Below are 288,358 nucleotides of genomic sequence, written 5' to 3' on the forward strand. Positions count from 1 at the left end.
GATTCCTAGTAGTTCACATTCATCCAACTTATTTGTCCAGTTTTAACAGAGCCAGCAGCATAGTTATCCTGAGAAAGTCACAGTACAGCAGATTTTCATGGTTTCACATCTATAGTAGCAAGTTGACATTTGATAGGCACAAGATGAACAATACAGTCCCAGGTTCATTTAAGCGTGAACAAAATCCATCATGCTAAGAATGTATGAAGTGAAATGGTTTTATTTTCAATCATGCAAATGCAAGGTTTTCGCAAAGATTTAGCTTCAACACAATATATAAAAGCAAGTGTTTGCATATCCTGTAGAATTTTAGCAGCAAGCACTCTTAGTCATTATCAGCTCTCCCTGTTTTAGGAGGAGAAACATGTAGGAAGAGGGAATTAAACGGCAATGATTTCAACTGGTCCAGTTTAGATGCGTTTGCCCTGGTTGCTGTCACAGGTGCTCTGTGCTATGAGAGTTCTGTGTGATGGGATGACGTTGGGCCCTAGAGTCAACATCTGAAGTCAAGACAACCCACACTAGACATTTCTCCATATCATGAGATATAGAAATTCTGAGAAGTTTTAGAAGTCATGGTCATCTCTGTTGAAGAGTTTGACATATGCAAGTTCAGGTGCTGAGACACAAATGCAGAACACTGGTACTGCATGAAAACTGGTATCAAGACCAATCCTGTCAAAGGTTCCCAATCAATTCAATTATCTCCTTATCTTTGGTATTATTTCTCCCCCTCAGCATGACATGAAAGTACTAAAAAATGAGCTTTAGAGACAGGTAGAAAGAAATACAAATATCTATAAATGTCACCTGGAAATCACAAAGTGAAATATTTTATTTCACCTAAAAGCCTTTTCTTCTGGCCAAAAAAAAAAAAAACCCTAAAGTGGGTTCGGTGTCTAGTTTATAAGATTATATTTATGTAATCAAGAGGCTTATAAAAGGAAAAGTAAAGGTATTTATAAATAGACATATTCTTCTGGCACACCAAAATCCCAATTTTACATGACAATATATATATATATATATATATTAAAACATATTTAAAGTAATCACTTATCTTTCTTTAGAAAGCTTATAACCCCTAGGCAAGAATACCTTTGTTTAAAGTTTCTTCCTATCTTCCTTCCTTTTTATTTTTAAAATTTTACATACAGAGCTTATGTTAAAATTTGTCCTTAATAATGGAGCCAAGTGAAGATTGTCTTATCAAAGTACTGTGAGTTATCATGGTGCCTCCAGAGCTGTGATATTTAATAATTAAATCACAGCCTCTAAATCATACTACATCATTCTTATGATTGGTGGGGAGAATTATACATTTGTTTTGGAAAAACAAGTTTCTGAAATCCAAGATTAAAACAGTAACATATTGGTTTTTAAATTTGCTTTTTTACTTTTTATTTTTTTGTCCTCACCTAAGATTTTTTTCATTGCTTTTAGAAATAGAGGAAGGGGCAGGGGTGGGGGTTGGGGGTGGGGGTTGGGGGTCGGGGCGGAGAGAGATCAACTGTTGTTTCTGGGCACCCTGACAGGGATAGACCCACAGTTTCTGTTATGGGAAAATTCTCCAACCACCTGAGCCACACCAGCCAGGGCAACACGGTTTTTGCAAAGAGCTGGTTTTGTAACATTATTAGGTGTCTTTTGGCATACAATGAAGGTTTGTGAGGGTCTTTGGTTGTAGATTTAACTCTATTGCAACTTCCTAGTTTTGCTGGGGTGGATCTATATACAACAAGGCCTCTAAAGGATGTTTCAGAGTGGAAAGATACTCTGCCCTCAACTTAATGACTAAAATAGAAATTTGTTCTTTAATGAGAAGTGAGAGACTTTAACTGTGAGGGAAGCGTTTATGCAAACCAACATTTGAGGAAAATGCAAAATCCCAGTGGAGAGCCTGGTCCCTGGCCTCGAGCAGTGCAGGGGAGGCGGAGGGCAGCGCCTGTGGGGCCGGGAAGGTGGATGGAGTCGCAGCAGAGGCTCACCTGTATTCTCCAAAAGTGCCATCTTCAGGCTGGATTTCAGGGTCAGCATGGGCATCTTCCTTTCTTTAACTAAAATTTCAAATGACATCTTTTAAAAAAAAAAATTGTTTATTGGTGTTCAACTCACAGTATCCACTTTCATCTATTAATTCAATTCCTTATTCAAAGTTTTAAAGAGTGCACTCTGAAATATGCAGAAAATACTTTTACACAGACTCTGTGGGCTGTATAACATTAACCCTGTAGGCAGTGTTAAACATCATGGTGGGTATCAAGACCCAGTTCATGCATTATTTCCTCTGGAAGACTTCAGGTACCTTCCCCCTCACTGTCTGTTGGTTGTAGGTGCACCTATGGCTTAAGTGCAGCCTAAGGAAGCAGAATCACTAATATCTTCAAAGAACAGATTCATTTACTCCCCCCAAATGCCTTCTGATCCTTGACAATGTTTAGGTTCCCATTAGATAAAAAAAGACAAAAAATTGTTTCAATAGAGTCTAAATTTATGGCTCTGGGAAGATACACTTATTGCAATCTCCATGATGTACCTTCATGGTTTCTTATTACTTCAATGGATCATTATGCAGCATTATAAGGCAATTTTAATGTTTATTTCTTACCTGGATATTTACCACCCTTGTTTCTTCTGATGAAGCAAACAATCAACAAAATTAAGATAAGGAGAGCAACAGCACACATTAGACCAATGAACCAGCCTTGAGTTGCAATGTCCACCTGCCGGCTTGCCATTGCTGGAAAACAAGTGAAGGGTGTCAGGGGGAATGGGCTAACAGAGATGGGAACTGCTGTCTCTTGTATAAAAAGTGCCATAGTAATATACTTTTATATATTTTATGTGTGGCCACAAATTGGAATCTGTCCGTTATCAACCAGGTATTATATAAATACTTAACTTTGACAAATGTTAATTAAAACAATGTATGGAGAAATCTGAATGCTAATACCATCAGATGCCAACAAACCCTGCCGAACAACATGTTCACAGTTACTTTAACTATGCATTCTCAGTGGGAACATAGTCCCAAACCAATGAACAAATTTACTGTTTATGAGATAAATTGTTCATTAAGTACAATAGTAAGAATATAAGACTGAAGTTTAAATAGAACAGAACGTATACATCTAATGGAGTATTTTTCCTTCAAAGAAACCACTTTAGAGGCTAACACATCATTGCAATGATGCTGCCATTTTTCAAAATGTTGTGGAAATCTATTAAAAAAGAAAACTTTCCACATAAGAAATCTATCTATAAAAGACAACTAGCCTTATTATTTTATATCTCATTTTTCACCCCAAATATTAGATTTGTTATTCATCTTCCTTGTTATTCATCTTATTTGTAAAAGTTGGTTCTGAATGACTTCTACAAATTTCTGAAAAATCCAAATTACCCTCAAAAGATCAATATTGCTTATTCTCCATTGAAAAGACTTTGAAACATGTCTTGATCAGTGGCATCATTATTAGAGTAAGTGACTAGTTTAGAGAGAAAATACTCATTCACATGTATACATATTCTTTAAGTTTTCATCTATTCTGTTTGAGTCAATACATGTAAAATCTCCTTTTCAACCAGCAGCAGTTTGCAAATCTCCCAAGAACAACATAGAATAATCAGCATTTCTAGTGCTTTCAAAAGTGCTAGTCAAATGGGACAAAGTGCAGCATCAATGGCTATTCAGACATGCCCATGAGGATTTGTTCAAATAAATTGGTATAAAGCTTTTTTTAAAGGTCTTTATTTTTCTCTTTTCACTGTAATCGTGATAATTAACATAAAGGGTTTCCTATTGATTCATACCATGGCTCTCTCATGCTTTTAATTTGATTGAAATTCTTCTGAATACCCTTAATGTTGTCGGGTTAGGTGTACGAGATCTCTGGATACAGGTATAAGCATAGCTACATGTGTCTCAGGTTCTGATATATGTGCAAAAATGGCACTTCATTGCTTTTTTTTTCTCCATACGAAATACGAGAAAAAATGAAATGCTTAAACTCAAGTGTGAATAGGAATGTAAAAATGTGTAGATGTGTGTTAAAGAAATAAAATGAGAAATGAAAATGCATTATCTGGAATACAAATCAAATGCCAGTGCCCTTCCCTAATAGCCCCTTTTGCCTCACTGGTTAGAGGGGTTTTGAGTTGTATTGTAACTTGATACAACTGAAGCACTACTATGGACAATGCTCCCCTTCCACACAGGTACCATAATCATGATGATGATGATGATGATGATGAAGATCAAGACAGTTATAATGAGAGCTTATATTTTGAAATCTTACTATCTGCAAATCAGTGTGCTGGGAGAAAAAACCTCATTTAATCTTCACAACAATCCTTTGAGGTAAGCATGAGGAATAAATCCATGCTCGGAGAGGGTAAAGAATTCACCCAATGGTTGGAATTTGACTCATGTCTCCCAACTCCAGGGTACACGGGTACATGGTAGTAGCCATTACACCCTGCTGTCATAACGTATTCCTGAAAACATGTCCAGACATCAAATCTGCAGGAGTCTTTACATGTAAGAATAAAACATTGTAGGGACTTTCTATTTCGAGACAGGTAAAAGTATTTTAAAAGTCCATCATGACAGACTCTTCGGCAATATATTTCTGTCACTTCCTACATGGTTTTTCTGTGTTTCTTCAAAACTGAACCAAAACCCAACTGGTGTAATTCTGTTGAGCATTTGGTTAAAGTTAGAGAGTTTTTGGTATGCTTAATGCTTTTTACAGCCTTGTCACAAATGGTATCTACATTAAAAATTTTCCCTCTAATTAAATGTACTGATAAGGGGAAAATGCAATAAGATACTCAAAAACTAGCACAAACATTGTCTTATAAAGATGGTGACTGTCTACGCTGAACTGCCCACTGGCAGCTTGCTACTATGCAACTATGTAACAAGTGGAAATATTTCTTAGACAGTTCATAAAGAAACATCCAAATTGAACTTGAATTTGCCTCTATACCTAAAGAAAAAGTGCCAAATATTTCACTACTGCATTATTTGAGTTTAGGCAGACACAATGTTAACAGTACATTGTGTGTACATACTCATACACACATACATGCACAAGTACACTAGAAGTTGAAAAAACAAAAATTATGCAAGTTAAAATAACTGCTGTTGATTCCCTATCCATATAAGAAGGGATCTAAAGCCCACAATGACTATAAAAGGCTTCACGTCTTCCCAGGACACTCTTAAATCTTCTTAACTACAGATGATTCTACAAACTCAGGTTGTGACCACCATTATGCCTCACATACACACACATTCATGCAGAATGAAGCCTGTGCATTGTTTCTTATTGAATCTGTTTTTTAAAATTTATTTTTTAAAAGAGTTTATCTATTTTAGAGAGAGGGGAGGGAGGGGAAGGGAGGGAGAGAAAGAGAAATATCAATGTGTGGTTGCCTCTGGCCTGCAACTCAGACAGGTGCCCTGAGTGAGAATCAACACAGCAACCTTTTGGTTTGCAGTTCAGTGCTCAGTCCACTGAGCCACACCAGCCAGGGCTTGAATCCAGTTTTTAATGGGTGGGTTATTAGTAGGATTGGGCAGAATAGAGAAAGAGGATTTTTAATTTACCTAAAAAGTTTATAATCATGTATTACTTGAGTAATGCATAGTCATAAATTAAACAAATAGACAAATATTAAGAATATGAAAAAAGAAAATAAGCCAGAGGAATGAAATTTGCTTTGTTTCTAAGAAGTTGGTTTTAACCACAGCCTTCTGCTATGGCATTGCTTCTTTTCTTGCACATAATGTGTGCTCCGGGTAGTAGGCCTCTGAGGGAAAATCTCAGAGTACTTAGAAAATAAAATAAACATGGAAGAGACAGTAATATGAATGGCTATAGAGAATCCATTATAAATAAAAATATGTCCTATTCCATTAAAGTAGTTAGAAATGTATAGAAAGGGAAAAATTACCTTGGATAAAGTTTGGAGGCAGCTGACAGGCCTCAGTGAATACAAATCCGCTTTGAATCTTTTGTGATATGAGAGAAGAGACAGCAAAGCTGAGAGAGGTGGGGAACAGGAAGGGGGGGGCTCCTAACAGGGGTGCGAGTAAGAGGCACAGCGTTAGGACACTCCCCCACAACTGTGTTTGATGCAGTGCTCAGCTTGTGCCATAGGAAAAATTAAGAAATAAATCTTAAGAATGCAGATTATGAAAGGCAGAGACGGTGTCATGTTAAGAAGATTGATGAAACAAGCATTGATGAAAGTTGATTCTTCATTGCTGAAATTAGAAGAACTCAGAGAAGGTGCTCATTAACGCAGAGTTACAAAATCAGCCCCACCAGTATGTTTCCGTGCCCAGCACTGACATGCAGTCTCAGAACCTGGCATGGAGGAGAGGAGAGGCAAGGGCAGTGGAAGACGTGCTTTCACACTGAGGTTCACCCAGTAGCCCTACAGGACAGAGCAATGAAAGCGGGAGAACAAGGGAGTTAGATTAACAGCACGTATTTGCTCCTAGGGGTAATAGTCACACTAAGGTCACTAGGCTTTAATTAACATTTGTTTCTTTTAATAGTTACATTTATAATTAAAAGGCAACAATAACTGGTTGCAGCCTCATCCTATTTCTCCATTGCTGGCACACAAGAATGGCCCACCCATCAGAGTGGCTCACCTTGAACTATCAGCTGCAGCTGTATTTGTAGATATTGCAACACTGAAGAAAAACTTTGTTCTGAAGGCTTTGCCTTCTGTCCTATAAAAGGACAAAAACTGCCATCCCTTGATTTTAAGGGTGGAATCTAATTCAATCTAGATGTGCAAGATGGCTGTGCACTGGACTGTGAGTTTGTAAGATCTGGAAAGGCTAAGTGGTTATTTCTGAGACCACCTGTTCCTCTCGAATGTGGCCTCTGTGACCCTGTACGGGGGTTGCGGTGAGAGCCTCTCCTGAGGTGTTAGAAGGCTGAGCCTCTAAGCCCAGCTCTCCCACATTCTAGCTGGGTGATAGGCAGACCGTTGATGTGATGTATATGTGGGTAATAACACTGCCTGCTTCATAGGATTGTTGTAAGGACTGAATGAGAAAAGCCATGAAAGCCATTCTCCTGCTATAGACCAGAGCTGATGAAATGCTAGTGTTGTCATTTTTACTAGTGTTCTAGCTATGCATGGACAGAATATCTACTTGAGCTTTTAGCATTTTGAAATTAAAAGTTATTGATAATAACAAACACCTAGTAATACTGTCAACTGATATTCTTCTTTTAAGTTTAATGAGGTATTTTCCTAGAATTGTACACAAATAGATATGAAAATACAAGAGAACAGAAGAAAATTTGCTTTAACATTATTTTAGCTCACAAATACTTAAAGATATAGTTTAGTAAACTAGTATTATCTTTGGTTTCTTCTTCTTTAGAAGTCACTCTTGATTGTATATTAAGTTACAAGCAACGACTTTAAAATCATAATGCTTGGGTAATGAAAGATAAAATGTTTTTTGCCTATAGGTTCTGTAGAAGTGCAACATTTCCTCAAGAACACATGAAATGACTGCACATAATGTGGATGCATGAATCACAAAGCAAACGTGTACCCCACAGCCCTCTTTAAATTCAGCTAAACAGAAATTGCTTCCCATCTTGTGAGTAAATATGAATATTCCTGACTCTTATATGAACATTTTTCTTTATTTTAGAGATTTTATTGCTTATGTGTTTTGATAATGTTCAAATAACTAAAACAATATACGGGCAATCAAACATGCTGTGATAATAATGAAATACATGACTTGAACAATTTCTTGTTCTACACAAATGTAACAATATTTACATCAGTTATATAACCAACCTACAGGGTTCTGCTGGGTTATAGTCCATTTTGAGGTGAAAAATTGTGACTTTATCAATGAGTTATTTCAGTTACAAAAACGTTTCAAAAATTCCATTCTAACTTTGAGGGAAAGTTAATACACGTACATGACGTGAACAACTAAATTACCTAACTAATGGAAGTTAATTTGATGGTTGCATATGGCAGGGGATTGGGAGAGGGGTGAAAAAGGTAAAGTACAAATTGGTTGTTACAGAATAGTCAAGGAGATGTAAAGTACAGTTTAATGCTGTCCTTTATTGTAAAACTGTGTATGGAGTCACATGGGTGCAAGATTTATTTAACAGGATAATAATTTAGTAAGTTATGTAATGTCTAATCTCTGGGATGTATACCTGAAACTAATATAATAATGTATGTCAACTATAATAAGAAATAAAAATGACTTAAAAATGAATAAAGGGATCATATTTAGCTGTTTTTGTAATTTTGGGGTAATAATGGGATTAGAAAATGATTTGCTCCATTCTATAATTCATTTGATATAAAGAGCAAAAGACAATCAAAAACCCACCTCCCAGCCCAGCCGGACCCACAGAAAGCCATTCCTCGCCCTGTCCATAACAGCATCACTAGTCCCCATCTCCAGCTGCAGTGCTCGATGGCTTGACCTGTGAGCATGAGCCAGAACTGGCGTGGCGTGCACCTCACCTGGGCCTGTCTCAAACATATCCTCTGAACTCACAAAACCAGAGTCCCCCTCAGCACCAACTCGAACTTTGTATGCTGTTCCCGGCATTAGACCCTTTAACCCAAAGAAGCTCCGAGAACCATTTATAATTTCTTTCCTGCATTCTTCTTTGCCTATGGAAATTTTGCAAAAAACAAGAAATTATAATATTTTAAGGGACTGGAAGTCATTTAATGCTTCAAGAAAGGAAAAAATCTTTATAAGCTAAAGACAAAATCCAGGATACTTAGGTATGTCATTTTAGGTCAAGTCAAATAAAATAATTAATATACAGAACTATATAAAAATATCCTGAAAGAAAAACTGACTGGATATGCAGATTGCTTCATTGCATATATTACCATGTATTAAGTTTTCTTTTTAATACAAAGGAAGCTTTTTCATATGCACTTTTATTTATAAAAATATTGAGTTTTTGTATTAATGTGTATGAAGAGAAGTGTTATACATTAGTTTAAATGAACTATGGTAAGAACTGTTCTTAAGATTCATAAATTTTAGTAGACTTAAATGCCTTGAAATTTTTCCAAGTTACAGATTCAATCTTTCCCCCACATTGGTTTTCCTAAAGGAATGTTATATCTAAAGATATTTATTTGCCTGGACAAGGCCTACACAGAAGTTGGACTATGGTCGACATTTTCTTACGATTGTTCCTTGGCCACCCAGCTTATGTGCAGAGCACACTGCATTCGGGGGGGCACTGGTTCTCCGTGAACTGCTGAGAAAGGGAGCTGCCCCACATCCTGGTGGAGGTGGCCAGGGTGCAAGTAGGGAGCCTGGTTCTGGAACACATGTAACATCAAAATAAAAGTGGTAATTTTCTGCAGTTTCTGATAAACTTCTCTTGGGTTGCAATGGCAAAATGACTAAGTCAGTTTGATGTGTTACTTCAAGGTCCAATTTTAATAAACCTTTTTTCTTTCCTATGGTACTTACAAACGCAATTATTCATTGTTACTCCTATTTACATGTTGTGGTTAAGTGCCATGATATGAAAATAACATATGCAATGGAACTTACTATGTTTCTTCTTTTTAGCAACAGGAACAAAAAAAGATTGTTTGGTACATATAACATATACAGGTTCAGAGTTCACTATAATTTTTTTTAGATAAATTTGATTCATTTAATTAGATTAAGTTATTTTTCAAGATGATCCATAGTAAATCCTTAAAAATGTTTTAAATCTCTTTAAATGTATCCCCCAAATTAAAAACCAGGCAATGAAGTTGTTTCTTACTGTCAACTACACCATATTCAACATAAAAGTTGACATGCTCTTGTCCCTCATACTCCCAACTGATATTGGCATAGGTCTCAGCAGCTGTGACAGTAAGTTTGTTGATCCTGGGATTTACTGCTTGAAATAAATATATAATAGAAAAAGAAAAGAAACAATCAAATTGTAACACCACACACAAATATAAAATAAGTACTCTGAAATTGTGCAAATAAAATTGAGTTACAATTTACTGCTAAAATTTAGGGTTCACTCATACATCAGTATCATTCTGGACAGTTTTCATTTATTAAACTACACCATTAGGAAACAAATCAATAACCAGAAATAATGATGCACAATATTACAGTTTATGACTTCTGTTATATGGGTCCTGCATAATGTGAACTGTGGTCCATCAGACACAGTCCCAGGAAATGTCACAGTCTTCACTCACTGACATAGCGAGGTCTGGGACTGCTGAGCAATCCGGGGGGCAGAGGCCACAGAATGCAAAGTAAAACCCGACACTAGGTGGCCACCTTTCAATTCTACTTATCATCTCACTGTGGGTCTTCAAATAATCTGTGTTGGGGTGGGAAAGGATCTCCTTAGAATGTTGGCTTTGAACTTGTTTTGAGTCAGAAACTTCTTTAAGAATCTGCCTCTGGGGAGTTCAGGGAGTCCAGGTGAAAACACCTGCTTCGGAGAACGTTGGATGGCAAGGGTACGTTGGAAGGAAAGCTCCCAAAAGAACTGTCAAATATGCTTCTGTCAGAAGTTAAGAAAGAAGAAATAAAAGAACTATTTTACTTGACACATCCCAGGGAGCAGGATAATTTTACCTAAGTGCTCATTATATAGCATGTTCTGAAAAAAATCATGGTGCAACCTAAGTAGCTTCATAAAACACCAAATTATGGAGATTATATGACAAAATATACTTGCTACTGAATAAAAATGACACCTATAGTTATTAAAAGATGTTATTTGTCCATTGGAGGCTGACAATTATATCAGCCTACTGCAACTGCCTAAACTAAAATAACATATTTACAGATACATTAACTTGGGTAGTTAACACTGGTAGATCAATTTATTGTCCCAGAGGAAACATCCTAGGATAGTAAAGCAATCAGAAGATTTATCAGACTCTAAAATTCAATTTCAAATGACGTAATATAACTTAGAAGTGAAAGACCTCTACTAAATCTAAAATGTGGTAAAATAGCATTTTTTTAGATAAAAAAGACAAGTATATGAAGAAATTATACAAGGCACTTGATCTCTGAGATGCAGCATCGCTTGTACATTGTGTGCCCCTCCATATTAAGGGCAGGAAACAGAGAAAAATTTACTGAATCATGCAGAGCTCATCTGTGGACCTGACTGATTTTACACTTCAAGGAATAGATAATGATAGGAATATGATCAATAAACAGAGACAGTATATACAAACATGCGTGTAAAAACATTAGTGGCAAAGAACTCAGGCAAAACATTTATTTTCTTTAAAAGAGTTTAGAATTATGGAACTTGAGCAATGTAGTCTGGAGTGACCACGGAAGATGGTCAGGGCAGGACCATAGTGAAATACTGTCAGCAGGAGAGTATGTAGCTTAAACAGACCCAGAGAAGATACTGTAATTGTCTGAGGTGATGCTGTTTGGCCCCTTCTACCAGAGAATTCCAACTCTCCTAGCTTTGACTCCCCACTCATTCACTTGCTTGCTAAACACATACTGAGCACCTGTGATGTGTGGACAGTTTCCAGAGATGAGCTAGAGTCATCTCTCAGCTGGGCTTTCTCAGGAGTCCACCTCCAGTCTCTCTTCTTACTGTGTCTTTCTTTGTAGATTCTGCCAGTGCAGTTACCAACACTTTCACCTCAGAACTACATATCTGATTCTATCATTTCTGTTTAAAACATGGAGATGACTTACTGCTACTGAGAGGTAAATCTAAATTCCTTAGCAAGGTATGCATGGCTGTTAAGGGTCATTCTGGCCTCACCTACCTCTTCAGGCACATCTCAGGTTCTCTTTTCCATGTACTTCTACATTTCTGCCAAACTGGACTTTTGGATATAACCCAAATTTTCTGTGGATTTTCAAACCCCATGCCTTTCTTACCCTACCAAGAATCTACGCATCTCAACCCCGACTCATCTGCCAAAATTCTTGTCTCAAGGCCTAGTCCATTATTGCTTTCTTTCTGAAGTTTTTCCTGATCCTGCTTAGCAAAATAAATGATTCACTACTCTGTGCTTACATAAGATTTTGTTCACATGAGTAGTTTAGCATCTATTTTTACTTTCTTGTACATTGGTCTTAATTGACGGGTGTTAAACATCAAAGGTGGGTGTGTTTCACCATCTAGATCTCACGTGGGATCTTATAAAAGGCTGTTGCACTTTATGTGGCATTTAAACATTGGCTGTTGAACTTGACTGAAACTTCTATGTAGTTTTTTTTGTTGTTCAGGCCAAATAAAGTTGTGAACTTTAAACTTCATTTTAATTTACTGGTCCTTTAGCTTTTCCTGTTTCTTGACCTAACTGGTAAAGATGGGACCAACTCTGACATATTATATAGTGAGGGTCTGACCGCAGAGAGGATTTGTCACCAGTTCCTCAGTGTACTCCTCTTAATTAATAGTCAGCTGCTAATTCGGTCAAGGAACAGGTTCAGATTCTGACTTGCTACTTGGTTTCTCCCTATTCCTGTGCCCTAACTTTACAACAGTGTTCTGAAGTCTGGTCTCAAGGGTGAGAAAGTACAAGCTCTGGATGAAGCACTGTCCACCCATCAGCCATACTGAGACCTTAACTCAAATTTGCCGTTAGCATGTTTCAGGTCACTTTTATAGATGCCTTCATGGTGTATTTCCTAGAGTTCCAGACACGAAACTATTTCAAGGGACACAGAAGTTGAACAAATGCAGCCAAGCAGCTATGATTCTTACGGAAATACTGAAAACAAATAAGGACGTGGGTCAAAATGAGTGACTCAGAAAATAGGGGTATTTCCACGATCAAACTGAGGGAATGTTTGTTACGGAAAAGAGAAAGCAGGCATAACACCGCAAATGGAATTATCCTGGCTTGCTCTTTGTGGTTTAAATAATTCTTTTGTAAGTATATATTTGTAAGTATATCTATCTTTTGTAAGCTTGGGTTTCATTAATATCTCTTAAAATCTGTAGGAAAATTAAAAAAATAAAGTTAGATGCATCTCTTTCCTCTCCCTCAACCAGAAGTTAATTCCTGCCTTCTTTGTTCTCTTTCATATTGTTTTAAATTAATATATAAAAGAAATATAAAATATTAAAGTTTGGAAGGACTGTGGTGCACTTTTATTCTTCTCCTCTGTCAGGGAGTGGCTAAGCTCCATCTGGAGAAGAAAAATAAAGAAGATAAAACTTATTCTTAGATGGAAAAAAATCTATTTTTAAGGGAGGAAAGCCCAGGATAAAGAATTCTTTCTAAGCAGCTTAAAGTCTTACCAGTAAAATGTCATTGCTTTATGCAAGCAATGTTTATTTACTGGAGTACTATTAGAAGAAACAATATAGAAAATAAGGATAGACTTAGCTTTCTTCAGAAATTTAAATGCTATTTCTCTGATCTGAGATCCATCAGATTTCAACACTGGGGGCTTCAAGAACCTTCTGACACTCCATTTTTACTTGTTTCATAAGTAATTCGTAATTCAATTTAGTAACACAAAATGGTAAAACCTAAATTATTTTAATAAAAATTTATTGTAGTTAGTTTTAATATATTAATCTAGGCAGATGACTTCCCCCCAGTGGATGGCATGTCCACTATCATGACAAGTCAGTAAAAAACTCTGCCTGGCCTTGCAGGCACCCCTGCTGCAGCAGGACCTCTCTGTCCGTGGGCAGGCGGAGCAGCGGCAGGGGCCCCTCACTCTAGGAGGAGGCCACCTTCTCCGGAAGCTCCAGTGAAAGGCTGGCGGGGGGGTGGCACAGAAGTAAATTATAGTAAAACGACCAAGGGTTTTAACTGACACCTAATTATCTCAGGAAAGAAGAACACATATAAAGGAGGGGTTTACATCTTTCTACAATATTGTGGAAACTCTGAATTTTTACAACTTTGTTCATGTCTAAGAAACACATGTACAACATATTAAGATTACTGAAAATGGCTGCAGTTCTTATTCAATGACTCCAAAATCTAATCTACATTTAATAATTTACCAAGACTCTGAATACAAGCAGCTTTCTAAAAAAAAAAGATATATATCAGGCCTAAGCTCACAAGACTTGAATAATTTAGGACAAGGCACTTATTTCTCATAGTCTTCTCTATTTGCCTCATCTAGTCTGTCAAAGCCCAAGGAAACTACATGGAAACAGCATCCAAAGCTGTAAACGGGAGGATCTCTGGGACGCCTCACGTGGAAGATACATTACAACTTCATCAAGCACCATTCTCCCAACAAATCATTCTCACTCAGTGAGCTCTGAGAAATAAGGGAAACAAAAGTAATCCACTGTGACAGTTGGCTGCTACTCAGGAGAAGGGGACCTGAGCAGTCTGGTGACAACGGGATGGAGTAACACAACTGAGGAGAGCATGCGGGCAGACTGGAAGACTTGCTCTTCGCGGTCCTGGGGGGACGCGTTTAGTCTCAGGCCAGTGAAAGGGTGTCCAAGGTTTCAAACGGACAGTGTAGTGTGTTGCCAGCAGAGTGTACACTGTGTCTGTGAGGAGTAAGGCTGAATCAGATTAGAATGGAAAGCTCAGTTTACCCGATTTCCTCACAGGCTATTTTAACCACGGGACTAATACTGCTGAAGCTGCAATATGTGGCATGGCCATATAGAAGACACGTGACAAATCCACAGTTTGGTCCTGTCTGATCCAGCCACAGTCAGATCATAAAAAGCTAACATTTGGGTTTGTAGCAGGGATAAGGTTTGAGAAATTCTTAGCAGAATTTAATGTGGCTATTTGTAAAGAAGACTAGATATTAATTTTAAAGCCAAGATCTTCCAAGATCTTCTCTTTTTTTAGTGTTTCAATGCTTATTTTATTTTTTCTCTTTTAACCCATGCTGCACTTCCCCATGTTTAATGAACATTGCAAATTCCACACGTGTAATAAAGTCATGCAGATGAATTATGTTACCTTTGCCTGCACCTACATCAGGTGGAAGAATACCAGCTTTAACGAAGGGAGACAGAAACAGGACACTATGTAGTTAAATGCAGCACATCCATGAGCATGTAAAGCTGTATAAAAACACTTTAAAATGCTAGAGCATGCAAGAAGAATGAAGTGCACCATGTCAGGTACAGGGGACAAAGATATGTCGGTGTCCCCCAAATTACCCAGTAATCAAATCTATACTTTACTTAAGGTACACTGTTCATACTTGCCTATTATGTAAGAAGGCCTAGGATATCTCAAGACAATTTTTGGGCAGAGATGTCAATTTATTATGCTATGAAAAACAGTCAAATAAATAATCCTTAAGCAGTTCTACAATTTAAAGACATGCAAAGAGAGAAAAGTTTTTTACAGTATTTTTCATCATTTTTATTGACGTTTTCAAAATTTTTCAGAATAATTTTTAAAAGTATGACTGAAAGTGTTGACTCCTTTTTTAGATACTTTAATGGCGTTATTTTGCTTTCTATGTGTAGATGGCCTACTAAGGTAGAAAGTGTCATGCTCAAACACAAAATAAATGTACTGTTCAATAACTGTTTCAATTTCATTGCAAAAACCTAAATCAGTATGTGGACTGGCAAATTATTTTCTTGTGAATGAAGACCAGAAGTAGAATTACATATATTTATTTGTAGAAGGAAACACAATGCCTTGAATTTTGAGTTCGAGTGTGGCATAATATTGTAATTTCCCACTCCTACCTCAATATTTTAACAGAAGTTTAAAAATTTTATATGGACTTGGAAAACAAATACCAAGTCATCACTCTAATATGAATTAAATAATTGATTTTATACATATCTGAACGCAAAATTACAAATAAGTGTTTGTATTAAGTGGTAAGATGAATACTCCACGGTCAGAAGGAAAGAGAAAGCATAAATTTAAGTTAAAATTTTTGTTTCAAAACACTTATAGTTTTATAGATTTTATACATACCCATCTTACCTTCATCCACACTTGTTACTCCTTCCTCTGTTATCTGACTTCCTGATCCTGCTGATGTTTGTGCATTGAAATAGAACTTATACCGAGTGCTAAAATTTAAATTTTTTAAAGTCCAGCGAGTCTTGTTGGCAGGAATTTTCAAATCTACCAGTGGGCCTAATTCATGGGTGCTGTTAACTGTCAAGGAAAATAAGAAACAAGAACATTTCCCATTAATTGCTATAGGAATACTATTATAAATAAATGTGTTCACTAAAAACGTCAGGCTTGGATTACACTGACTTTTGTAACCACACTCACTTTTTGCCCGACATAACTGACAGGCTTTTACAGTTCCTATAATACGGCATAACAAGAGGAAATACATTCTCCACTGGTTTCTAAGCTGGGCGAATCCTACAGTTGACTTTCAGTAGCATTTCTCATCTCAGAGATTTTGCAGGTGGCGTCGTACATTGTTAAATAACCCCAAACCTCCTCTTCAGAGGACTTGTGCCATAGGAACCCCTCTTCTTACTATTTCCTAGTTATGGATAATGTCTACCTAACCTAACAATAGCTGTTACCTAAGCCCCATGCTCAAAGGTCTTTATTATTCTACAGAATACTGAATTTTCAGTAACATATGTGTAATTTTTCTTTAAAAAGTATGATTTGAAGTTCCTTCTGGAATAACAACTGAACGTATACAGGGTCCAGTAGAAGTAATGTCTGCTTGTCTGTGGTTTGTAGGGTAATGATCTGGGTGTAATAATTTATAGTTTGTATTCTCATAAAAACTATGAGAATAACTATTTCGCCTAAAATGTCACATGGTATGCTTAAGTGTGATATGTTACAGAATTACAGGCTTATAATTTTGTAATAAAGATTTTGTAATAAAAGGCATTATTTGCACTGGACCCTGTATGTATATATTCTACAGTTATAAAATAATAACCAGTTGGTATTTTAATATAACAGTTAAGTTTCTTTTTCTTTTTGAATGATATTTTCTCTTCTTCTCCCAATAACTTACTTGGCTGATATTTTAAGATGTACTCAGTCAAGATGCCATTTGGGTGGCTCGGTGGATCCCATTCCAAAGTGAGAGAGTCTAGTGTTGGATTAATGATCTTCAAAGAGGACGGGGCACTGGGAACTTACAATGAGAACACAGTCAACACAAAGGTTTTCCAGTGTTTCAAAATGTATTAAAATGACATACGTCACCATGTTCACACAAATTCATCAAGATTTTGGGGTTTTGTAACACATTCTTGTTCCTGATTTAGCTGAAAATACATTACCAGAAATCTGTGACAGGTACCCATTTATCCATTCTCTTTCTTTTAAGAGAATGGATTTCCATTTAGATTTATTAAAACCATTATCTCAAATATACAGACTTTGCCTTCATATGGACCCAAATCAATATTTTTAAAAGAGACAATAAGCCCTGGCTGGTGTAGGCAGGGGATGGGGCCGGGCTGCGAACCAGACAGTTTGTTGGCGCCCCAAGCGCCCGCGACCGATGTTGGCCGGCGGGTTCCTCCGCAGAGCCAAGGGGCTTTCTTCCCAAAAAAAAAAAAAAGAGACAATAAAGTTAATAAAATTAAAAAGAGACTACTTGTTTCCTGAATGAAGTCCTAATAAAAGCAAACTAGTGACTGACTCTGTTCTAACCAGACTTTTGAGGAGAAGCAGCTGTGTTCTGCGCTATTGAGGCTTGTCTGCCCCAACAAACCAGGTGTTTCCAAGCAGTCAGAACATCCTGCCCGCTGGGCTCTGGGCATGAGCCAGCCTGCCCAGGTATAGAGTAGTTCACACCTGGAGAGTCGACAGACGCCCAGAGTCTCATGGTGAGGACGGACAAAAGCCCCAGTGCGGCAAACCCTGACCCCGGGGCAGGCCTGCAGGTGACAGGTGCTCTGTGGCAGAGGCTGGCAAATTACCAGAGGAGACATGCCTGGGCCCCTTTTAGTCACTCCTTCAAGAGGATGATGGATGGTGGCAGTTCTCCCTTGTGATCATTACCTCCTCTCCCCAGCCTGCCACCGCTGTCCCTCCTGCCACTCTAGCCAGGGAGTCATCCTGAGTCACTCCCTCTGCTTCATTCCCACCACTTCCTGGGCCACTAAATACTGTGTCATCCACCTCGTTCATCTCGACAATACGCACCCCCTCCTCTGCTCTCTGCTGCCACCCACTTCAGGGCCTCTGTGGCCTTTGCCTGGGCCCAGAACACACCTGGCACATATTTCTAAGTGTCCCCAAACCGGTAAGTGGTTCTAAACTTTAGAAAATCAAAGACCCCTTTTAGAATCTGATGACAACCATAAACACTCCCTAGGAAAATATACAGCTTTTTCTACAATTTTGAGGTTCATAGAGCTCTTTAAATGCATTCATTGATCTGTGCATCTATAGTCCCCAGGTTAAGAGCCTCTGGCTTAATATCCATGGTGTTTAAGAACATCCAGGATATGGCTCCTTGCTAGCTGACTTTTCCCTCTTTTCTCACTATTCTTGGCTACCCTACTCGCAGCTCCCTGAAGGACCCATGCTGTGTCACACCTTTGTGTTTTTGAGCACACAACTTCCTCTCTTCTTTATCCTTTCATCCCCTGGTCATCTCTTCTGTGACACCTCCCCCTGAACCATCTAAAGGACCAGTGTGGTGTCTCACTAGAGAAAGCCTTGAGTGGAAGGAGCCCTTAACCTCCAAGGAGCAATGAGACCGAGGACCAGCAGTCATCAAGACATGGGACCTGGGACACAGGATGACTTGCAGAGGCTGTTGGGAAGCTGACATCATGAGTTCTGCAACAAGGAGCCAGGATGGATTTGTCTGTAAACTGCTTCTCTCTAAAAGAACTCTTATTGAGTCCATAGGCATTATCTGGCTCATTTTCAATACTGGCTGGAGGTAAAACCAAGATACGGAAGGCCTATTTTCAGCGCCTTGTCAAATTCCTCTCTCTTACTTATGGCCCTTCTCTCCCTCATCCCGAGGCTCCCATATGCTTGTCCAAACTCCTCCTGCCCCCCCTTCCCCACACATGACATATATGTGGGTCCACCCCCTCTTCCCCTTGTGGTGGCCCGTACTAGCAATGACTTTTTCCTTCTCTTCCCAATCTGTTTTGACAAGACTCCCAACCACCTAACTTAGCTCATGTTTACCATAAACTATGAAAGTGCACTGAGACAGAAGTAAATCATTATTTACAGAATTATTTTCTTTTCCAGATATTTTTCTTAGAATTTCACATTTAGTTCCCATACTTTTCAAATGAGGAAGCTGAGGCTTATAAAAGTTATATAATTTGCTTTCCAGTCAGGAAGTTAATGACCCAAATAAACATCTGATTAGCAAGGTTTCTGAGAGTGTGACTAAGTATGGAGAAAAAAGTTTAAGTCAAGAGAGATGGCATTTTGGGGCATCATTTTGTGATCTGCACCCTCAGTCCACATACAAGCTGACACTTTGCCAGCTTTGTGCATCCTGTATTCATCTCTGGGAAATCACATTTGGCTTCTACAATAAATACACTTTATCAGGGCCATTCTGTCATTCAGAGCCTCTTAGCATGGGCCATATGTTGCTAGGATCTCAGAGACATGTCCACCTCGTACCTCCTTCTGGGGTCCCAAAGACTCTGTCCGGGCTAGCTGGGCCCTCCCCTTTCCCGTTGACCACACGGACATTCAGCGTGTAGTTGCTGAAGGGCTCCAGCCCGGGCAACATGCCGTGGGTCTTGCTGCCCTGGAAAGTGAGGATCTTTTTCTCAATGTGGCGTCTGCTTCTTTTTGATGAACTCTGTGCCTTCCAGTAGTAAATCTGAAGCAGCAAGAACAACAGCCAGGGATGTATAAGGAAGCAAATAAGATTAAAGGTCTTTAATGGAGTCTTTTCCAGAAAATGCCTGTTGTACATTTTAGAGGATTACTGGTAAAACTGAGAAATATTGACTTCAAGGCAAGAGGGTAAGAAGTCCCCAGAGAATGAGGAAAATTAAATTAAGAATATGGGATAAAGCTGGACTCTATACTATTTTGTTGGAGGAATGTAAGTGAAATAAATGAACTGCACCCATGCAATTCTCTCTAAAAGACAATAAAAGGATTTATCTTTCACCAACTAGCTTATTTCACTTAGTATAATAATCTCTAGTTCCAACCATGCTGTCACAAATGGTAGGAATTTCTTCTATCTTTCTGCTGTAAATGCATCACAGATTTTTAATCCACTCATTCACTGATGGGCACTTAGGCTTTTTCCAGCACTTGGCTATTGTAAATTGCACTGCTATGAAATAGGGGTGCATAGGTTCTTCTGAATTGGTGTTTTGGGACTCAGGGTATATTCCCAGGAGTGGAATCACTGGGTCATGAAGCAGTTCCATTTTTATTTCGTTGAGGAGATTCCATACTGTTTTCCCCAGTGGCTGCACCAGTCTGCAATTCCATCAATAGTGCACTAGGGTTCCCCTTTTCCCACATCCTTGCCAGCACTTGTTGTTTTTTGATTTATTAATGATAGCCATTCTGACAGTTGTGAGATGATATCTCATTGTAGTTTTAATTTGCACCTCTCTGATGGCTAGACATTTTTCATATGTTGATGGGCCATCTGTATGTCCTCCTTGGAGAAGTGTCTATTCAGAGCCTTTGCACATTTTTTAATTGGATTGTCTTCCTGGTGTTGAGTTGTATGAGTTCTTTATATATTTTGGAGATTAAACCCTTGCCTGCTATATCAATGGCAATATATGTTCTCCCATATAGTTGGTTTCCTTTTGATTTTGACAATAGTTGCTTGAGCCATGCAGAAGCCTTTTAATTTGATGTAGTCCCATTTGCTTATTTTTTCATTTATTTCCCTTGCCCTAGAATATATATTGGCAAAAACAATGCTACATGGGATATCTGAAATTTTCCTGCCTATGTTTTCCTCTAGGACTCTTATGGTGTCACAACTTTTTATGTATTTATCCACTTTGAGTTTATTCCAGTGTATGGTGTAAGTTGGTGGTCTAGTTTCCCTTTTTTTGCATGTACTAAGTCCAGGTCTCCCAACACTATTTATTGACAAGACTATTTTTACTCTATCGTATGCTTCTGCCCCCTTCCTCAAACATAAATTGACCAAAAAGACATGGATTTATTTCTGCGCTCTCTATTCTGTTCCATTGATATATAAGTTAGTTGGTGAAAGACAAATACCATAGAATCTCATTAATAAGAGGAATGTAATGAACGGCATAAAATAATGAGCAAAATAGAATTAGAGACATGGAAACATGGAACAAACTGACAGATGATAGAGGGAAGGGAGAGGGGAAAATGGTAGAAAGAGGGGGGAAGGACTAGTCAAAGAGCATGACCCATGAACTTGGACAGTTATGGGGACTGACTAGGTGGGTGGGCTGGGTGAAGGAGGACAGAGGGGGAAAACTGGGATAACTGTAATAGAATAAAAAAGAATAAAAAATTGAAGAAAAATAAATGGAAAAAAGAGAAGATAATAGGAGAATTTAAATGTCTTATATAAAATATTCTAAAAGTAAAATTACTGTCCAATATTTTATATACATTTCCAGAGTTACTAGAACTTCATGTACAGTATATAATTTAGTTCAATCCTAAAAACCACAGTGAATATTTTATTATTATTATTATTCCTATAGTACAGATGAGCCTCCCAGTTACCAAGTGACTTATCTAAAGCCACAGGGCAATCAAGAGGGACAGTGAACCCTTCATGCTAAGTCTAGGGCTTTCACATTTATTTATTTATTTATCTATTTTTTGTAGTTGATTAACAAAGTTTTTGTTAAGTCTGGTTAAAAATCCAGAATTGTTGTTTATTATGTCCTCTTAAACTCTTCTTAGGAGTTTAAAGACATTTTTAGGAGACACTGACTACAGAATCTAGCAATGTTAAACAAAAAAACATAATTGAACATGATGCAGTGCAAAAAGTGACCTCTAGGGGTCAGAGTTGACAAATCAAAGTAGTGACTTTTTTTTTTTGTGGATGTAAAAACAGTTCTTTGACCATCAATCAATCAAAAGAAAATCTCTAGAAACAGTTTGTGTTTCCCAAGAACAAAGATAATTGATGTTCTTAAGAATGACCCATTTGGTACTATATGAAAATATACTCTGAATTATTTTTAATAATGTAGAAAATTTTTCTGCATTATTTTCAGGATAATTTCTGTTTTCAATGCATGTGCTCAGTATTGTTTTAAACCTGGGTGCATCTGATCATATTTTAGTATTTTAAACATTAGTTTTCCCCATATTGTGCATAGGTTAATTGCTCGGTTGGCAAAATCTGTGGGAAAAATGGAGAAAACATTTTCTTTTCTCACTTTGGATGCAGGGAGATTTTGATTCAGCTTTAGCAGGGGTTGTTTACATGTGGCCTGCCCAGGGCAATACACCAGAGGAACTGAATGCCTCCTCCAACCAAGAGAAGTGCATCTGGCATTCACTGATGGGCTGTTCCTAAGGAAAGAACAGGAAAGGTCCCCCTACACTTACTCGATAGCCTTGTAGGTGTCCTCGGATGCTTTTCAGAGGAACTGAGTCCCAGTGCACCTCAGCTAAGGTGCTGTTCACCACCGTCACTTGCACGTTCCCAGGAGCCACCATTGGGACTAGGGACAGGGAAGGAGGATAGAAGTAGCGATGTTATTCTGAGTTTCATACAAAAAAATACCACTTTCTAGTAATTCAGCTTCACTGAAGCATGCCCCAGCCCTATTCTACAAATTATCAAGGATTGAGAGTAGATTTTTGGTATCTATCCATTTGACTTTATAAGAATAACATATCTTTTTAAAAATAATAACTTTTAACATTTTGAATCTATTTTCTACATAGCAGACTATCTAAATTCAGAAATGTTGAATAAAATAATTGCTTCCTGTCTTCCTCCCAGTCAAAGCACCTCTGGAAAAAGACTTGGCTTATACTTCAGTAAGTCCGCTTTGCTGGGAAAAAGTATAAATGAAACAGTATCAGACACTTACGGTCTTCTCCAGAATGTCCCATGACTACAGCTGGTTCTGGAGCAAACCCTACATCATTCAGGGCCTGAACTTTTATCAGGTATGGAACAAAGGTTGGCGTGCCTGAGACAATATATTTGGATACATTTGCCACAACCACAGACGTCCATTCATCATCGCCATCTTTCTGGCGCCAGCTTACTTTGTACTGAAGGCCTGGCCCATTAGATTCAAAACCATTCAAAGGCTACAAGAAAAGCCAGATAATTAGGGCTTATAAAAACAGATCGAATACACATAACCTTTTACAGGAATAGCAAAACCAATTCTCAGACTTAAAGTGAGCACTGAAACACTAAAATGTAAGCCATTAACATATGACCTTTTATTTTTTTTCATTTTTGATGAGATTCAAAGCTTCTTTTGGGGTAAATATTTCAAAAGTTGTTAATTTCTATCTTGAAGTAGTAAATACCAACAACATAAGCCTCTCGAACTCGGGCTCCAAAGTTCAGTAATATAGGCTCCTTCATACTCCTGTTTGTGTAATGTACCTCACTGATGTTTCGCTTGGAGAATAAAACTTATGAACTGCTTCTTTCTTTATTAAAAAAAGCTAGTTTTTTGTCACCCTATCCTTTTTCTACATGTAGGTGTGTATATAAGTATGTACAAATATATGTTTGCATATTAGTATGCACAATAAAGTCTATCTAAAACAAGTTTTTCAAATTATATGGTATATGACTTTTCCACGTCTAGAAAATACAGATAAGCCAAAAAAAAGAAAAAGAAAGGAAGGAAGGAAGGAAGGAAGGAAGGAAGGAAGGAAGGAAGGAAGGAAGGAAGGAAGGAAGGAAGGAAGGGAGAAGAAAAACAGAAGTTGACTACGGTGAATAAGTTGGTACATATTGGTACATATTTTCTAGATGGTTCTCTATAATGATGATAATACTAGCTAACATTTATTGAGCATATGTATGTGCTAAGCTTTGTTATAGATATTAACTCTTTAAATCTTATGAGGCTGTTTCTATTATTATGCTAATTATACAAAATACATAATGGAGATGTTAAACAACTGGCTTAAAGCCACACAGTAAGTGGCAAAGCTGTGGGATATGCACTCATTCTTATTTGCTCCAAGGATTGAGATTTTAACTACTGCTCAACACAGTCTTTTATATAAAGATATATAATATATATTTTCCCCAAATGGGTAAAATGGGACTTTAATACAGATATTATTTTAAAACAAGTATTTTTTCACTCTACCAATATACTGGGCAAAGTTGAGGGCTTTATACGTAGCTCACCTTCCATGTAATCACCAAATTATCGGGCTCTGATCCTAGTCCTTCCACAGTTGTGGGATTTTTATCCGGTTCTAGAAGTTAAGCAGTTGTATACATGTAAGCTTTGTCTTTTTCAAACAGTGGAAAACTTTTCTATTTTATTTCACATCACAAAAGTCCATTTTTACCTGCAGCTTTAGTCAAATAGTGTTCAGACCGCTCACTGGGCAAGCTCCTCCCGAGGCTGTTCTCTGCCATCACTCGGAAGGAGTAGATCACATAAGGTGACAGCTTCAGCTGGGCTGTGGTCTGTGTCCCAGGAACCTCAGTTTGGTGGTGCCATAGCCCCGCCTCATGCATTGCATCTTCATACTCAATGATAAATTCTGGCCGTAACACACACACACAACGAATATAAGGCAGTGGATTCAGTCACTCGAGGGCAGGTTGCTAGAATCACTAATAGGGCAATCTGACATGATTAGCCAGACATGAATTATTTTGCTTTCAAGAAATATTTCATTAGAATATTTTGATTTCAGAGTTCTATCATTATCCTCAACACTTAAGCATACCTAATAATATTTCTCTGGCATGCTGAGTTTAGTTACTTTAACTTTTAGAAGGGATCCACATATATCCCTAGGAATGTTTAAGTATATGAAAAGATAGTTAATGTTTTCATAATAGAAGTGAAATTAAATACAGTGAGATGCCATTTTCTACTAAACTGGCAACAATCAAAAGTTGAACACACTTTGTTGACTGTGACTCAGATAAACAAGCATTCTCATACTTCGTGGGAAGTGTAAATTGGTACAACTTCTACAGAGGACAATTTAGAGCATTAATCATATTTTAACTCAGATACCTTTTGAATGAAAAATTATATTTATGGTAATTTATTTCAAATAAATGCACTCACACATGTACTCAAAGATACATGAAGAAGATTCACATTGCAGCATTGTCTGCACTTGAAACAAGCTAATCAATTAAATACAATATTGTGCATCCTCACAATGGAACACTCTGCCACTGTCAAAAGTGAATGGGGCTGCTCCGCATGTACTGAAATGGAGTGATTTCTAAAATCCATCATTAAGTCAAACCAAGTAGGGTATAGATCAGTACGCGCCAGATACCACACCCGTGTAAAGGTGAAAAGGTTTACTATGACACATATATATCCATATATGCTTGAATGCATATGTATTACCTCTCAAAAGATACATATATATGCTGGTGTTGCTGGAGGAACTGGGAATTGGGTGGGAGAAAGACTCATTTTCTAATGCATATCCTTTTGCATCTACCAAGATATTGTGGTATGTACATGTTTTGCTCTTATAAAAATAGGCATTTGGTTATTCATTAATTGCCTACTAAGTGCCATGTACAATAAGATAAATTATAGATACAAAGATGAACTAGGAACATCATGTGTTACAGTGCTCTTAAGCTCAGTACTTATGGTTTCTCCTTTCGATCTACATTAATTTGGAGGTGATCTTTAGTCTCATCAACTAATGACTTTCACATTTATATCTGCAGCCCTCCCTTTTCCCTGAACTGGATACTTGGATAATTAATTGCCTATTCAGCAATTTCACTAGTTTGTCTATTACAGCAACTTAAATTGGATATGACCAAGACTCATCTCCATCTTGCTTCCCTACTTCATCGTGACAACTTTGGTCAAAACCTTGAAGTCCTTAGCTCCTTTCCTTTTTTTGTACTCCCAATAGTCTCATTGGCTCTACTTCAAAATATATGCAAATATGACTATTTTCAGCAAGTCCATTGCTCTATGCCTATTCCAAGCCTCCTTAATCTCTTGCCTCAGTTATTATACATCCTACTAACTCACAGGTTTCCAAACTTTCTCAGTGCATGGTGCATTGAGTGTTTAGAAATTTGTTTCATGACTCTCTTGGAGAAAAAGAAGTGACTAACATTTCCAGGTAAGTAGTTAGGTCTATTTAACTTAATTAATATTCATGTCTTAAAAACTAAAACCTATGGGTACCTCATAACATCTGAAACCTTGTAAACAGATTGGACACCACCTTCCTTGTTTTCTGTTCTGTGCTGATTTTCATACAGTCCTTGCTTTTTATCACAGCAAAGGCTTCGCAGAGATATGACATCACTATAATATGATATAGCAATATCATGTCAAAACTTCAAACTGCTTCAAGCTAATATTTCCTGTGATAGACATCTCTGTTTTTCAAATATCCAAATTTAAAATTCAAAAACTTAAAAAAATATCCTGAAGCACCCCTGTAAATTTGCTGAGGTTCCTCAGGGTACTCAATGCAGTTTGAGAACAGAGACCACTGTTGTTTTCAGTAGAATAACAACATGATCCATGAACACTACTCTACTTAAATTCCTCCAATGACTTCCCAAACATTTATAATGGCGTATCAGACACTGCAAGTTCACATTCCACGCCCACTCTCCAACTCTGCCTTTTTGACATTCTCTCCTACTTCACCTCCTCTTGTTCAGTTCACTCAGCCACACTGGCCTCCTAGCAGACATGCCCCTGCTCTAGGGCCTTTGCTCTTTTTCTTGCTGTGTTGGGAAACTTTCCCACCCCACCCCCAGAAACTGCATACTGTGTTCACTTTTCCCCTTCTCATGTCTTTATTGACATACTCAAATGTTATCTTCCATGGGTATTTTCCCCCCCAAAGCCTCTTGCACTTCTAATTCTGTCTTAACATCTTCTCCTTAAAGGACTCAAACACATATGTGGCCTTAATGTGGCCTTTCCTGAACACGCTATACATAACTATACCTTGGGCCCCCATGTTCCTTAACTTCCTTCTCACTCTTTGTTGTTTTCTGCATGGCCTAAATACACACCACACACTTACAATGTATATACACACACACACACACACACATCAACCTTATGTATAGATTTATATGTGTTTGAGTCCTTCAAGAAGCAGATGTTAGGACAGAATTAGAAGTGCAAGAGGATCTGGGGGGAAATGCCTATGGGAGATAAAAGGGTGAGAAAGCAGGAGTAGGCAGGGAAGATCTTCAGACTCAGATAAAGGTCTGATGTCTGTGAAAGGCGAGGGGGGAAGGAAGGAGCAGTGTGTAGGAAAAGCCTCAGACTGCAGTCTCGTCTCAACCACCAGGAGCCCAGAGTCAAGTCCTGTGCTGGGTGCATCTGCGCTCTAGGACGCTTGCTGTGCTCAGTCACTGGAGTGGCTTAGGAAGATAGTGGTGTCATGTGAACACTGCAGCGGGTCTTTGGGGGGGTGCAGCAGATGGAGCCTGCTACTAACAGTCCTTACAGCAGGTTTCTTCTTGAAGAGAGTTCTGAGATGTGCATGTGTACACATATACATGTACATCAACATATGATGACATTATTTCTAACATAATATGTAATTAATTTTATCTCATTTGTGCCTTTGAGTAAAATATAAGCTCCATATAAGCAGAGGTTATTTTATTGTTTTGTTTTAGAACAATGCTTGGTACATAATGGACACTCAGTAAATACCTGTTGAATGAAGGTGTGAATGAAGGAATGAGTAGAGATGCCTGGGAATCTAATCCTATCATTGCAACAAAGTCTCCGAGCATCCTAAGATAGGATGCTAAACTAGCCCTAAGTCAGGCGAATGTATTGAGTTAACTGGAAGACTCAGTATGAATGAATGAGTGTTCTGATCATGGACACTGCAAAATCAATTGAGAAAAGAACACAACTGAATTACGCCAAATAGAGAGGTGACTTCGTTTAATTTTATTGACGATATTCTACTTTACCAGCATGTGCAATAAATCAACACACACAGGACTTCAGAGCAATCTGAGGTAGTCAGCAGAAAGGAACTTAGTTTTTCTGCAGTACACACCTGAAGGTAGTACTACAGGCTTGTGTCTTGCTTGTGGCTGCACTGAAGTATCTTTACAGTTTTAAAATGTCTAAGCTTATCCATAGCCTAACTTTATTAAGCTTTTCCAGTATCCTTATGGCATGGTCCCTCACCTGATTTTGTTCCCTAGGCTTATGTCATCAAGGTGAGGAGTTGACATTGCTGACTGTGCTGTCACTTTGTAGTAAAGGCTGATTAGAAGAAAGAGACCTGGGACTGGAAGTTAACAACCCTGCTGTCAACACACAGCTCTGTTACCAAGTGTAGGTTTGAAGAGTCACTTTACTCTCCAAGTGTCAATTTCCTAACATGTAGACTAGGCATTATAGCACCTGGCCCTCTCATCCTTTTCTCACGTGTTAATGGGCAAAATGAATGCATCTTCCTCCTGTGGTAGAAATTTAAGGTGATGCTTATGGATCTTAAACACAAAATGATAGTGTATTTACATAATTGACATCTTCAGCAATTAATTAGTGTCCTGTACCAAAAGCTGTAACAGAAATAACTCTAGCTTTGAAGGGAGCCATGACTAAATGTTTCTGTTCTAGTAGTAATGAAGCAGAGAGTGCCAGCAAATATCTCTGTGTGGAATTTCAACTGCATGTGATAAAGTGCTTCAACAATGGTCATTATTTTTATATTATAAAGTGAATGACACCACATACTTGTAATAGGGCTATTGTTGTCATCGCCTGGGGTCCATGACAGCTGAACACTTTTGTCAAGTTGATCTGTCAATTCTAAATCAAAGGGAGGATTTGGGACATCTGTAGACCAAAACACAGACATCATAATTAACCGTCCATCCTTATGAGGCTCTTGTTTACTAGTGATATTATTCACAGAAGGGACATATTAAAGACACAGCACACTGAATGGTCAACAAGCATGCAACTGAAATGAAACAGAAACAACTGAGGTTGCTGGGAACACACAAGCACACTCCAGACACCCATCAATGAGTTCTGCTTGTTTCTTTTTCAAATGAAACTAAATTACTTGTAACCAAAACCAGTGAAGTAGGCATGGATGGTTCACCAGCACTCTCAGTATGTGTCTTCTAATAAACATGAATGAGTGAACACAGAAAAAAATGTATAGAAATTTGATTTCTAATAAATGAAAAACAGAATAGTAGACGCTGAAAATCATACACAGGCAAGTACATGTACATTTTAAAGAAGACTAAAGAAGACTCAAATGTTCTTCCCAAAACATGCTAAGCTAAATTATAGATTTAGGGGCTCCTGAAGAACATATTTTTAATGGAATTCTAAAACTGATGCTATATAGGTAGCCCTCAGCATGCACACCTTATACAAATACACAGTACAAAGTCAGGCAGGCACATGGGGAGGTGTGTTTACTCTCCGAGGACACAAGGGTACAGATGCTTTTCAGGGTGAAGCTGGCCCAGAAGCTAATGGTGCTTCTAATGGTGCTTCTGAGATCCAGACAGCTAGTGTTCCTCCCTGGGACTCTTCCTGACTTTGCCCTGGGGTTGACTGTGGCTCTTGGGGGGGTCAGAAGCCATATACAAATATGGGCATTTTTGTCCTGTCAGTAAAGTAGCAGTAAATGTCTACAAAGGACAGGTCTATAGCACAACTAATAATACTGTATAAAATCCAGCTGCGTTTATGCCAGAAAATTAATTTATGTATTTATATGCTGAATAAAGATGAGGGTTCTTTAATCTAAAAGATTTCTGGAAATATTTCTGATTTATTTTCCAGACTCAGAACATTCACAGAACTTAAGTACCCCCTTTTGTTTTTTCTTGAATGATTTATCTTTTGCTAATGCACAATGAGTTGGTTTTCTCTGATACAAAGGTCCAATGTCGCTCTAAACGTCCATTGCTTCCCTATGTAAATTTCTTAAAACTGGAATCCTAAAATAACTACTAATAGACTGAGGTAAAAATCTGATTTGTGGGATACTTGAAACAGCTTTTTCATTCTGTAAAATGTAGATAATAGCTTTTGAGAAAACACTATGCTTCTTTACAAGGAAATTATACCAAACAGGGACTTGTATCCAATGAAATGACTCTATAATAACACATGGAATCTTTAGAAAAGACTGGCAATCTATTCAGCAGAAAGTTCCACAGTTATAAAGAAGAAAGAGGCATAGCAGTAAAGGAGAAATCCAACAGAACATTTGACAGAGCCCCTTTCCCTAAAGAACACAATGATATGATGGAACAAAGTAATTTTTCTGCAAATGTGAGAACTGTGTGACAGAAAATAGAGAAAGAAGACTCATTAGTTTACCGTAAATGGGAGCTGGAGTTGGAGTAGGAGCTAGAAAGGACATTAATATAAAGGATTTTAATCACAATTAGTAATGGAAAGATAAAAGATAGCACAAGAAGACAAAGACTGAACATGATTAAAATTATAAAACTAAATAAGCTTTATGCTTAGCTGTGAGATATGGAATTGATAAACATGCAGTAACAATTTAGGGGGGAAAAGCTTCCCTTTGAAATAAAAGTAGATTATTTTCCCCAATTTCTTAATACAAATATGACTAATATACCTAATCACTACTTTATTCCAGTACTGCTACAGAGTATATTTACACTGAAATTATTACCTCATGAGTATCTTGCCAAGAAAGAAACATATGAGTACATAACTCACCTATAAAGTTGTAAAACTCTAATGAGCAATTACTATTGACAATTTTTCCTTTCCACCTAACACGGGGCAGCCAGGTGTGCTGAGTGTGTCCCAGTTCTTACCAACAACGATAAGCACAGCGCTGGCAGAAACGTTGTCCAGAGTTGTGTTGGCCACACACGTGTAGGTCCCACTATCATCGTCACTTACATCAGTTACCACCAAATGGTCCTTGTCAATAGTGAACCTGTGAATAAAACACATTCAGAACAATGGAAATGGACATCTAACCACAATTAATGATTGCTTTACTGGCGTGAAGCTGTGGATTTGATAAAAGAGGAAGTTGATGAAGATTTGCAGCACATTAGAGCTAAAAATCTTATACAACACATACCACTTTGATAATGATTCAAACTGGAAAACAATTAGAATGAATTATCACCTTGGGTTATCAGGGCTGTCTGTTGTCTGGTCTGGCGGTGTTCAACCATGCCCCTGGAGTTTTAGGAGTTTTCTTAGAGACCAGGGACATCCAGAGGCGGGGAAGGGGGTGGGTGGGAGGCAGCTCCAGTTACCTTACCAGAGGGCTTTCCTATGGCTTCTGCCACTAAGACACTTTTGAACACCCCTCATCCAGCTCAATTTCTAATGGAGTATATATTTTAAAGTAATTCAGTATTTACTGTAGAAATTTTGTGTCATTTCTGCCACATGTATAAATTCTTATAAGAAAAAGTAAATGCAAAGGACAAAATCAGCTTCATCACTACACACAGGAAGATTTAGATCAGCAGTCACCATGAAGAGTTTTCTCGAGATCATTGCAGTCGTGAGAAATTACTGAGTAGGTGAAAAATCCATGAGAATCCTTATATCAATTCATGCAAGGTTTTAACAAAGCTGTATAAATTATTAACTGTCTTCACAGAGAATTTCAAAGTTAAAACTTTAGCCAACTTAACCTGAAGGCCATTACTTCATATTTTCTTCTCATCTTTGTCACTCAGATCCCAGAAGCAAAAGTGACCAGCGGAAGCATAGAACTAGATGGAAAGTCTGGGCATATAGAGAAGACCACATTTTTCTTTTAGGGGCTATTAACAGCAACAGGGCACCATTTCTGCCCCCTGCAAGCAAACCACAAAAACTATTTCCATCCGCACCTGGCATTCCTTCCAATAGGGGGTGATGCTTGTAGTCACACTCAGACAGCTGCAATCCACACCTTCAACTCCGTAGTTGCTAGGTCACATTGAGGGCCATAACATGCTCACACAAGCTAAGGGGCGGCAACAGGCTCAGGCTCTTTTAAATGCTGTTTAAACTTTTTCCTCTTTTTTGTTGGCTTTAAGTAAAATCAAAAGAAAACTCCCTATTGAAATAGAAACTAGTGTCCTTTAAAATACAAGGATTTGGGCACACTCCAGTGATTACAGAGGTCTTACTTTCTGCCTGTTTGTAGAATGGTAATGAAAACATCTGCTGAAATTTCACAGCACAAGGCAGAAAACAACAGATGTTGTCCAAAGCCTGAAAGGTTTTTCTCATCCTGAACTACAAAAAAAAACAACACACAGTGATAGACAAATATTCTCAGGCCCTTGTTTTAATAACTCGACGCCTTTTTAGGTACAAACATTATACAACAGGGAGGAAATGCATATCTATTTTGGAGAGGGCAGACTTCAGAAACATTTAAAACATTATGGTTAAGTCATTATACAATAATCCTTTAATTCAATAGCAGCTTAAAGAGAGAAGCAAGAGAAAGGAAAGAAATCGTTTTCAAATACCTTCCATCAGTGGGCAGCTCACCCTTGTCCTTCAGCCAGAGAACAGTAGGGATTAAGGTGTGATCATGTTTCACTTTGCACTCGAAGGACACTGTGCTCCCTCTTTGCACAACTGAGAATTCGGGCTGTTTAATGATCCTGGTTGGATCTGAAATGTAAAGTTATTGTTATCTATTGCCAAAGCTGGAGAATTTGCTCAAAGTCACAAAATTCTTGAAAAAAATTTGTCACTTCTTACCTTTGATTTCTAAGTGGGCTTCATTCTTTGCCATTCCTAACTTATTCCTTGCAACACACGTATAAGTTCCTGCACTGTCCTTTTGGGCCACAGGAATTTCCAAAGTCCCATTGTCATGTAAAACATAAGTATCTTCACGAAGAGCACTACCTTTAGCTCCTTTAAACCTTCATTATGGAAATAACCACAAAGAGAAATAAAACACATTATAACTCGAAATCAACGTAGAATGTCGTATTTGCAGTCAACATACCATGATCTGCATTATAGTATGAAGTTCAAAGGTATTTGGAACCTGCACAGCATATTGTATGCATATTGGTCCATGTAAGGATAGAATGTAAAACTAGAGAATCCAATGATCGATGATGCATACAGAATTAGACTGACAGTACAAAATACTACTTAAATTGTAATTTTCCTTATGAGAGACTCACAATTTTATAGACACATTATTACATACTCTCTAAATAAGTGATAAGATGGGCAAAAATGAAGACTGCTCTTTCTGACATTTTCCCCTACTGCGATGTATTTGTAACTCCATCTGCAGGATACAGTTCTAAAGAGATTTTGATTTCAAGGTTACAAAGGTTATACTTTTGAAAGTATGACCAGGAAAATATTCAAGGAAGAAAAAAAATAAAGCATATATGTAAATCATGTGTACCTTCAGCTTCCTGGCTAGTGTGAGACAGAAGTGAGGACGGATGAAAAGGCCAAGTCACCCAGGACTAAGTATTACCCTGCCACCTTCACTAGGAAATCACCTGCACAAGCACCCACGCTTCTCTGAGGGTGAAGTGAGATGTGGTGAGATTATCCTTTAACCCTGCACCTGGCTTTCATCTGCCATTGTAGGCAGAGCCTAGCACAGTGTCTGACACCTGATAGAGGACCAATAAATGAACGTTCCGGTTTTCTTTCACTCATTCTCTCTGAGCTGTTGCCTAAGATAGCCTTGTTTCTTCCAGCTCATGCTAAAGTCAGCAGGTTAGGAGGATGAACAGAACTTGTATCAGGAGCGTCGTATGAAAGAGACGGGCTGTGCAGGAAGTGAAAGAACACAGGAGAACTTGGCTGGATCCAGGTCAGGAAACTCAGCGGGGAGAGGTACTAAAGACAAACACTGGCAGTAAAAACAATTCTGATTTTGAGCTTATAGAATCTCTCCTCCCATCCCAAATGATATTTAACAATCAGGAAATGTCCCTAACCAATCCCTCCAGCCACCATTCACAAAGTCCCAGGTAATGTCTGTGGCATTGTAAAATACAGCAACCTCAATTTAAAAAAAAAACATTTACAGATATCTCTGTGGTTGACAAAGTGTGCTGCTAAATAGATCATACGTGTGAAAATATTTAGCACAGAGCAAGTAGTTAACGAATATTTGTGAATAAATTTAATAATTAATAGAATGATGGGTCTGCCCTCTCTTTCCCCTATCTGTTCTAACCCAACACACTGAAAAACATGAAGGCTTTGGCAAATGTAAATATTAAAAAGAAGTAGGGCCAATACTTACCATTCAATGGTAGGCATAGGAGACCCAAAGAAGGCACAGTCTAGTAAAGCAGGCCTGTTTGCAATCACCTGGTAGAGTGTGTTTGCCGATGTGAGGATTCGTGGTGGCTCAGCTGAAAACATTATAAAAAGGTAAAGTAAATATAAAATAAAATAACATTTAGACCCACCGTGGATTTTATTGCATTTTGTTTTAAGGCCAATAGAGTTTATGGTAAAGTACAACATATATGCCTCTGCCCTTATCTTTTCTGTCAGGTACGACACTACCAGTCACTCATGGAGGAAAAATGAAAGTTTTCTCCCTTTGCATCAGGCCTCACGTATTACTCAAACAGAGAATTTTAATAATTGATTTATTTACCTGTATCTCCTACTGTACCACGAGTCCCTTGAGGGCAGAGAATGAGACTTTTATTGTTTTTCCCCCCGAAACTAGCACAGTGTCTGGCACAAATACCATGGCTAAGTACGTTTTGTTGGTGACTGGCCCATCATTGCCCCACAGTTACCACGGGGGCGGGGTGGGAATGGAGCTGGCACAACAAGCAGAGTGCTGATGATTAAAAAGCAGACCCAGCCCTGGCCAGGTGGCGCAACCTGTTGGAGCGCTGTCCCATACATCCCCGGTTGTGGTGCTTGTGGCAGGCAACCAGTCTCACATCGGTGTCTCTCCTTCTCTCCCTCTCCACCCGCCTTCCTTCCTCCCTCCCTTCCTCTCTCTTTGGAACCAGTGAACATATCCTTGAAGGGTTTAAAAAAAAGGACTAGAAATGAAAAGTGCTTTTCAAACATCCACCAATATCTTAACTGCTCAGCTCGTTTGATTTGCTGACCTTCATTCAAACAAGAAGGAAAAATACCAAGTATTGGTCGGCTTCCTAACTTTAACTTTGAAAGGGAGCCTACTACACTTAAATTGAAATATAATTTCCTGGCACCATGAAAACAGTTGTCACATACAGGTTTTTTTTTCTGTCTTAAAATATATCACATAAAGTTTTAACAAATTTGGTATTTTGGTAGTTTTGTCCATTATGAGAAATACAATGTTCACATAAACCAAGCATTTCAAGATATGTTTGAATATGATACAGTTTTCTAAATGAAGTATTATGAATTAATAAATAAATGCACATCTGTAACTTGGATGAAGGCCAAATATGATCAATGATTTATCTTTAAAAAATCAGAATCATGAAATTGTTGTTCAAGTTGTCAGTTTTTAAGGCTGGAATAGCAATAATATTCCATTACTAACGACAGATCGATGCTGTTTTCCCACTGAGGGGTTTGACACCTGGTCTAACCATCTGTGAACAGAGAAGAATGACTATTTGATCATTTGTACAAGGAGAATATCCCATGATAGATACTGTGTTATGAAAGAACATTAAGAGCAGACTGCAAGACCCCTTAGACGGAGCAAGGTTTGTATTTTATTCATTTTTCTATGTCCCTTACTGCTCCAAGTGCTAAGCATTTCCGTATCGCATAGTAGATGCTCAGCGCATTTTTGCTGAATGAATGGGAAACAACAGAAGGCATTCACCTGATGTGCAACGTCTTTAATAAAGGAAGAGCTTACCCAGCACATTCACAAATGCGTTTGCCAGTAAATATCCATATTCGTTAGAAGCGTTGCACTGATACACTGCACTGGATCTTTCTTGAACGTTTGAAAAAATAATGGTATCACCATCTATTTTTCTGCTGGGGTCATCAGGGGCAACTGTTTAGGTGTAAAAATAAAAAGTATATATTTATTCTTCTTCGCTTAGAAGACGTAAAGCTTGAGGTCTATGTTATAGTAAGCAAAACAGAAATACAGACTAAGAAGGTATATCCAGTAAGAAGGACAAGACCATGAACCCAAGCAGAAGCCTAATTTTTCTTTCTCAGAATTTAGTTACCACTTAATATGGGTGTATGCTCAATATTCATTTAGTTTTAAGTAGATTGACTCTGTAAAACTGAATATTATTTTAAGAAATGCAGGAGCAGAAAAGCACAAGTTAGATGAAAACAATACAAATTTAGGAAAACATTGCCTTGTTTACAAAGAAACTGTGGTCATTTATGAGGAGGCAGGTTAATAATATACTAAGAGGAGATGGCAAAGTGAGTCAAAAACTATAGAAACCCTCTAGCTAATCTAAATCTGAATTTTTAAAAACATTTTACTGAAATAACTAGATAAACAAGTAAATAAATATAGAACTAATAATTAAATGTGAAGATATTTATTTTCCTGCTTTGGAAATCCCTGAGGCTGACATAGAAATAGATTGTATAAACTTTCTCTTGAAGGTAGTATTTTCAGCTAAATCTCTCAAGTAATTTAAAAAATGTTAACTCCAGGATTGATCTTTACTGAAGCAGAAAGAAACTGGTTGGGAAACACAATATGTGAGAATGATGTCTAAGTCATGCCCAACATTTGGGAGGTGCTGTGCTACTGGAGATAAATTCCTTTTTATAAACGCTAAACCTTAGGCTGGGACCTTGCCTTGCTTTGAAGGTACATTAAAAGGGATGATGGGTATCTGCCTCAGCATGCTGATCAAAATAAAAACCAAACAACAGCAGCTTTTCTCTTAAACTGCTTTTGTAAGTTTAAGATGAACTTTACTTTCATTCTACATACCATTTTCCTCTTCGATGACAGGCAAAGTATGTGCATCTAAGACATAATTATCACTGCATTTAAACTCCTTTGTTACTTCAAAGTCTCAAATATTTGGTTCATCTGTGACTTATTAACTCACTAATAAGAATAAGCCAACATATAGTTATTAATCCTTGTTTTACTACCCATATTCAAAGTATTGTGCTCATTCTTTCTTCATTAGTTTTCTACTGCTGCCATAACAAGTTACTACAAACCTAGTGGCTTAAAACCACACAAATTCACTACCATACAGATTCGTACGTAGTTGTTCAACACTCTGATCACAATCAACAGCTAATTTATGAATCCTCTTAGATGCTCCAAGTGGTCTGGTTGTGCCAAAATACTTGAGTCAGCATCTTAACTCATATCTCCTGTTTATGACTCTGGTATTTTCAAAATTCCCTTCAGAAACATGTCTGTTTAACCAGAGGACAAATATAAGTTCTAATTCCTTGCATAGGTATATATTTCACCAATAAAGTACAGCAAAGGACAGAAATGTCACACTGATCTTGGAAGTGAACTACAGCTGTAGCTAGGTAGCCAGGTACCTTGGTTCAGATCTCAAGTCTAGCATCCTCAGGGTCTTTCTGACTCACACGCTCTCAGTGATGTCCATCAACTGCCTTAATAAAGCATGCTGGGACAGAGCAGCATTTCTGAGACTCATTCTCTGTCAATTATTAGCATTTTTAGACCCAGCACTTGGGCACTCACTGTTGGAACTCCTCAGGGGACTCTCAGTATACCCACATGTCCATTTACTTGGACTGCACCTCTGTGTTTGTGCCAGACAGCGGAGGGCTGGGATTGGGTGATGGGCACTTTGGGCAGTGATGAGGCCTGGCTGAGTCTTTCTCGATGGGTGGCAGACTGAGTGGGAAGAGCTCCTCTGATTCCTTAAGTATATCAACCTCTCAGGAGTTATAGCACCCTGTGTTGTTTAATGGTGTAGAGTTCCAGTTTTGGAAGATGGAAAAGTTCAATGAGGTGAACATGTTAACACTACTGAACTGTACACTTAAAATGGTTAAGATGGTAAATTTTATGTTATATGTTTCTTAACCACAATCATTATTTTAAAAAGTTACATCCCCATGAACATGGAAGACCAGCTCAGTTAAACGAAGCTGGAGGACAAGCTTCCTCTGGTAAGGACTCTCATCAATCACATCACAACATGCATAAACTACTTTGAAAAGTTTTATGCAGCTCACAGTTGCACTTTTTAATATTATTCTCTACTTAAAAGGCATCCAACTGTATGTTCCCTATTTCCAGTAAATGGAGCAGGCTTTGCATAATTTTTGTCAAGGTATGTGGGAATAAAATAAACCTTTAAGTAAGAGTAGTGAATAAGCATGTCTCTCTCTATGGGGTTTGGGCTACATTTTCCTTAAGCACTCACTAATGAAATGCAAACAAACCCAAGAACTGTCCCCATGACATACAGAGGCTCAGTTGGTATTTGGACAAAGAATAAAACTGCTAGTATAGAGACACTTGAAGCCTTTTGGGCTCTGTGCTTGCTACTGGGTGGGAGTAACTCTCTAGCATCCAAATCTAAGTTATCCACAGGAATAATAATTGATTCTGAAAATAATTAATTTCATTTTCTATGAATGAATATGGGAGAAAGAAATTTAAGAGCATCAGGTCACTGCATGTAACTTAAAGCCCTGAGGGTAAGGTTCAGAACTGGGGTGACAGCCTCCCACAGTACTTTCTCTTATCCTTACTGTCCTGACATGGCTAGCCAAACTCTGAGTGCTTCCAACATTCAGAGAATGAGCCTAATAATAATTAGTGCCATCTTCCATGTATAGAGTACTACCGACTTTAAAATATTTTATATCTATTGCATAATTTTATTTTAAAAAGAACTTTGTGAACTAGATTAACTAGACAGAACATGCCTGTTGGAGATGAGACACTAGAGACTGGAACACTTCACAGTCTGTTTAACACGAGATCGGTGCTCAGCTTTTCTGAGTTAGTCTGCTTCATAAACATCTCCAGAAATCTGAACATTTGGGAATAATGTAGAAGAAGTCTCTAGATGAAGAGATACTTTTTCCTCTTCAATTACTTATTCCATCCACTAGAGGGGGATGCAAACTGGACCCCTGGCTTTTGAGAAATGGAGGAGGATGCCTTGGTTGAATCTTGGGAATATCCTGGTTCATTCCTCCATTCCCCTGGCTGCTTATCATGTGTTTCTGGTTTTCAGTCTCTCACTGCAATGCCAGCCATATACATAATTGTGTCAGGGGAAGGTCTTCTGTGTTCTCATTCTCTTCATTCCTTTTAACGTGATAATGGTGTGATCTTATATACGTTCCCTTATATATGCTCCCACAACTCACATGGAACACGATTCCAGATCTACAAGCATCAGGCTCTCCTGCTGCCTCCTACAACAGGGATGAGACCTATGGTGCAAATGGCCGTGGCCTTGGACATTTTCTTTCTGGTCCTGGGTTCTACTTCCACACTATCCCAGAAACTGCCAGTCATATGGTAAAATCAAAGTTCTCTTTCAGCACTAGCTCTCTGCAACTGTGTTCTTTTTCTTGACTTCTATAGGTTGTTTAAAAATATTTTTGGTAGATTAGGACAAATTACATATTGCATAGATTATTTTTTGCTTCAAGAAAAGTTTAAAGTAACTTGGTGAGTTCTGCGGGGACAGAGCTTTGGAAGACATTGAGATTAGAGCTCAGTTGTTGAGTTTATTCTCTCAGTTTTGTAAAACAGGTTCCAGGCCTGAAATACACAGTCACAAATCACTAACACCATTTTGCTAAAAAATCCCTCTCTCTCCCTGATCCTGCTTCTCCTTTTATAGTATTTATGTGCACTTGCAGCTAGGGCCTGCAGAGGTTGGAGGACTGTCACTGTCCTTAGGTGACTGCCTGCAAGTCAGGTGTTGGGGGGCTGTGTCTCTGGGAGTATGGTCCCCTGACAGTGTCTCTGCTGTGTGGCACCTGGTGGGGATGCTACACAGCTCCCTCCGCAATGATGCTGCAGGGGCACAGCTGCTCCCTGCCCCTCATTCTCAGCAGCTGCTCTACCCAAGGTGTCAGCAGCCTCTTTGGTGAAAGGTGTTGTTAGCAAGTCAGCGTGTGCTTCCAAATAACCTCTGCAGACCAGTCTAGCCCCTGCTGGAGTTTAGGAATATTTGCCATGACAATTCTGTGCCACTCTGTACTGCTGCAGACTTTGCTCTGCCTACTCCTGCTTCTCCACCACCGTTCCTCCAGGACCCATCATTGCTGGATGCAGCAAACTTTAGATGAGAAACACGCCCCATTCCCCTGTTTCCAGACCTCAAAGGCAATTCTGTTTAGGGTCCTCTAAATTCATAGGGGTACCATCGAGCAAGGTAAAGAGGCACAAAGCTCCTTGAACTTACATGAAATTCTTGACATTTTTCTTCCTCATTTACTCCTTATGTTGGATCAGGGTAGGTTAACAGAAGGTGAGGGCATGTCAGGCTGGCTTTGAACTTAGCTGTTTATGACTTAGCATCTAGCTAAAAGGCCACTCAGCAGAAGCTGTAGGTAGACCAGCTGCTCAGGGCGGGGAAAGGAACAGAGGTGTCCCTGCAGTATCATCGTGCAGAGAGCTATGAGGGTTCCCAACAAGTATCTCAGCAATTTACCTCTTAGTTATGAGATTCAGAAAAAGCAATCCATACACATTTAGCTTGGCCCCCCAATGTGGAGAAAGAAACCATTCAAGCATGCTTCCCATCACTGTGATGTAAACAAAGAGCACCTTCTGCTGGCACCATGCAGCAGCCTGGGGAGCCAGGGAGGGCCCTTGTCTGCTGCCACACTGCGCAGTGTTTCTCCCCTTGCCGGTCCACCAGAGTGACTGTTCTGAGGCACACCAGAGGTTGAGGGACCTCTGACACTGTTAGAATTCTGATCCTATCTTTGCTCAATCTCCTGCTTTCTTGCTTTAAGTGGGGACTTAAATACTTTTGAAATGGAAGAAACAAACTAATATGGAACCTGACGAGAGGTTTTTGTTCTTTATCTGCTCTGGACCTAATCAGATGATTTAGGGTTAGAGTAGAAGGACCTTCCTTGTCTCCTGAGACCACTGTCCTGTGCCAAGACCCCTCCACCCCCACTTGCCCAAAGCAGGCCTTTCACAGTTGATCCTCCCCAAAAACATTTCATTTAAAGAGGAGTGTCTATACAGTTCTTAATATAACACCTATGCTGGAACTGAGGAAGGATCAGCTTCATTATTTATTCTCCCCTTGTTCTTGTGTCACTGACCCACTTCTGTCTCAATTTTCCTTGCTTATGATTGCATTCTGGCTGCCAAGTTTGAAGATTTATCTTTTCAACATTCCCTGGCTCCCTGGTTTGCCTGCTGTGTGGCTAGAAGGATGACCCTGCCACCAAGTTCTGTGGAAGCCAGACCTCAGGTGCCCATTTAACCTCCCATGAATGGGTACAGGCCTCTGAGCTGTAAAACACAGTGTCCAAGTGCTGAGCATGCCCCGTCCTTTATTGCCATGCATTCCTAAGAAAAGCAGAAAATGTACCATAAAACTTGTTTTGGTTCGGGGCTTTCTCTTACTTTTTTTCTCAGTTTTCATTCATATGTCTCTGAGAGTGGTAACAGCTTCCCAATACACAACCACTCTGTGGTTCTTGATTCCGATCATGGTTAAAATCGCTAGTAGAAACACCCAAAACACCACTTGCTGGGGTTAAGATCTGCTTTAGAACCTGTTTTCTCCCAAGGGTATATTTCTTTTTACAGGCTCTCTGTTTCAGAGTATCGCCATGGACTGCTTAATGACGGGGAGCGTCCTGAGAAACGAGTCACTAGGCTTTTTCGTCACTGTGTGAAACCAACGACCAAACAGCCGGCGTGTACAGTCGGAGTGCACTTACACAAACCTAGGTGGTGTAGCCTACTACGCACTCAGGCTGAATGGTATACCAATGTTGTACGTGCCTTCTGTCATTGACTGAAAAGGCATGATGTGGCTTATGACTATATTGGGTAACTTCTGTGTGACCAAAACAAACTCCTAAAAATATTCATGGAATGGGGTGCTCTTACTAGTCCAGACTTGCAAATGTAAGGCCTTGGTAGTGAGAAAAAGAGACTTGTGCCATTTCAAATCTGCCAGCAGTTTTTAGATTCCTCTTAGGGTAAAGACTGTTTCAGGCAAGCCAGTTTAATGGACCTTTGGTTTTGGAAATATAGAACCAATTTTTGATTTTGTCTTGAGGCAATGAGGGTCCAAGCTGCCCAACATCATAAGCCTAAAAGGTTGTCTTTATTGTGAGTAAAGGGTATCTTTGCAGATTATTATGCTATTGACTGAAAGGGTGACCCTAAGGCTGGGTTTTAAAAGGAAACTGATCTCTTCCTCTGTGTGTAAGGGAAGGTCTGCACTCCAAGAAGGGGAAAAGCTCTAACATTCTTCTTGGGCAGCAGTTGGTGGTGGGTGAGGCTGAGAGAGAGGAGACTCACTGGGCTCTCTGTGCATGGCCGTGTCTTGGGAACCCAGTGGCAGAGAGGTATAATATTTGTTTTCTGTTTTCTTTTCTTGTGCTATAAACCCCTTCTACTATCCTCAAGCCTTTAACCACTTTTGTGTAAAACTGGTCTTTGCTGTGATTTAGGAAATTAATGGAAGGGCCCGGGGCCACACTTGAGGGACTACTCTGGGCAGCAGAATGGCAGTCTGGAGAAGCTGGCTGAGAAAACGGCCCAGAGGGGTCCAGGGAAGGTGGCAGGAGAGAAGTGACTCAGCAGCCAGGAGTCAGGGAAGCCGGTCCAAGACTGAGTGTCCTGCACATGACTGGGGTGTGTTCTTCTCTGGGTATTCAATGGGACAGTGACCTCTGCAGCCTTGAGAACTTGGGAACATCTGGGTTATATTTAGGAACAAAAACTCCTTAAATGAAGACAGCTGTGTTTCTTATTTTTATACCACTGGCTCTAACCCTAACCCACCTCCTCTGATTCTTAGATGTTTTCATAAACCACTTCACATTTTGAACAAGAAGATGATCTGAACTGCTCAGTGATTTTTATTTCTGACCCTGCCATTACTCATATGATGCATGTGAAAAAAACAAAGGAAATGTCCCTGAGCCCCAGTCAACACATACCATTATAGTACAAACTATTCAGTCATAATGCACACCTAAAGGTAGTACGATAAAAATCTAAAGGTAATCTGCTGACTATTTAACTTATACATGGTTTCTTTCCTTAAGCCAAATTATTTCTGCCATGATTTTTTTGTTGTTGAGATGTAGCTATGCTCTGAAAATACACCACAGTTAAGGAGCCAGTTAAGGAAACTTACTTTCTATTGGGACTCCGTTTGCTAACCAACTAATACTGGGTTTGGGGTTGCCGTTGGCTCTGCAGATTAGGGTGCCATCCTCTCCTGGGGACAGCACAAGATTTTGAGGTGCCGTGATCCAGTACGGAGCCGCTTCATTGAGAAAAGAAAAAAATACAAAAAATTGAATCAAATAAGTATTCTAGCAAATTTTGTGCATTAAACTATTTTTTTCATATTAAAAAAAATTTAATTATTGTTCAAGTGTAGTTTTCTGTCTTTTACTCCCATCCCAGCCCACCCCTCAAGTGCAGTGCATTAAACTATTTTAATAGAACAGGGGGACGGCCACCAGAGGGGAGAGGGGAGGGAATTGCAGGGGAAGAGGGGGAGGATTTACAGGAACAAGTATGAAGGACACAGAGACAAGAACTAAGGGGGGTGGAAATGGGAGGGAGGTGGGGAGCACGGGGCAAGGTGGGCTGGGATGGGAGAAATAGACAGAAAACTGTACTTGAAAAACAATTTAAAAAAACAAGAAAAAACTATTTTGCAAAACATTTGTTAGTTTTAGTTTTTAGAGCAAATAGATTTATAAGTGGTGCTTCAAACATACTTCAGATTTTCAAATGAATATGTAAAAAGATTCACTATGCATTCTTTCTAGAGCTTTTGATATAATTATCATCATCTGCTTTACATTAATTAATCATACATTAAACAGGTGAAAGATTTATCTAAAGGTAAGCAATTTACAGGCATAGATAGAGGTAAAAATGTGAATTTAAATTCTGAGCCCCACAGAATATATGTAATTATAAAATTAGAAAGCAATTTCTAAGTTTGAAAAGTTGCAAAGTTAATATATGTTCCCACAAGCCCTTCGTCCAGCCTTCTCTAATGTTAACATTTATATAACCATAATAGAGTTATCCAAACAAAAAATTAGCATTGGTACAACACCACTAACTAAACTACACACTTTATTAGAATGTCCTCAGTTTTTGCACTGCCTCATTTCTGTCCCAAATCCCTGTCCTGGGTACCACATTGCATTTACTTGCCATGTCTCCTCACTTAGCTTCCTCCAATTTGAAAGTTTCTTGGTCTTTTTTGTCTTTCATGACTTTTAACTTTTAAAGAGCACCGATTAGTTATCTTGTAGAATATCTTTCAACTTGGACTTGTCTTCTCATGATTAGACTGAGGTTTTGGGTGATGGATCCTTCTGATTACATCATATCAGGGAGTGCATGGTATCAACATGACTTATAACTGGTTGTGTTAATCTCAACACTTAGTTAAGGTGATGTTTGCCAGGTTTCTCCACTGTTATGTGATTATTTTCCTGCTTTCCAAACTTTATTCGCCAGTGAGTCACTAAATTCAGCCCACATTCAAGGACAGGGAAATTAATCTATCTCCATAGAAGGGAAATAGTAAAGAATAAGCAGACATGTGAAAACCGCCTCCGTAATTAAATTTTTTTAGCCACAGGGGCAGGGGTGGAAATTGAAGCTATGCAAATATCCTGTTTCCCTTGAAGGTTCCATCCACTAATTTTAGCATTCATCACTGGCTCTTGCCTGCAGCAGTGATAACTGTGGGATTCTAATGGTGATTTTCCATTTCCTTCCCTCTTTCTATATTTTTTAGTTGGAATTCTTTTGTAAGGAAGATTTGGGGGAGATAATTATTAATCTGATTTAGATACACTACAACATAAATAGCAATGAAAAGAGATTCAAGGTATAAATTTGATATAAATTTACATTTTATTATTGATGAATATAATGAAAGGCATGCTAATTGAAGATGAAGGGCCTCTCATGAATACAAGACCAGTGCATTTTAAACAGTGCATGATATATACCTTTAACTGTAACAGAGATGGTACGATGAATAGCTCCTAATGCATTTTTTGCTATACATCGGTAATTTCCGGAGTCTGCTTCAGAAACCTGAAGGATCTGTAGCGTTTTCTGAAAATTCTTATAACATGTCCGGTTGAAGGGTAGTGTTCCTTCTTCTTTCATCCAGTAAATAAGTGGCGTAGGCCTGAGAAGATAAATAAATAAATGATGATGATACTAAGAAAGAAGTTGACCTACCTACTTTTGAGGATGAATTTTCATGCAAGTTTGTCACAAATTCTTTATATACCCATAAAACTAAAGAGACGTGTACAGGTACTTTCCCATCACACTTTTATAAATAATGCTCAAAACCTTATATTTAAATCTATAAGCTACTATTTTCACATAAGCAGAACTGTATTACTTTATGTCACCCCATGAACTTTGAATTCAGTGATGCAGTGAGAATGCCCGCACTAGTTACTTTACTGAAGGGGCCTAAATGTTTTCTTCAAAGGTCTGATCAATGAGGCACACTTGGAAAATTTTGCATGGAGGTACTATGTCAGTCAAAAGGATTACTATGAATGGCCCTGGCTGGTGTGGCTCAGTGGAGGGAGTGCTGGCCTGTGAACCAAGGGGACAGTGGTTCGATTCCCAGTCAGGGCACATGCCAGGGTTGTCAGCCAGGTCCCCACTAGGGGGCATGAGAGAGGCAACCACACATTGACGTTTCTCTCCCTCTCTTTCTCCCTCCCTTCCCCTCTGTATAAAAATAAATACATAATTAATTAAAAATCTAAAAAAAAAGAATTACCACGAAATGAATGACATTGAGTTAGAATTTTTTATCAGCTAGAGTTAAAGATGCACAGAGAAAGAGATGAAACACATAATTGTGTCCAGGAACTTTTCCACATGTTTCCATATCAGATGGAAGAACCTTATTTAATAGCAGGCTATTTAGTAGTGTAAATGAAGTAATTAGAAAAATAGTGCTCTTTTTAAATTTCATTATTAGTTATATTTTAAAATATTAAACCAATTGATAAGAATAAACTCATGTATTATCCACACCATTTCTTATGGTGTTTTTCATTAAATTATGAAATATATATAGAAAGGAAAAGCCAGAACATAGGCTTGAAGTTAAAGTATCTACTTCGAAGTGCCAGCCCTGTTCCTAAATTGCTCTCTGACCTTGGACCCCTGACCTTCTTGGGGCTTCAGTTTCCTTAGCTGTTTTATTGGGGGTAAGATCAAATGGCTTTAGAATGTTTTCATGAGGGTAAAATAAAAGTCCATTCGACACAAACATTTACTAAGCACTGAACTAGAGACCAAGCACTGAGTTGTGTGTTGGGAAGATAAAGATGAAAAAAGAGTGATCCAGGTCCTCAAGAAGATCACAATATTTGTCATTAGAAATACAAGTGGGATTAATTGATTTTTAGATTTGATTTTGGTTTATTTGGTTGAATAAAAACAATTGAACATGCATAGCTCATGAAATGGCTTCTAAAATAAGACATGCTATGACTATAACAAGGGGTAGAAGATGTGAAATCATTTTGAAAAGTTAAAGATACTATACACATGTGGAATTTGACGGCATATTATGATGTTTCCTTATAGTCAGATTGATCTGCATCTCACACAGTCTGGAGGTGAGTGGGTGGCGCAGGTGGAAGCATGAGATCACGGCTTCACTAAGTCACAAACTGTTCCAGAGGCCTGCTGCTCTGCTGAGCAGGTGTTAGGAATTAGAAATATTTTGACTCCATGAGTCTTATGCTTATTGATTTGTAAGTGATAGAGCTCCAATCTTAGTTTTATAATATTCCAAGCTTTTAAAGAAATTTTGGAAGTTTGATGCAATTTCCAAATATTGACCATATTTTAGTTTTTAGGGTTCTTTTTTTTTTAGTATGTCATTTATGGAAAGGGGGATTACTAAATTGTGAGAATCAGTACAAAGGGTCGAAGGTTGGTAGATTAAATCACTTTTTAACACAACAATGATGAAAATTGCAAGGGTTTTTTCTTCTGTTTTTTAATTCTAGGGCAAGATATACACTTTAATTAAGGTTTGGCTGGTTTTCAGTTACTTGAGAGTGTGATTTCCTGACATGGCCAGAAGAGGCCTCCACGTGTCTCCTGCTGTTCCTGAAGGCTGATTCTAGGAATGAATGTGAGACTGCTGAGTTAGCAGGTCAAGGACAGCACAGATCATATGTGATCACAACATGTTTCTGAGAGTTTATTCAATGATTTTAGCACATATGCTTATATCAATTATCACTAGCTCTGCACCAGGCATAAGAGGGGACTAGGTAGAATCTTGCTTCTAATGTGTACCTAATGTAACAGTGGTTCTCGTATCTGAGTGAGGCCTTCCCACAACTCCTGTCAAAGGTACATGGGTTCTAGGGGTGGCATCAATTTTGAGGTGTGCACAGACAAGACATCTGCAAAGACTCTGGGCTTGTGACTTGCAATGGAAGGAACAGTGTGCCAGTTCCAAGGCTAGGCCCTAAGAGGTCATCTGTACCTCTATTGTTAGGAGAATTAGCCTGGGCTGGACTGCTCAGAGGGATGCAAGAAACTCAAAGCCAAGAGCTCAGTGGCCAGACCCTCAGAACTGTGAACCCGTAGCTGAACCGCCAAGCAGACACAAGAGCAGGCTCGACCTGTATCAGCTGGATCTAACCCATTCTAGCACAACTTCTCTGAAGACCTACAGAAAAAATATCAATGATAAATAGCTATTGTTTTTAAGGCACTAAGTTTTGAGGTGGTTAGTTACACACAGTAGCAAAATAATATACTCTAATTATAACCATAGCAATCAAAAGATGATTACTGCTACTTATTTCAGGAAAAATATATTAAAATATTTTAATCATATGAGATTCATATGGCCTATATTGGAAATAATTATCAGATTTTTTTTGATGCTTGATTGAATTAGTATAAAACAATGACTCTTCCTATGATATTAATATTTCTCTACCCATCTATTATGTTTTTACAAGAAATTAAAGCATTTAAGACAGAAAGCATTAACTCACAGTCCTTCTGCAATGCACTCTAGTGAAAGAACATTTCCTCTTAATTCCTCTTTGTTACTTGTGTTGCCTTCTGGAGTTAAAAATGTTGGTGGCCTCTCTCTATTTGATTTAGCTGAAAATGAGAAAATCAACATGCATGAAAAGTTATGAATATATATTTTTAGAAACACAGTTCACTGCCTAAAAAATCTAATCCCTTTTCAAAACTATTTGACATTGTAAAATTTGTTAAACTACACAGCACACTCTCTGCCTTACAAATAGCTGTTGCTCTCTCAGCCAGGAATAGAGACATTTGAGTTGCATAAGCACTAATAATAGTAAGAACTATTCTCTTTTCGTATGTTTTCTTAATTTGGGTTATATTCTTATAATTTTTTGTGAGAAAGTAAAATTTTAAAATGTAGATATAGAAAATCATATTCTCAAAACATACATCACTTAAAATTAAGTGCTCAGGTCACAGTGAAAATTGACTATTTACAGTCTGGAAGATGTTATATATTTTTGAAGAGTATGGCTATGGAGAGGCTATTTTGGTTTATACCAGGGGCTACATTACACTCAATTCCATAGATTAGTCATGTAGATAAATCTGTGGTAGATGTTTAACATATCAAACTCCCCAAACTGCAAGGTTTATGGAAAACAAAACAAAACTAGAAAGTTTCTGATAGAGGTCTGGCAAATTTTGCCACAAATGAAGTGTAAGAGTGGGGTTAAAGAAATTGAAATTGGTTTCCTCAATGAAAATGTAGAGAGAGCTCCAGTCAGAGCTCTCAGGGAGACTTAGGCCACCTTCTTTCTCATGGAGGCATTGCCTAAATGTGCCTTTATATTCTGATGAACTCTCAGAAAAACTTAAAGTAGAAATCACCATATTCAGATTCTACAGCCCTTTACAGTTTTCAGAATGTTAATGTATTAACTATTTGATGCTCACAAAAACTGAATAAAATGCAATATATGAATTATTCTCATTTCTCAGAAGAAAATATAGAATATAAAAAAGGTATTACCTGAGAGAGATTAGAGTCTTGCTAAGATTTTAGAGAAAGTAGAGGAAATCTTACCCTCTGAAATCACTTTGGGAATGGCTTTGAGGCCTGTATCTTTCAGGAGTATATTAAAATAAAATAAGACAGGAGTTGTGGAGTGCATACTCTGGTCATTGATAGAACCTTAATGTTTTTTACTTCACATCTCAAAGGTAAAAAATTAATACAGCAGAAATTCTGCCTTATAGATAATTAAGAAGACACCATATCCAGAAACCATAATTTTCATTGATCAACTCTGTATCTGAGACCCCCCACACTCCCCTTAAGAAAATCAAATTCTTTTCTTTTTGAAAGAATGAAATCAAATGTTTTATTTTTAGAGATATTACTTCCACTGAAGATAGAGACTGAGATTTAAACAAAACTAAGAGAAATACTACTGATAATTTTATGATATTGATAATGTCGTGTGAAAACAGATGGGAAATATGATGACTTACTATCAAAATCCACTTAATGTTAGTTGCTAAAAGTTACTAAGATTTTGAATAGTTAGTATTCAAGCAGGTTAATGCACCCTCTCAATTCTTATTTAGTTCATGAGGAAAATTTATGAATAAGACAACAGATGAAAAATATAATTCTGAACATACATGAAAAAAATGTCCAAATCACATGAAACAGTTCTTTATATGAAAACAGCATAATAATTTTCATTATTATACATACAACATGGAAAATGTTTTAGTGGCATGTTTGCAAGCTTACAGCTAAATTTCATAAAAAACATACATTTATTCTAGTGGTATTACACATGTAACTAGGAATTTCATAAAGAAAGAGGGTTAAATAGCCATGGAGGTGAAGTTAGTGAACTAAATTCTACAATGAAGGAGAGAATATCAGTTACAATCACCATAACTCACCACCATAAACCTCAGTGTCACTCAAATTAGCAGCTATAGTGTCATTCAATTCATCCACTGAAATAAACAGAACATTATGAAGATGTAAAAAATAGGGGAGAAGGTATTGTACAAAAAAGTCCTGGGCAACAAAAGCAAACATATACAGCTATGCTTACCAAGTACCATCCTCACCAACTGAAGAGTGCTTTACACTGTACATGACCAACTTGTTAACATACTCAGTTATCCCCAACCAGTATTATGTAAACATACAACTGAAGCTGCAGGACTGCCCATTAAAGGCATCATGGGGCATAAAGCACACATAAATGTGCAGAACTCCAAGTAGATTCAGAAAGGTATCAGGGAAACAGATATGTAAACAACAGCAGAGCATGTAAAACGTAGTATTTAGGGTACGCGTGCATGCCCTTTACAGCACACATGCCAACACTTCAGTCGCTCTGCACAGGTAGTTTCCTAATCAATGGATCTCTTGTTTTCTTCAGTTAGTAGTATCTAATAGTTATTATTTTGCACATAATTATACACATCATTGAAAGACAGATTCAGGAAGCTAAACTCTTACCTGAAACCACCTTTACAGAAATAGGTTGCTTCTGCTGTATGGTTTGAGTATGGTTAAATCTGGCATAACAGATATAGTCTTCACGGGTATCCTCTGGGAGAACATTGGAAAAATAAAGGTCTCCATTCAGACCCTGGGAAACCCTCTCGCTTTGTGGAAGTCTTTGAAAGGCTGGAGAAAGGCAGAAAGATAATATAGGTCATTCTATCATTAAGTGACCACTTCCCAAATTAGCAAAATAAGTGTATCTACTAATAGTTCTATGAATTTCACTTGAATATTTTTTCTATATAAAGGTCTTTGAATAAAAGCATATAACTATAAGCAATAACAACAAAATAACACACTAAAACTCCAATTGTACCTGTTGACTCTAATTTCTCTGGAGTAGAGCAAAGGTGAGATTAGAGTTGCACAGTGAAGTGTTCTATGAAGCAAGTGTAAACCAAAAAAAAAGTTTGGCAAAAAGAGTTTGCATGGCTTTTCCTAATATTTAAGTAGTTCCTACTTAAATTATTAAACACATATACACACATGCTTTGGAAAATGCATTAGGATGCTTGTAAAGATGTTAACTTGGGTTGCGTCTTCATAAATGGTTAGATATCAAATACTGTGGGAACACCTAATTGTGAGCCAGGCCCCGTGCAAGGTGCTGGCCACACTAGGATCCCTACCCTGTCTGAGCTTGTCTAACTGAAGAATCAGGCAGCAAAAGGGCAGTTAACAATAGGGTGCAATGACGGCACAATTTAATGCTGCACACTACCCAGCCTCCTTCACCTCCTCTACTTTTTCTTGTCTCAGTTACTTATCACCTTTTAACAGGTAAAATATTTTATTCGTCATATATATGGCTTATGGCCTGTCTCCCCATGCTGGAATTTAAGTTCCAGGAGGACCGACTATCAGCTGCTATGTCTACTGTTGCAGCACTAAAACGCAACTCTTTCTTCGCTTTGTCCTGCGGACACCACTCTCTCTCCTCTCACATCAGCGGTGCTCCTTCTCATCTGTTTTGCTGGTTTATCGTTCCCTGGGGGGCTCCTGGTCTCAGTCCCCCAGGCTTGCTCTTCACCACCTGCTCTCCCCCCTCTGTTCTCTCACCTACCACCTGCCTCCACACACAAACACTGCTGGCTAGAGCACAGAATCTTTCTTCTGACTCCTGTAGCTTTGACTCCTGCTGGGCATCTCTCCATGGATGTGTCATAGGCCTTTCACCTCCAAAACCCTGATTCCTCGTCTCCCAGCAGAACCATGTACCACCTTAACATGCTAACCTCTTTGTAGAGGAGGTTTTGGAGGGTGGAGAGGCAGAGCAACAAAACAATTCCTTCAAGGACAGGGACAGTGGACACATGTTAAATGGTGTAATGGATGAGTTCATGTCTCTGTGCCTTAGTTTCCTCACCTAAAAAGTGGAAAGAATAACCAGATATACTTCAAAGGGTTGCTGTAAAAAAATTGATGAGATAACCCATAAAGTCCTTAGTGAAGGGACTTAGTAAATATCCAACAAATATTAGCTACTGTTGGGGAATAAAAAAAGAACAAAACAACAAAAAAAGCAAAACAGCTTGATTTCCTCTCCTCTATAGGCTTCTGCTATTTCCTTTCCACCAAAATATTTAGAGGTCTGCCTTATTCTCTCAGTCTGTTAAGTCTCTGCTCAAAATTCTGCTATTTTCCACCATAGCACTTACTGCTAACTGACACATGTTTTCTACATGCATTTATTGTCTGCTTCCTTCTCTACCCCTATCTGTCTCCACAGCATAGAATATAAGCTTGAGGAGAGCAGAAAATTTTTTTGGTTTTTATTTAGAGCACTGCCTAGTACATAGCAGGTGCATGGCAAAATCAAGTGAATGAATGAAATGACATGTTATTTATTGAAATGAACATATATTTTCCAGAGCATCTCTAAAACAGTTTATGAATCACAAGAAGTAATGATTTATTGTTATAAGAATAACAATAAATAGAGCAAATAATTATAAGAATCTTTAAGAAATAAAGTTTGTATTTTTAAAACTTACAATTATCCATCCAGAATATTATAGGTGGTGGTAATCCAATTGGGGGTCTGCAGGGAAGAACCAAAGACTGGCCGCTTTGAAGTGTTATTGGTTCAAGTTTTTCTTTGGTCCACAATGGTGACCCTATGAAATAAAATAATAGCTTCTAAGTCATTTCTGCATTGAAAAAGGAAAAGAGCACTAGAAAGAAAGACAAACTAAACTTTTGGGAAAACAGTAACTCGTTTATGTACATTATGTTATTAAGATAACAAGAAAATAATTTTTAAATAGAGTGTTAAAAGTTTAAAAAATGACAATTTCCATTCACTGCCATTAGTAGTATAAATTCTAAGTCAGTGATTCCAAGCCAAAGAACATACATATGCATATATATGTGTGTTCTTATTAGATTTTATTAACTTATTTTTAGAGAGAGGGGAAGGGAGGGAGAGAGGGAAAGAAACAGATGTGCGAGAGATACATCCATCTGTTGCCTCTTGTATGCTCCAACTGGGGACCTGGCCCACAACCAGACATGTGCCCTGACTGGGAATTGAACCAGCAATGTTTTGGTTTACAGGTTGGTGCTCAATCCACTAAGCCACACCAGCCAGGGACTAAGAACTTGTATTACAAAAATTAAGAAGATATGTAATGATTTTGTTATAAGCATGTTCATCACAAAAGAATGAAAAATATTTAAATGTCCAAAGATTTGTAAAACAAATAATATAACTGTACAACAGCATCTTTGAATATCATACAGTATTATAAATTACATAATAACTATATTTATTTATAAGATTGATATGAGAATATATATATCATAGGTAAGTCAGAAAATGTTATAAAATAGTACTTCAGAATGAACTTGTTTCAAACACATACAAACATAGCTAGAAAAAATGGAAAGAACAGTAAAACTATTCTCTTGAGTGGGAGAATATGAGTAATTTTTAAATTTATTTTTATTTATAATTGATTTTTATATAATGAACATATTACACATATAATAAAAATGTTTTTTAAAATGACCAGAACTGCTAATGGTCACTTTTCTTTAAACACAGGCTCTTGGGCTGTAGATAGGATTTGGGGACAGATCACCACAGTATCAACGTGGTGAGGCCACTCTATCTCCACCTAAATTTTGAAACAGAAATGTTAAAAAAATTACACTTAGACTTCAATTAGCCAATTCATACTAAATTTATTTCCATCTGGCTGTAGGGAGCTTCCTCATACATAAAATACATAAAAAATTAATAATTAGAACAATTTGGGAAGGAAACACTTTTCTTAGCTGTTGTGTTTAATTCTGGACTTTACAAGCAAAAGACATACTAGATTGGCAAAGTATTAGGCTGAGGAGTTTAGGGTAAAGTGGAAAGGAATGGTAATTTTCATGCAAACAAAGTCAGAGCACTGGAATCAATGCCATTTCTTTCTTTTATTGGTATCTAGATGACATAATGGATGCTGAGTCTCAGAGCCGTACTTTCAGAGGGTCCACCTGTTGGAGGACAAGTCCCACTTACTAGACGGACGGACAACAATGTTATTCGAAATTGCAGCTCCACGTTCGTTCCTAGCTGTGCACTGATAGACTCCTTCATAGGTCTCTGCTTTCCCTTCACTCATGATGTTTATTATGAGGGTTCCTGAGCCAGGATTCATAGTAACCAGAGGGTCTTTATCTATGTCAAAGTGAGTCCCATTTCGGGTCCAGGAGAAGCTGCCCAATACATAAAGGATTAAGCTTGTTAATGATCTAGAAAACCAGGATTATTTACTATTTAACAAATTCCTAGCAGTTTATGGGTTTCCAGAAACACTTACTAGATTTTAACATTCAGTAAAAAGCAATAGGCTCCATACCTAAAATGTTTCACTGAATCACGACTTGGAAAAGAGTGCTGGCCACACATTTTAAGGCACATGTCTTTATTAGAACTAGCTGAAATCTGACTCAATAAAAAAAAATAACGCACATGAACTGCCTGTCATTTTTCAAAGAAATACGGAAAGTAGGTCTCCTAGACACACTATCTGATAGCTTCATTAGCATTTTTATTGTAAACTCCATTGTTCATAGCTTTGACAACCTCACTACAAAAATTTGCTCTGGGCTGAAATGTGACAAGAAAGGACTTTACAAGTAATCAGACAAGTTTCAAGTTACCAAAATGCAAAGTGTAGGTTGCGGGGAGGGGAAGAACTATGAGTTCAGTGGTGTTTTAAATGTTGGTTATTAAAAGTGGTAATTCTATATATAATATATTTTAAGAGTTTTTAATTCTAGAGATGATTTTGTAAATTACTTAGGAAATATTTCAAATTATCAACTGAAATTCTACTTTCTCAGTTTTATTTATATAGAAGATTCCTTTATATAAAAGTCACAGTGCTCAAGTAATTTAATATTTTATAACTAGTCACAAATAAACAATGAACATACTCATACAGAGGCATGAATCTCTCAACTTCACTCTTTTCTAGGCCCACTTGGATTTCCCTCCCCCTGCTTTCCTGTAGCAGTAGTGGTCAAAACTGCTAGGGCGGGAGGTGGTGGTGGGTGCTCCTGGCATATACTGGGATGCTGCTAAATAACCTGCAATGCACGGGACAGCCTACCCCACAGTAAAAAATTATCTGGCCCATGATATCAATAGTGCTGAGATGAAGAAACTCTGCCTTACAGAGAGTTACAGGAGGTATTGAGTAAATGTGAAACTAAAGGGGAACTCTATCAAATGACATCACGTTAGGGCTTGAGTGCTAGAGAGTTTCTAGTGACATCGCAGAATATATTGTTTTTTTTTTTATTTTTATTTAGTTATTTTTTCAAGTACATTTTTTGTCTATTCCTCCCATCCCAGCCCCCCCCACCCTGTCTCCCCCTCCCTCCCTTTATCCCCTCCAGTCCTCATCCCTGTGTCTTTCATACTTGTTCCTCAAAATCCCTCCCCATTTTTCCCCTTAAATTCCCTTCTCTCTCCTCTCTGGTCGCTGCCCCCTTGTTCTCTATTTCAATATCTTTGTTTTTATTCTGTTTGCTTGTTTGTTTTATTGTTTAGCTTCCTGTCAAAGGTGAGATCATATGGTATTTGTCCTTCAACGCCTGGCCTATTTCACTCAGCATAATGCTTTCCAGTTCCATCCATGTTGTTGCAAAGGGTAGTAGCTCCTTCTTTCTCTCTGCTGCATAGAATTCCATTGTGTATATGTACCACAATTTTTTGATCCATTCATTTACAGACAGGCACCTAGGTTGCTTCCAACTCTTGGCTATTGTAAATTGTGCTGCTATGAACATTGTGGTGCATAGGTTATTTGAAATTGATGTTTTAGGATTCTTGGGGTATAATCCTAGCAGTGGAATTGCTGGGTCAAAAGGCAGGTCAATTTTTATTTTTCTGAGAAAATTCCATACTGTTTTCCATAATGGTTGTACCAGTCTGCAATCCCACCAACAGTGAACTAAGGTCCCCTTTTCCCCACAACCTCTCCAACATTTGTTGTTTGTTGCTTTGTTTATGATAGCCATCCTGACTGGTGTAAAGTGGTATCTCACTGTGGTTTTAATTTGCATCTCTCTGTTAGCTAACGATATTGAGCATATCTTCATGTGTTTCTGCCAACAAAATATCAACAAAGACATTGTGGCATTAAACAACACCCTTGATGAAATGGACCTAACTGATATATACAGAGCTCTTCACCCCAAAGAAGCTAAATACACATTCTTTTCAAATGCACATGGAACATTCTCAAATATAGACCACATGATAGGACACAAAACAAGCCTCAACAAATTCAAGAATATTGAAATCATACCAAGCATTTTCTCTGACCACAGAATGTATTGTTTTGAAGCAAACCATGATGAAAGTTTTTGATATACTTCTGTATTTAGTACCCATTAATTTTTTCTCAGGTGCTAGTCTGTGATAGTTTGATAAGGCCAGTAATAGACAAACTCAAAATATTTTGAAACTTTCACTTCTTTATTACCTAAACATTTAAATTACATTTTAATAATAGTAATCCAACTCTCCCAAACTCCTATATATTACTAATTAGCTGTGAGACCTTGGATAAGTTATCTAGGTATCAGTTTCCCATCTATAAAATATATTGGTTGGACCAAATCATTTCTATATCTCTCCCAACTCTAAAATGTCATGCAGTGCTCACAGAACTCGGCCAAGTGTGGAAACCCACTTAAGACTATTTTACAGACCTTTCTAGAGATAGGAGAGATCTTAGAAGTCATCAAATTCAATTTCTTTATTTTACAAGTGGAGAAACTGAGGCCCAGAAAAAAGGGATTTGCCTGTGTCATAAGTCAATTAGAGTCAGTAGAAAGTTCTTTCCACCATCTCCCCACAATTTTTGAGCATTTCACAGAAGGCATGAATGCAGAAATGCAATCATCTGGGTTTCCAAGGGCAAACTGACTAAGCAGAGAGACAAAACAGTGAACCTACAAATGACACTTGAGTGATGCACAGGACATTAATCGATGTTAATGTCCATACTCACTTTTGTTACTATAACAAAGCAGAAAGCACACCCACCTTGGAGGAGGCTTCCCTTTGGCCTCACACTGGATCACAATGTTCTCTCGAGGGTCAATAATGTAATCTTTTGGAGACTGTTGAGTAATGGTTGGAGGTTGTACCACTTAATTGTGGAAAGAAGAATAATACAAAGAAATAAATCATTTAATATCATAATAGCAATCACTTTTTCTTGATCAAAATCACCACAGACTAAGTGTGCTCCAAATGTTTTTAGAAATTTCTATGGTGGCAGCACATACTCAGTCGACTTTTAACCAGCAGTCTCCTCAAACTTCGAGGTCAAGCACAACTTCCTTTTCATAACTTTATATGTACTACTCACAAAGTCTTTTTTTCCCACCTAAAGTCTGGGAAAGTAATCACCAATACAAGTTTAAAGTTAAGACAGTTTCTTTTCTGATGTAACAATGAGAAATTCCTTCCTCCGATTCCTTTTGTCCAAACAGGCCTTTCAGGGAAATTTCGGTTGTGAAGAAAATTTGCATTTCTTAGGAAAGAGTAACTGACTTGTAGTTCATTAGCGAGCTAATGTAACTTAACACACAGCCTGGGCAAAAGTAGATTTGCAGTTGCGAATATGCAAAACACCAAGTTTATTCTCATATTGTTACTTTTGAATTATTGTATTATTTTCCACATGAACAACTGTAAATCTACTTTGCCCCACCCTGTATGTTAAGAACAAACACATTTGAGAAGTTAATGCTAAAAAGATGGTTAAATTAGAGACTTGACATGTCTTATTAGAGTCAGGGTGTATATAGGTAGCTTAGTAGGAATCAAGATAAAAGTCTTGTTTAGGAGATAAATAAATTTGGGAAGTTCTCTGTTATAAGAGATTATATTTCCATGTCACTCTTCAAAGTTATATATGATCATTTATTATATAAACCATCATGACCAGGAACAATTTAATTTGAAGAAAGCTGGTATCTGGGCATCCAGCACTCAAGTCACTCTAAAATTACCATATTCTTCCTGTGAAATCAGAATTACAGAGTGTTAGGTAGGGGCTCAAAACATAATCCATTTCAACTTATTTTTTGCTTAGGGTGGCAACTAGGCTTGACTAGGAAGGCACAACAGAGTCGAGAACCAAACTCTCCTGGTTGGAACTACTGACTTGCCCAAGGCCAGGGAGCGCTAGTGCTTCCCAACCAGGGGCAATTTGCCTCCTTCCCTCCAGGAACATTTGGCCATATCTGGAGACAATTTTGGTTGTCACCTCTGGGGCTGGCATGGTACTGGCATCTATTGCAGAAGCCAGGGATGCTGCTAAACATCTTACAATGGATAGCCCCTCCCTGGGACACAAGTTACCTTGACCATTGAAGTCTTCCATGTTCTAGATCTCCCCTTCCCTCCCTGCCCATGCACTGTGCTTCCTTTGTGAAATCTCTTCCACCTGCCAACCAGGTGCTTCCCTAAGCTTAACAACTGTCCTCTGCTTTTGTCTGTCTTTCCTGTGGTTCATTGTCGCCAGGGCTAAATTTTTTACTTCCATGTCCAAGTCTCGTAGCTCTGCACACATGGTTCTCTTGTCTTGCTTTGTCTCCAGTACTGCCCACCAGACATCTTTTACTAAGTATCCAAATGACACCTAAAATACAGATCAAAAGCTGAACCCATTATCGTCACTACTTATTGTGCAACCTATTACATGCGAGACGCTAAACAGTACCAATTTCCCCTCCCTTTAGCAAGATCCACCTCCTCCTCCTAATACACCAGCTGCTCTTTCAGCCTCCACAACAACACGGAGCCCTCATTCTTCCAGCTCTGTTTGCTCCCAATGTTGCTTAGTAGTTTGTTCTCGTGATGAAGAACTAGTCTGTTTCTTTTTCACCAGTTTTCAGATGTCAAGCAAGTTTTTTTAACTTCTAAGTCCTAGTTTCCTGAGAGAGAAAATGGGGTTTAAGAGTAGTATCTAGTACCTGAAGTCACTGAAAGATGAAATAAGTTGTGTAAACTGCTTAGTACATGCCATTATTACAATGGTTTAGTGATGTTAGCTGCATTTACATTACTATCAAAATTATTATTATTGGGACCGGCTTCACCTTTGAGTGATCCTTTAGGCTCTAGGAGTATAGCGTTTGGGATGATGGAAAGAAACCTGGAATTTCACACCCAGAGAATAGTGGACATAGGTGGTAGGTGAGGGAATTCTTAGAAATGACTCAGCCCAATAATTTTTTGTGCTTTTCTGCAAGCAACAGAAGTGCAAGTCTGGTGGTTTCAGACCCACAACTTCTATTTATGTGTCAGCAGAGCTAGCTTAGATGCCACTCCTAACTGCCAGGAGTTTACCATCTAGACCACGAGTGGCAAAGAGAAGACCCACAGGTGGCAAACATATGGCCCTCCAGCCTGTTTTACCTGGCCCTGCAACTCGTTTCTACCCAGGGGCAGCGCCGAGCTCTCGCTTAACTGTTAAGGAGTAGTTACATTTATACGGTCCTAAAATGACACTCGGCCCTTTGAAGGCAACTGTGAGGCTGATGTGGCCCCCCATGAACATGAGTTTGACACCCTGATTTAGCCAGTGCTTAAATCACCTGGCAACTAAAAAAATGCTGTCAAGTAATAAAGGAAAAAGGCGATTTTATATAATTTCCTGGTTAATCCAACATCAAAATATTTTTCAAATGCCTGAAAACTGTGTTTTATGTATATGATAGATGCTGCTCAACTGTCAGAAGCAGCAGAAGTTTTTGCTTAGAGGAGGCCACTCAGAAACACTGTGAGGGAGAGCTGTTTATTGCCTTTTGCACCTTTCAAAACAATATTCAAGTTCTCCAGGCCATTATACTGATGACACCTGGACATACTTGTCTACATAGTTCACAGGCTGAAGAAGGATAAGAGGGCATACAGATGCTGACTTGGATGAAGCATCTGCATGCATTCGCTTTTCTAAAGATACCAAAAGACATGTCTGTATTCCAGCAAACATTTAATAGCATTTGAACCACGTAGCCATTCTCTTTAAATTTTGTGAATTTTCTCATTGAGTTACATCAGAAGTGAACAAAGCACAGAAGTTAGTAGAGCATAATATAGGTAAACGAAAAATAGTAATACCTGAGTCTTCAGAATTCATGCAGGGACTACATTAACTTGCTTCTTGGTATTTTAATATTTAGTCACAGTAAATACGCATGCTTCAAAATACTTTAGTCACAAAACACAAAATTGTACAATTTAATTCACACTGTTCATTCAAAAACAAAGACACGGCCAAATTTTCACACTGCCTAGTAATTACAGAAGGACACTTACAGTCTTCAAGAAGTTTTGCTTTTTCCCATCAATATCAGCAGGTGAGTGGGCAAACAGGATTAAAGAAAACCAAATGTTAGTAATAAGAACGTTAGAACCCTGAAGATAATAGGGGCATCTTGTCTATTTGATATGACCTAAAAAACTAGTACGGCAAAACTTGCAGTGGTGAAGTTACTGGAGCAACTCCCACGCATGGCCTTCTTCATTCCTGAAGCAGTTTTCCCACATAACATATGGACGAACCAAAAGGAATGCTGTGGGCAAAAAATGGTTCTTCCAGGAGTAAGAATGGCTAATTCCATTCTCTCCATGTCGTACTGGACAAGTAATTACGTTCAATTTGAAAAACTGCTGAAATCTACAATTAATTTGAGTGGTCACATACTTTGTAGTGTCTGATCCTATTATCCCAGACAACACGATACACACAGTGATGATCCTTAACAATGGGACATGGCTGCAATGACAGTACTCCATCCAAGACAAACCCAACACTGATTTTAGGTTTTTATATTTCTATGGTTCATCCCCAAATCACACTGTTAGTATATTTCTGCTTTCAGAATTCCTTCATCACCCAGGGGTAACAAGTAGCCACATCAAGGAGCAGCTCATGTAGAAGGGATGTAAGAATTAGGGGCAGAGAAGAAATTACATTAGTATGCAATTCAAATGATTCTGCAGGGCTGCCTGTCACTAGTACTAGCAAAGGTTAATGCAGGAGCGCCTGCCTTGTCTGCGACTTTCTTTTCATCATGGTTCTGCCTCTTCTCCATCAGCAGGGATAATTGAGTTAGCCCTAGGTGACCATTTCCCTCAGCTTGTTAGATTGAGCAGTCAGATAAAGGGGGACTATATTTAACACAAAAGACAACAAAAGCATTTCTCTCCAGTGCTTTTCTTTCTTTCCTATATATCTCTTAGGGCAAGTGCTTACTTAAGCATTCCAACTCCTATTTGCATAAGTAATCATTTTTTTGAAAGTTGAAGTTAAAGTCATTGAAATAATATTTTGAATATAAGTAAAATATTGCATTTTATTGTACTTTAGACTTGTAAAGGCAGAGGAAAGGAATTCAACAAAGTGTGAAGCAAACCGCTTCTTAATGTCTTCCCACTGGCAGTTGCAACCTCTTTGGCAAAAATGGCATCCCAACAATTAAACAGACCCAGCAAAGTGTTACCTTCCTTGCACCTTGGAAAGCTTGCCAAACAGATGTCTATTTCAGGAAGCTAATGGATTTAAGGAGGTCAGGCAGATTAGGGATAAAGAATAAATCAATTCTGAAGAAGAGTAATTGTCCAGATTTGAAATTCTGCTTTCCATTGCAAGAAAAGTGACCAGTTGAAACCTAGCATTACCTTTATTTTTCATAAACAGGGCACCCAGACCAGGGAGAGTCCAGCATACACTTTACTAATTAGGAAAAGGGTAGGCTAATATAGTAGCTGTTACTTGCTCTATTTTAAGTAATATTTTTGTAGATGACTTGCTTTATTTTCAAAATTCACATCTTGATCTTTGATTACATATTTCAAACACAAAGGACCCTTCACTAGGCTTTAGATAAGATACATTTCCTAGCTCTAAAGTCATATTTAAGATTCAAAAATCAAGGAGAATTTTTCCTTGTTTGAATCAAGAGTAATGTATTATGGGCAGTTTGGGGATGTAGAAGCGGTGTGGTGTTGGCTGAGATACCATCTCCTGGTCTTTTCCAGAGCACTCTCAGCACATGAGAGCGTGAAGAAGTGGGGAGGTCTCTATAATCATTTTTAAGTAATTCATATAGCTCTCTAGCAGTTCTGCTTCTATAAAGAGTCTCCTGTTGGGAGGATCAGCACAGCCCACAATTCACTCCTTCTTAGCCCCCCCAACCCCCCATGGTACACAAAAGGCACCTGAGGGAGGAGAAAGATAATGATAGGGAGGGTACAATGTGTATGACTGTTTCAACAGTGGTTTCTGTGGTGTGATTCTTCATAAACATCAGGTGCTGAAGGTAAAAGCCAAATTAATTTTGATTAGCTTTCAGTATCACACAGACACCTTCTCCATTCACACAGTTCAGAGTGATGGTAAATGCTGGGGAGGTTTTGACTCCCAGGTCTAACAGCTTTAAAACGTTAATACTTACGATCAAGAGGTACTTCCAGTGCACTAATCATCTGGCACAGGAAGAAAATCAGGGGCACTCTGCCTGCAGATAAGCGCTTCTTTTTCGGCATTATTTTAAGCTGCATTAGCTTAACTCCTGCTGAGACCCACAAACTGAATTTCCTTTTCTTCTTTCACAAAAGATTTGTGTGCAATGTCTAAGTAATTTTCATGCAGGAAACTGGAAAAGGATAGAATAAGAGTTATAGTGTATTAAAAAGAAGGAAATGAGTGGAAATCTGCAGCACTGAAAATCAGTCCTGGATTATATATGAACTCTAAAAGTAAACTGCTTTTTAAATATTTAACTCTCAGGATCAGAACAATCATTTATTCATAAACAAACTGAAATCAGGTCAGAAATGCTTGTAGTGATGCTGAGCAAACTATGCCTACATTGCCATCTTTATGGTCTTTTTCATTTTAAGTATCTGCATTTGTATCACAGGCTGCCATGCTCTTCCTCCTAGGTCATACAAATGTGGTTTACAAGTCAGTCAGAAAGTATGACTTCTGAAGGCATATTGGCTTCTTTGTTCTAGAGATTACCCCAGAGAAACTCCAGGGCATTGTTGCAAATCGGCTTCAAACCACATGCACTGATTTGCCTGCTTAACCACTGACAATTCAGGCCCTCCCCATTTCTTCTATAGACAGTGACAACAGACATGCCCAGGCTCTGAGTTTCAGTCCTTCTTCACTGAAGTCACCCACCTGAACAATTCTGATTAATTCTTCCTAAAGGGTCTTATTTGGTTAAACATTGGGAGTAGCCATATGGGATCTACCAAATAGAATTCAATACACCCTTGGACAGGAAATAAAAAACCCCTAATAATTGGGCTTCATTTTATCCTATTGACTTTTATCTCCTCCTGTTTTCACATGACTATTTTTTTGTTTGATGGTTTGTTTCTGTTTTTCTTTCTTGGGTCAATGCCTTAAAATTTTCCACCTTCTTGCCTTTGTATATTCTTTTAAAATTATTTATTTATTTATTTGTAGAGCGGGAGGGAGACAGAAAAAGAGGGAGAGAAACATCAATGTGCTGTTGCCTCTAGCACGCTCCCCACTAGGGACCTAGCCCAAAATCCAGGCACATGCCCTGACTGGGAATTGAACCAGCAACCCCTTGCTTTGCAGGCTGGCACTCAGTTCCTCAATTCACTGAGCCATACTATCCAGGTTCCCTTTGTTTATTCTATTCCTTCTCCCTTGAATGCTCATTCCACCATATTTCCTTGTCAAAGTTCAATTTATTTATTTATAGATCAGTTAAAATTGAAACATTAGCTGATCACCAAAACTAGAAGTCATTTCACCCCCTAAGAATTCCTGAAATTCCTTGTTTTAGACATCACATATATTATATGACAAATAGAGAGACAAATAAACCTTTTTTGTATGCAAGCGCCCTCCACTACTCCTTTAGGCAAAGACTGTGTCTATTCCATCTTTCTGCCCCTTTCCCATCACGTAATGGAGCACGCCGTGCACAGTAAAGTGTCCGCTGTCCACGGGGGAGCATGAGCACAGACACAGAGCACAGCCCCCTGCCCGGCAGTGGACTCCCACCTGAAATGACAGCTTTAATCACGACTACTCACTAATGAAGAGAGGCAGCAGTGACCAATGGTTCTCTCGAGAAGGTAGGAGGGATGTCATTGTTATAAACAAGGGTAGCTCCAGCTTAATTACTGAATTATTTATGTGATTTTTACTATTTGTGTAAGTGTGCATTTTTATAATGTCCACCCTTCCTACTAAACTGAAAGCCTCTTAAAGATAGGGACTGCATTTCTCCTGTCCCCAGAGCCCATCACAGGACACATGGTAGGAAGTAAATTATTTAGTATTTGACAAAAAAAATGGAAGGAGGAAAGGGGAAGGAAATGGAGACTTAACATCTTTGAAGATGAGGTTTTATTCTTATAGGCAGGCTAACCACCATTTATCCAATTCTACATTTATATCTATTTGGTCTGAAAACCAAACTCTTGTCAATAGAATCAAATTAGTTATATTATGTCTGCGTGTGGAATAGAGTTTAAATGTATACAAAGAAAATGAAACAGGAGTTCCGGCCAAGATGGAGGCATAGGTAGAAACCCTTCACTTCCTCAAACAACCAAAAGGAGGATAACAACCAACCTAAAACAATAAACAACCAAAAGTGCCAGAAAATCATGCTGCACAGAACTTTGACAACCAAGGAATTAAAGAAAAAATCAACCAGAACAACCAAACTGGTAAGACAGCAGACCATGGGGGCCGACTCAGAAAAACTGTGTCAAGGGGGGCGGAAACCACATGGGTGGGGCTGGCTGAAGGTGAAACTGAGACTCAGAGTGGACTGTGGGCTAGGGCAGTTGCCACGGTGAGAGAAACTCCCAGTCTCACACTAGCTGGAAGGTGCACTAGAGAGGAGCAGGCGAGCTATACTGTCCCCTCTCTGGCCCCTCCCCCACAGGCAGCACCTTGCACAGCAAAGAGGGTTGCCCTGCCCAGGTGAGTACCTAAGGCCCTGCCCCCTTACAACTTATCAGGTGTGCTGAGACAAAGAAATATGGCCCAAATGAAAGAACAGAGCAAAACTTCAGAAAGAGAACTAAGCGATGAAGAGATAACCAATCTATCTGATAGAGAATGTAAAACCCTGGTAATCAAAATGCTCACAGAACTCATTGAGCTTGGTAAAAAAATGAAAAAACAAATGAAGGATACCCAAAATGAAATAAAGGAAATTATTCAGGGAACCAACAGCGACAAGAAGGAAATCAGGACTCAAAGCAACAATTCATAATAAAAGGAAAAAATAAACATCCAACCAGAATAGAATGAAGAAACAAGAATTCAAAAAAGTGAAGAGAGTCTTACAAACCTCTGGGACAACCTGAAATGTTCCAATGTCCGAATTATAGGGGTGCCAGAAAGAGAAGACAAAAGCAAGAAACTGAAAACTTATTTGAACAAATAATGAAGAAAAACTTCCCCAATCTGCAAAGGAAATAGACTTCCAGGAAGTCCAGGAAGCCCAGAGTCCCAAAGAAGTTGGACCCAAAGAGGAACACACCAAGGTATATCATCATTAAGTTACCCAAGACTACAGATAAAGAGAGAATTCTAGAAGAAGCAAGAGGAAAGGAGATAGTTACTTACAAGGGAGTACCCTGAGGCTATCAGCTAATTTCTCAAAAGAAACCTTACAGGCAAAAAGGGGCTAGAAAGAAGTATTGCAAGTCATGAGAGGCAAGAACCTACATCCAAGATTATTTCATTTAGAATCAAAGGGCAGATAAAGTGCTTCCCAGATAAGATCAAGTTAAAGGAGTTCATCATCAACAAGCCCTTATTATATGAAATGTTAAAGAGACTTATTTAAGAAAAAGAAGATAAAAAATATGAACAGTAAAATGACAACAAACTCACAACTATCAACAAATGCACCTAAAAGACAGAAACTAATCAAACAACTGGAACAGGAACAGAATCAGAGAAATGGACATCACATGGAGGAATTTCAGAGGGGAGAGGGGGGAGAAGGAGGAGAGGAACACGGGGAAAAATGTACAGGGAAGAAGAAGCATAATTAGTGGGCATAAAATAGACAGGGAAAGATAAAAATGGTATAGGAAACAGAAGACCCAAAGAAACTTCTATGTACAACCCACAGACATGAACTAAGGCAGGGAGAATGCTGGAGGGTTGGGGAGGCAGGGTGGAGAGGAGATAAAGGGGAAAAAATTGGGAAAACTGTAATAGCATAATCAATAAAATATACTTTAAAAAGGAGAACGAAACAATACTGATAACATGTTTTGCTAGCAATGGAATTCTGATTTTAATCTAATTACAACTGTAGTTGGACACTTCTTGCTAAACAAGCACAAAAATATTACTGTGCTAAATATAGACATTATATATACATAAGTATTTTGTGATAAAACATGCATACTATTTAGTTTCATTTAAGATCTAGGAAATTTGGCTTTCCATAATATAATATATAAACAATCAGGCCCATTAAGAATTGAGGGGCAAATATAGAAGCTCACACAAACACTTCTAACCAAAATACAAACCAGACTGTCTTTGTGTGCAAGGCATAATTCCATCAATTAGCTGAATTTACTTAGTTCTGTCCTGATTTTCTGTTAAAATGCTAATTCTAAATTTACACATAAGCTTCAGGGAAAATGAAAGTAACTGGCATAAAAGTTGACTTTACGTACTACACATTCTGAGAGAAGATGACAGAATCAAATGCTGAGGAAACAAATGGCACACCTGCCTGATTTATGGGTAAGGCTAACTGAGTTTACTAGACTTAAGTGCCTTGCTCTCTGAATAAGTGCTAGAGAACTAACAAACTCTCTCAAAGGTGTACTAATAAATTGCAATGCTCATAAGATCTTAAGCAACTACATATAATTTCTCTTATACTTCTTCACTTATTATTATTTATTTTTCCTGGATGCCTTAATGATTCATCCTTTAAAACAGAGAAAACCATTAGGTAACTTCATATAAAAGAAAGTATCATTCAACCTCCTTTACCTTTTCAGAATATATATAGAATAAAATGCTGCACATTAAATAACAGTGTTATATAAAGAAAAATATTAAGAAAGACTGAGAAAGCACTTACTTAAAGAGACATGAGTAAATCCTCACAATGAGGGTAGGGCGTGAACTACAATAACTGAAGATGTGGTCTTTGTTCCAAGAAGTTAACTGCACCAGCAGCCACAAAATTGTTTTCAGTGTAGGTTCTGCATAAGGAGGACAAAGCAATGGCCAAACCTACCCTCTGACTCCTCCCCATGGAAAGTCACCCACTCCCTCTACAGATGCTGTCATAGGTGGAAAACCCAATGCCCAAGGACAGCATTAAGTTCCCAGCACTCAGTCAAAGTGGAAATCAAATATAGCTACAAAAGATTAAGCTTATGCTTTGTAAGAGTAATGTGCTCTGCATGCCTCACAAAGATACACCACTGCTTTTGTATTCTCAATATTGATGTCAACGCCCTGCCCTGCTAGGAGCCCATCTGCCTTGTAGTTTACCTTGAAAATGATGGCCACCTCCCCTTATAAGAGAATCTCGAAGTTAAGCTAAATTGTGTTTGTAATTACATTAAAATGAATGAAACCCCAACTTGAAACAGCAAGTCATGTTTAGTCAAGGCTAAAGAGCATGTTAGTACAATATAGCTTGTAATTTGGAAAAAAAATATTTGCCACAGACATTTTAAAGCATGCTTGAATGAGATAAACAGTAAGTTCACCTTTGGAATATAAATCACCATGACATCTGAAATCACATATATTGTTAAAATGACTCAGGATAAGATAAACAATAAAGCCTTTTAATATTTTATTTAACTCCATTCAAAGCAACTTTTCACATATTACCTGCAGAACCTCTAAAAGAGAAGAGAAAATATTGTCCTCCAGTAAACTTTTCATCATTAGAGAAGAAATGCAATTCAAGGTTCCCTTACTGCTTTCTGCCTAAAATTCATATTAAATCATAGAGTAAATGTTCCCCTGCATTATTTATTGCATATTTTTAAAAGACCTAAAGCTTTAACATTAAGCCCAAGAAACCTGGCTTTTCTGTTGTTTACTTAAGGAGTCATCATTGAAAATAAAATAAAACCTTTTTCTCCCAAGTGAAAGATGAAATTAGTTATATTAAAGAAGAAAACACCAGCTTTTTATTGGAACTGGAAGGCCATGCATTACTTACCATTTAATTGTAGTCAGTACCTTCAGTATCATCTCAGCATGGCTGGTTCAAGGCTGATGGCACAATGTAACACGATCGACTCTCTGAGCCAATCCACTTATGACTGGATGCTCTTTGGCACTAATTATTGTTCTGGTGACTCATCAGTGGCTGGCCTCCCTGACTGGATAGCTAGCTGGGTATGACATTATTTTGATTATGAAAGGTATTTTTCAGCAGTGAACCTGAGGATGGTTACTTTTTATATTTAATCAAATATTTACCATAAGGAGTAAGCACATTAATGCCCATTTGTAGCCCATGCTTTTGCTTTTCAACCACAAATTTTGAGTCTGAAATTATGGAAGTGAGGCAGGATAGTGAGAAGCCAGGAAAATTCCTTGGCAACTGGACTAGGTAAACTGAGACAGACAGCTGAACACAACAGCCGAGCAATTTCCAGCCAGATACAGATGGTTACCAGGGTGGAAAGCTTCCAGTGCCTGTCAAGGGGCAAAACTGGGAAAACAAGGACCTCACCCCCAGGGTAACCTCTTTCCCCCTGGCCTTTCTTCCCTGGAGATAACATCTAGGACTCAGTTGTGTTGCAGCTCCAGACCCAGAAAAGTGGCAAAACCAGACAGGCAATGCCAGGACCGACTGCAGTGACAAAAGACCCCCTGCCCTGTGACTGACCAATCAGTGGGGACCATGACCCTGAAAGGGCACACCTGGAGAACTGATGACTACTCTGCTGAAACCCTCCCCTGAGACCTCCCCTAAGATTCCAGAGAGAGAGAGAGAAAAAAAGAGAGAGAAAGTGCTCAAGACAAAGGACCTAGCTTGTGCTCTCCCTGTGGGGAGCAGCCCACGCCATTCTCTTCTTCTTCCCACACTTCTTTCTCCAGAGGCATGCATTTCCTAAACTCTAAGGCAATGTGGCATCTGGCAGCTTGTCCCAGACTAATCCCCTGAACCTGTCCCAAGGCGCCCTCTTCTCTGGGCTGCCTTAGCTCACTGGACTGCCCAGTGAGCTAAGGCAGACTCACCTGGGCTCTCCTGTTGCTTCTTCTATGCTAAGCCCTTCCTTGTCTTGCTGTCCCCAGCTTTCATAAATGTAGTCAATAGTCATCCGGATTTGTGTGGTGAAAGCTTTTTTACATAAAGTCAAGAACCCACACATTACAGCTGGCCCTGGGCAGACCCTCCACAGGGCCAGGCCCCGTCTGGTAACAGAACGAAGGTTAGAGAGAGTGGACAATGACTGCATAATTAACACATCAACAAAGTACAACACCATTACCATGAATGTACCTCAGAAAAAAGTAGTTTTGAGATTATGTGACTACAGAAATTGTAATGATATCTTTCCCTCTCTGGATCCCTTCCTCTCATAACCTCTTACTTTGCATTTAATCAATTGGCAAACAGAATTAACACATTTAGGCACTCATGTTAAAAAACACAAATGGTTTCTAAATATCAACAATCTTTACAATGGGGGCCTCTCTGTGGTGGGGTCTGTGAGAATGGTGCCAGCTGAAGTACACCATGTGCTGGTCCTGGCCTTGTAAAGGAACTGCCAGTCATGACAACGTAGGCAAGACACACTTAAAAAAAAGTTAATTTTAAAAGTAGGCAACATATGTACATGTTACAACATTCACAAGGTACAAAAGGCCATATAATTCAAAGTAAGCAAGGCACAAACCCAGTTTCTCCCTTGGGAGGGTTACTGTACCAAGTTTCCTGAATCCTTCTAGAGATATTTTATACATAAAGAAGTATAAAAATATATAAAACAATGTTTTAAGGACCACTTGGATTTTGAAAAAAATTTTAAAGCCTTTTTGACATTGATGTTAGACAATCAAAAATACCAATGTCTTTGGATGAAATCTATTTGCAATTATTTGGATACTGGCTTTTTTGTACTTCCTTTATTAAGCATGGAAATTACAAGAAAGGAAATAGTAGATAGTGATATAATTGAGAGATCTAAGATAAAGGATAAAGCATGCTTAATGAAAGTCCATATGCTTAAGACTAATAGTGACTCTGACCAAGGATGGCACCTGTCCTACACACGTCCAACCAGTTACATGATGACAGGTGTCAGCATTGGCTTCAGGAGTGGGAGAGCTGATTGGAAAAGAAAGGAAGGATGGAATAACAGAGAAAAGGAATAGTGCTTCTCAAAGGAGGCCTTCCCACTCCTATCTGCAAATCCCACCCCAATTAACTAAACAGAATGGAGAGAAGACTATTCTACTGTGAAGGTTTGCCATGCTCATAGTCTGACTTTCTGCACTGACCCCACCATCCTGACCAAGGTTAGAAGAATTAGGGCATGGGAGGTGTCTGACCAAAGGCAGCAGCCACATAGAGCCTGTGGGATGACTTGCGTGTTTCAGAGGGCTGAAGAATGACTGATGAAATGGTAAGAAATTCCTTTTTCATGGGGAGAGTGACTATGAGGCAGAAAGAGAAGATGAGTCAATGGTCTGGAGCAGGAAGAAAGGTCAAAGATACTCAGAGGCAGGACAGCACACAATAAACCATGTGAAAACAGAGGATATGATGTATCAAGAGCAGAATGAAGTCAGTGAGCAGCAACAAAACCAGCAGAAATAGAGGCCAAGAGTCGTTGAGGGACTGTGGCACCAACGGAATGCCTGACAGGTGATAATGAGTATCTGCTCCTGTTGCACTATGATTACCAGGCCTCTGAAACTCTTAGTATCCCAGACAATGTTCTAATTCTCTATGAATTTTGCCAGAATACTGACTGTGGTTGAAATGTCTTCCTGTCTCTGTGCTATCTGTGAATTCTAAACAAGCCTTCATTAACACAGTACAATGGATAGACTGGCACATTGGAATCTCACAGGAAGCACTCCTCCCAGCAACCACACCCTCGTGTAGTCCCCTCTCACAGCAACTCTGGGCTTGACCATGAGACATGCTTTGGTCAGTGGGATTTTAGCAAGAACTATGCAAGATGAGGCATGCTGAACATTTGCACACTGGGGCCTTATTCTCTTGTAATGTTCCTTTGGGGAAGTTTGAGCTAGGCTAAAGAATGGTAAGAGGTCCGTATAAAGAGACCCTGAAACATGAATGGCCATCATGGACTTTCTGGTCCCAACTGAGCTTCCAGCTGAAGGCAGTTACGTGACTTGTTAATCCACAGAATATGTATCTGATTCTGCTCTGTTCTCAGATTCTGCTAGCCATTTGAGGGTTAACAACCCCTCAGAATTATGATAAATAATAATTTTTATTGTTTCAAGCCAAAGATTTTGGAGGTGATTTGTTGCAAAGTACAGATATCTGAAACAATTAATTAAGATAAATGAAGGTTGCTGTTTCATGCAATCAGAAAGACCCTAATGTGAACACTTAAGAGAATCCTTACTGATTCAGATACACAGATCTCCTTACAAGAGCATGATTGGAACCACAGGAATTCTAATAGAATAGTATGGTGATAATAGGTTTTTCCTTCTAAAGTGATATATCATTTTTTTTCTAAATATACTTCCTTCTATATATGTTGGTACAACCAAAATGCACAGACAAGTTACATTTCTCACACAAAACTTATACACAAAATAAATAAATAGAAGACAGTACCACTGATGTCTAACAAGTTTGTTTATACTAATTGTAGATTATGCCTAACTGAGAGTCTTAGGCATTATAGCAATTTATTTCTAATGCAGAAAAGCAAAAATTAAGCTAGATACAGATCTATTCCTTTATCACAAGGCCCGCTTTGCACTTGGTTTCCTTCCAATTATAAAATTTTTTAAAAGTTCTAACCTTTAAAAATGAAAGTAGGGAATTTTTCTAAAGGTGAAGTCTGAGAAATAGAAATTTAATTCTGACCATATGTCTTAATAGTAACATATTCAAAAACATTTGCTGAATTGTTGAGAAAGCTTTGATTCTATCTTCCTACAAATTGAGATTTCTACAAATATCACTGAAAAGATGGAGGTATCAGAAAGTTTACTAAAACCTTCAGCAAAAAGGTCGTATGAAATATTAATATTTTAAAGGGACTATACCTCATTCATATGTGGCAAAATGGTAGCCATGTATTGAATAGTAGGCTAGTCATTAAAAAGATTTTTGTCACATTTCAAATATAAGAATCCAGAATTCGGCCCCAGCCAAGTTGCTCGGTTGGTTAGAATGTCATCCAGATATGTCGAGTTTGTGGGTTTGATCCCTGGTCAGGGCACATACAAGAATTGATCAATAAAAGCCCAAACAAGTCAATCTCTCTCTCGAATCAATAAATAATATGTATATTTAAAAAGCGAGGATATAAACTATAATGAGCCATTCAGGGTGGAGAGGCAGCACATGGGCCAAAATCTCAGTGTGTGCTCCTCTCCTAATGGGACTTCAGGGAGGGGTGAGGGAGAAGAGAGAGCATGCAAGCAAACGAGCTTATACTGTAGTGAGAAATTAACCCAGAGATCTCAGTGCGTGGCACAAAACAGTTCCTACCTCACTCATGCTAATGTGCAGAGTGGGTGGCAGGGGCTCTGCTCCAGGCTGATGGAGGCTCCACCACTTTGTGATGCTGGCATTTCAACAGGTGGCTTCCAGAGCCCCCATGTGCCCCTGGCTCTTTACTGCCTCCACTTAGAGATGGTGCACACATCTTTTGCTCACAACCCATTGACCAGCAGTGGTCATGAAGACAGCCACAAGGCGCCTGTGGAATATTTAGTGAGCACTTCTACCTCTATTACAAAGTATGCGCTTAATTCACAGTACATCTGAAGGTGCCTTTTTTTGGAAAGAGTTTCAGAAGTGGCATTCTACAAGAAGGCTCTCTTATGTTTCATCTCAGTGATCAGTTAAGGAGCAGAATGATGGTTATGAGCAAGGGCTGTGTGGGTGTTGTTGGCTGCAGTCACCCTTTCTGCCCACCTCCCAGCTGCATTTCTGTATCACTCTTTCCTGTAAGCTGGGCTTTTCCCAAACATGAACCTAGGTGTGGGGGTGAGGAGGCAGAAGACCCAGATTTATCAAATCTAAGGGACATCACTCCTTCCATGTCACAGATTACTACAATCTTCACAGTAACATTTCCAAATATATTTTGCTAAGGTATCCAGGCTCTGTATAATAGCAACAGGACCATGAAAATGAGAAATGGAGACTGACATGACATGAAGAATTGTGGTTTCCCCTTGTCATCGGTGCTGGGGAAAATACATTATCATAAATTAAATAGCTGAAAATGCTTCATTCGAGCCAGAGGCTATTTTACATAGAGAACAACTCTGAATCACTTGCTCTTATACATTTTGTGCTGCAAAAGATTTACCAGCAAAACAGGGGAGTCATGCATAAAATACTATTTAGCTCCAGGCATGTTTGATTTTAAACAGGCCAGGTGAAAATCCACAAAAAAATCAGTAAGTGATCATTTGCTTCCAAAATAACTTACCAGATTTACTCTAAACAACATCTTCTTCCCAAGCATTTAGAACATAATTTAGTTTCCAGGAAGTAAAATACTAGTTTCTCATGAGCCATATTCTCTATAAAAGCCATGTACACAAAAGTGTGAATGTTAAAAACAACATTCTCTGCAATGTGAGATTTAACCAACCTAACATTCCGAGTTTTAGGATATTCTGCTGTGTGTGCTAATGGACACCAGCTTCTCAGGAACCACTTTTTCTATAAGAAGATCATATTCTATTTCCATTACTAAAATGGACTCTATAGAAAGAATATATTCTATTGCCTTGGTGTGAAAGAAATGGCAAATCAAAGAGCAGGTCAAAAATACCATCTGGAAGAAAGTATTCTTGGTCCAAATGTCCATCTCTTTAAAAGAATGAGCACAAAAAAGGCCCTCAGAAGTTTTTGTGTGTTTTTTTTAATTATCAAAGTTCATTGATAAGAACATTAAACCCAGAATTACTGCCTCTTTGTGTTTCTTCAGTTGGGTTTTCATGGAAACAATTTTGAGGTAAACCGAGCATTTATTTCATAAAGACAGATATTTGTGCCTTTCTGGGAAGAGAGTTGGGAAGTAAGAAGGAAAAGTGATGTAAGAGGATAAAAAGAGAGCAAAGAAAGCAATGTCATAGATGCAAGACGATTTCAAGTTACATCATTATTATTATTATCACTTTTCTGGAGGGGATTCAGAAATTATAATTCAGAAAGAAACTGGGCAGAAAAATAGCTATGGAAAAAATTTAAGCATATGAAAGGAATCACAAAAATTCAAGGAAAAGGTTTATGGAGGAGGAGGGCCTCTGTAAGGGCTCATGCTGAGAACACCCACGCGCTCTCTTCCAGTCCTTTGAGCATAAGAGCTGCATCTGCTGAAATGTAAGTGGAGTCAAATAAAGCAGCCACCAGTAAGTAGTGCAGCCATCAACAAGGTGGCTGAAGGAAGAGCACAGAAGGAAACACGGAGACCAGAAATTGGAAAACAGTGAGTTAGGCATCAGGTTCTGTGAGGCTGCTGGTTGTTGCATCTGATGAAGGTAGGCAAGGCAGGAATGAAAAAAAATGAGTATTAGTCACACGTTGCTGTTTCAACAAAGAGCAGCATGATGTGGGCAGGTAAGGCAAGTCCGTGCCCAGTGCCCTCTCAGAGAGGAGTGGGCTTGGGGCTCTCGGCCAAGGCTGAGCACTGGTTTCTTGGTCTGGACACCACTTGCTGGATCTTTGTGTCTAGTGGAGCCAACTGGGCAAGACAAGAGAAAACCTCTTGTGGAGAAGGCAATTCAAAAGCGTGGCAGAACAACCAATAGAGTCTAGAAGTGAAAGGCCTGGGTAAAGAACAGTCCAGGTGAGAGATAGCTGAAAGGTTCCTAAGGGAGACCACCAGGTATGAGGCTTGAGAGCAAGGAATGTGGAGACAAAACCTACAGACATTCCTAGAACTGAAAAGCATGACTACATATGGCTTTCATAGGGGTTTGAGTGTGAGTGTGGGAACTGCTCAGGCACAGGCAGGAAGAAACAGTTAAAGTTCTGCTCGCTCCCTGCAGGGTCAGCAAGTTCAGGATTAAGTCGGTAAACATTGGGGGCCCTCTTGCCACACTTCACTAGGCTAAGGGCAGCATCTTAAATATGTCCAGTCTGAGGAAGGCAAAGTTTAGGTTTTTGTTTTCTTCAAGGATTTAAAATACGAGTGTTCTGGGCCATTGCTAGAGTATAAAACATTAACTGTTGATCTCCAACTCCTCCCACAAGCTCCGTAGAGAAGTTTGTGTTTATTTTTGAAAGGCCAAGTCCCCTTCTAGAAAGATCTGTCAATACACATAGCAGCTCAGTGGTAATTTCTAATTTCTCATCAAAGTTGATTATGGAACATGATGTTTACATGCTCATTTTTCTCATATATTTAACTAGTTCACTGTAGATTGATTGATTGTAATAAATGTCCCACTCTGGTGCAGGATGTTGATGGTGGGAGAGGCTGTCCAATGGCGGTGGGCAGGGGGCATATGGGAGTTCCCTGTACCTTCTGCTCAATTTTTCTGTAAAGCTAAAACTGCTCTGAAAATAAAGTTTACTATTAAGCAAACAAAGAACCTGGTTCTTTTTTTAAAAGATTTTATTTATTTATCTTTAGAGGGGAAGGGAAGGAGAGAGGGAGAGAAATATCAATGTATGGTTGCCTCTCATATGTCCCCTGCTAGGAACTGGCCTGCAACCCAGGCATGTGCCCTGACTGGGAATTGAACCCTGATTGTTTGGTTCATAGGCCCGCGCTCAATCCACTGAGCTACACCAGCCAGGGCAAGAACCTGGTTCTTATGTACATACTTCACAAATTGTGCTAAGCTCTCAGGTAGACAAGCAAGAAGCAGAAAGCAACACTCATGTTTGGAAGATATACTTTAGGTTTCAATTCAGAGCAAGGGTTTAAATGAAGAAAAATATCTGGATTTTTTATGAGTCTATTTCACTCAAGACAGGGAAGCAAGTGATAAAATCTTTACAATGGATGCTGAAAACTGTAACTGGAGGGCAAGGCTACAAAATCGAGAATGGAGCTCACACTAGCGGCACAGAGGCAGTGACGCCTGAGAGGGCTGCCAGGCCCGGACATTTCTAAAATGACAGAGCTTAAGGGAGAGTGCACTCAGTTTTACTCAGAAGCTTTAAAACTGTAGCATTAGAGCTGTGTCTAAGTGCAATTAGATAGACTTCTTTGTAAGACTGGTTTCAAACATTTTACTTAAAATATTCATCTCATACCTATTAAGTTTCAGATATTCTAGGGGGATTTCAAAAGTGAATTCGACATAACTCATGCCCTTGAAGTGCTCAAATCTGGGCTTTGGAGAGGGAAGTAAACTGTATAGGAACTAAATATAAAAACAATGAGGTAAGTGCTCCAGCAGCTGCAGGACCTGAGCTGATGGGAGGAGGAAGAAGGAGGATGCCACCAGTTCTGCTCAAGAGGAGATACTCTATCCTGAGGAAAGACATTAGGAAGTGAGATCTGAACTCTGCCTTGGAGAGTAATAAGAATCCTCCAGGCACAGAAGATGGAAGCTCTGAGTAAAGTCACAGGGCACCGAGGGTACTGCATGTTTCCGACAAGTGCCTAGATGGTGCTGAAGGACACGTGGCGGGAAGGGAGCAATGGGGCAAAAGTGGTGAGTTGGTTCCAGATTGTAAGTGAACTTAAATGCCATGTTATTGAGTTTGGACTTTATCATAAAATTAGATGAGTTTCAAAGTACTAAGCTGGGTAGGGTGAGTTAACTTTTTGAAAAGGACTATGGAAAGTACCATCTTCTATGCAAAGAGTAAAATGTGCAGGGAAATCTAGAGGATTCCATTAAATTAATCTGAGAATCAATTATGTACAGTTCAATGGCTGCCTGAGGCTGAGTGCAGCCAAAGAGATGAATGGCAAACAATCAGGAGAGTACTTTTTTGAGTATAGTGCTAAGCAGAATGAATGATAAAAGGTTTCCGGGGCCAAGTTATATCCATGTAAAGTGACAGCAGTACACCAGGCCTCTTGACCCCTGTCATTACCACAAAGACCAAACCAAATATACATTCAGTGGGAGAAACAGACTGCATTAAGTAAAGTCCCAATTTAACATATTTACTTAATGTTTCAAATACTGCATATAAATAAATTCTTGGACTGTGATTAAGAAACTTAAGCCCTGGCTGGGTGGTTCAGTCATCCTATACAGCAATAGGCTGCAGGTTCAATTCCCAGGTAGGGCACATACCAAGGTTGCAGGTTTGATCCCCTGTCTGGGGGCATACGGGAGGCAACAAATTGATGCTTCTCTCTCATATTGATATGTCTCTCTCCCCTCCTCTCTCTCTCTTTTAAATCCTCTCACCTGAGGATTTAAAAAAAAAGAAACTTAAAAAATAAAATTCTCAAGTCATCAGTTTAAGTTCACTTTGTTTACTCTCTCTCGGTGACAATTTATTTCTGGCATTTTTTGCTTAAATATTTTGTTATTTTTCTCATTAATATTCTTACTTTCAAAAGTCACATAAAGAAAAATTAATAACAGAAATTTTGTTTTCAAATTACCATTATGAACTAAAAAGCAAAATTTTTTTAAAGTCCAAAAAACCCATAAAGCCAACACACAGAGAGTTCCAAGGTATTGTTGTGACATTCAGATAATTCTTGATCATTTTTAAAGGGATAAAAGTCAATAGTTTTAATGTAAAAAATAACTTTGTGATTTTAGATTAGGTAGATTCTTAGATATGATACTAAAAGTATGATTCATAAAAACAATGAAAGATAAATTGAACATTATCAAAACTAAAAATATATTTTTAAAAGGTACCAATAAAAATGCAAAGTCATGCCACAGACTCAGAGAAATATATTTACAAATCATATAGCTAGTAAATAACTTGTATCAACAACATATAAAGAAATGTTTGCAACTCAAAAATAAGGCAACAAAAAATGGGCAAAAGAGTTGGAAAGACATATTCCCACAGAAGATACACAAATGGCTAATAAGTCTATGAAAAGATGCTCAATATAATTTATCATTAGGGAAATACATATTTAAACCATGAGATACCACTAGACATCATTTGAATAGCTATATTTAAAGGACTGATTATATCAAGTGTTGGAAAGGATATGGAGAGACTGGAATTCTTATACATTGCTTTGTAAAAAAGCATAGCCACTTTGGTAAACAGTTCAGCAATTTCTTAGAAGAAAAAAGATACACTTACTCTACAACCCACTATTCTACTCCTACATATTTACCTTAGAGTAATGAAAACAAAAGTAGTTTATACAAATGTACACATCATCATTTTTAATACTAATATAAAATTAGAAACAATCCAAATGTCCATCAGTTGGTGAAAAGAAAAATGAGGTATATTCATATAATGGAAAACTGTTCAATAATACCAAAGAATGAACTACTGCTATGTGCAACAACTTGGGTATATCCTAAAAATTATGTGTGAAGGAAGTCAGACACAAAAGCCAATCCAGTTGACCCTTGAACAATGAGTTAAGAGTCAATAAACTTTGTGCAGTTGAAAATCCTTGTATAAATTTTGACTCCCCCAAAACTTAACTACAGTCATTCTTCAGTATCTGCAAGGGGGTTCCAGGACCCCCACAGCACAAACATCTGTGTATGCTCCACTCCCTTATGTAAAATGACACAGAATAATGCATACATTTGGTTCTCCAAATCCATGAATTTCCCAACTGTGAATTCAGAATAGTTTTCAATCTGCAAATGGTTGAATCCATGGGTGTGAATACACAGGGCCAACTATATCTATTGAAACAAAACCCACATGTAAGTGGCCATTCAGTTCAAACTCATGTTGTTCAAGTGTCAACTGTATATAATTCCATTTATATGAACTTTCTTAAAAAGGTAAAACTCTAGAATAAGAAAACAGATCAGTGGCTGCCTGCATCTGGAGTTGGGAGATAAAATTGACTAGAAATGGGAAGTAATTCTGGGGGGCAATAGCATTGTTCTAAAACTAGATTGGGGTGAAGTCTGCACAAGCGTCTAAATTTACTGAAATGCATCAGACTGGTGCAGGCAGACCTGGCCTGGCCAGGCCGGGGAGTGAGGGAGGGGCTGCAGGAGGCAGCAGGTTGAAGCAGCACTGCTGTGTGGCACGTGATGACGGATTTCCCCACACCTTGGGCACAGACACAGCAAGAGGAGACCCTGCATGGAGTATGCAGGAGGCTAGAGGGATGGAAAACAGGAAAGCTCTCCTACCCGCTTCTGCTCCCTGATTAAAGGGGGGACCAGAGGGTATGGTCACATGTACCCTCAAGGTCAACGTGGCAGCAGGGGTGGTGCTGCACTAGAATAAGACCTGTTAGTCTAGCTTGGGAAAAGGACAGGATTGGCTGAACCCTCTGGAGTGCAGGCAAGTTCAGGTCGGGAGATTTAGACGAAGGGAAGGCAGAGACTTGTTTCACTTATTCTCTTCCTCCGGGACCTTCATCACGGACATGTGGGCTAGAGTGCTTGTGGACTGGTGGGTCCTGGAAGCCTCATGGCCAGGCGGTGGGCTCTGGACCCTCTGGCTGCCATGACGGATCCCCTGCATGGCCAGCTATAGTGTTTAGTAGTGGCCCAGGACCCTGGTGTGGGAAGTGGTGGCTACAGCAACGCCAGCCCCACATGCAGACTCCAGGGAACCTGAAGCCAGAGAGCTGTCTGCCTAGCAGCTTCATGCTCCAAAGGACAGATAAGGATGAGCAGTATATCTGGGCATGGTTTTGGGTTTCAGGCTTTTTGGCAACAGATGGGTTTTTTTGTTTGTTTGTTTTCTGTTTCATGGAAGAGATTGGCCTGAGTTGAGGAGTCTCCTATTCTCCCAAGTTGTGCAACATCCTAATAGACACCTCTTTCCTTCCCCACCATCTTTTGTCTTCAGAATATTCCTGTGTTGGACAGCAAGTAACAAAACCACACTTTTCTTTGGTAACAAAGCTACACTTATTATTATTATTTTTATTGTTATTCTAGTCCAGTTGTCCCAAATTTTTCCATTGTTCTCCCTGCCCCACCAACCCTTCACTCCCACAGTGGATCCCCAACCTGTTGTGCATGTCCATGGGTCATTTATACTTGTCCTTAAAACTACACTTAAAATGAGTAAATTCTGTGGTATGTAAACTATATCTCAATAAGGCTATAAGAAAGAAAAATAACTTGAACACCCTGTATTTCCCAAATCAGGACACACTTGATACATTTATGGCCTTATTTGCCCTGGTATATGCTCATACATATAATACTCTAGTCCCAGTATAAGTTAGATGTATATATATTTCTTAAAAAGAAAACTAAGTAACACTGAGAGGAATGACAAATAATATATTATTTTATGAGTCTAACTGAATTATTGAAGGAGTCATTTTAAGAGAAGAAATGTAGAGATAGGTGCTATTTTAACTAAAACAGATAATGCCAATGAAAATAAGCTACATTTGTCATTTTCATGAAAAATATTTCTATCACCATCTGAAAATCAGTTTCCTTAATAAGATATTAGGACAATTATAGTATTTTTCAAAATGATTTTTATGATATATTAAGACTCACTTCTATGTAATTTCGATTTAAAAATAAAAATATATTTAACCTCCCACTCACTTCCATCTCAACTAAGGCACATGAGATCTTAAAACATAAGTCAGGCAGAGAGGACCTGTGGCACCAAGAGCTGCAGATGTGGGCATATGCCCCGTCTATACATCCCAGATGCCTCCTCCCTGGCTCCCTATTTCTTAGCATGCTGAGGGATACAAACACTAACATTTAAGAAATCAATGCTATTTATTTCTACTTCACTAAGCAAAAGTAAGTCACCAAAATAGAGATTAAAAAATAAAACTTCTGAAACTTCAGAATCAATTTCTGAGGAATCCATTTGCTCACATGGAGGAGGAGCCTGGGTCTCTGCCTGTTGGAAACAGAGGAGGTTGTCTGTATGCTGGACAGGAACTTGGCCAAAGGCTTTCTCCACCAATTACCACCCTCAGTTCCAGGGCTGAAAACAGTCACCTAGTCCTCTGGCTGAAAGCTGCTAAAATGGCAATAATCCTCTCTGACCATAACGTCTTCACCTTCAATTCTCTTAATCATTCCACTCTCTTCTTTGACCTCCCTTATCTTTACTTCCTTCTCTTTTTAGCCTGGGTCCCATGGGTGATCCTTCGTTTTTTCTGGCCAATCCTCTCAACTCCTTCATCTCCTTGTTTTTACATCATGCCTTTCTAGGAAAAATACCAACGCAGACTAATCTTGCCTAAAATTACATAAAGCCCAAACTACCCCTGTGGCACGCATAGTGGGGTAAAGTAATAAAGTGGAAAGAAGAGAGGCTGTGGAGTCAGACACCCCTTTAAATCCTGACTCTGCCACTTAGGAGCTGTGTTGCACTGGTTATGTTAAGTCAACTCTGTGTGCCTTAGTCTCCTCGCTAATAAAATGGGGCTAATTAACCCAGCTCCAGCGCTGTAGAGGAGATGAGATGAATATCTCGTGCACTCAGCAACATGCCAGGCACTTAGTGTACCCTCAGTAAATGGTGACGTAGTAAATGTGACAAGGCCTGTCACACACAACCTCCGTGTTCCTTTCTAGATTCCTTTTTTGTCTATCACAAGACTAATAAGCAGACACACTGATCTCCATGCCTTTCATTGCTGTTCCCTCTGGCTGGAACAATTTTCCTACTCTCTACTTGACCCTCACCCTCCTCATGACCTAGATAATGCCACCTAATTCCTGAAGACTAAGAGCTAATTCCTGAAGAGCTAAGATGTCATCTTTTAGAACTCTGCTGTCCTAAACAGTAGCCATTAAGCATATGCAGCTACTTGGATTTAAATTCCCTAAAATGAACTACAATTGAAAATTCAGTTTCTCAGACACACTAACCACATTTCAAGTGCCCGACAGCCACAGTGGTTGGCTAGTGACTGCTGTGATGGGCATTGCAGAAAAGAACTCATTTTCATCATCATAGGAAGTTCTGTTGCATAGAACAGTTCTAGAGGAAAACATCTTTGCTAACCTTTCACCAAAGAACCAATGTGTACTTTTCTCCTTTACCCACCTATTGCCCCTCTAGTTGCTGTCAGTTTGTTCCTTGTTCCAATGCCTCAGGTTCTATTTTGCCCATTTGTTTGTTTTGTTCATTAGGTTCCTCTTATAGGTGAGATCATATGGTATTTTTCTTTCACCTCCTGGCTTATTTCATTTAGCACAATACTCTCCAGTTCCATTTATGCTGTTGAGAAAGGTAGGAGTTACTTCTTTCTTTCTGCTGCATAGTATTCCTTTGTGTAAGTATCACACTTGTTTATCCACTCATTTATTGATGGGCACATAGGCTATTTCAAGCAGTTGGATATTGTAAATAACACTGCTATGAATATTGGGGTGCATACGTTCTTTGGAACTGATGCTTTGAAATTCTTAGGGTATAATCCTAGCAGTGGGATTGCTGGGTTGAAAGGCAGCTCCATTTTTAGTATTTTGAGGAAATTCCATACTGTTTTCCACAGTGGCTGCACCAGTCTGCATTTCCACCAACAGTGCACTGGAGTTCCCTTTCTCCCACATCCTCGTCAGCACTTATGGTTTGTTGACTTATTAATAATGGCCATTCTGACCAGTGTGAGGTGGTATCTCATTGTGGTTTTAATTTGCATCTTTCTGATGGCTAGTGATGTTGAGCATCATTTTATATACCTATGGGCCCTCTGTATGTCCTCCTTGAAGAAGTGTCTGTTCATGTCCTTTGCCCATTTTTATTGGATTGTTTGTCTTACTGGTGTTGAGTTGGATAAATTCTCTATATATTTTGGAGATCAAACCCTTGTCTGAGGTATCATTGGCAAATATGTTTTCTCACAGGGTTGGTTCCCTTTTCATTTTGATGATGTTTTGTTTAACCATGAAGAAGCTTTTTAATTTGATGTAGTCCCATCTGTTTATTCTTTCATTTAATTTCCTCGCCTCAGAGGGTATATCAAGGAAAATATCATTGCATGATATAACTGAAATTTTACCGCCTATGTTTTCCTCTAGGACTTTTATGGTGTCACAGCTTATGTTTAAGTCTTTTATACATTTTGAGTTTATTCTGGTGCATGGTAAGTTGGTGATCTAGTTTTATTTTATTTTGCATGTACCAATCTGGTTCTCCCAAAACCATTTGTTGAGGAAGCTGTATTTTCCTTCATTTTATTCTCCTGCCCCTTTTTCAAGTAGTAATTGACCACAGAGACATGGGTTTATTTCTGGGCTCTTTATTCTATTCCCTTGATCTATGTGTCTGTTCTTATGCCAGTAGCAGACTGTTTTGATCACAGGAGCCTTGTAATATAGTTTAATATCAGGTATTGTGATCCCTCTTACTTTGTTCTTCTTTTACAAGATTGCTGAGGCTATTTGGGGTTGTTTTTGGTTCCATATACATTTTTGAAATATTTGTTCTAAATCTGTAAAATATGTCTTTGGTATTTTAATAGGAATTTCTTTTAATAGATTGCTTTGAGTAGTATGGACATTTTAATATGTTAATTCTTCCAATCCATGAACACAGTATATGCTTCCATTTATTTGTGTCTTCCTTAATTTCTTACTTCAGTGTTCTATAGTTTTCTGAATATACAGGTCTTTTACCTCCTTGGTTAGGTTTATTCCTAAGTACTTAATTTTGTTGTTGCTATAGTAAATGAAATTTTTTTCTGATTTATGTTTCTGTTATTTTATTGTTGGTGTTACAAAGTCATGGCAAAAAATGCCTTCGATTTTGAATACTGACTTTGTATCCTGCTGTTTTACCAAATTCACTCACTAGGTCTAGGTCTAGTAGTTTTTTGGTGGAGCCTATAGGGTTTTCTATGTACACTATCATGTGATCTGCAAACAATGACCATTTTGCTTCCTCTTTTCCAATTTAGATGCCTTTTATTTTTTTTCTTATCTGATCACTGCGGCTAGAACTTCCAATACTATGTAGAATTGGTGAAAGCGGACACCATTGTCTTATTCCTGATCTTAGAGGGAAAGATCTTAGTTTTTCCCACTGAGTGTAATGTTGGCTGTAGGTTTATCATATATGGTCTTTATTATGTTGAGGTATGCTCCCTCTGTTCCCATTTTGCCAAGCATTTTTATCATAAATGGGTGCTGTATCTTATTAAATGCCTTGTTTAGCATCTATTGACATGACCATGTGATTTTTGTCTTTCATTTTGTTTATGTGGTATATTAAGATTATTGGTTTGTAAATATTGTACCATCCTTACATCCCTGGGGTGAATCCAATCAATCATGGTGCATGATCTTTTTAATGTATTGCTGGATCTGGTTTGCCAATATTTTGTTGAGGATTTTAGCATCTATATTTATCCATGATATGGGTCTGCAGTTTTCTTTCTTTTTGTGTCTTTACTTGGTTTTGGAATTAGGATGATACTGGCCTCATAAAAATAGTTTGGGAGTTTTCCCTCTTCTTGAATATTTCAGGATAGTTTGAGAAGAACTGGAGTTAACTCTTCCTAAATGTTTGGTAAAATTCATCTGTGAAGGTGTCCAGCCCAGGGCTTTTGTGTGCTGGGAGTTTTTTGATTACTGCTTCAATCTCACTAGCTGTTATCATTCTATTCAGGCTTTCTGCGTCTTCCCGATTCAGTTTTGGAAGATTATATATTTCTAGAAATTTTGCCATGTCACCCAGGTTGTCAAATTTCTTGACATATAGTGGTAATGTCTTACAATCCTTTGTGTTTCTCTGGTATTGGTTGTAGTTTCTCTTTTTTTAAATTTATTTTGGTCTTCTCTTTTTTGTTCTTGATGAATCTAGTTAAAGGCTTGTCAATTTTGTTTATATTTTGAAAGAACCAGTTCCTGGATTTATTGATCCTTGGAATTGTCCTTTTGAATTGTGTCTATGTTACTTAATTCTGCTCTGATCTTGATTATTTCCTTCCCTATACTCGCTCTGGGCTTTGTTTATTGTTTTTCCTATAGTTCTTGCTTGTCATTGTAGAGCTGGATTGTTTATCTTAAATTTGTGTATCTTGTTTTATGTAGGCCTGTATTGCTATGAACTTCCCTCTCAGGACTGCCTCCACTGTGTCCCATAGGTTTTGGGCTGTTGCTTGTTCATTTTCATTTGTTTACAGAAACTTTTCAATTTCTTCCTTGATCTCACTACTAACCCATTCACTTTTAATAGGATGTTATTCAGTCTCCATGAATTTGAACGTTTTTGAGTTTTTTCCTTGAGGCTGGTTTCTAGTTTCAAGCCATTGTGATTTGAGAAGATGCTTGATATGATTTTAATTTTCCAAAGTTTGTTGAGGCCTGTTTTGTGTCCTACCATGCAGTCTTTCTCTGAAAATGTTCTATGTGCATTTGAAAAGAATGTACATTTTTTATTTTTTAGGGTAAAAGGCTTTGCATATATCAGTTAAGTGCATTTGATCTAGAGTGCTGTTCAACGCTACAATATCCTTCTTGATTCTTTGCTTGGAAGATCTATCCATTGTTGACAATGGGTGTTAAAATACCCTACTATGAGGGCATTGCTATCAATATCTTTCTTGAAGGTTTTCAAGAATTTCTTTTTATATTTGGGTGCTCCTATGTTGGGTGGCTATGTTTACAAGGCTAATGTCATCTTTTATTATTCCTTTAAGTATTATATAGTGTCCTTTGTTGTCTCTTTTTATGACCTTTATTTTGACATCTATTTTGTCTGATATAAACATTAATACCCTAGCTATTTTTCATGCCTATATGCGTGGAATATTTTTTCCATCCCTTCACTTTCAGTCTGTATAGATTTTTTTGTTCTGATGTAGGTCTCTTGTAGACAACTTATATGTGGGACATGTTTTCTTATTTATTCAGCTACCCCATGTCTTTTGACTGGAGCATTGAATCCATTTATATTTAAGGTTATTATTGATAGGTACTTATTCTTGCCATTTTTTTCTCTTTGTACCTCTGTACTTGTCTTCCTCTCTCTCTTTTGTCATCTTCTTAAAACAGTCCCTTTAGCATCTGTTGCAATGCTGGTTTGGTGGAGATGTATTGCTTTAGCCTTCTTTTGTTTGGGAAACTCCTTATTTTGCCTTCTATTTTAAATGAGAGCCTTGTGGGGTATAGTAGTCTTGGTTGCAGGCCTTTGCTTTTCATTACTTGATATTGCAGTAGAATCCAGTCTTTTCCACTGTCTTCTCTTTCCAGATCAACCCCTGGTGATGTCAGATGGTGTCCCAATCTGGCCCTGGACAACCTGTTTAAGACTGCCAGCAATCCACAGCCTATCTCCTTCAGTGGTTAATGTAGTCATTCTGTAATCAGCAGTCAGGCTTATGCTCCACAGGGAGGGGCAGAGTAATTCCTGCAGGCTTCCCCTCAGGCTGATGCCACTTGTAGGGGACTGCTCTGCCTGAGCAAAATGGCTCCTGCAGCTGGTGAATGACAGGACAGGGATCCTGGTGGCTGCTCCCTTAGTTCTCTCCAAAAGCCACCATCCCCTCACTCTCCTCAACTGCCTCTAGTTCACTCTGTACTCTCTTTGCTGGAGCCCAGGGTGAGTGGCCATAAACAAAATTTTGTGCATTGGCTCTTTAAGAGTCTCTCTGTGTTTCCAGCCTTGTCTCCCTGGTAGACAGAAATCCTGCTGCTTTGCACAGCTGTATGTTATCTGGGTTTCATTCCAGCTCTGGTGCTTAGGCTGGGGAGACCAGCTTGGGGTGTAGACCCCACATTTCTCAGGGGGAACCACCTGGCCACTCAGATTTCCCTCCAGCACTTCAGCTGCCGCCTGTGGGAGCCCAGCCAGTCCTCTTGCTTGTTCACCACATTCCAAACCAGTCACATTGTAGTGTAGTGGTTTCTTCTGTCAGTCCATAGTTATAAATAAGGCTTCTCTCCAGTTATTGTTCAGTTGGTTATTCTAGATGATTCCTCTATAATTTAGTTGTAATTCCAGATTGGTCCTGGGAGGCAGTTAGTGTAGCTTCCACTTACTTTTCTGCCATCTTGGATCCTCCCAATGCATACTTTTATAAGAGAACTTATTGTTTCATGCTTTGATTTTTTATTGTTTTACTACATGAACTATAAGTTTTCTGAAGTACCGCTTCAATTGGTAAGAAATTGCTAAGTAAGTTACTGAGAAATTAATTAAATGGCTTCTTAAAAAAAATGTTTTAATTGCCTGGAGGCCCCAGCATCATGACAAAGAGGCTTCTGATATCCTTGCTTTCAGCAATTGGACCTGAATGGTTTTCTGCCTTGTTTTACCTCCATTTCTCAATCCATTCCAAATTGTTAAATTCAGTTCCTGACCTCCTTGACTGCTGACTCTTACCTCTTTTCTGATGTGTGTCTTCCCAAATCAGCTGCTATATCTTGTTTTTAATGCTCTGTTTCTGGTATCCCTCTTCTGCCTCTCATGATGTATTTTTATGGGATTATATTCATTTCTGGTCACTCTGGGTCCCTAACCTGTTTGGGCAAGCCAAGCTCTACACTATGTGGCCAGGATTTCTTGACCTCCTAGAAAGGAAATTAAACAATATGGAGTCTGGGAAAATATCCGATGTCAGACAAGTCACTGAATATAAAATATCTCTGTACTTACACTGTCTTGGGATAGTGTCCAGCACATAATATGTAGTTGAAGGACTGATTGTGCTATGATTTTATCATGTAATATAATCTCAGAGAGGATTGAAGTACAAAGGAAATGAGCTGAGGAGGAAGAAGAGGTAATACGGAGAAGTATATTAAGCTGCTGAGCATGACTGTTCAATTCATAGACCACAGCCCCAAGATGCTGTAAATGGCAGTTAAGTACCAGCCCTAGGATAAAGTGGGAAAAGGAGGAAAAATTTATTCCAGGCTCCACTTAGTCATCTCTGCGTTGTATAGTTTAAGTTGGGCATCTAGTAGGTCCTGCAGTGCGTCAACCCCAGAGCCTGCAGCTGGAGATGAGAAGTGTACTGGCACCAAGTTGGTCAGAGCCCATGAAAAACTGGAACAAGAGATGGGGAGCCCAAGAGGCTCTGAAGTGGAGCATAAAAGATGTCTGGCACAATGTATATAAATTTATCTTTGAAATTATCTAGTCATCATGGGCAGGAATTGAAAACCAGAGGATAAAACATTTGGAGAAGATTTACAATCTTTGGAGAAGATTCTCCAAAATTGATTCCTGGCAAGGTTCTGGGTGTATGATAAGCATTAATAAAAGTCGACTAGATGGCACCTCTTCCAAAGTTTCACCTTGAATAAAATTACCTAAATTATAAAAACCACTTAGGCCCGGGTAATAGTTATGGTACTAAGAATCAATAAACTTGACTTTTCACCAGATTTTCCTCAGAGCCCAAGTGATTTCTTTGTTTTCAGCACATATCACAGCTGCCTGTTCAGGCTCTAAATAGACACTGGATACGGCTCTATTTTGCTCCATACCTTTTCTACAAGTGGCAGATATCTTTTGAAGAGTAATTGCTATTGCTGTGATCTGCTGTGTCCATTCACACTTTATTAAGATATTTTTAGCGAGTTTTTTCCCATGTTCATCAATCGTAGACTTGAAAGGCCAAAGACACTCCAAGAAATTATTTATTTCAGCACCTTCCTTCCAGAAAGAAGGATAAAACAAGGCATTTCCATGAGAGCTAGTGTGTTCATCCCCCTTCCACATCACTCTGAAACCATCTCTGTTGCCCCTGGTACTTCAGCAAGAGCTGTTAGGGTCTTGTTCCCCAGAAGGATTTGAGCAGCTCTGCAGAGGTGCACCTGGACAGCAGCCTCACCTTGTCCCTCATAAGGGATTGTTTCCTTCCTGCTCTGGGCACCTCTACTCTGTAGCTCAAAGTCCGAGGAATCCACGCTGCATTCAGGCATGGATTCATGCATTCATGCATTCAGGCCCCAGGAGGGCCAGGCGCTTAGTGCTGTGGAGCTACTCTTGATCAATTGGAACCAGTGAATAAGTGGATCACACTTTCATCTCCTGGCAGACAGTTCTGAGATGCATTTCATATCCCCTCTCACAGGAGCTGGGGCAAAGAAACAGCCACTGTGCCATTATGAATCCTTTTGCATCGCATTCTTCCACTTTGAAGTCTCTTGGCTTAACTGTTTATTCAGCTTTGCCTCCCTGGAAACATAACTATAAACTCCCTTGGTGTAGATTCTTTTGTTATATGCAAGAATACATTAGCCACATCTTGGAAAGGCATTTCTCAGACATATTTGATGTCCTCTCAAGCTTGTCTACCAGCTTGACGTGGGGGCACACACTAGAAGGAAAATGACCATACCATAGTCTGAGAGACAATCAAGACCACTCTCAATTTCCAAGGAGCTAAGTTAAATCGAGTACCATTCCTCTATGGACCCCTCAAAAAACACCTTGATGCCCTGTAGCAGCAAACCTCAAATTTCCTCCAGATTTAGACTTCAGGAGAAATAACCAAATCCCATTATTTTGTCTGTTTGCCTCACTTCACTCTATTCATTCTTCTTCACAGAAGAAAATTTAACTACTTTCCTTACCCTCCTTTTTTCAGTGCAAATGAAAACTGATGTTCTTTTCCCCCAGTGTGGAGATGAGAGGAGAATAACACTAATTCCAAAAGTTAGAAAGAAAGAACTCCTCCTCACATGAATGACACAATAGTGCGGTCTCTTCCCTAACAGGTGCAAAGTGGCTTCCTCATCAGGCAGTGCTGAAATAGGCTCGCCCTGTGCCCACTTCCTGCCAGCACCATCTGGCAGGTGCTGCATTTCCCAGCCATGAACTAGGCTGTGCAATTGCCTGAAATCATGGGGTGTTTCTCTGAAGCCCTTACTGCTGCCATGAGCACAACTGTCACACAGAAACCACTTAGGAAACTAGAAGCCATTCATCTCCATGAATGACCCACTCCACAAAGCTTGGCTCATGGGCTTATGAGATGACTTAATCAGAACAGCTCATTTTCATGTTGGGTGAGTGCCATGAGTGAGGAACACATGTTAGACAGCTGAAAATGACCTGGGCCAGGCCTCATTCTAGCCCCGCAGTCTAGAGAGTTCCTGAACTTTATTTACCTTATAATCCATGAAGGTCTTCTCTAATTCAGTCTTCCCATATTGCATTGCCTGCTATTTCTAAAACATACCATAATATTACTGTTACATTTAATGCTATGTGTTTGAAAATAAAACATAGATTACCATCTTCCATTTCTCATGTAAAGCTCTTTGTTCATTTAACTAAGAAGATATTTAATGCTCATTACTTCATTTTTAATTATGCTTATAATTTCTGCAGGCTGAGTTAATTTTGGCAGTTTAATTTTTAAATATAACACACAACTGGGACTCTTGGGGAAGTCATAAGAATCTTAAGGTCATTAGATCTCACCAAAACTAGGATTAGTCCTCCACGTTTAATTGAAATGATAACTCCAGAAATGGTCCAACCACTATAACAAACTTATATTTCATAGATACATTTATACCCCATATTAAATAATACTGCATTTAACTGTAACTGGCATCAATCACTTATATAGCAGCTGTCTTCAAAAGCCTCATAATGGCAACCATTATTTCTTATGGTCTTCTCCAGAATTAGGACAAAAAACAAAGACCGTTGTTCCTGTAACAGACATGTATGTTTCTCTTTCCCTGGGCTGTCCTCTTTAATCAGAAATCAGAGTCTGTTTCCAGTCTGATTAATTGGACCAAACCCTCATTCAGTTTCTAGGTTTCTAATTCTATGGAAGTGGGAGAGGAGAAGAAAAATTATTCTTTCCCTCCATGAAAATATAATGAAAAAGCAATGATCTCTCCCTCCAACAGCAGATAAACAGTGAAGGTTAGCTACTAGATAGGTATTGAACATTGACCTTACATTTGCTCAAGAGCAGGGATGTCAAACTCATTTTCACTGGGGGCAATATCAGCCTTGCAGTTGCCTTCAAAGAGTTGAATGTAATTTCAATTCCTTAACAGTTAAGGAGTAGTTACATTTATACAGTCCTAAAATTACATTTGGTCCTTCGAAGGCAACTGAAAAGCTGATGAGGCCCCTGGTGAAAATGAGTTTGATACCCCTGCTCAAGAGAGACTGAGATATCTGAGTCTGAAGCTCCATCAGATGCTTCTGGAGCAATGGTAGCACCTGGGTAACCTCTGACAACCAATGGTTCATTTCAACGTCACCTGAAAGATGTTCAGAGCTGACATGTGGCAGCTAAGTCTCACATAAGGCTTCAGGGGACATAGCTGCATTTAGAAAGTAAATCTGTAAACAATAACCAGGGCAGACTCCTGGTTGTCCCTTCATCATCTGTGCAACTCTGGTGCTTTGCACAGTTCTTCTGGATCCTGCTGTCAACCCTGGTGCTTTGGGATACAGGTTAATGGAATATCCCTTTCCTGGTGGAAAGCCTTACCAGTGACCTCACCGTTGAGTGAGTAGTAATGGTGGGTCACCTTGTAAATGGATCCTCTGTGAGACATAGATGACTTCACAGCACATCTGTGTTGAGACCTATCCCAATTTGACCCAGTCTAGCAAGTAGGTATAGTCCTCCTTTTATTTCCTTATCACCTTCCAGGAAACAAATCACATCTGACTCCTATTTTATACTTTTCAAATTACACAGCGGAAGTTGGCTTCCTCTGAATATTCCTAATGTCTAAAACACATATTTTAAACTGTTCCTTTCTTATAATAACAGTCAACATTTACTGAGCATCTACTAAGTGCTGAGAAATTTGTACACATTACCTTATTTGATCTTCACAGCAGATCTCTAAATTAGGTATTATAACTAACATATAAAGGCTTCTTAATATAAAGTTTCACAGATACACAGCAGAATTCATAAAAATGATAAGATTCTTCAAGAATTAACAGGCACAATTATATCCTCATCAGAGCAGTTCTCTTTAAATCATGCCTTTCTTATATGCAGTATAGTTTCCACTAAAATATACCATGGGTGTTTAGACAACAAAAGCATACCTGTTAGAGGAGAAAATTGGTGAATATGAAAAACAGTGGTCGTATAAGTGCTAGAATAACATTCATCATTTTGGACAGTTCTGAACTGGTGAAATAATTTGAAATATGCCTCTCATACATCTAATCTGGTTTTTACTATTTTTCTTGAAATTTTCCATTTTTTTCAATTCTTAACACTGTTGGGAATGTTTAAAATGTTCTTATGTATGAGAAGGGCTGTTTCTCAGTGTTCTTTGTAAGGTTTGTCTGCATCATTGTTTCAGTGGGGCTTTATGATTCGCAAGCCTGCCGAATCATCATAAACATTTACAGAAATGGAACAAACAGGTTTGGACTCCCCTGGCCACCATGAGTCAATTGGTAGTGGCTTCACGGAGGGCTGGGTAGAGAAGCCTGAGGCTGGAGTCCGGTGCTGTCAGAGAGAAGGAGGGCACAGACTGGAGCAGTGGTAGCACGAGTGCCACCTGTTGGCCACTTAATAACAATGAAAAAACCTTTGGGCTACTTGTGAAGACTCCTCTAGAGTTTCTTATTACCACTCTTAGGTGAAGTCCTTTTATCTCTCCTACCATATTATATGCCAAAATATGTAGAAATGGCCACTTTTGGCCTTCACCTGAATGGCATGTAAAAATCACTTAGCATTCTTTCTCGTGAGTTAACAGGTACCAGAAAGGTACATGCTGGCTCCCCTATTCTGGATGGTGTAGCCTCAACTTAACCATTTGGGGTGAAGTACAAGACATTCCTATCTAGGCTAGCAGATCCATTTCTTAGAGGTATGTCCATGCTAGGAAGGCAAATATGAAGAAATGTTGCTGTTTTATAACTGATAACACAGTAGACTTTGGCATTCTGGCATGGTGAAGCCTGGACATGACAGCAAAAATGAGCTATTATTATAGGATAAGGCTTGCGGTTATCTGCTGTCACCAAGAGTAAGCAGTCAGCATACATGGCAAGTTCTCTAGGTAAATTTAGGTAATGTTATTCTTGAGTATCTGAGACAAAAGAGATGAAGTCCAAATCAGATTCAGCATCCTTTTTGTCCTTGGGTGTACCAAGTCTTTATGAGAAGACAGACTCCTACACTTTTTGAGAAATACCAGTTATTATCTCCAATTCACAGCACCTTATATATTCAGAGTTGGATGCCCTGCCATCTCACGCAGTGCTCTATCCATACACTACCCTTCAGGCCATGTTCTCTATAAACCCACAACTACTTGGGATCATGTACAGAGGGGAAAAAGCCTATGATCTTTATCTGTCTTTTATGGTCATTCCCATCAACAGGTGTAAAGGGTTTGAGATTTTATCTCACTCACAAGCTAACAAGTCAATTTGCTACAGTTTTACAGATGCCAGTAGAGGACATGAGACTCCTGGGTCAAAAACAAAGACTTTATTGCATACAGCAGTAACAGTAGCCAGAGTATACAGAATATCGGCATTTTCTTGCCCAGATTCCCAAGGTTTCAATTCCTACAGGGTGACATAAAGAGGGCCAGGAGACACTTGTATGCAGAATGAATTACGAGAGAGGAACTTGGAGTTTAGGGAATGTTTTACAATGGATGGTGAGCACGCCTGCCTTTTGCTCTAGAGGGAAACACTTTCTCTGACTTCCAAGGTTGTTCATTATACAAACATCATTAAAAACAGAGTTGCAACAAAGTTCAACCAGTGCCTCTGCTTGCAAGATGTGCAAGGGACCTATGGAGAGTTTTCTCCCAACAATCTCTTAATTTTGCTGCTGTGTGTTGTGGCAGAAAGGCAAACCATGGGGCTCTGTAATATAGCAATACTCTTTTTAACAGGCAACCTCATGCCTTCAATCAAGGCTCTTGGCTTTGGGCCCTGAGAATCCCACAGCCTCCAAAGGGAGTGTAAATGTAAACAATGACTTCTGGCCACATTTACCAAGACATTCTAATAACTTTAAAAAGTTATTTAGGGTTTTACTGCAAATCCTTTCAATTTAACCAAGTTTTAAAAGTGTGACCACAAAACATATCCTTAAAGGGAAACATTTTAATATCTTAATGCTTCATTATTTAAATTGAAACACTGCATTTAAACTTTAGCTCATTTGAGTTCTTTATAAGAGACAGAAAGATATTTACATGTACTTATAATCTCAGACAGAAAATGAATAGAGCTCATCAAAGGAGAATGCTAATTATAATCCAGTGGTCCTTTTCAACAAATTGTTAATTCAAAGCTTAAGGGTAAAATAGGAAAGAATCCATTCATTGACTCAGAGACAAAGCTCATTTCTTCCATGGTATAATGTTATTTTCCTAAGGGCACTTATTGTGTCCATACATAGAGTCTACTTTAGCAAAAATATTACCTGTTAACCAGAATTCTGTACAGACAATTAAATTCCTGCTTATCTCACAGAATTGCCCCAATCTTATGAAATAAATTAGTGCACATCAGAGTTTGTCTTTTAAATTAGAACGTGTATTTAGCCATTTTCACATGCATAGCTTGAATAAGTAAAATTAATTTACAATGAATTTCTTTACTTTTTAAATTAGGATTTTTTTCCTGTTTACTCTTTGTACTATTAAACTGTAAACACAATACTTCTGTCATAAGGGAATGATATTTTATTAAAAAGGTGCTTTACATGAATAAACAGAAGTGTGTTAGACTCTGTAGAACACCACGAATGGAATTTAAAATGGCACTAGAAATAAAGGCTAGCAGAAGGCTAAGAGTTTCCCCACAGAGAGGAAAAGAAGCAGTGGATTTCACAAGTGGGATTCTGACTACAGACTGGCATGTTCATGCGTGTGCAGTGCTCTGAAAGGGCTGCGCGTGAAACTTATTAGTGAGTGAGGGTGAGAATGTGATGGTAGTGCGTATCTCATAAACAACAACACTGCAGTCTGGCAGAAACCTACTCATGGCAGCCTGGTAAATTCAGACACATGGGATCCAGCTCATATTGACTCATTCAGTACTTGAAACAGTCTAGAGGCATCTTTTTCTATTACACATCTTAAGTACATGTAGTATTTTGTGCCAGGTACTTCTCTGATGCTTTACAAACAATTTATTTTAATACTCCTGACAACCGTTTGAAATACTGCTATTACTATCCCTATTTCACAGATCAGGAAACTGAGGTACATTATACAAGCAACTTTCTCAATGTCACACAGCTAGTGAGTGGCAAAACCAGGACTTGAAGTCAGGTAGTTTGGCTTTGGTACAAGACTAGGACTAGGGTAAGGTGAGTGAGGCACCAGCCTTAGGTGCAAAACTCATGGGGGCACCAAAAACTCAATTATCAAGATAAACAATATCTTAATAAAGCATTTGAGAAAACAGATTAATGCAGATGACCCATTTGAACAAATCTCAAAAGTTGAAATAAAGACAAGATCATTATTACTGACTTACCCTTTTGCTTCAGCCCCCAATCTGGCTCAGCTGGGCATTGCTTTGGAGTTTGTGTCTGTAACTATTATGGTCAAAAATCTCTTAAAAAATATCTCTATTCTTCAAACTCTGACTTCAGTTTGTAATTGTACGAATGTGGTGTGCTTACTAGGCTACTGTCCCTCTGCCTTTTTGAAGTCGGTAAACTCTGTGAGAGCAGGGGCCTGGTTTGGGTCACTATTTTGTCCCAAACAGGCTGAAAGAAGGGTCTGACTAGGAGATAGGACTGCCTCATAGGCAGGTTGTCTGGCTGTCATAGAAGGAAGGGACATGGCTCCTATAGGTTACACACTCCAATATGACACAATTACATATCTGATATGTGGAACCCATATAACAGATAATTAATACAAAGCTAGGAAAATTCTAATGAGAAATAATACACTTCAGGTATATAATCAAAGGCCTATGTGCCTAAACCATAAAAGAAATTAAGCTAAAAATAAAATGAATTGGGCTTAAAGCAAATTAAAATTTTTATTAAAATTGAAAATATCATCCTGGTGCTATTTCATCCTAAGGTACAAGATGCAGGCATTTATCACCATAGTGATACAGGGTGCAGACAGGGGGGGCCCCCAAAAAGATTTAGAAAAGTGTCCAGAATTCAAAGTGTATAGGAATATTGGAGAGACATATAAGATGTCCTCACCCCCCCCCCCCCCCACAGGGGGGAAGAAAGAATGGAGCCAGGCCATTGAGAGCTATTTTGCATAGCAACAGTTTTGGAGCTAACCTCCGGAGGAATGGTTATTTAACATATCTATAACCTTTAACTGGTTTCATAGATATGTTAAATAGCAGTGGCCAAGTTTGGAGCCAGGCAGAGGGGAGAAGGGAGAAGGTTGTGGCAGGGACTCAAGATGGAACTAGGAGGACTCAAGATGGGAACTGAGAGGCTGCTCTCCTGAGTGAGAAGGGCTTGAGGACTCAGGATGTAACGAGGGGCTGCGCTCCTGAGTGAGAAGGCCTGGGAGAGAGAGCCACGCGGTTTCAGCAGAGTGAGGACCCCCTGTTGGTGGGGTGAAAGAGGGAGCCACGTGGTTTTGGCGGGGTGTGGACCCCCTCTTTCCCAGGTGAAAGGGAAGAACCACGCAGCTTTGCCAGAATGGAGATCCCTGCAGCCAGGTGAAGAAGACAGCCACATGTTTTTGGTGGAGTGCGGACTCCTGCAGCTTTGGTAGAAGAGGCCCACGCGGCTTTGGGGTGCCCCCCTTTGGCCGCGGGGCCTGAAAAGCAACAGAGACTTTGACTGGAACTGGGTACAAAGGACTCTTGCCAGTGGACTATGAGAGGGTACCACAGTACTTTGGATTAACTCGAGATCCTGCACGGTGACACAGCTGACGGTGCCAGCGGCCTGCAACACAGACGTGTGCTCTTTTCCTGATTTACGGTACCCGGAGTTGGGACAGAGGGAGAAGGGAGCGCTGTGTGAGTGTAGGTGTATAACCTAAAGGACTTTGATATTTTAGTGGTGGCATTAGGCCTGAATAGCATTAAATAAACATTTTGTTTTCTTTTCACAAATCTCTGGCATTAAGAGATGTGTTTCCAATTGGCGGCGGACAGAAGGGCCCAGTAGATTTTAGTATTTTGGTTTTTGGGAGGGGCCCCTGTTGTACAGCAGTTTTGGGCATCCCTAGGTGGGCCAAATATTGTATTGCCCCTCCCTCGGACCTCCTCCTGTTGTTCAGTAACAATAGCACTTGTAGGAGTAGGAAGGAATAAATAAAAACTTGTAGCTATATAAAAGGTTTTGAATCAGCTAGAAATCTCAATGAGGTTCCCTGACATGACAACCATACTCTGCATTATCTGATTTTACATATAAAAGAGACATTGTTTTTTGACTCTGTTTGTTAGAGTTGAAAACATTTCATCTAAAAAAGCTTTCCTTATCTTTACAACCTATAATGAGTTTGGAAAACAATAGTTTTCCTTGTTTCATAAATCTTCATTATTCCTATTTTGTAAGGAGATTATTTGTTGATTACCTGAAGAACTGTAAGATGGAAAAAGGCAGCAAGGTAAGAAGAGAAACAGTTTGAGACTCAAAAATAATTCAGTAGTAAACCAAGCACTTCCCTTTTCAGTACATCCTAGATGCTAAGGTTAGAACTGGCCTTCAGAGCCTGTCATAAGAAATCTAGTTGGTGATGCTCTTGCATGTTCCCCTAGTCAGAGAAGACCAAATACCCCCTTTTCAAGGCTCTCTTCATATAGAGAATGGAACCTTAATAATTCACAGGTAGGCAACAGGTGAAATATCAGTGTTACACAGTTAAATGTTCAACTTAAAACCGCTATTTATACTGAATTTCTGCTATCGAGATTTTAAATAGCCAAGTTAACATATTAACAGACTTATTTTTATAATAATATGAACATCACTGAACACGCGAGTAGTAACTGTACTAATTCAAGCTCAGGCATGTCTACCCCCATGTTCATAACAGAACTACTCACAACAGCCAAAAGGTAGAAGCAGTGCAAGAAGCCTTCAATGAATGGATAGATTAAAAAATGGATATACATACATACAAACATTATTCAGCTATAAAAAGGAAGGACATCCTGATGCTAAGGTTATGCTATAACATTTATGCATCTTGAGGTATGCGAAGTGAAATAAGCTAGTTATAAAAGGACAAATGCTATATGACTCCACTTATCAGAGGTACCTAGAGTAGTCAAATTCTTAGAGACAGAAAGTAGAGTGGTGGTTGCTAGGGGCTAGAGCAAGAGAGGAGTGGGGAGTTACATGTCTAATGGTTACTGAGTTTCAGCAGGGGAAGATAAAAAATTGGGTGATGCATGGTGATGACGGTCACACAACAATGTGAATGTACTTAACACCACAAAACTGTACACTTAAAAATGGTTGAATTGGTATGTTTCATGTTATGTACTTTTTATCAGAATTAAGCAGTTGCCAGTAAGAATTTAAAAAAATTAATCTTTCCTTGTGCAACATAAAAATCATATTTAAAAAGATTAAAATCTACACACTTCGATTAATAGGCAGATATCCTAGAAAAAAGGTTCTTGAAAAAAAATTCAGCCACGAGAGAGATGCGATTTTTAAAAAAATATATTTTATTGATTATGCTATTACAGTTGTTCCATTTTCCCCCTTCATTCCCCTCAGCCCTGCACACCCCTTCCCACCCACATTCCCTCCCTTTAGTTCATGTCCATGTCATACATATAAGTTTTTTGGCTTCTACATTTCCTATAATATTCTGACCCTCTCCCTGTCTATTTTCTACTTACCATCTATGCTACTTATTCTCTACCTTTTCCCCCTCTCTCACTCTCTCATGCCCCTGTTGATAACACCCCATGTGATCTCCATTTCTGTGTTTCTGTTCCTGTTCTAGTTGTTTGCTTAGTTGCTTTTTTTTGTTTGTTTTAGGTATGGTTGTTAATGATTGTGAGTTTGCTGTCCTTTCACTGTTCATATTTTTTATCTTCTTTTTCTTACATAAGTCCCTTTAATGTTTCATATAATAAGGGCTTGGTGATGATGAACTCCTTGAATTTGACCGTATCTGAGGAGCACTTTATCTGCCCTTCCATTCTAAATGAAAGCTTTGCTGGATAGAGCAATCTTGGATGTAGGTCCTTGCCTTTCATGACTTGGAATACTTCTCTCCAGCTGCCTCTGCCTGTAAGGTCTCTTTTGAGAAATCCGCTGACAGTCTGATGTGAACTCTTTTGTAGGTGACTGTTCCCTTATCTCTTGCTGCTTCTAGAATTCTCTCCATTTTAATTTTGGGTAATATAATTATGATGTGCCTTGGTGTGTTCCTCCTTGGGTCCACCTTCTTTGGGACTCTCTGAGCTTCTTGGATTTCCTGAAAGTCTATTGCTGCCTTTGCCAGATTGGGGAAATTCTCCTTTAGTATTTTTCAAATAAGTTTTCAATTTGTTGCTGTTCCTCTTTCCCTTCTGGTACCCCTATAATCTGGATGTTGATATGTTTAAAGATGTCCTGGAAGTTCCTAAGCCTCTCCTCATATTTTTGGATTGTTATTTCTTCATTCTTTTCTGTTTGGTTGTTTCTTCCTTCTGGTCCACACTGTTGATTTGAATCCCAGTTTTCTTTCCATCACTATTGATTCTCTGTACATTTTCCTTTATTTCACTCAGCATAGCTTTCATTTTTTCATCTAATTTGTGACCAAATTCAACCAGTTCTGTGAGCATCCTGATTACCAGTGTTTTGAACTGTGCATCTGATAGGTTGGCTATTTCTTTATCACTTAGTTGTATTTTTTCTGGAACTTTGATTTACTCTTTTGTTTGGGCCATTTTTTTTTTGATGTGCCTATTATGTAGTGAAGGGTGGAGCCTTAGGTGTTCACCAGGGCTGGGCAACCCCTGTCACTGGATTGTGATGCTGTTTGTGGGAAAGTGGTCTGAGAGGGAACAATGGTGCTTGCTCTGCTCTTTGCCAGATTTCAGTCACTTTCCCCAAGCAAATTGGGCCCTTCTGGTGCTGTTTCCCATGTGGTGGGTTTGTGTATGTTCTAGGACCCTGTGGGTCTCTCCAGTGAATTCTCTTGTGAGGCTGAGAGTTTCTCCTGCTGCCTCAACCCCCACAGGTGTTTTCAATCAGTGGTTTGAGGCTTTATTCCACTCCCCACCCCCGCTGCAGCCCTGGGTTGTGCAGTCTGTCCCACTCCCCAGTTGTTTCTCCCAGTTTATCTCTTCATGAATGTGGGACTTCCCAGTCTGCCCACTGCTGCCTTGTCAGTTAGCTGCATTCTTGTGCACCCCACTCCACTATCTGTTGCCTCACTGGGTCCACCAGCCGCTACGTTGCTGTGAATCTTCTCTGCCCAGTTGCCTGTCTCCACCCCTCCTACTGGTATGGATGAATGTGTCTTCTAACTCCTTGGTTGTTGGATGTCCATACAGTTGGATTTTCTGTCAGTTCTAGTTGTTTTTTGTTTTTAAATTGGTTGTTGCTTCTTTTGGTTGTGCGAGGAGGCACAGTGTGTCTACTTATGCTTTCTTTTTTTAAATATATTTTATTGATTATGCCATTACAGTTGTTCTATTTTTCCCCTTCATTTCCCTCCATCCTGTACACCCCCTCCTCCACATCCCCCCCTTTAGTTTGTGACCACATGTCTCAAGTTCTTTAGATTCTATATTTCCCATACTATTCTTGCTCTCCCCCTGTCTCTTTTCTACCTACCGTCTATGCTATTTATTTTCTGTACCTTCTTCCCCCCTTTCCTTCTCCCACTCCCCTGTTGCTAACCCTCCATGTGATCTTCATTTCTATGGTTTGCTCCTGATTTAGCCGTCCTCTCAGTTTGCTTTTGTTTTAGGTGTGGTTGTTAATAACTGCGAGTTTGCTGTCTTTTCACTGTTCATATTTTTATCTTCTTTTTCTTAGATAAGTCCCTTTAACATTTCATATAATAAGGGCTTGGTGATGATGAACTCCTTGAATTTGATCTTATCTGAGAAGCACTTTATCTGCCCTTCCATTCTAAATGAAAGCTTTGCTAGGTAGAGCAATCTTGGTTGTAGGTTGTGGATTTCATGACTTGGAATACTTCTTTCCATCCACTTCTTGCTTGTAAGGTCTCTTTTGAGAAATCAACTGACAGTCTGATGGGAACTCCTTTGTAGGTGACTGACCCCTTATCTCTTGCTGCTTCTAGGATTCTCTCCTTCATTTTCATCTTGGCTAATATAATTATGATGTGCCTTGGTATGTTCCTTCTTGGGTCCAACTTCTTTGGGACTCTCTGAGCTTCCTGGATTTCCTGGAAGTCTATTCCTTTTGCCAGAGTGGGGAAGTTCTCTTTTATTATTTGTTCAAATAAGTTTTCCACTTGCTCTTTCTCTTCCCCTTCTGGTACCCCTATAATTCGTATGTTGGAACATTTAAAGATGTCCTGGAGGTTCCTAAGCCTCTCCTCATTTTTTGGAATTCTTGTTTCTTCATTCTGCTCTGTTTGGTCATTTTTTCCTTCCTTCTGGCCCACTCCCTTGATTTGAATCCCAGTTTCCTTTCCATCACTATTGGTTTCCTGTGCATTTCCCTTCATTTCAATTAGTTTAGCCTTCATATGTTTCTCTAATTTGTGACTAAAATCAACCAGTTCTGTGAGCATCCTGATCACCAGTGTTTTGAACTGTGCACCTGATAGGTTGGCTATCTCTTGGTCGCTTAAAAGTATTGGCTCTGGGGCTTTTATTTGTTCTTCTGTTTGAGCCATGTTTTGGTCTGTTCGTGCCTGTTACTTCTGAGGGGCAGAGCCTTAGATGTTCACCAGGGTAGGGCAACCCAAGTTGCTGGGTTGTGAGGCTGTATGTGGGGGTGGGGTTAGAGAGGAAGCAGTAGCAGTCCCCTGCGCTGCTTCCCACCACTGGGGCCTGCCCGGTCTGTCTCACTGCTCGCTCCTCCGCTGGTTTATCTGTGCGTGAATATGTGACTGCAGTCAGCCTGCCACCCTGTGTCTTCACTGGGTCTGCCTGTTTCTACCCCACACCTGGGATCCGCCCTTGGCTGCCTTCGCGCCTGGGTCGGGGGATCTTTTTGCCCGACTGGCTCTGCTGCTGGCTCTGCCCCTCTTACCAGTCTAGCTGAGTGGTTCGTTGTTGTCGGACTTCCATATTGTTCAATTTACTGTGATTTGGCTGTGTTTTTTCGTTGCTAAAACTTTACTGTTTTTAGACTTGGTTGTGGGAGATGGCACAGTGTTTCCACCTCCGCCATAAGTAGACTTGGCGGAAGTCTACTTATGCTTTCTATCTTGGCAGGAAGTGAGAGATGCAAATTAAAACTACAATGAGATACTACCTCACATGGATCAAAAAGGCCATCATAAACAAATCAACAAACAACAGCTGTTGGAGACGATGTCGAAAAAAGGGAACCCTAGTGCACTGTTGGTGGGAATGCAGACTGGTATAGCTACTGTGGAAAACAGTATGGAATTTCCTCAGAAAAGTAAAAATGGAACTGCCTTTGAATCCAGCAACTCCACTGCTGGATTTATACCCTAAGAATCCTGAAATACCAATTCAAAAGAACCTATGCACCCCAATATTCATAGCAGCACAATTTATAATAGCCAAGGGCTGGAAGCAACCTAGGTGCCCATCAGTAAATGAGTGGAGCAAGAAATTATGGTACACTTATACAATGGAATATTATGCAGCAGAGAGAAAGAAGTCCTACCCTTCATGACATGATGGAACTGGAGAGTATTATAATAAGCGAAATAAGCCAGGGAACAAAAGACAAACACCATATGATCTCAGCTATAAGAGGAACCTAATGAACAAAACAAACAAATGAGCAAAATAGAACCAGGGGCATGGAAAGAAGGAACAGACTGACAGCGACCAGAGGGGAGAGGGGAAGTGGGATAAAGGCAGAAAGAAGGAGAATGATCTAGTCAAGGAACAGGTATAAATGACCCATGGACATGGACAACAGGGTGGGAATTGACTGTGGGAGTGGGTGGTGGGCAGGGCAGGGGAGAGCAATGGGAGAAAATTGTGACAATTGTAATAGAACAATAAAAAAAATCTCCTGCCAGGATGTGTTGGATAACATTCAATCAACACACAGTCCTGCACAATGCCGTCCCTTTTCTCTTCCATTTAAGAAAGTATTATTAGAACCTAAGAAAGTGAAAAGGACGTTATCATAGGGTAACCTGAAATAATGACTCATTGATTTTTTATTTTTATTTTTTTATTTATTTTTTATTTTTTTTAAATTTTAATTTTATTTAGTTATTTTTCAAGTACAGTTTTTTGTCTATTTTTCCCATCCCAGCCTCCCCCCGCCCTTTGCTCCCCACCTCCCTCCCATTTCCACCCCCCTTAGTTCTCGTCCCTGTGTCCTTCCTATTTGTTCCTCCAAATCCCTCCCCCTTTTTCCCCCTTAACTTCCCTTCCTTCTCCCCTCTGGTCACTATCCCCTTGTTCTCTATTTCAGTGTCTTTGTTTTTTGGGTTTTTTTTTTCTGCTTGCTTGTTTGTTTTGTTGTTTAGCTTCCTGTTAAAGGTGAGATCATATGGTATTTGTCTTTCAGCACCTGGCCTATTTCACTCAGCATAATGCTTTCCAGTTCCATCCATGTTGTTGCAAAGGGTAGTAGCTCCTTCTTTCTCTCTGCAGCATAGATAATTTACAAACTCTGGTACTTGATTATTGGTAAAACATTTTATGAGACAGCTCACACCGATCCTTGTGCAGCAGTGTGTTGAAAACTACGAGTCTAAGGTCACACCAAGCATAAGCTAGCAAGTAAAAGTTAGCATGAAGAAACATAAGTCACTTCAGAATGTTCAGACACTAGCAGAACGGGTGAAGTGATTGATTTTTATCCCCTCAAGTAAGAATTATGGTGAAAGGAGCTAAAAATGTGCTAGTGCTAATTTTAACTGTATGTGATGGAAAGCTCATTTGCTGCTCTAAATCTATAATTCTGATCTTATCAATCATCTCAGAGCAGAGTAACTACCTAGATCTAAAATTACTGAAGAAAGTATTTATGCCCTTTCATGAATATTTTCTTGAAGAGTGAAGATCATCATTTAAAAAGTATTATAATGGCCTTCTATGAAATTGAATGTCAATGAGAAGATATGGTGAGTAGAATTATTCACATTCCAATTTCTGTTAAGAGAGGAAACCACATTATTTGCCATTAATTCTAATAAAAACAACAGCTACCATTGGTAAAGTAACTGCTATTTGCTGAACAAATACATACATCCTCAAAGAAAGGGTACGTACAGGTTCACTTATCCATAAATTCAGAAAAATACAAGTTTTGGTAACAGCTTTAGCCCATTTATGCACTCCATCCCACTTAGTGTGACTATCTGTACATTTTACTGCAGAATTAGTGTAATTGATTACACAATTCTTCTTCAGACCCTGCTGGGGCTGTTATATAACATTTGTATTTACACTGCATTATCTTTCTAAAACAAAAATTCTAAGAAAATCCTGAATTCTAAACTCATCTGGTCCCAAGATTTCAGAAAGAGAATCATGAACTTGCATTCTCATTTTACAGATGAGGAAACTGAGGCTCAGAGAATGTGATGGTATCTTGCCAAGGCCATAGAGCAAGAGGCAAAAAGGTACTGACAGAGGGGTGTCTCCTTATAATGGTTGTCCGCTTTCCATTACATTCGATGATAGGAAAAGAGTGTAAGGTAAGAGATTAGTGACCTGGTGCTATGTGGGTGAGCTTCCTGGCATAAGTGTAACAGAACTAAAAAAGTTGAACAGATACTTATTACTTGAGTGTGATACTGGTAGGATTTTCAGTTATTATCTATTGTATTTTCTTTGTTTTTATATCCTGTCTTCATGAAAAAATGTGAAAAATTTCCACACTTACAAATCAAATAGAAGCCTGGCTTATATTTCACAATTGCTATAATTGGTTTCACATGTTTTTAAACACTTATGTTCTTAAAACATTAAAAATATATTGTATATAGCCCTGGCTGGGTGGCTCAGTTTGTTGGAGCACTGGCCTGTATACCAAAAAAAGGTTATGGCTTTGATTCCAGGTCAGGCCACATACCCAGGTGGCAAGTTTGATCCCCCTCCCTAGTCAGGGTGGGAATGGGAGGGAACTGATTGATGTTTCTCTCTCATATCTGTCTCTTTTCTCTCATATCTGTTCCTCTCTCTGTCTGTCTCTTTCTCTGTCTGTCTCTTCCTTCCTTCCTGTCTCTCTAAAAGCAATAAATATATCCTTAGGTGAGGATTTATATAAATACATTGTATATATTATACACATAAATATATAAAAATAATATATTTTAGGGAGTTGGGGGTGTGGGAGAGTTATGCCTCCTCCACAGGAGACTTTTGCACCACCATTTAAATTCTTCCTAAAGAAAATGGGTTTTATTTGTAATTTGGCAGAAAGATAACTATGGGCATAGAGTGGTTTAAAGTGGGGGTAATCCAAGCACTGAGGCAGAAGAAACGGTAGCATTTCAGATTTTTCAGCTGCATATTCAGCTTCAGCAAAAACAGTGCCCACATTTACTATCAAAACCCAAAGTCTTAGGTCTCTCCAAGCAATTTTTTATATTCAAACAACTTAACAGTAAATATAATTTTAAAACATTAGGTTGAAAAGAGAACAACGGAACCCTCTGGGGTAATAAGAGCTGGCCTCCTCTCTATTTTAATGGATTCAGCATTATCTTTCTTTTGGTAGTTCCAAATAAAGTGATTCTTTCTATTGGCTATTAAGCACTGAAGCTCCAGCAATTCTGGTACCTTTCACTAGAATGAAGGTCCATCTGCAAAAGGCAGGAAGAGGCCACAGTTTCAGATGTGAGGAAGAAATGAGATATTTAGTACGCAGTGTAAAAGCTTTTTTTTTCCAAGGAGAATTAATGGGATGCCCTACAGCTACACTGGCACACCAAGCATGCTGTCAGTCTATCCTAGTCAGTTACGATCTGACTACCTTTTAGAAAAAATTGTTAAAGTCACAGAATGGTAAGAGTTGGAATAGAGGCCTCCCACTGAACAGACCTCCCACTGAACAGGCCTCCCACTTGTGTGAACAAATGTTCACAAGTCTATATCTCAATGTCATATTTTTCATTTAACTGTCTCAATAATTGCTTTGGGTTAATCCAGAATTCCTGTATGTAGTGCCTTTGGTGCTACTGAAAATACAGGGTCTGGCAGAAGTAATGCCTGCTTGAGTGTGGTTGGTAGGGTAATAATATGGATGTAATAATTTATAGTTTTAATTTTAACATTCACCTAAAATGTCATATGGTGTGCTTGAGTGTGATATTGTTACATTACAGAATTACATGCTTATCATTTTGTAATAAAACAGGGGGCTTTATTTGTGCTGGGCCCTGTAGTTTGAATGCTGTCCATTTTAAACTGGGCTGATAGGAAAACAAAGTCATTGTATTTTACATAATAAAATAAAGGATCTGGCAATACAGCTAGAAGCTGTTATAAAGACACAAATGCTACCTTAATGTGATTTTGTAAACTATTTAATAAGGTGTTTTAGTCTGCTCACTAACGCTAGGTCAAAAAAGGATGAAATTATGAATTATCTTCCTCATAAAGACAGGGAAGGCAGAGAGGGAAGCAATGGGCCTCTTATGCCAACAGCTCTTAAAATGGAAGCATTAACTACCCTTAAAATTTAAATGATGAAAAACCTGTCCTTCTAAAGTCCCAACGGTCTTTAGAAATGGGTTCCTTGCTAAAGGAAATAAATAATTTGCTGTCTGCTCTTTGGTGTAACACAATAACTATGATAATTACTTCAGGACCAACTTAAAATATTTAGAGAAATTGCTCTAAATGATTGCATATGTTTCCATTTTAAAATCTGTGAAAAAAACTGTAAAAACATAAATCTACTTTATCCCCTTAACCTGATGAAATAAACAAAATTAAGACCTTGAGCAATTTTCTTATGCATTCAATTGTACACTTGTTTATATATGTAACTTTAACTTTATATGATAATAACCTAAATACACATTTTATAAATGCCTTTATTTTTACTTTTGTATCCCGTGCATTGTGGGCAACAAGGAGTGAATGATGCAAGTTCTCAAGGAACTTTGAGAGCAGTAGGGGAGATAACACAAGAAACTGTATCATTAATAACTGTAATGCAAGGAATGAAGAGATAGAAGGTTTAGAAATAGCACAATTTTCTGTGAGAGTTCAGAAAAAGGCAAGTTATCTTGGGATTTTGAATCCAAAGGATTTCATAGGGCAGGAAGTATTTGAAATAAATTATGGCAAGGATTTGAAAGGATGCTGCCCAGAGCCTGACAGAAGGATTATAATCTGCCCACCAGAACATGCAGGTAAAAAAAAAAAAGTCCAAACAGCAGTTGTGAGGTGGGAGGGGGTGTCTCTCAGGAACTCAGGAGAGATCAGCGTGAAATGACTGCTGGCTTGGGCTGCTTTGCCCACACCAGCAGGCTGGAGCTGGGGAAGGGACAAAGCTCTGGCTTTCAATAAAGTTGACAGTTTTGATGAATAAACTAAATGACATAATAATGACAGAACTGAGAGTGTCTGGGGGCTTCGAGTGCCTGGAAGACTTTTGACTAAACACAGCGAGTGGATAAATAGCAATTTCTTCCAGGAGCAGGAGTATGGGGGAGGCCATGGGAAAAAATAAAGTTGCCATGTCATTCAGTCCTGTTTCTTTGACATAACTGTTTTATAAATATAAAATATCATAAATAACAAATTAATTCCAGCAGCTACATATGAAAATTTATTTAGTATTTTAAAATAAACCTAGCTCTTTGTAAAGAGTGGATATGTATACAAACTTGGTAGTATAACAAAGTATATTTGATACTACTACTGTTTCTAATGAAATGACCAAAATTATGACTTTTAACAGAGAAGGTAAGCAGAAAATCATTTCCCTCATGAAACACAAGCAGGAGTATTTTACTAATGTCTGCAATGAACCAAATGATAGCTAGGGCTTCTCTCTTGTTCTTTTATTTCTCTTTAAAGAGAGAAACATTTTACACATTTTTTTTCTTGAGACATGACTACTAGAGATATATAAAACTTGGACAGTAGTATCCACCAACATATTTTTATTGGGAATTTTAGTTTCTGTGTAACTTATTAAGAACAGAGCTAATATGTGGCCTTAATACCATTAATGACATTCATGCACCTCAGAATTTCAGTATAAAATATTTTTATAGACTCAAGAGTTTGTTGTTTGTTGGCATGTGGCCAAAGTGACACATTTATAGAAGAGAATGGCATTTTTCTCCTGGCAGAGAGAAAACTTCTGTCAGTCATGTTCTCAGAATTGTTCTCTCCTGGGTTGGGAGCAGAGGGAAGGAGAGAGCGAGAGGGAGAGAATACATTATAGTTTGAAACAAATTTCTGCCTTACAACTACACACAGAGTTCAGTGTAGGAACAACAGGTCATCATCAGCAAAAGATGTGAAACTTCAAATGCAAATCAGCTTGAAAAATAGTGGTTCTCAAACTCTACCGCTCATGAGAGCCACCTGAGATGATCTGACGGCTCCCAAAGCCCAGACCATGCTTCCCACCAATGAAGTCAGAAGTTCTGAGGGTGGAACCAGGCATCAATGTCTGTGTTTTAAAAACTCCCATGGTGATTCCAGTGTGTGGGAACCAGTGTTTTCAAATGTTGCTCTGTTTCATGCACCTTAAGCATAATAGCCTTTTGTAATCAAAATCAAATTCAAATTCTCTGTGAAAATGAACAATGTAAGAATATTATAAGAAAGTCAGCTTTACTGATTTCATATCACAAATAATTAAATTTCTGATAAGTGCTAAATTTTGGTGGTGGGAGGATTGATTTTAGAATTCTTTGAATTATTAGCCAAAGACAATGCCACCTTCTTAGTATGACCTCGTAGTTGAATCCTAAAGTGTTCTGCAAATATGATTTGTATGCTTTGCCAGTGAGCAGAAAAAGGGTAATTTCATAAGTAATTGTAAAATTAGGTAGAAGGTGACTAGTGACACACAGATATAGTACAGATAAAATGTTATGACTGCTTAAATAATTTTTTTTTTTAAAAAAAAGCCCTCACTGGTGTGGCTCAGTAGATTGAGTGCTGGCCTGTGAACCAAAGTGCTGCTGGTTCCATTCCCCATCAGGGCACATGCCTGGGTTGCAGGCCAGGTCCCCAGTAGGGGGCATGCAAGGGGCAATCACACATTGATGTTTCTCTCACTTTCTTTCTCCTTCCCTTCCCCTTTCTCTAAAAATAAATAAATAAAATCTTTAAAAAGTGTTATGATTGCAGAGAAAAAGGAGAGATCATTCCCAGTTCAGTCAAAATTGAAGGTGATAGTATTTGATGTTAACTTTGAATCATTCATTCCATAAAAGAGCAAGAGATGAAAATTAGAAATTGAGGCATACACCCAGGAAACAGAAGTTCAATTTGGCAGGGCCAAGAAGAAGTAAAAGGTGATACATCCCCAAAAGAAGGTTGAAGCACTTCTGGGAGAATCCTCCATGTCTAAGTTTGAGGTTCCTGGGACATGAATGACAGTTTCTATTGTGGCCTTACTAGATCTTTCTGCACGGTGTGTGGCATTGCTGTCTACCTGCTGCCCTCCTTCCTGCACTCTTTTCCCTCAGGATCCATAATATCCTTTATGTTCTTGCTTTCCAGCATCATTTTCCAGTTTCCTTTAGACTTCTCTTTCTCCACTGATCCTGTATATTGCTTATTCCCCAAATTCTATCGCATTACCCCAAATTTCTTGCCCCTGATTTTACTCTATCCTGTCTTCATTTCTCATACAACGAAAGTACAGGATGTGAACTACTTTCACGTGTTTGGAGTTCAAGCTGGAACCTATATGCCATCCACTCTTCTCTTTCCTTCTCTCCCACTTTAAGAAGTTGTTGTTTAGTTGAGTCTTTCCCCTTAGTCTCTATTTTTCACCGTCTCTGGTTACACTAATCGCTTTCACTAGGCTTCCTGCTTCCAGCATCAGTACACTCCAGTCTGTTCTCCATGCAATTTCCAGAGTCTCATTACAAAATCCCAGTGACATGACTCCCCTGCTCAGGTTCTCGGGGTTCCCAGTTTAACGTCCAGACTGCCTACCTGGCACATTCGTCCCTTATGATTTAATACTTGATGACTTCTAACATGATACTCTTTCATACACACCTGTGATTCTGGCCATTCAAACCCACCTGCAGTTAGTTGTTCAGGTCTGTATGCCTTCCTAAATGTGGTTTCTCCTGTGTGCCTCACGTTCCTCCCTTCTTATTCCTCAAGTCTCAGTCCTCTCCCTGGAAATCTTTAAAGATTCTTGCTCTGAGTTAGATGTCCTTACTCTGTGTCCAACTTGTGGTCTATACTGAACTGCAATTGTTAGTTTACTTGTCTGTCCCCAGGGCAAGATTTTCACTCCCACATGCATCTATGAGGAGCTCCCTATACTTCACTACACTTGTTTACAAGTCTATCTCTGCTGGGAGCCTGTGAGCACCTTACTGGGGAGGGCAGGAAACACTTCTTGTTCTGCTTTATGTCTCATGCACTTAGCACTATGCCTGGCACACAATTAGCACTCAACTGAATGAGTCACTGACTAATCAGAGTTGTGTGGGAGAAGGGCTCATTCATCTTCTCACTGAATGACTAGAGCAGCAATGTGAACAATAGGCTATGGTGAGACTTTGAGAGAAGAGAGAAATAGAAGCTACTGTGAAAAGTCAGGAGGACCGATGTAATTGACAGATGGCCTTCATTAACTTATTAAACACACTGGCTTGTCTAATTCAACCATCTGAGCTGTAAGTAGTCTAACTAATGGCTTTATTCCTGTCTTCTCCCTCTGTGTCAGTCACTGGATACCAGATCACATCGTGTCTTTGACATGGCTGCAGGAAAAAACTGACCTCCCACCCTTTCCTATTCACCAGTTCCATTTCTTTAGAGCAAAACACTATACTACTAACTCTCCCAGGATTAGCTGTTTGCATTTAATTGAAAAAAAACAATACCCATGTGTTCACAAATGTCAGTACTGGCTCCATCTGAAGGTACTATCAAGGAATATGTGATCAGTTTCAATTTGTTTCTAAAAAACATTTACGATGGGTTTCAAGGTGGATATTTGATCTGGTTGGTCCTTCTCCTAAAGAGGTACAATGGAATTCCCAGCTTGCCCAGGGAAAACAATGGATTTCTTCAATGGAAGGAGAGGGATTTGCATTGTCATTGGATATCTTCTGAAATACAGGTCCAAACGATTCCTAGGTATTGTTTTAGTGAAACCCTACTGCACCCATCTCCCCCAGACTAGTGCCCTGATTGCTTCACAGATAAAATGGTCTAAAAAGGATCAAGGAGTGAGTAATAAAACTCCTTTGTATATGCTCATGATTCACTAAAATCTGTCACAAGTTAACAGAATAAGAGCAAAGAGGTGGATTTTTGTCCCTGTGTAGGCAATTCTATCAGAAGCTCCCCCATCTATCTCCCTGAATGCTCTCCTCCACGCAGTCACCTGAGACGCTTAATACTCATTCTAACCCTGTGGCAGCAGCTTCTACCCCAAAGCTCCCCTTTCAGAAGTGGCTTCAGCAACAAATTAAAACTCACACATGTTCCATTCCTTTAGAATAGATCAGTAAACTTCGTCTGTGAAGGATCAGATAATACATATAGTTTAGTCTTTGTGGTCATATACTCTCTGTTGTAACAATTTGTCTCCAGTACCATTGTATAAAAGCAGCCTGTTTTTCATGGTGGGGTTCCAATAAAACTTTATTTATGGACACTGAAATTTGAATTCCATGTAATTTTCACTTATCATAAAATATTCTTTTGATTTTTTCCTTTTCTTTATTTTTAGGGGATAAGACAGGAAGGGTTCCACCAGGCATGGTCATAGAATTGTCCTGGAATGCCTCACTCAGTCAAGCTGGTAATTCTTTGTTTGCACTCAGATCCATTCCACTCCTACTCTCTTCCCCAAGAGCCTTGAGTTTTTGTTTCCAACCATTAAAAAATGTAAAAACCATCTTTAACTCACAGGCCATATAAAACAGGCAGAGAGCTGGATTTGAAGCAGCAGTAGTTTGTAGATCATTGCTTTAGGACAGTGCTCACTAGGCTTACCCACAGGTGTAATGTTGTCTATAAATGACATTTGACCATTCAGAAAGCAAATTTAACTCCACAGGTAAAAACGATGACAGAATTCAATGAGATGATTCTTTGAGCAGAGCAGTACTCACTGAGACAAACAGAACAATGAAAATAAGAGGAGGAGTAGGAAGTTAAGTCCAGGAAAAAGGAGGAAGAGGAAGGAGTAGATAAAGGAGGAAAAAGAAGTAGGAAAAGAAAGAAGAGGAAAAGGTCAGGAGGAGGAAAAAGAGGAAGAGAAAGAAGAAAAAAGGAAAGATTGGAGGTGGAAAAGTATTTACTGAGTGGTTAACATGCATCAAACATTCTGCTAAGTACTTTATGTACCTCATTTTATTTAGTCCCCCCAAATCCTGTGAAGTAGGTATTACTTTTCCCATTTTATCAACACTTAGCTATTAAATGGCAAGGCTGTGATTCAAAGCCAGGTCTATGTTACTCCACAGCCCATATTCTCTCCATTCCAATTTGGTGTCTATCAGATTGGCCGTCTTTTTTATTATTTTTAGGCATATCTTAGGTAGCAGCAATTTTCAACCTTTTTAATCTCATGGCACACATAATCTTATTACTAAAATTCTGTGGCACACCAAAATATATATTATACTTTCTGTTGATCTAACAAAAAATAAGTATAATTTTGATTCATTCACACCAGATAGCTATTGTTGTGTTGGCTCTTAAAATTTTTTTATTTGACAGTCTAAGAGAAAAGAGGTCAGTGTCCCTAACTAAAGAGTCAGGTATTTCATGTTTCAAAACTTCTTATGGCACACTGTTTGAAAACTGCTGTGTTTTATACATATATACATACACACACACACACACACACACACACATATATATATATATATACATACGTATATACATATATATATGACATTCCATATAGTGACACTTAAGAGTTTTTAAATATTACGAAATTCTAAATAGGAAATTTTTATGGACACATAAAAAATGTTTGTGCATTCAAATTCTTTACTAAGTATATTTTCTAACATTAAAATGTGTATATTAGCAATGATTACTCAATGGCACATGGGAAATATATATCAGTATAGCATTTTGAGAACTATAAGTAAGCTACTGTAAATGTTTCTCTCTATGCCAATTAGTTTATTTAGTTTTTACTTTTTACTTTTAATTTTTAATTGAATGTGCCAATTAGTCTAGATTCAATAAGGATTTTTTATTTTTAGCTCACTTTAAATGAATTCACACATTTATTGTATTCCCCTATCTTTGCTTAATAGTATGTTTTATTGGAGAAATGAATCCTTCCTCAGGTTGGTAGACAGTTTAAATTATATTAGTATCTTTCCCCACTACTACCTCCACTCTCTAAATACTTTTCAGGGTAAATCAGCAATCTTCAGTGGCCAGGGAGAGAAGGAGAAAGGAAGAGAAAGAATAATAGTTGAGAAAGTGTTTCCCTCAATAAAAAGAGGTCATATGACTAACCATAAGGGCCATCACTACTGAATTTGTTTATTTTTATATTTGGTGCAGGTGTTATTTGCCTTCTGTGGGAGGAGATATAAGTTATTTCTTTAGTCAAAACCTATGATTTAGATCTTGAGTCTCTGTTATTGTTTATGATGGCTTTCCCCCATCTCTATTTTTTGGGGGGTGGGCAGGGAATAATAGGACGGGCTGAAGATCAGCTTGCTTGGAATAGCACATGCTGTGAATTGGGCTAGGGTTTCTCAAAATAAAGGTTATCCAGGGTTCAGAATGGTCACAGGACATGACCCCATTTTAAATAAAAATGCAGACTAACCATTGCATTTGGAACAGTATGATCAAAGAATTTTGGCATTCCATTAAAATTCCTATATACACTGCCAATAGTGTTAACAGAAAAAGTACAGATTCTCTGCCTCTCAGTAGTCTTTTAGGTACTTAACATATGTTTGTAAATGTTTTAAGTCTTTGTCTAATTCATCTTTGTTTCTCTTCTCATGACTACCAGTATCTGTCAGGGCCAGGCACACCAAGCACTCAAGAAGTGATTGTCGAATTAAATAGACTCCACAGCTAAGTCACAGAAGTTAAAGCTTCAGAGGCTTATCTGGGGATTCCTTACTAGCAGGAATTTTGACCTGCTGTAGATAAAAGTCTTTTAACTTAGTGATTCTCAAAGTGTGGTCTTCAGACCACTAGCATCAGCATTACCTGGAAATTTGCTGGGAAGTTAAATTCTTGGGCCCTATTCCAGCCCCACTGAATCTGAAACTCGGAAGATGGGATTGGAATCCCAGAAGGATATGGCAACAAATCCTTCAGGTGATTCTGACACTAACATATGAGAACCACTGTAATCAAACTAATAGTGGTATCGTGGTTCCTGCTTTCCTGAAGAGAAGTCTGCTAAGAGGAAGAAATACACTTCCCACCTTTGGGGCAAACCTATGGTGCCACCAAATATAATCTTACAAGGTTTTAGATAACAGGTTGGCTTAGACATTAATCTCATCAAAGTTTGAAGGCTCTATTTCATCTCAGAGTCTCAAAGTTCAACTTTTAGTGCTAAACCCAATAAATTTGTCATATGGAAAAATAATAGTCATGAGGAGTTTGTGCTTTTTGCCCTGTCCTATCTTGTGGCATGAAATGTGGGTATTCCCAGCAGTCAGATTCAAGGAAAGAGGAGTAGGGACACAGCCTAAGGAGGGAAGAGCAGAAAGCAAAAAGGATCTTGTGTCTTGATCATAATCTGTGGAGTACCATATTCTCCTGAGTTGTGAAATGCTGGAAATTCTTGATCTGAGTAAAAATAATACTACTTTATTTAGCTTATTTTTTTTCAAGTTTCTGTCAGCTGAACACCATTCCTATGTCATACAGAAGCTAAGCAACGTTTCCCTCAAACATTTAAAATGCAATCATTTATACTCTTAAAAAGTTGAATCAGCAATTACCAGTGTAGGGCACAGCAAGGTCAACAGTAGAGAACAAAGCAGGCAGTTCTACTCTGTGATTACAACTGTCTAAACACTTCTGACAAATTTCATGTGGCGATGTTTTTCTGATTGTCATTTTACAGAAGTTAAACAATAAAGAATTAAAGTCAAAACTTGAAAATCTAATCAAAGAAAATGAACCGTAAGTAATCGTTTTTTAGAAGCTATATTGCATCAACATTTGAATATCCATTATTCTTTTCCTCATTTCAGCATTATACATTATTGGTATCCATTCTCTCAGAGTTCTGAAAGGCTTTAGAATCTGCTGATTGTCATCAACTAGCTACTGAAGCCACAAAGCTCAGCAACACCACTAGACCATGGTAAATGTAAAACAGATCGCTAACTACTGCAAACAGGGCTTCTGTTGCTACATAAATGGCATTACAAAGCCAGAGTTACAGTGCTCACATCTGGGAACTTCCAGAGACCAAACTGTACATGAACATGAACAAAACCTCCTGAGATTAGTCACATTTTCAATGGCTCCACAGGAAAAGAAACTGGCAACTCCAGAATCGAACCGCTTAGTTGTTGGCAGGGGAAATACACAAGATCAAAAGACAAGAGCTGTGTCTCTGGGCAACCTCTTTCTCCACATACCTCTAATCCAACAACAAATTAATTTGTGTCCATGACTGTTTTGAATTAAATATGCCATAAAGACATTTTATTATCTCCTGCATTTACTTTGGGTAAATACTACTTAATTTGACTCCCTTCTGAGTAATTAAAAATACATTATCTCAATGGAAAATAGAATTACTTTCATTACGCAATTTATTTTTGAATTAAAAATAGCCAGATAACAAGCAAATACTTACAGGTCATATGCTTGATGATACATAATTAGAGACACAGAAATTAATACAATTTAATGACTGGCAGAACAGTATAAAGAAAGACAATTTGGTTCTAAATTGCTTGTTCTTTCATGTGTCTTGAGTTAATCATGGGTCATAAAAACTGACTAATGAGACCATCGCCAGTGTTTTGATTTTTAAAAAAAATTTTTAAAGACTTTACATTTTACAGCAGTTTTTGACTAAAAACAAACCTGAGAGGAAGGTAAATGATTTCCCTTGAATTCCCTACCTTTGCACATGCATAGTCTCCCCCATTATCAACGTCCCCACCAGAGTGGCACATTTGTTATCACTGATGAACCTACATGGACACATCAAGGCCACCAAAGTCCATAGTTTACCTTAGGGCTCACTCTTGGTGTTGTACATTCTGTAGGTTTGGACAGATGTATAATAACATGTATCCATTATTATATGAAGTATTTTCACTGTCTTAAAAATCCTCTGTGCTTTGTCTATGCATCCCTACCCCTATCCTGACCCCTGGCAACAGCAAATCTTTCCATCATCTCCAGTTTTGTCTTTTCCAGAATGCCATAAACTTGGTATCCTACAGTAATATAGCCTTTTCAAATTGGCTTCTTTCACTTAGTAATATGTATTTAAGGTCTCTTCACATCTTTTCATGACTTGCTAGCTCATTTCCTTTTAGATCTGAATAATATTACATGGTTGTATCATAGTTTGCTTATCTATTCACCTACTGAAGGACATCTTATTTGCTTCTAAGTTTTGGTTATTATATAAAAAGCTGCTATAAACATTTGTATACAGGTTTTTGTGTGGACATATATTTTCAACTCCTGTGAATAAATAAATACCAAGGAGCAAGGTTGCTGTATCATAGAAGAGTATGTTTTGTAAGAAACCCGAAACTATTTTCCAAAGTGGTTGTACCACTTTGCATTCCCAGCAGCAGTGTAGGTGAGCTCCTGTCGTTCCACATCCTCATCTGCATGTGATGTTTTCAGTGTTCTGGAGTTTGGCTCTTTTGGTGTGTACTGGTTTCTCATTGTTGTTCTTTTCGTTTCATTTTTATGACTGAGGCACAATTCATATGCATTATATTAATTTCAGGTATACAACTTAATGATTCAATATTTGTATATATTGTGAAATAATCACCAGAGTAAGTTTAATTAACTAACATATACAACCATACATAGTTATAGATGGTTTTCTTGTAATGAGAACTTCTAAGATCTATTCTCTTAGAAACTTTCAAATGTGCAATACAAGATTATTAACTATAGTTGCCATTCTATATACCATATCCCCATGACTTCTGTATTTATAACTGGAAGTTTGTAACTTTTGGCTCCCTTTGCCCATTTTGTCTACCTCCAACCCTCTACCTCCGCTAATTAATCTGTTCACTGTATCTATAGTTAGCTTTTTGCAAAATTTATTTTTCATTCCAAAAATAAGTGAGATCATATGGCACTTGTCTTCTCTGGCTTATATCATTTAGCAAAATGCCCTCAAATTACAGCCATGTTGTCACATATGAAAAAATTTCATTCTGTTTTATGGCTGAATTTTTATGTGTGTGTGTGTATATACACACATGATATTCTATATACATATATACTTCTTATATATATGCGAAATAATATATAATTCACACAAATATGTATTATGTATGCATAATATGTGTATTTCATATGAATAATATATGTATTTTAGATAAATGACATTACATATTATATATGCACAACTCATATATATACATATATTTCATGTGCAATTCATATGCACGTGTATTATGTATAATTTATATATGTTTTATATAAAGATGTTTTTACAAAGAGCTGTTTTATATATAGATTTATATAGATGTTTTATATATACATATAAAACTTCCAATTTATATATTATATATAAAATGTCTTCATTCATTCATCAATGGACACTTTAGTTGCTTTCATATCTTGGCTGTTGTAAATAATACTGCAGTGAACATGGGGGTGCTTATATCTATCCAGGTGAGTGTTTTTATTTTCTTCAGATACTTCTGGATCATACAGTAATTGTATTTTTAATATTTTGAGGAACCTCTACTCTGTTTTCCACAGTGACTTCACCAAATTACATTCTCACCAATAGAGTACAAATGTTTCTTTTTCTTCACATCCTTGCCAAAATTTATTTCTTGTCTTTTTGATAGTATTCACTGTAACATGTGTGAGGTGATATCTCATTGTGATTTTGATTTGCACTTTCCTGATTTTGAGTGACATTGGTCATCTTTTCATGTACATGTCTGGCCATCTGTATATCTTCTTTGGGAAAAAAAAGTCTGTTCAGATCCTTTGCCCATTTTTCAATTGAATTTTCTGGGGTCTTGTTTTTTGGGGGTTTTTTTGCTACTGAATGGTATAAGTTCTTTATATATTTTAAATATCAATTCCTTATTGAATATATTATTTGCAAATACTTCCTCCCATTCAGCAGGTTGCCATTTTGTTTTTCTTGATTGTTTCCTTTACTGTGCAGTAGCTTTTTAGTTTGATATAGTTCAGTTGTTTAGTTTTGCTTTTGTTGCCTTGGTTGTTAATGCCAAATGCAAGAATCACCTCTAAGACTGATGTCAAGGAACTTACCACCTATGCTTTCTTCTATGAGTTTTATAGTTTCAGGTCTTACATTCAAGTCTTTAATCCATTTTGTGTTAATTTTTGTATACGGTTTAAGTAGTGGTCCAGTTTTAATCTTTTGCATGTTGTCCAGTTTTCGCAATACCACTTATTGAAAAGACTGTCCTTTCCCCATTATATATTTTTGTTTCCTTTGTTGCAGTTAATTGATCATACAGACATAGGTTTATTTCTGGAATGTTTATTCTGTTCCATTGATCTATGCATCTATTTTATACCAATACCACACTCTTTGGTAACTATAGCTTTGTTGTAGTTTAAATCAGGAAGCCTGATGCCTCCAGCTTTGTTCCTTCTTCTCAAGACTGCTTTAGCTATTGGGCTCTTTTGTGATTCCATTCAATCATTGCTGTTTTAATAGTTATTTTTGCTGATGATATATGACTTGAAGCATCTTTTCATTTTCATATGATTATTTGCCATATGCATATCTTCTCTGGTGTGCCACCAGTTTTAAAATATATATGTATATATTTATTGTATGTAAATGAGGAGAGTGATCAAGCTTTCTTTTGATTGTGCCCAAAGCTAATATATAACCACAGGTTCTTGGAGAGGAGAGGGGAGGTGAAGAAGGGGGAAAAGGGGAAGGAGATGAAAGACACCCAACTTTATTATCCAATGGGAGAAGTTAAACACTGACTATAGTGTTTACTAAAACAGTTTTTAAGGTATCTGAATAGCTATATCATCTGCTGAGAGAACAATGTGATAGTATAAAAAGACCTGATTGGAATCAGGAAGTCTGTGTCCCAAACTGGAGGTCTCACACTAACATGCTGTGAGTGGCCAAACAGTTACTGAATGAGTACGCGCAGTGGAGGGAGGAAGGCTTAGGCTCTGCAGCTGGGGGTCTGCTGCTACTCAGCTCCAGCTGACTGTGGTCAGGGAAGTAAAAATCCAGTGTTGCTGGACCACCTAATTATTTAAAAAAAAACAGCCAGAAATTCAAATTAACATATGAAGTTGCTACCACTGCAAAAACAGTTAATTTCATATGTTAAAAGTATAATGTAGAAGTGTTGTGTGGCTTCAGGATAAAGAGACATGTCCAGGGCCAGATGCCATCCAGACTTTCTGCTGCTACTAAGTAGCTGTGGGTGTCCTTGAGACAAGTTCCTTATCTGAAAAACACATGTCCAAGTTCCTCTTGGTGCCAGATGCCTGCTCTGGTGCTTTTTAAAAAAGATTTAAAAAATTTTATTTATCTTTAGAGGGAAAGGGAAGGAGTAAGGGAGAGAAATATCAATATATGGTTGCCTCCCACGTGTCCCCTTCTGGGAACTAGCCTGGAACCCAGGCATATGCCCTGACTGGGAATTGAACTGCGATCCTTTGGTTTGCAGGCCCGCGCTCAGTTCACTGAGCTACACCATCCAGGGCTGCTCTGGTGCTTTTATGTAATAAATTTCTTTATTTTTGGAGAAACTGTTTAGAAACTTTAATTCTCAGTAAGTCAGAGTACTAAAATACGTGACATCAAAGTCCAAAAGGAGAATCACCATTAAGAAACTTGATTGCTAATTCAGGAGTATGATTTAACTACAGAAGTTTCTGTTGTTAAATATGCCACATCTAATGAGGTGAACAATTACCAAACAAGAAGAAATATGAAAAAAGTTTCCATCTTTGAGAGGCAGTGCTTCCCAGTATCAAGAACACACAACTGGAACCAGCCGTGGCCTGCGTTCAAAGCCCGTTTTCCCATTTACTAACTGTGTCTTACACAAGTTGCCTAAGATCCATGTGCCTTAATTTTCACATATGTAAATGGGAATCACAGTTCCTACCTCTTAGTATTATTATGGAGGTTAAATAAATTTTTGGTAGTGCTTAGCATAGTGTCTAACACAGAAAAGGTATCAGGAAAGAATTAGCCCTTGTTATTACTAATGTAAAACATGTTAATAGGTAAATCTACTAAATCTCTTACACTGGTTAAACTAGCATTTTACTCTAGAATACAGAAAATCAATTATTAAACCTTCATCCAATCAAGGCCAAAGTCAATGGTTTGCCTAAACAACTCCACTGGCAACTTGTAAATGAGGACTTAACATGCCACAGTTCATAGACATCTAACAGAGGTCAACTTAGGAAAGGCGGGTCAATGCAGTGGAACTGGGGCCATTCGAAATCAAAGGGTGTGAATGCCTCTTCCTTGGTTTCCACCCCCTTGTGATTAATTAACAGCCTTACTGCGTGCACCCACCAGCTGTAGCTGGCTCTTATGCCTGACCCCAACAGAGGACTACAACAGTATAATGAAAGCTGTGATTCTAATTGTCCAGCGGGTGATCATGGCTTGGCTAAGAAAGGCTGTTTTTACTCCCCTCCTTTCTGATTAACTAGATGGCTTTATAAATCCCCTTAATAAGTTCATTTGTGTAACCCAAGGCTAGTCTCCCTTCCTTCCTGCTTCTAAGAGGGCTCAGCTGCTTATCTTTGAATGTGATCCATCAAAAGAGAACTGTTCAAAATTTTTTTTATTTTGCTAAATTGACAAATACTACTGGTCTCACATCTCCCACAATTTAGTAATGCTCTCTGGTGTCATAAAGGAAGTCTAAGTACATGCAAGAATGGCAGACATCTTTCTAGTTTTTAAAAAAGCCTGTATGATTGTCTCATAACAGGTTTGTGTAACATATTTACACAGAACTTTACCATTTTTAATGTTTTCCATATGCATTATCTCATTTATTCCTCCTAACAACTCTTTTAGGTAGTTCTATTATCATTCTAAGAAAGCTGAGGCTCTGAGAGATTAAGTAATTTGCACAAGATCAATTGACTACTATGTTATAGATATGGGCTCAGTTTCAGGTCTTTTGATTTTAAATCAAATGCTCTTTCCATTATAATTATGCATCTGTTGTCTTTCAGTTCCACATCTGTCCTACCATATTTTGTACTACTGGGGCTAGGAGTTTGCAAACTAAAATTCCACACTCTTTTATCAATTGTCATTCCATTCGGTTCTGCCAACTGTAGGTAATGAGGGTAATACAAAAGAATGGTAAAGATAATATTCTCAGTTCTGACTCAAAATGAGGCAGTTGATGGTAGTTGCTGTAGTAGCAGTGGGGCTGGTGTGATTCTTGACTACAGCAGCACAGGAAGGACCAGCACTTTTTTATGGGTTTCAACCCTGGTTAACATAGCACCTTCTGAGTAGATCCAGAATCAAATGCCTATGTCTCCAACCAACTTGCAATAGCTAAAGCAAGCTTATGGGTTCCAGCTCAGACACATCAGCTGCTTCTGAAATAGGTATCACCTCTTTTTCCTTTTTGTTTTTCCAACATTTCTCTCTCTCTTTTTCTCTCTTGCAGCTCCAGCCTTTCTAATACAGTCTCTTATTTAAAATACCTAAAATAGCTTCTGTTTTCCTCTGTATCTTGTCTAATACAAATATACCTGCTATGTGGCAATACTTTGGAAGATAGGTATAAAGCAGAAGACATTGTCCCTGTCTTAAAGGAATCTATAATTTACCTCAGTAATAGAATTAATACATTTGAATGACAAGTAAATAAGGAATAATAGACATTCAGGGGCTGAAGTAAATAGCATGCAGTAAATAGTTTGTGAGACTGGAAAATACATCACAAACTATTTGCTTCATGCAAGGAGAGGGACTTGCACTTGTGCTTTCCCTCCATCACACAGTGAAATCTGTTCACAGACAGCCCAGACACAACCCCTTATCCAGTCCACTCTTCTGGTCTTCCAAGTCACTTCCCCTTTCTGGACATGCTGGGTTTATACTTCCTGCCCCGAAGCCATGTCTGGTGCCAAGTTGTCTGCCTCATTCTTGTTCAGTTTCCTTCTCATTAACTTCTGGCTCATTATAACATTAGCATCCCTTAAATCCACATTTGCATCACCATACATCAGAAACTTTTTGTCTACAGCAAAAAAGGGTAGAACTATTAATTACAACAGGGGTTAAGAGTGGAAGAAAAAGTGATTAAATGATTGCTAGATTGTCACATTTTTTCAGTCCTTATTAAAGCTACTGATTTTATTTTTTCTCCTCTAAAATTGAAACAGTATATATCATTTGGGATTAAATTTTATTTATTTTTACAACTACTTTTAGTAAGGGCTCACTCTATACCAGGTCCTTTGCATATATTACTTTGTTATACCTCTTCAAAACCTGATGTTTTCCCGTTTTACAGATGAAGAAACTGAGGCCCACAGTGGTCTGGTTATTTCTCCATGTTCCTTCCTTATTATTGTCAAAGCCAGGACTCATGTTGTCTAATCAGGTTGTCTGACTCCAGAGTTTGTACACTTGAAAACAACGCTGAACTGGCCCTGTTTCTGTGGATGGAGAACAGCATTTGTGACAACTACCAAAGTACTTCTGTGGTCAGTGTCCTATGCCAGAGGAGAGCACCATGGGGCAGGGCCTCTTCAGGGCACTGGGGAAGGCTTAACAGGAGGGGCTCCAGAACAGCTCACCTCTTCTCTGAGTTACACTCTGGGATTCTACACACAACCTTATATTTGAAAAGGGACCTACTGAACCTGTTGAAGGTATGCACCTGAGCTAGTACCAAGTTCCAAGTTCCCAGAGCTTGTCTCAAGAAGCAAAGACTACTTCTCTGTTCTATGTAGTTATAGATAGAAATCTGCACTTCTGCCTGCTGCACTTTCACATCTTCAAGGTCTTAAGAAGGGTGGAAGAAACAGGGCATCTGCTAAGAGAACCACAGGCTTTCAAGCAATTGGCATTTTTATCCTTATAACTTGTGGACAAGGCTGAGCCTCTACACATTTTTAAAGCTGGGAAACTTTCTCTATTGTACTTTCTAGTTCTGTACAGGTATCCTGATACCTTTCTGGGAAGGATACCTTTCAGGGAGTGGCTCCATATTTCAGGGAAAGAGCTGAAATAATGGAGCCACTAAAATATTACATGAATGAGACCTCAGAGGTTTAATTTCAATAAGGATTAAAGCTTAAAGTTCCTGGCATATGGGAGAGTATATAGGTGACTCAGTGCTAATTCCATGTCTGATATGTGACCGAAGCAGAAGCAACTCAATACATTCAGAACTGAACGAAGGAACCATGCTCTAGCAGGAGTTTAGACACTAGCCAGCAGGCTGGAGCGCTCTGAACATCCTGAAATCACTACGTGAATGTGCCTTGGTGGTTGATTGAAGATTTTTACTGTTGGTAGGAAGTAGGCTGGCTTCAATATTTGTACCAGAAAACAGACCCCAAAACTGGAAGACCATTAGGAACATTTTTCTGATTCATTGTGATTTTGCAACCAGCAAATTAAGTGATTATTGGAAAAAAAGAACTTCTAAGAAACAAATGATGATAACCCCTAATAATCTGTTTCCCTCTACCATTATAAAAACTGTTGTGACTTTGGCAGAATTCTAAATGTTATTTATATCTTGAGCAATGCATTATTTTAATTTAAATGAGAGCACCAGGCAGAAAATCCAATTTCTTTGAGGACGAGCATCTTTACTTAAAATAGATGTGCCTGGGCCAGTTCAGAGCACACTCTGTGTCACTGCCAGGAATGAGTCACAAGCCGAATGCCCAGTCAGTCTTTGTAAACTTATCATTAGCTTTCATCCCAACAAAGCCCATTTTTGTCACTGGGAGACTTGCTTTTCCAGCTACTGGTTAAGGGATCAGTGACACACTTCAAAGATTTTGGGAACAGTTTCTTGTTCTTTGCGAAGAGCATTTGTCCTCACAAAATCAAATGCTAGATTTGTTCATTTGTTCCAAAAAATAGGAGGGACATTTCTTTTGATTGTTTTCCAACTCCACCTCCACATTTAACAATGGGAAACTACAATACCCTTTCTGACTGTTAGCAGAATATGTGAGTGAGCTTAGTTCTTAATTATGACATTTCTGAAACTTTGGAAGTCAGAATGTTACACCAAAGTGAAGCAGAATTTATTTAGCTAATGACATTATCTGAAGGGCTGAAACTTAAAATTTTCAAAGGGTTACATTTGTTCAATCATTGGCTCATTCACTGAACAAATTAAGCACCTAATATATGCCAGGTAGTATTCCTGGTGCTGGGAAAATCAAAGAACACAATAGACAAAAGTTCTTGCCCTCATGGACCATATACTCTAGTGAAGGGAGACAAATAATAACAAAATAACAGTTTATTTTACAGTTTATTAAGTGGTAAGTCCTCTGGAGAAAAAATAAAACTAGAGAACTAGAGAAGGAGGTATGGGTTCCAAGGTTGTGTGTGTGTGTGCATAGGTTCACTGGGTCACCACAGGATCTGGAAATATCTCACTGAAAAGTGGTATTTGAGCAGAGACCTGAATAAAAGGTAGCAAGCAACTGGAGCATGTGCAGAAAGGGTTTCTGGACAGAGGGAACCTCAGTGTAAAGATGCTGAGGTGGAGAGTGTTCCTGGCTTGTTCAAGGGACACCAAGGGGCCCAATACACTGAGAACAGAGTTGGGGAAAGGAACACGAGTGAGGTCAGGATAAGGGCTTTGCCTTTGTACACACTTAATTAAGATGAAGTAATATCTACAATAAAATACTTGATAATTAGTTAATAAAAACTATAAATTGAAAATATATGTTGCAAAGCCATATTTTATTACTAATAATTTTTTTAGAAAGTACATATTAGTCATGATCATTTACTGAAATTATGATAATCTAAGTATGTGGGGGATTCATGAGTACATAATTTTACTGTGTAGTGCTTTAGGGGTTTGTGGGACAGGGCACCCCTGTCCAAAAAGAAAAACCCTCACATGGAATTCTACTCCTTTAATGATAGGATTTAATTTTTCCTTCTTTTACATTTCAAGGCCATTTATTTTCCAGATTCTTCTATTAAAATACAAATACTAGGTTAGAATGGGAAGGGGGCAGGGAAAAGAGTAGGAAGTCACACCTAAAGCAGTTGTTATCAGGTGATTTCTGAGAAGCAGTAGGCAGGGGGCTGCTGTTGATATCCTGGGTGAACAAAACACGGAGAAGGTTCCTGCAGAAGAGCTCTAGGAGGCAGAGGTGCAATGGAAAGGTGGACACAAGGTACAAAAAGCAAGTTTTAGCCCTGGCTGGTGTAGCTCAGTGGATTGAGTACAGGCCTGCAAACTAGAGGACTGCAGTTCAATTCCCAGTCAGGGCACATGCCTCGGTTGCAGGCCAGTTCCCAGCAGGGGATGCATGAGAGGCAACCATACATTGATATTTCTCTCCCTTTCTCCTTCCTTTCCCCGCTAAAGATAAATAAATAAAATCTTTTTTAAAAAAGCAAGCTTTAATTATGACTATTTCTATTAAAGTGGACAAACGTCACATCTGTGAGCAAATCACACTGCTACTAAAATCCCAAGAACTTTTTTTTCAGGTATAATCAGCCACATAAGAGATAAGAAAAATGGCCAACACTGATGTCATGCCATCTTGTAGCAGGCAAGCATTCCTAACTTATTATACTTTTTGGCCTTGAGATTTTTCCTCATTCTCTAGCCCCCATTCCTTACACACAATGTGCATGGACATGAAATGGATATTTAAAACCACAGGTGCAGTGTAACTGCCTTTAGATTTATTATTTGATGTGAATGGGCAGCAGTATAATAGCTTTAATTTCCATAGAGACCTTAGTTGTCATGTACATATAGCATCTGACGAGAATTCCTAAGGCCAGAGGCTCCCCTTATTAATGAATTAAGCATCTTGTGGGCACACTGCTGAAGGAGAGGTGTGCTGGTGAAGAATATGTGTCCTGGAATTAGACTAACTTGTTTTGAATTCCTGCTCGACAATTTTCTATCTGTGTATGTAGGGACAATGTACTTAATCCTCTACTTCATCCACATAATGGACATGAAACAGATTACTGTGAGGATGACATGAGGTAAAACATGCTTAGAGCCTGTCTAGTACATAGTAAACCTTATGAATGGTTGACTATTATTATAGTAGAACATAATGGTTCTCAGCACAGGTACCACTGAGAATATTCAATTTCACTATCATAGTATTACTGTCTATACAAAAATTTAGTCCTTCCAAAAACTTCTGTTGACATATTTTTAATCTTTACCTGAGCTCATGCTCATTGATTTTAGAGTGAGGGGAAGGAAGGGAGAGAGAGAGGGAAACATTAACATGAGAAAGAAACATCAGGCCCTGACCAAGAACTGAACCTGCAGCCTTTTGGTTTACAGGATGATGCTCCAACCAACTGAACCACACCAGCCAGGGCATTCTGTTGACATTTTTATAGGTATGGACAAGAAAGAAAGAAAGAAAGAAAGAAAGAAAGAAAGAAAGAAAGAAAGAAAGAAAGAAAGAAAGAAAGAAAGAAAGAAAGAAAGAAAGAAAGAAAGAAAGAAAGAAGAAGGAAGGAAGGAAGGAAGGAAGGAAGGAAGGAAGGAAGGAAGGAAGGAAGGAAGGAAGGACTTCTTTAAAAATAAAATACTGTTATAAAAAATAAAAAATAAATAAAAATGAAAAAAATACTGCTTAGGGCATATCTAGAATATTCTCAATTGTTATTGTCACAGTGTGTTAATTTTACCTTATTAAATGTTGAAAAGGGGCCATCACCATTGGGAAAATTTTTAAATATATTATGTAAAATTAAACTGATTTGTCTTTATGGAATACAGCCTTAGAGGACCCCAGGTGCTATTTCTACAACAAATACCTATTTTCTGAAAGGCCTTCATGTTGTACATATATGCCAACAAAACAGAGAAGCATCAGACAGATGCATCCCTGGGTAACTTAAGACCCTTTGGGAAAACAACTTGCTTCTGTGTTTGTGCTAAACCAGGAACAGGTCAAATGAGCAGTTCCAAGGAAGAATGGCAAATGTCTACCATGATGGAGGCACACAGCCAGGAAGAAATGTAAGTTAACAACAAACAGATCGGGCAAAATTTGTATCAGATCTGGTTTTACAACCTAGAATTTCTTAATTTTCTTTTCTAGTTTATTGTAAGATTGAAATTATGGTGCTGAATTTATGGCACTACAGATGAATCAATGTTTTATGAATCACCAGAAGCTCAATCATGAAAAAGAATCTTCTTAAACTCAAATATTTTTTAATCAAAATATACTACTATCAACTCTGTAACAAAAAACATTTAAAAATATACTCTATTTTACTTTACATTTTATCCAGGAAACAAATTGTACTTATAATATGAGTGACTATTTCAATAGAGCTAGATTTCAATAACTTGTAAGTTCTCATTATAAATCTTTATAAAACTAATAAAAATATGCAAGATTCTCTGTATTCTGTAAATAGTGGTAAAACATTCAATTACAGTAAAGAAAAATACAAGGCACAGCTATATAATGCCAAGAAGAAAAAGGAAAATTTTGATAAGAAAATACTTAAGGGGAAAAAGGGGGAGGGATTTTGAGGAACAAGTATGAAAGACACAGAGATGAGGACTGGGGGGGGGAATGGGAGGGAGGGGGGAGACCGGGCGGGGGGGGGAAGAGAAAAAAAAATGTACTTGAAAAGTAACTAAATAAAATTAAAAAAATAATAATAATAATATAAATTATTTAGAAAGAAAAGAAATTTAAATTGTAATGAACTCTCCAACATCATTTGTAAAGAACTCTATATAATTTAACAATTTAAAAATACTGCTATTGTATATTCTAACAAACATGTCCCATGCTTTTTATCAGAAAGCAAATTACTGACAGATGATAAATGTAATTTCATTACAGATGCCAAAGTATGTTATATGTCAGCCACATTCAAAACAATAGAGGTAAAATTTGGAAAACAAAACAGAGGGTTTTCCACAGATAAAATTTATAGAAATTAAAATATTAGAAAATTCTCCAAAAAATAGGCTCCATGGTCCCCATGGATCACCAATATGACTTCTAGGACAACAGAAGGTAATGAAGAATTGGTACCAGGAACCCGGGAGGTTATTGGTAACAAGACTTAACCGGTAAACTGCAGAGGAAGCAAGCAAGGTGTCCCTGTGACATGAACCACTTCATTGTTTACTATTCCATCCCATGTTTCTGGGATAAATGAAAGAAGGGCCAAAATTTGGAGTTTTTTCTGCTTATCTTATGTGCATGAGAAGTAGAAGGGAAATTAGATAATTTTTTTATTCAGAAAAAAACTAGAGTGCTTTTCCTTTTGATTGATTAAATAGAAGATGAATGGACAGTGGTATGAGTTCCGTTCAAAAATATCTAGGATCTCAAAATATAAAAAATGTATAAATATAAATTATTATTTAGACATTTAAAATTATGATCTGGGGCACAAAGTAGTCCAGAATTTGTCTATGAGTACACGTGCATTCTGGCTACAGACAGCACATCATGGTAGGACACTATTTGTGAGACTAGTGATTCCCGTTAGTACTATCCTAGGGTTAAGCTGTCTTTTGTCTATAAATCTCAAAGAATTATTGAAATTAAAATGTTTAATGTTAATGCCATCTTGGTTATTTAGCATGTGTCCAAATAATGACTGCAGGAGAAAAAAAACATTAAATATGAGCATAACAGAAACAAACAATGCATCTCTTTTTCCTTACATTGGACTCAAATTTGTCTGCTTAGTAATATCCCACATTATTGCTTCAAAAATGTTTCCAGTGACTCTTGGGAATGCTATGCCCTTGGCAAAACTTCTTTGTTTAGATCACTCTTTGAGAAAGTCATTTCAGTCTAAATTGTGTACATTCTGGGTCCTGAGGTTAATAAGAGCTTTTGACCTTTTGGTTTCTACAGCCTGTTCTTCTCTGGGATGATTGATGGCATTAATTCTCCTCACATGTGGTCCATGGGCAACCACCCCACTTCAAAAAATGCACTAATTCCAAGGACAACCTTGGATGACACATTCTTATGCTGCCAACTCAATCCTCTGAATTCCAAAGAACTCAGTCAAGGCAGAGATGTTTCAACTAAGATTGTATTCATGAAATAATGAAACAAAGTTCAATGAAACAAAGCTTGGAGAAATTTAAATTAAATGATGAGAGTCAAGGGGTCTCTCCCCTCTAGCTGCAGCTGTTTGATTCCTGGCATTTCCACTTGCCAAACCCACAGCCCGTCTCCTAGTTTTGGGTTGTCAGGACTCATGCACCTCCACAGCCAGTTTCTACTCTCCTCATAGTAACTGCTGTCCTCACCTTCAAGGTGCCTTCACTGAATTTTCCTAAAATACTAATAGCAAGTTAACCTTTTCAAAACGATGGGGAGCACATATCACTTCTCACTCAAGAACTGAATGGGTTAATGACTGAACATAGTTCAAACTCGTACCGTACATTCACAACCAGACATATTTCAGACTCAATGCAGTTATGACAGACTGTCTACCTTCCTCTTTTTTTATAATTAATTTTATTTAGTTATTTTTCAAGTACAGTTTTTTGTCTATTTTTCCCATCCCAGCCTCCCCCGCCCCTTGCTCCCCACCTCCCTCCCATTTCCACCCCCCTTAGTTCTCGTCCCTGTGTCCTTCCTATTTGTTCCTCCAAATCCCTCCCCCTTTTTCCCCTTAACTTCCCTTCCTTCTCCCCTCTGGTCACTATCCCCTTGTTCTCTATTTCAGTGTCTTTGTTTGTTTTTTTTTTTTCTGCTTGCTTGTTTGTTTTGTTGTTTAGCTTCCTGTTAAAGGTGAGATCATATGGTATTTGTCTTTCAGCACCTGGCCTATTTCACTCAGCATAATGCTTTCCAGTTCCATCCATATTGTTGCAAAAGGTAGTAGCTCCTTCTTTCTCTCTGAAGCATAGAATTCCATTGTGTATATGTACCACAATTTTTGGATCCATTCATTTACTGACAAGCACCTAGGTTGCTTCCAACTCTTGGCTATTGTAAATTGTGCTGCTATGAACATTGTGGCGCATAGGTTCTTTGATATTGATGTTTTAGGATTCTTAGGATATAATCCCAGCAGTGGAATTGCTGGGTCAAAAGGCAGGTCGATTTTTATTTTTCTGAGAAAATTCCATACTGTTTTCCATAATGGTTGTACCAGTCTGCAATCCCACCAACAGTGGACTAAGGACCCCTTTTCCCCACAACCTCTCCAACATTTGTTGTTTGTTGCTTTGTTTATGATAGCCATCCTGACCTGACCGGTGTAAAGTGGTATCTCATTGTGGTTTTAATTTGCATCTCTCTGATAGCTAATGATATTGAGCATCTCTTCATGTGTCTCTGAATGTTCTGTATGTCCTCCTTGGAGAACTGTTTGTTCAAGTCCTTTTCCCATTTTTTAATTGGGTTGGGTGTCTTCTTAGAGTGGAGTCGTGTAAGTTCTTTGTGTATTTTGGAGATTAAACCTTTGTCTGAGGTATCATTGGCAAATATGTTTTCCCATACAGTTGGTTGTCTTGCTAATTTAATACTGTTTTCTTTAGCCACGCAGAAGCTTTTTATTTTGATGAGATCCCATTTGTTTATTCTTTCCTTTACATTCCTTGCTCTAGGGGACATATCAGTAAAGAAGATGCTGCGTGAAATATCTGAGATTTTCTTGCCGATGTTCTCCTCTAGGACTTTAATGGTGTCACGACTTACATTTAAGTCTTTTATCCACCTTGAATTTATTTTGGTGTATGGTGTAAGTCTGTGCTCAAGTTTCATTTTTTTGCACGTAGCTGTCCAGTTCTCCCAACACCATTTGTTGAAGAGGCTATCTTTACTCCATTTTATGTTACTGCCCCCCTTTGTCAAATATTAATTGACTGTAGAGAGTTGGGTTGATTTCTGGGCTCTCTGTTCTGTTCCATTGGTCTATGTGCCTGTTTTTATGCCAGTACCAGGCTGTTTTGATAACAGTGGCCTTGTAATACAGTTTGATATCAGGTATTGTGATCCCCCCTACTTTGTTCTTCTTTCTCAAAAGAGCAGCTGCTATTCGGGCTCGTTTATGGTTCCATATTAATTTTCGAAGTGTTTGTTCTATGTCTGTGAAATATGCCATTGGTACTTTAATAGGTATTGCACTGAATCTGTATATTGCTTTGGGTAGTATGGACATTTTGATGATGTTAATTCTTCCAATCCATGAACAAGGTATATGTTTCCATTTCTTTGTGTCTTCCTTGATTTCTTTCTTCAGGGCTGTGTAGTTTTCTGCATACAGGCTTTTTACCTCCTTAGTTAGGTTTATTCCCAGATATTTTATTTTTCTTTTTGCTATATCGAATGGGATTTTTTTCTTGATTTCTGCTTCTGCTGATTCACTGTTGGTATACAAAAATGCCTTTGATTTCTGGATATTGACTTTGTAACCAGCTGTTTTGCCAAACTCATTAATTAGTTCGAGCAGTTTTTGGGTAGAGTCTATAGGATTTTCCATGTACACTATCATGTCATCTGCAAACAGTGACAGTTTTACTTCCTCCTTTCCTATTTGGATGCCTTTTATTTCCTTTTCTTGCCTGATCGCTGTGGCTAAAACTTCCAATAATATATTGAATAGAAGTGGTGAAAGTGGACAACCTTGTCTTGTTCCTGATCTTAGTGGAAAAGCTTTTAGTTTTTTCCCATTGAGTATGATATTGGCTGTAGGTCTCTCATATATGGCCTTTATTATTTTGAGAAATGCTCCCTGTATTCCCACTTTGCTGAGTGTTTTTTATCATAAATGGGTGTTGTACCTTATCGAAAGCTTTTTCCGTGTCTATTGATATGATCATGTGATTTTTGTCTTTGCTTTTGTTTATGTGATGTATTACATTTACTGATTTGTGAATATTGAACCATCCTTGCATCCCAGGGATGAATTCCACTTGATCATGGTGTATGATCTTTTTGATATATTGTTGGATGCGATTTGCCAATATTTTGTTGAGGATTGTAGCATCTATGTTCATCAGCGATATTGGCCTGAAGTTTTCTTTCTTTGTTGTGTCTCTATCTGGTTTTGGAATTAAGATGATGCTGGCTTCATAAAAAGAATTTGGGAGTTTTCCATCCTTCTGGATTTTTTGGAATAGTCTGTGGAGAATAGGGGTTAGCTTTTCCTTAAATCCTTTGTAGAATCCTCCTGTGAAACCATCTGGTCCGGGGCTTTTGTGTGATGGGAGTTTTTTGATTACTGTTTCAATTTCTTTTGCTGTTATTGGTGTATTTAGATTTTCTGCTTCTTTTTCACTGAGTTTTGGAAGATTGTATTTTTCTAGAAATGTGTCCATTTCCCCTAGGTTTTCAAATTTCTTGGCATACAGTTCTTCATAGTAATATCTTACAATCCCTTCTATTTCTGTGTTATCAGTTGTAATCTCTCCTCTTTCATTTCTGATTGTGTTTATTTGTGTCCTCTCTCTTCTTTTCTTGATGAGCCTACTTAAAGGCTTGTCTGTTTTGTTTATCTTCTCAAAGAACCAACTCCTGGATTCATTGATCCTTAAAATTGTGCTTTCAGTTTCTATGTCACTTAATTCTGCTCTAATCTTGGTTATTTCCTTCCTTCTGCTTGCTCTGGGCTGTCTTTGTTGTTGTTCCTCGAGTTCTTGCAGGTGTACGGTTAGGTCGTTTGTTTGAAATGTTTCTATCTTCTTTAGGTAGGCCTGTGTTGGTATAAACTTCCCTCTCAGGACTGCCTTGGCTGTGTCCCATAAGTTTTGGGTTGTTTTGAGATCATTTTCATGTGTTTCCAGAAATGTTTTGATTTCTTCCCTAATTTGATTCTTGACCCATTCGTTGTTTAATAGCATACCATTCACTCTCCATGATTTTTGGTGCTTTGGGTTTTTTACTTTGGGGTTGGTTTCCAATTTCAGTCCCTTGTGGTCAGAGAAGATGCTTGGTATGATTTCAATTTTCTTGAATTTTTTGAGGCTTGTTTTGTGTCCTATCATGTGGTCTAGCTTTGAAAATGTTCCATGTGCATTTGAAAAGAATGTGTATTTAGCTTCTTTGGGATGAAGGGCTCCATATATATCAGTTAAGTCCATTTCATCTAGGGTGTTGTTTAATGCCACAATATCTTTGTTGATAATTTTTTGGAAGATCTGTCCATTTTTGATAGTGGGGTGTTAAAATCCCCTACTATAATTGTGTTGCTGTCAATATCTTTCTTGAAGTCCTCTAAGATTTTCTTGATATTTGGGTGCCCCTATGTTTGGTGCATATATGTTTACAATGTTAATGTCTTCTTGGTGGATTCTTCCCTTGAGTATTATGAAGTAACCTTCTGGGTCTCTCTTTATGGCCTTTTTTTTTTTGAAGTCTATTTTGTCCAATATGAGAATTGCTACCCCAGCTTTTTTTCTTGTCCATTTGCTTGGAAAAGTTGTTTCCAGCCTTTCACTTTTAGTCTGTGATGGTCTTTTGTCCTGAGGTGGGTCTCTTGTAGGCAGCATATGTGTGGGTCATGCTTTCTTATCCATTGAGCTATTCTGTGTCTTTTGATTGCAGCATTTAATCCATTTACGTTTAAGGTTATTATTGATAGGTACTTATTCATTGACGTTTTTGTACCTGTGTTCCTCTCTGTCTCCCTCTTATCCTTCCTTCCCTTAAAGCAGTCCTTTTAGTATTTCTTGCAGAGCTGGTTTGGTGGAAGCATATTCTTTTAGGCTTCTTTTGTCTTGGAAGCTCTTTATTTGGCCTTCTATCTTGATTGAGAGCCTTGCTGGGTAAAGTAGCCTTGGTTGTAGGCCTCTGTTTCTCAGTACTTGGAATATTTCTTGCCATTCTCTTCTTGCTTGGAGTGTTTCCATTGAGAAGTGAGTAGCTAACCTTATTGGGGCTCCCTTGTATGTTATTTTTTTTCCTCCCTTGCTGCCTTTAAGATTCTCTCTTTGTCTTGGAATTTTGCCATTTTGATGATGATGTGTCTTGAAGTGGGCCTCCTTGGGTTCCTCTTGATTGGGACTCTCTGTGATTCCTGGATTTGTGAGACTTTTTCTCTTATCAAATTAGGGAAATTTTCTCTCATTACTCGTTCAAATACGTTTTCTATCCCTTGTTCTTCTCCTTCTGGTATTCCTATTATTTGGATATTATTATGTTTCATATTGTCTTGCATTTCTCTTAATCCCTCTTCATTCTTTCTGAGCCTCTTTTCATTTTTTTGCTCTTTCTGTGAGATGCTTTCTACCTTGTCCTCAACTCACTAATCCTATCCTCTGCCTCATCTATCCTACTTTGGAAACTTTCTACTGTGTTCTTCAATTCGGAAATTGTATTCTTCATTTCCTCTTGTCTCTTGCTGATAGTTTCCATTTCCTTTTTGATGTTGATGTAGTTTGCAGAGAGATCATTATAGTTCCCCTGTAGTTTCTGGTAGTTCACTGTGAGCTCTTTGAACTTCGTAATAACCAGTGCTTTGAATTCACTATCTGATGGTTGATCAGCCTCTATTTCATCTAACATTCTTTCTGAAGTTTCTGCTTTTTCTTTCATTTGGGGATTGTTTCTTTGTCTTCCCATTGTTTGAGACTCTTCTTGTTAGTTTCTGCTTCTAAAATTGATGTGTTTTGAAACCCTGGTTTTATGGTGTAAACTTCTGTGGTATGATCCTTGTGAAGTTCAGTGGTGCAGACTCCTTGAAGTTTCTTGATGTTCTTCGTCTCCACCTACACTCACGCTGGTCCTTGCGCTAGTCCTTGTGTTCGTCGCCTGCCACTGCTGAATGTCCCGGTTCTAGTAGCCACCTCCTCAAGCACCCAGGCCCATTACTACGGCAGTGGCACAGAGGCTGGGAATGTCCCGGCTCCCATATCTGGCTCTCTCTGCCACCCAGGGCCGTCACAGGGGTTTGGAGTGTCCCGCTTTCCGTACCTGACTCCCCGGCGTCTAGTCCTGTCTCTATGGCAGTGGCACAGAGGCTTAGAATGTCCCAACTCCCGTACCTGATTCACCAGTGTCCAGTCCCGTCGCTATGTCAGCGGCACAGGAGCTGAGTACTTCCCGGCTCCCGTAGCTGGCTCCTCTGCTGCGTCACAGGGGTTTGGAGAGTCCCAGCTTAGAACATTCCGGCTCCCGTAGCTGGCTCCTCAGAGCCCAGGCCTGTCTCTGTGGCGGCATCACAGGGGCCTTTGGTGTCCAAGCTCCTGCAACTGACCCTTCCGTTGCCCAGGCTGGTAGCTATGGCATCGGCACAAGGGCTGAGAATGTCCCCGCTCCAGTTCCTGACTCCTCTGTCTCCCAGGACCGTCACAGGGGCTTGGAGTGTCCGGCTCCCATACCTGACTCCCTGGCTCCCAGGCCTGTTGCTCTGGCGGCAGCACAGGGGCCGTGTGAGACCCAGCTCCAGTAGCTGACTCTGCCGCCGTCTGGTGTTTCAGCGTCGGTCACAATCTCTGGTCTTTTAATTTCATAAATGCTGGGTAACCGATGGTTTATTGTGCTGTTTCTCTATAGATCTGCCAGGATTTTCATCCATGAGTACAGGAGCTAGCATCAGCTCCATCTTACTCCCTCGCCATCTTCCCAGCATACCTCTATCTTCCTTTTAAAGGCCTTCAGCACTTTGTATTCTGGTCGGAAGCACCACCATCCATCTACCCAGTCTCTAAAGTCAGATGTCAAGCCTTGCTTTTCCTCATTCTTCATTCCCATTTGGCATGTAGGTCCCCTGAAATATAATAATTTAAACTATCTCCTTCTGTGCAGCCCCATGCTAGAATCCTGGGAATGGCATGATCATCTGTTGCCTACTGCTGGATTCCAGTTTCCAATTTCCTCCATCTATTCTGCATAGTTACCAGGGTATTTGTTCTAAAACCAGATCTAATTATGTGACTACTCTACTCAAAATCCTTAAGTAGATTCCCATACCTGTCCCCAAACCCTAGCCCAGACAACACTCTCTGACCTGCCTTCATAGCACCTCCAACTTCTCCACCTTCAGTCATGCTAATATACTCAAAGTATATCAACTGCAAGGCTTAAAGAGTATGTGGACAGTCAACCTATATTTATATAACTGAGGAATGTGAGTCACTGAAGGGCAAGAGCCATATCTTTTAATTCAGAATGCATTATTAGAATCTCTCATAATGTCCTATATATAAAACATGATCATCAAATGTTCATTAATGAAGATGGTTACTATATAGAAACTATATGTAGGTCCCATAAGTTAGTATTTTATTTGCATAAATAAAACCCGAATAACTCCAGAAAAAACTTTGATTTATTGTCAGCAAACCAGTGAGAGTCTAGGTTACAGTATGGGCAATAGTTTCATAAATCATTCAGTGGTTACTGAATACTCTACTTGTGAAGAATTGGGTTTGACTCTCAGTTGAGGGAAATCTGTTTCATAAAAGAGAGTCTTAATTGTTTATTCTTAACAAAGATCTGTCCATGCCCTTTCAGTATCTATTGAGATACTTACTAGATTAAGGCAGCTACATTTCAGTAATAAAAATAATTTGGGTCCTGGCTGGGTGGCTCAGTTGGTTGGAACATCATCCCACACACCAAAAGGTTGCAGGTTTGATTCCTGGTCAGGGAACATAGCTAGGTTGTGGGTGTGACCATCTCTGGTCAGGGCATATATGGGAAGCAACTGATTAATATTTTTCTTTCTGTCTTTCTTTCTCCCCTTCCCTCTCTCTCTGAAATCAATAAACATATCCTCAGGTGAAGATTTAAAATAATAATTTGGACAGAATTCAGCAAATCCATTGTAATGTAGACACTTGAAATATACTTACTCAGGGAACCTGGAAGATGCCTACCCTAATATTCAAAAATTTGTTTTTAGGAAAATGAAAGTGTCTATCAATTTACCATAATGCTTCTCTGAGTAACCAACAGTCATAAGTAACCCATGGAAAGACCCAGAGAGAATTAGTGGGAAAGTTTTCTTGAGGCATACCTTCTGGTTTTGGTATGTAGCAAGTATTCATTTCAATTGAACAAATATTTACAGAAAAGGAACTAAGTACCCAGGATGGTGCAAGAGGCTGCCTAAGACATGAGTAGTTTTTCCCATTCCTCTATGGTAAGAAAGCTTTTTAAGGGCCTTCAAAAATGTGTACTTCAAAAATTATTAGTCAAATAATTTATTTCGTACAATATATCAGTTCAAAACTTGTTTTTTGTAATGAAGCATATCTGTAGTTATATTCTCTATAAGAGGGAAATGTTACACAATGAATAAATATTTTCTAGGGCACTTGGAACTTGATAGATATATTTTCCAGGTCATTTGAATAATTTTAATGTAGTTTTGTCCAGTAATATTTGTCAAACTCTTTTCCCATTTTGTTTTTTTTTTTTTGTTTTTGCTCCAGGGAACAAAGCCATTTTGGAAACTAAATTAACTACATGTTCTCTGTGTTATTGACAAAAAAATAAATAGAAACTAGAAGAAACCATTTCCCCTGTGCTCCTTCTCCAAGGGGATTGTTCTCTGCCTTCCATTCTCTCTTTTCATAACCTGTTCCTATGGCCTTTCCTTCACCAGGCTAACAGCTTCTGTCTGCAAGGCTTTTATTCAGTACAGTATGAAAAGCTTGCAGGAAAACAGATTAATCATGTTCATTGCTTCTCTTTGTTTACCCCTTCGGTTCTTGTAGAATTTAAGCAAACCAAGAAAATGCATGTCTAATCACAAACGTGAATTCCCTCTTGGTTATTTTAGTGCATTTCTCTTTTAAAAATATCATATAAAAAGATTATCTGAAAATCAAATAAAATTAGTTTTCCAAAAATGTTTTCCACATCAAATAAGTATTGTAATTATTTAAACACATATTCTGTGTACCTCAAATTCCAAAAAAACTTATATATTCAAATGCCAAGGGGATAATGAAATATTTTTAAAATTTTTTATTTAATTATTTTTCAAGTACAGTATTCTGTCTTTTACTCCCCTCCCAGCCCATCCCCCTGTGCTCTCTTCCTCCCTTCCATTTCCACCCCCTTACTTGTTGAAATAATAAAATATTTTATGTTTTTAATTTTTGCATAAGTATTCCTTGTAAGACAGACATAAATAAGCATTTTAAAGTAATAGAGTTAGATGTCATTAATCAAATAATGGAAGTCATACATACAGTCTAAGAATCTCCAAAGTAGACCTTAGAATGGTCTTATCACTGCTTAGTGTAAATGGACTAAAGAATCTTCACTCAAGTCTTATTCCTGAAAATATCAGAATGCCATCTTTCACCATTAATTTCATCCAATAATAAAATGAGATAAATATTGGTGACTTTACTATTTTTTCATATAATGGTTTCATAATTCTCAGATATATAAAAGTTCCTTTTGCTCAGGATGAACTTGTTTGCTCTGCTTTTCCCAGTGTTAAGAGAAGTGTTTCTGAATAGCACTGCTGGTTTTCTCTGTTGAAATGTTACAGCTGGAGCCTGAGAGATGGAGGGCAATGCCATCGCTCTCAGCACAACAGAACCATTTCTTCTATGCTCGGACCTTCTCTCAACATTTTAGAACATGGTCTTTTCATCATTTTGGTCATCTTGCTGAGACCCCTAGGGACAGAGAGTTTAAAAAGTAGCAGTAGAATTCTTAGGTCTGAAAATAACAAGTAAATGATACTACACAAATAGAAACTCTCAAACACTGTCCTTCTTCAAACCACTGGCCAGGCAGAATCCCATCGAGATGAGACTTTTTGGAAACAAGACATGAATGAGGCTGACTGGAGACAGAAGTACCCTGGCTGGGCTGATAGGAATCCCTGCCTCTGAGAAGACTGGGTTTCCAGCTAAGATGCCAAGTTCACCAAGTGTCTAATGGACAGTCTATTTGCATATCTCTTCCTGTTTCATTCTAGAGAAAATTGTATGCAATAAGTATTTTCAGCTTTTTCTGTTTACAAAAACACTGAGAAGAACAAAAATTAAAATCAGGGCAGAATCATCCACAGGAGAGACAGATGATACCAAGGATATAGATTTAGCTACCAGATAATTCCTTCTAGGTAACTTCGTAGTGTATAGAGTCCCTGCTATTGTACATTATAGTGTAGGACACTTTCATGAGAGGAAAATATTTCTGTAAAAAACCTCCTAGATCTGTGGTTGTATTTACAAAGGCAGTGGTGTGAAATATACACAGAGAAGACTCATGTGCAAATGGGCTTGTGTGAGCGACACAGCAGTGGGTGAGAAGGCACATTTTGTATATACCTCAGGTGCAGTGGCAGCTTAAGGAGGCAACGCAGGAACACATTAATCAACACGTTTGAAGAATGCATTAATCAACACTGCCATGCTGGCTGGCATGCCCTATTGTTTAAGCATGCATGCTAACGAACATGAAGCAGCAATATGAATGTGAATTTCCACCATGCTGCAAGAAACAAAGCCCTCTCAGGACTGGACCCATGCACCATATCCAACTCGACACTTTCAATGGAAATCCTTCTCTCCTGTGTTCACACTAGTTTATGTACTTGCTTTCTAGAAGTCAACCAGAAACAAAGATGCTTTATATAGACCAGCGAAATTTGAAGAAAGCTGTAGCAATTCTCTTTGCAGATATGAAAACTTGAATCCTTCCAAGAGACTTTCTTCTTTGCCTTACAAAATGAATGCTGTCATGAAAGGAAAAATAAAGCAAAAAAAACAAAACAAAACAGAAGTTCAAGCATCTATTTGTGTATGCAGTCAGATGTGACAGCGACATACTGCATTACCAGCAGGGGCCTGGGTCTGGCCTCCTGCTCCACACTGGGCTTCATTTTCCCCCTGGGTAGTTCCCCAGATAACCCTCCTGTCAGGATTTGACTCCCTCCAAAAGCAGCCAGGGATGAAATGTCCAGATGCTGGAAGAAAAGGATCTGATAAAGCCCCCACAGAACCTAGGCACACATTTCTGCCTCTGCGTGTGCAGTTACATGGACCTGAACATTTCAGGCTTTCTGGTATTATCAACAGCCAGAGTATCTCATGCAGTAGATTATGGTAGGCAAAATTCAATAACTATTGATTTTGGTCATGAGGAAGCTGTACATAAAGATCATAATTCTGAATGAATAATGGGTACTATTTATAATTATTATTTTGAATAAGCTTCCCCTCACGGGCAGAGTTATTTCATTAGAGGTTGTACTTGTCGGGAACAAGGGTCACAGAGCAGAGGCTCCCCTCTCTGGAGGTAGACTTCTAGTCATTTCAGTGATCCCCCAAATTAAAGTCCATGGCCCACTGATCTAGACTTATCACCAGTTCTAAATCTGGTAATACTAGAAAATATTTTTTAAAATGACAAGCCAAAAATGCAGCAGGGAAAACAAATCTGATCCACTAAGTATGTGCAAAGAGCCATTTGCAAATGTTACTGCATCAGCCCTTTTGTGTATAAATGCTAAGTTGCTATGAATTTCCTCTACTGGAGTGACTCAGGTAATTTTCTTCTTCCAAAATTCAAAGCAGATATTTGTCCCCATTAAACCACAGTGGGAGGCAAGGGGAATCACACATACAAAGTGTTGAAAGTTACAAGATTCCTCTAATGACCACTAGCACTAATTGTTGCTGCCTCAAAAACATAATGACACCTTTCTCATCACTCTCTCACCCTGGCATGATTACCCACCTCCCACTATCTTCTAAGAGAGCATGCTGATGTCTTTCTTCACATACCTTTCAGTGACTCTTTTTGAACCTTCAGTAACCGTTAAAAATCTGAGCAGTCCGGAGTAGTGGGGAGGGGAATGGGGGCAGTTACCAGAGACAACTATATCTGTGTATATTTCACACCACTGCCTTTGTAAATGCAACCACAGATCTAGAAGGTTGTGTCCCATAACGATTATGAGGAAAGGATGCAAGGAGCAGAAAGGACTTAATGAATAAAGGTCTCCCAATCACGGATGCCGTAACTCAGAGCTAAATATCACAAAGTATATTATTATCCAGCATCCCTACAGAATCGCTGTAAATGAGACTTAATATTCTTCCATCTGACCTAAGGTCTCAAGGCATTACTCAGTCTCCACGCAGTAAGGGAAAGCTGGGTGGTACATGGGGATGGAAGAACAGAACATTTTCTTCCTCATTCAGCTTTCAGGAACGCTGAACTTTGGTGAGTAGTAGTCACTGCATGAAGAAGTTTGCTGCAATAACAACGGAGGGTGCTAATGTTTCAAGAGATGTGGTCACTCATCATATGTCAGGATAAAGAGGGAGTAAGTCAGTAAGTATAAGAAAAGATCATTCTGGTTTTCTAGCTGACTAAATGCCTCATCAATTTAAAAGAATAAAGATAATCACCATGTGTCTCTGAGGTTTTATTATTTTTTTAATCCCTTCACCTTTTCCACCCAGCCCTGCAGCAGGGGGTAGAAGAAGGTATAGAGGGAATAAATGGTGATGGAAGGAGACTTGACTTGGGGTGGTAGACACACAATACAGATGATGTATTATAAAATCGTATGCCTGAAATGTTATACAATATCACCCCAACAAATTCAAGAAAGAAATAGAAAGAAAGAAGAAAAGAACAATCCTTTGCTTAAATTTAGATTCCTATCTTTTTTTTTTTTAAGTTCAGAGCTTCCTACGGTAACTGCTTTTCTTCACCTCCAGTTTCATAAGGTGAATATTCCTTTTGTGGATGATATGTGTCTCCTGGATTTGTTGGGTGTCATGTAACATTCATAATAAAACACTAGTCCCATTTGGACTTTGTTATAAAATACTGAAACATATTTACAAATCAACTTAATTATAAGATAGTCTTTTTACTGTTACAAATTTTACTATGATCTACTCAATATATGCAGTTGACCCTTGAATTGTATAGGTTTAAACTGTGTGAGTCCACTCACGCAAGGGTTTGTTTGTTTGTTTGTTTGTTTTTGGTAAGTGCCTATATTGTTTTTGATCAATGTCTGAGAGTCTGTGGATGTGAAGGGTCAACTGTATGCATTGATCTATGCCATTTTATATAGGGAGTTTGAACATCCTCTGATTTTGGTATCTGTGGGGGGGTCCTAGAACTAATCACATGTAGATATCAAGGGACAACTTAAATTTGGGGGGAGTCAAAAATTATACCTGGATTTTTAGCTTTACAAGGGGTCAGGGATCCTAATCTCTGTGTTATTCAAGGGTCAACTCTAATTACCATTCTCCTGAGATGTACGCATAATTTCAGAAAGTTAGTACTGTGAATCCAAGGGAAAGAACAATGTTCAAATCATTAACTAAAAATGATTATTAAAGAACTCCAATAACATGTCAGAATTTCCATTTTATATAGCTTGCCAAATGGAAACATGCTTTTCAGGGGCGGCTTGGCCATGATGCTTCTTCAGACTTCTTATGGGTACAACCAGAACCAAACTTATACAAATGCAGCCAGAGCAGAAGACCAGTTATGTGAAGTCATTTTGGGGGCATCCATTCTCCTCACTGTGGTTGCTGATGAAGTTCTGCAATTGCCATCCTGCATTTTAGCTCAAGGTTTTCAAGCCCAGGTGGAAGGCAGATTTCCCTTGGAGAGAATTTACACAATAGTATTAATAATAAATGTGAGTACAGTTTTTATATGCCACTGGAAATTGGTAGAGGTAGCACTTTCCAGAGAGAAGGATGTGGTGGTGGGAATGGGGGTTCACAAACCACAGTTCTGGCTGCTCCCATCTTTCAGAGACCAGAGCATACCAGTGAATGTGGGAAAGACTACTGAAAACACTAACTACAAAAAACTTTCTTATTTTAATGTCAGAGGCCAATTCTTAAATAGCCTGGAGACATTCTGAATACAAGTGTGCTTTAGAATTTCGGGAAGTTTTAGGGAGACTTTGTGAAGCAAGGGAAAGAATGGGGAGAACACTCAGTATTTAGTTTCAACCAGATCAAATCATTCACAAAAGTAAAATGAGATATTTTAGTGGCTCCAATAGTGCTTCACAACTAAAAGTTCACTTCAGTCATTTAACAAAAGACTAGACAAAAAGATCAATGAGAGTATGTTGAGAGAGGTAGGACTAAACCTTTTTTACCTGACTCTAGAAGATAGAGATTTTTAAGTCAAATAATGCTCACACAATGAATAAAAGGGAAAAGAATGGAAGCAGCCAGGAAAACTCCCTTAGAAACCAGCTGAGAGCATCCTCAAAAGTGGGACAGCACCCTTTACTGAGCCTCACTGCTGCCCCCTCAAAAGGGCTGCGTGCCCTCCTTCCTAGTGGTCGCCTCCCTGGCCTCGTATTCATGTCTTTTCTTCTTTCATTAGAAATGACCATTTACAGACCTGGTCTTGCTGTCTTTCTACTTCTCCTGGGTATCACACAATACATTATCTACAGAAGAATTTGCCGTACCTTACTGCTGATAGTATTTTATTTAGGCCACTGAACACTATTACTACTAAGTCTTAGTTTCTAACAACTGTGATTTGGTATACACAGACTGTGATGTCTCTGTCAGAACAAATGGATCTTACTATTACATTGCTCTATCTTGAAGGTAGGTGTGTTTGTTTTATGAAATATGGATACTTGTTGGAGGAGGTATGTATAGGTATATCAAAAACATTGTGAAATTAGACATTTTACATCCACAAAGGGAGGTTTCCATTAAAAGAGCCATTTATACAAATTAAGGCTCCTTTGGTATTAGTCATACTCAAGCAAAACAAAATGTGTTATTTGATATAAAAAGCAGTGTTCTTAGTTTCCAGGCTACTGATTTGAGGAATTCTGGTGGTATTCTTAAACACCATAAAAACTAGTTAGTCATATAAAATCAATTTCAATACAACACAATGGAGGCGAATTCAACTAAGGCATGAATCATTTCCTTTTAAATACAAAACAACATCTGAATGAATCAAAGAATTCTCAAGGACAAGGGACAACATGTTTAGACTATTTTACTACCTCAAAAATCTTGCATAAAATCTTTTTTCTTAATTAAAGTCCATGAAAGTTTATTTACCAAATGAAACCTATGAGGTATAGGACTAAAAGTCTGAACAATCATGTTCTCACAGATTTTTTAAGAAAGCCATTATTGGTTAAGCTGTGGTCCTCTGAACTGTGTTCCAGATCTCCAAGTAAGATATTTTTCATGAAGGTCAATACTATAATAATGGCCTTTCAGAAGGCATCATAGGCCTGGCAGAGTCCATTCTGAAGCTGATAATTTTAAATGACATAAATAAATGGGAGTGGGGTGAGTGATGGGGGTGGAAAACGAGGGGTGGGGAAGGAATTTACAAAGCAGAAAGCACATATCAAAGTAATATTTAAGCTTTCCAAAGGACTTTTGTATATTGGACTTCACTGTGAGACAAGAAAAATCATGTACAGAGAGTATGTTCTCTGGAGATTTTTGATAAATGATTATGTCAAAAAAGTAACTCTTTCTTGTCCATAATTCCTTGTCACTTTAAATGTTTAATTCTTTCAGAATATATGGTTTACTAGCAATGCTTTTATCCTGCTGTGTCTTTCCTAAAGTTTATGCTTCATAATTCAATAAAAAAATCTTATTACTATGAAAGAACACAAGGGCTGGTTTTCTTTGCTATGTACTTTATGTACTTGATCTGTCCTCTTTAATGAGCCGTATGATTAATGTTTTGCATCTATGTTCCTACTTCCTGCCTTTTATCATATTCTCTGGATTAAAAAGTATTATGTATGGCAAAAATATTACATAATCACATCATTTTTATGGTATAATTTCTTTCTTTCAAAAAGATAAACTACTACCTCTGAAGAAGGTCTGAATAAGTTGCTATTCATTTTAATAATTTAAACTAGAAGTCTTCTCAGTATTGCTCTGTGGATCCAGGGGAGGGGGAATATTAACATGACATTTGTCATCAATCACAGCAGATTGTCAATACATTAACTCCAAGTGACTCCCTGATGGGAAACACAATTATAGGAAGGACTCCTGTAAAGAAAGACAAATTATGAATAGATCTGGCAAAACACATCACTGCTGGTTTCAATCAAAACTGAAAGCAGACAGGTTACTAAAAACTTGGGTGGCTAAGCCCTTAATGGATCCCACCCCAAAAAGTCATGTTTGTTTTCTCTTTTAATTTTAGGGGACTAGAGAGAGTTTTGTAATGCATTTATACTGTGTGAATAAAATATTTCCTTGCTGTGGGCTTATTTATTAGTAGCATTATTATTAAAAATTTTCACTTATCATAGCAGAAATTCTTTTGACAATTTTTGAAAGGGCCCAAGTTTTCAATGAGGGTCATAAGTAGATGATGGGAATAGCCAAAAGTAGAGCAGCCCCACCTGGACCATGACAAAGGCTCAGCTATGCAAGGCCTCAGAGCTCGGTCCTGAAGTCTTTTCTCCTTAGCCTAAATGCTCGCCTTGCGAATATTCCAGCTGAGAATTAGCCAAAAAAGGACAGCAGGGACCGGGAGTAGTGCAGTCACAGCTGAGCACATTAGGTTCCATTTCTTCCAGACAACCAACCAACTCAGTGACATCCATCGTTTTCTAAAGGAGGATTTGTGGCTTTTTGGACTTTGGACTTTTGGAAACAGAAGTCACACTATCAACCTTTGAAAAACCCTTCAGAGATGAGAAACAAGTGTCAATTCAGGACCTCCTGGCTGCACTCAAATATTAAGACAACTATAAATTTCAAATGATTCCATTAATTAAAATAAAAGATGTGTAATCAGTTCAGATGTTTTGGATTATACATGCATTATAAAGTGTTTTCTGAATTAAACTGCAAACAGCTTTTTCTTAGTTACATATAATCTTTAACAGAGATTTTCATTGAATTTGATGCAATATTTTATTGGAACAAACTGTTGGTGTTGTGAAGGTTGGTAATTCTTTCTTATAATTAATACTCATTTTATAGCAAGATTTTTAGAGTGAGATTTTAGACAGGGTTTTCTTTCATTGTCATTCATGTCTCACTTTAATTTTATTATTTTAAAAATAATTTTTATTATATTTTTTCATTACCATTTAGTCCTCCATACTCCTCTCCCCCACAATCACTGCACTATTGTCCATGTCCATGAGTCTTTTCTCCTTTTTGTTCAGTCCCTCCACCCCCTCAACTTCCTTCCCCCTTAGCTGTCATCCTGCTCCCCATCTCTGAGTCTGTCTCCATTTTGCTTGTTAGTTCACTTTGTTCATTGGATTCCACACATGAGTGCAAAATTTATAGTATTTGTTTTTCTCTGCCTGGCTTATTTTGCTTATTAGTATAATGTTCTCTAGGTTTATCCATATTGTCTCAAAGAGTAAAACTTTCTTCTTTTTTACAGCCGAGTAGTATTCCATTGTGTAAATATCCCATAGTTGTTTTATCCACTCATATATTGATGGATACTTGGGCTGCCTCCTTATCTTGGTAATTGTAAATAACAATGCAATGAACATAGGAGTATTTATGGTTTTTTCTGAATTAGTGTTTTGGGTACCACTGGATATATTCCCAGAAGTGGAATCACTGGATGAAAAGGCAGACTCATTTTTAATTTTTTGAGGTATCTCCATTCTGCTTTCCACAGTGGCTGCACAAATCTGCACTCCCACCAACAGTGCAGAACTGTAACCCTTTCTCCACATCCCTGCCAGCATTTGTTGTTTGTTGATTTCTTGATAATGGCCACTCTGACAGGTGTGAGATGGTATCTCATTGTGGTTTTAGTTTGCATTTCTCTGATGATTAGTGATGTTGAGCATCTTTTCATATGTCTATTGGTCATCTATATGTCCTCTGCAGAGAAATGTCTATTCAGGTCCTTTGACCATTTTTAAATTGGGTTGCTTATTGTTTTGGTGTTGAGTTTTGTAAGTTCTTTATAAATTTTGGATATTAACCCCTTCTCAGATTATTAGTGAATATGTTCTCCCATTCCATGGGTTGTATTTTTATCTTGTCAATGTTTTCACTTGTTGTGTAAACACTTTTTAGTTTAATGTAGTTTAATTATTTTTATTTCCTTTATTGCCTAGGGAGCTATATCTGATAAAATGTTGCTATGAGATATGTCTAAGATTTTGCTGCCTATGTTTTCTTCTATGATTTTTATGATTTTGGGTCTAATATTTAAGTCTTTAATCCATTTTGAATTTATTCTTGTGTGTGGTGTAAGAAAGTGGTTTGCTTTAATTTTTCTGCACATATCTGTCCAATTTTCCCAAAACCACTTATTGAATAAACTATCTTTAGTCTATTGTATGTACTTGCTTTCTCTGTTGAATATTAATTGACTATGAAGGTGTGGGTCTATTCCTGGGTTCTTTTTTCTGTTTCACTGATCTCTGTGTCTGTTTGTATCCCAGTTCCATGCTGCTTTAATTACTATGGCTTTCCAGGAGAGTTTGCTATTAGGTAGCATGATTCCTCCAACTTTGTTCTTCTTTCCCAGGATTGCTATTGTTATGTGGGGCCTTTTTGGTCCATATAAATTTTTTAAATATTTTTTCTAGTTCTGTGAAATATATCATTGGAATCTTGATGGGAATTGTATTGAATCCTTAGATTGCTTTGGATGATGTTAGTTCTTCCTATCCATGGACACAGTATGTGCTTCCACTTATTTGTATCTTCTGTCTCTTTAGTGTCTTATAATGGTCTGAGTATTGGTCTTTTACATCCTTGGTTAGATTTATTCCTAGGTATTTGATTCTTTTTGAAGCACTTGTAAACGGGATTGTTTTTTTTAATTTCCCTTTTGGTTAGTTCATTATTGGCATATAAAAATGCAACTGATGTCTGGATATTAATTTTATATTCTGCTACTTTGCTGAATTCATTTACCACTTTCGATAGTTTCTTAGTAGAATATTTTAGATTCTGCATGTACTTTATCATGTCAAATAAACACAGTTTTACCTCTTCCTTTCCAATTTGGATGCCTTTTATTTCTTCTTCTTGTGTGATTGCCAAGGCTAGGAATTCCAGTGTTATGTGAATAAAAGAGGTGAAAGCTGAAACCCCTATGCTGCTCTCGATCTTAAGGGGAACACTTGCAGTTTTTGTCCATTGCATATGAAGCTGGCAGTGGCTATGTCATATAAGGCCTTTATTATGTTTAGGTATGTTCCTTCTATTCCCACTTTGCTAAGAGTTTTTATCATAAATGGGTGCTGAGTTTTATCAAAAGCTTTTTCTGCATCTATTTATATGATCACATGGACTTTTTCTTTCATTTTTGTTTATGTGATGAATCACATTTATTGATTTGCAAATGTTGTACCAAGCTTGCATTCTCAGGATAAATCTCACTTAGTTGTGATGTATGAAAGTTTTGATGCACTGCTGTATTCCATTTGCTCATATTTTGTTGAGGATTTTAGCATCTATTTCATCAGGAATATTGACCTATAATTTTTTTGTAGTGTCTTTATATGGTTTTGGGATTAGGATAGTGTTGGCCTCATAAAATGAGCTTGGAAGCCTTCCCTCCTCTTGAATTTTCTGAAATAGTTGAGAAGCAGAGGTTTAGGTTTTTCTCAGAATATTTGGTAAAATTCACCTGTGAAGCCTTCTGGTCCAGGGCCTTTGTTTCATGGGAGTTTTTTGATGACTGCTTCAATTTCACTAGGTGTAATCTGTTTATTCAGATTCTCTGATTCTTCCTAATTTAGTTTTGGAAGACTGTATGTTTCTAGGAATTTATCCTTTTCATCCAGGTTGTCCAGTTTTTTTTTGGCATAGAGTTGTTCATAATATGTCCTTACAATACTTTGTATTTCTTCAGTATCAGTTGTTATTTCTCCTCTTTCATTTCTGATTTTATTTATTTAGGTCCTCTTTCTTCTTTCTTGGTTAGTCTGGTTAAAGATTTGTCAATCTTGTTTATCTTTTTAAAGAATCACCTCTCAGATTCATTTATCTTTTGTATCATTTTATAAGACTTTGTTTCATCTATTTCTGTTCTGATCTTTATTTCTTTCCTTCTACCCACTTTGGGTGTTGTTTCTTGTTCTTTTTTAAGTTCCTTTAAGTGTAAAGTTAGATTGCATATTTGAACTTCTTCTTGTTTTTTTGGAATATGCCTGTAATGCTATGAATTTCCCTCTTAGAATTGCTTTCCCTGTGTCCCACAGATTTTGGATTGTTATGTTGTCATTTTCTTTTGTTTCAAGGTACCTTTTGATTTCTTTCTTGATCTTTTTGTTGACCCATTCATTGTTTAGTAACAAGTTATTTAGCTTCCATGTCTTTGTCTTTCAGTGTTCTTGTGATTGATTTCTAGTTTCATAGTATTGTGGTCAGACAAGATGCTTGGTATGATTTCAATCTTCTTGAATTTATTGAGACAAGTTTTGTGTCCCAATGTGGTCTATCCTAGAAAATGTTCCATATGCACTTGAAAAGTACATATATTCTGCTGCTTTGGGGTGAAATTTTCAGAAGATATCAATGGAGTCCAGTTGATCTAGCATGTTATTTAAGGCTGCTGTCTCCTTGTTGATTTTCTGTTGGAAAATCTATACATTGAGGTCAAAGACTTGTACAAATCCCCAACTCTGACTGTATTTCTATAGATCTCTCCCTTTCTGTCCATCAAGATTTCTTTACATATTTAGGTGCTCCTATGTTGGGTGTGTAAATGTTTACTAGGGTTATAACCTCTTGTTGGATTTTTCACTTTATCATTATGTACTGTCCTTCTTTGTCTCTTACTATAGACTTGGTTTTAAAGTCTGCTTTGTTGGATATGAGTACTGCTATCCCAGCTTTTTTTTCCTTTCTATTTGCATGAAATATCTTTTTTCATCCTTTTACTGTTAGTCTGTGTGTATTGTTTGATTAGAGGTGGGTCTCTTGGAGGCTGCATATATATGGGTCTTGTTTTCTTACCCATTTAGCTACCCTGTGTCATTTGGTTGGAACATTTAAGCCATTTATATTTAAGGTGATTATTGATAGATATGTATTTAGGGCCATTTTATTGTTAAACTATTTTCCTCTGTTTTCTTTCTTTCTTTCTTTCTTTCTTTCTTTCTTTCTTTCTTTCTCCTTCCTTCCTTCCTTCCTTCCTTCCTTCCTTCCTTCCTTCCTTCCTTCCTTCCGTCCTTCCTTCCTTCTCCTTCTTCTCCTTCTCCCTCTTCTTCTTTCAAGCCCTTTAATATTTGTTGCAGTACTAGTTTGGCATTAACAAACTCCTTTAACTCTAGAGGTGGGTAGGAAAGAGTCCATAAGGACTATGTCTACAATAACTCAACTCCACAACCATACTGACATTTAATATATATGCCAATATATTAGATAAATATAAATAAAGAAAAATAATAAAATGTAAATAAGACATGTTTTCTACCATAATGGATCTTAGTCCAGAAGCTACTAGGAACTACAGGACCACCACCAACCATCATAAAAATGTAGTATTTAGAGCATTATGAGATCACAGAAGAAAGGGACAAAAGGAAGGATTTCTATAGGAGATAAAACTCAAGTCAAACCTTAAACGTGGGTAGACAGGGCATTCTGAATATAGGGAAGGGCAGGAGCAAAATCATGGCAATGACAAAGCAGGTGATATGTCCCTCTAATACAGCAATGAAGCTATAAGGAGTGGACAAGGATTATGGCAAAGAGGGGAGGCTACAGAGATCTTTTGGAAATAGAGTGCACAGGGCTTCTTGAGCACCTACCAATTTATGAATCTGGACTTGAACGTAAAAACAATGTGGACTTATTGAAGATTTTAGGTGGGATGAGAGAGCACTTGTCAGTAGAGTGGGCAACTGTTTGAGAGAGTGCAGAGATTGGAAAGAGAGACTGTGTAAAGGGTGTTTCAGTAATCAACATACTAGAGTATTGAATTTTAAGGGCAATTACTGCCTCCTTCCTAAGCCCAACCCAACAAGCATACATTTGTCTCCTCCCCAAGATGAATCAGGATACATAGATGCAACACCGACTTAGGGGTAAGGACACTGATTTGGCCATGATGGCTAGTATTATCGCACATCTCTTTACTTTATCAATGGAATAATTTTGTGATTTTATGTTGTCCTGATATGTGAGTGTACCTTTGTAGGTAGAACTTGATTAGGTCAGTAGGTGGTTGTAGTCTCATTTCTCTCCTTTCCACCTAGCCATCTCAAAAAAATCATGGTAAGATAAATATGCAACTCAAAAGTGTAGCCTGTTCCTTCCTTTTTAAAGTCTCTTCTAAAACAAATTTCTGTGTATGGTAAAATCAACAGAAACTTAGAGAGCCAATTAGCTTGCTAAACCAAGTCCTTAAGGAAAATCTTCACCTTAATTATTTGGGACTCCTCATTGTGCCTGAAGAGCCTACACCACACTGCTTCAAAACTATTGCTGAAAATCTGTATCACAGATGACTAGAATTGAGACAGCTAAGTATTGGGGAATGAATGAATCAAAGACACATGTCAATAAAAATAATTTTATTGCTATTTTTATCAGAAGAGAGAAAAGAACTCATATTTCATGGGCTACTACTATGTCCCAGACCCTGTATGTATATTGCAGGTGATGCACCAATTCTGTAAACATTACTGTTGCTTCAACACATAGGCAGCAACTACAGCACAGAGAGGTTAAAGAAATATCCTACTCACAGATAGCAAACAATACATCTGGAATAAAATACCTCTTCTATTTAAATACAAAACTAGTGCTTCTTCATTTTCACCCTATACTTTTGATAGAGGACAGAAAAAACTTGGGAGTTGGGGTGCTACTGATATTTAAAGGGAGGGTGGCAGCAGCAGAAGTTGTAAGAAAGAATGGTCAGACTGAGAGGGAGGTATTGAGGAAACCAAGAAATAAGAGAATCAGGAGAGGAGCACAGTCAAAGCCTTCAGGAAGGATGTAACTGGGGAGAACTCAACAGCTGTCAGTGGGAAGTCCCTGAAGCCTGAGCTGGCAACTACCACAAACTCCCTGGGGAACGTGGTTTCTAGTTTTCAGTGACATATAACTGCACTACCCTTTCTATGCCCCTATGCTAAGTATAACTTTTATTAATAATGTTTCACAAATAAGGCAGGTATGAAAATATTACTGGGTAATGTGGTTCTTTTGATTGGTTTGAGTAATTTTTATTATAATTTAATTCATGGCAAATTGCCCCAAAAAGAACACATATGTAGTTTGGCATAGGTATGCTTTCCATAGGCATTCTGTGGAAAAATTGTTTCATCCTTGCTAGTGTTATTACTGATAGGGCACTGCCTCGTTTGTAACCACCCTGTGATGATTTAAGCCCTTAAGCCTTTGCAAAGAATACCAACAAACTATAAATTAATTATATCGCCATATCAGCAATTATGCCAAGCACTTCTAGGGAATACATTTTTGTTACATTCATTACTCTTGCTTTGATGACTATGTCAAAGGGCTTTCATCATTCTGGAACACATTTAGATGGAGGGAATAAAGTAATACATCATTGATAAGGATTATTTTTCCAATAACAAAGTAATAGTTTAATTTTTTAACCAAAATATGATCAACTTATCCTGTTAAATAAAGCCAGTCCTAAGTCAAAAGGTCAAGATGAGATCTGATGTAATTTAAAATTAGCCTTCAGAAAAGATGAATAATATCTAGGTGAAAAATGTAAACCCAAAGCCCATAGTACACACAATAAACCAGTTACAATAAAGGTAATTTAATGGTATATAAGTATTAAATAAAGATTTTAATAATTCAAGAAAGTGAATATTTGCCTAAGCCACTCATGGAAAAATAAAATATTAGACCTCCCCTAGTCTTGCCAAAGTAGATCAAACTATTGACTGGCATAAATTTTTTTGCAGGAATATGTTTGCATTTTTTTAAATTAAAATCTATAACATTTAAAACAAGAAAAATCAATTATTGGAAATGCTAGTAGGTAACAATTATTCCTAAACAAAACCATCCAGGATCTCATTTGGCTTATACTCTATGGAACAACTATGAGGACATTAAACATGCTTACTTTTTGGTTCCTGTGAGGTTGATTTCTGAAAACTGGCCTTATTGATGATACAGCAAAGGATAGACTACATTAAAATACCAAGCATCTATCCCCTTGAGCCAATTGTAATGATGTTTTCAGTGTTTTCCATGATGATAATTATTTCCTGTTCACACTCTTTTTTATAGCAGTTTTTTAAAAGATTTTATTTATTTATCTTTAGAGGGAAAGGGAAGAAGAGAGGGAGAGAAACATCAGTGTGTGGTTGCCTTTTGTGCATCCCCCACTGGGAACTGGCCTGCAACCCAGGCATGTGCCCTGACTGGAAATTGAACCACAATTCTCTGGTTCGCAGGCCCGCACTCAGTCCACTGAGCTACACCAGCCAGGGCCCTTGTTTACACTCTTAAAAAAGTAAACAGCTGAGAAATACTTTTTAAAGTATTGATTTTGAAAATCTTACATGTAACAATATATTTATTACCATGTACTATTATGTATTTTTGTAGCATGCAAAATTGTTTTGAGCTTTTATCACTATAAAATGACAGCAATTAATAAACTTATTTTAATCTTTGATTTGAACAAAACTTCAGTAGTACCAAAATCATGAACTAATCCCCAAACACTTCTTTTTTCCTAACTTTCTGCTTTTGACATGCTCTCTTGACTGAACTTGGGGTCCATGCATACTTATTAACCAGAGAGAAAAGGATAAACAAACAACCCTGTTAAAATTGGCATTTATCTTTAGTTTCTCTGGGTATGTCTGTTACCCAGCAGCTTAATTCAGCATGGTATGAGAAAAAGCCAAAACCATCTCAAAACCCAGTTATCCCCATTTCGGCAAGCTATGAAACATAACCCATTCCAAAGAACAGAGTATGTTCTAAAATATAGCAGGTTCTCCAAATCATACCTCAAGCAGATGGTGCCCAGATGGACTCACCTCTACCACCACCTGGCTGGTTGGTGTTCTGGGTACACAATGTCCTAACTTTTAGCCCCAATCTTATCCTCTTGCAAGACTAGTAAATTTGCTGGGACTTGGTACCAACTCCATGACCTTTTAAATGTCAGGATGGAAAAAAGGCTGATAGATTCCTTCTGATGGGAAACTTTCAGGTGCATCCTGCTTTAGTTTTTAGAGAAAGGAAACCACCAATCCCTTGATAAACCAATTAAACAGACTGAAGACTGACCGCCCCAGAAGCTTTTTGACTGTTTGAAGTGCAATCATCACTCATGACTGGTATGAACATCCAATAGTGGGCAAATGACACTGATCTATGGCAGGTTGGGCATACGTCATCTTACTATCTCTCAGTGCAGTGATAATCATACTGTCACATATATTGTTATTACATTTATGGTTTTATAGGAGGAATTACTACAACTATAAATAGAAGCCTAGCAATGCAGTGTGCAGTAATGGTTAGCTGTCACATGTAGAGTGGTTGTGGGGAAGAGGCTCCTGTCCAGGCTTGGCATTTCCAGCTCTCCCTATATGTGAGTGGGGCTGTGAGATGTGACAGAGCTAATATGTATCACTTCTTTGCCCAGATGTTTAAGAAGTATGTTTTCCCACCGCTCTTAGCTCTCCAGTGTGCTGGATGTCAATGCTCAGCGTGACTAGAAGTCACATGTCATGGCCTCTGTCAGCATAGGTCCCCGAAGGGAGACAAATAGAGATCCTTCCCTTCATATAAATGATCTACATTACAAGCACTAGACTGTTACGTGAGCAAGAAAGGACCTTTAATCCAATGAAGTTTCTATAATTTAGGGGTTTGCTGCACCAGCTGACCACCCTACCTAGTAGAGTCAACATGTCATGAACATAATAGGAACATTAAATTAAATCTATTCTAATTTAAAAATATTAATGTATCCAGAACAGTAAAGCAACATTATTAAAAGTTATTATATTAGTCCTACTAAAGACAATTAAAGTAACAGTGTTTACTTTTCCCAGGGAAGAAAAAGTTTAAATGAGGCTAGTGAAATTGTCAGTAAATACATGAAGGTCCTAAGAATTTTTATAGCATATAGTGAAAAACTATTTTTCAACTTCATTAAATATAAACCAGACAAATAGAGAAGATTTACAGGATGCTATATAAAACAACATTGTACTTAGAACATTGAAAGTTTTGGAGAGAATCTGATTCAGTAAGTGTAGGGAGGGCCTGGAAATCCACTTCACTAACAGACAGCCCTGGGGGGTTCTGATGCAAGTTGTCATGGGACACACCATGAGCAGTACAGTGAAGAATGTCTCTAGGGTAACGATGGTTAAACAGTGAAACATGTATACCACTTGGTGAGGTTGTCAATTTCCTTCCTAAATAAGAAAGTAAAATTGGGAAAAATTTTCATCTACCAGTTACAAAACATACTCTGTCAAGAAACATTACAGGGATTTGGTAGTCTAGGCAAGTAAGCTAGGATCCCAGCCCAAAAGCAGCTCAAAGTCTTAGCAGAGTGACCCTGAATATATATCTGTGTGTGTGTGTGTGTGTGTGTGTGTGTGTGTGTGTGTGTAGAGGGTCTGGTGATGAAGAAAATAAAGAAACAAAGATGACTTCAGGTTTGAATTGGGAAGATAAGATCTCATGCCTGGGTGGGCAGATGTCCCCAGTATGGCCCCAGGTTCTCCAGTCTCCCCTGGGTACCCCTGCCCTGGAACACAATCTCCAAATAATGTTATCCTCAACTAAGATACAGAATGAAATTGGAGAGAAACAGACCCAACTCTATTCAAGAAGCAAAAGCAGCCCTGGCTAGTGTGGTTCAGTAGACTGAGTGCCAGCCTGCAAACCAAAACAATGGTGGTTCAATTCCCAGTTAGGGCACATGCCTGGGTTGTGGGCAAGGTTCCCAGTTGGGTGCATGTGAGAGGCAGTTGCTTCTCTCTCACACAACAATGTTTTTCTCCCTCTCTGCCTCCTTTCCTTCCTATCTCTCTAAAAGTAAATAAATATAATCTTTTAAAAAATGAAGCAAAAGCAGTTCATGTTTACATATTTTACATATTGAACATGTAAAGTGCTGGTAAGAAAAGATTCTAAGGAAAACCAATAAAAGTTTTATATAACCACATGGGTATGGCTGTGGACTTCCTTCTAATTCTGTACGATAATAAATCTAATAGGATATTTGCCAGAAAAAAATTCAACTTACATTTTATACCATCCCATTAATACTTTTTATGACTTTGAAAAGTCAGGAAAATTTATTCATTCAACAAATATTTAATGAGCACTGTTCATGGCCCAGGCATTGTTCTGGGCCTGTAGGTACAATATTTAACAGAATTTTTTAAAGTCCTGTCCTGTCCTCATATAGCATTTGTTCATTCATTCCCTCATACTCTCAACAAATATTTATTAAATGTCTATCACTTGCCAGTCTCTATCTAAATACTAGAAATATAGTGGTAAAAGATAACGATGAAAACCTCAGCAAACTAGACCCGTCTTCACCCTCATGAAGCTCATAGCCAAGTACAGGAGGTAGATATTGACCAAATAATCACAGAAAAGAATCTAAAATATCAACTTTGAGAAGTCATCAAAGCAGAGATGTGTGAAGCTTCTAGAGTATGTAATGACAGGAACTGGCTTAGTAAAGAAGGTTGGTCATTCTTAAAGAAATGACTGATGAACAGGGCTGGGAAGGAGAGAGTGGGCTGAGCAGAGCAGAGGAGGAGAGTTGAAGCTGAAGAAGGAGGTAGAGGTCTGGTCACACGTCGCCCTACAGATCTTTCAGTCTTTATCTTAAGGACAATGGGAGCCACTGACATACTTTAAAGAGGCTGGAGAAGAGAGGGTTGGGAAGGAATCACTTGATCAAAAATAATACCTAGTTAGCTGCTATAACAATTTAAAAATGACTAACTGAAAATGAGGGCAAGAACTACAACTGAATTCCTATACAGTTATGAAAATAGGTGAAACTCTTTGAAGGTTTCAGATGAAAGATAGTGTTTAACATATCAAAGAATTATCATGATCAAATAAGAAATTATAAACATCACTGCAATTTTTAATTCTCTAGAGTTGATCAAAACAGAATCTCTTAAGATTCTATTATATAATTTACTAATGAGGTTTAATATGATTAAAAGTGAGTTACCTGAATTTGTAAGCCTGGTAACTTATGTTGCTCACATTTGATTAATACTGTTTAATAGAAACAAACACAGGGAGGCTGCCAAAATTAGGAGTCAAAGAAACATGGCCCAAATGAAAAAAAAAATCAAAAATACAGAAAAAGAACTAAAAAAAATGGAGATAAGCAATTTATCAGGTGCAGAATTCAAAACACTGGTTATAAAGATGCTCAAAGAGCTTAGTGAGGACCTCAGCAGCATAAAACAGATCTAGCCAGAAACAAAGGATACACTACTTGAAATACAGAACAATTTACAGGGAGACGACAATGTAGTGAATGAAACTGAGAATCAAATCAATGACTTGGAATACAAAGAAGAAAAAACAACCAACCAGAACAAGAAGAAAAAAGAATCCAAAAAAATGAGGATAGTATAAGCAGCCTCTGGGACAACTTCAAGAGGTCCAAGGCAGAAAGAGAAGATGGTGGTGGAGTAAGACATAGGATTCCACTTCCCCTCACATATGGGAGAAAAACCCGGCTGATCTGCAGAGGAACACAGCAAATAGCCAACAATGACCGAGCATATGGGAAAATAGGAGTCTAGAAATTGTAGTGGACACTGAATGACCAGATGGTGAGGATACAGCTGCAGGTCAACAAGGTCCAAGGGAACAGAGCAGAGGCCACAGGCCAAGGTTGCCGCCTCCACTGGGCCCCAGGCCAGGTCTGCCGTGAACTCTTTGGGAGCCGTGGGCTGACAGCAAGGTCCTTGAAAGAGAGCAGGGTCATCAGCTCCCTCCCCACCCAGCTGGGTGCAGTTTGAAAAACACCGAGAGATCTGTTTCCTTAAAGTGTCAGAGTGAGGAATGGGCACAAGGAAGCAAACAAGAAGGCTTTGATCACCCGTGGAGTCTGTGGTCACCGGCTTGGGAGAATTGAGAGTCGCCCTTGCCTTTCTCCATAGCACTGGGGAAGGTTCGTGTCCAAGCCTATGGGACCAGGGAAGCCTGGTGGGGAGCTCACGCCCGCACACCAGCCCAGGGCTGTGACTCCTGGGGAAAGTCTGCTCTCAGCAGGGCGCTGGGGAGAGGCGCCAGTCCAGATCTTGGGGGAGCACTCGTGAGACTGGCTGAGTTCACTGAGAAGAAAGAAAGTCCACACTGATCACCCCTCACACTGCTGTAGCAAGTGTGACCAGAAGAAACGGTTTGGCCAGCTGAAAACCAACAAAAGGTTTTGGGGTTTTTTGTTGTTTTTTTTAAATAACCTTTTATTTTTTAACTTTATTATTGTTTTATCTTTCAATACTTTTACCCTCTCTCTTCTTGCTTCTTGTTTTATTCCTTCTTCCTTTCTTTCCAAACCTACAACTTTTTCCTCCCTTCTGCTGCCTTTTTTTTCTTTTTGCGCCACCCCCCGAAGTGAGACAAAAATCTTGGAACAGTGAAAAGACCAGAGTTGGACACAAAGAGGGGGCATCCCAACAGTAGAGACAGAGAGACAAAATTCACTTTGCTATAGCACAGAAACTATCACTTACTGCATATGTGTATTTTTTCATTATTCCTACATTTTTTATTTTAATAGTATCTTTGTATTCCTCCCCTTTCTGTATAGTCTTCTTTGCCTTGGCTGGCTATGTTGTATCATTTGACAGGTTTCCCCTGTCCCCTCATTCATAATCTATTGCTAATTTTCTGTCCTTTACTTCACCTGTGCTCCATCAACACACTATTGAAGATCCAATACTCCCTAAACTTGGTATCTCATAGACTCTGTCATATGATTGTTGCTCTAATATTATTGTAAATAATAGCCATTACATACTATTGTAAATACTACACAACACCCCCTTCCCCAAGATCTTAGCCCACTTCATTGTTGCCTGAATTATAATACTGTAGTGGTTAACTCTATTCTCTCTCACACTACACCTACTTACCATCCTTTATTCTCACCTTACCTCAGAATCTGACCTCCCTCAACCTCACTCTTTTCTACATCCAACTAATGAGCCTTCCCTCCACAATGAGAGCCTTATATTCTATCCATCCTTCCGAAAAAATTGGCTAGTTGGGTTGAAGATTACAGGTATTGCTGTACATAGCCAGGGGATCTCCTATCTCTTCTCTACTCGCTGCTACTGTAATATCATAGAATAGTCTCCTGCTGTCATAAACCATTTTGCCTTCCCTTACAACTGATTATAAAAAAAAGAGTAGGTGGAAGTGGTGAACACCAGGGTATCTGCTGGAAGAGGAAACCCAACAACAAAGGAACCACCAACAGATAACAACAGAAGAAGGTGATCCACACAAACCTCAACCCAAGACCTCTCTGGAAATACAACTAAACAGTGGAGAAACTATCCAGTGCAAACAACTGAATAAGAGCAAAAGAGAATCCACAAAACCCTGTACACGCAGAAGATGAAGCTTCAACACACCCGCCCTCACCAGCACAACAAATCGACATGGGTGGTGGACAGAGGAACCATCAGTTCACCAGCTGGTGGGAAGGACCCACAAAAGAAAGACCAAAAAACAACAAAAACCCAAAGACAAACTCAGAGCCAATGTAAAGGACAACCCAAAACCAGTAAGCTGTGGAGATCAAGGAGACTATACCACTGAATCTCACAGGTATTATACCACAGAAGTGCACACGATAAATCCAGGAAGCCAGAACAAATCAATTTAAGAAGATGAAGCTAGCAAGAAGAGTCCCCTAATCAATGGGAAGACAAAGAAACAACCCCCCAATGAAAGAAAAGGAGGAAGACTAAAAAAGAATGCTAGATGAAATAGAGGCAGGTCAGCTATCAGATACTGAATTCAAAGTACTAGTTACAAGTAAGTTCAAAGAGCTCACAAGGAACTACCAGAAACTATAGGGAAACTACAATGAACTCACCGCAAACTATATCAACATGAAATAGGAAACAGAAACTATGAACAAGGGCCAAGAGGAAATGAAGAATACAATTTCTGAACTGAAGAACACAGTGGAAGGGATCAAAAGCAGGATCAATGAAGCAGAAGATTGGATCAGCTAGTTGGAGGGCAAAGTAGAAAAAAAATCCTAGAAAGAGCAAGAAAAGGAAAGGAGGCTCAGAAAAAATGAAGCGGGATTAAGAGAAATGCAATACAATATGAAACATAATAATATCTGAATAACAGGGATACCAGAAGGAGAAGAAAAAGAGCAAGGGATAGAAAATCTATTTGAAAAAGTAATAATGGAAAATTCCCTAACTTGATGAGAGAAAAATTCACATAAATCTAGGAAACAGAGAGTCACAATCTAGAGGAACCCAAAAAGGCCCACTTCAAGACACATCATCATTAAAATGACAAAATTCCAAGACAAAGAGAGAATCTTAAAGTCAGTAAGGGAGAAAAAAGAAATAACATACAAGGGAGCCCCAATAAGGTTAGCTACTGACTTCTCAATGGAAACACTCCAAGAAAGAAGAGAATGGCAAGAAATATTCCAAGTAATGAGAACCAGAGGCCTGCAACCAAGGCTACTTTACCCAGAAAGGCTCTCAATCAAGATAGAAGGCCAAATAAAGAGCTTCCAAGACAAAGGAAGTTTAAAAGAATACACCTCCACCAAACCAGCTCTGCAAGAAACACTAAAAGGACTGCTTTAAGGAAAGGAAGGAAAAGAGAGAGACAAAGAGAAACACAGGTATAAAAATGACAATGAATGAGTACCTATCAATAATAACCTTAAATGTAAATGGATTAAATGCTCCAATCAAAAGACATAGAATAACTAAATGAATAAGAAAGCAATACCCACACATATGCTGCCTACAAGAGACCCATCTCAGGACAAAAGACCTACACAGACTAAAGGTGAAGGTTTGTAAACAAATTTTCTAAGCAAATGGCCAGAAAAAAAAAGCTGGGGTAGCAATACTCATATCAGATAAAATAGTCTTCAAAAAAGGGCCATAAAAAGAGACCCAGAAGATCACTTCATAATACTCAAGGAAGGAATCCACCAGGAAGACATAAACATTGAAAATATATATGTACCCAACATAGGAGCACGCAAACATATAAAGGAAATCTTAGAGGACTTTAAGAAAGATATTGACAGCAACACAATTATAGTAGGGGATTTTAACACCCCACTGTCAAAAATGGACAGATCTTCCAAACAAAATATCAACAAAGGTATTGTGGCACTGAACAATGCCCTACATGAAACAGACTTAACTGATATATATATATAGAGCCCTTCACCCTAAAGAAGCTAACTACACATTCTTTTCAAATGTGCATGGAACAATTTTCAAAGATAGACCACATCATAGAACATAAAACAAGCCTCAACAAATTCAAGACAACTGAAATCATCCCAAGCATTTTCTCCAATCACAAGGGACTGAAATTGAAAACCAACCCCAAGAGAAAAGACCCAAAACATTCAAAATCATGGAGATTGAATACTATGCTATTAAACAATGAATGTGTCAAGAATGAAATTAAGGAAGAAATCAAAAAGTTTCTGGAAACAAATGAAAATGAACTCATGACAACCCAAAACTTATGGGATACAGTGAAGGCAGTCCTGAGAGGGACATTCGTATCAATACAAGTCTACCAAAAAAAGAAAGAAACATTTCTTTTTTTTTAAATTTTTAAATTAATTTTATTTAGTTATTTTTCAAGTACAGTTTTTTGTCTATTTTTCCCTTCCCAGCCTCCCCCGCCCCTTGCTCCCCACCTCCCTCCCATTTCCACCCCCCTTAGTTCTCGTCCCTGTGTCCTTCCTATTTGTTCCTCCAAATCCCTTCCCCTTTTTCCCCTTAACTTCCCTTCCTTCTCCCCTCTATTAAAAAATGGGAAAAGGACTTGAAGAAAGAAACATTTCAAACAAAGAACCTAACCCTATGCCTACAAGAACTCGAGGAACAACAACAAAGACAGTCCAGAGAAAGTAGAAGGAAGGAAATAACTAATATCAGAGCAGAATTAAATAATATAGAGACTAAAAGCACAATTGTAAGAATCAATGAATCCAGGAGCTGTTTTTTGAAAAGATAAACAAGATAGACAAGCCTTTAAGCAGGCTCATCAAGAAAAGAAGAGAGATGCCCTGGCTGGTGTATCTCAGTGGATTGAGCACAGGCCTGCGAACCACGTGATCAAGATTCAATTCCTAGTCAGGGCAATGCCTGGGTTGCAGGCCAGTTCCCAGGTAGAGGACTCACGAGAGGCAACCGTACATTGATATTTCTCTCCTTCTCGCCTTCCCTTCCTCTCTAAAGATAAATAAATAAAATTTTTAAAAAAGAAAAGAAAAGAAGAGAGAGAACCAAAATAAACACAATCATAAATGAAAGAGGAGAGATTACAACTGACACCACAGAAATACAAATGATTGTAAGGAATTACTATGAAGAACTGTATGTCAAGAAATTTGAAAACCTAAGGTCAAATGGACAAATTTCTAGAAAAATATAATCTTCCAAAACTGAATGAAGAAGAAGCAGAAAGCCTGAACTGATCAATAACAGCAAATGAAATTGAAGCAGTAATCAAAAATCTCCTGACACACAAAAGCGCTGGACCAGATGGTTTCACAGAGAACTTACAAAGCATTTAAAGAAGAGCTAACCCCTGTTCTTTAAAGACTATTCCAAAATATGCAAAATAATAGAAGACTCCAAAACTCTTTTTATGAAGCCAGCATCATCCTAATCCCAAAACCAGATAAAGATACAATAAAGAAAGAAAAATTCAGGCCAAAATTGCTGATGAACATAGATGCTAAAATCCTTAACAAAATATTGGCAAACCACATTTAATTTAATACATTAAAAAAATCATACACCATGACCAAGTGGGTTTCATCCCAGGGATGCAAGGATGGTTCAATATTTGCAAATTAGTAAGTGTAATACATCACATAAACAAAAGCAAAGACAAAAACATGTGATCATATCAATAGATGCAGAAAAAGCTTTTGAAAAGGTACAACACCCACTCATAGTAAAAATATTCAGCAATGTGGAAATAGAGGGATCATTTCTCAATATAATAAAGGCCATATATGAAAGACCTATAGCCAACATCATGCTCAATGGGAAAAAACTAAGATCTTTTCCACTGAGATTAGGAACAAGACAAGGTTGTCCACTTTCACCACTTCTATTCAATATAGTATTGGAAGTTTTAGCCACAGAGATCAGACAAAAAAAAAGGGAAATAAAAAGCATGCAAATTGGAAAGGAGGAAACAAAACTGTTACTCTTTGCAGATGACATGGTGGTGTACATGGGAAATCCTATACAGTCTACCCCAAAACTGCTCAACCTAATAAATGAATTTGGCAAAACAGCAGGATACAAAGTCAATATCCAGAAATCAAAGGCATTTTTGTATACCAACAATGAAACAGCAGAAGCAGAAATCAAGAAAAAAATACCATTTGATATAGCAAAAAGAAATATAAAATACCTAGAAATAAACCTATCCAAGGAGGTAAAAGACCTGTATGCAGAAAACTACACAACACTGAAGAAAGAAATCAAGGAAGACACAAACAAATGGAAACATATACCTTGTTCATGGATTGGAAGAATTAACATCATCAAAATGTCCATACTGCCCAAAGCAATGTACAGATTCAATGCAATACCTATTAAAGTACCAACGACATACTTCACAGACATAGAACAATCACTTCAAAAATTTATATGGAACCATAAATAACCCCAAATAGCAGCTGCAATTTTGAGAAAGAAGAACAAAGTAGGAAGGATTACAATACCTGGTGTCAAACTGTATTACAAGGCCACTGTAATCAAAACAGCCTGGTACTGGTATAAAACAGGCACATAGACCAATGGAACAGAACAGAGAGCACAGAAATAAACCCAACTCTCTATAGTCAATTAACATTTGACAAAAGGGGAAGTAACCTAAAATGGAGTAAAGATAGCCTCTTCAACAAATGATGTTGGGAGAACTGGACAGCTACATGCAAAAAAATGAAACTTGAGCACCAACTTACACCATACACCAAAATAAATGCAAGGTGGATAAAAGACTTAAATATAAGCCATGACACCATTAAAGTCCTAGAGGAAAACAATGGCAAGAAAATCTCAGATATTTCACACAGCAACATTTTTACTGATACATCCCTTACAGCAAGAGACATAAAGTAAAGAATAAACAAATGGGATCACATCAAAATTAAAGGCTTTTGCATGGCTAAAGAAAACAGTATTAAAATAAAATGAGAACCAACTATATGGGAAAACATATTTGCTAATGATACCTCAGACAAGGGTTTAATCTCCAAAATATACAAAGAACTTACATGACTCCACTCTAAGAAGACAAACAACCCAATTAAAAAGTGGACAAAGGACTTGAACAGACAATTCTCCAAGGAGGACATACAGAGGATCCAGAGAGACATGAAAAGATGCTCAGTATCACTAGCCATCAGAGAGATGCAAAGTAAAACCACAATGAGATATCACTTTACACCAGTCAGAATGGTCATCATAAACAAAGCAACAAGTGTTGGAGAGGTTGGGGAGAAAAGGGGACCCCAGTGCACTGTTGGTGGGATTACAGACTGGTATAGCCACTGTGGGGAACAGTATGGAATTTTCTCAGAAAACTAAAAATGGACCTGCCTTTTGACCCAGCAATTTCACTGCTAGGATTATATCCTAAGAACCTTGAAACACCAATCCAAAAGAACCATACGCACCCAATATTCATAGTAGTACAATTTACAATAGCCAAGAGCTGTAAGCAACCTAGGTGCCTGTCAGTAAATGAATGGATCAAAAAATTATGGTACATATACACAATGGAATTCTATGCAGCAGAAAGAAGGAAGGAGCTCCTACCCTTTGCAACAGCATGGATGGAAGTGGAAAACATTATGCTGCATTAAATAAGCCAGGTGTTGAAAGACAAATGCCATATGGTCTCACCTTTAACAGGAAACTAAACAACTAAACAAACAAGCAAGCAAAATATAACCAAAGACACTGAAATAGAGAACAGGGGGATAATGACCAGAGGGTAGAGGGGAGGGAATTTCAGGGGAAAAGGGGGAAGGATTTACAGGAACTAGTATAAAGGACACATGGACAACTAAGGGGGATGGAAATGGGAGGGAAGTGGGGAGCACTGGAGGGGTAGGCTGGGATAGGAGTAAAAGATTTCTATCTTTTAGTACTTGAACAAGTACTTGAACTGTACTTGAACAATTAAATTAAAAAAAGAGGTCCAACATTCACATCATAGGGGTGCTGGAGGAGAAGAGAAAGAGCAACAAATTGGAAATCTATTGAGAAAAATAATGGAAAAAAAAACCTTTCCTAATATGGTGAAGGAAACAAACATACAAGTCTGGAAAGCACACAGAGTCCCAAACAAGATGGATGTGAAGAGGCCCACTCCAAGACACACCTAAGACATATCATAATTAAAATTCAAAAGGTTAAAGACAAAGAGAGAATCTTAAAAACAATAAGAGAAAAGCAGTTAGTTACCTACAGGGGAATTCCCATGAGACTGTCAGCTGATTTCTCAAAAGAAACTTTGCAGGCTAGAAGGAATTGGGAAAAAATATTCAGAGTCATGAAAAGCAGGAACCCATTACTCTACTCAGCAAAGCTATCATTTAGAATTGAAGTGCAGATAAAGAGATTCCAAGACAAGAAAAACCTAAAGGAGTTTATCATCACCAAACCAGTATATATGAAATGTTAAAGGGACTTATTTAAGAAAAAGATAAAAACTTTGAAGAATAAAATGGCAATACATACATATCTCTCAAAAATCAAATTTAAAAATAAACTAAGCAAACAAGAAAAACAGAAACAGAATCATGGATATGGACAGTGTTTTGATGACTGCTGGATGGGGGGTGTAGGGAAATGGGTAAAGAGGTGGGGGGATTAAGAAGTACAAAAAGGTAATTACAGAATAACCATGCGGATGTAAAGTACAGTATAGGAAATGGAGTAGCCAAAGAATTTATATGCATGACTCATGGACATGAACAATGTTGGGTAGATTGCCTGAGGGTATGTTAGGTAGAGGAGGGTAAAAGGGGGAAAATGGGACAACTGTAATAGTATAAGTAATAAAATTTAATTAAAAAGAAATCTGTTAGGAAGAAGGTAATGACAATGCAAGGTAGAATGTTAGAGAAAGAATAAATGAAGGTGAAATTTTAAAAAGTGGAAACTTCAAAGGCAAAAAGACAGTGAAACTATTTTATAAAAAAATAAAGTATATTAAGCATCACAAAATATGATTACTTATGCACCTTCCATTAACATAAAGTGACAGTGGACTTGAGTTGGGTGGTGAACACACAATATACATATGAAGTGTTATAGAACTGTATAACAGAAACCTGTATAATTTTATTAACCAATGTCTCCCCAATAAATTCAATAAGAAAATAAAACCACACAAAAACAAAATATAAGGTGACAATGAGTCTTAATTAAATGTTGCACCAATTTGATTAATATTTGAGAACTTTAACAAAGAATCCAACACGCAACATTTCTTTCTTTAAAATTTAGTATCAATGTTAATGTTTATTGTTGAACAGAAAAAAATTCAGATTGCCATAATGCTGTGGGCAAAGAGCAGATATACAAGGTAATAAAAAAAACTTCAACTTTTATGTGTAATCAGGTTAGTCACATGCTTACTATTTAATTTAGTCAGATTTAAAAATTCAATAAGTAGGTAACAGATAATTCTGTATTTCAACTTCTGGCTAAACATAGGGATAGAAAAGAGCAAACATTTAATTTGGTTGAAAGCTAATCCGACCACGAAAAACATAATAGATTCCAGACTGTCTCTCAAAGTTCAGAAAAGTTGTATAGACTTGACCCGTATAATTTGCAGAATTCACCTTTTCACCAAATTATCACTTATACAATTCAGACCTGTCAATCTGTTGTTCTGCTTAAATTACCTTAAGAAGGCCATGTATATGGCTAGAAGACTGCTTTCCAGGATGCTTTAGCTACATTTTATTATAAAGCACCAAAGCCCCCTTGATTTCATAGGTTCTGAGAGTTATACCTTATATGCAGAGGCCTCCACTTCCACCACTTTATGAGCCTTTCAAAGATCTTAATTATAAAGTTTAACCTGACTTGATTTATAAGCTAGCAATTTTATCATTCTATCAATTTATTCTTTGGTCTGAGCAATTTAATATACTTGGATACAAAATGTTTTTAAATTTCATGTGCAGAATACTTCTGATTTTTAACACAAAGTTTTAAAGACCCAGCTAAATCACCCATTGTTATCAAAACTGCAATTCTTATCCTTAGTAGATATTACAAATAATAAGTCAGATTATAAAGAAAGGGAGGGAAATGTAGTAAATCAGATTTAGGAATAGTAAATGAGAATGACTGCATTTCCCATAAAAGGAAAATATTTTTAAATATGAAAATTATAACTTGGTTGTACATTTTTTGTTGTTGCTGGCACTAAACAAATGTCACTGTAAAGATAAAATGAAAGAAGTTTGAAAAACTGTCAAACATTGAAAGATTAGACATTTTTTTCTTAACTATCAGTATTCAAAGTCAGCAAGTCTTCATAATTCATAATTCTTTTAGATGCTGTGGATTTCTAGTCCTTTCTTGCTACAGACATGAACTTACAAATAGCCCCCTCTCTTTTATTTTTCCTCAGAACTTCCTGATTAGTTGCCATGTTCATTGAACTGAAGTTGAGGTCTTTTCATAATACTGCTCTGGAAGGAAAAAGAATGAGCCACAGTAGAAAACAAGTAAAATGGGCTCCAAACACAACTTTAATACAGTTTCGGTAATGCTCATCCTGTGTTTCCTGTAATACTGATAGGCACTTGAAATCCTCCTAATGAGGATTTGTCTCCATTTCTCAGTTACCTGTGATTTTCAATGTTAGTTATACTGATTTTTTGAACCAAGGGGAACTTTATCAACCCCAAAAATAAAAGCAAAGAAATTCAAACAGGACTTAAATCATGGCTTGGGAAGGTCCCCCAATCACACCTAAGCCTACCATTACAGAATGGCCTGGTCCTGGTCAATACCAAAATGGCTTTGGGAATCTCACATCTCTCAGTTCTCTGCATTAGTCTCCTAACTTCAGAGAGAATTTAAGACCCTGGTCTTATAGAAATCTGGAATACTATTAGTTCCAGGTCACTAATAAAGTTAAGTCCAAATATGAAGCTGTCCATTTAAAAAGAGGCCATCTTTAATGCAACATGACCTGTATTAAACAAGCTATTATTTCTAAATAAAGCAGTTAAAGTATGAGTTCAATAGCTTTACCAGGTGACATTAAGCAAATTACTTCCTCTTTGTGTACAAATGGGGTTAATAATCTCGATCTATCTTTTAGGGTCTCCAGAGACAAAGCATTTAGGAGTTGTCTAAGTGCTGTATAAATGTTGCTGGTGTTATGAGAGCTTGGTTTTATTGTCATTAGAATGCAACTATCATAAAAAAGAATTCAGAGGGTTAGTCAGAGGTGAATTAACAAAGCAAGGTCTATGCAAATACAAATGCCCTGTGACCTTGGATCACTGAACTTGAAAAACAGCACAGATCAGAATGCAAATGAAGCTTGTGTTTTCAGAGACACAGAGTTTTTGTTAATTTATTTCCTATTCAGTTCTTTTGCTTTGGAAATCATTATTTTAGAAGGAAAACAACCATTTGCAATTTCCATCACCTCCCCGCTCCCCATTATTCTCATTGCTATTCCCAGCATAATTTGCTTTAAAGCATGACTTCGGAGCATCCAAGGTCTTTCTTTCTGAATCAACTATCTGACACACCCAGGAAACATGTCTGTCACCAGGCATGGGCGATGGAGGCACCACACTTCTTTCATTTTAAGGTATTTTTATTGTTTGATCCCCAGACTTTCATTATTTTTAGAGAATGTAAGTTTTCTTCCTGAGTTAAATTTCCATGATTCATGCATTATTAAGGAGTGGGGGGGGTAACCATGTTTTTTATTGCTGGTGCATTACGGATGTTCCCCACTCCTCCCCTGCTTTGCTCTCCTCCACCCAGGCGGGTCCCCCTCCTGGCCTTCACCACTGACTAATAGTTCCTACTGAGTACCTAATAGGTGTCAGGTACTGTCCTAGGTGCTGGAGACAGCAGTGAATAAAGAAGTCAGAAATACCTGCTCTCTCATAGCTTGTGTTCTAGTGGTGAAAACAAACAGTAAGCAAAATTAATAGGTAAACAAAAATATGTTCAAATGAAGAAATGGTGAGAGGATGAGAGTGCAAAGATGAGGGAAGGCTATAATTTTATATTATGGTGAGCGGGGATAAAAGTCCTTGAGAAGGTGTGATTTGAGTAAAAATTTGAGGGACTTGAGTGTGTCAGTCACTGGGAAAGGGCTTGCAGATAAGGCAACAGTTCCAGGCAAATGCAAAGGCCCTGAGGTAGGAGTTTTCATGTTTAAAAACAGGATGGCTGAAGGGAGAGAGCAAACGGAGAAAAGTGGGAGATGAAGGCAGAGATGGAATGAGGTACCAGATGATCTAGGGCTGGTACATCATCGCAAGGCCTCTGGTTTTCACTGTGAGGGAAAAGGGAAGCTCAAAGGAAGTTTTCGAGCAGAGTGACATGATCTGACTTCTATTTTAAAGACTGGAACAGCTGTATTGAGAATAGGCCACATAGAAGGCTATTGTAATAGTTCAGAGCACATATTAGTGGCTTGATCCAGTGAGGGTGGCACATGGGTAGAGTTTCACAGCTTTTAATTATTAATCACATTCTTCTTCATCTCGCTGTGGTTCCTTATTTGAATTACTTCTAAGAAAGTATATTTTTCTTTAAAGCCTTCCTTCCATTCCCTCCCTGACAATAATAATGTGTTCCCTCTGGTCAGACCACTTTAGGATCAAAACATGCCACATTTGGAAGTAGTCAAATCAGCAAGTACACTACCGTTAAAAGATAAACTGAGGGCATATTATAAATTTTTATGAGTTTATTTGAGGAAAAATTTATTTGAATCAGACAGCATACAATTAGCAGATAGAAAGGAACTCTGAGGAGCTCTACTAAATGAGAGACGTTCACAGACAGGAGTAGGGACAAGGAAGTTATACAGGTGAAAAAGTAGGTTGGATATTAGAAGGTTGCTTTTCTTTTAAGGGATGGCAAGGGTCTATGAAGTAGATTACCTAACTACTGCTGATCCGGAGACTCCTGTAAGATTCCATTTCTAGGAGAGCTGAAACTATAAGTTAAGTCTCAGTTAGCATAAGTGATTCCATTTGGGGTCTGCAGTCTGATTTCTAACACTGCGCTCCCAAAGCACAAAGGACCTGATAGAGTTCCATCAAAGTCCTCAGTGAAGACACCTGCCACTCTTCAGGCACTGCATTACAGTATATTTGACTGTGGAGCAGGGGTTGGTGAGGAGTGACTGGATTTGGTACAGAAGTCTGGGATGAGGCCAACAGCTTCAATTTTCAGTAAGTTGTACAAAACTGCTTTCATTTTGAGCTAACTAAGTCCCACTTAGAATGCAAAAAACACTTTTTGAAACAAACTATTATCTTGTTTTTCTTTGCTCTTATGTCCATAGAAACCAAAGAAATGCTCACTGACTTCCAACTCCTGTGTGTGTGAAATTTAGTACTTAAGGAAAATTTAGTACTTAGAAAATCTTTAGCCAGGATTATTATAATGACACCATGTGCCAGGCAAACCTAAGCCTTGATTGTGGAGAAACAAGGGCAGATATTCCCTTCGCCACACAGAAAGGAGGTGGCCCACATTTCAGCACAGTTCCATTTATTCTAGGGAGGTAGGAGCAATGGCTACTGCCCAAAGAGAAGATTCCGGAAATGGCCCTTATGTGAAAAGAAGTAAAATACATTAGTCTTTACAGCCAACCTAGAAAAAAAGTTTTTAGCAACTTTAAGACCAATAGTGAAAGAAGAATGCACAACCAGAGCTCTTGGATTACCACGGCATCTTCTTCAGGTAGGCAGGAGTACTCTTACTTTTTATCTGGATCCCCCCATTTTTTCAGAATAAGTAGGAATGAGAATTTCCATTCTATAAATAAAATGACATGACACCTATTAATGGATTATTACTTCAAATAAATTATCTCTCTTCTCTTCATTTTGGCTGACTTACCCAGAAAAGAGACACTTCTTGACATTTAGAAGAAAATGTTTTTTTTCTGAGCTTGGGGTCCATCCTTGGCTCTAGTTCCCCCAAGTGTCTGCATTGCCTGTTCCTGCATCTGCTTCAAGGCCTAATACCACCTGCTTGCCGAGACCTTCCATGGCTGGCCTTGTCCGAAATGGCAACCTACACCCAACTTCCTGTACTCTTTCCCTGCTTTGTTTTTCTCCTTAGCACTAATCACCATCTAACATATTACATATTTTATTGACATATTTTGTTTGTTGTCTTCAAGAGTACAGAGACTTTTACCTGCTTTTGTTTACACTATATTCCCAGTGCCTAGCAGAACAATGTCTAACATAGAGAGAACATCAGTAACTAGCTACTGAATGAATGAATTCCACAGAGTGATCATATAATAATCTTAAGTTGAAATGTCATGTTTAAAAGATCAGTTTTGGCTAGCACATGCATAGTAAGATTTCCAGAAGGATACACAAGAGACCGATAACAGAATTTACCTTCAGGGAAGACTTGAGGGGAAGAAATTTACATATCACTGCACAGTTGAATGTACTATCCTCATGTTTATATCATTAGAATTTTTTTATTATTACCCAGAGATACCTGGATGATATGAATTATGGGCCATTTAAAATTATTTTTAAAACCTGTACTGGTAAAACAACTAAATGTTCATTTAAAATTAGGTAACCACAAAATAAGTGTAAAAATATACACATAAACATACACAAAATGTTTGATGACACATGCAAAGTTAATACAAGAAGATACATCTAACTGGTCTTCTAGTTTTGAATGCTCAAAGAGCTCACACCTAACAGATCTGGTCAGTAGCAAAGACAACTGTAGCTAAAGGACTTCCCAACAATCAGGACGCTGAACACTGAAGAGCTTCACTTATACTAACAATGTGGTGGCAAGTATTTCAGCTGAAGCCAAGGCTTAAAAATCATTTCAGTTTTCATTAGAATTTCAGGGCAAGGCTGTGAGACAATTTAGTATTTGCCATAATGAGATTTCCTGAGAATGAAAGAAGCATGAACACAAGGGTACAGTCAGGAAAGTGGGAGAGAAGTGGGTTGACAAAGTAGTAGAATTCAACCACAAAAGAATAGTTATTTAAAGAAAATTCAGAAGGAAAAGAAGGAAGACATGGCAAGTGAATACAACTTGAAATAAATATTATTCTCAATGTAACTTAGGTAAAGAAGAGATCTAGGCCATATGTTATATAAAGGGAAGATTTATAGAGATGATAGTTTGTTTTCTGGAAATGAAATGTGCATTTAAGTTTGGGAAATGTGCCCTGGAGTCTATTTGTAATTAACAGTGGCCTGTGGTGACAAAGCATGGCAAATTTCCCAAAAGAAATAAGAGACAAGGCAGAGAAGCACTGGAGGGATGGAGACTTGTTTGGATGGAGAGAAAAGAAGGAAACGTGAAACTCAGGAATCGTGTTGCCCTTATCCCGCAGTTCTTTTAACATCACTCAGATGTTTTAGTGTCTTTTTAACCTTTTCTCTCACTCTCTTGATTACTCCACTTTCCAACCAAGGACTTTGATTTTACTTTTAATCCACCTAAGACCAGCTGTTGCCAGAGCTTTCCTATTAAAGGGCTTAGTTCAAATAGTCTGATCTTTAAAGCAAACATCCAGCACAGGCAGCCAACATGGTGTTTTGGAAAGAGCAGTGGCCCAAATGCCGGAGTCAAAATCTAGCTCTGTGCATTCTGTGCCGAATTACTTGGGGTGCAGCACTGAATCTCCCTGAATCTTACTTTTTTCATCCTGAAAATGGGAATACTGAGAACTACCATTTCTGCAGACAATAGTTAAGAGGATCAAACTATACAATGTAAACTGAAAAGCACTATATACAAGCATAATTTAATTTTGTTGTGATTTTAATGCTATTTTACTACTGTCAGTGGAAAATATAAATATAAAGCGAAAACTGCCACAAGAAAAAGGCAGAATGTCTTTCAATACACTTGCTCTATGTCTAGCTATAAAAAGTCAGATAATGGATGTTTTTAGCGGTATTTTCTAGGCTGCAAAACTTTGTTGCATTAGTATCATCATACCATTTTTCATTTCAAGAGATTAAAAAATGAGACATTAAATATAATTGTACAGCTGATCTTTGAACATATTTCATGAGCTAAAGCTAACGAATCCAATTATGGCATTAAAAATATGCCTCTAATCTTTTTTTCATCCTCTCGACCACTGAGTTCTCTGGAATACAGGAGAATTAATACAGAAAACTTGGAGAAACTCTCAAGCTGGTGCAGAAAGAATTACAATTGAATCCTCCTTTTAATTAAAAACACAAATGGGTAAAGCTTATACCACACCTTATGCACAAAAATACTATATTACCATAATTTAAAAAAACAGGAATGTAGCAGAAAAGGGAGAATAAGTTCTGGCTGGAAAACTGTTTTCCGGCAATATAAAAAAATAGTCCATGAGATCACTGAAAACAAACATCTATATACAGAGTGACAAAATACATTGAAATTACATTAACCAGATCAACACACTAAATAAAACCAAATCAATGAACAGAGAACATCTGCTCCAGACAAGCCTTTACAGTTGGAATACACCTCTAATTTTGGCTTCAGTTTTAAACAAATCATTAAAATGATACCTGAGAGTGGGAACAAAAATCAATCAGTCCCAGTAAGTAGCCAAACATCAATTCCCTCTGCACAGAAACAAGCACAGTTATTACCTGCCAAATGAAACTATCTTACCGCTTCCCGTTTCCTTTCAGTAGCAAAAGAAAAATCTTAAACAAAGTGTCCATCCCAGCACATTTGTGCAGATGAAACATTTGCGACCGAACCCTGCTGTGGCCGGACCACGTGCAGTAAAATGTTAAAAGTCCTCTGACAGCCAATCCAAAGCTGCTCAGACCTCTGGGGCCTCCCAGGGCGATCTGCCTGGCTTTGTTGCAATACAATGGGGGTTAAACATTTCCTTCTATCCATTTAGAAGCAAGAAAAATCTGTTTAGTCGCTCAAAATTATTTAGCGAAACACACATAGGTTCTGGTTTGGTAATATGGTTGTTTGAAGAGAGTAACTGCCTTATTTTCTTCTATGCCAGGGATGTTATATAATTTCTTCTTCTTTTTTTAACTCAAGGTGGCACTTTAGAATTCCTATCTGGTCTTTGTTTAAATATTCTTTCTTTACAGGACCCAGTAACTCCTTCAGACTAGCTTGTTTATTTCAGCCTCAAAATATACTTCACATACATGTCTACCTGCCATCCATTTAACTCACAACAAAAATTTCTACCTTTTTCCTTTCACGGAAGCCTAGAAACTCTATTTGCTTCAATTAATTTTATATGAGATCTCAGTAAAAATAAATATTGTAACTGTTTTTCTTTGCCTCTTTCTCCTATTTCTCAATTTCATTCCTGTTTTAAGCTTCTCTGGTCTATTGTCACTACTATTTACCTTTTCAAGCTGTAAAAACATCTAAATGTTGATTATTACTATTATTGTAAGTCAGATATTACTGATACATAAGTACACAAATAAAAAAATAAATCATGGACAAGTATTTTCATTAGAGTGCTAAATACATCTGAGTAGTATTTCATGCTAAGAAGACCTAAGGGATGGAAGGTGTTCTAAAATGTATGTATAGGGCGACCTCATGGCAGACACTGCCAGGAAGCTTTAAGCCGCTTGTTTTTCCTTGAGTTCCCAATGATTATTTTGCAAGCTTTAAGGTTCTCCGGAAAAACTTCAAGAAAAGCAGGTTTACCAGTCATTCATGGGCTATGATTCAGGTTTACATGGTGTCCATTCACTGTATTTTCAATTACAGATATTCGCTTCCTAAGAACAAACCTAAAAATCTGTCCCCCATTTATTACAGTGACAGTCACGAACAATGGGTGGATATATTTCTTTGAAGCACTTTTCAGGACTTCTTAAGATCTCTTAGAATAATGCTTTTCTTCACAAAAGCACAACCAAAATGTAACACAATCTCCTTCAAAGCGTGTTGTCAGGAAGATCAACAATAACCACAGCCACATGACCTCTCAAACCCAACCAAGTAGAGACATCAGAGAATCCTGAGTGGGTCCCACCTCCACTCAGCTGTGTCTCTGCTTTACTGTACCCTAATTAGCTTTAAATTCACTCACAAAAACTTGAAAATGTAAAATAATTTCTGACTTAGATTTTACTCTTTTAAAAGATAAAACAAGTAGGAGGGAAAGCCTATAAAGGTATTTCCTCCTGACTACATATCTGCTGCTCTATGTATTATTAGTGGCACCATCTGATAGGAGACAAATGATCAGCTGCCCAGGTCACCAGTATGTCCCACACGGCTGGTAGCAGAAGCCTGGCTAGACAGTGTGATTCACACCTGGTACCCCTTTTGGTATTTCCCAATAATTTCTTTGGAGTGAATTTTATAAATTTAAACACTCCGATTGGAAAGTAGAATGTGCCTATGCTTTTCTATTAACATGTTAACAAAACTTGATCTTTTCCTAGTTAGCTATTCCCACAGGTATAAAAAGGTTCATGAAGGAATGTGAATGAAGGCTGTATTTCAAAGAACAGTGTAAGGGCTACTTAAAATGGTGCTTTAAACTGTGACTGTGCTCTGAACAGCAAGGGCTGAATGGAGGAGAGCCCAGGCGGATTATGCAGGCTGACTGACCGAGCCTAATCAGAATTATTTCAGCACACTGCTTCCCTACAGCCACGGACCCATTAGACGCTGAACGCTTCTGCAGGCCCGCCTCTCGCTCTGTCTCCCACTGTGACCTGTTACTTCTCAACAGTGGTTACTCAGTGGGCTACTCAAAACAGTTCTTGGTAAACAGAGGTACTGGGCTTCACAGGCTTCTTAAAATCCATAATCAAATCTGTCATTTTATGACAAGAATGGGTATTGTCCCACTTTAAAACAATGCCATTGGGACTGCTGCACAGGGAGGGCCCTTTGAAGTAACTCTTTCACTTTGCAGTATATTTTTGTTAAGAAAAGTTGAAGTTGACAGTTATTACTTCTTTCACAGAAGCAGCTCTGTTTTGAAAATGCAATTTTGAATATTTCATTTACAATTCATTGGCTACTAACTCACCATCCTGCTTAGCACTCCACTCTCACACAGCCCCGTTTTGGAGACCAGGTGAGGCATCGTATGGCACCGAATGTGCTTTCTTTCCGTTTCCCACACAGTCACTCACATCACACGGACTTGTCCATTTCTGGCATGCAACTGATTTTCTACATGCTATGACCTGGTACCCATTCTTAAAAGTACATAAGAATATTAGATGTGCTTTTTTTTAAACTTTATTTATTTATCTTTAGAGGGGAAGGGAAAGAGAGAGAGAGACATATATCAATGTATGGTTGCCTCTCCTGTGTCCCCCACTGGGAACTGGCCTGCAACCCAGGCATGTGCCCTGACTGGGAATTGAACTGCAATCCTCTGGTTCGCAGGCCCATGCTCAATCCACTGAGCTACACCAGCCAGGGCCAGATGTGCTTTTTAAACAGATACAGCTCTTCATTTAAATCTAAAATTATGTTTCTAGATTTTTGTTCAAATAAACAATCAGAATTTTCCAGTTTTTAAAAAATTACATTTTATCCAAATTTTACAGTTCTAAATGTCATAATCCATGTGCAGAACACCCAACCTCTGTGCCTCAGTTTCCTTATCTGTATAATGAGGACAATACAGTACCATCGTCCTAAAGTTGCTGGGGGATTAAATTAGTTAATATTTTAAGACACTTAGAACAATGCCTGGCACATAGTAGATGCTATATGTTTGTATTAAATAAATAAAAATAAATCAAATACTACCTATGAATTAGAAAATGAGCAATGATTCTTTCAGGCACTCTTCCAGAATGGAAGAGTTCTACCCTGAACTATCAGTTTACCTTCACGACCTTAATTTTTATCATTATTTAACAGGCCTTTGTATTTGCCTGAGTACACATTCACTGTCAGTTTTCTGCAACAGCCTCTAAGTTCTCCAGTACAGAAATAATTAATTTTCTTCTGAATTCCCTTGCAGAAAGAAAAAAGAATGCCAATTAGATGGTGAAATGCGAGATACAATAGTTTTTTTTTGCTAAAGTAGCATATAAAATAAATTGAGTGGGGAAAATGAATTAATTAGTGTTTCTTTCCCCCATCCTGAAATGCTGTGCTATACTCACAAGCTCACAGGTATCAACAGGCATATTTCTCAAAGATGCAGCTCCATGTGATAGGGACACATTAAGTGTCATGTCATTTGGTCAAAGTGTCACACAAGCCATCTGTTTCTGTAAACATGGTACAGAGACCCAGGAACCCCACAGATAATATGATGGCACAGAACACTGTCATCCTATTGCTTTTTTATAATTTACCGCTCAGCGAAATGCCAAGATTCCAGAAAGGCACTGTGATGCTGAGTTAAGAAGGGAGGCTGAGAGAAACTGTTCTGGAAGAGAATTGGTGCAAATGTTTCAAGAGAACAGCAGAGCCATGTTTTCCTTCTGAATCTATGTACCATCAAAACAATAAAACATTTATTAATTCTCAGCCCCATCTCTTTTTTCTTTTAAAATTTTAAAATATTTTACCTTCTTATTAAATTTACTGTGGTGACACTGGCTAACAAAATTATACAGATTTCAGGTGCTTAATTCTACAACATATCACCTGTACACACTGTGTTGTGTGATCACCACCCCAAGTCAAGGAAGTCTTCATCCTTCTTTTCCCAATCTCCATTTCTCTCCCATTCCTCCTGCTCTAACCAGGGACAGAACCACAACCTAGGAACATGCCCTGACTGGGGATTGAACCTGCAACCTTTTGGTGTATGGGATGACACTCCAACCAACGGAGAGACCCAGCCAGGGCTATATATTTCTAATTGTAACAATACCAGAGATCTTTAAAAAAACAGTGGTGTGGAAAATATCATTTTACTTTTAACATATAATAAATATATATTTATTTTTTAAAGAACTCTGGTATTATTACAATACCAGAGTATTATATAGTCATTAAGAATGATTCTATAAGAAGAGTTTTTCAAATGAAAGTGATGAAAACACTAGACACCTTTAACAAAAGTAACAAGAACCAGAATTTTTTGAACACTATATCCTTGCAACATTTTATATAGAGTTCATTTATGGCAATTCATATGTGTATCAATATATTACGCTTGATTTTAGCCAAAAGGCTGAGAAGCAATGTATCAATATATTACATAAGGTGCATTTTACTTAAAACATATCTTTAAGTGCATTGCATTTAAAGTCTTCTTAGAATTATCTTTATATACATCAAAATTTATCAGACAATGTAAAGAATAGAATAGCAACAATGCAATCATAACTGAAATTTGAAAAGATATAACAACAAAGAATAGAAATGACAAGGGTAAAAAAGTAGGTTGTAAGGAACAGGAAACACATTAGGGGTAAAACCACATTAAGTGGCCATTTTCTAGGTCAAAAAAGGCCAAATACCAGTAATTTCATGTCATTAAAACTAATTTCTTGCCTGGGACTTCCAGACTCCAGTAATATCCAAATTGTGTAACTAAAATACAGGCCAGGTTCCCAGAGCAAGTAATTCTCATTTCTGTCGCTGGTATAAAACAAGATTCATAGCCATTTTGTAGAAGTTTCAGTTGTTATAATCAATGACCTTGAATAGCCACATATTGCCGAAGTGTGTGTGAGTGACAAAGTAATTTCTCCTACCTCTTACTTACACATTTAAACACATGAACACATACACACCTTTTCTAGAATCAGTCCCCCTGAATATACCTCTGTGTAATAATACAGTTCATTTTTCAAAATGACTTTACATGTGACATCTGAAATCTTATTTGAATAATACAGAAGCAATTCACTCATAAAAATAAAATAGAAAAAGGTTTGCCAATTCTATTGCAACAAAATTCACCAAAATCATACAAGCTAGAAGAGATCTTTTTAATCACACATTTTCAAATCTTCCCTGAATTGTAAAATCTACCACCTCCTCTTAGAAAAATTCTCAGTGAGTGAATTCTCTTTCATTTCAATTGTTACAGAATGTTTGTGGGACATATTACAAATCAAGCTTCCTTGGATTTATTTTAGTAGTTCAAGCAATAGAATGATTTTAAGAATCTGTTGAAAGTATGGAATGCTAACTCATGAAAATTCAGAAACCCCTAAACACATATGATGGGAAGTTCAAGAATCCAATTTAAGAATACCTAACAGTGGATTGAGCATGGGCCTGCGAACCACACGATCGCGGTTCGATTCCCAGTCAGGGCACATTCCTGGGTTGCAGGCCGGTTCCCTGCAGGCCAGTTCCCAGCAGGGGATGCAAGAAAGGCAACCATACATTGATGTTACTCTCTCTCTCTCCTTCCCCCCTTCCCCTCTAAAGGTAAATAAATAAAAATTAAATAAAAAAAGTAAAAAAGAATACCTAAATGATTAATGCAACTCTTTTAATTTTACCTTTTCTGTCACAATTCATTCTACTCATCACTCATCTTTCTTTTTCTTAGACAACACTAAGAGTAAACAATAAAATTCTTCAAAAATTTCCAGTGTGTCAGAGTTTCATTACAGGTCTTGTCTGAATGTGTGTGTGTGTGTGATTTCAGCAAAGTTCCAATCTTAAAAGTTTTCATTTTTGAAGTTAACATTATGTCATACCTATTTTTCATATTGCTACCAGTATTCAGTATTGTGATTTTCAGTGAACGGCCAATATTCCACTGGAGTGCTGCACCACAATTTTTATCACCATACACCAAGGATTTTTTGTAAATCCTCACCTGAGGACATGCCCACTGATCTTAGAGAGAGGGCAAGGGAGGGACAAAAACATGAATGCAAAGAAGAAACATCAATCGGCTGCCTCTTGAACATGCCAGGACTGGAGACTGAGCTCGCAACCTAGATATGCATCCTGACCAGGAATTGAACCTGTGACCCCTGGGCTTATGGGATGATGCTCCAACCAACTGAGCCACACCAGCTAGGGTGACACCAAAGACTTTTGAAAAACTTTTCTTAAAATAATTATAAGTGAAAACATCTTTATGTATGTGCCATTCCACATTATTTTTAAATGGCTGCATTGTTATTTCTAGTACAACCAGAAGCGCATGTGGTCACCTTTACATGCTGCAATACTGGAAATTATCTTAACATATTTTGGCCAGTGCAATAGGTGTAAGACATGTCAGTTTTCCCAAATTAAGCATGTATTATCAGAATGTTAAGAGATTTCCATTGCCTATGAAGTCCTTAGACTGTTACTTAAATTCCTTTACAATCTAGCCCCTACCTATAACTCCAAGCTGATATTCCATGAGTCTTAAACATACACAGTTTCTTCCATCCAAACAGGTCTATGATCACTGCCCATTCTAGCTTTGCACCTCTGTTGACTCCGTTTCCAGACATCACTCAAGGAGTGTGCTCCCAACCTCCTCCCTTGTCTAAATCTCTCCCTTCCATCAACACTAAGATCAAGTCCATTTGTCCCCAAGACAATTTAACTGAGGTACACAGTCATCAGGGAACTAACTGCCTTGCTGCCCTTAGGCCTTATCATTTAGCACTTATCTAACGCTGACTACCTATTTTTTGTGATTTAGTTTTTTAAAAATATAACTGACTCTCCTTCCCAATTTGAATTATAAGCTATTTTCTATTAACTCTAACACCAAGCACTGTGCTTTGAATACAGCAGTTACCTATTAACTGTTAGACCAGTCGGTGAATGTCTAAGTATGGCTATGCTTTCCTGTATGTGAACTTGCATGTAACTTGAGAAAGAAATACATTCAAATACAGCAATCTTCACCTCATCACATGTTCATTAGCATGAACAATTACTTCTTGGCTATATGCCTTTCCCTGCACATTGTCACTCCTTGTTCTTCTATACCTCCTGTCTTTCCTTTAACAGTCTTTCAATCACTCCATCATTTCCACCAATTCAGATATCATTGTTTATTTTTCCTAAAACTTACTTCTTCCTTGGTTATTATAACATGTTTACATTTCCTTTTCAGCTCATTTATTCTATATATTCATAGAGGGACCTCGTGGTTAAAAACTTTGGGGTCAAACTGTCCTGAGTTCAGACTCTGGCTCTGTCCCTTTACGAGTTTGTAACCTTAGGCCATTTTGCCTCTTCAAAGTCCATTTTCTACATTTGTAAATGGCCCTAATAGCAGTAACCTACCTCACAGAGTCTAAAGGAAAAAAAATACTAAAATACATGCAAAGCATTATCTTATTTATTTATAAATGCTTAATGTTAAGTAACTTTTAACAAAATCAATCTACTTGTTTTATAAATTCTGTTTTAAAATTTTGCCACTTCTCCCAATTACTCTTAATTTCCTACTATTTACCATACAAATCTTCTCCCTTTTCTTCCCTTTTTGTTATTAATTGGAAAATAAGCACAATTAATTAGTAAAGAAAATTGTAATGAAATGATTAACAAAATAGAAAATTTGAAAGCAAGTTTGTTAACCTGTATCTTCTTCATCCAGGACTTTCCGTTAGCTTTTTTCTTTCCAAGTTCATTGTATTCCTACTATTTCATAAACTTACACAGTTCCTTAAATCCTTTTATTCACAACCATAGTCCCAAATATAATGCATTTATGGTTGGCATTTCTAAAGCCCACTACTGTACAAAGCCATCCTTTCTATAGTCTGAAAAGATCCATAGAAGAAACAGAAAAATAATTTGATGTGTGCCCATCTCTGGAAAAAAAACAGGCAAGGCCCTCCTGGATGAAAAGGGTGAGAGGAGCAAAGGTGAGAGAGGGACAGAGGGACAAGATCTGATATGACCAGGAAAGAGAACCAGTTACTGTGGGGCTTTGTCACTGGTGACAGGCACAACCAGATCACAGTCCTGCCTGAGATGAGAAACTTGACATGGAGGCATGACCCACTGGACAGCTTGTGCCTGTAATGACTCACACACCTGAAAGAAGGGCTTGCTAGCAAAATCCATAATTTATTTTGGCTTTTCAAATATTTTAACCATTTCAATTATTTTAAAATAAATATAAGACAGAATCTAGTAATCAAGAAATGATAAAGTGGGAGTTCTTGATGTAGTAAATATTTTATGTAAGATGAGGGATGAGAAATAGATTGATTAGAAAATGGGGAAATTTGATATAGCTATGTAATACAAGGTGGCATCTGCTGAATCTATCACTGTTTTAGACATATGTACACCTAGTAACTAATCCAGTCCTGACAATAATGTGATGATGTATTTCCAATCACTGCTGCCATTTTACAGAAGAGTACACAGACGGTCAAAGAGGTTTCATAACTGGCCTAAAATCACACAGCAAGAAAATTTTGGAGCTAGAATTTGTCAGTGTACAAACCTTAGCATTAGTGGTTCATGGACACTCCTTCAGACGCAGGTACTGTACAAAATTTCTATTATACCTCAAATGGACCATGCCATTCAAATCTATAGAGCTCACAACTGGCCCTATAAAGCCACAAATGCTTCTGCCACTGATAAATTTCCTTCACAGGACAGCTAGGAGATTCCCTATTTGTTTTTCCTGATAAAACTGAAAAGAAAAAAGAAGAGGAAAAGTGAATGGGCACTTCTCCTTGCGACTCCTCACCCGGCTGGCTCATGTCCTGTGAATTTGTTTTGCCAGCATTTCCTCCTCCTCCTCCTCCCCGACTCCTCCATCTTCTTCTTTTGAGTTTTCACTGCAAAGACAAGGGGCTGGCTGGCTGCCTGCCAAATATGGGAAAGTAATTTGGAGAATGCTTGGGCCATCTCAGATTTAACTATTTTGATCTCTTTCCCACCCTTTAGATTTAAAAAAGTGCTTAGATACCTACTCTACACAAAAGTCTCCAAAGATCTGGGAAGGGTTTTGTTCCTTTAGAGGTAGTTTCAAAGTGGTAGAGTAAAAAAGTGCTCTTTAGTGATTTTTCAGATTTTTTTCCCTCTAGTTGAAGCACAGAAATATTAGTAGTGCTATAAACTGACTGCAGGGTCCTCTAATACCTGCAATTCTAATCCTGGGAAAACTCACTGCTCACACATAGGACTCAACATCCGTTTATTAATGGTCCACTGTCTCCCTTTGTTGCTTAACTTTTTTTCTCTTCCTACTTTCTACAAGCACCAGAAAGGGTTGTCATTATGAGGATTAATATCAAGAAAAAAGCATATTTTCAATTACCTATTCTAATCAAAACACTACTTCTGAAAATGCCCCTCTCATTTATTTGATTTGAAATGACCTCACACACAAACGGACCCCCTAAGCCCGTTTTGTTCTGATCCATATGAATTGCTTGCAGTTCATGACCTCTGCTTCATTTAAATGACCTCTTTCTAGCTGAAGGTTTTACTGACCTTATTTTCTATAGTTAATTATTCATACTTAAAAGATTGTATAATACCACCCAACTCATTCACATAAAGGAGGCAGGTGACCCACCCTCCAAGTGCCTGTTTCTGGCTATCGACTCAAATTTGAAGCTTTTTGTGGTGGAGCCTCTGTCATTTGTTATGTTTGTATCTACTTTTATGTACCCAGAAGAATGGGTGCACTGTTTACAAAAATATAATAATGAAATCATAGAAGACTTTTAAAAGGATGCAGACTAGAGAGATTGGCTGATTTAAACTTATCTGTAGGGTTTAACAGCAAAAACTACTAGACTTTCAACAACATTGTATGCATTTTAAATCCTGGATTTTCTTTGCACATGTATTAAAAATTACAAGCCTTTCCAGGAATCAAAACCGGGGAGCAGATAAAAAGCAGACCATACCAATTGCCATGGACTGTAGGAGCATGAGATGATGAGATATTTTATTTAGAAAGATTTCATGGATGATAGTGTAGAGAACAGAACAGATATGAGAAATTGTTGAGGAGACTAGACGTGGTAGTTTGGGTTAGAAATTGTGCAGTTGGGCTACAAAGGAGACAATCGCTGTGGAATTTATGTAAGAGACCAAGTCAACAGGACTGTGGAGTGGGAGGACATCTGGCCAAATTCTTTTATTTTAGGGATGAGGAAACCGAGGGCTAGAAAGATTAATTTACTTGTTTAAGAATCTAAATTTAATTACTTAGTGGCAGAACAAAAAACTAAAATGAAAATCTCCTGACCTCCAGTGCTCTTTTCTCCTCACCACCAGAATATACATTTTTAACACTCTAAAAATATTTTTCAGGGGAAAGAAGTATATTATATTCCTTAGCACTAGTTTTCCTCATTATGATACATCTCTGTACAGATTAAGTATTTTGTCACCATTCATGAATCCATTTTTCTACTCACTACATAGCCAACTAGCTGGTCAATTCTATTATGCTCATTTTTTTAAATACACAGACTTATTTGAAACTTAAAACATTCTTTCCTCCTTCCTCCTGCTCAGTTGTAAACAGAGGAAAAAACATACTTGGTTTGATATCACCTCTCACAGTGATGCTGTTTTACTTGCCTGTATCCGTGAGATTTGGGAAGATGCAATGTCAGAAAGGGTGGTGTGGGAGTACAGACAGGCTAACACCCAGTCATGCTGTCCAATCCAGCAGCCACTAACCACAGGTGGCAACTGTGCACTTGAAACAGGGCTAGTCTGCACTGAAATGTTCTGTGTGAGAACATACATGCTGGATGTTGAAGAGTTAGTGTGAAAAACACAATGTGAGATATCTTATTAATTGTTTAATATTTATTCATGTTGAAATAGCATTTTAGATTTACTGGGTTAAGTAAAACAAATTAATCTCACCTGGTTTTTTTTAACTTTTTTAATTGGCTACTAGAAATCTTAAAATTACATAAAGTGGCTCATATTACATTTCTGTTGGGCTGTGCTACTCTAGAAATTTACATCATATTTGGAGAAAGTATGACATTCATAATAACATCATGACTGTGGGTACACGGTATATGAGACTGGGGACATAAATTCTATCTATCGTACTTAGGAATCAGGCTTCAACCCCCCAAAACCTGAGCAAGAAAATCCCAATAGAACAGAGTCCTGATTTCCATCTCAGATTCTAGAGTGAAAACCATCCTCTGAGGATTTGATTAAAAAGGATCTTCTAAGGATATAAATTCGTCAACTAATCTTCAATCCTCAAATCTTGCAAGTTCATATGTTGAAGTACTATTTTCCTTACTCAAAGGGGCTTAGGGTACGTCTGAGTGTTCCGTTACCAGAACTCTTGCTTGTCAGGACAGAGGTTTTGAGCTGCTTCCCGAAATGTGAGGAATGCCTCAAAGCTGGGTGCACAAGGCGCTCTCCTTGGTACTGAGAGACCTCTGCCTTTGGTTGAGCTCAGACCTGGCTCTCTGTGCCTGCCAGCTGGACCCCTCTGCCTCTCCCTGCATTATTTGTGATCCTGGACACCCACAACCCTAACCCCTGTTCATATCTCAGTCATCACACTCACCATGTTCCACAAAGCTGTATTTCTGCATTCATCTCTCCCAAAGGATTCAGCTCCTTGAGGCAGGAGCATTTTATATTCATCTTTATACACTAAATACGGAAGTTGGTATGAAGTAGGCATTCAGTAAATGACTAAATGCTTGGCTAATACTTCTAACAGTGCTACTTTATGATCCTCTGCTGGGACGCATCACATATAGGAAAGGCTTTAAGAAAAAGACTTGAGCCCTGGCTGCTGTAGGTCAGTTGAGTGTGGGCCTTCGAAGCAGAGTCACTGGTTAGATTCCCAATCAGGGCGCATGTCTGGATTGTGGGCCAGGTCCCAGCTGTGGGTGCATGAGAGGCAACCTGCATGTTGATGTTTCCCTCCCTCTCTTTCTCCCTCCCTTCTCCTCTCTCTTTAGAAAGAAAGAAAGAGAGGAAGAAGGAAGACTTGAGAAGTATTTTTTGTAGGCAGAGATGGGGTGTGTGTGTGTGTGTGTGTGTGTGTGTGTGTGTGTGTGTGTGTGTGTGTATGTGTGTGCGCCACAATGTAAAATTCCAGAATAGGGGAAGAAGAAGAGAAAAGACCAAAAGGGGTAGCAACAAGGTATATTCATGATGAGTTCTGTTATGCTGAGCTTGAGGGTTGTGAGGGAGGAGCAGGAGATAAACCTTATCTAGCAACTAAATAGGTTGTTATTCTTAGACAATTTCATTCAGGAAAGTGACAGGATAAAAGGAGTATTATAGGGAACAGTGCACTGTGTGCTGCGAGAGGAATAAAGGCAAAAACAGCAATTAAGAATCTATCGGGGCAACGAATGAGGAGTAATGGCATCTTTGGCTTGATGTCGTGGGCAGCATTTACAGAAATTTAGAATTGGGAAGGAAAGTCTTAACGCAGCCAAGGAATGGATGAGCTATCTAATGGAAGGGCTGTGATGGCAAAAGGGCACTTGGGAAAGTTTTGCTATGTGATGGGCAAAAAGTCCATGGCCCAAAAAGCTAACTACAATCTACATTATTTTTCAGAAATTTCCCCTTTGGACCGTTGAATAACTAAATGTTACTTTATGGCCTAGAGGCTTGCAAAGGTGTTATGTAGTCTGCACTTTATTTTTGTTATTGCTCTGAGCCTCCTGGCTCTTTTGACTCTTTTGCATATTTGCCACTATAATTCTTACTGCTCTATAAGTATACACTTAGTTATTAATTCTTAAGTCTTGTTCTGAGTCAATGATCCATTCTATTTTTAGATCTTGTTTGTGACATATTTCATTCTTTTATTATTAATGGTTAGATAGCATTTTTTGTGAATAGGAAGCACTCTCCTTTATCATAGGGACATTTCTTATTGTAATATTTCTATTTTTCTGTTCTAAGCCTCAAATGTCTCTCACCTGAATTGTTACAATAGCCTCCTAATCCATCTCTTGTTTCTACTCTTATTACCATACAGAGGTCAGAGTGATTGCTTAAAACAAAATGGAATCATACATACTGCTCACAACCCTTTAATAGCTTCTCATCATATTCAAAATAAAATTCAGATTCCTTATCCTGGCTTTAAGGTTCTGCATGATCAGGCCTTGTCTACCTCACCAAAGGCATTCCCTACCATTTACACCTCTGTTGACAATGCTTCATCCACAGTGACTTCTTCAGTTCCCAGGACCTGCCAACCTTTCTGCCATTTCAGGGCCTTTACACTTGCTGGTCCCTCCACTGGAGACCCCTCCCCCTGGTCTACTAATGCTTCAGTTCTCAATATTCTGTTTTCTGCTCAAGTGTCACTTCCTCCAATGCACACAACCCCCACCATATTCTCAAAAATGGCATTTCCCCTCCCACTGCTATAACTTACCTCCACTTTATTTCCTTCATGGTGCCCACTACTATCTAAAATTTCTGTTCAAAAATCCTGAGGTGCTTATTGTAACAGACACTGTCAGTGTTACCCTCGAATAAACTCAGTGAGATACCACCACACAGCCATCAGAATGGCTATCATCAATAAATCAACAGAGAGCAAGTGTTGGTGAGGATGTGGAGAAGGGGGATCCCTCATGCACTATTGGTGGGAATGCAGACTGGTGCAGCCACTGTGGAAAGCATGAAGGGTCCTCAAAAAATAAGAAATTAATCTGTCTTATGACCCAGTAATTCCACTTCTGGGAATATATCCAAAGAACTCAAAACACTAATATGAAAGAATATATGCACCCCTATGTTTATTGCAGTGTTATTTACCATAGCCTAGCTATGTAAGCAACCCATGTGCCCATCACTAGATGAGTGAAAAAAAACCTGTGGTACATTTACACAATGGAATATTACTCTGCCATAAAAAGGAACTAAATCATACAATTTTTTAAATTTTAATTAATTTTATTTATTTTTCAAGTACAGTTTTTTGTCTGTTTCTCCCATCCCAGCCTCCCCTGCCCCTTGCTCCCCACCTCCCTCCCATTTCCACCCCCCTTAGTTCTCGTCCTTGTGTCCTTTCTATTTGTTCCTCCAAATCCCTCCTCCCTTTTCCCCTTAACTTCCCTCCCTTCTCCCCTCTGGTCACTGTCCCCTTGTTCTCTATTTCAGTGTCTTTGTTTTTTTTTTTTCTGCTTGCTTGTTTGTTTTGTTGTTTAGCTTCCTGTTAAAGGTGAAATCATATGGTATTTGTCCTTCAGCACCTGGCCTATTTCACTCAGCATAATGCTTTCCAGTTCCATCCATGTTGTTGCAAAAGGTAGTAGCTCCTTCTTTCTCTCTGCAGCATAGAATTCCATTGTGTATATGTACCACAATTTTTTGATTCATTCATTTACTGATTAAATCATACAATTTTTAAAAGCATGAATAGAGCCAAAGGGTATTATGCTCAGTGAAATAAGTCAGTCAGAGGAAAAATACCATATAATTTCACTTGTATGTGGAATCTAAAGAACAATATAAATGAACAAACATAACAGAAACAGACTCATAGATAAAAAGAACAGACTGATGGTTGCCAGAAGGGAGACGTGCCAGGGACCAAATGATAACAGTGAAATGACTGAGAAGTACAAATCAGTAGTTACAAAGTAGTCATGGGGACATAAAGTATAGCAGCAGGAATATAGTCAGTAATATTGTAATTACTATGTACATGGTGCCAGTTGGGTACTAGAAATATCAGGGTGAACACTTTTTAAAACACATGATTGTCTAGTCACTGTACTCTATATCTGAAACTAATATAAAACAATATTGTGCATAAAAAAGGAATGGTTTGTATGTTTTTAAAGGGTTGTAATAACAATAATATCCTCCTAAATACACATGTGTATATATACGCATATGTACATGTGTTATACATACATATATGTGTATATCATTTGTATACATATATCAATAAAGAAGAAAGGGAAAAAAGAACATGTGCCAGGGCTAAAAATATTCACTATTAGGTCCTTTACAGAAAAGTAGTCAACCCTAATGGTCACAGCATATTTGTGAACAGCTTAAAGTGTGTTTTATGAATTCCTGAAACCCTGGACTATACTGTTATTGCTATATTTTTGTGGACTGAAAATGGGGTTACATTATGGTCAGTGCTACTTTGTGTTGGTTATATTTTGTTGTATAATAAATGTCCATTGTATTATCACTCTAAAATAAACTGTTGTTATAAAACATTTTACTATGAAAAAAAAGAATTGGTAGATAAATGTCCCATCCTTGCAACCTGAGGAGGACAACACAGACAAATTCTAAATCACTCCCAAAACTCACAGTGGGACTGAGTTCCCCAGTTGCCCATAAGTAATAAGGTTACCTGCTCATTACTATATCCTGATTGGCTCTCTCTCTTTCGTATCTCACGTATCCACTCCCTTGCTGGACCACTCCCAAACAAATTACTTGCACTCTAGTCCTTATCTCAAAGTCTTCTTTGGGGATAACCTAGTTACCTTCTTTCCTTCCTTCCTTTTTCCCCTCTGTCCCTGTCCCTCCCTCCCTCCTGTCTGTCATTCCTTCCTTCCCTCTCTCTCTCTTTTCACAACTTAACATCTTTGAAAATAAAAATCACCTTCTATCTAGTAGATGGTTTGTCACAGTTTAGTTGGTAGTATCAAATGACAAAACTAAATCAATTTAGTAAGGAGTCTGATGTTCCTGATTTAAAGGAAAACAACCCATACATTTGTAAGGCACTTAAAGTGCCTTACAAGCAGTAGAGCAGTCTTCCTGAGTGACTTTAGGCAAAAGAGAGTTTTACAGAACATTAGTAAGAGGCAACATAAAAACGAGGCAGGACTGGCTGGGAGGGTAAGGATTTCTTTATAAAGCTAGCAGGCTCTGTTTTCTAGGGTAATTTAACCTAGCTTAGCTGAGTTAGAGGATTGTGACTGGTGTTTGTTAAGATTACTCGAAAGGTGTTTTCCATAAGTGCAGGCTCTCTCAGGTTTAGATTTGTGACATGGGCTGGGCCACTCAGGCAACCTCCATTTGGGGGTCCCTGTACAAATGAACTTATCAGTAGCATCTATTCATGGTGTTACATAAAGTAGATTGCTTGTCAGTTACTTGTTGATTGGAACCCCCAATAGAATATATGCTATCTTCATAAGTTTGGTTTTTTTATTCTCCATTCTCCACTATATTCCTGCTAAACTGAAAATTACCTAGAAGAATAGATGCTTTACTAAAACACTTTATCAGGTGTGGCTTTGAGGGGACAGTATTGCCTCCTTTCAAGAGCCTCAATTCATTCTCAGGAAAATGGAATATCAAGGCCCCTTCAAGGGTAGACTAACATCATCACTGGATTGTGAAGGACCAAGAGGCAATGCTGGTAGCTACAACAAGCAACAGCACTGTTGGACTGGTTAGAGAAAGGCTCACTCCACTGAGCACAGGACTTTAGATAGATTTCAGGATGAGAGTGCCTAAGACCTCATATTTGTTTCACTTTAGCTTTGTACAACTTAGAAGGAGAGTGACTCTGTGGAGGAAGATATTAGACTTAATGCTACTATGATTGGCTTAACCAATAAGTTACAGATTTATAGAGACAAAATCAGAAATTGTACCTCAAGATTGTAGAGCAGGTAATACTTTTTTTTTGTTTTTTAACAAGCTAGTTAGGGTTATTTTTAGAACAAGACGGAACATAAATTTAACAAAGAGAAAATATTTGTCTTTTTGTATTTCCAGTTCAAACACTGCAGTGTAATTATTGGATTATGCGACCTATTAGTCATCCATAGTGAGGCCCCTAAAAGACAACGTCCTGAAAAGCAGAGGCAGCTGTGCTGCAGCCCACAGAGTGCCTCGGGGCCTCCGGGACCCCTCTCAAAGCAGAGATTAAAAGACCACTCATTCCCGGGCTGTGGAGTCATTAGTGCTTGAATGGCACTAATAATAAAGGCACCATTACATGAATTACTGTTATTATTTTTAAGAATGATCTGTCTGCTGAGATTTGATCTGAGACTACATCTTTCTGCGCAAGTCATCAAAAGCTTGCAAATTTAGGTCACCAAACATTTCAAAATCGTGAATTTTGCTAACATAAATGTAAGATGTTGCATCCTATTATCAAACCTCTTGAGTCCACCAGTCCATTAAAATAATGAGAATTGTAATGTTTCCCCTGCAATATTAAGAGCATCTTAATTATTTAATCTCTGGTGAGTGACATACATGTACATTTTATGTATAATCTAATCAAAGAGGTACTGAACAATGAGTGCCCTGTGTTAAAGTCAAAGAGAATTTGCCTTCATAGGTGACACCTGGTCAGGCAGTATCAGAACCACTGAAGAAAATAAATACAGGGCAGCAGTCTGCTTGAATGTCAGAAAGGCTACTCCGCCTGTGATAGATACTTTCATATTTAAAATTCTATGAAGGAAATAAAATTTTATGTGACATTTTTAGGAGTTACTATAAAAATGACCACATATAGAAATAATTTTAAATATTTTGTGAAAGTTTTACTTGACAGGTACCAACAGTAAATACAATGCATAATCACAATGCTTAGATAGGGGGATGGTAATTAATGGTGTACATGCTTCCCTATATGTGTTTTCTTTTAGTGAAGAATACACTTTACATAGTGTGCAATGGCCCCATTTTATTTAAAAAAATGGAAAATAAAGAGAAAATCTATTTGTTAAAAATATATCTCTGCTTATATTTTATATTTATTTTTAACTAAAATAAATTTTATTTTTATTCCTTTCCTGCAAATTTATGAATACTTTGGATCATCAAAAGAGGAGAAAGCAATGAGGCTTGGAATATAATGCAAAGATTGAGTATAATGGTGTAAATTTTTTGATGATCAACTCATGTTCCCCCTTGGGGGGAATATCTGTTCCTTCCACAAACATGATTTCAGTAAAATATATGGCTCAGTTGTCAAAATAAAAAAACTAGGGGTCACCTTGAGTTATTTTCTTTTGCCACACTAATTTCTCTAGAGTAGTCAGAACTATAAAATGTAAGCTAAAAGATCTTTAATATTCACTTATGCAGCTAATCCATTAGCAAATCCCACTTATTACATTTACAAAATATATTCCAACTCCATCCATTTCTTACCAAGTCTGCTCTTACCACTTTAGTCCCAGCCACTGTCTTTACTTACTTGCATCGAAGATTGTAACAGCCTCCTACTGTCTAGTTTATTTTTCACAGAGCACTTGAATGATCTTTTAAAAATATAAAGCACCTCATGTCACACCCATTCTGGAAATCCTTCATTGATTTTCCATTTTTTTGCATGCATTTATTATCTGTCCCTTGTTACTAGAATATAAACTTCTTACAAACAAGCACCTCTTCTGTTATTTTCTGCTATGTTTTCAATTCATAGAACACACAGCAGATGTGCAATAATTGTTTGTTGAAAGAAAAAATGAATGAATGAATGATTACTGTATGCTAAGAACTGTGCAAAGAACTTCAGATGCACTGTTGCTTTTAAGGTCTAACAAGGCATGAGATAGGGACCACTACGATCTCCACTGTACAGAAGAACACTGGGCTCATGAAATAGTAAATGACAGAGTTGTAAAACTCATGAAGTATAACCACCACTGCACACACTGTTAACTCCTGTTGCCAATGTGTGATCTTAGATTGATCATTTATTGTTTTTAGTTTCCTTATAAGAGGAAAAATTATCATGCACATGTCCTTCCCAGAATTTAATACAAATCATAGAGTCCTTAAAGCAAATCAGAGAACCATGGAGACACAAGTTACTTTAGACAGCCTTCAAAGTCTAGCTCCCAATTCCATTAGATACTGCTAAATAATGTATCCAACAATGCACTGAAATGTATAAATATAAAATAGGTTTCCAAGGAACATATAAATAGTTCAACATCATAAAATGTATTAAAACAATATTTTAATATGAATATTAAGAGAAAACTATATGTTCATCTCATTAGCTACAGAAAAAATACTCAATCAAATTCAATATTCACTTAATATATAGCTTTTAGATAGCTAGAAATAGAAGAAAATTTCTTTATCTGATAAGAGAAACTTATCAAAAACTTATAGGAACATCACAGTTTATAGTGACACACTAGAAGCACTACCTTTAAAACTCAAAAACAGGACAAGGATGGCCATTATTACTACTTCTACTCCACCATGTATTAGAAATTCTTGTCAGGACAGTCAGGTAAGAAAAAGAAATAGAAGGTGAAATGATATAAATAAAGACACAGAACCAGTAACATTTTACAGACAGTATGATTTCCTATGAAGAAGACTCATGGAAACCTGATTTCACATATGACAGAATTCACAGAAATTTGAGCAGTTTGTTGGCTATAAGACCAATGCTTACAAAAATATTTTTATTTCTCAATGCCAGCAATAACTAGTTTTTAAAAGTAAATTAATGTAATACAACACAATATATAACATACTTAGGAATAAGTATAATAAAATGCGTAAAACCATATGGTAGAAATAAAACTTCATTTAAGAATTTAAAGACATCTGTTCATTAATATGAAGCTTTATTATCTTATATATCAATTATCTCCAAATTAATCTATAAATTCAGTACAATTGCAAATAAAATCCCATGTCATTTTTCTATGAAACTTGACAAGCTGATTCTAAAATGTATAATGATCTCACCTTTGACAGGAAGCTAAAGAATAAAACAAACAAGCAAACAGAATAAAAACAAAGACACTAAAATAGAGAACAAGTGGGCAGCGACCAGAGGGGAGAGGGAAGGGAATTTAAGGGGAAAAAGGGGGAGGGATTTTGAGGAACAAGTATGAAAGACACAGGGATGAGGACTGGGGGGGGGAATGGGAGGGAGGGGGGAGACGGGGCGGGGGGGGTGGGATGGGAGAAATAGATTAAAAAAAATGTACTTGAAAAGTAACTAAATAAAATTTATTAAAAAAAGAAACATAAAAAAATTAAATGAAATGTATAATGAAAAATAAAAGGGGCAATGGATTTCTAAATGTAGAAATGTGATGTAAAAGTAAAGAAAAGATCCAGAAGAACAGACACAAAACTGGTAACAGTTGCGTGGGAGGGAGGAACATAAGTTTTAAGAGGGTGAGGGACACCAATAAAGAACTTCTATTTCTCATCCGTATAATTATGAATTATACTCTAAAAATGGTAACAACACATTTACATATTATCTGAGTAATATATAAAATAAAGAGTGATAACAAATGTTTGTGTGGTTTATACAGTAATCAGCTGGAAGCCCAAATGTGAAGAGGAAAACTGATTATATATTCCACTTCTATTAATGGCCCAGCAGGAAAATGTTATGTGGCTGTAGTCTGAAAATCTGTTTAAGGAAATGCAAAAAAGACAAATTGTTTTTTTTTAATGATTACTACAGCCTGCCAAAATATAGTTATATAGACCAAAGAGGAACCAGAGGGCTTGTCTTACATGAGTTACAAGTCACATGCACAACACAATGACTTAGAGATCCATGGAGGCCGAATGTTCTGAGTCCAGCACAATCTACAGAGCTCTGTTATGCAGGCATCACTATTTTGCTGAGTCATCACTCTAGCCAGGTAATGATGGCAGGAAAAAAGGGGGTTAAAAAGTCTCAGCTGGGAGCTTTACTTTGCAAACAACATTGTCACTATAATGTGTATACTTTCTGGGCTATGGGTTTTTTGCCAGTTTGTTTAAAGCTCTTCCAAGATTTTCATTGAGTCTTTTTATAACAGGATAGTACTAAAAAGTTTTCTTGTGTTGAATGGGTCCAACATCTTAGCAAAATGGAAATTATATATATACATATTACAATTAGCCATACTGCAGGAGTGGAGGGGCTTATTCTTTTCTCTTGCCTTCAGTCAGTGCACCTCCTTTGTTGACTAAATCAGACACAAGTAATCTGACCTAATCAGTTCTCCGAGGTTTTGAACAGACATTCAAATTCCTTGAGTTATGTTTTTCCCTCCCCGTGCTAATGTGGCCTATTTGGGAAGGCAAAAAATGAGGCTAAAACATTATTCCTTTGGCTATGGAGGTCCCCCTGACCTTGAAAAGAGTATGTATGGCAAGGAATGGTGGGGAGACCCTCTCATCCAAAAGAACTAGCCTGCCCTTACAGACTGTGTGTAAAATCTCAGGAAAAAATCTTATAAATGAAATCTCAATAAGCTAATGATGAAATTCACAAACATTCCTCTTCCTGGCCAAATTTTCTTTGGCTCCTCTTTCTTTTTAAGGGTTTAAAAGCTTCTTGTCACCTTTCCAAGATGCCTCTATAAAACAAATATTTTAAAGGGAGAGGAGGAAGATGTTAGCTTTGTTTTGTTACATTTTACAAGGATGCTTCACCAATGTCAGGTGATGTTGAATTCATACTCACACACAAATTCTCAGGGTCTATAATGTACCAGCTCCTGCTGGAAGCTCTCATCTCTTGAGCTTGAGCTAGGCTTTCTTGTCTAATGACTGTGTAACCACCAGATCTTCACTTGCTTCAGCTTCCACAAGCTCCCTGAAAATTGTAAATCACTCCCTCCTGTTGAGGGAGTTTGTTTACCCTATTAGCAAAACCAACTAAGTCCCGCCTCTGGGCCCATCAATGTGCCAGATGCCTTGGTTGGGAATTAAAGCCTGAGGACAAAGTCTAAAGGCAATGCTAGAATGAGGACATCACAAACCCCCAGGAGTTGGGGGATTACAATGGAGAAAACTATTTAACTGACTGCACAAAACTGTTAAACAATCATTCCAGGAGCTATCATGCTTTCCATATTTGCATAGATCTATTTATAGGCTCAGGACTTGGCTAACAGCCACCAAAATTTTATTTACCTCTTGTTGTATTTCATCTCATTCATACACCTTACAACTAGGACATAGGATATGTTACAGGTTTTAGAAGGTTCTGAGATGGCTACTGCTCCCCAGTATTCCCCACAGCCCACACCATCCAAGTAATTCTTCCACCCATTACTTCATCCATCTAATAAATGCTTATCTAGGTGCTGTTCATGATAGAAATGAGGTGAATGTAAGTATTGCATGGGCTGAAGTGGGAACAGGATGTTCATAAACAATGCCAGAAACATACAGACATAGCAATATAAGTAATTATGATAAAATCAGGAAAGTCAGAGTGCCATTACAGAAATACAAAATGCTACCAAGATAGTGTTTAGAGAAGGAATAGCTTTTGATATGGAATTTGAAGGAAAATAATTTGGACACATGGTGATTGACAGTGGGCTATAGGAAGACATTCCTGACTGAGGGAAAAGTGAGAGCAAAGACACAGAAGTGAGAAAACATGGCATTTGTGAAGAAGAGAAAGAAATTTATTTGCTGGATTACAGGGTGTAAGAAGAGAAACTTGGAAAGTTAGGTAGATATCAGGTTTTTAAAGTCCTTAAATGACAAGTCAAGGCATTTGAGCTAAGGGTAATGCTGCACAACCAAAAGTTTACATTTTCTTTTTTACTTAAAAAAATTGAAGTATATAATTCTATACAGAAAATGCACACATCTTCACTGTCCAGCTCAATGAGTTGTGACAAATGTCTGCATCCATATAACTAACAAATGACCCAAACACCCTAGAAAATTCCCTCTCATCTCATTCAAGTCTAGTCCTCTCCCCATCTCCAGGGGCAAACAATGTTTTGAATTTTATTCCCATAGATCAGCTTTGTCTGTTCTTGGACACCAAGAAAATGCAATCATACAATAGGCAGGCACTCTTTTGGGTGTGGATTCTTTCACTCAACATGTTTTTGAGATTCATCCATGTTTTTAAATGTTTTTTAAGCAGCAAAAATACTATGATCACGATTGTACTTTGGATAATTAACCTGCCCTAGTGTTTAAAAGTTGCTGAAGAGGAAGGGGTTCCAGTCAAGATGGAGGCATAGGCTGAAATGCTTTGCTTCCTCCCACAACCAAAAGAAGGATAACAACCAATTTAAAAACAAAACAACCAGAATTGCCAGGTAATCAAACTGCATGGAAGTCTGACAACCGACAAGGTAAAGAAACATTCAATCAGAATGGTAAGAGGGGCAGATGAACATCAAGGCAGAGGGGACATGTAGCAAGGAGGTTAATGGCACTAGTAAGGAGGCCAGGGGCTGGCTGACCAGGCCATTCCACATTTGTGCATGGATAAGTCAGGAGGAACAAATGGGGAGTGAGACCGAGAAACCCAGGACTTTTAGCACGGGAAACTAAAGACTCAAAATGACTGGCTGTAAAAGTCTGAGGGGGTTGCAAAGATGGGATAAACTCCCAGTATCACAGGAGAGTCTTTTGGAGAGGCCTGTAGGGTCCTAGAATGTACACAAACCTATGTACCTGTGGATCAGTACTAGAAAGGGCACAGTCTCCTTGTGGGAAGCCAGGGAAGTGATGGACAGTGGGGAAGAGCTTAGCAAGCAGCATTGTTCCTTCTCTGATCCCACCTCCACAGACAGCACCACAAGGCAGAAGAGAAAGTATACCTTGCCTGGCTCTGCCCTTTATAATGTAACAGGTGCCAAGAGACAAAGAAAAATGGCCCAAATGAAAGAACAGATCAAAATTCCAAAAAAAGGGGACTTCCAGCCAAGATGGAGACATAGGTAGATACACTTTGCCTCCTCACACAGCCAAGGAAGGACAACAACAAATTTTAAAACAAAAAATAACCAGAACTGGCAGAAAATCAAACTGTATGGAAGTCTGAAAAACCAAGGAGTTAGAGAAGAAACATTCATCTGGAAATGGGTGGAGACAGGCAGCCGGGGTGGAGAGGACTTGCAGCAAGGTGGCAGATGGAGGATCAGGGTGGGTGAGGTGGTGGTTGGTGGACCGGGAAGCTCCACATTTGCAGATGAACTGGAAGAAACAACTGAGGGAAGAGACACCACAACCCTGAGTTCCAGCACAGGAAAATAAAGCCTTAAAACCTGTGACTGAAAAAATCTGTGGGGGCCGAGGCGGCAGGAGAATTACCCAGCCTCACAGGAGAGTTTGTTGAAGAGACCCACAGGATCCTAGAACATACACAAACCCACCCACTCAGGAATCAGCACCAAGGGTCCAATTAGCTTGTGGGTAGCAGAAGAGGTGACTGAAAGCCTGCAGAGAGCAGAGCAAGTGTCATTGTTCCCTCTCACACCCCTGCCCCACAACACGGCAACCTAGCTTGCCCTAGCAAATATCTAAGGCTCCACCCCTTACTACATAACAGGTGTGCCAAGACAAAAAAATATAGTTCAAATGAAAGAACAGATCAAAGCTCCAGAAAAATACAGCTAAGTGATGAAGAGATACCAACCTATCAGGTGCACAGTTCAAAACACTGGTAATCAGAATGCTCACAGAATTGGTTGAGTATGGTTGCAAAATAGAGGAAGAAATGAAGGCTACGAAAAGGGAAATAAAGGAAAATTACAGGGAACCAACAGTGAGGGAAGGAAACTGGAACTCAAATCAATAATTTGGAGCAGAAGGAAGAAATAAACATTCAACCAGAACAGAATAAAGAACCAAGAATCCAAGAAAATGAGGAGAGGCTTAGGAACCTTCAGGACAACTTTAAACATTCCAACATCTGAATGATAGGGGTGCCAGAAGGAGAAGAGGAAGAGCAAGAAATTGAAAACTTATTTGAAAATATAATGAAGGAGAACTTTTGCAATATGGCAAAGGAAATCAACTTTCAGGAAGTCCAGAAAGCTCAGAGACTTCCAAAGAAATTGGACCCAAGGAAGAACACACCAAGGCACATCATAATTACATTACACAAAATGAAAGAGAAGGAAAGAATCTTAAAAATAGCAAGAGAAAAGGAGAGAGTTACCTACAAAGGAGTTTTCATTAAACTATCAGCTGATCTCTCAAAAGAAACCTGATAGGCAAGAAGGGGCTGGAAAGAAGTATTTGAAGTCATGAAAGGCAAGGACTTATATCCAAGATGGCTCTATCCAGAAAAGGTATCATTTAGAGTAGAAGGTCAGATAAAGTGCTTCCCAGATAAGGTAAAGTTAAAGGAGTTCATCATCACCAAGCCCTTATTATATGAAATGTTCAAGGGACTTATCTAAGAAAAAGAAGGTCAAAGGCTATGAACAGTAAAATGACAACAAACTCACACTATCAACAACTGAACCTAAAAAAGAAAAACAAAACTAAGCAAACAACTACAACAGGAACAGAATCACACAAATAGAGATCATATGGACTGTTATCAGTGGGGAGGAAGAAGGGGAGAATGGTGGGGAAAGGTGCAGGGAATAAGAAGCATAAATAGTAGGCACAAAATGGACAGGGAGAAGTTAAGAATAGTCTAGGAAATGGAGAAGCCACAGAACTCATATGTACAACCCATGGGCATGAACTAAGGGGAGGGGGAATGCTGGAGGGTAGCAGGGAGCAGGGTGAAGAGGGATAAAGGGGAGAAAAATTTGGGACAACTATAGTAGCATAATCAATAAAATATACATTAAAAAAGATACTGAAGAGAGGAAAATAATTTCAGGAGCATATTTGAGGGGAATGAGGTCTATTAAAATATACAGAGGGGATGGATTCAAATAATATTGGGGTAGGTACAAGGCTACAGAATTTGTCAATTAACTGGAGAAGGAAAATGGGGATGGAAAAAGCCAAAAATTATTATAAACATTTCTTCCTCAGGTAAAGTACCTGCAAGGTCCAAGTTTAATGCATAGGATTATTTAACAGCTTCCAATAGGATTAATTAACATTTAGCTGATTGGTCCTGAGAAAGGGTAAGTTATTGGTAAGAAAGGGCAGGACCAAATACACATTAACACTGCATGGACGGATAGAAAGGAAGAAAATAATTAAAAGATAAATTTCAATGACTAAAATATTTCTAAAGCTAAAATTCACATGGAATTGCAAGGGATATAGAACAGGCAAAATGATCTTTAAAAAGCAGAACAAAGGTGAAGAGCTCATACATCCTGATTTCAAAACTTATTACCAAGCTGCAATAATCAAGACAATGTGATACTGGCATGGAGACATACTACACTGTTGAAAAAGTTATACCTGAGATATGTGTGTGTGTGTGTGTGTGTGTGTGTGTGTGTACACATACATATATACATCCATTTCAGGTCTATATGACATAGACAAAGTAAATGGTTAATAATAAAAGCCAAGGTTCTCACTGTTGGAGTAAGTTTACATACAAGCAAGGGGAAGAGACTAGAATGATCCATGTGGTAATGAATTATAGTAGGGGGCATTTGTATGAACCCATGTTTAACTTACTATAGATTCTGATGATTTCATATTCATATATATGTGTGTGTGTATATATATATATGTAACAAAGGTTGTTAGGCATCTATATATGTCTTTGTCCCTGTCAGGCCTAAAGGGAAGGACATCCTCACGTCAACAAGAACATTTAGTGGCCACATCTTGATTTCCAATGCCGTTTTCTAATAAAGGAAATGAGGGCTCCATAGAAAATGGCTGCTAATTCTAGGTCTGTGGCAGGAAATACACAAGGTGATCCTGGAGGGCCTAGTGGTGCCAGAAAACAAGGCAATGATTATAAAAACCCACCATGATGATGTATGTCAAAGGCACACAGGAACCAACCGAAATAGGCCCCACTAGCTCAAACTTGAACAATATTAGAAATAAAATAAATAGAGTAGTATTAGATCATAATTCAAAGCATAAAATAAATATGCATGAGTGCAAAGCAGTATAATAAATAATTGAATAAATTTTAAAATGAATAGAAAGAGACAGATCTCTGTGCAGAATTCCAAATAATTTATGAAGATACTTCACCCTCAAGAAGGTTGAGCCTATTTCCACACTTCTTAAATATGAGCTTCTCAGTGACTATAAGACTATGGAAGGGTGCAGAAGGAGTGACTACCTATTGAAGAAGCCTGACAAACACTACCTCAGTCAGGTGATCAAAGTCAACATCAATATATAAGACATGTTGATAATGTGCAACCTTGATATGATATTATGAAAACGGTGCTATAGCACTGTGGTGTTCCTCCCAAAAACCATAACTCCAGTCTAATCGTGAGAAAAAAATTTTTAAATCCCAGTAGAATGGCATTTAATAAAATTTCTGACCAGTACTCCTCAAAATTGTCCAAGTGGTTAAAAACAATGAGAGACTAAGAAAGTGTCACTGAAAAGAGCAGCCTAAAGAGATATGATGACTGAATGTAGTGTAGCATCCTGAGGAGATCCTGAAAAAGAAAAGCAGCATTAGGTAAAAATTCAAGTAAATCCAAGCAACCATAATGTTAATAATAGTGTATTGATATCAGTTCGTTAATTGTAACTTATGTATCACACTTATGTGAGATGTTAATAATGGGAAAACTGGGTGTGATGTTTAAAGGAATTCTCTATACAATCTGAGCAACTTTTCTGTAAATCTAAAGCTGTTTAAATGAATAAAAACTTTTTAAAGGCAAAGGATTTAAATAGACATTTGTCCAACAAAGTTAAACAAATGGCAATAAGCATGTGAAAAGATGCTCAACATTATTAATCATTAGGGAAATGCAAGTAAAAATTACAATAAGTTAGCACTTCATATCTACTGAGACCATGCTGTAATAAAAAAGACAGACAATAACAAGTGTTGATGAGGATGTGGATAAATTAGAATCCTCATACATTGCTGATTTAATGGTAAAATAATGAGGCCACTTTGAGAAATTATTCTGTTGGTGTTCAAAATGTTAAACATAAAATAACCATGTAAGCCTATATATAGACCCAAGAGAATTAAAAACATACCACACAAAAATCTGTCCACAGATGTTCAGAGGAACTTTATCTATAATAGCTAAAATGTGAAACCAACCCAAATATCCATCAAGTGATGAATAAATATACAAAATGTGGCAATCCACACAAATGGCATAGGTATTATTTTCTTGGGTAGCTAATACATGCTAAAACATGAAAGAACCTTGAAAACTTCATGCTAAGTGAAAGAAGTCAGTCCCGAGACTGGGGAAAATGGTGGCAGAGCAGGACAAAGAGGATTCTGCTTCCTCTCACGCATGGGAGAATAACCTGGCCGATCTGTGGAAGAACACAGCAGACAGACAACAGTGCCCCAGCATATTGGAAAATAGGAGTCCAGCAGTTGTAGCGGACATTGAAGACCAGACTATGAGGAGACAGCTGCAGGTCAATAAGGCCCTAGGGACCAGCTCAGAGGCCGCAGGCTGAGGCAGGGTGGGGTGCAGCAGGCTGCCCACTCCACAGTGCAGGGAGCCAGGGGCCTAGGCTGGGTCTGCTGTGGACTCTTTTGGAGCCCAGGGTGGCAGCAAGGTGATTGGGAGAGAGCAGGGTCATCAGCTCCCTCCCTACCCAGCCAGGCACAGTTTGAAAAATACCAGGAAAGACCTGTTTGCTTGAAGTGTCAGAGAAAGGAATGGGCACAAGGGAGCAAACAAGGGGGCTTTGGTCACCCGTGGAGTCTGTGGTCACCAGCTTGGGAGAATTGAGAGCCACCCTTGTGTTCCCCCGTAGCACTGGGAAAAGTTTGTGCCCAAGCCTTCAGGACAAGGGAAGCCTGGCCAGGTGTGCACCTGCACCCCAGCCCCGTGACTCCCTGGTGAGGGGAAGGGGAAGTGCTCTAAAAAAGGACGTGAATTCCCTCGGCGGGCACTGGGGAGAGGCACTGGTCTGGATCTTGGGAGAGTGCTCCTGAGACTGGCTGAGTACACCAAGAAGAGATAAAGGCCACACCAATCACCCCTCAGCCTGCTGCAGCCAGTGTGACCAGAAAAACTGGTTTGGCCAGCTGGAAACCAAGAAAGGTGTTTTTTTGTTGTTATTGTTGTTTTTAAGTAATCTTTTATTTTTAAAACTTTATTATTGTTTTATCTTTCAATACTTTTTCCTCTCTTTTCTTCTTTCTTGTTTTATTCTTTCTTCCTTTCTTTCCAAACATATCACTTTTTCCTCCCTTCTACTGCATTTTTTTTCTCCCCACCCACAAGTGAGACAAAAAACTTGGAACTGTGAAAAGACTAGAGTTGGACCCAAAGAGGGGGCATCCCAACAGTAGAGAAAGAGAGACAAATTTCACTTTGCTATTGCAGAGAAACTACAAGTTACTGTATATTTGTATTATTATTTTTCATTATTCTTACATCTTTTATTTTAATAGTATCTTTGTTTTCCTTCTCTTTCTGTATAGTCTTCTTTGCCTTGGCTGGATATATTGTATCGTTTTAAAGGTTCCCCATCCCCTCATTCATAATCTATTGCTAATTTACTGTCCTTTACTTCATCTGTGGCTCCATCAACACACTATTGAAGGTCCAATACTCCCTAATCTTGGTATCTCATAGATTCTGTCATATGACTGTTGCTCGAATGTTACTGTAAATAATAGCTATTCCATACTATTGTAAATACTACACAACGCCCCTGCAAGATCTTAGCCCACTTCATTGTTTCCTAAACTACAATACTGTAGTGGTAACTCTATTCTCTCTCATGCTACACTTATTTACTATCCTTTATTCTCACCTTACCTCAGAATCTGAACTCCCACAACCTCACTGCTTTCTAGATCCAACTTACAAACCTTCCCTCCCTAACAAGAGCCTTATCTAAAAAGTAGCTAGTTGGGTTGAAGATTACAGTTATCACTATACATACCCCAAAAATCTCCTATTTCTTCTCTACTGGCTGCTAATGTAAATATCATATAATACTCCCCTGCTGTCATAAACCATTTTGCCTTCCCCTCCCACTGATCACAAGAAAAAAAAAAGAGTAGGTGGAAGCAGTGAACACAAGGATACCTACTAGAAGAGGAAACCCCACAACAAAGGAACCACCAACAGATAACAACAAAAGAAGGTGAAGAAGAGAGTACAAACCACACATACCTCAACCCAAGACCTATCTGGAAATACAACTAAAGAGTGGAGAAACTATCCAGTGCAAACAACTTAATAAGAGCAAAAGAAAGCCCTGGCTGGTGTAGCTCAGTGGATTGAGCACGGGCCTGTTAACCAAAGGATCACGGTTCGATTCCCAGTCAGGGCACATGCCTGGGTTGCAGGCCTGTTCCCAGCAGGGGATGCACAAGAGGCAAACATACATGGATATTTCTCTCCCACTCTCCTTCCCTTCCCCTCTAAAGATAAATAAATAAAATCTTTAAAAAATAGTAAAAGAGAATCCTCAAAACACTATACATGCAGAAGAACTAGCTTCGACGCAACCCACCCTCAACAGCACAACAAATTAAAATGGGTGGTGGACAGAGGGACCATCAGTTCACCAGCTGGTGGGAAGGACTCACAAAAGAAAGACCCAAAACAACAAAAATCAAAGATAAACTCAGAGCCAATGTAAAGGACAGCCCAAGACCAGTGAGTGTGGGGAGATCAAGGAGACTACACCACTGAATCTCAGAAATATTCTACCACAGAAGTTCACACCATAAACCCAGAGAGCCAGAACAAATCAATTTAAGAAGCTGAGGCTAACAAGAAGAGTCTCACAGTGGGAAGACAATCCCCAAATGAAAGAAAAGGAGGAAGCCACAGAAAGAATGCTAGATGAAACAGAGGCAAGTCAGCTATCAGATATTGAATTCAAAGCACTGGTTATGAGGAAGTTCAAAGAGTTCACAGTGAACTACCAGAAATTGCAGTGGAATTACAATGAACTCACTGCAAACTATATCAACATGAAAAAGGAAATAGAAACTATCAGCAAGGGCCAAGAAAAATGAAGAATACAATTTCTGAACTGAAGAACACAGTGGAAGGAATCAAAAGCAGGATTGATGAAGCAGAAGATCGGATCAGATAGCTGGAGGACAAAGTAGAAAAAAACTCCCAGAAAGAGCAAGAAAAGGAAAGGAGGCTCAGAAAGAATGAAGAGGGATTAAGAGAAATGCAAGACAATATGACATGTAATAGTATCCAAATAATAGAGATACCTGAAGGAGAAGAAGAAGAGCAAGAGATAGAAAGCCTATTTGAAAAAGTAATAATGGAAAATTCCCTAATTTGATGAGAGAAAAAGTCACACAAATCCAGGAAACAGAGAGTCCCAATCAAGAGGAATCCAAAGAGTCCCACTTCAAGACACATCATCATTAAAATGGCAAAATTCCAAGACAAAGAGAGAATCTTAAAGGCAGCAAGGGAGAAAAAAGAAATAACATACAAGGGAGCCCCAATAAGGTTAGCTACTCACTTCTCAATGGAAACACTCCAAGAAAGAAGAGAATGGCAAGAAATATTCCAAGTACTGAGAACCAGAGGCCTGCAACCAAGGCTACTTTACCCAGCAAGGATCTCAATCAAGATAGAAGGCCAAATAAAGAGCTTCCAAGACAAAGGAAGTTTAAAAGAATACACCTCCACCAAACCAGCTCTGCAAGAAATACTAAAAGGATTGGTGGAAGGAAGGAAGGAAGGAAGGAAGGAAGGAAGGAAGGAAGGAAGGAAGGAAGGAAGGAAGGAAGGAAGGAAGGAAGGGAGGGAGACAACGAGAAACAGGTATAAAAATGACAATAAATGAGTACGTATCAGTAATAACCTTAAATGTAAATGGATTAAATGCTCCCATAAAAACATATAGAAGAGCTGATTGGATAAGAAAGCATGACCCACACATATGCTGCATACAAGAGACCCACCTCAGGACAAAAAACCTATACAGACTAAAACTGAGGGGCTGAAAACAAATTTTCCAAGCAAACGGCCAGGAAAAAAAAGACGGGGTAGCAATACTCATATCAGACAAAATAGACTTCAAAAATAGGGCCATAAAAAGAGACCCAGAAGGTCACTTCATAATATTCAAGAAAAGAATCCACCAAGAAGACATAAACATTGTAAATATATATGCACCCAACATAGGAGCATCCAAATATATCAAGAAAATCTTAGAGGACTTTAAGAAAGATATTGATGACAACACAATTATAGTTGGGGATTTTAACATCCCACTATCAAAAATGGACAGATCCTCCAAACAAAATATCAACAAAGATACTGTGGAATTGAACAATGCCCTAGATGAAGTGTACTTAACTGATATATATAGAGCCCTTCACCCTAAAGAAGCTAACTACACATTCTTTTCAAATGCACATGGAACATTTTCAAAGATAGGCCACATGATAGGACACAAAATGAGCCTCAACAAATTTAAAAACATTGAAATCATACCAAGCATTTTCTCCAATCACAAGGGACTGAAAGTAGAAACCAACCCCAAGGAAAAAACCCCAAAACACTGAAAATCATGGAGATTGAATAGTATGCTATTAAACAATAAACGGGTCAAGAATGAAATTAGGGAAGAAATCAAAAAGTTTCTGGAAACAAATGAAAATGAACTCACGACAACCCAAAACTTATGGGACACAGTGAAGGCAGCCCTGAGAGGGAAGTCCATAGCAATACAGGCCTACCTAAAGAAGATAGAAACATCTCAAACTAACACCCTAACCCTATGCCTACAAGAACGTGAGGAACAACAACAAAGACAGCACAGAACAAGTAGAAGGAAGGAAATAACCAACATCAGAACAGAATTAAATGACACAGAGACTAAAAGCACAATTGTAAGGATCAATGAATCCAGGAGCTGGTTTTTTGAAAAGATAAACAAAACAGACAAGCCTTTAAGCAGGCTCATCATAAAAAGACGAGAGAGGACACAAATAAACACAACCAGAAATAAAAGAGGAGAGATTACAACTGATACCACAGAAATAGAAGGTAGTGTAAGGAATTACTATGAATAACTGTATGCCAAGAAATTTGAAAACCTAGGTCAAATGGACAAATTTCTAGAAAAATATAATCTTCCAAAACTGAATAAGGAAGAAGCAGAAAGCCTGAACAGACCAATAACAGCAAATGAAATTGAAGCAGTAATAAAAAATCTCCTGAAGCACAAAAGCTCTGGACCAGATGGTTTCACAGGAGAATTCTACAAAGCATTTATGGAAGAACTAACCCCTATTCTTCACAGGCTATTCCAAAAAGTCCAAAATGATGGAAGACTCCCAAACTCTTTTTATGAAGCCAGCATCATCCTAATCCCAAAACCAGATAAAGACATGAAAAGAAAGAAAACTTCAGGCCAACATCGCTGATGAACATAGATGCTAAAATCCTTAACAAGATATTGGCAAACCACATCCAATAATACATTAAAAAGATCATATACCATGATCAAGTAGGTTTCATCTCAGGGATGCAAGGATGGTTCAATATTCGCAAATCAGTAAGTGTAATACATCACATAAACAAAAGCAAAGACAAAAATCACATGATCATATCAATAGATGTAGAAAAGCTTCTGATAAGGTACAGCACCCACTCAAGGTAAAAACACTCAGCAAAGTGGGAATAGAGGAAGCATTCCTCAATATAATAAAGGCCATATAAGAGAGACCTACAGCCAAGATCATACTCAATGGGCAAAAACTAAAATCTTTTCCACTAAGATCAGGAATAAGACAAGGTTGTGCTCTTTCACCACTTCTATTCAATATAGTATTGGAAGTTTTAGCCACAGTGATCAGACAAGAAAAGGAAATAAAAGGCATCCAAATCAGAAAGGAGGAAACAAAACTGTCACTGTTTGCAGATGACATGATACTGTATATGGAAAATCCTATAAACTCCACCCAAAAACTGCTCAACCTAATAAATGAATTTGGTAAAACAGCAGGATACAAAGTCAATATCCAGAAATCAAAGGCATTTTTGTATACCAACAATGAAACAGCAGAAGCAGAAATCAAGAAAAAAAATTCCATTCCAGATAGCAAAAAGAAAAATAAAATACCTAGGAATAAACCTAACCAAGGAGGTAAAAGATCTGTATGTAGAAAACTACACAACACTGAAGAAAGAAATCAAGGAAGCCACAAACAAATGGAAACATATGCCATGTTCATGGATTGGAAGAATTAACATCATCAAAATGTCCATACTGCCCAAAGCAATTTATAGATTCCATGCAATACATTTTAAAGTACCAATGACATACTTTACAGACATAAAACAAACACTTCAAAAATTTATATGGAACCATAAATGACCCCAAATAGCAGCTGCCATTTTGAGAAAGAAGAACAAAGTAGGAGGGATCAGAATACCTAATACCAAACTGTATTACAAGCTCACTGTAATCAAAGCAGCCTGTTATAAAAGCAGCCTGGCATAAAAACAGGCACATAGACCAGTGGAACAGAACAGAGAGCCATGAAATACACCCAAGTCTCTATGATCAATTAATATTTGACAAAGGGGGAAATAACATAAAATGGAGTAAAGATAGCCTCTTCAACAAATGGTGTTGGGAGAACTGGACAGCTACGTGCAAAAAAATGAAACTTGAGCACAGACTTACACCATACACCAAAATAAATTCAAGATGGATAAAAGACTTAAATATAAGTTGTGACACCATTGAAGTCCTAGAGGAGAACATTGGCAAGAAAATCTCAGATATTTCACACAGCAACATTTTTATTGATATGTACCCTAGAGCAAGGGACATAAAGGAAAGAATAAACCAATGGGATCTCATCAAAATTAAAAGCTTTTGCACGGCTAAAGCAAACAGTATTAAAATAAAAAAAAGAACTATATGGGAAAATATATTTTCCAATGATACCTCAGACAAAGGTTTAATCTCCAAAATATACAAAGAACTTACATCACTCCACTCTAAGAAGACAAGCAACCCAATTAAAAAATGGGCAAAGGACTTGAACAGACATTTCTCCAAGGAGAACATACAGAAGATCCAGAGACAAATGAAAAGATGCTCAGTATCGCTAGGTAACAGAGAGATGCAAATTAAAACTACAATGAGATACCACTTTACACCAGTCAGAATGCCACCATAAACAAAGCAACAAACAACAAGGTTGTTGTTTGAAGAAGTTGGGGAGAAAAGGGGACCCCAGTGCACTGTTGGCAGGATTACAGACTGGTACAGCCACTGTGCAAAACAGTACGGAATTTTCTAAAAAACCTAAAGATGGACCTGCCTTTTGACCCAGCAATTACACTGCTAGGAGTATATCCTAAGAACCCTAAAACACCAATCCCAAAGAACCTATGCACCCCAATGTTCACAGCAGCACAATTTACAATAGCCAAGAGTTGGAAGCACCCTAGGTGCTCATCAGTAAATGAATGGATCAAAAACTATGGTACATATACACAATGGACTTCTATGCGGCAGAAAGAAACAATGAGGTCCTACCCTTTGCAACAGCATGGATGGAAATGGAAAGCATTACGCTGAGTAAAATAAGCCAGGTGGTGAAAGACAAATACGGTATGATCTCACCTTTGACAGGAGCCAAAACAACAAAACAATCAAACAAGCAAAATATAACCAAAGACACTGAAATAGAGAATAGGTGGACAGGGACCAGACTGGAGAAGGGAGGAAATTTCAGGGGAAAAGGGGAAGGACTTACAGGAACTAGTATAAAGGACACATGGACAACAACTAAGGGGGGTGGAAGTGGGAGGGAGGTGGGGAGCACTGGGGGGGTTGGCTAGGATGGGAGTAAAAGACAGAAAACTGTACTTGAACAACAATTAAATTTTAAAAAAATTTTAAATTTTTACAAATAAATCAATTAAAAAATGGGCAAAAGACCTGAATGGACACTTCTCCAAAGAGAGCACATATATGCCCAATAGATATATGAAAAGATGTACATCACTAATCATCAGAGAAATACAAGTTAAAACAACAATGCAGTATCATCATTGATATCATTCTCACACCTGTCAGAATGGCCACCATCAATAAATCAACAAACAAGTGCTGGTTAGGATATGGAGAAGGGGGAACACTTCTGCACTGTTGGGGGAATGCAGATTTGTGCAACCGCTATGGAGAGCAGTATGGAGATATCTAAAAAAATTAAAAGTGGATCGCCCTTCCACCCAGCTATCCCACTTGTGGGAATATATCTGAAGGAACCCAAAGCACTAATTCAAAAGGACATAAGCACACGTAGGTTCATTGCAGCATTATTTACAATTGCCAAGATATGGAAGCAGCTCAAGTGTCCACAAGTAGATAAGTGAATAACGCAATTATGGTATATATATATATATATATATATATATATATACACACACACACACACACACACAATGGAATATTACCCAGCCATAATAAGAGAAGAAAAATTTACCTTTTGCAACAGCATGGATGGGCCTGAAGAACATTATGCTAAGTGAAACAGGCAAGTCAGAGAAAGACAAATAACATATGCTCTCACTCATATGTGGAGTCTAGTTAACAAACTGACCTAACAAGCAAAACAGAGACAGACTCATAGATAGAGAGCAGGCTAACAGCTATGGGGATGGTTAGTAATGGAGAGATAGAGCAAATAGGAAAAAAAACGACTCATGGACATGGACAACAGTGGGGTGATTGCAGGGAGGAGGGGATTTAAGGGGGATAAATGTTAGTAGAAAAAATTAAAAATTGTCAAATAAGCGCTGTGTCAGAAAAGAAACTGAAAATGAAAAAGCGTAATAAAAATATTATTAGATTAAAAAAAAAAGAAGCCAGTCCCTAGCTCACCCTGCGCTAGAAGCAGTAATTATGTACCGAGGTGTGTGGTGCTGGAGGGTGTGATCTGTGAAGAGACCCACACATCAGCCCTGGAGGCTGCCTGATAGCTCAGCATTTAATACGTATTATTTTATTCAATCTTCATAGTCAAGCCAAGAAGTAGGTATTATTATCTACATTTTAAAGATGAAAAATTATGTGCAATTTAAAGAACTGTGGCAGAGTTGGATGTAAAACTAGGCTGACTCACTGCGTGGCCACCTCTCAACCATTACATTTCCTGGTATCTCAACCTCTCAAATGTTAGATTTCTCATCACTGTCCTACTTATCTCATAGAATTGTCCTTAGGATCAAGTTAGATAATATAAAAATGCTTGTTAGCTTCTGAATTATTAACTTATTCTTCCTTTTTATATTCAGACAAATACATATTCAGAATGAAAATCAAATAGCTAAACCATACGAACGGCACATGCTCTGGTTATGGACACAGGAGGCCTGAATACTGAAGCTGTGAAAAAAAGAGTGCTACAAAAGTTGATAACTGCTTCAAATTTAAATATCTTATTTTCTCAATTCAGAGGAGATGTAATTTTCTTTTGTGAAAACATACTTTCTCTGGTTATTTGTGGGGTATTTTGGAGGGAGGGGATAAAATTGTGCTTTTCATTGTTGAATGTTTAAGTATAATAACATACAAAGATTTTAAGCATAATACATATCACATTCATGATTTTGTCTAATTTTCTGGTTACTAAAAGAATAGGTAGAGGTATGTTTTAGACAATTTATATATAAGCCTCCTGTTAAGTCACTACTGTAAATGTGAAATTACATATTTTAACTATCCACTTATTTTTAGAAGTCATATCTGAACGTTTCCTAAGCCGAGTTTTGGCAGTGTGATGTAATGCAGAGATGGACCAGTGCCACAGTCAGATAAGCTGAATTTAAATCTTAGCTCTGCGTCTTTGTTCAAGTTTCTTAACCTCTCCAAGTTTTAGGATTTAGTATAGCTGCATTTCACTAAACGGTGATACAGCTGAATTCAAACCCAGATCCATCTGACTCGATTCATTGGATTGCACCGTAGTATATCATAATGATCATTTACTGTCTTAGCATGGAGCCTGGAAGATGACTAAGTAAATCTGGGACAAGAAGCTAAAAATTTACCATCTGAGATCAAGACACTTTATCTTCATTATTATTTTTTTATACTGTAGAGCAATTCTACCCAAAAATAAATTTAAAAAAAAACTTGAAATGATTTTGGGAAGCAATGTTATACCTAATCTCAAACGTTAAAAAAGCATTTACGCAATTCTATGACAGTAAACTACTTTAACTAGAATGGATATAAAACAGTGAAAGTGGTTGCCTCAACCAATGATGGGCATGGAAGTCACACAGATTGTGACTTTGGAGATGCCTGTAAAAAAGGTGCCTACTTGCCCTGGCCAGTTGCTCGGTGGGTTGGAGTATTATCCTGTACACCAAAAGGTTTCAGGTTCAATTTCCATTCAGGGCACATACCCTAGGTAGGTTAAGGGTTTGATCTATGGTGAGGTCACATATGGAAGGCAACAGATTGATGTTTCTGTCTCATATTGATGTTTCTCTCTCCCTGTCTCTCCCTTCCTCTCTCTCTAAAATTAATAAACATATCCTCAGGTAAGGGTTCCCATTATATCCATAAAGCAATTGCCTTAAAATACTATCCCACTAAAACTCTAGGTTCATCTTTTTTACATATAAAATTAAATAATCACATTAGATAGAAATTATATACGTAGCATTTTCATTTTAGTTTATACCTGATTTAAGCTTAAAGAAGGTATTTGACTTATTGTGTGGCATCTTACAAAACATCTCAGTTTTTAAGACTAATTCCAAAATTAAAAACTGAGGTTCTCTCTATAGGGCTGCTACTGCAATCACTAAGATTTTTTGAAAAATAAATGTATTGCTTACTCAGGAATGATGTAGCAGTTTGGAAAGCTATTTCATAAGCAGAGTTAAGCTAGACTTTGGGAATTTGATGGAATGTTTCGTATTTAATGTTTTTGTAAAACATCATCTTGTCTCCAAAATCAATTTTCTTTTCTTATATATCTCAACAAGATTCTCAACAAAGAACCATGTGAAAAATCACATTTTATAAGTGAAAATATTTTTGAGGAGTTAAAAAATTTGAGGTATCATATAAATATCTGTTTATGAAAATGGTTAGAAAAGATGAAAGGTGTTTGGCTTCCAGATAAGATGGTAGTGCAGGTAAATGCAGTACTGGCTTCCTTCCACAACTACACAAAAATCACATCTAAACTACAGACAACCATCATTCAGAGCCACCTGAAATCTGGCTGGATGGAAGTCCTACAAGTGGGGAATTAAAGAAGAGGCCACACTGAGACAGTAGGAGAGGTGCTAATGCAGAACAGGCTGGTCCCACACCCACGTGTGGTGGATAAATATCAGTAGGGGTATCTTGGCTGCAGAAGTACCCCCTGAGGAGCAAGAGTCTCAGTTCCACACCAGACCCAACTATGCCAGGGTTTCAGTGCCAGGAAGCGAAGTCTTCATAACTTCTAGCTATAAAAACCAGCAGGGATTAAAGATAAGGGAGATGGAGGACATCTGAAGTCCCAGGAAGTTCTTCTCAAAGGACTTACTCTGACTTACCCTCTCTGAGCTCCAGCACTGAGGCAGCAACTTGAAAGGCACTAGAGGCATATAAGGAGGAACTGAATTGTCTAACAGCAGGGTGAGAGCTGGGGGTAAGCTTTCTCCCAGACAGAAGTGCTGGAGGAAGCTGTTGTTCCTTTGATGAGCCCTCTTCCAACACAGCCAGCAGGCATGCTCCCATGAACCTGGCTCACACTAGTAATTCCCTGAGACCAGCCCCACCAACTTGCAAGCCCACACAAGCTGTTTCCAGAGGCTTTTCCAAATGGCCTGTCTTGGCTCATGCTTCAGATTTTCCTAAAATCTCTCAAGCATGTACCATCTGGCCTCAAACTACCCCATACCTCTCACTAAGTGGTCCCAGGCATGGAACTAGCAGCAGCTGGCCTTGGTTCACAACTTGGCCTCATCTGGGCATCTCCATCCAGTGCAAGTAGAAGCCATCTGCAAATTGCTTTGTAATTCATCCCTAGATAGGCCTCAGAGCCAGCATACCCAGTGGACAGCTTCAGATCAGATCTCACTGCAGCACCACCACCCTCCACAAACACCACAAATCACCTCCACAAACAACGCACTCAAGGGACAGACAGCAGGCACCAGGGCCCCACTGACGTAAGTCCTACTCTTTGGGGTGGGCCCCTGCCCAGCTGATCCTCCACAGTGGTCAGTCACAGCCAGTCCTTGCCCCTGATTGGCCTGTGGATAAATCCCTGCCATTGACATGGTAATAACACTCAAGGCTCAAATACAAGAGGAGGTACACACAGCCTACCCGGGGCCACACCGCCAGTGCCCAGCTTGGATGACTGGGGAGGCTATGCCACTGGATCCTAGTTTGCAGGCCAGAATGAATTGGGAAGAAATATTCAAAGTAATGAAAAGCATTGAATTACTTCGCCCAGCAAAACTATCATTCCGAATCCAAGGAGAGATAAAGAGCATCCCAGACAAGAAAAAACTAGAGGATTTCGTCACCACCAAACCAGTATTATATGAAATGTTAAATGTTTTTTTATAAAAAGAAGAGAAAAAATGAAGATAAAAATATTAACAAAATGGCAATGAACATACATCTATCAACAATTGAATCTAAAAAACAAAATAAACAAGCAGAGCAGAAACAGACTCATAGATACAGAGACCATTCTGATGCTTGCCAGATGAGAGAGGTATTGGGAGGATGGGTGAAAAAGGTGAAGGGAGGAAGAAGTACAAATCTGTTGTTACAGAATTGTCATGGGGGGATGTAAAGTACAGCATAGTTGATAACATTCTAATAATTGTATATGTGTCAGATGGGTGTGAAATTTATTGGGATAATCACTTAAGTTATGTAATGTCTAATCACTGGGGTGTACACCTTACACTGATATAATTAATGTATGTCAAATATAATTAAAAATATACAAATTTTAAATAAAAAATTTTAATTAAAAATGGTTGCAAAATGAAAAAATTTACTTTAATTAAATACTTTACCTCTAAAAGTTACCATATAAACCCCATATTGCTTATCTATCAATGTCAAGCTATTATATAAAAAGACCTAAGCGTTAACACACTGTACAGTTTAATATTTTTTCATGCTTTGAGAGTAGTTCAGCATTTTATCATGCCTCAGTATTACTAGTATGTCTGTTAATCATCACTTAATACAGTTTGATGAAAAGGCACTAACTATTTGAGCTTTGAGGTTGACTATCTTCTAGACAGAGGGGGCTCGACAGAAGTGTTATGTTTATCATGCTCCTCACTGGGTTTTTGTTGTCTGCCTAGATCCCACTGTGGTATATTTAGCACCAGCTCTTCCTGCAGCAGCCTAGACAGCATGGAATCACACTTCCACACCCCTCTCACTACTGTGGAATATATCATCTAAATCCTGAAATGTGGTTTCTGAACGATTAATTTCTACTCACAACAATATGGGGGAAACATCTTTTCATGTGACTTGACTTACCAAATGAAGTTTATTAAGGCTTGTCAAAAGCCATCTGACTTGCTAAGTATAAACACAGACACACACACTCAATATTTCCAAAATAAAGTTTAAAACATATTCTACATGGAAAAAAGAGATAAATTGTAAGGGAATAAATGAGCAGCATGTATTTTAAATGTCCCTGTCCAGATCACACTTATGTGTATGTTTGGTTTGTAACAACAATAGCCCAGTAAATGTAACCAGACATATATTTCTCTCAGATGTTGCTATGGAAGCCTTCCTAACTGAAAATTAAATTTCTCCATCTGTTTGCAAGACTTTGTATCACTGCAGTGCTGAGGGCCAGCTGATCTAACAAACATGCCATTGAACAAATTCCTCAAACCAGAAACAAAACAAGCACGAAGTAAAGCAAATACCATAAGAAACCATATAATTCTGAAAGATTCGTTCTCCAAAAAGCCCACTCGGTGGAACTTTAGAGATGCATTTTCGTACAGGCAGCCTATGATAGAAACCTCTCAACAGTACAGTGAAAATGACCTGTTTTGGATAGGCTATTAATCTAAATATTGAATTGTCTTGTGATCAACTAAAAAAGGGACATTAGAAAGACAATTTTGCCCTGATTTATGCTGTATTTTAAAAGTACCAAAGAGATCAAATAAACCGTATTAAAAATACTAAATGTACTATATAATATATTCCCCCGTGGTGATTCTTCAATAAAACAACAGACTGTTATATAGACAATATATTTTAACTTTATTTAAATTGTTTATCTTTTTATACATTTATAATATAATTTATATGTTAACAGGTTTCAGAATTTTCAAAGACTATAAGCCTATTCCAATAAATTCTAATTGTATCAGTGACTTTATACTCATCAGATTATAATTACAATACTAGTCTATCTATTGCTTTGCCCACAAGCACATAAATTTTCTGATACCTATTTATAAATCTTCACTATTTACATTAGCAATTTGTAAATTTATCAAAACATTATATAAAATTACTAATAATATTTTCTTGAAATTTTAAAAGTATTTTATGGAGTACAGTCAACTGAAAAGTATTTGAAAGCATTTTCCTTGAAAAAAAAATTTAAATTAAGTCAATTTAAAATTTTAAAGAAATGTCAAAAGATACTATTAGCTCATCACATTTCTCCTCTTCAAACATATTTTGTGCCCCAATAGTTTCTTGGTTGTTTGTTCACATGAAGCTTGTAGAATTTGTTTTCTTTCCTGAATTTCAATTAATTTACTTTGGACAAGTTTTTCTTCCCTAGTAGACTAAGAAGTCCTGAGAACAACATACTGTGCCTTACCTAAAATGTTTGTTGAAATGAATTATCCATCTTTGAACTCTCTCAAGTCAATTAACCTATTTTCTTGTCATAAAACAGTTGCTGATTAACTTTAACATATAGATTCAAATGAAATTTTCCCTTTGCAGACACAATACCTCAGGTGTTTAACAAACAAAAAAAAGTTTTAAAGAATATATAATGTTCATAAGTGTTGAAGCTGACTTTCAGCATCATTTAGAGAAAATGCTACTTGGTAACAAAGTATCAATCTTAATTGATAATTTTATATTAATGAAAACTAAGATTTTTAAAGATTTGTTAACAGAATTAAAAAAAAACCTTTATAGACACAGACAACAGTATGGTGATTACTAGAGGGAAAGCGGGTGGGGAGAAGCAGATAGAAGAGGTTAGACGAGGGATAAACAGTGACAAAGGAGACTTGACTTTCAGTGGTGAACATACAATACAATACACAGATGATGTATCATAGAATTGTATACCTGAAGCCTATATAATTTTATTAACCAATGTCATCCCAATAAATTCAATACATTTCAATGTAAAAACATTAAAAAATTAAAATAAAATAGGAATTTAAAAAATTTTAATTCCAGCTATCTGAAATATTTGGAAATAGAAATATTCATTCTGGTGGAACTGCTGATTTATTTTATAGATGTAGTGATAAATTCAATTATATTTCTTTATACCTTTCCATTATTTCTCTAACATAAAATCCAAAGTGCCCCAAAGTTATGATACAATAGATGCAAATAATTACTGGAAGGGAATTCAGGGTAGTACTATAATTTTGGGAAAGATCCAACCTTGAGCCAATATTTTCCATAGCTCCAAGCTAAATCTGTTCTAGGCAATTTGGGCTTGGAGCACATTATTTTATACTGGGGTGGCTTTCTTTTCATCTCACTTGCTACATCAAGAACCCTCAGAAATGTGGATGGTTAGCAACAGGGGAGTGGGAGGTGGAGGTGGGGAGAAGGTACAGAGACTAAGTAGCATAGATGGTAGGTAGAAAATAGGGGGAAGGCAAGAATGGTATGGGAAATGTGGAAGCTAAAGAACTTAATGACACATGGGCATGAACTGAAGGGAGGGAATGAGGTGGGAGAGGGTGTGCAGGGTAGAGGGGAGGGAAGGGAGAGAAATGGGACAACTGCAATGGCATAATCAATAAAGCATACTAAAAAAAGAACCCTCAGAAATGAAATCAGGGAGTCAGGCAAGAGAGAATGTTTTCATTGCATGGCGTAAAGGCTCCTGTTATCTTCCAGTTCCACTGTAAAAGTATCATTTTCAAAGATAATAGGCATGAGTGGCAAAGAAAAAAATATCTTGATGAGAGTGATTAAGTAAATATAAGAAGGATATTTTGTCAAAGTTTTCTGGGACAATACATTAATAATCATCATGTCACTTCTACAGGCATTAATAAAAGCATAACTTTTTCAGACAACCAAATATTTCATTCACTAACCACTCTTTCCTTGATATTACAATAGATAACTCTTTCTATGTGCCACGAAGTAGCAGCAAAAGTAGAGTAGATTGAACTCCAACATTTGGTGTAGCTATTCCTGTAATACATCTCCCACATTATACATACAAATTAAAGCTTCAAGACTGTGGTTAATTTTAAATCTAGTCAAGATGGCAGTCCACCCACGTTTCTAGGCTTAAAATATAACATCTTTCACAACTACTTCTTCACACCCTACAAAATTCATATATGCTTGCAATCATGTTAATGCTATTTTCCCAACCACATTCTGCTTACTTCAGCCTCCAAAGTTTACTTGGTTTTTATGCATTGATGCTATCCACCAGAATTAGATTTCCTTTTAAAAAACTGTGAAATCTGTCATAGACTACAGACTAAATGAAAGTGAATTTCCTACTGCCTCCTATAAAGACTAAATGTGTTTTTTCAGATCAGAACCAAAATTGTAACTAAGGATAATTCAGATTTACTTCTTTTTTCAGAGACTCTGAGGCCTTAAGCAAACATGTTATGAGAAATAATTTGACCTAGTAGATGTTAGACACTAGACATATTGGCTATAAAAATGCCTAAGAAAGCAATGAAGAAAGGGAAAAATTGAGGTAAAATTTATTTCCTTAAACACTTCTTGATAAAGCGGAAACAGGAACTTTGTTGTTTTGATTCTTAATCAGCAACATCTCCCTACCCCTCTCTTCTAATATACCAACTTGGGGAAGAAGGAAGGGAACAGGGTGGGGGGATTAAAAGGTCTTTGGCTTTCCCTACACTTCTTCATGTGGCCTACATGAGTAACATCCTCAGGATGCTTGGGTGGTAAAGTTTGAAGCAAGAGCCCCATGTAGGCCTTGGGCCTATGCCACATGCCCTGGCCCAATTTACTAGGACCCTCTACATTAGTTTACCATCACAAGCCCAGCTTTTCACAACAAAGTAGAAGGTTTTTCTGTTTGTCCCTGGTGCTGAGATGGTCCTTGGGAATCTCACAGGATGCCTAGGCTACATAAAGCATCCATGCATGCCAGACATAAACCATCTAATAGCACTCTAATCCTACTATGACCAAGGAAAAGAATAATTTTGCTTTTCTGCAAAGTGATATGTGCTACCAGCAGGCAAAATGGCCACAGGGCCTTTCAGTGGGCAACATGGAGTGCCGGGGCACAGAGGGCATGCTAAAGCACATACATGTCTCCAGGGTTCCCTTCGGGAAAATGGCATGTTGTCCCCTTTGTAGGTTCAAGGAAACTTGATGCTATAAAAGCATTCTCAAATTTTAGGGTAAGTAAACATATTTTTATTTATTAATAACCACTTACTGAACATTTCTGATGTAAGGCACTAGAATAGCCACTGTGGATACACAGATAAACAGGACACCACCTACTTGTTCCAGAAGTCTATCCAGCCAGGGTAGGAGCTCCATGACTATGTTACACACAGAGAAAGTGCTCTGATAGAAGCCATGTACTTTAGAAAGGCTGGGGAAAGAATGGTTAATTCTAAATTCAAAACAGCAACAATAACAACAACAAATGAAGGCCTTTAAGGCCAGAAAACAACCATGTAAACAAAAGCATTTAAAAATCACAGTTTAAATACATCAAGCAGTCTCACTCTCTAAAGAAACTTACTAATAAACTTTCTGATGAAACATAAAAAAGCTTCTTCAAAAAGAGGCTGAAAGAACCCTCCCTCTATACTGCACTACAGACCTGTTCAGGGGACAGGGGTCCTGCTGCTACCTCTTACTTTCAACTGCAGACCCAAATCTACCATAAGGTGTAGCTGCTCCTCCACAACAGGCTGATGCTAGAGTAAGGCGGAAGTAACAAAAATCATTTATGGTTGCCAGCATGCTGGTGTTGTACCCACAAATCCTGTACTAGGTAGGCAAAGGAGCCATTGAGTACACAACTGCCCTATCTGTAGTCATTGCAGATTGCCCCAGATAATAACAGGAGGGCAAGACCTGTGAACAAGGAAGCAAATGGTTACTACTGGGATGTAAGTGGGTAGGCCACATACACTCAGACTTGAGGTGACTGAATGGTAACTTCCTAAGTTACTGTGGGGGTGGGAGATGTTTATTGATGTTACATGGGAAGTTTCAATCACATTTATTCTAAATGGAGAACACACTTAAGCTCCCACATTAAGATAGTGATTCTATTTGCCAAGTATATTTTTAAATGTTCTTCCCATCTATAAAGAGTACAAAAGAACAGTGATGCTGGAAGAGAGGAACATAGCTACCAAACAAAGTTACAACACAACACATCCAGACCAGAGAAACAGAGAATTGCTTCATGTAGAGATATTTCAAAAGAGGGGAGCCAGCATTTTACCATGCAGACTAGGATACAGGAAAGCCTCCCATTGAGATTATCCATCACTTAGTAGTTAAATGGTACTCTCGAAAAGTACACAGGTTAAAAGTAACCTATAACTTATGAGTTACTCAATAACCAGTAATTAGGATTCTGAATGAAGAAATAAGCACCCCAGCAGAGGAAGCCAAGTGGAACACATAGGACCTGCAGGAGAATCCAGTCTGAACATACTTAAGTCACAATCACTAAAGGCTATCAACAGAACTTAAAGAGAAAGAACTGATAACTGAATCAATCTAGCACGTACACTCAGAGTTTGTTGCAAATAGGTATAATACATCACTACACTTACCAAATTATTGTTTCATGACCTCTCAAGCAAAGAACCTCACTCTTTAGTGTAGTGATACCTAGGGCAAGAGGAACACATTACCTAAATATTGTGATCGATGTTCTGTTCCCAAAGTGAGCAACAGCAGGCCATCTGAACTTATAATGGAGTACTCTCTTAATGAGGCTTGTTTCTATCTGAGTTCACTCAAGTCAGGGCAGATATTAAGCAGAACTAAATGACATAGAGACTAAAAGCACAATCCTAAGCCTCAATGAATCCAGGAATTGGTTCTTTGAAAAGATAAACAAAATAGACAAGCCTTTAAGTAGGCTCATCAAGAAAAGAAGAGAAAGGACTCAAATAAACACAATCAGAAATGAAAGAGGAGAGATTACCTCTAACACCACAGAAATAGAGGGGATTGTAAGAAATTACTATAAAGAACTGTATGCCAAGAAATTTGAAAACCTAAGGGAAATGGACACATTTCTAGAAAAATACAATCTTCCAAAACTCAGTGAAGAAGAAGCAGAAAGCCTCAACAGACCAATAACAGCTGATGAAATTGAAGCAGTACTCAAAAAAACTCCCATCACACAAAAGCCCTGGACCAGATGGTTTCACAGGAGAATTCTACAAAGCATTTAAGGAAGAGCTAACCCCTATTCTTCACAGATTATTCCCCAAAATCCAGAAGGATGGAAAACTCCCAAATTCTTTTTATGAAGCCAGCATCATCCTAATTCCAAAACCAGATAGAGACACAACAAAAAAAGAGAACTTCAGGCCAATATCGCTGATGAACATAGACGCTAAAATCCTCAACAAAATATTGGCAAATCGCATCCAACAATATATCAAAAAGATCATACACCATGACCAAGTGGGATTCATCCCAGGGATGCAAGGATGGTTCAGTATTCCCAAATCAGTAAATGTAATACATCGCATAAACAAAAGCAAAGACAAATACCACATGATCATATCAATAGACGCAGAAAAAGCTTTTGATAAGGTACAACACCCATTTATGATAAAAACAATGAATCCAAACCATACAGTGAAATTTCAGTTCAACAAATCTCTACTGAGCTTTGTGTAGGATACTCTGCCAGACACTGGAGTTACACAGATGAAACAAAGAAATTCCTTTCTCCAAATACAAGGTAAGCCTATAAGTAAAAAGATGCCATGAAATGAAATAGATGCCATATTGAATGGGTCAACTAGCTAATAAGATGCAGGTAAAAGTAGGGTTTTCAGTAACTGGGACAGAAATCTGGTAATGAAGACAAAAATAAACAACAACAAAAAATGTGAAAAAAGATTAAGAGGCATAAAGAGTGAAAATAAATGAATGACAGATATAATAGGAATTCTAGAAAGAGATAGTAGTGAGGATTACAGAGAAACAATCTGTGAAGAAAGAATGCCTAAGAGTTTCCCAGAATGGATCTAATACACAAACTCCAAGATTCAGGAATCAGGATAAATAACAAGTAGGATTTCCTAAAAGAATAAATAAATAAAAGAAAATAAGAAACTAGACTCCTACACAGAGAAGACAGTGAAATTTCAGAATTCCAAAGGCAAATAGAAAACCTCAGGAACTTGTCTCAAAGACAAGTCATTATGGTGAATAAAGAAAAACATGAAAAGGGAAGAGGAAAGGAGAAAGAAGGAAAAAAATAAGGAAGGAGTATTATGGAAAAGAAGGAGAAAAGGGGGAAAAACAGCTGAAACTGTAACCAAGCAGACAGGGGCCCATCCACATGGCACCTCGGTGAATGACCCAACAATTAGTATTGGAAGGAATATGTCTTTATTTACAATATGCCAAACTTGGTGGGTCTCAGAGCACTTATGCTTGGAGTACTTATCCTTTCCCACAAAACCCAGCACTTCCCTTGTATCCCAAAAGGCTACCAAAGGCAAACCCAATAGTCCCCCATATTCTTATTTTAAGCCAGCTGTGCAAACAGTTCTCCAGTCTCTCTGGAAGGTACTGAAGTTGCCAACCTCATGCAGCAGCTCTCCCTTTCAGGATCTGGGATACGTTGTCATCAGCTTCCGTGTAATAGTCCAGGAAAGTGTGTGCTGTGTGCACTGGATCTTGGAGAAATCCAGGAACATCACAAGTCTCAAGAGTCCAGATAAAATCCAGATCTGCAAAGCAGCAGGTCAGCATCTTGCAAGAAGGGTCCTTGATGGCTTTGGAGTCCACTAGAGTTGGCATGATGAAAGCAGCCTGTCTGCTTTCTTACTAACCCTTGGCAGATCAGCTGCTATATATCACATGGCTCCTATCTCAATACCAAGAGCCCGCCAGAATCTACTTTCACTATCAGCTGCATCATGGCTCTCTCATAGTTCTTCTACTCCCTTCCAAGACTCATGGCCAAATTCCCTCATGGCTGCCTGCCCTTAGTTCAAATCTTGACACAGAACCTTCTGTGTAACCTCATCTCCAACTCCTCCCACAATGGGCAAAATTTGCCAGTTCTCCTTTCATCCACTCTCCCCCACCCACTAACCAAGGTGTGGGGTGGTTTCTTCTATTTTCTTGGGGGCACCCCTCACTCTGTACCCCATTACAAATCCAGAATGGTGCTGATTCACATACAGAAAAGGCAGACTTCCCTTGGGAGTGAATACTGACAACAGCCTTGTTGAGGCTGCTTGTGAGGTGGGGCTGCACCTGAAATTCCCATGTTAAGCCTGAAAGGCTAATCTGGATCCAGGTTGGTAGTATTTAGGCTCCTGAGAGAAGCAAATTAAAATCTTCCCTGAGATACGTCTCAGGAATCCCAGATATAAATTCATTTTATTATAATCTCATAAATACTACTATTGAACACTTAGGGGAACAAGCTACCATGAAGGAAAACTAGTAGAACAAATAACTTATCTAGATGCCCAAGAACTTAAAATGCTACAATTATCAGATGCTAATGAAAATTATTATATCTGAAATAGTTATAAAATATATATGGTAATAAAAAGATCACAAACAAACATACAATGGAATATTATTCTGCCTTTAAAAGGAAGGAAATCTAGCCATGACTGGTGCAGCACATTGGGTTAGGCATCATCCCACAAACCAGAGGGTCCTCAGTTTGATTCCCCGTCAGGGCCCATGCCTGGGATGTGGGCCAGGACCCCAAGATGGGGGGTGTGCAAGAAGCAACCAATGGAAATTTCTCTTGCACGTTAATATTTATCTCCCTTTCTCCCTCCCTTCCCTTATTTCTAAAAAAATAAATATATAAAACCTTTAAAATAAAAGAAAGGAAATCCTGACACATACTACAACACAGGTAAATGTTGAGGACATTGTCCTAAGTGAAATACGCCAATCACAAAGAATAGATTCTATATAATTGACTTATCTAAGAGATCTAGAATAGTCAAATTAATAGAGACAGAAAGTAGAATGGTGGTTGGCAGAGGTTGGGAAAAATGGAGTTGCTTAACAGATACAGAGTTTCAGTTTTGCGAGATAAAAAGTTCTGTAGATGGGTTGCACAACAACATGGATGTAATTAAATGAATTACACACTTATAAATGATTAAGATGGTATATTTTATGTGTATTTTACCAAAATTAATTTTTTAATCACAAAGGAGAAAATGTTATGAGTGACCAGGCAGATTTACAAAATAACAAATAAAACTTATGAAAATAAAAAATAAAACCACTTAACTTAATTTTTAAAAGTACCCAATATATAATAAACATATTAGATACAGCTAAAGATGCTATTATTAAAAAAACAGAACTAAATAACTGATCTATAGTATAGCACAAGCAGAAAATATAAAAGAGAGGTTAGTAGAAAGCAAAATGAGGGATCCAAGATGGTGGCGGAGTAGGTGGATATTACACTCACATCCTCCCAGGACCAAACAGAATTTACAACTAAAGTATAGAACATTCAACCTAAATAAGAAACTGAACCGAGCTGAAGAGAAGTCTTATAACCAGGGATTTATAGAAGTCACCAGAATTAAACTGGTAGAAATGGTAGAAATGCTAGAAATGCTAAAAGGGCTGGCCCTGCTCCCAAGAGCAGCAGCTGAAGATTCTTGGAGGGATATCTCAACTGCAGAAGTTACCCTGAAAGGCACAGGGTCTCAACTCCAAGCAGGGTTCCCCAGCCCAGATCATTAGAGCCAGGGATAGGAGCCTACATAACATCTGCCATGAAAATCAGCAGGGATTCTGTCCATCAAGGAGAAACAAAAGTTTGCTAGAGAAACAGGTGCCCTCTTAAAGGGCCAACACACGAAATCTCATTCACAGACACTCACCCTGGGATCTGGTAAAGAGAAGTTGGTGCTCCACCTATTCTCTTTAGCAGACTAGTGTCATGTAAAGACAGACTGGGGTGGCTCTGGGGAGAGAGCTGAAGGGAGAGCTGCCAGGATCCCTGAGCGGAGTTCTTCTCCCATACTGTAGACCCCATCTTTCTGGGGTAAAGAGCTATCCACCCTACAGCGTCAGCCTAGGAGAATGCAATAGCTCTACCCTCTGGACTCCGTAGCCCCACCCTGAAGAACCTACAGCCTGCTGAGGAGTCAGCTGCCTGGGCCAGGGTATAGAAGTCTGGGTGCACCCAGAGGGTTTTAGTGCAGAGTTTCAGGGACTTGGGGTGGGGACCATTTCCCCCACTGTCCTGTGAACCTGACTGCTGCCTCCCCTTCACAGGAAACCTGTTAGCCTCAAGTTCTGAAGCCCCAGCAGCCCCACCCTCCTGCCTCTTAGTGGTTCCACCCTGCTGAGTTTTGGGTAGAACATACACACAAAAAAACCCCTGAAAAACACAAAAAGACAAGGACACCAAATAACACGTTACTAAACAATGAATGGGTCAACAATGAGATTAAGGAAGAAATCAAAAGATACTTTGAAACAAATGAAAATGAGTACATAACAACCCAAAATCTATGGGATATGCAAAAGCAATCTTAAAAGGGAAATTTACAGCCATTATAGGCCTATTTTAAGAAACAAGAAAAAATTCAAGTAAACAATCTAACTTTATATTTAAAGGAATTTGAAAAAGGACAACAAAACAAGCCCAAACTGAATAGAAGAAAGGAAATAAAGACCAGAGCAGACACAAACAAAAGCTGATTCTTTGAAGAAATAAACCAGAGTGACAACCCTTTAGCCAGACTTATCAAGAAAAAGAGATTTCCAGTCAAGATAGCAGTGGAGGCAGACATGGTTCACCTCCTTAAACAACCACATCAAAATTACAACTAAACTATAAAACAACCACCACTCAGGAACACCAGAAATTGAGCTGAATGGAAGTCTGACAACTATGGAATTAAAGAAACCACATTCATTGAGACTGGTAGGAGGGGCATAGATGTAGAATGGGCTGGTCCCGCACCCATGTGGATAAAAGTTTGGGAGGGATATCTCTGGAGCAAGGAGTCCCAGACACACACCAGGCCCCCAGCCCAGGATTCCAGTACCAGTAAGGCAAATCCCCACAACTTCTGGCTGTAAAAACCAGGGTTTGAGCCAGTGGAGGAAACTTCTGGAGCCCCAATCTGTTCCTCTTGAAGAACCACACATGGACTCACGTACTCAGACTCACTCCCTCTGAGCTCCATCACCAGCATAGCAGCTTAAAAGGTGCCAGTGATATACAGGGAGAAACCTGGCATCAAGGTGAAGAGGCCATTGTCCCTTTGCTAACCCCCCCACACACAGAGCTGGCAAGCTGGTGCCATATCTGAGACTCCATCAACTTGGCTGCCACTGTTTAATATGCTTTGGAGTTCCCCAGAGGCTCTATCTGCCCCACCCAACTTACAGGCCCACTCAAGAAAAAGAGATTTCTGGTCAAGATGGCAGTGTAGGTAGACATGGTTCACCTCCTTGGACAACCATATGAAATGGCTGGTGTTGGCTCCTAAATCCTATCAAACAAGCAACAGGTGGCTTCAGTGAGCTCTAGTAGCAGCCTGATTATGTTCACAGCTTGGCTTGCCTGGGAATCTCCAAGCCCAGCACAAGTAACAGCCACCTTGGACTGCTTTATAGCTCAGGCAGGGTACCCCAGACAAACACAGGTGGGGGCTGACCTTGGTGGCCTGCTACACTTGGGAAACCTCAGGGTAAACACACCCAATGGACAGCTACTTACCATGTCGGAACACCCCCTCTCTGCCTCTACACAGCTGATTCTTGGTGGATGATGGCAGTTGGTGGTAAGTGTTCACGGCCAGTCCTTGCAGCTGACTGGCCTGGGTAAATCCCTCCCATTGATCTGCCAATAGCAACCAAGGCTCAGCTACAAGAGGTGGGTGTACTCAGCCCACACAAAGGGTGCATCTTGAATACCCAGCTTGGATGGTAAGAGAGGCTGTGCCACTGGACCCTATAGGACACCTACTACATTAGGCCACACTACCAAGATGTGGAGTCAAAGCAGCTCTACCTAATACATAGAAACTAACACAGGGAGGCTGCCAAAACAAGGAGACAAAGAAACATGGCACAAATGAAAGAACAGATCAAAACTCAGAAAAAGAGCCAAACAAAATCTATCAGATGCAGAGTTCAAAACACTGATGATAATGATGCTCAAAGAACTTAGTGAGGACTTCAACAGCATAAAAAGAATCCCATCAGAAATGAAGGATACTCTAGCTGAAAAAAAGAAAAGACACTAATTTTTTTAAAAAAAGATGAAAAAGAGAGAGAACCCAAATAAATAAAAGCTAAATTAAAGGAGAGAAATAACAAATGACACCAAAGAAACAAAAAGATGCTAAGAAAATATTACAAGCAACTATATGCAAATAAATTGTATAATTTGGACAAAATGGGTAAGTTCCTAGAAACATATAATCTTCCAAAACAGAATCAGGAAGAGTCAGAAAACCTAAATAAACTGATTGCACTAATGAAATTGAAGCAGTAAAAAAGAAAACCCTCCTGATTAAAAGATGTTCTGGTTTGGATGGCTTCACAGGCAAATTTTACAAGTACTCAAGAAGCACTGACACCTATCCTTCTCAAACTATTCCAAAAAATTCAAGAGCAGGAGAGACTACCACACTCACACTATGAGGTCAGCATTATCCTAATTCCAAAACCAGATAAAGACACTATGAAGAAAGAAAATTATAGGCCAATATCCCCGATGAACATAGATGCTAAAATTCTCAACAAAATATTAGCAAATACCATGATCAAGTAGGCTTTATTCCAGGAATGCAAGGTTGGTAGTATATCTGCAAAGCAATAAACATGATACACCACATAAAGAAAATGAAGGGTAAAAACCACATGATCAAATCAATAGATGCAGAAAAAGCACTTGACAAATTTCAGCACCCATTTATTAAAAAAGCTCTCAGGAAAGTGGGAATGGAGGGAACATACCTCAACACGATGAAGGCCATATATAATTAGCCCACATCCAACATCATACTCAATGGGCAGAAACTAAAAGTGTTTCCCTTAAGTCTGGGAACAAGACAGGGATGTCTGCTTTCACTGCTCTTATTTAACTTAGTACTGGAAGTCCTAGGCACAGCAATTAGACAACAAGAAGAAATGAAAGGCATCCAAATAAAAAAGAAAGAGTAAAACTCATTATGTACAGAAAAAATGATACTGTATATAGAGAACTCTGAAGATTCCACCAAAAAGTCTACTAGAACTGATAATAAATTCACTAAAGTAGCAGTGTTGTAGGTGGGAATTAAGCTTTTCCATAGACTCACAAGAAAAGCAGTTCAAGAACCCATGCACATGAGATTCTGGGGTGGCAAGATGGTTTATTCGTGTGATAAAAGCTGCCCCCTGGGCTTCCAATGTTCCACAGCCCTCTGACATACAGATCAATGAAACAGAATAGAAATCCAAGACACAAACCCATGCCTTTATAATCAATTAATACTTGACAAAAGAAGCAAGAACACACAATGGGGGAGAGATAATCTATTCAATGAATGTTAAGAAAATCTACTGAGAAATTTGGATGGATACATCCAAAAAATGATGCTAGGTCACCTTCTTATACTATACATAAGAATAAACTCAAAATGTATTAAAGGCTTAAATGTTAGACTTGAAACCATAAAAAAATCCTAGAAAAAAACATACACAGTAAAATCTCATACATTTCTTATAGCAATATTTTTTCTGATATATGTCCTTGGGTAGGGAAACAAAGGAAAAAATGAACAAATAAGACTATATCAAACTAAAAAGTTTTGGCACAGCAAAGGAAATCTTTAACAAAATGGAAAGACAACCCACTGAATGGGTAAATGTACTCACCAATGATACATCTGATAAGGGGTTAATAGCCCAAATGTATAAAGAACTTATAAAACTCAACACCTAACAACAGACAATTTGATAAAAAAAAATGGGCCTAGGACCTGAATAGACACTTCTCCAAAGAGGACATAGAGATGGCCTACAGACACATGAAAAAATGCTCAGTGTCACTAGTCATCAGAAAAATGCAAGTTAAAACCACAATGATTTACCACCTCAAACCTGTCAGAATGTCTATCAACAATAAATCAACAAACAGCAAGTGTTGGCGAAGATGTGGAGAAAAGGGAACGCTAGTGCACGGTTGGTGCAAATGCAGACTGGTGCAGTCACTGTGGAAGACATTATGGAGTTACCTAAAAAAATTAACAATGGGGATAGTGACCAGAGGGGAGAAGGAAGGGAAGTTAAGGGGAAAGGAAAAATAAAACAAATAAAAAGAACAACAAAAAATAGACAAAAAACTGTACTTGAAAAATAACTAAATAAAATTTTTAAAAAATTAACAATGGACCGGCCTTATGACCCAGTAATCCCACTTCTGGGAACATAACTGATGAAAGCCAAAACACTACAATGAAACACTAATTTGAAACACTAATTTGAAAGAATATATGCACACCAATGTTCAGGATTATTTACAATAGCCAGTTATGGAAGCACCCAAAGTGCTCATCACTAGATGACTAGAATACATCTTTACATGATGTATTCCATCCTTACATGATGGAATACTACTTAGCCATAAACAGAAGAAAATCTTACCCCTTGAGACAGCATGGATGGACCTGGAGCTTACTATGCTAAGTGAAATAAGTCAGAGAAAGAAAAGTACCATATAATTTCACTTAGATGTGGAATCTAATGAACAAAGTAAACTAGCAAACAAAATAGCAACAGACTCATAAATACAGAGAACAGACTACAGCTTTCAGAAGGCAAAGGGGTTGGGGGAGTGCTGGTGAATAAAGTAAAGGGATTAAGCAAAAGAAAAAACCCACTGAGACAAGCAACAGTGTGGTGATCACCAGAGTGAAAGTGGGTAGAGGGAGGTAGAACAGGGAATGGAGCAATAAATGGTGATAAAAGGAGACTTGGCTTGGGATAGTGAACACACAATACAATATATAGATAATGAATTATAGAACTGTACACCTGAGATAAACACAATTTTATTAATCAATGCCATTCCAATAAGTTCAATAAAAATAAAATAAATAAATAAAATAAAATGAGAAGATCTAAGTAATTCTAGTTAGGTTCAAAGGCAAAGAATGAAGGCAAGGCAATGGTCAAAGAAGGAATGATTGCAATTTTCCAGCTGTGATGAGAGACATGAATTCACTAACACAGAAACTGCAATATATTCCAAAAAGAGTGAATAGTGAGAAATACCACCTGGCACATTATAATAAAACTACAGCTCTCCAATGACAAGATAACATCTTAAAGTAGTTCTTATATCATTCATAGGGTTATTGTTAGAATTACATAATAAACTGTTAGCTATTATTATTTTAAAAAATGAGTCAAAGATAAAGTGCATATCTGACTCAAAGATAAAATGCATATCATCAATACTGAGCAAAAGTTAAATAGCCTACTGATGTTTTCATCTCTTATAAATCCAAGTATATATACACCACTACAACCATTTTGGAAAATAATTATTCATTATCTAGTTAAAAATACATATACACCTCTACTCGGCAATTAGAGTTCTTTAAAAAACAAAAATCAAAAGACTGGGCCCTGGCCTTGTATATAGCTCAGTTGGTTAGGAGGTTGTCTTGATACACAAGGTTGAAGGTTTGAGTCCCTGGTCAGGGTACATGTAAGAATCAACCAAGGAATGCCTAAGTGGCACAACAAATCAATGTTACTCTTTCTCTCTCTTTTGTTACCTTCCTCTCTCTAGAATAAATTTAAAAAAGAACAGAGCAACAAACTTTGCACATGTGCACTAAAGGAAATGTTCATAGCAGCATTGCTTGCAATCATACAAAATTTAAAAACAACCCAAAGACATAAAAAATTGCGATATATACTAAACATTCTAAAAAAGTCACCTTGAAGAAATCTTGAAAGCATAATGTTAAGTAAAAATTACTATAGCTTTAATTATAAGAGGTTCAGAATATGTAAAGCTAAACAATGATTTAGTGTAATGTTTAACTCTGGGAGAAATGGGGGTTTGTGATCAAGGAATAAAACAAGCAAAATAATGATAGATTTCCTATGTTAGCTGTGTTTGTTTTTATTCATCTCGCCTTATATATGGTATACTCATTTTTAAAAATAATAATAGCTAACAGTTTATCATGTAATTCTAACAATAACCCTATGAATGATATAAGAACTACTTTACCCCCATTTTATATATGGGAAAACTGAGCATAGAAACATGAAGTAACTTTCCCAAGATTCCAGCCTAGCAAATGACAGACCCAAGACCAGAACCTAGGCAATGTGTTTCTATAGTAAATGTTCCTGAATACTGAGTTATTTTCTCTCTCTTTTGTATATACTATGTCAATATTCCATTCTAAAAGTAAAAAGAAAAAATTAAAAAGGAAAAAATGGTTCTCATTAAAGTCCCAAAAAGTAATGCCATTCAAAATGTTTTGCAGCAAACCTGTGTTATCTATACTGTAATCATTTTACCTGTTATTTTATTCTCTTCACATTTTTCTCCATTTTATAAATGATCTGTAGTCACTATGTATTACTTTTATACTTAGGAGGAAAGATCAATATTATTTAAAAATATCTCTGCCCTTTGCTTTTTTGTGTGTAAATGACACACCTTAAATCACATGGTAAATTACATAGGAAGCCTAATTACATCTTTCCTTGGCAGATAATAGACAATTCTGAGTGTTACTGGGTTCCAAAGTAAGGGCCTTCATTTTGTATCCAAAAGCAGTGTTTTAAATTTTGGCAAAAAATTTTAAGAGGCTGGTCAAGAGTTTGCTTCAGGCTTGTCTTAATATGTGCCTATGTGACTTTGGGACAACCCCCCACCTACCCAAGGCAGAAAGGTGCCTGGGTGGTGATGGTGGTGGGGGCCATCTGCGGTCCACAGCCACTGGGCTGAATAAGGAGAGACAGAATTTTATGCCGCAGTCAAGAAACAGACTCACAGTACAAAAGAGATTAGCTGCCTGACTACGAATTTAGAAAAGGAGTTCTTAAATGGGAGTGTGAGTGTCCTGCTGACATTCAGGAGAGCATGGGAGACAGCAAAGGGGATGCGTGGCAACTGCTAAAATGAACCACAAGGTCACTTGAGAGTTGCATCTGTTGTGCTTTCCAGAGGACAGGACAGGAAAACATTTCTGCAAAAGCAGAGCTTTCTTAAAGGAGAGCAAATCTCTCTACAGACAGATAATGGCAGAGTTTAGTAGCATTCTCCAATAAAGAAAACACTAACTTAAAGGTCAATCCAAAGAAATACGGGGTCAGTCCCCTGGCATCTAAGTGCTAGCACCCACCTCCAAGTGTTAAGTGAGCACAGGAAAGGCAGGCTCTACTCCAAGTAGCCCAGGCCTATTAACATCTTCTTCTTAACAAGTTAATCTACCAAACTAAAAGCATATTGACTTTAGAGTTAATTACTCCAAAACTACCCACTATCAACTTCAAGAGTATAACCAGAAGAGCACTGTGTAACACTCACTTTTCAACAACTTCTGACAGCACGGCTCCTTCACTTACTAGCCTCGTGAATTGTAACAAATCGCTAAATTCTCCTAAGCTCTAGCTCCTAGCATGTAAGACAGATATGCTTATGCCTGCCTCACAATGTCCTTGTGAAGATATGGGGGGGGGGGCAGTGGATATACTGCCTAGCACAACGCCCCTGCAGGTGTTCTGGAAGTATTCCTTGCATTTACTTATTCACTAGTTCCATTCACTTGCCCACTGAGCCACAAGACTCTCCCTACCATCCCCACCCCCACCCCCACAGGGCCTGCGCCTTCTGAAAATGATGTAGCCCAGGAAAACCGTCTTCAAAAGTTACTCCTGGCTGGCCCACGACCTCCAAAATCAAGATTAACAACTCAAATGTACTTAAGTAAGAACTGGGAGTTATTTTTCACTTTATATTTCATCTCAAAATAACAAATCACAAAATAGTTGCTGGAAAGGGAACCTATTAATAAATATTTATGAAGTCTGCTAACCAGAAATAAAGACGAAAGCTGTCTTTTCTTGTCACTTTAAAGGGAAAACAAATGAAACACAGAGGAGGGAGCAGGAGACCCAAAATAAAACCTCATTACAGGGATGAACATAAGAAGGCAGAAGTCTGATATAATAGGTAGCTCAGACTGGCTGATATACAACCCCTAAGAATTCCAATGAACGTAGCCCCCAGGTACTTCAGTGAAGTCCCTCTTGAACATTTAAGGGCAGCCATTTGGCTCACAGTGAATAGACTAACTCTTGGCTTCCCAGCCTGAGAATATGAAAAAAATTCAAATAAAAATTAAGAACAACAGCTTAACAGTTGTCTCTCCCTAATGAAGTATATTCTCATACTCCATCAACTTGTTTTGCCAAAGACGACCATTGTCTCATTTTTGGGGCCAATAACTTAGTGAAATATAATGAATAAAGACAGAAATTTCTTATCTATTTTATGTTGGATATATGGGCTTGGTTTTTATTTCTGAGTTTTACTGGAGACTGAGTGGGGCAACTACATTTCTTATTCTGAAAAATGACCATCATCATGGTAATGTCACTAAAAGGCAGAGCTTGGAAGTGGTCCGTGTGGTTCAGGAGCAAGTTGATGAATACGAAAAACATTGTTGAAGGGCACAGCTGGGCTGTGGGCTTTTACTTCCACACGAGTCTGGAGTTTTAAAAGTGGATTAGAGTGTATTAAACTTTTAAAAACCTGAAAGTAACAAAAAAAATCTATCAGATCTGCTAGAGACCTTGTTAAAGCGAAGAAGGGATGTGATGGCAGTGATAGGAATAAAAATAAAACCTTTTCATGTTTGTACCTCAGAGGCTTACACTGTACTTAAATTATAGGAATTCTCCACATTTAAAGTACATGTAAATCCCTGGGCATCTTGTTAAAATGGGGTGGAACCTGAGCTTCTGCATCTTTAATAGCACCTAGGTGATGCCCATGCTGCAGAACTATAGACCCTACTTTTAGTTAACATGTGTGTAGAACGCTAACATAGAAGACAGAAGGTTTGAGTTTCAGTGCCTGCTGTGAATTTAACACACTAGGATTTGGGGCATGTCCCCGAGCTCAGTTTTCTTGTTTGACAGATACTAGCTTGCCCTAGTTACTCATGGGTGACTGTGAAGCTAAAATTAAACAACATGCAAAAGTGTTTTGTGATATGCAAAAAAGAAAGAATAGGAATATTATCATGGTTATTAAAAAGAAAATCACATAGGATAAATCTTGCTGAAGGACCCAAAGTGCAAAGGCAGAATTATGCTTAAAACTTTATCATCTGATCTTAAGCAAGTACTTTGAGGTCAATGTGTTGCATCTTAAGGTAACATGAGGACCAGATCACTTTTATTTCCATCCATGCTGCTGAAAGTTATTTCCAAAATACATCTACCTTCCTGTCTCAATCTATATATTACATTGAACATTTACATATGCTATGGGGAGATTCAAGCAAATGTATTTCCCTAGGTCACTGTACTCCCTGTACTCACAGCAATGCTAACTCTCCACACAGTCTATATAACACCATTGTCAACCAGATGAAGTGTAATGTAGACAAGTATAAATACCCAAACACATGAAAGAATTCAGAGATAGATGAATGTGGACTAGAATAATCAAGGAAGGCTTTTTGGAGGAAGATAATGTGTTTTGGGGTTTGGTGGAGAGAAAAATGATGGCTTAGATAGCTGAGCAGAGGACCAAGAACAATGCTGAGCAAAATCAGAGCGGGAGCTCAGTTGAGTGATTGGCTCGTGATAGTGCACCCAGTGCCAGGCCCTATATTCAACAACCAGATCAGGATGATCTTGTATAGAACACTGAGGCCCCTCAACTCATGCAGTAAGCAGGGGGGCCTGAAATACCAAGGCAAGGATTGCATATGTTTTTCCTCATGAGTTATAGAGCCATTTGAAGATCTTTAGCTTGGCAGTAACAGAAAAAATAAACTTGAGTATTTTGATGCAATATATTGGGGAGAATATTGAAAACATGGAAATCAGTAAGAATACCTTTAAAACTCATTTTTCTAGCAGTGGATCCATTTAACCAAGTGAAATCTGAAACAAAATCTCTGTCTATTTACCTATGTATGCTAAAAAATCTTTTTAAATTAAATCAGAGCTACTTTAGGTCAGTGTGTGGCAGAGGTCCCAGGCTGAGGTTGAATCCTCAGGTCTACTGAGCTTCTTTTGAAAGAAGGTAATGTAGTGTAGTGTGATGAGCATCTAAGATATGACACTGGAACTAGAAAGGAAACCTATAGAGAGAGATATAGTTTTATGAGAGAAGAAAAGGTCATTCAGTGGCTGTGATTAAATCAGAGCCAGACATTTTGGCTTCCAGTCCAGTGCTCTCTTGCCTATGTTCTGTCTCTAGGCCTGTTACTACTTGACAAGATATGCCAAGGAGAATACAAAATCCAATATACTTATTAGTAATTTAGAAACTTCTTAGTGGCTTCCTCTTATCTTCTGACACTGAAGTCTTAAAAGAACATTTTGTGTAAAAAATTAGCTCTATTATCCATTCTGTAGTCTTACTTATGAGCAATTAATTGATTGAAAAAGCTGTTCTACTCCAAAGTTCCACAATTCTTGCTGTTGCAGTCCTTCATAGTGATGTAAAACTCATTAGTGTTTTAACAATGTCATCCCAAGACCTGAGTCTCACAATTTACATTGGGTACAAATAAATGGCCCATGTTGGTAGGTTTTTATTTATTTTTATATAAAATATAAAGAGATGACATATAGTGCAATTGAAAATTATTATGATTTCTATCAGAATTTAAAATGTACAAAAAGGCATCTATTCAGTGAAACAAATTTGCTTCATTATCAGAAACCATATACAAAATGCATATGGACACTTTCAAATATACTCTTAAGAAATTCAGTTAAAAAAACAAATGTGGTCTTCCTCTTCTCCTTCTGGCATCCCTGTGATTCAGATGTTGGAATGTTTAAAGTTCTCCCAGTGGTTCCTAAGCCTCTTCTCATTTTTTAAAGTTCTTCTTTCTTCATTCTGTTCTCGTTGAATGTTTATTTCTTCCTTCTGCTCCAAATCATTGATTTGAGTCCTGGTTTCCTTCCCTTCACTGTTGGTTACCTGTATATTTTTCTTTATTTCACTTTGCATAGCCTTCACTGCTTCCTATATTTTGCATCTGTTCACTTCTGTGAGCATCCTGATTACCAGTGTTTTGAACTCTGCATCTGATAGGTTGGCTGTCTCCTCATTACTTAGTTCTTTTTCTGGAGTTTTGATCTAGGAGTTTATTTCATTTGGGCCATATTTCTTTGTACAGGCGAGCCTGTTACATTGTAAGTGGTGGACCCAAAGAGGAACACATCATAATTAAATCACCCAAGATTAAAAATAAGGAGAGAATCTTAAAAGCAGCAAGAAAAAAGGAGACAGTTACCTACACAGAAAGTCCTATAACTCTCAGCTGATTTTTCAAAAGAAACCTTGCAGGCAAGAAGACTTTAGAAAGAAGTATTCAAAGTCATGAAAGGCAAGGACCTACACCCAAGATTACTCTATCTAGCAAAGTTATCGTTTAGAATGGAAGGGCAGATAAAGTGCTTCCCAGATAAAGTCAAGTTCAAGGAGTTCATCATCACCAAGCCTTTATTATATGAAATGGTAAAAGGACTTATCTAAGAATAAGAAGATAAAAACTATGAACAGTAAAATGACAACAAACACACAACTATCAACAAGTGAACCTGAAAAACAAAAACAAAAACAAAAACAAACTGACCAAACAACTAGAACATGAACAGGACCACAGAAATAAAGATCACATGGAGGGTTATCAGCAAAGAGAGAGAAGGGGGATAATGAGGGAAAAGGTACAGGGTATATGGAACATAACTCTAGGTACAAAATAGACAGGGGGAGGTTAAGAATAGTATAGGAATTGGAGAAACCGAAGAACTTACACGCATGACTCATGGACATAAACTAAGGCAGGGGGGATGCTGGTGGGAGGGTGGTACAGGGTGAAGCGGGATGAAGGGCAGAAAAAAATGGAACAACTATAATAGCATAATCAATAAAGTATATTTAAAAAACAAATGTGGATAGTTATTTTCTCCCATTTGCAAACAGAACATGTGACTGAGTTTCTTGGAAACATCATTTCTGAAATATGAAATCACAGAATCAAGAGTTCAGAGTTCTCTATCAATTCCCTGGGAGGCATCTCAGTGATTAAAGACTTAATGTTGTGTCTTCTTTTTCTGAAGATTTTTTTAAAAAGTGTATATTCTATAAGCGCCTTCCTGTTTCTTACTGTCCAAGAGTAGAGAAATTCCCTTGATATAAACACAACTATTTTCCTCCTTTAATTTATGCCCACTTTTGGTTGCTGTATTCTCTGTAAACATGGACAAAACATGTCAAATAATGCCCCCCCACCAATTACATACGCAAAAGACCTCCACTCACTTGAAAATAGAAGGCAAATTTTATCTTAATCTTCCAATCTTAAACAATTTCAGATCCTTTAACTTTTATTCATAGGACTTATTTTAATCTCTTTAACCACTTTAGGTTTCTTATGAAACTATGCCCAATTTCTCCACATGCTTTATAAAAGAGGACTAACAAATTTGAAAAATCATTTAAATTTGCAGGTGATATATCTTTTATTAACCTTCATACTCTACTAAAATAAATGTAGTAATAAAAATGACACTAAAATGCATTCTTTATTGTAACAATAGGTCAGAACTAGTGGGTTATTTGTAGGTAAGTACTAGTAATTAAAATAAAAGGTATAATTGAATAAGTGCTTCATTTGTGCCAGGCACTGAATACCTTGCTATCAAATTCTGGCAATAACTCTAAGTGGTTGGTATTGTTATCCCTATTTTTCACAGAAATGCCTGGCCTAGATTTCCAGAGATCTTGATTATGATTCTGGATCTAGCAGCATATCACAGTGCTATAAAATATATAATCACAGACTCACACATGTGTGCATGGCATGCACAGTCCTTGTCTGGTAATTGCTACAGGTCAAGTTTCCCTAGAACCAGACTCTGAGATGAGGATTTGCATGTAGGAATTTTACTGGTGTGGACTCTTGGGTTCACTATGTAAAAATGACTGAACAAAGTCAGACAAAATTGCTGGAAAAGCTGGGCTGTGATACAGTCACAATAAAAGTCTCTCCTGACCCTACAGGTGCTACAGAATTGTCTTGAATTTGCGGTAAGGGCCTTTGTGTCCCCAAACAGACCAGTCACTGAATGTACGCTGCTGCCCTGGGGCAGGTCATATAACATTGAGTAAGGCAACTCTTTAGCTGAAGACTGGAGGAAGTCTCCAAAGGGAGAGACTGGGCTATGAGCTCCCAGCTGTTGATAACTCCCAGAAACTGGAGGAAGAGTGCCTCAGTCCTCAAGGAGGCAAGGGATATCTATCTGGGTGGCATTTCAGAGTTCAACAATGGTGACTGTATTCTGATGCCCAACTTAGGATATAGTTCTTCGTACCTGTTTATAGGTTTGTACATTACAGGAATTACATAGCTTTAACGCCAAAGAAATCAGAGAAATAAGATAGAGGGCAGAAGAACTACAAATGGTGCTATAATTTATGTGTTGGAAATGAGGAACATCTATCTCTTGTTTCAGTCTCTCTCTGGTCACCTCTGTTTTCCTTGTTCTCTCTGCATCTGTCCCTTTTATGTGTCACATACAACACACTAATATGATGACTCAACAAAACATGGCAAGTTTGATAGCAAAGAGGGAAAATAAAAGAGAATAACCTAAAATATTGGTAACAGATAATTAATACCCAAGTAGATACTATCATTTTTAAATAGTTTTGTCAATGATAATATATATGTCCTTTAAATGAAAAATACTACAAAGAATGAATAAACCCTAATAGTAGTTTTGCATCCTCAATAATTTGTTTTATCCTCAATCTTTCCTCATAGGTTTTATTTTCTAAAACATAAAATTGCCTCAGGATGGTTCTTGCCGAAAAAAGCACAAATTAATCATGAAGAGGAAGTTCTGTTTCATTTTCCATTTTATAATGAGAACAATAAAAATGTTTTAAGTTTAAAATCAAAATGATTTATTATTGATAGTTATCTATTTATCCATTATGTAGAAGCTTTTAAAATGCAAGAAAGACAACAGCTAGCAAGAATGGTTTATTAGGGCATGAATTTGAAGTAGGTCCCCAGGGGATAACGAATCCCACTTATATTATGGGAAAATGGGAAGAGTCATTAATTCATATTATGCTGCCTTGCTATTCTATTAACAAATGCAAAAATAAATTCGCTGGTCACCATTCTCATTTTAACATGAGCAGCAAGATATTAGTGCAGAAGCTAGAGTTTAAAGAGTTAATACTAAACCTGAATCAAGAATAATTTCAAAAGTACTCAAACAACAAAAGGCAGTGGAAAGTGAAAATTCAAATGTAGCAGGACATTATCTGATTAGAAATCCATTATCATTGCCCTCCACCAAAAATGGCCCACAAATTGCTGATGCAGTCTATGACCTCTATAATACAAATGAATCTGTATCAAAAGTTGGTGACTCAGCATATTCCTCTCCTTTCTTTAAAAAAAATCCCACGCTACAGACGGGCATAGGATAACACATTTTCCTGCCCATTTCAAAAGTGTTACCTAGCAACTCACCTATGGCTTCTTTCTAATAGGAGTTTCCCCTGAACAATCTTCCTCCAGCAGCATTCTGTGCTCTAACCACATGATAGGAGGGCAGTCTTACTTATTCTTTCAAATTCTTAATACTTGTAAGTGGTAGCTTCGAGCCAACATAAACTCTATTCATTATTTTGTAGCCTAGCAGTACTCTGAGCAGCCACCCACTACTGTTGCATTCTGTACTTTGGCCATGGTAAGATGGCTCAGAAGAAGACCCCATTACTAGACAACAGTGGTGAAAGCTGTTTACTAGCCATATCATCTTGTGTTCACTGACTCCCTATCGGTCCACCCCTGTTCATATTCCTATTCTGCCCAATGTAGCCAAGTTATACAAAGGGCAACCATGTCAGACAATGCCTCCCACAGCTCTCACCCTTCACCAAAGGGAGGGTGTTTCATCTGCTTCCACAGCCAGTTCCATAGACACAAACTGTCAAGAGTATTGCATTCTGGAGATCATATTAGTATTTATCTACCACACAGAGAATATAATTGAGACAGGAAAAAGAAACAGAGACAGAGATGAGAGAGGCAGAATAAGAACCCACACCCCACACAAAAAAAAGAAGGAAAAAAAAAAGAAAAATATCAAATCAGGGAGACATATTTCTTGTTTTTGAGAGAAATGAGAGGAAACCCCTTTTGTTAGTGGCAGCTTTGGGGATGAGTGAATCATGTTTTGGACATGCATCCTGATGATTTACAGCCCACTGGTTTCACAGCAATGACTGACCACTCTGTAAATTTCAGAGAACAATTCATTGTCCTTGAGACCACCTACAACTGGCATGCATATGACATCATTCTAATTTACACCAACTCATCATTTCCATAAACTTTTATACATAAAATTCATAGGGTATTGTAATGTATTTGAGCAAATCAGAACTATCTTGTGCTTTAAAATGTTATTTACAATGACTGTTGAGTGCCTTTTTATGTGTAAAAGTTATCTTTTATTTAAATGAGAAAATAAAACTGAAAAAAATAGCATGTTTCATGACGCCCAGTTGTGCAGCTAGTGCTTGCACTATTCATGAGTGCTCCTGATACAGTGCTTCTGAAAGTACCTACTGGGGAAACTGGCGTGATGATGGGTGCTGGGATGAGTGTCCTTTTTCAACTATATCTTAGACATAGGTGGTTTTGATTCTCTCCCAATCCTTCATTTTAACCAGTATGATAAATAAAAGATGCTGAAAACAAAATACATTTCAAAGTTTAAAATAACAAAAACTTAATCAGGGCCAAAATTACTAATGCAAAATCTGCTTGTTGAACGAAGAGTGACTAGCCAAAGCCAACGCCATCAGTATGAACAGATTTCCTTAATTCAATTTCCTATGTTAGGACATTCAGATAACTTCACAGTTCAATAAAGATTTGGAATAAGAGAAAAAACGCTAGGATTATATCCTAAGAATCTTAAAACATCAATATCAAAGAACCTATGCACCACAATGTTCATAGCAGCACAATTTACAATAGCCAAGAGATGGAAGCAACCTAGGTGCCTGTCAGTAAATGAATGGATCAAAAAATTGTGGTACATATACACAATGGAATTCTATGCAGCAGAGAGAAAGAAGGAGCCACTACCCTTTGCAACAACATGGATGGAACTGGAAAGCATTATGCTGAGTGAAATAGGCCAGGTGTTGAAAGAGAAATACCATATGATCTCACCTTTAACAGGAAGCTAAACAACAAAACAAACAAGCAAACAGAATAAAAACAAAGACACTGAAATAGAGAACAAGTGGACAGTGACCAGAGGAGAGAGTGGAGGGGAGGGAAGTTAAGGAGAAAAAGGGGAGGGATTTAGAGGAACAAGTATGAAGGACACAGGGACGAAGACTTGGGGGGAGGAAATGGGAGGGAGGTGGGGAGCATGGGGCAGGGGGAAGGGCTGGGATGGGAGAAATAGACAAAAAACTGTACTTGAAAAATAACTAAATAAAATTTTTAAAAAGAGAGAAAAAATGATGACGTGAAAACGGCAGAATGAGTTTCAAGAAACCAGGGCTCTGGCTTCAGCTGTCACCATTAAATAAGTTATTTCTGCTTCACATTATTTTCTTGTATATGAAAATGAAAGTAAGAGTTTAGCTGATCTTTGGATTTTGAGGGAAAGATGGTAGTGAAGTGGGCTGTAAAAAAGAGGATTTTGAGATTTTTACAACAGGTCTTTAAAAAAAATGTCAGTAAGGTAAGGAAGGCCATGGTAATCTAATAAAATTCACTCAAAGTAGTACTATTGTAAGTACTATTTGAATTTAAACATTTTCCCCATGACATTCCCTCAAAGAAGCCTCTGAGTAATGTATTTCAAAAGTCTAACTTGTGTATACTTGATCTCAAACAGTGCAGCCTCTGTTTAACAGGCCCCCTTAATGATATTCTGGGTTGATGCTGGGAAGACCCAAAGCAGTGGGGAAATCCTGGCACTATGTTGCTGAAGAATGAAGAAAGATCCTGCTTAGTCTCCCATATGCAATGTTCAAATCCAGGGCAGAGCAATGAAAGTGAGGAATTGACAAGAAACCATGATTCATACAGAAAAAGAACAATATTTTGAAAAGCAAAGCAACTTTCTTAATTTCTGTCTACTATGAATTAAAATTTAATTATAATTACTACTATAATTAAAATAGTGCTGGCTTACAACTCTTCTAAATTTTAGGGTTTATGTTGTTTTTTAAATACTGGTTTAAATTTACATTTATCAAACTAAAAAAGTTATCACATATATTCCTAGGAAAAATCTTAGTTTATTATGCCAAGAAATAAGACCAACAAGTACAGTTAGAGGAATGATAGATAATATCAAAATGAAATGGAAATTGAGAGTGTGGTGAGTTGTTTTTTCAGTATATGAATAAATAATATTGAAGACTTAAGTACAAAATCAACTTTATGTATAAAGGACACATGGACAAAGCCAAAGGAGAGTAGGATCAAGGGTGAGAGGTGGAGATGGCTGGGGTAGCAGGGAGAGGCGAGGGGAAAATGGAGACAATTGTACTTAAACAACAATAAAAATTTTTTTAAATATCTTTAACCATTTCCTGCATCTCCTAAATCAATGTTTGTAGCCCTAAAACCTTACCAAACTTCACATTTACACTTCCAACTGCCAATGGACATTTCTACATAAAAGTTACATATATGCCTCAAAGTTTTCTTCTCCCCAAGAGTAAGTCCTCTTTCCTCCTAAACCCCTTTCATGGTAAAATCATTCTCTCAGTCACCCAAGTCAGATACCTCAGAATCCCAAGTCCCATCATGGTTTCAATTCCAGTGCCCAGGCTATCACCAAATCCAACACCTTCTAGCTCTTTTGCATTTCTCTCTGTGTTCCTCTATGCTTCTACCAATTCTAGCCCTCCCATCTTCTCCCCAAAGCATTACAAATTAATCTTCCTCCTTTCAATGTTGCTCACCTCCAGCTCTTTCTCTATATTCTCTCCAGGGTAACGTACCTACAATGCTAATGATTGTGAGCTCAAAACACCTCTGTGCTTATACACACCCCCTATACCTGGTACAACTTACTATTTTCACATGTGGGTTTCATACCCCAATCCCACTGCTCCTGTTTGCAATGCCCTCCTACACCCCCCTGCTCTTTAGCAGGCTGACTCCTATTCAATTCTCAAGAGCCATCTCAGGGGTCACCTTCTCCAAAGACTTCTTTATACATAATCCTCTGGCCTCATGTTCCATTTCATGTCTTTTCCATTTCTTAATATAATCTTAGTATACTTTTATCATATTGGAGTCAAGCATATTGATTTATGTGTATGCCTCTTGCATTTGACAGATATTCCTTGAAGGTAGGTACTCACCACCTTTGCTTCTTGAAACCCTAGCAAAGTTTATTAAATCAAATTAAAGCGAATCAAACTATTTAAGAAAACAGATTGGAGGGTATAATAATATTTTGGAGTGCTATAACTGTTTATAAATGATAGTTGTTTTTCTTACTTATAGAAGTAATATTTCATGGATTTACAAGGTGTTTTCATGTTGTTTATATTGTTTCAGCCTTAAAACAATCCTAGAAAGAAGGGTAAGGTACATATGAAGGCTGATGTAGACTCCAAACACAGGAGGTCCCACTCCACAGTTTTGCTTTCCACAATTTCAGTTACCTACAGTCAGCCATAGTCCAAAAATATATACAAAAATTCTATAAATGGACCATTCGTAAGTTTTAACTTTCACATGGCTCTGAGGAGCATGATGAAATTTCATGCATCCCCATCCATTTCTCCCCAGATGTGACTCATCCCTTTGTCCACTGTATCCATGCCTGCTAGTGACTTAGTAGCCATTATGGTTACAGATTGAATATTACCATACCTCAGTGCTTGTGTTTCCAGTAACCCTTATTTTACTTAATAATGGCCCCAAAGTGCAAGATGCTGGCCGTTCAGATCTGTCAAAGAGCCATTAAGCGTTTTCTTTAAATGAAAAGGTATGTATGTATGCATGCATGTATAGAAAAAACAGTATATATGAGATTTGGTACCATTTGCAGTTTTAGGGAGCTACTGAGATCCACTGGAACATTTTTCCTATAGATAAGGGGGTAGTCTTGTATATAAGAAATTTCTCTGAAAGGATATGTTATTAATTTTTTAAGGTAAGAATGTGTATGCATATGTGTGTACATGTGTGTGTTCAATAGGTTTTCATAAGTCAGAAATACAATCTCAAATAAATTTCTATTTGGTCAAAACAGCCCATTGATTTCCTTCATAACTACTAAAAATTCCTCTTAATAGAGAAAAACTTCCAATTCTTTATAGAGCGTTTTCAATAACCTAGTTCTCTATCCACTCTACTTTAAAGCAGTATATTTCAGAAGATGAAACAGCTAATTCAGATTTCCAAATACAAAAGGAGAACTGATTGGTTCTCACCTTTGGAGGATCTAGTGGGCCAAGAGTTTCCTGAACATTTCCCTGATTTTTGAAGCCGTGTTTTTCTCAGGTTGATGCCAACAGCTGACAGCAGCTTGATGGGGCTTCAGCAAGCTGAGGAAGAATATCACAGATTCCTGAAAAGAAAAGAAAAAAAAACGCAAAACAGTGAAAAATTGTTTTCGGTTAGTTAATTCTATTAACTGAGATTTCATTCTAGTATCCTATTACAATTGACAAAGAGAATTTAATACATATTAAGTTCCATGATTAACTTGAACCAGGAATAACTGTACTTAAGGACATCAATGTCAAAGAAATTTTAAGTAATTTAATGGCAACAGGTAATGAGATAAAAGTAGCATAATTCCAATTACATTTTGGTCTGACTTACCCCTAAATAGTAGGAAACACTGTACACATAAATCAAAAAGTAAAAAAGGTATCTGATCTTACTCTACTTTTATACTTCATGGAAATACACTGTACTTTACAGTCATATAAACAAACACCCAGGCCATAGATGGGAAAAATCTAATACAGACTGAAAAGAACAAACAATCAAGACCAAGTATTTAGTCAAGGTTGACGATGTCAGAGAGGAATTCAGCAATACAATTACATTTTAGAGGCGGCTTTGAAGGCAGTGAGAAAAGAGGCAACTGGGGATAAGAAAAACAAGCATAAGGTTAGAGTAGAACTGTACAGAGTGAAATCTTAATTAAAAAGAAACCAACAAACAGAAGTGCTTGAATAGTGTGCTTATTTAATACCTCCCTTTTGGGGCAAGTGTGAAAATTACAGAAAGAATCATTTAGAGAGCCTCTTTGAAACCAGAACCTGTGGTCTGTCAGTAGTGAGAAGAGCAGAAGCCAGGAGATCCAGACAGGCTTCCACCACTCACAGTCTGACTTGGGGCTTGCTAAGTGCTTCTCAACCTTATGGGCACATCAGCATCACTGGGAGGGCTTTTAAAAAATAATGATGGCTTGCCCCTCCACAGGCCAAAAAAGGTCCTCAGCCAGTAGGATGGAACTCAAGTATAGGCATTTTTTTCAAAATAAAGTCAGAAATGTTTTTCAACAACTCATCTACTTCTAACATCATCTTTTCTACACATTTTGTACAAGATAACACTCAAAATTGTTTTAAAACAAATTTAAATTAATAGTATCCAAAAATTTAAAAACCCAGTAAAATTAAATAGATCACCAATTTTTGAAAGGAGGTCTTGTAACTGAGGGTCTGAGAGGTACAGTGACTTATGCGAGGTCGGAGCAAATTGCAGGGTAGATCGAGTCATCTGGAGAGGACAAGGTGGGATCATGAACTGGAGCCAGACATGACTCTATTTTAGGCTGGGCTGGGTTTGATCAGAAGAGGTGAAGCCACAATGATGACTAGGCACTGATGCCATGGATATCTGGGCAGAGGAGAGCCTACCCTCAGGGTTCCCACCTCTCAAGAAATAACAAAGATAAAAATAACCCTAGTAGCTAAATTACTGAGCACTTCATGTGAGCTACACACTGTGCTAAGAAGTGCTTTAATTCTCACAAGAACTCACTGACCTAAGCACTATTATTATCCCCAACTTATAAAAGAGGAAACTGAAACCAAGAGAGCTTAGCCTTGTCTCCAAAATAATGGAACTAGAATTTTTACAAAGTTGATCTCTCTCTCTTAACCATAAATTGCAGCTAACAGGTAGCTGGAGGCAAGGCTACTCTGCCCTGTATCTGTTTTGTATTCATTTGTCATAATGCATTTCCACCTTGGAAGTGGAAATAGAAGCATTCTGGAGCATTCCCAGTGGTTTCAGATTTTCTCAGATTAAATCTGAGAAAATTTTTGATTAAATGTCTGTTGTTTGTAAGAGGATTCACCTTTCTCCCTTCACAACACACACACACACACACACACACACACACACACACACAGACACACTTCTAAATTAATAGAGTTTGAATGCCAGGATTTAATTATATTATGTTGGAGACTCCAGCTCAGGCACTATCAGAAGAGTCATCACTGAAATCTGCCCTAAATGACTCAGCCCATCATGTCATATGAGTGTAAAAGCCTAGCTGATACCTTTGGAACATCATTTACAGTTCATTTGGAAAAAATTCACCAAACATTCTTACACTCATCTTCAATTATCTTAGAGAAATATCTCTGTTGCAATTTACTGCCTCATTTCATTTACACTACTTAAAATAATTTCCTTTCTTTGAAGTACTGTTCTTAGCCCTATGGGTACTCAGTGTATTAGAGCATCATCCTCATATGCCAAAGTTATGAGTTCGATCCCCAGTCAGGGCACATACAAAAGCAACCAACGAATGCAAAAATAAGTGGAACAACAAATAGAAGTTTCTCTCTCTTTTTCTCTTTCCCTTCCTCTCTGTCTTTCTAAAAATAAGTAAATAAATTAAAATATAAAATATTGTTATTAACCATAATAAAATTTAATTTACAAATATTCCACATATGAAATATATTTAAGAGGTTAATGCAAAAGTATCACTATTTCTGACACTGTAGGCATATCCTACTTATACTATGGCTGAATTATCTTCATGGCTTGTTATAATGACAATAATGGGGAAAGATGGCTTTCATTAGACACTTGTGGGAAGAAACAAAAGAGTGATTTTTTAAAAACCACACCATTTGGGGAACTGGAAGAGACCTGAAATGTCATGGTAGCCAAGCATCTAGTGCCTACAGCCTATTGCATTTTTAGAGAATTCTGTATGGAGTTGAATCTCTCTTCACCCATTGGTTCCAATTCTGGCCCTTAGAAATATGTCCAGATTTGCATTCTAGTGTGAACTTCCACTACCACAGCCCGCTGTTCTGAAAAGCAGTACTAAGCTGTTGTTTTAGCACAGGTGGCCGCTGATGGGGCCAGGGGCGAGCACCTGACTCAAGGGTGTCCCACAGAGTCTGGTGGATGACACATGAGGTGACTTGTGCAAAGGTCTCTGCCCTAGAAAAGAAATGATAATCCATCAAGCCAATTAAACCAGCTCTCTCTGGATTAATATGTTATGGATATCAGTGGTCACAGGAGAACCTACTAAATATGAGAGGTACTCAGAAAGGCCAGAGACACCACAAGAGAGAGGAGGCAGTCCCTGAAGTTGCCTCTTAATTTCCCACTGATAATTTTCTGATGACCCTGATAACTTTGCACTTTCCAGATCCAGACAGGCTGCTGTGTTGGTAAGTTATTCCTCTGATGGTGCCCTGAGTGAATCTATTCTCTACAACCTCAAGTACATAAAACATATGAACTAAAATTACAGCAACTCATATACCAGCTGATCCTGTAGCTGTATATCAGTGTGATAACATTCCCCTTATCTTTTTGTAGGTGTTTCTGTTAGAACCTAGTGAAGGCTTTATTTTTACCACATTAATATTTTACCTTTTTAGAGTATGGTTCTAACCTGCTCAAAACTCTGGCTTCTCAATTCTGCCCTTCTAAAATATTTTTATTCCATTCCTCCTCATGTTATCTACAAATTAGGTAAGCATGCCATCTTCATTGATGTTCGTGTGATAAAAACATTAAATTGGATGCTATTTGACAGAGCTAATAGTGACATAAAAATAGTGAAAACCAAATAGTCAATAAATTTAAATGAATTTATTTTAGTGTCAAAGTCATTACTTAAAATTAATAATTACTTTACACGACTCCACTCTAAGAAGACAACTAACCCAATTAAAAAATGGGAAAAGGACTTGAACAGACACTTCTCTCAGGAGGACATACAGAAGATCGAGAGATGCATGACAAGATGCTCAATATTGCTAGCCATCATAGAGATGCACATTAAAACCACAATGAGATACCACTTTACACCTGTCAGAATGGCCATCATAAACAAAGCAACAAACAACAAATATTGGAGAGGGTGTGGGAAAAAGGGACCTTAGTTCACTGTTGGTGGGATTGCAGACTGGTACAACCATTATGGAAAACAGTATGGAATTTTCTCAGAAAGATAAAAATCGACCTACCTGCCTTTTGACCCAGCAATGCCACTGCTAGGATTATATCCTAAGAACCCTAAAACATCAATTTCAAAGAACCTATGCACCATAATGTTCATAGCAGCACAATTTACAATAGCCAAGAGTTGGAAGCAACCAAGGTGCCCATCAGTAAGTGAATGGATCAAAAAACTGTGGTACATATACACAATGGAATTCTATAGAGCAGAGAGAAAGAAGGAGCTACTACCCTTTGCAACAACATGGATGGAACTGGAAAGCATTATGCTGAGTGAAATAAGCCAGGTGTTAAAAGACAAATACCATATGATCTCACCTTTAACAGGAAGCTAAACAATAAAACAAACAAGCAAGCAAAATAAAAACCAAGACACTGAAATAGAGAACAAGGGGACAGTGACCAGAGGGGAGAAGGGAGGGGAGGGAAGTTAAGGGGAAAAAATGGGAGGGATTTAAAGGAACAAGTATAAAGGACACAGGGACAACAACCAAGGGGGGTGGAAATGGGAGGGAGGTGGGGAGCACAGGGCGGGGTGGGCTGGGATGGGAGAAGTAGACAGAAAACTGTACTTGAAAAATAACTAAATAAATTTTTTTTAAAAAGAAAAGAAAAAAATTAATAATTACCAACTCTCCAAACTGACTGCAAATCATCCTGAAGATATAAATAGCTATATAAACTGACATGACCAAGCAATTCATTTGCTAAATAAAGGTTTTAACATTTACTTAGTAGAGATTGCAAAACCCAGAAGAATTAGCTTCCAGGACCATTAGTGAAAATTAGGCTAGGCCATAGTTGAGATAATTGGCAACATGAACTTTGTAGTTAGAGTAATTACCTGCGCAGCAGGCCAAGAAGTTATGTTCGAGAAACATATTACAAAAACAGAGCCAGATCAGCTTCATCCTTCCCTGAGGCAATCATGAAAATTAGGAGAATCTGTCATGTTAGGTCACCTGGTATATTCTTGCCAAAGTGAAATTGTTTTCTGAAGATTTCAACTGCTTTGTCTAATTTATCTTTCAGTAAGCCTCACTGGATCTCTCCCTACAGTTAAAAGCACCTCACTGAGTGGCTTTTGAAGCTCTCATGTCTGCTTTTCTAGTTTTTCTGCCTCCACCATTACAGTCAGACTGCCAAGCTCCAGTCTCCCATGGTGGTCAGTGTGCCTGCCTGGAGGGACCAAACCCCTTCTCACGGCTTCTAACTGGATACTCCAGGGCTCCCAGGAATGTGTGTAGGCTTCCTACCATCTCTGGTGGCCACGCAGAGGCCTCCTTGGCGCGATTCTTTTTTTCTCAGACGTGTTGAATTATTAGCCTGTTCTTTCAACAATTACTGTTTAGATCTACTGGGGGGAGGTACTACCCTGGGGGCCACAAGAAACACAAAGATGACAGACTCAGCAGCTCAAAAACAGAGATGAGGCATATAACACAATGTGGTGTTATATGGTATTTTCTGGTTCATTTTGCACAGAAGCAATCTCACTTAATACTGAAACATAAGTATTTTCTCAACATTTTATAGAGAGAAGGGAAGGTTCAGTACGAGTTTGTGACTCCACAATGATTCATCACAGCTAGTATGTGGCAAAGGCAGGGCCCCAGAGGCAAACTCTGTGATTCTTAGTCCACATTACTTCCGCCAGCCCATAGGTCCATTCATTGTTTATGTAAATAAATTATTACAAAGCAACATGTGTAAGTAGTTACTTTTGTAACTGGCTGGCATAATTTTTGTCCTCATAACAACTTAATGAGGTGAGCGATCCTATTACCCCCATGTAACAGAGGAGAAAACTGAGGCATGGAAAGTGACCACTGACCCCCAGCTGAATGCCTGGCAGACAGCAGAAACTGATAAAACACTCTGAGAGCAGTGCACCTGGAAGAGCATGGAGGAAGTCACTGGATCTGTTGTTAGGAAGAATGTTTAGAAAGGTTGGGATTTTTTTTTTTTTACCATTTCCAGAGCAGTGAAACTTTTCTTCTCTTGTTAATCCTGTAAGAAGACACTAGCACTAGAGACAAGAAAAAGATGGCAATTCTAAGAAGAGAGGAAAATGTGGTGATCCCCCTTCCCCTCCTCCATGACTATGGTGGTGTGAGTTACTTGACAGCAATGAGAGCTTCCAGTGGATGAATAGCACCTGCTGCATTAATACTTGCAATGTGTGTTTTCTACAATTCCCTATTCTTCAGATGGATCCCACTGGCTGAACAAAGCAGAGAGAGGTGACCCTTGGCATGCATGGTTGGTGATATTGCAGTGACTGCCCGAGAGGCTCGTGAAGTGTGATTTGGCAGTCTGCTGGGACACCAGCTTGAGTGGCACAAATTTGCTGGCTGCTAGGCACTCACACCTCAGTGCAGTACTCTGAACCTGTTTTCAGGTATGAAAAGAGGGTGTCAATACAATAGAAACCAAATTTAGTGAGTAAGTGTCATATAGGGCAAAAGGCTTCTTTCAATCCTACAACAATCCCCTAAGGTGAACATTGTTATACTAATGTTCCGCATGAGCATACTGAGGCACAGAGAAGCCCAATAATGCACCTGAAAGTTCAGAAATCTTGTCCATGTCAGAGATGGGATTTGAGCCTGATATGTCTGAGAAATAAAAATTTCCTAATGTTGGAGAGGCAGTTAACTTTAGATGTGAGGCATATGTAAAACAAACAAGCAATGCCTCCCCACCCAAAAAACCCTCACAAGGTGCTTAGTGGAAATATGTTCCACAGGAGAAGCCAGGAACCTATACAAACCTTTCCATGTCCTTAATCTGAAGTCTCAGAAATCAGTCCCCACAGAGCCTGCTGTGTTCCTAAAAAATTGGTGGTAGAGGAAGAAATGTGTTAAAGACAAGAATGTGCCTGGACTCCCACTGATAAAGTGCATGGGGGTTCAGAGGAGGAAGAAAGTACCCCTGGCTGGGATCAGGCAGTAAATACCAACGACTTCACTGAGATATTGGCAGAGAAAGAAGGGAGAGGAATAGAATGCTAACTCCAGGGAGCAGCACACAAGAGAAGCTAAGTGGAGATCTGAGCACATTTGAAGGTGAGAAGACAGATGCAACAAGAAAAGACAGAGGGAATGAAGCTGCAAGTAGCAAAAGTAGTGGACAGAGCCCCGGGCCAGTGAAGAGAGCTTGGTAAAAGGGACACACACACAAGGAATGGAGCTCTTGCTCTCCTTTGGCCCCTTTACCTCAACATGAGGAGCCTATGGACTTATTTCATTTCTTCTCCCATGTGGGAGAGAACACCCCTCAGATTGAAGCACTTCTGGAATTCGTTTTTAAGAATGGAAGCAACATACAGCCCATGTGCAGAAACGTGCTAATTTGCATACTGTCTAGTCCTCTTACTAAAAACAGTTGGAGTTGATCAAAATGAAATGAAATGCCAACACACTTCAACTGTAATACAAATGCCTTGCAACCTCAAACTTGAGTTTAATAGAATAAACAAAACAAAACTGTTTTGATGACTCTGAAAAGCAACTGAACTAGTTCCAACTTTAGCAGGGGTTTGTTTATTTTGCTTAGCTCCAGTCATTTATTCTAATCACTCAAAAACATTTAGTGAGTGCCTTTTGGGTAATGCATACTAGTTTGAAGCCAGAATGCTAATTAATTTTATTTTCTTTCCTCATTTTAACTGGATTGTTTTAGAAAGGGTTTTCCTTTTATTCTGAGGAACTTTTAAAGCTATTTTTTAATAATAGCTTTTTAAAAAATAAACAATTTTTTTCACCACCAGAAATAAAAATTGTCAATATTTTGGTGTTTGCCTTGCAAGTGTTTTATTTTTCCTATAGTACAAAGGTCCGTACACATATTTTTTAAAGTAGAAGTTGTATCATACAGTGCATGGACTTAGTAACCTGCTATTCTCACTTAACAACATAAAATGAACATTTCCCCAAGTTATTATACATTCTACAAAATCAGTTTTAATTTCTGTACTATATTTTACCATATAAAAATCATAGTTTTTAACCAATTTCTTAGTATTGGCCATTAATGTTATTCTATTTGGCTAACTTTTTTATATCATTTACTAGATATAGTATTTTACTAGCACTGGCTGAAAAAGAGCCAGTAAAATTCTTACCCAATTACTATGCTGGTCATTATTCAGTGACAAGGTGTCAGGCTAGTGCCTGCTCAGAGAAGCACCAGCACATGTCCTGCCTGGTCCCACCTTTTCCCATCCAAGTCCTGCCTTTCTCATTGGCTTCATTTGCCTTCTCACTTGTCACACATCTGTACTTTGGCAACAGGTAGTCTTCTTCATTACATGTGATCAGAGGCATTGGGTGACTCTTAACCCAGATTATTTTAAATGCTTGAATTTTCCAATGAACATATCACAGAAGGACAGATGAACCAATTGGCCCCTAATCCCAGACTATGTATGGACGCAGTCCTTTCTAGGACAGAAAGAGAATTTAGGGGAAACACGGGTAGATAGCGTGACATTTAAAAAAGGATAACATTTATTCTTATTAAAAGGTGGTTATATTATGTCTCAAAAGAAACAAAGGGCTAGATTGTGAAATTATCAGTAGCTATTTTCTTTTGTGTTATTATTATTATTACATGTTAGATGACAAGAACAGATTTCCAATGAAGATGGAGACATAGGTAAACACACCTCGCTTCCTCAAACAACTACAGGAAAAATTACAACTTGTCTACAAAACAAATATTACCCAGAATAACCAGAAAACTGAGTTGTGAGGAAGAAAAACAACCAAGGATTTAAAGAAGCACAATCATCTAAACGGGTGGGAGGGGTGGAGACATGGAGACATGTGGAGAGGCACAGAGAGGCACAGCACAGTGGTGTAGAGAGGCACAGAGACATGGAATGGGGAGTCCCACATCCACATGTAGTAGATAAAAATCAGGAGGGCTGCCTCAAGAGTGAGGGATCCCAGCCCCAGGCCAGACTACCCAGCCCAGGGTTCCAGTGCTGGGAAGATGAATCCCCATAACTTCTGGCTCTAAAAACCAGTGGGGGTTGGAATGGTGGAAGAAACTGTGGGATTCTTAAAACACTCCTCCTTAAATGGGCCACAATGTACTTAGGACTTTCACTATCCCCGTGATTCAGCAAAAGGGTAACTGGAGAAAGGGCACCAGTGGCATATGGGGGAGCTACTGAAGTGACTGGCATCAGGGTGAGTATTGGGAGACAGCTTCCTCCCAGGCAAAACTCCAGAGGCCAGGCAGTGGCACTGTCCCCTCTCTGGGACCCCCACCCCCACACACAGAGCTACAGAGAGGTGACATGGGTTGCCCTACCCTGGCAATCACCTAAGGCTCTGCCCCATACAACTTACAGGTGCGCTTTTCTACAATAGGCCATACTCCTAAGACAGGGAGTCAAAGCAGCTCTACCTAATACACAGAAGCAAATATAGAGAGGCTGTCAAAATGAGGAGACAAAGAAATATGGCCCAAAGGACACAACAGAACAAAACTCCAGAAAAAAAAACTGAATGAAATGGAGATAAGCAACCTATCAAATGCAGAGATCAAAACACTGGTTATCAGGATCCTCAAGGAACTCATTGGGTACTTCAACAGCATAAAAAATACTTAGGCAGAAATAAAGGTTACATTAAGTGAAATAAAGAAAAATATGCAGGGAACCAACAGTGGAGGTGATGAAGCCAAGAATCAAATCAACAATTTGGAACCTAAGGAAAAGAAAAGCATTCAATCAGAAAAACACAAAGAAAAAGAATTTTAAAAAATGAGGATAGGCTAAGAAGCCTCTGGGACATCTTCAAATGCACCAACAACCAAATCATAGAGGTGACAGAAGGAGAAGAGAAAGAGGAAGAAATTGTAAACTTATTTGAAAAAATAATGAAGGAGAACTTCCCTAACTTGGTAAAGGAAATAGATATACAAGTCCAGGAAGCACACAGAGTCCCAAACAAGATGGACCCAAAGAGAGCCACACCAAGACACATCAATTAAACTGTCAAATATTAAAGATAAAGAGATATTTTATCTTTAAAAGCAGCAAGAGAAAAGCTGATAGTTACCTAAAAAGGATTTCCCATAAAACTGTGAGCTGATTTCTCAAAAGAAACTTTGAAAGCTAGAAAATACTAGAAAGAAGTACTCAAAATGATGAAAAGCTATGACCTACAACCTAGATTACTATGTCCAGCAAAGGTATTTATGATGGAAGGGAAGAGAAAATGCTTCCTAGAGAAGGTAAAACTAAAGGGGCTCATCATCACCAAGCTATTAATATATGAAATGTTAAAGGGAATTGTATAAGAAAAAGAAGATCAAAACTATGAACATTAAAGTGGCAATAAATTCACAACTATCAACATTGCATCTAAAAAAAAACCTAAGTAAACCTGCACAACAGAAACAGAATCATATAAATGGAGATCATTTGGAGGGTTATCAGTTGGGAGGGGGAAGGGAAAGAATGGGGAAAAAAGGGCAGGGATTAAGAAGTACAAATTGGTAGGTACAAAATAGACAGGGGGATGTTAAGAATAGTACAGAAAATGAAGTAGCCAAAGAACTAAGGGGGGATTGCTGGAGAGAACAGGGATACCAAGTAGAGGGGTATAAAGGGTGAAAAATTGGGACAACTGTAATAGCATAATCAATACTATATTTTTTTTTTTAAAAAGAACAGCTTATGATTGAGTCTCCACTGTAAGTTCTCAATCTTCCTGGCACTTAGGAATCCAGAGATGATGTGTTCTCTATCTTTAGTGTGGTGATGGTATCATAAGTGGTCAAAACTTATCAAACTGTTCATTTTAAATAGCCACAATTGTTGTGTGTTAACTACATTTCAATAAAGCTGTTAAAAAGTAAGACCTTAGGTGCCCAAAACCCACACCTGAGATTCTGATTTGACTGGTCTTGAGAGGGGCTCCTAATGTAAAGCCAACAACCATTGATCTAATATAGAATGAATCTTCTTAAATTAAAATTAATTAATTGATATGAAATCGATAAAGGATATTTTTAAATAAGTGATTTCATCATTTTCAAGTACAAAGAATAACAAAATCTGCTGTTTTAAAAAGTGCTACCCAGCAAATAAATTTAGTCTTGCCCTAATAATTTATAATAATTCATTAACCAAACTTTAAAGAACCTATTGTGTACCAAGTGCTATCAAGGCATATCATGGATAATGTTTATGTGCAGAATTGCTATCTTTTAAGAGTTCAGCATTCTCTTAAGCAGGTTTAAATCAGATTAATTAAAAAGCTTGTTTAAACATTAATTTATATAGGAAGATTAAACACAGAAATGTAAAACTGAAGTTGTTATGGCCCCAGAGAGCAATCACAGTGGGTAAAATCCAGGAGGTTTTAAACTCTCTATTTGATAAGCCAATGCAGCTGGGCTCAGGCTTTTTAGCAAGAATGCAGGAATAGCTGTCCCAGAAAATCAGAAGCTTCCTGCCAGAGGGCTCCATCATCCCCTCCTGATATTTGAGGCTCTATGCCAGGGTTCCGTCTATAGATACCAACATAGCTTCACATCATAATAAAATAGCCAAGCTCTCTTATTAAATAAAATTAATATTCAATATTCACTAATATGTCTTTACTCTGTTATTAATAAGAAACTTTGAACATAATTAGTGTTGGCTTTGAGTACAGTTTGGAACTGCACCCAGCTGGACATGGGCCATGGAGCATAGGGTTTCATTGCTCACCAAGGCTGAGAACTCTCTGAAAGGGATTTGAAGAAAAGAACTGGAACCTACCCTCTTCATTCAGAAAGAAATGGTCTAAGTTAAGTAGAATCACTGTGTGTGGCGAGGAGGACAGAACTGTGGCTAACACAGTTCCTTCTCAGTTCCTTTTCACCCCCGATCTCCATAAGGCACTGCAGACTGATGTCACAGATAATTGATGCACTTTGGGTGTGGGTTGAGATTGTGGCTTGTCCAGAGAGCTGCTTTCAGTGAGGCCAGATGAAAAGGCAACATGGAGAGTCAGGCTGCTGGGCTGAATATGGCCACTTTCGTCACAATGAATGAATGAACCCCAAGTAGCAATTCAAAAGTAAGGTTAGAGTCCATATGTGCAGAATATTAAGAAAAATGTAAAATGGGGAAAGGTATGATTTCCAGACTGCTGGCCACTATCACATTTTAGCTAAAATTAAGCAATATTGAACTTGTGTTTTTCTCAATTGAAATGGATGAAATAGATACATCCCTTACATAAAATATAAAGATCAACTTACAACTTAACCTTAGCTCAATGCCTTACACAGCTCCCTCCTACTAAGAGCCAAGATTGACAGCTACACTCACACTAAAAACTGGGGCTCCTCTTGACACTTCCTTCACAAACTCCACAGCTATCTGACACCCACTGTTGGTCTCTCTTCAGAGCCTCTTTAAAGATCCACGCCTGGATCAGTCTGCAATTCCACTTTCAACGCCAAATCCATTTCTCAGATCACCTGTCTCCAGGTGAAGACATCCCACCCCATCTTCACCCCATCTTCATCCCAATGCCTAGATTGGGGGTCCAGAAACCAGTCTTTTGGTGGGAGTGTAACAGGAAATATCGAGGTACACCCAAATGGAAAAGTCCCCCACTAACCTGGCTTGGGAAAAGAGGCAGCGGAGTAAGGCTATGCAGGGTTACTTTGCATATCTAAAAAACTTGGTCAATGTTTTAGTAAAGGTAATAGCTGTGCCTGCCTGCTGGAGCTGGGGAGACAGGAGCTCCTGCCTCTAACCCACTATGCAGCTGGGAGGCGGTCCCCTGTCTAGAACACCTGTGCCAGAGCAGGAAGGCAGTTTTCCACGTCATGTCACAGGCCACACTTGCCCAGATTAACAATGGCAGTTGAGAAAGGCAGAAGTAACCAGAGTACTGGCAGGTGTAATCCTTTGTGGGAGAAGTCAGAAATGGGGTTACAGAGAAAGATCTGTGCCAAGATTTAAACCCAAGTGTAGGGCAGCCATGCTCTCTTAACCACAGGTCTTGGGAGCAGAGAACGAGGTCGTGACCAGACAGTTTGAAAGGATGCAGAAGGACCCCCACTAGCCCATCACAAAGAAGGGTCATGTGGTTTGGGATTAAGATCAGGAGCCTAGCTGAGCACAGACAACTGGGAGAAGCCAGAATGCTGAAACAGGAATCTGCCTACCTAATCTATAGGCTTCTATTTCTTTTCCTGAGAAATGGTACCTCTGACTGGCCTAGTCTGGCAAGGGGAGGCAGGACCATGGGTGTTTGTGGGTGTTCTTTTATTCTAAGGGATTGGGATTTAACTGAAAAATCCCACCATTTTAATCCTGTATAACTGTAACAAGGTGCAGCCAAGAGGGGGGCCCCAGACAGGGAATGGGGTGCAGAACTCAAGGCATCTATAAAATATTAGAAAAATATATAGGATGTTCTCACCCTCTTCCCCTAAGGCTGAAATGGAGGATGAGACACATGGAGCAGGGCCATTGAGAGCTGTGTTATATAGCAACAGCTTTGTAGCTGACCTCTGGCATGGTCATTTAACATATCTATAACCTTTAACTGGTTGCATAGATATGTTAAATAGCTGTGGCCATGCTTTGAGCCAGGGGGATGGCAGTGACTTCCACCCAAGATGTAACTGGGAGGTAGCTCCCCCTGGCTACAGTGCCTGTGTGAGAGCCTGGAGAAGACTGGCTCGGTGCCATGGGGCCGTGCCTGCCCTGACTTGTGACAGCAGCCCAGTAAACCTGGAATAATACAGGAATGCTGGCAGGTGTAACTGACTGTCGGAGGAGTCAGAAATGGGGGTACAGAGGAAGACTGGTGCTGGGGTTTGAACCCAGGTGTGGCAGCCATACCTGGGCAGGACCACATGGCTTGGGCAGAGGTTAGGACCACGCGGCTTTGGGGTGTTTCCTTCTGCCACTTGGCTTAGGCAGCAGGAGAAACTCTGCCTGGAAGAAAGGGGAGAAAGCACTTGCTGGTGGGCCACGAGAAGGTGCCACGTGGCTCTGGGTTAACTGGAGACTGCAGCAGCGACACAGAGGACGGTGCTGGAACCGAGGGGCTGCCTGAACCACAGACTTCTACCCTTCTCCTGACATACAGTACCCCGGACTGGGCAAAAGGGGAGAGGGAAGAACTGTGTGGATTTGTGGATATTCTAAAGGACTTTAGTATTTTAATGAAGACATTAAGTCATTACTCTAAGTCTGTATAACTTTTAAAACTGTGTGCATCTGTGGGCATTCTAAAGAACTTCAGTGTTTTAATGAAGACATTTAGTCACTACTCTTAAGTCTGTATAGCTTTTAAATAAATATTTCCTTTCCTTTTCACAGATCTCTGGCATTGAGAGACATCTTTCCTTTGGCGGCGGGCAAAGTGAACCTAATGGGTGTCCTTTTGGTAATAGTATATTGTACATCCCCATTGGGTCTGTTCTGTAACATAAGTTTTGAAAAAACTAGTTCCTTTTCTTTTCATAAGACTCTGGCATTGACATTCATAGTTCTTTTGGCAGCAAGCAATAGAACCCAAAGCAACAGAACCCAGAGTGGTTCTGTTTCAGGAGGGCCGCAGTGCCTCGGCTTACTCCCCTCACACACATACACGTTCTGGGTGTTTGAACATCCCCTTATGAGAGACCTGGATGGATTCTCATTTCAGCAATGAGAAATTCAACTTTAATAAAATTTCCTCAGGCAAAAGCAATCCTTATGCTCCATAGAAACTGTGAATACAAGGCTATGTTTACTTTATTTTGCAAGATAAAAGAGTATCACAGACTTTGGGAGGAAACCTAGATTCTAAAATTATCCATATCATAATTTCTAGTTTTCACTACCAAACTTGACACCAAAAAATTATATCCTTTCTATTATATCTTTCTTTTTAAAAAGCTGTATGTATCCCACCTTTGGCTTATTTCTATCACTTCCCTGGGTTGGTTTTTAAATCAGTACAAAAAGCAGAATACTGACACTTTAAAAAACAGACCTAGACTCAGAAAAGCCTGCTCAGTACAGGGATTTCTGACTCAGGAAACTCCCAAATCCACACCCTTACAGGGCATTTAATCCAAATGTTGCAACTGAGTAGACCATGGATTTCAAGTTAACAAACTTCATTAAAGTACAGATATGAAAATAGAAATCCATCTGTATATACTAAATAACCTGTGGTTAAATGTGTTGGTCTGTTTCCTGGTAATATGATTCTTATCACTACAACTATATTTCACATAACTTCTAACAAAGAAAACCCCTGTTATAGTTATCTCAGTTGTAAATTGATACTCATTATACAGAACTTTAAAATATTACAAGCTATTTCACTTGAAGACTGGAAGATAATTTTTGTAGAGAAGACATGAAGGTGAAACATGAGAGTGCTCTTTATAAAGGGGACAGGCAGCCGGAAGCACAGTGGCTGGCAATCTTCTCTGCACTTGAAGCTCCCTGGGGCACTTGCCAAAACATGCTAATGTTTAAGCCTCACTCCCAGGGACTTAATTGGTTCAGGGTGGGGACTGGGGCTTGACTGATTTTTAAAGCTTATTCCCTGTATTAGAAGTAAACCTTCCCCCAAGGTAGATTTTACTTAAATAGTACTGGGGGGGGGAGGGGCTGAGTTGGCTATCACGGCAAGCCTAGAAGGTGGGGCTACATATCTGAGCCCTAATCGTGGACCAGGTAGAATCTCTGAAACTGATTAGTTTCTCCTTTTTACTAGTTCCACCTAGGGTCAATATTTAAGTTAGAATTAGAAAACAAAAATAAATACCTCATTTGCAATGCCATCCTTAGAACAAAGTAATTTCCATAAATTCTTTCATATTACCCACATAAAACTTCCTAATCTACAAAGTAAAATCTAAATTTTATTGTTTTCAGTATTAGTCTATTAATTTTTTCCTTCCACAATTAGTGGAATTATTATATTCTAATTTTTGATATTCTTTTCCATCTTTCTAATACTTCAGCCTATAAAAGGCCTCTTTAAATTAGTTGGCATTTCCTTTCTCCAATTAATAAAAAAATTCCTCATTCTAAATGTTCTTTGAAATGTCATTGGTACAGAACTACCTATGGATTCTTTTTCAATTATCTTTTTAATTTTTTTATCCTGAAGCATTAATATTAAAATTTGCTCTGACCCTTTCTGGGAGAAGTTAAGTTCTTATTTGAAGGATGATACCATTAAGGATTCTTTTTTCCCCCCTCTTAAATTTAGACTAGGTAATACATGCAGCAGCAAACAGAACAAAAAGAAAGAAATCCCTTCATGTCCCAATCCTTTGGTTGGAATTTTCTTTAAAGTTTTGCTTTTTGTTGTTTCTTATACCACTGGGCTGATGCTCTATGGAAGCTCTTTCGCAAGCTGCATTTTCAGTGTGACAATGTGCACTGAGATCCTTCCATACCAGTCCATATGGGTTTTGCATCTTTTAACAGACACACAAAAAATGTAGCTTACCTAGTGTTTTCTAATGTGGTTTTTCTTATCCTCAAATGTTTTTTCACAGTGACCTTCTCTGGTTATACTTCTGCCACTGAATTTCTTATTTCTCTGAGAGACACCACCAACATTTCAGAAACATTTCATCAGTTTGTTATCGATTCCACTGTTAATAGATACTTCATTTGAACCCACTTGCACTATTAGAAACAAAACTGCAATGGATAATCATGTAAATATATATTATAAAAAATGCAATTTGTGTCAATAATTTATTTGGATTTAAAATTTTGGTAAAAAAATATAGACTGACTTCCAAAAATGCTGTGATTATTTACACACTTTGAATAAAAAATATAAGAAAACTATTTCTCTACCTCTTTCCAACATTAAATACCTTAATTTTTCCAATCTCAAAGGCCAAAAACAACGGTGGGTTTTGCCAAAGTTTGGATCATAAGCCAAAATAGCAATATTCTAGACTATTGTTGCATTTTTCAAAAAACAGTGAAGTTAAACTATCCTAACAGATGTCAAAAATCTACCCCCAAATCTGGCATTTTGCTCAGGTTCTAAGATTTCAAGAGAGATTTACAGAAAACTCCCTCCTATGTATAAATCCTTACCATTATAGCCTTCAAAAGACAACTCAAAAGTCACCTCCTCCAGAAAGCCTTCCTTGATTAATTTTGAGTCTCACACATTTTAATTCTTCCTCTCCTTTGATTTCTCAATACTTACATATTCATTTTGTGCTGACTATTAAATGTCCCTTTGTGTCTCCCAATAATATTAGTAAGGTAAAAATATAGGAAGCAATTAAATAACAAAAGTGAGTAAAAGTTTATTATACATTTATTATGTTTAATTGTTCAGCCAATATCAATTTATTGTGTGCTGCGTTGGACTCCATCAGTTGCTGTTCCTGCTGCCACCTTGTCTCCAACACCATCAGCTGTCTCAGTCTCTCTGGGGGTGACGGCTCTGGCTCCAGCTCTGTCATGAGCATGTGGCATGAGCAGCAGCAGCCCTGGCACCCTAGTCCACCCGAACTGGTACTGTGGAGGCTCTGGTTCTACCCTCCACTTCGGGAATCCCATGAAGCACCAAGCTGTGGGGTATAGGATCTGGCTTTCCCAGAGGGGCTGCGTAACACAACCTGGAAACAGGGACTTAAAGTCCAATGGGGTAACCTTGGCCATTTAAAGACAGAAGACAAGAAGGATGTAGAAGATCAATTCCTTGCCTTTTCTTCCTGTGACAGACTACTGTGAGGTACAGTGCTTCCAAAGACCTGTCTGTAAGAAAATGTATATGATAGCACAAGAAGGTATGGGCAACTTGGTAACATGTTATCTTGTATTGTCTTCCCCTTTTCTCTCACTACAGTCATCCCTCACTATATCATGCTTCACTTACTGCAGATTAAACCCCCTGAGATACAGTGAAGCCACAATAAGTGAACCTCGATATAGTGAGGGATGACTGTATACTTCACTGGTGAGTACCCACATAGAATTTTATATGTTGTTAAATTTACATGGGTTTAAGAGTGTAGAAAGTGTATAAGAACATATGAAGTGTCTATAAGAGTGTGGGAAAGGTTAATAAGAGGGTGGGAAAGGTTTATAGGAGTATGGGAAGGGTTCATAAAGCCTTAAAATATATAAATAATAAGATAAATATAACACTGCTACTTCACAGATTTTCACCTATTGTGGGGTTCTCTGGAACGTAACTCCTGCAATAGATGAGGGATCACTACAGCTGTTCTGAAATTGCACCTTCTCCAAAAGCCCTTCCATATAAATTTTGTCTCTGACTTACAGAGACAAAACCCTCTGACTTGGGTTCCAGAGAACCCAAGCTAAGGCAAGCCCACTATGTATATAAACACTGCACTGTGCATTAGACCAACCCTGGGTAGGGGTACAAAAGACAGACAGAAAAACCAATCCTGTTCACAGCAACCAATAATCTAACTGGGGAAACGAGACATTTATGCATGTAATAGTAAGTGAAGTAGACAGGATGAAGGGAGGGAAAAGCCAGGATGAATGCAATGAAAGGATTTCTTGAGCAGAGGGTTAAAAAATGAAAACTATTTTATAGTAGTCTTTGTAATAGGGCATACAATAAATACAAAAGGTATTCACAGAGAGAAGAAAACCCATCCAATTCACCTACAGCCAATTGCTGGGGAAGAGGTTGGGAGGGAATGTTGGAGGGTGCTCCGTGGAGGCGTCACCCCGGTGAAGAGGGCGCAGCTGCAGCAGTGGGTGTGCCGAGGGCGGGGGCTGGGGCTGGGGTGCGGGGAAGGGCTGATGGTCTCACCACAGCAGAGGGGTTTGGTGCAGAGCAGGCTGCAATGACAAGCGGGACAAAGGAGATAATGAAAGCTTCTTAATTAAGTGGTTGTCCCACATCCTAATTTCTGCCCATAAAGAGGACATGAGCGGGTTCAGTGGCTTCCATGTGGTTTCTTTTGTGTGGTTTTTCTTATCCTCGAGTGTGTTTTACAGTGGCCATCTCTGGCTATATTTCTGACATGGAGTTTCTTTTTTCTCTGAGAGACACCCCAAACATTTCAGAAACATTTCATTTCTTTTCTGCCCCCCAGAAAAATGACACTTTCATGACAGGGCAAGGCCAGTGAGCACAAGCAAGCCCATCCCTCTAGTCCAGCATGATCAAAATACCTCATTCTAGCAAGGATTGCTATAGGAGATTTAGACAACACCTTTGCTTTAATAAAACTGCAAGTGCAATTCTAGGAGGTAAGATGGAGACACAATAAAGACAACACATTTCTTTTATAGTACCATTATGTCTATTTAATCAGTATTTTACAGATGTTTTGAGACATTCCAGTATAATTGACATGGTTGACAATTCTGGAGGTGGGGAAGATAAAACCTTACACACGTGGCAAAGAATCTGCTTTATCAGAACTATGCTCTGTCATCATTTTTCTGATCACAGAGATGTTTCCATGGCAACAGGTCACATGTTCTGGCCAGAAGGAAATCATGAAGGGTTTTTTTTTTTTCTTTCATTTTATATCTAATTGCCTGCCTCTTTGGGAAAGAAACAACTAAAATAAGTATGTCTTAACTAGATAGATTAATACCCCAAGGAAAATCTTGGGTTTTTATAATATACTTTTCAAGACTTGAATTTCATGACCAGGCAGTTGAAGTCCTGGGACCTCCTTCCACAAAGCAGAAGGAAACCAGCCAGAGGGAAAGGGAACTTGAACTTTCAGTCACTGCAGAACAGTTCACACATCCTATTAATTACTACTGCCATTCATAATTAAGTGAGGTGCCTCCGGGATCTTACTAGCTCTGCTATCAAATAGCACCTACTTTTAAGAACACTTAAAAGAGGGTGTGCTTTATGACAGTCCCCTCCCATTTCAGATCTCCACTTTGTTAACTTTTCTGCTCAATCAACTGACACCATAACAAACACACACCCTCCAGAGAAGATTCATGGTTCGGGAACATCACTTTTGATGGGTTGCTGTTGTTGTCACTGGCCATTTATTTGTTTCCCATCTTCTGTTAAAGAGTAACTAACTAAATGCCTCATGAGTCTCTGCTTTTGCCATGAACACTGGTGATTCTAGGAATATTAAGATAATGACAGTAGCCTATTAAAATTACAAGTGAGAAAATAAATAATATTCTTGTAACTGAGGTAAATATTCCAGCAATTCAATTGGGAAGTTCATGTCACAATCATTTATAGCATGTTTCTTTTTACTGAAACATCCAGCCCTCAACCCCCAAATTTCTGGACACTGGGCAGGTGACTTTTCTGTCTTTTTTCCCCCCTTCTTTTACAAGCGGCATGGGTGACACTTCTGTATGTACCTAGTTAAACACCACTAGCTGAAAGCCACTCATTACTCCTCTTTCTGATAGTATGGCAGCCCTTGAGCCAAACTGACTTTCCAACAATATGTACACTAAGTGGGCAGCAATTCTCCATGTCTCACCTTGAACTGCTGCCACAGCCTTTTGGCACTGAAAGCTGCAGTCACTAATAGTGGGCCAATGGGCTCCACACTGATTTCAGCAGAGAAATAAAAGCATGGCTCCCTGGAAGCCACATTCATAGGAGCTACACCTGTGACACACAACAAGAGACAACTTCCAAGTGACAGGGAGAGGTACAGTCCCCCACTTCCTTGAGGGCTGTGGTACCATAGATCTGCATTTCTTTGGTCTTTTCTGGAGTTCAAGGGCAGTCAATGCAAGAGGACTGGCCGACTTACATGATGTTTCTGAACTAGAGATTCTCTGACAAAACAAAAGATTTCTGCTTCCCGAAAGCACATGCTACCACAGCATATTTGGAGAAGAAAGACAAGCCCTTCACAGAATACCAGCAGATGAGCTTCTCCATGGACATGAATGGCTGGTGTGTTCTCAGGATGAGGATGTCACTGAAGAGTACAGTAATGCTCCACCTGGAAGTGGTAATGCTCCACCTGGAAGTGGTAAGCGCCACAGCCTGAGCCATGGAAGCTGCCCTGGCCTAACCACACTTACTAAACACCTAAGTGTCAGAAAGTACACCACCATTCTCATTTTCACATTTTGATCAAGGTCAGTAATGAATTTGATTGATTCCAAACATTTAATATAATTTTAACATTTTATACGACCACGTAGATTTTTTTCTAGCTTATTTTTCCAGTATGAAAGTTTATTTGTTGAAGTAGGTGGCTGAAAAGGTAAAGGGATTAAGAAGTACAAACTGCCAGTAATAAAAACAATCATGAGGATGTGAAGTACAGCATGGAAATATACCGGTATTTTGCCATGTATAATGGGCACCCATGTTATGTGTGCACTATACACAGGATTATCATACCCATGGTATGTAATCATTACACCCATGTATAATGCACATCCTTATTTTTCCCCCAAAATTTGGACAAAAAACTGCATTATACATGGCAAAATATGGCAGTCAATAATATTATAATAACTATGTATTGTGTCAGGAGGGTGCTAGACTTACCAGGGTATATAATATCTAATTACTATGTTGTATACCCAAAACTATTATAATTCATGTCAACTGTAAATGAAAAATAAAAAAATTAAGAATATTGATTTGACTATCAATACAGTGGCATTTGATTGTGACATGAGTACTTTCCAAGTAACTCAGTGGCAAGCAAAAATTAAGTTTTTCAGGAGTGATTATTCTCTCCCCATAACCTCTAAAAATGTCTCACAGTCCCTTTGATAATAAGAGGCACTAATAGGAGACATGTATGCTTAATTGGTTTCACCAAAAAATTTTCACTGTGTCTACCCTGTTAGTGCTTATCATATGGGTTTTTTTCACCCTTTTCAGATTCATTGGTTAATTTTTGGGTTGTTGTTTAAGTAAAAGATCTGCCATCATCCCAAAAACTGTTCTTAAAAGATAATGTTAGTCACCATGTTTTCACAATATGCTGCTCATTTAGCAGTTAATTTCCCTCGGGAATGCTGCAGAGGTTTTTTTTTTTGTTTTTTTTTTTTACATATAATCTTCAATTAGCTTCTTCTCTTCATAATCTTACCAGTTCACAACCAAGATTTTCTCTTGTACATCCACCTGCCTTCTTTTATCATATTTCAAGGGAGACATATGATTTACATTCTTTCTAATTAAATCTCATTCACCTATGTGCAAGAAATTTTAAATTTTAATGCTCAAAATACAAATAAAATAAAACTGCATGTCTAGTAAATTTTGCCCTTTCCATCTAAGCTTATTCAGCATTCAATTTTTATGAGTTTGGAAGTGTATTTCTGAGATACCTGTCAAATATCATCCTGATAAATAAGATACATCTAGGACATAGGGAAGTGAGGGCTTGCCAGGTGCTCTCACTTCAAAGATGTCCTTCCCACACCCCAAGAAAGTTACATTTCTCCACTCCCATGTCAATACCTGAAACTCCTCTAGATAAGACAAAAATCTTTTTTATGCCAGAACTACAGAGATAGCTTAAAACTCAGCAGGTAAAGAATGATCTGATTTTGCACTAATGAATTTAAAGCTGGGGCTTTTTGTAAGGACAGGTTTTGGTGCTGGGGTGGGGGTGTCTAATGGGCATTTTGTCCCTCCAGTAGCACCACAGACAGAGAAAAAGAGTAAAAAGGGGGGAAGTTGGCATCAGTAAATGAACTTCACCTTATTTTTCATTTTTATGTATGACAGAACCACCTTCAGTTATTCAGTTACAGAATACTTTAGCATTCACACAGTGCTTTAATTTCATATATAAATTTAATTTGTTGTCACTTGCATCTACAAAAGCTATATACCTTTATAATATCTGTATAAGACTGAGAAATCTGGGGAAAAGAACAGATCTTGTTTTTCTTTGGCACTAGTCAAAATTTACTTCCTCCATCAATCATTAAAAACACCTACTTCAGTAGATATTACTGCAGAGATTCTGTTTTATGAACATACACAGAATATATCTTTGCAGACACTTGATAATCTCCTTTATGCATTTCTATTTCTGAGAAGATCCCCATTCCCAAACAGTGAGCAACACTTTCCTAAAAGAAGAAAAAATCTATGTGTTTTTTAATGCAAAGTTCTTAAAAATATGTAAATTGGTGATTTTTAAAGTACATAAGTATAAAAAATTTTTATTCACCTTTCTTCTGCCCACATATTTTAAGGGAGTCCTGGAGTGCCTTGTTGTAGGAGCAGTTTCTCAGCTACCTAGAAAAAAACTTAGACCAATTCCCTGATTCACAAAACATTTCCCATATCCAATAGGATCCAATAGGATCAACTACTAATTTTACACTTATTCTAGGTGAGTTTATATCATAAATTGACTTTTTTTAAAGATTTTATTTATTTATCTTTAGAGGGGAAGGAAAGGAGAGTGGGAGAGAAATATCAATGTATGGTTGCCTTTCATGCGGCAGGAACTGGCCTGCAACCCAGGCATGTGCCCTGACTGGGAATCGAACCGTGATACTTATGTTCACAGGCCCATGCTCAATCCACTGAGCTACACCAGCCAGGGCTCATAACTTAACTTTTTAAGGTACCCATGGTTTCTCTTTCCAACTATTCTATTAGTCTCCTAACTTCAGTCTCATTGAATCTCTTCCCAAAGCCCAGAGTAGAAACACAATAGTAAATATCCAGATAACCTAGATGTCTCTGTACCCTTAGTATTATATTTGTTCCAGTGTATGACACTATCTCAGAGTTCTCTAAGGAAACATCTTTCAGAACTGGGGGGGGGGGACAAAGTAAGGGGCTATGTGTTTGGATAAAAGGGAGGACTTCTGCCAAGATGGAGGCATACGTGGAAACACTTTGCTTCCTCGCACAACCAAATCTAAAAACAACAAAGGTTTAAAAATAATAAACGCAACCAAACCACAGAAAATCGAACAATACGGAGTCCAAAAATAACGAACTGCTAGGCTAAACTAGTGAGAGGGGTGAAGCCAGCAGCGGAGCAGGCCAGGCAAAAAAGATCCCCCGACCCAGATCTCGGACCCAGGGAAGGCCCGGCAGGGCTGGCTGTATGAGGTTGTGCATTTGCGCGCAGATAAACTAGTGAAGAGACGAACATTGAGACAGACCATGCAGGCCCCAGAACAGGGCAGCGGGCTCACATATTTGTGCTCAGATAAACAGGCGGGGGTGAGTGGTGAGGTGAAATGGGTGAGCGGAGAGGACCACCACTGCTCCCTCTCTGACTCCGCCCCTACATACAGTGTCACAAATCAGCAACCTGGGTGGCTCCACCCTGGTGAACACCTAAGGCACCTCTCCTCATATGGAACAGGCACAAACAGATCAAAACATGGCTCAAGAACAACTCAGAGCCCCAGAGCCATTAAGTCTAAGTGATGAAGAAATAGCCAAACTTTCAGAAGCACAGTTCAAAACACTGGTGATCAGGATGCTCAAAGAACTGGTTGATTTTAGTCACAAATTAGAGGAATATATGAAGGCGAAACTAATTGAAATGAATGGAAATGCACAGGAAACCAATAGTAATGGAAAGGAAATTGGGAATCAAATCAAGGGAGCAGACCAGAAGGAAGGAAAAAATGACCAAACAGAAAAGAGTGAAGAAACAAGATTTCAAAAAAACTGAGGAGGCTTAGGAACCTCCAGGACATCTTGAAACACTCCAACATATAAATTATAGGAGTACCAGAAGGGGAAGAGGAACAGTCACGAGTGGAAACCTTATCTGAACAAATAATAAAAGAGAACTTCCCCATCTGGCAAAGGGAATAGACTTCCAGGAAATTCAGGAAGCTCAGAGAGTCCCAAACAAGTTGGACCCAAGAAGGAACACACCAAGGCACATCATAATTACATTAACCAAGATTCAAATGAAGGAGAGAATCCTAGAAGCAGCAAGAGATAAGGGGACAGTCACCTACAAAGGAGTTCCCATCAGACTGTCAGCCAATTTCTCCAAAGAGACCTTATAGGCAAGAAGGGGCTGGAAAGAAGTATTCCAAGTCATGAAAACCAAAGACCTACAACCAAGATTGCTCTATCCAGCAAAGCTTTCATTTAGAATGGAAGGGCAGATAAAGTGCTTCTCAGATAAGATCAAATTCAAGGAGTTCATCATCACCAAGCCCTTATTATATGAAATGTTAAAGGGACTTATCTAAGAAAAAGAAGATAAAAAAGATGAACAGTGAAAGGACAGCAAACTCACAGTTATTAACAACCACACCTAAAACAAAAGCAAATTAAGAGGACAGCTAGATCAGGAGTGAACCATAGAAATGAAGAGCACGTGGAGGGTTAGCAACAGGGGAGTGGGAGAAGTAGAAGGGGGGAGAATGTACAGAAAATAAGTAGCATAGACTGTAGATAGAAAATAGATGAGGGGGTAAGAATAGTAGGGAAAATATAGAAACTAAAGAACTTGAGACACATGTTCATGAACTAAAGGGGGAGAATGGTGGGGGAGGGGTGTGCAGGGTGGAGGGGAATGAAGGGGAAAAATAGAACAAGTGTAATGGCATAATCAATAAAAAAAGAGGTAAAAAAAAGAAAACATAAAAAAGGGGGGGAATTACTTGTAAATATGTCCTTAATACATTAAGAGCATATTGGAAAGAATACCTGTTAACTAAGGGTTAATGAAAACCACAACTGTTTGAAAGCAAAGAGCTAACTCCACTCCCCCAACACACCCTAAAATAGCACACACAGGAAAGCAATCCTACACGGACAGTTAAGAAGGATTCATTACACCACGACTGTGAGTTCAACATGATGGTAGGTGCTGAGAAAACAAGATTGTGTGTGTGTGCATCAAACAACATAAAAGAATCATCAACTTATGTTAGATGGAGTAGAATTGGTGGAAACATTGTGAGAGAAATTAGTGTGAACTACATTGAATTTTAAAAACCTTATCTTTGATGTATCACACTGAGGTATTGCCTACAACAATTTCATATGCCATTTATTAATGTTTAGGTGTTTCATAATCATATATTCAAACATTTGTAAGTATTCCAAATATAAATTATTGCAATTTCATTTGTAATACACAAATGTTAATTTTAAAAAAGAATTCAAAAATAAATATTGTTAATAATAAAATTTCTAAAATTGTGAGCAAGTGTTTATCAATCAACAATAAAACACGTCAATACTTTCTGCTGAGAATGTTCCCATTACTGTAGCAGCACTGAGAAGCAAGAAAGTATGTAAAAAAATTTTTACCATTACCTGTCCTTCACATTACCATTATGTGTTCTGCATAATTAGTATAGTAAGAAATAACACATTTATGGAATTTGTTAGAAAAAATAAGTTTCTCTTATTAAGAAAAATAATTAAAACATATAAACACCAGGTTTTTCTGAAGATAAACTGATAATGTGAAAACATTTGTAGATGAAAAATATTTATTATGAAGCAGTGTCAGAATCACTGCTATTGTTATTTTAGTTGTAAAACTACTTGATGGAAAAAGCGGACCACAAAATTAATATACAGTATGACATCAATTTTGTTCTGTTTTTGAATAAAAGAGGTATCATTCTTTCTGTGTTCCATATTGGAAATTGAAGCTATTCACAACTCAAGGAATATCAATGGGGTAGTAACCACTGGCAGAATAAGTCATTTTGCTCTTCAATCTTTTTGCTTTATGATCAATCTACACATCTTTTTTTGAGAACTCTGTGATCTCAGGTATTGGTAAGATATTAAAAGTTTACAGAACCTTCTGACCTGCTGTGGAAATTTACTGTACATTTAATGACACTGTGCCTAACAGGAGGAGAAAGATCAGACAGACAGAATGTCAGCAGCCCCTCCACAGGAAACTGTAGGTATGTTTATTACATGCCATTCACAGTGGACCAGCAGGAAGAACAGGTCTATGGCACATGGGATTCCAGCCTCCTCTACAACATGACATTTCATAGACTAGGCCTCCTCCAGGGACTGCTTCACAAGTTCTAAGGCAGAAGAATGTATTTTCTATGAAGAATTTTCCCCCTTCTCCTATGCTTCTTTTTTGAGCTGCAAAGTCACCCACACAAATGCTCTATGCTATATTCAAATGCTATATTCCATCCTAAAACAAGGTCTTCAAATTAAATGTATCTCAGCTTTACATTCTAAATTCAAAATTGCATGTTACTATAGTTAACCTGTATTTAGTGCTGCATGCCTTGCACTACAATAAGCACTTTACATGCATTACCTCCTTTCATAAACACCTTTGAGAGGTGGTGCTGTCAACTCCTTTTCCCCACATTTAAAAACCAAGGCTGATAGAAACCAAGATGGAGGTGTAGGTAGAAATGCTTCACTTCCTCCCACAACCAAAAGAATACAAGCAACTTAAAAACAAAAAACAACCAGAACTGCCAGAATACCAAACTGCATGGAAGTCTGATAACCAAAGAGTTAAAGAAATATTCATCCAGACTAGTAGAAGGGGTGAAGATAAGCAGCCTGGGCAGAGAGGACACAAGGCAGCAGCAGACCAGGGGGGCAAGGTGGTGGCTGGTGGATGGGATTTCCCACATTCTTGCACCAATAAGCCAGGAGGAACCAATAAGTGAGGAGCAAGGCAATAAGTGAGGTGGCTGGTGGATGGGATTTCCCACATTCTTGCACCAATAAGCCAGGAGGCACCAATAAGTGAGGAGCAAGGCAAACCACTGAACTCAGGGTTCCAGTGCAGGAAACTAAATCCTCAAAATCTCTGGCTGTAAAAATCTGTGGCGGTTGTGGTGGTGGGAGAAACTCCCAGCCTCACAGAAGAGTCCATTGCACAGACCCATAGTGTCCTAGAATGTACACAAACCAACACTCTTGCCCAGGAAATCAACACCTGAAAGGATATAATCCAATGGTGGGAGGTGAGGGAAATGATGGAAAGTGGGGAAAGAGCCAAGCAAGCCAGCAAGGGGCTCCCTCTCTGACCCCTCCCCCACCTACGGTGCCACAGTGTATGGAAGTGGGTTACCCAGCCCTGGCAAATACCTAAGACTCTGCCCCTTATGACATAACAGGTGCATGGGTACAAAGAAATATGGCACAAATGAAAGAATAGATCAAAACTCCAGAAAAAGAACTAAGCAATGAGGAGATAGACAACCTATCAGATACAGAGGTCAAAGCACTGGTGGTCAGGATGCTCACAGAAATGAAGAAGTTTGGTTCCAAAATGAAGGAAGTAATGAAGGCTATACAAAATGAAATAAAGCAAAATAGAGGGAACCAACAGAGAAGGGAAGGAAACCAGGACTCAAATCAATAATTTGAAACCAAAGGAAGAAGTAAACATCCACTGGAACACAGCAAAGTAAGAAAAATTTTAAAAAAATAAAGTAGGGAGAGGCTGAGGAACCTCTGAGACAACTTTAAACGTTCCAACATCTGAATCATATGGATGCCAGCAGGAGAAGAGAAAGAACAAGAAATTGGAAAGTTATTTGAAAAAATAATGAAGGATAATTTCCCCAATCTGGCAAAGGAACTAGATGTGCAAGTCCAGGATGCTCAGAGTCCCAAAGAAGCTGGATCTAAGAAGAAACACACCAAGATACATTATAATTAAGTTACCCAACACTAAAGATGAGAGAATCTTAAAAGCGGCAAGAGAAAAGGAGACAGTTACCTGAAAAGGAGTTCCCTTAAGACTATCAGCTGATTTCTCAAAAGTAAACTTGCAGGCAAGAAGGGGCTGGAAAGATGTATTCAAAGTCATGAAAAGCAAGGACCTACATCCAAGATTGCTCTATCCAGCAAAGCTTTCATTTAGAATGGAAGGAAAGATAAAGTGCTTCTCAGACAAGGTCAAGTTCAAGGAGTTCATCACCACCAAGCCCTTTTTATATGAAATGTTAATGGAATTTAGCTAAGAAAAAGAAGATAAAAAACTATGAACAGTAAAGTGACAACAAACTCAGACCTATCAACAACTGAACCTAAAAAACAAAAAGAAAACTAAGTAAAACAACTAGAACAGGAACAGAATCACAGAGATGGAGATCACAAGGAGAATTACCAGTGGGCAGGGGAAAAGGCACACAGAATAAGAAGCATAATTGGTAGACACAAAATAGACAGGGCAAAGTTAAGAATAGTATGGGAAATGGAGTAGCCAAAGAATTTATATGTGCAACCCATGGACATGAACTAAGGGAGTGGGGGAATGCTGAAATGTGGGGGGTGCAGGAAGAAGGGGGAGAAAGGGGAGACAGGGAGAAAAATATCGGGACAACTGTAATAGCGTAATAAAATATACTTAAAACAAAACAAGGCTGATAGTTCTGGAAGGAGGTTTTGGGGAGAGGGACTAAGCAATAAATAAAAAGAACTCGTGGACGGGGCAACAGTGTGGTGATTGCAGAGGGAGTGGAGATGGAAGAGACTATAAGGGGGATAAATGGTAATGTAAAAAATACAATAAAAAATAAATTATTGCCCTGGCTGGTATGGCTTAGTATATTGAGAACTGGCCTGTGAACTGAAAGGTCACCAGTTTAATTTCTGGTCAGGGCACATGCCTGGGTTGAAGGCCAGGTCCCCTGTTGAGAGTGTGCAAGAGGCAACAGATTGATGTTTCTCTCACATATTAATGTTTCTCTCCCTCACTTTCCCTCTCCCTCCCCTCTCCGTGAAAATAAATAAATTAAAAAATAAAACTATTAAAAATAATAAAAATGAAATAAAAACCAACACTGAGAGAACCTGAGTGATTTGCTTAAGGTCATCCAACTAGTAAGTGGCTCATCTGCAGTCTAGCCCATGGTATGGTAGGCCTCTGGCCCAAGCTCTTCAGCGTATGTGAAATATTTCAAATATAATGAGTGAGAAGCAGAGCATATAATACACATTACCCAGCTTGTCAACAAATATACTTAAATTGAAAGATACAAATAACCTTTTATATAAAAATACATTAAAAATATAATGGAGTTTCTCTATCCAAAAGAAAAGGTTAATAGGAAGAAAGAACAGAAGTGAATCTACAAACCCCATAGATAAAGTCCTATTAAGCACAGTGGCAATTATTGAGGAAGTGCTTAATAAAAGTTTACTGGACTCATAACATTTTCTTATTCAAATATGTCAAAAAGGTCAGAAAAGATAATCTGAATAAAAACATGACTCTCAAAGGGGGAGCAATGCAACCAAGTTTTGTAGTGAAAGCTACCCTTTCCCACCTGCTCTGGCCCTCCCCCCACCCTGGCCTCAGTGGGATGGCCTTCTCATGCCAGCCCCCAGCCCAGGCTTGGCTTCCAGCAGCCCAGAGAAGATGCCATTGGAAAGGCTAAGAACTGGGGACAGCAACCTTCCTCCTGCCCTGGGCAATCAGAATAGGATGTGAAATATAAGACAGTAGTTATGTCTAGGCAGAAGTGTGGGGGTTATAGTTGGGGAGAGGGATTTAACTAAATTGGTGATGTTCTTCTCCTTCAGCTTAGCAGAGAGGACAGTGTTTTCACTATATTGTTCTTTATCTTTTCATATATATATGAAAATAATTGCACACATATGTAATACAAATTGCAGAAGTAGCTGAGGGAAGAGAAATATTCTAGTAGGCCAGGTGCATGGGTACAAAGAAATATGGCACAAATGAAAGAGTACATCAAAACTCCAGAAAAAGGAACTTCCTTCCAGGGAAGGAAGTAATGAAAGCATAAGAACGATTTAAGGTAAGAAGGAGAGAAAGTGAGAAAAAAGTCCAAGGTAGAGTGGGTGGGGAAGGAAGGCTGAGGGAGGAATCCAGACCTCAGCAGGGGTTTAACAAAAATTAGGAGAACTTACGAGTCAGAGAGGAAAGGTTAGAAAGACATAAAGATGAGGAAATTATGAGAGAACAATGGGATAAAAATTTTTATTCCATTCAAACTTGACTATATGTTTTAAGCTTGCTTTAGAGGGGAACTTGAGAGGTGCCAGCATGAACATTTTGACTGATGGGGCTCCGAAACAAAATCTAGTGGCACCTCATCTTGGCCATTGCATGAGTCAATATTCCAGATAATAGATTTATCACTTTAAGCCCTCAACCTTATTTTGAGTGGAAAGCTTGCTAAAAACATGCCACACTTCCTGACCTTCTTAAATAGAATTGAACCTTTTCTCTCTCCCTCAGGGTCATCACCAAGGACATCAGTGATACATGTAGGGGCTACTCCTATGGGGGGGCTGGAGCCCCATTCTCTAATGAGGCAAGGGTGGGAAATTCCAGGATGAAGCCAGGATGAAGACATTAGCTATAGGGAAGCCAAATAATTGGTACATACTGACACCAAAATGGAGAAATCTCCTTTCTGGAAGTGGATCTTCAAGTTTCTCCTACTAAATAGAGTGACAAGCCTCACATCTAATCTACTGTTGTCAACACCTCTTCTCCAGATGCTCCTGCTCCTCTCCAAGAGGACAGCAGCCACTGCACTTACCTCAAATGCACCCCAGGCCAGTTGTTCTGATTATCAATGGCATGCCTCTGTGTGCCCATCAGACTTGGATTTGAACATTCGTATAGAAGAAAGGCAGTATCACCCTGCAGTCACAGATCTTAGGACCCCAATTTGGCCTAGAGTTGACTAATGAGAATAATGGTATATCGTGTTTCCTATAAGGAATGGAGTATCAAAGAGTTGGTGAGAAGGAATAAGCTAAAAATGGCCACTTCCAGCCCTGTGTGGCTTCCCTGTGAAATCACCAGGATGGTAGCCATTCTGTTCACTCAGCAAGAAAAGGTACTACTATTGGAAAGACTGCCTGTGCTGGGCTTTCCTAGAAGCCCTGAAGAGAAGGAGATTGATCAGATGTACAGTGGCATCTCAAACTGAGAATTAGCATGTCTACTAATCACTTGAACAGAGTGATGTGCGGCCTGTTGGGCAAGTAAACAAAGATGTGTGGAAGCCAAAATGTCTTCTGCTTCCTCTAACATAATAGGTTAAAACACATCATTTTCAAACTAAGCTTTTGTCAGTGGAGTTTACATTGTTATTCTGGATTTTAAAAATTGAATGCCGGGCAGTACTATCTGTAGCTAGTGTGTAACGGTTCTCCAAGGTGCCAAGCAAATAGTCATTTCAGTGAAACTGAACATAACTTATTCTAACATAAAAAATATCAGGGTAAAAGAACATACTGGAAACTAATCCATCTTTGAAATGCATAATTATTAAATTTCAAACTTGTATATTATTTTCAAGCAGTAGGATGACTATAAGTTTAGCATATACTACATAAGGGATTTTGTCTTGTTTCACCCACAGCTATTCTCAATCAGGGTTTCACTTAATTTTGAAAGAATTGAGCTCTATAAAAATGATATGCACGACTATTTTCTTCAAATATAGCTAGGGCATAGATAATAAGTTAATTCATTACATTTAATGAATGCCTTAAGACTTAGGGTTTGACAAAGCTCATGAACCCCTCCCAAATTTCATGAATATTTTTTAAGGATGTGCACATGAGTGATTTTCTGGGGTGAGGGATCATAGCTTTCACTGGAGTCTAAAAGTAATCATGACCTGGAAGGTTAATAACTACCACACTAGACTATTAGTAAGATTATAACAAATCATAATGTTTATGGTAGAAAATAACTCAGAGAAGTGAAACATTAAAAAAATAAGGTATTATTTTCTCAATACTTACTTCCTATATCTTTCTAAAACCATTTCTGATTAGTTTTTCTGTGTATATATGGGGACTGAGACCCCACACAACTCTAAACCTCCGCACTCTCTCCTCTCCTGCTGCAAAGTGGGAATCCAACCTGGAAGAGGTGACACACGTGCAGCATCTTAAACTGTAGGTTTTATTTGTGGAAGTTTTCTGACTTAAACTTACGGTGTGTTTATTGTTCTCACAATCTATTAAATGAGTCTGTCAAGATATGTAAGCACATCACAGTAACTGTGCTGCCTCAAGCGATTGCCCAAGATTTGATAGTTCTTAAATATGTTTAGAACATACACACTTACCCTAACCATCAGATCAAAATATGAGGTTATAAAATAAAATACAAAATAGTAATAGTGGCCACCTAAATGCACAAAATTGTCACATCAGTCTGTATGGCTCCACTGACGGTACTGGCAAATCACGTGCATTCTCACTATCACGGGAAATTAAATAAACTGTTGACACTGACCACTGTTTGGCCACATCACGAGAGAAATGGGAGGAGAGTAGAACAGACTTCAGGGAGAGACACAATTACTAGGGAAAGCCTCAACTTCCCCACCACGTTGAGAAAAGCAAAGCTCTGAGCTCTCTGTGTTGCTGCTGCCCCTAGTTTTCTTTAGGATGTAAATTGTGGCCTAAACCATTGTCTTCTCTATTCATGCTGGAAACATTAAGGTTTCTACCTCACAATGATGTTAGTAATGCATTCATTATTTGAAAGGGTAAATTCAAATCTTCAGGCGGACTGATGGATGACTCCAGGTACCTCTGAAGCAAGGCTGAGTATATCTATGCCATCAGAACTATACATGAGGCAGAATGTGGTAACATTTCCAATTTTATCTTCACTTGTGAGCTGAAGCTACATAACTATTTTCCACTTTATATTCTCTTATGAATGTCAGTGTACCTGTTGCCCCAAAGCTCTAGATGCCAGCTACAGACAAGGGAACATACCACAGCCATTGCTATGCTTTGGGCATGAAGTTTAAATGATTAGGTACTTGATACCCTTTTCCTCTTGATTTTAATTGTGTAAAATAAATATTTAAATAAAGGCCTTTGCAATTGATAAAGCTTCCAATTGCATGGTGCCCAGGTGGAAAGGTCATTCTGACCAGAAAAAGTCCACATCATTCTTCTTTCTCTAACAGAAGCCTCATTCAGGGTGGGGCCAAGGCCCCTCTACCTACAAAACAGGAAGGCCCATGAAGGGGGAGCACCACCAGCTATATTGATCAGAGGAGGCCCTGGCTTCTTTTCTTCATCAGCAGATTAAGACCACCTGTCATGTCATCCAAACAACAGGCACACCTGCTTATTTCACTCAGCAATCAAAATATGTAATTATTTCCATCATCTAAAACAAAATTATTTTCTTTTAGATGGTTTTAAAAATATCTGTAAAACCAGACTTTACTTCAAAACCCACAAATATTTACAGGGGGAAGAAACAATGGGCGAAACAGTGTGAGACATTCAAATTATATGTGGATCTTGTTACAGGTAGTTTAATGGTCCTTAAAAATGCTGTTACTAGCTCAGTTATTTAATCAAAACCCATTATTTCTCTCCATTGTCCTGTGCTAAACTATCTTTTGACTAAGGAAGTTTATTACAACTTGGTCCACTTTACTCATCTGATCTATTTCTATTCCTAAGACAAAAACTCTGTTTAAACCAGTATTCCTTACTGTTTCACAAACTTGTCTTTCTTCAGAAATTCCCTCTCTCTAGATTCCTCACTCCAAACCCTAGGGCACCTCAAGACCAAGCTCCATTTATTTTTCTTCTAGGAGGGCTTCTCCAACCATCAATATTTTCAGGGATGACCCTCTTTCCTGAAGACCCACTGCATGAATAGCTCTACCCTTGACCTATCCCTTAACGAATGAACAATGCCAGCACATGTACTTGTTTCAGCTGAGCTAGTCTGCTCATCTCAACTTGATGAGTACCTAGAAGTCAAACACTCCCTGTGCCTCCCATAAGGCAGCTCTATGGATTAATAATAAACTGCCCCTCCCAAGTTAAAAAAAAATTTTTAATCCTCACCCAGGACATTTAGAGAGAGAGGGAGAGAGAAAGGAAGAAGAGACAAAAACCCTGATGTGAGAGAAAAGCATCCATTTGTTGCCTCCCATACATGCCCCTGGGGATCAGGGCCTTATCAAGAATCAAACCCTCAACTTTTTGGTTATGGGATGAAACTTCAACCAACTGAGCCACACCAGCCAGGCCTACCCCACATTTTCACTGACCAAGAAATGTATTCTCAAGTTCAGTGGTTTCCAAACTTGAAGTGTCCATCAGAATCACCTAGACTGTTCTGCACAGATGACTGGCCTCCATCTGAATTTCCAAGTCAATAGGTCAGAGGCAGGGCCTGAAAATCTGCATATCTAACAAGTCCCCAGATGATGGTGCTGGTCCTATGCCCACACTTCAAGAACTCTTGTTATGGAGACTTCCAGCCAAGATGGAGGCACAGGTAGAAACACTGTAACTCCTTGCACAACCAAGTTTAAAGACAACAAAGTTTTAGTAACAAAAACACAAGCAAAACATGGAAAATTGAACTGTATCAAAATGCGACAACAAGGAACCATTCATCCAGACCTGTATGAGGGGCAGAGTCGGCAGCTGGCGAAGTGGGGTCTGGCAGGAAAAAGTGGCCAGACCAGATCAACTCAGGCACACAGGCGGCTGTCGGAAGATCACAGGCGTGGGGTGGCAACGGGAAGACCCAGTGGGGGCGCAAGGTGGCTGGCTGACCGTGGTCACACATTTGCATGCAGATAAACCAGGGGAAGGAGTGAGCAGTGAGACAGACCGCGCAGGCTAGGGCCCCAGCAATAGGAATTAAAGTCTAGAAGCACCAATTGGAAAAACTCTTGGGGTTGAGGTGAGAAGCTCCCAGGCTCATAGAGAGTTTGTTGTAGGGACCCACAGGGTCTTGGGGAGTGCAGAGGCCCACACACCTGGGAACCAGCACCAGAAGGGCCCAATATGCTTGCGGGAAGCAGCAGAGGGGACCGAAATCCTAAAGAGAGCGGAAAAAACACCATTTCCCCTCTCTGACCCCGCCCCCACATATAGTGTCACAACCCAGCGACAGGGTTGCCCCACCCTGGTGAACACCTAAGGCTCCACCCCTCAGACCAAAACATTATGGCTCAAACAGAAGAACAAATCAAAGCCCCAGAGCCAATACTTTTTAAGTGACTAAGAGATAGCCAACCTATCAGATGCACAGTTCAAAACACTGGTGATCAGGATGCTCACAGAACTGGTTGATTTTAGTCACAAATTAGAGGAACAAATGAAGGCTAAACTAATTGAAATGAATGGAAATGCACAGGAAACCAATAGTGGTGGAAAGGAAACTGGGACTCAAATCAAGGGAGTGGACTAGAAGGAAGAAAAAAAATGACCAAACAGAAAAGAATGAAGAAACAATTCAAAAAAATGAGGAGAAGCTTAGGAACCTCCAGGACATCTTTAAATGCTCCAACATCGGAATTATAGGGGTACCAGAAGGGGAAGAGGAAGAGCAACAAGTGGAAAACATATTTTAACAAATAATAAAGGAGAACTTCCCCAATCTGGCAAAGGGAATAGACTTCCAGGAAATCCAGGAAGCTCAGAGAGTCCCAAAGAAGTTGGACCCAAGAAGGAACACGCCAAGGCACATCATAATTACATTAACCAAGATTAAAATGAAGGAGAGAATCCTGGAAGCAGCAAGAGATAAGGGGATAGTCACCTACAAAGGAGTTCCCATCAGACTGTCAGCCAATTTCTCCAAAGAGACCTTATAGGCAAGAAGGGGCTGGAAAGAAGTATTCCAAGTCATAAAATCCAAAGACCTACAACCAAGATTGTTCTATCCAACAAATCTTTCATTTAGAATGGAAGGGCAGATAAAGTGCTTCTCAGATAAGGTCAAATTCAAGGAGTTCATTATCACCAAGCCCTTATTATATGAAACATTAAAGGGACTTATCTAAGAAAAATAAGATAAAAATATAAACAGTAAAAAGACAGCAAACTCACAGTTATTAAGAACCACACCTAAAACAAAAGCAAACTAAGCAAACAACTAGAACAGGAACAGAACCACAGAATGGAGATCACATGGAGGGTTAGCAACAGGGGAGTGGGAGGAGGAGAGAGGGGGGAGAAGGTACAGAAAATAAGTAGCATAGACGGTAGGTAGAAAATAGACAGGGGAGGGCAAGAGTAGTGTGGGGAATATAGAATCTAAAGAATTTGTGACACATGGACATAAACTAAAGGGAGGGGGGAGTGACTGGGGAAGGGGTGTGCAGTGTGGAGGGGAATGAATGGGGGGAATGGGACAACTGTAATGGCATAATCAATAAAATATATTTTTTAAAAATTAAAAAGAAAGAGCTAGTCCCTGAGAACACAAAGCCAGCCAGTCACCACCATCAACTCCATCCTTGACCTGCCTTTGGTACTACAGGCCCCTGTCTTCACAGGCAGCTCCTTGGACCTTCTCCACCTTGCAGTGTGAGCTGCGTCAAGGATCCAGAAGGTACTGGAAACAAGCAGTCAGCACAGGTGCATGATCTGCATTCCCAACACAAGGACGCTGGGCCGGTCTGGTCAGTTTTGAACACAGAGGTCCTGTCCACAACATTGCAGTACATGCTTCTACAGTTGGGCCTTGGTGTTGCCACCTGCACCATAATTTGAGCATTTGTTTCTTTTTGAAGTGAGATTTTTTAAATGAGTCTATGTATTTCAGCTTTTCTTTAGACTCTGGATGATCATGTTGGCATAGAAGGGGTCCCAGGGATCTCCCACTACTGTGGATGATCCTATTCAGGTATGTGTCAGTCTTTAAAATATAAAATGGGACCTAGCTGGTGTGGCTCAGTGGATTAAGAGTCAGACTGTGAACCAAAAGGTTGCTGGTTTGATTCCTGGTCAGGGCACATGCCTGGGTTGCAGGCCAGGTCCCCGGTCAGGGGACATAGAAGAGACAACCACACACTGATGTTTCTCTCCCTCTCTCTAAAAATAAATAAATAAAATGTTTTATATATATATAAAAAGAATTACTGGTACGGTTCACTCATTTGAGCTGATAACTGGCAGGAGAAAGAATGCAGCACAAAATATTGGGGAAGGCACAGGACAGGAAGCCCAAGGAACTGGCTTCCTGGTTTGTTCTGTTACTGGCAGCTGTCTGGTCATGGCAAGATCATGGTTTTAGTTTACTCTCTTATAGTGCAGTTGGGATAATACATATTGTTCACCCCATTGCTTGAGACTGTTATGCAGATCAAATACAATCAAATGAAAATAATGAGGATCAAATACATATGGAAGCTAACTGTAACATAACTTACTTTACAAATGTGCCTGGCACATGACAGTCATTCAATAAATATTTGTTGCATTTAATTATTATTTGGCTCAAAATTTCAACCTAAATCAAGTTTCTTGAGGAATGGACTGATTTTCTTCTTCATTACAATGTCACTAATTGGAGAGAAAATTTTACAAGAACTACTCAGAAGTAGCACCAATTTTATCTTTAAGAGAAAAAGAAATTTATTTATGGTTACCATTCTCACTTCATCCATAACATCTGAACTCCACCATATTTCCTGCATATATATAAGTATTTCCAAAAAAGAAATCAGAGACTTAGAATCCTCTACTGAACAACAGGTGATGGCCACTAACACAATTCTTTTGTTCAGAAAGAATTTACTAGCTGGCAATAAAAATAATTATTTCAAAAATAAACGATAAGAAATCCTATACAACATAGTTATCTGAACTTCCTCTAGATATATTTTTCTTAATTATTTTACCTCCATATTTTATTTGAGTGATTAACCATCAATCAAATTTTAAGATTCCCCTGTGGTCTCACAATCTGCAAATTAGGAAAATGAAATGTCCCCTTTACAACTGAGTTAAGATCCACGCCTTCTCCAGTATGTCTAACAAAAAGGGGCCATGGGCTATTAATGACAAATGGGCTATGTGAGGGATAGCTTTCACCAGAGAAAGGACACAATAAAGCAAAATAAGTAAACAAACAAATAAATTCTAAAACTTCATAGAAATAAAAAATATATAAATCTGTAAGCATCTTACTGACATTAGTTATAGCCGCATGCTATTATACACAAAAACCACTCAGTTTTCCTATACACAGTTGAGGAAAAAAGTGACCTTTATATTTTTGGCTAGTATATCTAGAATTATAAAAATTAATTGATTAAATAGACTGCATTAGTTCTGCCTAAATATATTAATAAAAATATATAAACATTCCCACTTTAGAACTCTTTACATTCTATGTGACACATATTTTAATTGCCCTAATAAAGAAGAAAAGCATGTGGACTAACCCACTGTCCTAAGGGGTAGAGAACCAGGACTTTACACATGTGACCTTTTGGTTTGTGAAAAGGCTACATGTTCTTGCCAACAAACTCACAAAGACTGCAAATCAAAAGATGCTGAGATCCTTGGACAAAGGGAAGACAGAGGAGGAGAGAGGGGAAGAGAAATAGAAAAGGGAATAGAACCAAGCAGAGCGTTCACTACATACTGATGGGCTCAACAGACAGGGGTCACCCCTCAGTGGGCGAATATCTAATACACTAAAACTATTAGCTTTCACAGCTAAAGGAATTTTCTTTGATATCAATGTAAATAATTTTATGTACTTTTCAATAAGCATATATAAAATAGCTCAGAACTCCTTTCCTTTCAGACTTTGAAATCTTTCACACCCTTTTTCATCTATCACTCTTCATTTACACTTGTTTTTCAATTTCTTTAGTTTGCAGAATAGAAGCACTTCTTGACAACCTGGCAGAATACATGCTATCCTTTAAAAAATATTTATAGTAATTCTTGGCAAAGACCAAGAGTAAGAAGGAAAATTGTTATTCTGACATTTCATTTGCACCTCAAGTTTTATTTGTTTAAAGGCATTCCAAGAATCACCAAGCGGCCCATTTCTCCAGACCATAAAGAGGAAGGTTGATGGTCCCATGCAAGCTTTGTTTAGTGAAGTATGCATTATGTTGCAGGTGCTCAATTAATGATATTTATTTTTTTAATTGCAAAACAAGACCAGGGAGTTGATTTGAAAGAGTCTCCTCTTTAACCAAATGTTCATTTCTCAAATATACACTCTCTGCACAGAAGAAAGGCCTGAGTTCACTTTACTTCTCACCACTGCAGACCTTTTATGACTCTCCCAACTAAAGATGATACAACACTTAAATTGCAAATAATCTGAGATGGTGCACATTGTTTCAGCAGTGCCCATCATTTTTCTTCACATGAAAAAGTTTCTTGACTGTGGTGTTTTTCATTTATTCACTCAACAAATATTTGCTAGAATCTAATGTATACTGGGTTATATGTGCCTGGGATGCAAAATCTCTGGTCTTGTGAAGCTTAAATTTCTTTTGGGGGAGACAAATTAAGCAAACAAATATGCAATATTTAAAAAGTGGTAAGTACTATGGAAAATGGAAAACTACAGCAAGTTAAGGGGAGTCAGAAGTAAGGGATGGGCCTTTCCACGCTACCAAGAAAAGGGCCCGTATGGCATTGTTCTAGGCTCCCACATAACTTAAAGACAAACTTTCACAATGTCTGGAGGTCTTGATGCCCTGCAAATGAAGGAGGAGGCTGTCCTCAAATTCCTTCTGCAGGAACCCACTTAGGTAGCACCAACCTTGACTTCCAAATGGAACAGGACATGTACAAAAGGAAAAGTGATGGCATCTATTCATAAATCTGCAAAGAACCTGGAAGAAGTTCTGCTGGCCGCCCGTCCTGTTGTTGCCACTGAGAACCCCGCTGAGGTCAGTGTCACATCGTCCAGGAACGCTGGCCAGCGAGCTGTGCTGAAGTCTGCTGCTGCCACTGGAGCCACTCCCACTGCCGGCTGCTTCACCCCTGGCACCTCCACTAACCAGGTCCAGGAGGCCTTCCTGGAGCGGAGACTTTTGGTGGTTTCCAATCCCAGGGCTGACCACCAGCCTCTCATGGAGGCGTCCAATGTTAACCTGCCTACCACTGCTTTGTGCAACCCACTCACCTCAGGGCTATGTGGGCACTGCCATCCTTTGCCACAACAAGGCTGGTTACTCAGCGGGTCTGTTGTGGTGGATGCTGGTCCGGGAAGTTCTGCACATGCGCAGCACCATTTCCCTAGAACACCCATGGGAGGTCCTGTCTGATCTCTACTGCTACAGATCCTGAAGAGATTGAGAAGAGCAGGCCACTGCTGAAAAGGCTGTGACCAAGGAGGAATTTCAGGGTGAACGGACGGCTCCAGCTCCCAAGTTCACTGCTGCGCAGCCTGAGGTAGCTGGCTGGTCTGAAGGCACAGGTGCCCTCTGTGCCTGTTCAGCAGTTTCCCACTGAAGACAGGAGCGCTCAGCCCACCACTGGAGACTGGTCTGCAGCCCCCACTGCACAGGACACTGAATGGATAGGAACAACCACTGAGTGATCTTAAGCTGGTTTTCCACAAACTTTTAACAGAATGGAAGTAAGAGTGATGAAAAATAAAGTTTCTAAAAGTTGAAAGAAAAAAAAAAAAGAAGAGATGCGGAGTTGCAATTTAAATAGGGTGACCAGATTAGCCTAATTAAAAGGAGACATTCGGACAATGACATGATAGAGGTGAAGGAATGGACCAGGTAAAGGTGCGGGGTCTAAGAATTAGCCATTGCAAAAGCCTAAGTCAGGGGCAATGCCCAGAGAATCTTGCTTTTACTCTGAGGGAAATGGGTTGTTATTAGAGGTGACATGATCTGATTTTTATTTTATTTTAAGAGGATCTTTATGTTTTCTCCATTGAGAATAAAATGTAGCAGCCAAGGAGGAAACAGAATAGGAGGAAGCTTTTATAGTAATCCAGACAGTGGCTTGCTCCTGTGTGGAACTGGTGGTGAAGATGACAAGTAGGTGGATTCTGAATATATTTTGAAGGTGGAATGAACTGGATTTCCTGACAGGTTAGATATGTCATATAGAAGAAAAAAAGGGCTCAAGCAAAACTTCCAAAATTTAGTAGAAGCAACTAAAAGGATCAACTGAGATGAAGCAAGCCTGATGAGGGGAGGAAAGCAGGTCAGTTTGGGATGTACTGGGTATGAAACACTTCTTTGCTAAATCTGTATAGTACCTAGAACACAAA

General features: G+C 38.3%; 1 protein-coding gene and 1 pseudogene across 1 annotated transcript; one reads left to right on the forward strand and one right to left on the reverse strand.

The window, feature by feature from the left end:
* Positions 1-2,597: 2,597 nt before the first annotated feature.
* NRCAM (neuronal cell adhesion molecule) lies at positions 2,598-175,262 on the reverse strand. The gene is made up of 26 exons (XM_053655117.1): positions 175,223-175,262; positions 62,822-63,022; positions 60,681-60,698; positions 57,393-57,498; positions 54,351-54,547; positions 52,831-52,953; positions 50,789-50,959; positions 50,218-50,274; positions 48,291-48,402; positions 45,237-45,421; positions 43,385-43,516; positions 35,947-36,090; positions 34,360-34,471; positions 32,832-32,998; positions 32,594-32,741; positions 30,920-31,044; positions 28,833-28,934; positions 24,442-24,639; positions 24,275-24,345; positions 22,980-23,205; positions 22,489-22,604; positions 19,573-19,777; positions 16,973-17,095; positions 15,955-16,131; positions 14,962-14,997; positions 2,598-2,740 (listed from the first exon to the last, which is right to left on the reverse strand). The coding sequence occupies exons 2-26, from the start codon at positions 62,925-62,927 to the stop codon at positions 2,598-2,600; spliced, it is 3,300 nt and encodes a 1,099-aa protein (XP_053511092.1). The 5' UTR covers positions 62,928-63,022; positions 175,223-175,262.
* Positions 175,263-286,799: 111,537 nt separating this feature from the next.
* Positions 286,800-287,668, forward strand: LOC119062777 (40S ribosomal protein SA-like; annotated as a pseudogene).
* The last annotated feature ends 690 nt before the right edge of the window (positions 287,669-288,358 follow it).

The sequence above is a fragment of the Artibeus jamaicensis genome, unplaced genomic scaffold (assembly GCF_021234435.1).
Source record: "Artibeus jamaicensis isolate MK-2021 breed Jamaican fruit bat unplaced genomic scaffold, CSHL_Jam_final contig_924, whole genome shotgun sequence".
In the NCBI taxonomy this organism is placed as follows: Eukaryota; Metazoa; Chordata; class Mammalia; order Chiroptera; family Phyllostomidae; genus Artibeus; species Artibeus jamaicensis.

Coding starts and splice junctions, on each gene's coding strand:
- NRCAM (XM_053655117.1), bottom strand. CDS start 62,927: ATGCAGCTTAAAATAATGCCGAAAAAGAAGCGCTTATCTGCAGGCAGA. Junction 50,275..50,788: donor TTCTGTAAAGGTGGTTTCAG/GTAAGAGTTTAG, acceptor TGTTTATTTCAG/TGGATGAATTGAATGACACT. Junction 14,998..15,954: donor AGTAACAAGTGTGGATGAAG/GTAAGATGGGTA, acceptor CCTTCGTTAAAG/CTGGTATTCTTCCACCTGAT.